The sequence below is a fragment of the Macaca fascicularis genome, chromosome 4 (assembly GCF_037993035.2).
Source record: "Macaca fascicularis isolate 582-1 chromosome 4, T2T-MFA8v1.1".
Taxonomy (NCBI): Eukaryota; Metazoa; Chordata; class Mammalia; order Primates; family Cercopithecidae; genus Macaca; species Macaca fascicularis.
In genome coordinates, this window is record NC_088378.1 from 115,791,933 (window position 1) to 116,080,290 (window position 288,358).

The 288,358-nt window shown below is 34.7% G+C and overlaps 1 protein-coding gene and 1 pseudogene across 2 annotated transcripts; both read left to right on the top strand.

The window, feature by feature from the left end:
* The first annotated feature begins 62,234 nt into the window (after positions 1-62,234).
* BMP5 (bone morphogenetic protein 5) lies at positions 62,235-185,492 on the top strand. 2 transcript variants are annotated; one of them, XM_045391077.3, is made up of 8 exons: positions 62,235-62,846; positions 63,081-63,448; positions 118,346-118,538; positions 143,748-143,896; positions 163,817-164,011; positions 178,843-178,919; positions 180,234-180,344; positions 183,675-185,492. In XM_045391077.3, the coding sequence occupies exons 1-8, from the start codon at positions 62,836-62,838 to the stop codon at positions 183,822-183,824; spliced, it is 1,254 nt and encodes a 417-aa protein (XP_045247012.1). In that variant the 5' UTR covers positions 62,235-62,835; the 3' UTR covers positions 183,825-185,492. The 2 variants fall into 2 exon arrangements, with proteins under 2 accessions (XP_045247012.1, XP_005552747.1); XM_005552690.5 differs by having other exon boundaries at positions 62,235-63,448.
* A 74,593-nt stretch (positions 185,493-260,085) lies between these two features.
* LOC102124824 (small ribosomal subunit protein eS7-like) lies at positions 260,086-260,782 on the top strand (annotated as a pseudogene).
* Positions 260,783-288,358: the final 27,576 nt, after the last annotated feature.

The following is a 288,358-nucleotide window of genomic DNA, read 5'->3' on the forward strand; positions in this document are numbered from 1 at the left end:
TAAGTATATTGCTATCCTAAACTTATAGAAAGAAGAAAACTGAGGCTTAGACAGGTTACTTAACTCACCCTGTGTTATATAACAGTAACTGCCAGAGTCAAGAGCTTGAATCACAGGCCTTCAACTTTGAAGCTTGTTCTTTTAAAAAGTGGTCCTGAATTTGGTACTACATAGAAGTATTTTTATTGAAGTCTAATTTCATGTTTTGTTTGTTGGCTTTTTTAGAGCATTGGCACTTGAAAAAGTTGCATTTGTTAAAGTCTGTTCATTAGGTGGTTCAGTGCTCTGTATGTAAAGACAGGATAGGGGAAGAATAAAACACTAAGATAGCAAATTAGAGATGAGAAAAGAATAGTAAGTAAAATTTCATGCTAACAGATTTGAAAATTTAGAAAAAATGGGTACTCTTCTAGGAAAATACAGAAAACACAGGTAAAACTAAGTTTACCAGAGTAGAAATATAAAATTTAAATAAAGAACCATGGAAGAAACTAGAAATGTTGTTAAATAATCATCACAGAAACTAGTGCCAGGTCTGGATAGTTTTAACAGGAAAACCTAGAAAGCATTTCTATGTGAAATGTAAAACCATGCAAATTCATGTAAAACCATGAAGCATTTCTATGTGATTTCAACTGTTCCAGAGCCACCCCCTACAAAATTTGTCAAATAGTATGTTTTTTTTACAAATCCAACATTTGTAACACAGCACAGAAAAATAAAACCCTAGACTAATTGTAATTATCAGTATTTATTACATTTATTTCAAACTGTGAAATGTTAAGCAAATCGAAACATATAACAATACTAATTATAATTTGCCATAATTATAATCTGGAGGAGGAAAAAATGATCAAGTTAATAGATATTAAAGGATTATAAAATAAATATACATTCCCAATAAAAAACTTTTGTTAAAGTATATATACATTATTTATATTATTTTAAAAATATAAATCTTAAAGCAATCAACAGCACTATATGTGATGGTAAAAAACTTGAAGCTGTTCCAGTACTATCAGGAACAAGATTAAAATGCTCATTTTCACTTCTATCAGTTAATATTACTCAAATGTATTTAAGCAAAAATAGCAGATTATAAATTGCAAATAATATACCAGGTTTCATTATGGGACTATATTCTATAAGAATCATAAAAAATTATTAGAATCACTACTTATTATACGAACATTTACTGAGCACTTAAAATCACTGTGAAAATTATGCTGCATATTTTATCAAATTTAATCTTCCTAATATCCTTATGAAGTAGATTCCATTAAAATCATAATTTTATAGCTAAGAGAATTGGAACTTGAATATATACTTGAGGCTTCATGGGGAACACAAGACATTCTGTTAGAGCCAGTCTCAAGCCCATGGTTTCTTGTTTGACTCAGAACAATGTCTTCAACATCAGTGCTCTACCATTGGAACAAGAGAGTTCTGTAAGATGGTTAGCACGGGACAAATGCAGACGGTCTAGCTCATATATAACATCTACATCTATATCTATACTATCCTGGGAAATGTAACAGGAAAAGTATCTCTTTTTACAATAGCAACAACAAAATTATAAAACAAAGTGAAACAAAACAATGACAATAAAAACCCCTTAGGATAATTTACCAAAAAATGTTATATGAAGTAAACAAGCTCCACTGAAGTGTGTAAAGGATGACTTAATAAATGGGAAGATACATATTGTGCTTGGATGGAAAGCCTTTATGATATTAACACTTCCTAAATTAGTCTATAATTCAACATAATTCCATCAAAATGCTAATGTTTCCATTTGATAAAATGTTTCCATAGTTTATTTGAAAGAAAAAATGTAAGACTGAAGAAAATTACTGAAAATAAATGTAATAATGGGGTACTTGCCATTCTAAGTAATGTAGACATATGAATTTTTTACCCCTGCTGGTTTATATAATGGAGTACTATCTAACTCTTAGAAAGTATGATGTATATCTGTATTCATACACACATAACATATTGAATTGAAAAAGCAGAATAAAAATAACCTGTATAAAATAAAATTATTTATGTAAAATGATATATATCTATAATTATTTGTACACATAGAATTCTGTGTGAATGTCTTTGAATAGTGATACTTTGGTAGGTGGTTGTCATTTCCTTCTACGTACTTTCTGTATTGTTTACATTTTGTAAAACAGACATCTACTAACTTCATAAAGACAAAAAAATAAGTAAAAAGGTAAATCAAACATTTAGTGAATAATGTTAGATCCAAATACATGAAATCAAGGTTTGCTGTTTGGCTTGGAGGAAGAGGTTCTGAAGAAGTAGTGGGAAGTGTGCTTTTCCACCAAGTGCGTTTTATCACAGTAATTGGCACTTTGCTAAGTCCATTAAACACCTTGTTGATTAGTCTTATTGTCTCTAACTGGAATACCAGGTATTTGTTATAAAAGTAATGCTAAAAAAAAAATCACTGTTTATTTTTCAGATCATTGCATAAATTATCTGCCTGTGAGATTGTACTGCTCATCCACCCTTTTGTAGGAACAATTCTGTATCTCTAAGGAATAACAGTCTACTTTTAAGCTTCTTGGCTTTATGGGCTCGAGTTCATAGCCATAAATGATACTATAATGAACTTTACAGCTGTTAGTTAAGTATTCTTGGAAGAGGCCAGTGTGTTCAAAAGATAGAAAAACCAGAGAAAGAAAAATATTTATCTAATGTAAAATAAGAAGTGTGAAGGTGATGTGACACTGCAGAAAATTTTAGAAAAGTTATTCAAGCTTTAGGGATAGCTTCTTCCCTGGGTAGCCACATATGAAGCCAAGTAAGGTGTTTTGTCACTCTAATGTATTGTAATATCTGATCTTTTCATCTATTACTTTTTTCAATGTGCTATAGGTCAATATCATTGCTAATATTTTGAGCATTACTTTGTCATTAATTGTAAAGGTAGGTTTTTTTTTCTTTTCTTTTACATATAATCTGAAGAGATTTCTTATCTTCTCCTGCAATTAAATTTAGAGCTCATAATATTTAGCAAAATTTGTTTCTGGCTTGCTTTTATATATGAAACATATTTTAAAGAAGTAGTTTGGAGAATATATAACCCAGAAAATAATTCAAAAGTTTATCTGACATATTAAGAAACAGAAAAAACTTGGAGGGAAGGAGATGTTAATGAAGCTTGTATCTTAATAAGTAATGCAAAATGAAAGATAATCCAACAGGTAGATAATATGGACTACTCCGAGACCTATCAGTTTAATTTATATCTTTATTAGCTTTTAATTATCTTAATACTTCACATTTACCGTATGTCCTTAGCCCAAATAACTTTACATTTATGCAGGATCTTCCCTTAATCAAAATCTTTACAACTTACAGAACAATTTCATGTGTATTATTTTATCCTCACAAAACACTTTTGAAGACTGGGAAAATACCGTTAGTCCTCTAAATTATGATGCATACTATTATCATTATTAATAATTCTAATCTTTATAGTTTAAAAGGTAATGGAGGACGGGTGTGGTGGCTCACATCTGTAATCCCAGCACTTTGGGAGGCCAAGGTAGGCAGATCAAAAGGTCGAGAGATCAAGACTATCCTGGCCAATATGGTGAAATCCCGTCTCTACCAAAAATACAAAAATTAACTGGGCGTGGTGGTGCACACCTGTAATCCCAACTACTCGGGAGGCTGAAGCAGGAGAATCACTTGAACCCGGGAGGCGGAGGTTGCAGTGAGCCGAGATTGAGCCACTGCACTCCAGCCTGGCGACAGACTGAGACTCCTCAAAATACTACTACTACTACTAATAATAATGATAATGGAAGAAAATCCACCTATAATCTCACCACATTACAACTATTTCTATATATTTTATTGCTCTTGAAGTCTTTGACCATATGTGTGTATGATATATAGTATATACGGGAAGATATACTGTAGTTCATGTATTCAACAAATATTTTGTATGTGTGCCTATAATTTCCTAGGTACTAGAAATTCAGAAGAAGAGACAGCTCATGTTTCTGCCTTCATGGAGCTTACATGCTAGTATGTAAAATAGCATGCAGATACATCAATAGTTACTATGTTAGGTAATGATAGGTACCTTAAAGAAAAATAAAGGAGACAAGTTGGAGAGTGAAGGAATGATATATTGTATGAGGTGTGGTCAGGAAGTGGTTCTGCGATGGACTAACATTTGAGCAGAAACCTGACCAAAGTGAGAGTGTGAACTCTCAGCATGTGCAAAGTCCCCAAGACAGGTGTCTTCAAGAAAAATCAAAAGGTCCATATGGTTGGAGAGGATTGTAGGTTATGAAAATATTGTTTAAGGTAGATTTTATACATACATATATATATATATATATCTTAGCCTGGGCATTGTGTGTAGGTAACGCAGAAGTTCCCTGTGCCCTGCTGCCTGACATACAAGTGATTAAAGGAACCCGGTTGTCTGAGAAGGCTATAGAAGGGTGTGTCTTGGTGCCATGGAGGGGCAGTAGACTTGAGCAGCTGATGCTAGCACAAAGGTCAAATGAACCAGGTGGTGGCGGGCGCCTGTAGTCCCAGCTCCTCGGGAGGCTGAGGCAGGAGAATGGCGTGAACCTGGGAGGCAGAGCTTGCAGTGAGCCGAGATCGCACCACTGCCCTCCAGCCTCTGTCTCAAAAAAAAAAAAAAAAACAAACAAAAAAAACACCTCAGCTATGACTTCACTTCTTAACCTAGCTCCCCACAAGGCAAATTTCAAATTTCTTGAGGGTAGGTACACAGGGACAAAGGAAGGTTTTACTACCCTAATCATCACTTTCAACTAATAGTGGTCAGGTACACTATAATTTAATCATCTTGGATAAAATATAATGTAGGTCACAGAAATATTAACCTAATTGTCTATCTATACTGATTTTGCTAAGGTAAGAGCAAGTCCTCTTTCTATAAATCAGAGGCTATTTTAAAAAATGTCAGAATGGCGATCCTAAAAAAATCTGGAAAGAACAGATGCGAGGATGTGGAGAACACTTTTATACTGTTGGTGGGAGTATAAATTAGTTCAACCATTGTGGAAGACAGTGTGGCAATTCCTCAGGGATGTAGAACCAGAAATACCATTTGACTCAGCAATCCCATTACTGGGTATATACCCAATATATTATAAATCATTCTACTATAAAGACACATGCACACATATGTTCACTGCAGCACTATTTACAATATCAAAGACTTGGAACCAACCCAAATGCCCATCAATGACAGACTGGCTAAAGAAAATGTGGCACATATAAACCATGGAATACTCTGCAGCCATAAAAAAGGGTGAGTTCATGCCTTTTACAGGGACGTGGATGAAGCTGGAAACTATCATCTGCCGCAAACTTATACAGGAACAGAAAACCAAACACTGCCTGTTCTCATTCATAAGTGGAAGTTGAACAATGTGAACACAGGACACAGGGAGGGCAACGTCACACACCAGGGCCTCTCAGGGGATGGGGGGAAGGAGAGAGAGCATTAGGACAAATACCTAAGGCATGCGGAGCTTACAACCTAGATGATGGGTTGATAGGTGCCACAAACCACCATGGCACATGTATACCTATGTAATGAAAGCATGTTCAGCACATGTATCCCAGAACTTAAAGTAAAATTTAAAAAAAGAATAAAAAATGTCTCCAATGTTACAAAATTTACATTTGACTCAATTTTCACTTTCTACACTCACTTTGCTGAATAAAATGATTTTCCTTTGAAGCTGGGTTAGATAATAATATGAAGGACAAAATATACCAAGTTCTCTCTTCCTCCCTAACTTGAACCTCTTTTCCTTTACTAAATTGGTACGTCTTCATTATCTCATAAAGTGTTCTTTCCTATTAAAGGAATGCAGAATGCAGTTACTCTACATGTTTTCACTTCTCTTTCCTTTCCCTCATTCTATTCAGAAGACATGAATTATTGAACTGACTGGTAAATTTGGCCAGGAGTAACCTGGGCACACTCAGTTCAGTTCCTCTCATTTCCCTCTTTGGGAGCAAGTGTCCCTGCAAGAGGACCCATTCGTTTTGAGCTTCCCCTTCTCCCAAATTGGGGTTCTATATTACACTATATTACATGCGGAGTGATAGAGCTTTGTCATAGAACCAATATTCGGAGTCTTGAACTTCAGTGTATAAGCACGGCTTTTTTCTTGTTTCATTTGAGACAGAGTCTCACTCTGTCGCCCAGGCTGGAGTGCAGTGGCGCAATCTTGGCTCACTACAAGCTCTGCCTCCCGGGTTCACACCATTCCCCTGCCTCAGCCTCCTGACTAGCTGGGACTACAGGCGCCCGCCACAATGCCTGGCTAATTTTTTGTATTTTTAGTAGAGACAGGTTTTCACTGTGTTAGCCAGGATAGTCTCGATCTCCTGACCTCGTGATCTGCCTGCCTCAGCCTCCCAGTGTGCTGGAATTACAGATGTGAGCCACCGTGCCCAGTATAAGCAAGGCTTTTAAAACATTAGTGGTTATAGAGCATTTATTACTCCTAAGCCTTGGGCAAAAGGCTTTAAATCCTAGGTAGCACACAGTTTTACTTTGGTTGGTATCTGTAGATGAGTGGATTTTTATAGCAATGGGATTGTTCAAGCTTCAGAAAAGGCAAAGAGTCATTGGAAGTGCAACAGGAAAGGAACCAGGCTTTTGTGATTACAAACTAGAGTATCTATAGAAAAGAGAATCCTTACAAGTTTTTGAGGCATGGTGCATTGAGCAAAATTTGTTTTCTTTAAACTGGAAAGATCCTAACACTTGTAAAGCTCTACTTTCAGATATCCTTAATGCAATCATTAAATAGGCAGCGCTAGGTCAAATGTCCCAAATTTAATTAAGAGTCAGGAAGAAAATTTGGAGATATATACCCTGAATTCATATGACTTGTTCACAGACTTAAGAAAAATGTAAGTATTGCAGGTTGACATGCAGGCATTGCCTTCACCAGGAGGAACCAGGCCTAAGAATTGTATGCAGTTCAAAAGTGGAAGAAGAATTTTATGCAGTCTGAAGAACACATGGGTGGGATACTAAAACTCATGAGGCCCCTGGACAAGTCCAGGGTATAAGCATCAATAGTAACTTCAGTTCACATATCTGCTGAGGTTGATTCTCCAGTTGAAACAAAGGTAATGCAATGAATATATTCTTTAATCATCAAGCTTTCGGGCCTAAGAAAATTCCTAACAAGAAGTAGGCGCGTTATTTTTGCGGTATGTTCCAAATGGCAATTATCCTTTTCTCGACCCTGAATTCAGTCTTTTTACAATGTGACTGTGTAGCTACTCTACTCAAGAGAAGCTCACATTTAAAAATTTAATATAAAAATGAAACAAACTACCATGATTAAGAATAAGCAAAAACAACAATAATTAAGATCTTCAAAGACTTAATAATCTAAAATGACTATTAATAAATTTTTTTGAAGAAATAAAGATATACTAGAAAATCATGCTGAGAAAAAAGATGATAAAATAGCCAGCAGAATTCAAAAAGAATAAAATAAAACATCTAGAAATCAAAAATGAAATGTTGAAGCTGAATAATTAATAGGTTGAACAACATATGAGGCACAGCTAAGGAAATAACTAACAAGCTAGAGGATATATTCATTAATTCAACAAATATTCACTGACCACCTACTATGTGCATATTTTCATCCTTTGGAATATATCAATGAACAAATCCATTAGGGAGTTTGCAGTCTTATGGGAAGTAAAGGACACAAGATAGAAATAGATATAATGTATAATATTTTAAAAGGTGGAAAATTCTATCAAAAGAAAAAAAATAGGTCTGTGTAAAAAAGTATTAGGTGTAAAAAAGTAAAAAAGAAGAAAATCTTTAAATAGGATTAACAGGGTGAGTATCATTGGGAGGGCAATAATTTGAGCAAAGATTTGAAGGAGTTGAGGGGGTCTGTCTAAGAACAAGGTCCTAATATACGGCACAATAGTGCCATATGCCCACTAGTTTGTAAAATTTCCCCATCAGCACACAGGAAGAATACTTTCCCAGACCTCTTGTATCTAGGCAAAACTGTATAAGTAATTCTGACCAATGGAATGAATGTAGGAGAAATTGAGTCGTACATAGCATGTTCTCTGATCATAAAGCAATTTAGTTTAAATCCAAGGAGCAAAAGGCAAAATTCAAAATGCATGAGTTTGGAAATTAAAACACCTTATAAATAGCTCATGAGAAATTCTAATAGATATTTAAAAATATTTTGAACTGAATGATAATGACAAAAGAAACAGCATCGAGAGTTCTAAAGCACATGTGAAACTTTGATACATTCACAAGTGAGACATTTCAAAACAAGGTAAGTAGGAATTCTGGGATTATTTGTATACAGATGGAAAAACAAAATTAGATCCCTGCCTACAACATACTAAAATATTAAATCCAGATTACTTAAATACTTAAATTTGACACAAAAACCTTAAACTTTTAGAATAAGGTGTAGGAAAACATCTTTCTGGCCTGAGAATAGAAAAGGATTTCCTAAAGAAGATATAAACATTGCTAATCACAAAGAAAATTATTGATCTATCTTGATTTATTGAAATTAAAAACTCCTCATGAAATAATATAAGACAAACCACTAACTGGGAAATGATATTTTTAATACATATTGCTAATAAATTATTAGTATCTGGAACATATAAAATGCTGCTACAAATCAATAAGAAAAAGACAAATGAGTAGAAACCTGGGCTAAAGACAAACAAATACTTCATCAAATGCAAAATGTGTAAAGCTAAGAAACACAAAATATGTATAAGCTGCTTACTCATCAGAGAAATTAAAATTAATACCACAATAAAAGGTCATTTTTCATGAACTCTTGGTTCTTGTGTTTACTAAGTGGGAGAAGAACTGTTGCAAAGTAAGATGATACAATATATTCCTTCACACTTTATGTCTAGTAGTTACTGTTTTATGAAACCAATTAAATAAGATTAAACATTGATTCTTTTATTTATTCAACAAATATTTATTGAATGTCTACTATGTGGCAGGAACGCTGCTAACAATGTACCATTTTGTAACACAAATCATTTATTTGTAGAAATATGATGTTTTACAGAAATGCCCCTAAACATTGTCATATTTATTTATTAATTTTAAACTTTAAGTTCAGGCATACAAGTGCAGGTTTGTTATACAGGTAAACTTGTGTCATGGGGATTTGTTGTACAGATTATTTTGTCACCCCGGTATTAAGCCTAGTAACTGTTAGTGATTTTTTCATATCCTCTCCCTCCTCCCACCCTCTACCCTTCACCCTCCGATAGGCCTCAGTGTGTGTTGTTCCCCTCCATGTGTCCATGTGTTATTATTTAGCTCTCACTTTTAAGTGAGAATGTATGATATTTGGTTTTCTGTTCCTGCATTGGTTTGCTAAGGATAATAGCCTCCAGCTCCATTCATCTTCCTGCAAAAGACCTGATCTCATTCTTTTTAATAGATGCATAGTATTCCATGGTGTATATATCACATTTTCTTTATCCAGTCTATCACTAATGGGCATTTAGGTTGATTCCATGTTGTTTTTATTGTGAATAGTGCTGCAATGAACATACGTGTGCATGTGTCTTTCTAATAGAACAACGTATATTCTTTTGTGTATATACTCAGTAATGGGATTGCTAGGTGGGATGGAATCTTTGTTTTTAGATCTTTGAGGAATTGTTACATTGTCTTCCACAATGGTTGAACTAATTTACACCTCCACCAATAGTGTGTAAGTGTTCCTTTTTCTACACAACCTTGGCAGCATTGGTTATTTTTTGACCTGTAAATAATAGTCATTCTGACTGGCGTGAGATGGTATCTCATTGTGGTTTTGATTTGCATTTCTCTAGTAATCAGTGATGTTGAGCTTTTTTTCCATATGATTTTTGGCTCCATGTGTGAAAAGTGTCTGGTCGTGATTTTTGCCCACTTTTTAAAGGGCTTGTTTTTATTTGTTATTGTCATATTTCAAAGTCACTTTATTGGTTTACATTTATTGTATTATCAAATATGTTTCCAGATAGTTGTATCAGCTTATAGTTTTACCAATAGTAGATGATGCCAGCACAGAATATTACTATTAAACATATTTAATCTATGTAGGGAAAGGATATTGATTTTTAAAAAAAAGAAATACTCATAATCACGTAACAAAGTAAAAAAAATTGCAGTCTCACTTGTATGTAAATAAATGTAAATTGCGAATTAAGCAGCAGCATGTTTTGTTTATTAGTTTGGCAAAGATTAAAGGATGAAACCAAGTGTTGGCATGAGTGGAGGGAAATGAAGAACTACAGACACAGCTCTTAGGAGCAAATATTGGCACAGTCTTTCCAGAGGAAAACGGTTTCAAAGGTTTAATGGGTGAAGTCTTTGACTCAGAAGTTTTATTTTAAAGAATTTTCCCTCAGGGAATTAATTATACAAATGCACAAAAACATCACATAGAAAACTGTTCCTTGATGAATCCTTTGCTACAGAAACAAATTGTAAACAAAACATCAAGAAAAAGGTTTGTTTAAATAAATTTTGTTATTTTTATAGTATGGGATGACAAATAGCTATTAATAATTGTGTGGATATTTATTAACACGGAAAGATATTCATGGAATAGTATGTGAAATAAGTTTTAGAACAATATATGTTATATGTATTTCTAAATGCATGTACAAATTTACGTATGTATGTACATGGGAAACATCAGAATGCAGATACAGGAAAATTTAAACAGTGAATATCCCTGGATGTTGGTATTTTAAGTGATATTACATCATGTTTTTTTCTTTGGGGCATTTTTATTTTTAATCTTTCTTTTATTAGATGAACATATGTTAGGTGTATAATAATTTTTACAGAACCCAACTTTATTTTGAATGGCAAAATGGTGACATCATTAACTTATATTATTTGAATCCTTTTGAAGTTGAATTTTGCCCATTACTTATTTCCTTGTTTTTCTTTTGTGATTTGTAACCTCACATTTTTTTTTTACAAATTTTTTTATTAGTAGTTTGTTTGTTTCTTGTTGAATTTAGAGGTCCTTATATATTTACAGCAGTAAACTTGGTTTCTTATTACAATCAAATTTAAATTTCATCATCTGACCACATGTGCATACGTAGCAATACGAATCTAACTTTGTGTAAGTCTTCATAACGTAGAAAGCATTTTCTTGAACTTATCACAAACAGCCCACAACAACTATTCCAAACCATCACAGCCCAACTTGAGTCAAAAGTGCCATTCCCTGTTCTCACAGTCAGCAGGTAATCTGACTTATTTCTTTATAGACTGAAACTGTTTCAAATTCCTTCCTATCCCACTTCTATGCCCTCCTCACTCACAGTCACACAGACATTTATCTATGTCTATATTTATGTCCCTATCTCCATCGCATGCACTTTGATGGAGAGAGTTGCCCTTCCACCTGTGTCCTGGATCCCATTCCCTGCCATCTCTTTAGTGAACTTCAATCCATCGGTAATCACCCTATTTCTTCTGTATGCTCCTCTTTGTTGCTTTTCTTTTCTTTGTATATAAGCAAGTTACATTTCCATCTGACTAAAATAAAAACAAAACAAACCCACTCCCCAATGCAAAACCCAAGTCCTTCCTTGAGGTTTCCTAACACAGCTAGTGACACAAAAGATCTGTGATCCTGTTGTGCGCCAAGCATTTATTGAGCACTCAAAAAAAGTCTGGCACTACACCAGTTTCTAGAGCTACATAGATGAATAAGTTACATACCTTTGAGAACTTTACCATTGTCCTTTGTGTACTTAGGACTTTGGGTGCGATTGACACAACTCTTACAGTGGAGATTCGTTTGGATGTGAACAGCTGTAAATTCTACAAGGAAATCCTTGAATAAAAGAGGAAATGACTAATTAATTAAGTGAAGATACTAGACCTTGTTCAAATATGCAGAGAGGAACTGTGGATGTCAGTTGGCTAACAAATGCCATTGCTCCTTTTTCCTTCTCCATCAAGATTCTGAAAAGAAAATGATTCTTACATCCATGGAGATCCAGCTTCTTCTCTCTTTACTTCGATAAAAGGACAACAGACAGTTTTCTAAATTTTTTCTTTTTCTTGGCTTCTCTGAGACATTTGACATTTGATTCTCTCTCTCTTTCCTAAAAACCCTTTCTCCCTCCAATTTAAGGTTGCAATGATGTCCCCTGCACCCGCCCCCGCCCCCCCCCCCCGCTGCCTCCATAATGCTGCCTGTTTCCTGACCTCATTTATGAACTCCTTGTCCTCAGTCTTTCTGTCCTGTTCTTTCTTCATATTTTTCCTGGCCTATTTTTGTCTTAATCTATGACTTCTACTCCCACATGTATTTTAATAGTATTTAGTGAGGAATGGATTTATAATTGCTTTAATCCACCAGAAATCCTAAGCAAACTGAGTAAAGGAGAACTTGTATCATTTCCAGTACTTAATGTCCAGTAAGCACTAGAAAAATACTGAGCTCGACCTGGATTTCCTATCCCAAATCTCATCCAGATATTTCTATGCAATTCTTCCAAAAATAATTCTGGAACCATCCTATTCCTTCATGTACTAGGATGTTACATCAGGAATATCTGAATGGGTGCTTTCATCCTCCTCCAATGACTCTTTGTTTCCTTTTAATGTGATTTTAAAAAATTATCTATAGGAATAAAACTTCCCCTGGATGCTATGATCATTCAAAGATAAAATTATTAATGTAAGTGAGAGTAACAATGCAATGTACAATATAAGGTAACAAATATTTTTAAAAATAAGCTTATATAGTTCAATGGTACAATAAAACTTATGCATGTATATACAGTCATGCACCACATAAGGATTTTTTGTTCAACAGTGAACTGCATATAAGATGGTGGTCCCATAAGATTACAAAACCATTTTTCATTGTATGTTTTCCATGTTTAGCTATGTTTAGGCACACAAGTACTTACCACTGTGACATGCTGTACAGGTTTGTAACCTAGGAGCAATGTAGCCTAGGTGTGGAATAGGCTAAATCGTCCAAGTTTGTGTGAGTACACAATGATGGGATTGCCTAAGTGTGATGCATCTCTGAGAACATATCTACTTTGTTAAGTGACGCATGAGGGTGCGCGCGCGCGCACACACACACACACACACACACACACACACACACACACACAGAGGTATACAGATGTATATCTTTTGCAGAATGCTTTAGAGACATCACATAGCAGAGTACAGGAAAGGGTAGGTTGCTACAGCCTTGACTGTGTTTCAGCTGGTCCGTGTGCTGCAGGTCCTATGTCTGTCTCACAGACCAATTGTCTGCTCAGTTTACTACCGTGCCCTGCTTTTCTGATTTCTTTCTGGTTTGCTGAGGAATCTCCATGGAGCCCATGACTACTGCGTGTGTGCAAAGGGAGGAACAGCCCTTGTTCCCCAATGCCCTGTCCAGGCACTCAGGTTATCTGGGCAGGGAGGGGCTGAGGAACCTCTGATTCTGTGTCCCTTGCAGAAAGGTTGATGGAGAGATGAGGCCAGCTTTGATCAAGTGGGCACAGCCAGTAGGGTTCTATTAGGGTCTTCCTGGTGGAGGACTCTGATTGTCTGTGATCTTCTTGTCTGCCTGCCAGACAAACCTGGGCATATTTGAACCGTATCAGGTAGGCTTTGTATTATGTATGTAGTGTGCACGTGTGTGTGTGAATTTCATTCTTTGGGAATATAACTTGATATAGTTACATGTAATATATAAAAATTCAATTACTTTAGGCCTGTAACTTTTAAATACATTTCCAGGAAAACAAGCACATGTAAATAGAGGACTTTCTCCACTTGAATATAACAAAATACCTTAAAGGAATATAATAAAAATGTAACAGTTTGTTTCTAAGCATTATGCATGCTTATTATTGTCTCTGTTTTGGAGTTTATACTTTTCCAAATTTTAAAAATAATCATCAAATATTACCTACATATTTCCTATCCCAATTCTGTGCCCTCCCCACTCAGTCATAGGAAACACATCATGACTAAGAAACTTTAGTCTTTCTGTGTTAGGATCAGTGGCCTCTAATCTGCAATACTTAGCAATTAATTGATAGTTTAGTGTAGGTAATTATTATTAGGATTAGATTTTTTAACCCTCACTAAGAATTGTTTTGCTGATCTTCTTTAAATGGTCAGTTTACTAAATTTTTGCAGGATTTGTTTTTTTAAAAAAGTTTATAGGCAAATGCTTTGGGTATTGCTCAATCAGAACACTTAATTCCACCAAATTCTCAAGCTGTTAACCAAAGAAGGAAATCATGATGAGATCACTCAAAAGGCAACCTGGCACTTTAGAAACCATTCCACACACTATTTAAGAAAGACTATTATCTATGCCAATGAAATTACGATGACTAATAGTTTTAACATTTATATTATTATGATGCATTAAAGTCCCTGTCTAACTATATCAGAATCTCAGCATGATATATAAATCCTATTTTGTCAGAGGAGGTATTATCTTCATTTACCAGAATGCAAAATTATAGGTAAAAGTGAAATGATTCACCGAAGGACACACACTATTTTAAACACCTGGAAATGGGACTCTAATCTCTAATATCTAATTAAGTGCTCTATTTATTAGAATATATTCCCATTAAGCTTGTGATTTTCATTAAATAATCCTTATAGAATTAATTTATGTAAAATCTGCTTGTGATGAGTAATCAAAACTTGACTTTCTTTATACCTGTTAGTTTGGATTCTGAAAATTACTCAGATCTTCATAAAGGAGAAGAGTTAGGGTGTGGAGAGATATCATATAATACTAAGGAATACATCTGAAAAGGTTTGAAATACAATTTTTGTGATAAGATTTTTTTTCTTCCAAATTTTAATTATATTTAAATTGATGACTCAAATTTTGAAGCAAGAGAGAAGTATCATGTGGAGAAGCTTATAAATGTTAAACATTTGCTTCCGATTTGAGCAACATTCTGTCAGTGTTGCAGCTTTCTTTCTTACAGTATCTTTGTTCCATTTTGTTTTAGTCCTGTTGAAGCCAGGAAAAAAAGTGAAAAAGAGAATATTTTAATATTTTTAAAATCTGGGTGAAGTTTGAGATACATGAAGGTCTTACTTTATTATTTGTTTTTAGTTGCTTTGTTCACTTTTAGTTTTAATAAAATGTGAAACAAGACAAAACTCTCTGGGGTATAAGCCTGTTTATTTTATTGTGCTCTGTTTAGTTATTCAAGGGAAAAAAGTTACAGAAGTGTAATCGTTGCCATCTGTTGTATTTGAGTAAAATCTAGCCCAAAAGTCAAAAAAGTCATGGCAACAACTTATAAAAACAACACAATAATATCAACTCACTATGGTTACTGGTGGAACTTTATTTTTCTCCCAAATGAAGTAAATTTCCTTAGAGGATTATTTTAACATTTGATTTATATCATTATTAAATTTGCCTCCAAAATCATCAAAATCTCTAATAACACTGCTATTTAACTCTCTGCCTGATAGGAGATTAGCAGATTTTCCTGTCACTTGGACTCAAACCTCATCAAAACTCCTTGTTTGGAGAGTGTTATTTTTAAGAACTTCTTAGGATATAATTTTAAGGAGAAATGTGTGTGTGGGTGTGTAGGTGTATACATTTTCCCATAGTGTTAAATGGCTACTGTTACTGGCAAATATGAAATGCATGCAAATTTGGTGAAGTATAGGGTTTTTATTGTGACTGAAAACATTGTTCATATAATGGTATTGCCTTAGGCCATATTTTTGTCATGTTTTCCTTTAGAAATTGTAAAAAATTATGTTGTCTTTAAGATAGACATGTTTTATACCAGACTACTCTCTCTAGAGAAAATAAAGGTATAATATGGCATCACTTGGCTTCTTTTGAAATGAGCAGAATATTTAAAGACACTCATTGGAATTGCCTATGTTTTTACTCATTTGGATTTGTGGAAAGTGAATTCCAGTTGCCTCTACCAAAGGAAAAATGACCTGCTATATCCATATATAAACACTTAAAAATTGCAGATTTAACCCCTTCTAAATGTTTTTTTAAAACATAGAGTTATTGTAGACATTCAAAAATATGGCATATTTTAGAGAAATTAGCATTTAACTTACCATGAAGTGGGATGTAAATTTTTTCTCTACTCTTATTTTGAGTGAAATAACTATATAAAGTGAAAAATTAAATTATTGATACTAAATTTTCATTTGAATATAAAATTATTGTGACTACTTTTACTATCTACGAAAAGCCGTGTGATTTATAATAAGAAAAAGCATTTGAAAGTAACCTGGGTGTTTTTCAGGACAATATTTTTATGTATACCTATTATTGTAAATTATACATTAGTGAAATTTGAATTAATATGATTTATAGTGTTCATTGGGTTTGTGTATGTATGTGTTTTGCAGTGAAGAAAACTATGTAGAAGAAAAGTGCACTCATTTATCTAACATATATATTGTTCACTTATGTATGAGGCAATGTGCTAGGTATTGTGTGGAATTCATAAATTAGCTTTAAGAAGTTTACAGTCCAGGTCAGATAAGGAAAATAACATATATACATATCATTGCATACCAAGAAGTAAATGTAGAATCATATTTTTAGTAACAAACATTATTTCTATTATAGTCCCCATAATGAAAACTATTTTTCAGCTATCTCTAGGAGTCCATAGATGGTGCTTATAGGTGTTTAGAGTAAAGTGATTTAGCTACAGTAGCCACATGCCATTTTTTCTTTTTCCTCTGAGACAATTTGATTGTGCATGCTCAAAAATCCTGGTAGGTAACTCACCTGGGCTACTAGTTGTTATCAAAAGCTTTAATTTTGTGCGTCCCGCTTGTTGTCTCTTTTCATTCTCATAGTCCTCATGGAAATTTTTATCTTGTGTCTCCAAACGTATAAGTAGCAAAGTGATTGATAACCACAGGGTTTATCTGAGTCTGCCAAATTTGCTGTTGGACCAACTACTGAAAATGTGGTGTCAGAGAAACATTGTAGCTGAAGCTGCTCTGTGAGCTGTATGAAGACCCTTTGTGAGCTGGGAAAGCTGGTGGTCTTCCAGCTCTATAGCTATGGTATGCAACCTCAAATACAGAAAATTGGTTCTACTTTTGTGGTGTGTACACCAATAATATTCAGAATTTTAGTGAAGCAGTCATTTATTATTGCTTGCCAATAGTAGCTCCCTCTCTCCCTGGGATTTAGACATAAATAAATCCTCAGGAATAGGAAAGGAAAACTGTATCAAAATCACCTGGACCCTCTGATAATGACGGCATTGTTATTGAACCAGTTTTGTTTTTCTATATATATTTATCTTTGATTAAATTCTTTCCAAGTGCTTATTGTCTTCTTGCAGGTATGTTACTTGTACCCACCTCACCTGTCCTGCCAACCTGATGGAACTTGTCTAAATTTTAAAGTGAGACCACTTAGTACATACCTGGGCCCCCTATAAGAATTCACAGACAAGGAGGTATAGGGCTTAAGGAAATAAAAGAAACATTTGTCTAAGAAGGTTTCATAACAACATAATATTTGAGCTGATATTTAAGAGAATTGAGGAGAGGACATGACCAGATATGCAGAAATTTAAAAAAAAAAAGTTGTAAATGGGTGCCAACGAAGCCAGTTGTGTAGCAAATTTTAAGCAGAAAAGGTTTAAATTAGAGGCTTAAAAAAATGCATGGAGGGCCAAAGGAGGGGATCCTATCCTGGCCCTCGAGGGAAAATTTCTAGAGCATGAGATAATTGATTCACCAAAATTTCCTCATACTTCTGTATGGTTGCTATGGGCACTACTAAGTTTAAGACTTGAAGGGAGCTGGTTTCCTAGGATTAGAAAGCTGAACCTTCCACTACTCAGGAACCTGAAGAGGGGACAATGGAATGATTTGCAGGAACATCTCACAGCCTCACAACTTTGCCTCCTAGCAGAGGAAGTTGACCTCAGTCTCACTTGTCCCATTGTAAATATTGTGAGATAGATCTAACTGTTGGTATTGTGTTTGTATTCAGAATTATACCTGAAAGATAGATATGGAAAAATTATACCATGAAATAAATATATTTACATATATTTTAATGATATATAACATATATAATTTAATGTTATTAATAATATATAACATATAACATTTATATATAATTTATATAATTATATAATGATATTTACACCATGAAAATTGATAAATAATACTCATCAGACTCCCCCCACCACCAAAAGCCCGCCGATTTTTAAACATTTATTAGTACATCCCTGGTACATCGACTCAATCCATATTATCTTCCATATGCTGCACAGTATATATAATATGTAAATAAAATATACAATACAATTAGAATATTATAAGATTAGAATTTTGATGAATTATTTGGTGTTGACAAATATGAAGCTATTCCTTTTGTTATTTTTTGTAAATAATCTTACGAATGAAGGCACTGGAATTCATCAAGCCCTTCTGGTGTGATATATTAAGAAACTAATATATATACATGTTTATATATAAATATACATGTTTATTTATAAATATATAAACATATAAATATATGTTCCTATTAAAAAATACCACATTTATTAACAACCTATGTCTCTGTCTTGACCCGGTTTTCCAGTTTGAAGCTGTCAAGAAATAAATATTTTATACATGGAATATGATGCAGCAACTAATTTTTTCTACCATCCAAACATCATTGATAGTATGTTCAGTTGAAATTTAAAATATCAGTAATGGTGAGGCAGTTTATTTGCATGAAAATAAACATCAGTTTACATTACAATGAAAATTCTAATATTAGCTTTAAAAGAACTTGTATGTAAGCTAGGAGAAAGGATTTCAATTAGCCTTTGACTTTTTCTTTATAATTAGTTAATAATAATTAAATGCATTTTCATTGGAGCCAAAATCATCTTTTTTTTTTCCTCTTAAATTTCAAAATGTTATTAAGTGCCATATGGAAATAAACTGAAGAAAAGTCAAAATGGCTTGGTTGTTTTCATAGAACCAAGGTTAGACCTTGTATAGAAAGGACATTCTATCCTCTCTTAAACTGTAATTAAGGGCACTGAGGAGATAAAACTTTTAAGAATGGAATTAACTGTGTCATGTAGAAATAATGACAGAAAGCATCTGTCAGCACGTGAGCTCTTGATATTTATTGAGCACTTAGAGTCTGACACTGTACTTGACCCTAGAGATGAAAAAGTCACATAATTTTGAGTAGTTTACAGTTGCCCTTTTGTATTTTTTGGGTTCTAAAATTGATTGATACAACCGATGAAATTGGAGCTTCTCTCAGGTGAGGGCAACTTCTGTGAATTTTGAGGAAAATGTTTGAATGAAAGGAATCATGGATAATTACTCAAGTAAAGAATGAGGATAGTCTCAAGTCTGCAGGAGAGAACATTGGTTGTCAGTTAGTTGTAAGGTCAGCCTACCTGACGGGACTGTAAACAACTCAAAGCTGTCTGTCCTGCAGAGTTCAGGGTGGTGAGCTGACCCTGTGAGAAGGGGCTTACCCCTGAAAACTTTGTAACAGGAAGTAAAGTGAGTCCTGTAAGAGAAGAGTCTATAGCCAAGGTCTGTACTTGACTTTGGGGAGGTTACCTCACTTGTCTCTGTGAAATCAAGGAGTCTTGCCTGTCAACTATTACTACATACTTGCTTGGCTCTTTTTTGTTAGCATCATGACAAACGGGAGAGAGTCAGCTTGTTTAGATAGGCTGATTTCCCACATTTTTTGAGAAATAACTTGAGCCAAGAGAGGGCTGATAATACTTAAAAATAACCAATTCCTAATGACATTGGCTTTTTTGGTGCTAGTATTACAAGGATGCACAAACCAATGTTAGCAACATGAACTCCCTGCAAAGTTACTTTCCTTCTTTTTATTTTTATTGATTGATTGATTGACTGAGATGGAGGTTTCGCTCTGTCACTCCAGCTGGAGTGCAGTGGTGCGATCAAGGCTCACTGTGGCCTGGACTTCCTAGGTTCAAGCGATCCTCCTGCTCAGCCTCCCGAGTACCTCTGGGATTATAGGCATGTGCCACCATGTCCAGGTTTTTTGTTGTTGTTGTTTGTTTGTTTGTTTTAGAAATAGGGTCTCACTCTGTTTCCCAGGCTGATCTGGAACCCCTGGTCTCAAGTGATCCACCTCTCAAAATGCTGGGATTATAGGTGTGAGACCCTGTGCCTGACCACTTCCCTGATTTTTTTTGTTTTTTTTTTTATTAGTATACTTTAAGTTCCAGGGTACATGTGCACAACGTGCAGGTTTGTTACGTATGTATACATGTGCCATGTTGGTGTGCTGTACCCATTAACTTGTCATTTACATTAGGTATATCTCCTAATGCTGTCCTTCTCCCTTCCCTGCACCCCACGAAGGCCCCAGCGTGTGATGTTCCCCGCCCTGTGTTCAAGTGTTCTCATTGTTCGATTCCCACCTGTGAGTGAGAACATGTGGTGTTTGGTTTTTTGTCCTTGCGATACTTTGCTGAGAATGATGGTTTCCAGCTTCATCCATGTCCCTCCAAAGGACATGAAATCATCCTTTTTTATGTCTGCATAGCATTCCATGGTGTAAATGTGCCACATTTTCTTAATCCAGTCTATCATTGATGGACATTTGGGTTGGTTCCAAGTCTTTGCTATTGTGAATAGTGCCGCAATAAACATACGTGTGCATGTGTCTTTATAGCAGCGTGATTTATAATCCTTTGGGTATATACCCAGTAACGGATGGCTGGGTCAAATGGTATTTCTAGTTCTAGATCCTTGAGGAATCGCCACACTGTCTTCCACAATGGTTGAACTAGTTTACAATCCCACCAACAGTGTAAAAGCGTTCCTATTTCTCCACATCCTCTCCAGCACCTGTTGTTTCCTGACTTTTAATGATCGCCATTCTGACTGGTGTGAGATGGTATCTCATTGTGGTTTTGATTTGCATTTCTCTGCTGGCCAGTGATGATGAGCATTTTTTCATGTGTCTGTTGGCTGCATGAATGTCGTCTTTTGAGAAGTGTCTGTTCATATACTTCACCCACTATTTGATGGGGTTGTTTTTTTTCTTGTAAATTTGTTTGAGTTCTGTGTAGATTCTGGATATTAGTCCTTGTCAGATGAGTAGATTGCATAGTTTTTCTCCCATTCTGTAGGTTGCCTGTTTACTCTGATGGTAGTTTCTTTTGCTGTGCAGAAGCTCTTTAATTTAATTAGATGCCATTTGTCAATTTTGGCTTTTGTTGCTGTTGCTTTTGGTGTTTTAGACATGAAGTCCTTGTCCATGCCTATGTCCTGAATGGTATTGCCTAGGTTTTCTTCTAGAGTTTTTATGGTTTTAGGGACCTAATAGACATCTACAGAACTCTCCACCCCAAATCAACAGAATATACATTATTCTCAGCACCACATCGCACTTATTCCAAAATTGACCACATAGTTGGAAGTAAAGCACTCCTCAGCATATGTGAAAGAACAGAAATTATAAGAAATTCTCTCAGACCACAGTGCAATCAAACTAGAACAAAGAATTAAGAAATTCACTCAAAACCATCCAACTGCATGGAAACTGAACAACCTGCTCCTGAATGACTACTGGGTACATAACGAAATGAAGGCAGAAATAAAGATGTTCTTTGAAACCAATGAGAACAAAGACATAACATACCAGAATCTGAGACACATTTAAAGCAGTGTGTAGAGGGAAATTTATTGCACTAAGTGCCCACAAGAGAAAGCAGGAAAGATCTAAAATGGACATCCTAACATCACAATTAAAAGAACTAGAGAAGCAAGAGCAAACACATTCAAAAGCTAGCAGAAGGCAAGAAATAACTAAGATCAGAGCAGAACTGAAGGAGATAGAGACACAAAAAATCCCTTCAAAAAGTTAATGAATCCAGGAGCTGGTTTTTTGAAAAGATCAACAAAATTGATAGACCACTAGCAAGACTAATAAAGAAGAAAAGAGAGAAGAATCAAATAGACACAATAAAAAATGATAAGGGGGATATCACCACCTAAGCCACAGAAATACAAACTACCATCAGAGAGTACTATAAACACCTCTACGCAAATAAACTAGAAAATGTAGAAGAAATGGATAAATTCCTGGACACATACACCCTCCCAAGACTAAACCAGGAAGAAATTGGATCCCTGAATAGACCAATAACAGGCTCTGAAATTGAGGCAATAATTAATAACCTACCAACCAAAAAAAGTCCAGGACCAGACAGATTCACAGCCAAATTCTACCAGAGGTAAAAGGAGGAGCTGGTACCATTCTTTCTGAAACTATTCCAGTCAATAGAAAAAGAGGAATCCTCCCTAACTCATTTTATGAGGCCAGCATCATCATGATACCAAAGCCTGGCAGAGACACAACAAAAAAAGAGAATTCTAGACCAATATCCCTGATGAACATCAATGCAAAAATCCTCAATAAAATACTGGCAAACCAAATCCAGCAGCACATCAAAAAGCTTATCCACCATGATCAAGTGGGTTTCATCCCTGGGATGCAAGGCTGGTTCAACATACACAAATCAGTAAGCATAATCCAGCATATAAACAGAACCAAAGACAAAAACCACATGATTATCTCAATAGATGCAGAAAAGGCCTTTGACAAAATTCAACAGCCCTTCATGCTAAAAACTCGTAATAAATTAGGTATTGATGGGACATATCTCAAAATAATAAGAGCTACTTATGACAAACCCACAGCCAATATCATACTGAATGGGCCAAGCTGGAATCATTCCCTTCGAAAACCGGCACAAGATAGGGATGACCTCTCTCACCACTCCCATTCAACATAGTGTTGGAAGTTCTGGCCAGGGCAATCAGGCAGGAGAAAGAAAGAAAGGGTTTTAGGAAAAGAGGAGGTCAAATTTTCCCGTTTGCAGATGACATGACTGTATATTTAGAAAACCCCATTGTCTCAGCCCAAAATCTCCTTAAGCTGATAAGCAACTTCAGCAAAGTTTCAGGATACAAAATCAATGTGCAAATATCATGAGCATTCTTATACGCCAATAACAGACAAACAGAGAGCCAAATCATGAGTGAACTCCCATTCACAGTTGCTTCAAAGAGAATAAAATACCTAGGAATCCAACTTGCAAGCCATGTGGAGGTCCTCTTCAAGGAGAACTACAAACCAGTGCTCAACGAAATAAGAGAGGATACAAACAAATGGAAGAACATTCCATGCTCATGGGTAGGTAGAATCAATATTGTGAAAACAGTTATACTGCCCAAAGTAATTTATAGATTCAGTGCTATCCCCATCAAGCTACCACTGACTTTCTTCACAGAATTAGGAAAAACTACTTTAAATTTCATATGGAACCAAAAAAGAGTCCGTATAGTCAAGACAATCTAAGCCAAAAGAACAAAGCTGGAGGCATCATGCTACCTGACTTCAAACTATACTACAAGGCTACAGTAACGAAAACAGCATGGTACTGGTACTAAAACAGACATATAGACCAATGGAACAGAACAGAGCCCTCAGAAATAATAGCACACATCTACAACCATCTGATCTTTGACAGACTTGACAAAAACAAGAAATGGGGAAAGAATTCCTTATTTAATAAATGGTGCTGGGAAAACTGGCTAACCATATGTAGAAAGCTGAAACTGGATCCCTTCCTTACACCTTATACAAAAATTAATTCAAGATGGATTAAAGACTTAAATGTTAGATCTAAAACTTCCCTGATTTTTAAAATGTTTACTTGAATAATCTATTTGAGGGACTGTCAGAGAAAATGATTACCTAAACACTGACTTCTAGTTCCCCCTCTTACGTTCTCATCTGTAATGACAAAAATAATAGAATGAGAGGAAAATACTGTAAATTTGCCATAACATTTCCGGAATTTGTGCTTGATGGTATAGATCGATGAGAACTCTGAGAGCCAAGTTTGAAATTTTCCCTTTTGGTGAAGTAGGTTAGCATAGAGAATTCTGGAAGACTTCCACAGAAGGCAAGAGCGCCATTGGGAGAGGAGAAACCTTCCACTTGGATTCATTTTCACTGTTTTAATTTAAGACATTTAAAAGAACATGCATCCAAGGACCCAACGGCCCCAGACACCTGTCAGTAAGGTAGGAATATTATTTGGCAGCTCCATGCTTAAAACATCATTCTAAAAGTAATGAAAGATAGAAAGTTAAGAGAACGGATAGAGAATAAATGAGAAACAGTTAAAAACACAAAAGATTCAGAAACAGTTAAAAACACAAAAGGAGTTATCTGTGTGAGCTAAGAAAATTAAGCATGCAATAACATAATTAACACCTGCATTATAAGTTATCAAGAATATAATTTGGTATCAATTGCTCTGAGGCAAGAAAGTTAAATTCTCAAACAAAGTCTAGAAGTTGAGGATTAATTTAAAAAACCATGAAAAACAGATAGCAGAACATGAATATAGATCGTTGCTCTTAAAAAAGAAACAGCAACAACAACAAAAAAAACAGCTTCTACACGGCAAAAGAAACTATCAACAGAGTAAACAGACAGCCTACAGAATGGGAGAAGATATTCAGAAACTAGGCTGGGCATGGTGGCTCACGTCTGTAATCCTAGCACTTTGGGAGGCTGAAGGGGGAGGATCCCTTGGGCTCAGGAGTTCGAGACCAGCCTGTGTAACACAGTGAAACCTGTGTCTACAAAAAATACAAAAATTAGCCGATCATGGTGGTGTGTGCCTGTAGTCCTAGCTACTAGAGAGGTTTAAGTGAGAAGATCACTGAGCTCAGAAGGTCGAGGCTGCACTGAGCCATGATAGCACCACTGCACTTTAGCCTGTGTGATGGCTTAAAAAAGAGTTTTACCGTTCTTTTATCTAATTCCTTAAGTTGCACAATTAGTACATTAGTTATCTACCTTTCTTATATAAGCATTTATACTGTACATTTCCCTTTAAATTCTCTTTTACTTATATTTAACAACTTTTGTATATAGTATGTATATGTCAATTTTAGTTGTATGTTTAGTTCCATTGTATTTTTAATTGACTTACCAGTTAACATGTGTCTTATAATTTTTAAAATAAAAATATACATTTTATCTTATCTACAATGATTTCTAATTTATTTACATTCTGATCTGAGGATGTATTCTGTATTAAATTACATATTTTTAAAATTTGTCGAGACTGGATTATATCCTATTACATCATCAATTATCTGCATTTAACTTAACGGAATGTGTATTCCTTAATCCAGTTTAAAGTTCTATATAATCCCATTAGACCAAGCTTGTTAATTGTGCTTTTTAAATGCTCCATGTCCTTTCTGGTTTGATTGACTTATCCATGGTTCAGAGATACATGTAAATGCTCCTACCATGTTGGTGGTACGATGGTAAGATGCCTACCATCTTAATAGCATAACAGATAATAAGATAGCCATCTTATTAAGTGCATAAAATTTTTAGGTATTTTATTTTTCTTGTTAATAAAAACTTTTATTAGTTTATAAATCTCTATGACAAATCATGCTTTTGTAATAGCTTTAAGGTTCATTAAATTTTAGGATATATCTTACAAATAATAAATAGCTTGATTTTTAAAGCCCAACCAATATGGCATTTTAAAAATTTGTTTCCACTGTTGAACTCAATCCATTTAAATATATTGTAATTACTGCTGTATTTGAATTTATTTCTACTGTTATATTTTGGGTTTCCGTGCTTCTTTTCTTTTTTTCTTGCTTTCTTGCAGATAAGGTTTTTCTTTAGTTCACCTTTTTCTTCTCTGGTTTAGAGATGATTTGCCCACAATTATTTTGATTGGTATTCTAGAAATTGAAACATGCAACTTTAATGAATTTAAAAATGATTCAGTCTATATTTTTACTCTCATTTGGAGACTACTTTAACTGTCTTTAGCATATTCCCAGTTCACATGCTATTAATATGTAGAATTAGTTCAATCTTTTGTATTTTTATTCCTTAAACAATAGGCTTATTTGGATAAACAGGTTGAATATCCCTTTTCCAAAATACTTGGGACCAGAAGTGTTTCAGATTAAAAATTTTTTTTTGTATTTTGAAATATTTGTATACATATTACAAGCTGTCTTAGAATAGGACTCAAGCCTAAACTTGAAAATTATTTGTTTCATATATACCTTATGCACATAGCCTGAAGATAATTTTATTCAATATTTTCAATAATTTGTGCATGAAACAAAACTTGTATACATTGAACCAACAGAAAGCAATGGGTTCACTATCTCAGCCACCCATATGGACAACCTGGTTATTTGGTATCACCATAATGCTGAGCAAATTATTGGAAGTTGGGAACCAGTCAGGTCATTATTGCAATCATCTTGGTAAGATGTAGGGTAGATGAGTACATGATAGTGACTCATTGAGACAATGTGAATTTACAGTTAACAGTGATAGGAACAAAAGGAATAAAAAATATTGTTGATCAAAGACCAAAATCTCCATAAATGGGTGAATCACTCACTGCTAGGGGAAATATAAATTAGCCAAATCTCCAGGTAGGGAATTTGGGAATGCATGCCAGAAACTATAAAAATAAAAGTATACAGTATACCTTTCACCAGCAATTCCACCTTCACAAGTAAGAAATTATTCAGGCAAACATGAATGTGTATGAACAAAACCTTTTCCTGAAGCTCTGTTTTTAAATTATTTTTATTTTTTCTTAGAGACCTGGTCTTTCTATGTCACCCAGGCTGGGGTGCAGTGACATAATCGTAGCTCACTGTACCCTCGAACTCATGGGCTTAAGCAATCCTCCTGCCTCAGCCTCTCAAGGAGCTGGGACTGCAGATACATGCCACCATGCCCAGCTAATATTTTAAATTTTTTGTAGAGGCAAGATCTGGCTTTGTTGCTCAGATTGGTTTTGACCTGTTCTTAAGTAATCCTCCTGCTTTGGCTTCCCAAAGTGCTGGGATTACAAATGTGAGCCACCACATCTGGCCTTGAATCTTTGTTTTTGACGTAGCAAATTAGAACCAATCTATATATTTGTTCAACAAAATAGAATACAGTCATCAAAAATGAAGATATAAATCTATATATTTGGTCATAAAAAATTCACAATCTATTGTTAAGTGATTAGTATATAAAGTACATCACTAAAAATAATATGCAGGCATGTATAGAAAAGGTTTGAAAGTATATTTATAGCTATAGCTATAATTCTAACAGTGCTTATATTGCTGTTTTCTATTTTTCCTTTTTTGATAATGTATGTGAATTACTGTGTTTTGGGAAAATGGTGATGCCATTAACAGGTACTTCAAAGAAGCCAGCATAGGATTTTGATTTAGTGTAAAATGTAATGAATTTAGATGTCATTTAAAGCTCTGGCCAAAAATCCAATTGGATATGTCTGATTATCAGTTTGGAAGAGACTGATTGTAAAGAATTTGAAATGAAATAGCCGATAATGGTTACCAAAGGCTGGGAAGGACAGGGGGATTGGGTATGATAAGAGGATGGTTAATGGGTACCAAAATTCAGTTAGATAGAAGAAATAAGGTTTAGTGTTTGGTAACACAATAGGGTAACTATAGTTAATAATAATTGTGTACATCAAAATATCTACAATAGTGGAATTAGAAAATTCCTAACATAAATAAATGATAAATACTTGAGGTGATGAATATCCTAATTACCTTGATTTGATCTTCATATGCTTGTATCAAAATTTCACATGCACCCCAGATATATGCACAACTGTTATGTATCCATTATAGTTAAAAATTAAAAAATGGCTAATGACAAAATTTTAGAAAATTTAAGATGAAATGACTGACGTATTTTTTTTTTTTTTTTTTGAAATGGAGTCTCTGTCACCCAGGCTACAGTGCAACTGCAGTCTCAGCTCACTGCAACCTCTGCCTCCCAGGTTCAAGCGATTCTTCCCCCTCAGCGTCTCGAGTTGCTACAATTATAGCCACCCACCATCATGCCTGGCTAATTTTTATATTTTTATTAGAGATGGGACTTCACCACGTTAGCCAGGCTGGCCTTGAACTCCTGACCTCAGGTGATCAGCCCGCCTCGGCCTCCCAGAGTGCTGGGATTACGGGCGTGAGCCACCATGCCTGGCCGCCAGAACTTTTTAATATTAAAAAAATAATAACTGGCTTCCAGGAAGTCTAGTGCTTATTTTTTAATGCTAAGTTTGAAGAATGATGTAAGCCCATATTTTGGTTGCATTTATCAGCCCCTTTCTTTTACAGAGCTTAACTCTCTTCTCCTCGCGTATTCTCAGTCCTATTATATACAATTGCCTTTATCAGTTATTTGAAATCTTTTGTAGATTGATGGTCTATATAGTTTAAAAACATATAGTGTATAATTAAATAATGATTCTAGTGGTCATTATTCAGGACAAGCCAACTGAGAGGGCACTTTAATTAATTTCTACAATTGAATAAAAATCCAGTAGCTATCACTTCTGAGCATCTGACTTTTCCAGGAAATCTTTGAATGACACATTTTTCTATGATTATTTTGTCAATTTCAAGTCTTGATCTTTTAAAATGATCAAGATTTGATCTTTTTTTTAAAAGAACAAAAAGTATTTTTATTTATTTGTTTATTTAATATAATTACAAAAGTTTTGTTTCACAAGAGGATATAATAATCCTAAATATACAGGCACCCAACCTCAGAACACCCATATTCCCAAAACAAATATTACTACACCAAGAAAGAGATAATATAAAAATACCACAATAGTGGAGGACTTTAACATCCCACTCACAGCACTAGACAGATCACAGAAACTGAAAGTTTAAACTAGACTTTAAACAAAATGGACTTAACAGACATTTACAGAACATTCTACCCAACATGTACAGAATATACATTCTTTTCATCAGCACACAGAACATTCTCCAAGATAGACTACATATTAGTCCACAAAACAAGACAACACATTATTATTATTATTATTATTATTATTATTATTATTATTATACTTTAAGTTCTAGGGTACAGGTGCACAACGTGCAGGTTTGTTACATATGTATACATGTGCCATGTTGGTGTGCTTCACCTATTAACTCATCATTTGCATTAGGTATATCTCCTAATGCTGTCCCTCCCCACTACTCCCTCCCCACAATAGGACTTGGTGTGTGATGATCCCCTTCGTGTGTCCAGGTGATCTCATTGTTCATTTCCCACGTATGAGTGAGAACATGTGGTGTTTGGTTTTCTGTTCTTGTGATAGTTTGCTGAGAATGATGGTTTCTAGCTGCATCCATGTCCCTACAAAGGACACGAACTCATCCTTTTTTATGACTGCATAGTATTCCATGGTGTATATGTGCCACATTTTCTTAATCCAATCTGTCACTGATGGACATTTGGGTTGATTCCAAGTCTTTGCTATTGTGAATAGTGCCACAATAAACATACATGTGCATGTGTCTTTATAGCAGCGTGATTTATAATCCTTTGGGTATATCCCCAGTAATGGGATGGCTGGATCAAATGGTATTTCTAGTTCTAGATCCTTGAGGAATCGCCACACTGTCTTCCACAATGGTTGAACTAGTTTACAGTCCCACCAACAGTGTAAAAGTGTTCCTATTTCTCCACATCCTCTCCAGCACCTGTTGTTTCCTGACTTTTTAATGATCGCCATTCTAACTGGTGTGAGATGGTATCTCATTGTGGTTTTGATTTGCATTTCTCTGATGGCCAGTGATGACGAGCATTTTTTCATGTGTCTGTTGGCTGTATGAATGTCTTCTTTTGAGAAGTTTCTGTTCATATCCTTTGTCCACTTTTTGATGGAGTTGTTTGTTTTTTTCTTGTAAATTTGTTTGAGTTCTTTGTAGGTTCTGGATATTAGCCCTTTGTCAGATTAGTAGATTGCAAAAATTGTCTCCCATTCTGTAGGTTGTCTGTTCACTCTGATAGTAGTTTCTTTTGCTGTGCAGAAGCTCTTTAGTTAGATCCTATTTGTCAATTTTGGCTTTTGTTGCCATTGCTTTTGGTGTTTTAGACATGATGTCCTTGTCCGTGCCTATGTCCTGAATGGTATTACCTAGGTTTTCTTCTAGGGTTTTTATCGTTTTAGGTCTAACATTTAAGTCTCTAATCCATCTTGAATTAATTTTCTTATAAGGAGTAAGGAAAGGGTCCATTTTCAGCTTTCTGCTTACGGCTAGTCAATTTTCCCAGCACCATTTATTAAATAGGGAATCCTTTCCCCATTTGTTGTTTCTCTCAGGTTTGTCAAAGATCAGATGTGTGGCATTATTTCTGAGGACTCTGTTCTGTTCCATTGGTCTATATCTCTGTTTTGGTACCAGTACCATGCTGTTTTGGTTACTGTAGCCTTGTGGTATAGTTTGAAGTCAGGTAGCGTGATTCCTCCAGCTTTGTTGTTTTGGCTTAGGAATGTCTTGGCAATGCGGGCTCTTTTTTGGTTCCATATGAACGTTAAAGCAGTTTTTTCCCAATTCTGTGAAGAAAGTCATTGGTAGCTTCATGGGGATGGCATTGAATCTATAAATTACCTTGGGCAGTATGGCCATTTTCACAATATTGATTCTTCCTCTCCATGAGCATGGTATGTTCTTCCATTTGTTTGTGTCCTCTTTTATTTCACTGAGCAGTGTTTTGTAGTTCTCCTTGAAGAAGTCCTTTACATCCCTTGTAAGTTGGATTCCTAGGTATTTTATTCTCTTTAAAGCTAATATGAATGGGAGTTCATTCATGATTTGGCTCTCTGTTTGTCTGTTACTGGTGTATAAGAATGCTTGTGGTATTTGCACATTGATTTTGTATCCTGAGACTTTGCTGAAGTTGCTTATCAGCTTAAGGAGATTTTGGGCTGAGACAATGGAGTTTTCTAAGCATACAATCATGTCATCTGCAAACAGGGACAATTTGACTTCTTCTTTTCCTAACTGAATACGCTTTATTTCTTTCTCTTGCCTTTTTTTTTTCTTGCTTCTTTTTTTTTTTTCTTCTTTTTTTTTGAGACAGAGTCTTGCTCTGTTGCCCAGGCTAGAGTGCAGTGGCACCATCTCGGCTCACTGCAAGCTCCGCCTCCCGGGTTCACGCCATTCTCCTGCCTCAGCCTCCCGAGTAGCTGGGACTACAGGTTCCCGCCACCACGCCTGGCTAATTTTTTGTATTTTTAGTAGCAACGGGGTTTCATCATGTTAGCTAGGATGGTCTCGATTTCCTGACCTCATGATCTGCCTGCCTCGGCCTCCTATAGTGCTGGGATTACAGGCATGAGCCACCACGCCCGGCCTTTTATTTATTTTGAGAAGTCATTGCATGTCTTTATGGTTCAGGTAAATCTTTATTCACCAAGGTTTTTTAATTTCACTGGATGAAAAATTATTCACAAATCCTAACTAACCAAAATGCAGATAACAAAGTAAAGTTTATTTCTAAAACTGTTTGAATCTATCTGTGTGACACAGTTGAAAATGATCCACTCTCTCCATTTCTTCTGGTTCAAATCTTTTTTGCCCCGTGCATTATTGCCTCCACTTGTTCTCCCTGCTCTTAACATCTCCTCATTTTACGTCTTCTCCACATTACCACTATGGTAGTTAATTGTGTAAAATTCCTGATTGATAAATTTTTCACTCCCCATTCCTGATAGGCTAAAAACTTTCATAAGCAATGTCTGTATTTGGGTTCTGTGCTGTTTTCCCGATTCCATTTTCCTCTACTCTTCTTCAAAATGCACTCTGCACTGTAGCTGCTCAAAGTGCCTGGGGGCATAATTTGAATTATTTTGTTTTCTGCTTTTATAAAAGTAGAGAGAACTTTTTTCCCATACCTTCTGAAAATCCTATTGATCTGTGTTTTCTTTTCAGCTACTATACATATATTTTGGTTAAAAAAATTAATTGACGTAATTGTACATATTCATGGGGCATATGTGATATGTTGATACATGTATACAAAGTGTCATTATCAAATTACAAAGTGTAATTATATACAAAGTGTCATTATCAAATTACAAAGTGTAATTATCACACTCAAACATCTATCATTTCTTTGTGTTGTTAACATTAAAAATCCTCTCTTCTAACTATTTTGAAATATATAATACATTATTAACTATAGTCATCCTGCTGTGCTATAGAACCCTAGAACTTATTCTTCCTATCTAAATGCAATTTTTTACCCATTAACCAACCTCTTCCTATTCTTCCCTCCCTACTACCCTTCCTAGACTCTGATAACCACTATTTTACTCTCTTTCTTTGAGATAAACTTTTTTTTAGCTCCCACATATGAGTGAGAACATGCTGTATTTGTCTTTCTGTGCCTGGCTTATTTCACTTAGCATACAAAAAAATTCTAAAAATAGAAATACCATATGATCCGGTAATCCCACTGCTGTTTATATATCCAAAGGAAAGAAATCAATACATTGAAGAGAGATTTGCACTTCCACGTTTATTGCAGCAGTATTCACAATAGCCAAACTATGAAATCAACCTAAGTGCTTAACAATAGATAAGTGGATAAAGAAAATATGGTATATTGATCCATTTTTGACGTGGAGGAAAATCAGTTGCAAAATCTGTTGTGGCAGCTCATTCATCTAATGACTATATAGATTTCTCTGTTTTCCTTCTTGTGCCAATAAGAAGGCATTATTTATTCTGTAATAAAGAATGGTCTTCCTTGAGGACTCTGATAAAATAGTACCATGTCTGGAATGGTCATGGGTTCATTCCTTTATCCCTTGGCCCCATGAACATTTCTGTTCTTGCCCTTGTGTATTTCCTTCCATTCATGTCAATGCCATTGTTTGTTTGTACTGTTTATAAATTTCATCCCTACTCTTTGGTCTGGATTCTTTCTGTGCATTTTAGTGCCCATTCAAGGGAGGACAATAACTTTAAAAGTGTAATTAATGAGGAAAAAATAAATGTCTTAGCTCCTTGGGGTGGTGGAGATGAAGATTTTAAGTCAAGAAATAGAAAGTATAGTGATATCTCTTATTTTTACCCCTCTGGCATCCTGAGACTAGAAAATATTCTTAATGATACAGTTGGGTTCTAACAGTTATTGGTATGTTCCATGCACTGAATGTTTGTGTACCCTCAAAATTCATATGTGGAAGCTTAAATACCCAGTGTGATGGTTTTGCGAGATGGGTCTTTGGGAGGTAATTAAGTCGTGAGAATGGAGCCCCCATTATAATAGAATTAGTGCCCTTAGATGAAACAGGAGAGAGATGATCTCTCTCTACTATATGAGTATGCAAGGGGAAGATGACCCTTTGCAAACTAGGAAGAGCACTCACCAGACACCTCATCTTTGAGTACCTCAATCTTGGACTTCTAGCTTCCAGAACTCTGAGAACTGTGAGAACTAAATTTCTGTTGTTTAAGTCATCCCATCTATGGTATTCTTTTATGGCAGCCAAAACTGACTTTGACAGTGTGTTATTGGCCTTATTAAATTAACACATGCATAAAAGAAAGTGTCACCCATCCAAATTTCACCGGCTCTCCCCACCTTGAAAAAAGTGCAGAATAGAAAAAAATTAAAGCGTGCTTAGAGAAAACTTTAAATGAACCTGCTTCCTCATATTAGCTGGCTGTAACCTTGCAGGCTTGAGCTGTACCCAAGATCATTGCCCTTCATTAGTCCATGTAATAACTGGGATTTTTTTTTTTTTAAGTGGGAAGGAAATGAATCAATTGTCTTGCCTTGGTAAGATGCTTAAATTTTTTTCAATAGATTGTTTCCAAGTCTGTCGGAAATGTTCTGTTTCAACTTTCAGTTGGAACAAGATTACACTAAATAAAAGAGCCTCTTTCTTGGGTCCCTTAATAAATTGCTTTTATTAGATGCTTTGTTACATAGTAGTTTCTTACCACTAAATGCTTTAAAATGTAATAATTTTTTGGGGGGTAGAATATTTTCACTGTTTGCATTTTTAATTTTTCTTTTGAATTAGGCATCATAGTAACTTTTCCCAAAATCAGAAGTATGGGTGTTATTTCTTCTTCATTAATTATACTTATTTTTTTCTTTCTCATTTGCTTGTTTCTCTGCTGATAGATACATAGAGAGCAGGGCCAAGCTATAGCTTTGCTTTTGTCCTTTGTTTTCAAACATCACCTGATAAAACTGCAATAATTTTTATCTTAAATGTTTAGTTTGAGCACCTCCACCTTGATATTATTTGGCAGAATATTGAATACTAAAGTTTGACTGCTATCTGGTGAGGAGGTGAGACCATACGCTTCTCTGCTTGTGTTGCTATCACCAGCTTCCTGACGAATTCTGAGTTATTTCTTGGTGTACAAGTTTTCTCTGCCCTCAAAATCTCTATTTGGCTTATTTGACCTAATAGACATGTCTCTTTAAAAAAGACCCAGCCTGGGCCTCTTCTCTGACTGCCCCAATCCTCAAGGGTGCTCCTTCCCATTATCTCTTTGGAACTCGAACTCTTTCTCTGAACAAATGAGTCACGTTTATCTAAACCTTACCTTTCAACTCTGTATTTTGTTTCCTTCTTTTGCTTATGTTTGGGGCCTCTGGAAATCTGAACCTAGCGAAAGAAAAACAAATACTCTAAACTTTTCTTCCTAAGAATGCCTTGGCTCTTACCCTTTTCTGTGTCTCTGCAGCAGACACAAAGCCTCCATATCCATTTCACATAGATCCTTCTCCCCAGAGCTCTTTTATTCCTAAGCAAAGTGAAGAATTTATAGTCATCTGGTGATTCCGGCACAGTAATTCAATTTTTGTACTGGAAGTTTTACTGCTTAATATTTTGGCTAGACATCTTATTAACAAATAGTATTAATTATATTAGCAATAATGACTGTTATTTACTGTTTTTTATGTACCTTGTGCTGAGTTAAGTAGTTTACACAGTTATATAAGAAATCTAGATTTATTAAGTAACAATCACCTCTTTCTTCTAGTCAACATTGTATTTTATGATCCATGTTGCTGACAGTCAATAAAACATGTTTTGGAGCATGGTCAATGGATCAGAAACCTGGGTTCAATTCTGTGTCTGCCAAGTAATATGTGTATGACCTTGTATAAGTTATTAAACATTGTTTTATCTGACAAGTATTTTTGAAAAAAAATTATGCCTTTTATTTGTACATTAATATTAAAATTTAAAATTGTGTTGACTGTATACATTTTAGAACCTGGGTTGCATTATTAAAAGAAATGATATCTAACTAATGTAATTATAGTGAGGAGAAATAAAGTTATATATGCAAAACACTTAACTTAGTGCTTGGCACATAACAGGAGTCAATAAATTGTAGCTCTCCTACAGTTCTCCGCTCTCGGAATTATCAAGCTGCTGAATTCCTGGGCCAGGACCAGTATCTTATTCTTTATGTATCACAGTATTTTATAACAATTTCTAGCATTAAACTAGCTAGGACAGAACTAATGTAAGGTCATCATAAAGGAACTCCTAGTTAAAATTTTACATTTTCCCATTTTATTTTTTATGTAGGGTGAACATTTTTATTTCATCCAGGAAATAAGTGATTAACCACAAGCCTGATTCTCTCCTTTCAGATAAAAATTTAAAGGCAAAGGCACTCAAGATGTGATGTAACCATTACAAGAACTAGTTTTCTCAGAACACTACAGAATAATTTGTAAACTTAGAAAATGTTGACAAAAGTAAACAAGAAGAGTACAACACATGTTGATTCATAACAATATTAGGCAACTCTAATGAGTTGATGGGTGCTGACGAGTTAATGGGTGCAGCACACCAACGTGGCACACGTATACATATGTAACAAACCTGCACATTGTGCACATGTACCCTAGAACTTAAAGTATAATAATAATAAAAAAAAAACAATATTAGGCAGCTCTAATCTGTCAATAAAAAAAGACAAGGAAATGGTTCCATTGTTTTTGACAACTTATAAATAACTAAGTTCAGGTCCAAACACCTAAGCACTGAATTCAAGTTCCTGTCTGCTTTTCATTTTCTTCTACTTTTTTTTTAATGCAGTACACCCAGACTTGAACATTTGCTCCTCCGTGAACATATTACACAGTTGATGCTTTTGAAATTATGCTAACTATGCTCCTGTGATGCGTTGTGTCAGGATTTCCACCTCCTGGTCAGCCCGGGGCTGTTCTCTATCATCTTTCAAATCTTAACTTAGGGCCTACAACCTCTTCTTTTCTGTTTCTTTTTAGCTATCTTAATTTTTATATTTTGACAGCAATTACAACTATATCTGTAGTGTAGCATTTCTTTTAGTCTATCTTTTCTTATGACTTTTTAAAATAGAAAACTTGAGTTGTTAAATAACATTTAAAGACATTGAATCATTAATCTTTCCACAAAGAAAACATCAGATCTAGGCAATTTTATAAATGAGTTCTACACACTTTTAAAGGTATAGACGATTTTGGTCATAAAAAAATTCCTAGGCAATAGAAAACCACAGAATGTTTTATTTTGCAATACTAAAGTAACCGTCATATCAAAATTAGATGGATGCAGTAAAATAAAAACAACAGGCCCGTCTACTCATGAACATAGAGGCAAAAACACTTAAGCAAAATACTAGCAAACTGAATTTAGATAACATACCAAAAATATTAAATACTTATATTCCAGTTTCAAGTTTGGCTTGATATTAGAAAGTATATTAATAAATTTGCTACATTAACAGATTAAGGAATGAAAAAATTCAGATGTTCTCAATAGAAGTACATACATCATTTGATAATAAAAATCCATTGTTGATGAAAAAACATTACAAGTTAAGAATAAGATACAGCACATACTGACAATCTAGAGCAAATATTATACTTAATAGAAGAATGTCAGATATACTTTTTTGAATCAAGAATAAGGAGGATATTCAATATTACTCTTTATATTTGACATTATTTGGGACCTCTAGGTCCTAAAGGTAAGTTTACATGATAATTACCACTGGAAGGGCTCAGAGGGACCACATGTTCCTTCCAGAATCTGGTAACTAGGGTAGCGTAGAGTAGGCAAGGTGGACATGCCCAGCTGAACTGAGCTGAGTATCTTTTCTTTTCTCAGTCTCCACATGGATGTCAAGTATCTAGAGCTGTGCTGTACATTACGATAGTCTCTGTGTGACAAGCCTGAATTGAAATATGGCTACTCTGGATTGAAATGCACTATAAGCATAAAATACAACACTGGATTTGAAAGACAGTATAAAAATGCAAAATATATAATTTTTGATAACATGTTAACGTGCTAATATGTTGGATATATGGGCTTAAATATTACTAACATTAAAATTAATTTCACTGGTTTCGTTATACATTTAAAAAATGTGGCTACCAGAAAATTTAAAATTACATTTGTGGCTCTGATGAGTGGAATGATTATTTCTACTGAACAGCTCTGATATGTGGTAAATCTGATTTGAAGAACATTATTAGTTCAGGGTGTAAAGGGTTGAGACAGCATAAATGCTGGCAGGGTGGAGGAGAAGGAGGAGGAGGAGGAGACGACCTGGCTTTTCCTCCGCACTAGGCCGTAGCCATCATGCTTGGGAGGCTCAAGCTCCATAGGCTGAGGAGCCAGAGCTGAAGACCCTAGAGTTATCCAAGAGAAGATTTCCAACTCTGGTCTGTAGAGGCCGAGGCGGTGCAGACATGGCCCTCCGAGACAACAGTCCGTTCATGATGGCAGTGGGGCCGTGAGTGATTTCTGGTGGCTTCCCTGGACATGTTAAGCTTAGGCCTAGACCTTTGAGGCTGGGAGATAATCTCAGGCTATCATCAACTTGTCTTCCTCTCCCGTTAGACTTTATGATTCTTGAGGAGGTCCTGTGGCTTACCTTTTTCCTATCTCATACTATGTAACAACAAACTTTTGAATGGAAAAGCTCCAGACTTACTTGTTAATTCAAACTGGAATTATTTCTTAGTTCAAAAGCTTTCCATGGGACCATTATTCTTAACTTCATTCACTACTACACCCCTTCAGGATAATAAGCATGCAGGACCCATTACCTCCCTAGCACTGGCCAGAGGTAAATAATTCTGTCAAAGTGCATAGCTTCATAGTGTTTTTAATGTATGTTGGAGACTCTACTATGAGTATCATTATCATTTGTGTATAATGAATTCTTTTTTTTTTTTTTTTTTTTTGAGATGGAGTCTCACTGTCACCAGGCTGGAGTGCAGTGGCGTAGTCTCAGCTCACTGCAACCTCCGACTCCCTGGTTCAAGCGATTCTCCTGCCTCAGCCTCCCGAGTAGTTGGGACTACAGGCACGTGCCATCACGCCTGGCTAATTTTTGTATTTTTAGTAGAGATGGCGTTTCACCATGTTGGCCAGGATGGTCTCGATCTCCTGACCTCGTGATGCACCCGCCTCAGCCTCCCAAAGTGCTGGGATTACAGGCGTGAGCCACTGTGCCTGGCCATGAATTCATTTTTAAATGGATTTTTATAGCCCTGATTAAGAAGTATTAATATATGATCTGTGAATGTCTCAGTTCACTGAATAGACAGTAAAATAATTGTCTCATTCTTTTGCACCTGCTTTTTTTTTTTTTTGATCTTTCTTGCACTAACATTACTAACAAACAGATGCACATATTTACTGGTGTTGTTGAACATCTACTGTGTAAAGTTTTGTGATGGCTAAAAGATACACAAGACACATTCTCTATCTTCAAGTTGTTTACTGTCTCACGGAAGATTTAAAGACACCAGTAACTTTAACACAAACAGCATAAGAGGGTGATGGAGCTGTAAAAATTCAGGACTGTCACATTGACCAGGAAAGAGGGATCTCTGTCGCCTGAGGAGATTAAAGCAAATATCATTGTTGAGATGACTTCCAAGTGAGTCTTAGATGATGAGTGGAATTTGGATAGTGGAAAAAGTGAAGAGGGCATTATCTCTAGGCATAAGGAATGGCATGAACAATGGTAGAGTCTTCTGAAAATGAGGTTTTTGGCTGTTGAGCTGAGCAACAATTTGAGAATTTTTTGCTTTCTCTCCATAAATAAGAGTACTGTTTAGTTTATCTGATAGGAAATAGGAAAGTACCAAAAACAACGTGAAGATGTGTGACATGATCCAAGCAGTACTTTAGTAATTAAGAGTGTTGTGCAAGGTGACTTAAGGAAGTATCAAAAGACATTATATACTTCATAGGAGTCATAATAGAAGAATGAAAGAAATGTAAACTTCCATCTGGTGAAAAAATTCAAAGCATTTAGAAACTGATTTTGATATAGGTTATGTACTGAAGAGAAGCGTATAACCAAATATCTGTTTGAGACTAGCAAACTGACTAGTGAAAAAGTTATGTTTTTCAATTTTAAATGCAACCAACTATTCAAAATTTCACTCTCATTTTGTCTTTGGTAGCAAACTTATCTCTCCCTTTCCTTTTACCCTTCTAATTTTTATAAAATATTTCTTTATTATTTTCATTATTTTGCTTCCATTTCCTTTGAAATCTGGCTTCCGTCTACACCCCTCCACCAAAATTTTTTAGGCAAAGGTCTTTGATGATCTCTGTGTGGCTTAATAGGCTAGATAATTTCTATTCCTTATCTTAACTTTACCTCACTGACCATTTGATAATGGTAAGTAATTCATCCTTTTGAACTCTCTCCTGTCTTGGTTTCTATGACACCATTATCTCTTAATTTCTTTTCCTACATATTTGGTTGTTTAAAGAACAATGCTTCCTTAACCCATTTCATATATGTTGGTGTTTCCTAACTTTCTATTTTCAGCCTTTACATCTTATAATTCTGCACATGCATTCCCATAGTTTCAAACTTAATTTCTAATGTTTTTTAAACAAATATTTATTGAGTAACTGTCTTTGCCAGGCATTTTGTTGATGAATCCCCAAATCATCATCTCTAGTTCACCTTTTTCTCCTGAGCTCTAGATCCCAGATGTCCATCTGCCTACTTGAGTTAATCTCCTGACTGTAATTGAAGCCCTGTAAAGATAACATTCTCTGTCCTGACCCCTCCTCAGACTAATTCTTACTCTTCTATCTTTTTGCTTAGTGAACTGTAATAACATTTATCCCGTTGACCCAATTAGAATCCCAAGAGCTCTGCTTGACTCTGCATTTCAGTAGATGACAGCATGGACAGTTGCCAATGGCCAGAGACCAGATGTCTTTCTTTCATGAATTACCCCCTGAAGAGAAACAGGAGTAGAAGGACAGAAAATCTTACATAGAAAGCATTTGAATTTGAAATAACTGTTTTTCCATAGGATTGGCTAAAGAATTACAATGGAGATTCAAAATTGAGATTGAAGTGCATTTCAGAAAAAGTAGGTTAAATTTTTGCTCACCTGAATGCATAGCTTAAAAATATGACTTAAATTTGTTCAATTACAGTATACTTCTAAACATTTTTCAGAAGTTCCTTCTAACTTTTAGGATAAAGTCTAAAGACTATGGCATTGGATTCAAAGCTCTTTACAATCAGATTCATGCTTGCCTCTCCAGCCTAATCTCTGGCTACAACCATCCTTGCATTCTACCTTTAAATAAGCATGGTTTTTCTGACTTGTATATTTGCTCTTACATTTTCTTAGCATATTTATTAGCCAATATTCACTTGAGTAATTCTCATTAATTAGTTCATCCATAAACATTCCAGAATGTCTGACAATGTGCCTAGTATTGTCTAGTTCTGAATCCCAAAGATGAAAAAGCCAGAATCCTTGCTCTCAAGGAACTCATTATCTATTGGAAGAGGCAAACACAAGAGATAAGTTTATTGATAGGACATCGATAGAGATGTATCACAGATAGTGTTTCTGGAATTGAGGAAAAGAGCTTGAAAGACTTCACGAAAGAAGTGAACTTATGTGCTGTGGTTTGAATGTTTGTGTCCCCTCCAAAATTTGTATTGAAACGTAATCCCCAATGCTACAATATTAAAAAGTAGGGTCTTTAGGTGATAATTAGGTAATGAGGGCCTTGCCCTCATAAATGAATTAGTGCCTTCTAAAAGGGCATGAGAGGGCAAATTTGTCCCTTCTGTCCCTTTCACCATGTGAGGACACAATATTCATCCCTGTCTGATAATGCAATAAGGGGTTATGCTTGGAAACTGAAAACAGCCCTCACCAGACAGAAACTGCCAGCACCTTGATCTTGGACTTCCATCTTCCAGAACTGTGAGAAATAAATCTCTATTATTTGTCAATTACTCAGCTTCAAGTATTTTGTCATAGCAGCACAAATGGACTAAGACTATGAGAGCAACCATGTACTTTCCCAAGTTTTTAATGACTAAGGAGTGCTTTCCTATGTCTAAAAGAAATCTTTCTTTGTAGTTGATTTTAGTTCTTTCCATTAGGGGACCAATCAATGATACCCTAAATCAGTGCCAAAGTTTAAAGTGAGGAGCTTTGGAACAATAAAATGGTTTTGCTCATACCCTAACCCTGCCAAAACAGGTTTTTCAGGTGAAGTCAGGCATTTCATCTTTGAAAAACAGTTCTGGAGATCACTGCAATGCACGTGCAAGGTTGAATACTGTTGTTGTTAAATAATAGCTGGCGAGCAAACAAAGGAAAAACAAACAAGAACTCTGTTGGTGATTTACATTTGTTCAGGACTTAGCTTAGATAGCATCCTCTCAGAAATTTGTTTAGTATTGTCATAAGTCTGGGATAAACACCTGCAGAAATCTGGGTTTAGCTCTTTTAAAATACACTAAATTCTATATTTCTGTCTTCTCTATTAGACCCGAGGATAGAAACTATGTTATTTGCAAAGTATAGAAACTATATCTTTTATATTGGCATTAACAAGACATAGTGTAGTACCAGAAACATAGAAAATGCTTAATTGACATTGACTGTAATGTAGAGGATATGCATTATGGAATATAGGGAACTCAGATTTTAAAGGAGAGTGGATAAATTCTATTTTGTTCATATTGAGACTAAGGTGCCATTGGTTTATTTAGTTTTGAATACCCAGTGAGCAACTAGAAACGTGGGACTTGAAGTTCAGAAATAAGTCAGGACTAGAGATGCTGGTTTGCTAATAATCTTCAACATAGTGTTAGCTGAAGCTATGAAAAGTAGGTATCTATCCAATCATAGTAGGATAGAGAATTAATAAAAAAGACACATCAAAGTCTTTTCTAAATATACAAAGGAAATAAGGAGAATCAGTGTCACATAACTCAAGAGAAGAAAAAAATTCACAGTGAATAATGGGTCAACATTGTTAAATATTATAACTACAGTGTCAAGTGCTATGGAGGGTTGGGTGTGGTGGCTCATGCCTGTAATCCCAGTGCTTTGGGAAGGTGAGGCAGGAGGATTGCTTGAGACTAGGAATTTGAGACCAACCTGGACAACATAGTGATACCCTTTCTCTACAAAACATATTTAAAACTATGGTTGGGATATACAAGAAAAGTTAAGGATAGAGAACATCCGTTTTATATTATAACTAGGAGATGAGAGGTCACATATATGGAAATAGTTTCAGCTAAGTTGGGGGGACAATAACTTAATACTAGTAGATGACCAAATACGTTGTGATAAAATGGTGGAAATTTGGACAGGTGAGAAATTGCATGATACTTTTAAGAACTGACAGGTGAACACAAAAGTTTGCATTATATTGAAATACTGGAAAAGAAGGAGCAAATGACTGATAAAGGTGGGATGGTAGAAAATATTGAAAAAGGAATGACTGGTGAAGGATAAACTTTGGCAAGGCAGTATGGTATAGAGTTGCAACCGCAGAGGGACATCGTGACAATTCGGGAGGCACCTCTTTGCATGACATAGAAGGGAAAAAGAAAATAGATACAGAATCATTTTGAGGTTGAAAGGGAATTAATTTTAGGTTTATTAAAACTTCCCAGGGCCAGGCGCGGTGGCTCACGCCTGTAATCCCAGCACTTTGGGAGGCTGAGGCTGGCAGATCACAAGGTCAGGAGATCGAGACCATCCTGGCTAACATGGTGAAACCCCGTCTCTACTAAAAATACAAAAAAAATTAGCTGGACGTGGTGACGGGCATCTGCAGTCCCAGCTACTCAGGAGGCTGAGGCAGGAGAATGGCGTAAACCTGGGAGGCGGAGCTTGCAGTGAGCCGAGATGGCGCCACTGCACTCCAGCCTGGGCAACACAGCGAGACTCTGTCTCAAATAAAACAAACAAAATCTTCTCAAGAAATTATGGCATTAGCTGAAGATATGTAAAGTATAGAATTAGTGTCAAAGTCTGAGGCAACTAATCAAGCCTGAGGAGCTTCTGTGAATTAATACAGAATTAGTACAGATGGGGATGCTAGAAATTTAAGGAGATGAGAAATGCAGAGATCTTAAGAGGAGTGACACTGAGTTAAGTGACCATTTGGAGTTTAGTCGGTTAAGGCTATAGTGAATGAATGGATTGAGAAATATGGTGTAGAGATCCAAGGAAATAGAGGGAAAAAATGGGTTTAGAAGTTCTGAGAGTAACTGACTCAAAAACCACAGGATAACAGGCACTTATAGTTAGTGAAAGGAGAATCCTTTTTTTCAGTTGGTGGGTATTTTTTTCAAGTTTTTCCTCCTCTAGTGGCCCATGTGAAAATCTTATTATTAGAGTCTCTGTGATTCCCAAATACAATTTCAAATTTTGATGACATAAAATTGCCACCTTTAGAATATTAAAATTTATTTTTGACAATTAAGGGCAATAAAAAACTTCCATCTGCTCTATGAAAAAAAGCAAGATAGGCAATATATAAGAATTTAAAACATGGATTTTGCAAAAGAGCACATTTTACAATTATGTTAAAACCTGAGTTTAAATTTATATACTCATATATATGTATGATATAATAATACAGTAAAATGTGTGTATTTGTGTGTGTATATATATGTATACATATATGTGTGTGTGTGTGTATGTGTGTGTGTGTGTGTATATATATCCTTATTGTATCATTATTGCCATAACTTATTTTTTGGTTTATTTGGTCATGAAAGCTTTGCTATGATCTGGTAAGAGACTGATTACTAGAATTGGGGTCCTGAAGAAGTGATATTTCTTTTGAATGCTGAAGGAATAGGCATTAGGCAAGTAGGTGTTACATAGAAGAGTATTCCAGATGGAAGGAACAGCAGTGTAAAAGCCTTATAGCAAGGGAGATAGTGGCAAGTTTGAGGAACTTAAATGTGAATGTAACTGAAAGGTGGAGGATGCCATAAAATGAAGATGTATAATGTAGCTGGAAAGAGGAAGGGGTGGAGGCTGAAGGTGAAATGGTAAGTTTTTTGTTTTGTTTTGTTTTGTTTCGTTTCCCCTCACTGACTGCTCACCTCCTGCACCACTTGCTTCCTTTTCTGAGCACTTTGGGAATTTGAACTATGGGGAGGTAGGGAACTGTACTGAGTTGAATAGAGTCCTCAAAAATGCATGTCCATACAAAACCACAGTATCATTCTCATTTGGGAATGGGCTATTTGCAGATGTTATTAATTAGGATGAGGTCATACTGACGAAAGGTGAGTCCTAACTCCAGTATAACTGGTGTCATTATAAGAAGAGGAGAGATAGACACATAGGGAAGGTCATGTGAAGAGGGAGGCAGAGATTACAGTGAGGCATCTGTAAATCAAGGAACACCAAAGATTCTAGCCAGCCACCAGCAGCTAAAAGAGGCAAAGGAGGAACCCTCCCCTAGAGCCCTCAAAGAGAACACGCCTTGTTCACACCTTGTTCACGCCTTGTTCACGCCTTGTTCACACCTTGATTTTGGACTTATAGTCCCCACAACTGTGAGATAATACATTTCTGTTGTTATAAACCACTGAGTTTGTAGTAATTTGTTATGGAAGCCATAGGAAACTAAAACAGAAAGATGAAAGCAGCAGATTATTTCTTATTTGCAAAATTTCCCATGCTTGTTTTATATTCTCTGGACTTACAGGTATTCAACATTGACTCCTTTCTTTTGTAAAGTACTTATGTGAATTATTTTTTTATTTTAAAAATATTTAACAAAAATTTTATATGTTCAATGTATAGAATGTGATGATTCAGTGTATATATGTGTATAATGCATTGTATTATAATGTAATGATTATCACAAATCTTATGCTATACATTAGATCCCCAGAACTTGTCATCTTATAACTGAAAGTTTTTACTCTTTGATCAATATCTTTACCTTTCCCCCACCCCCGAGCCCTTGGCAACCACTGTTCTACTCTGATTCTGTGAGTGCAACATTTTTAGACTCCACGTATGAATGAGATTATATAATATTTGTCTTTCTGAATCTGGTTTAATTCACTCAGCATAATGTCCTCTGAGTTTATCCATGTTGTCACAATAGCAAGATTTCTTTCTTTCTTGACTGAATAATATTCCACACACATATATCATTTTCTTTATCCATTCATCCACTGATGGGCACAGGTTGTTTTCATATCTCAGTCATTATGAATAACGCACACTCAACAGGGTGGTGCAAATATGTCTTTGAGATACTGTTTTATTTTCTTTCGATATATCCTGAGAAATGGGATTGCTGGATTATATGATAGTTCTATTTTAATTTTTTGAGGAATCTCCATACTGTTTTCCATATGTCTATTTACATCCCCACCAACAGTGTACAAGGGTTCCTTTTCCTGTATATCCTCACCAACACTTAGCACCTATCTTTTTGATAATAGCCATCCTAACAGGTATGGAGTGATAGCTCATTTTGTCTTTGACCTGCATTTCTCTGATGATTAATGATGTTGGACACATTTTCATATACTTGTTGGCCATTTTTATGTCAATACAATCCACATCAAAATTCCAATGGCATTTTCACAGAAGTAGAAAAAAATGCGTAAAATTTATATGGAACCACAAAAGACCTCAAATATCCAAAGCAATCTTGAGAAAGAAACACAAAGTTGGATGCACTGTTCTCCCTTATTTCAAACAATATTTCAAAGCTGTAGTAATCAAAACAGTATAGTATTGTCACTGAAACAGACACATAGACCAATGGGGGACAGAGTAGAGTACAGAAAAAAAAAAACAACAAACTATACATATATGGTCAAGGAGTCTTTGACAAGAGCATTACAAATACACAATGAGAAAGGAAAATGTCTTCAATAAATGGTATCAGGAAAACAATATCTCATGCTTTTGTACCTTTGTCTTACACCATATTCAAAAATTAACTCAATATAGATTAAAGAAAAACATAAGACCTGAAATTGTAAAAGTTTTAGAAGAAAACCTAGGGAAAAAGCCCCTTGACATTGATCTTGGCAATTTTTTGGGGGGGAATATTACATCAAAAGCATAGGCGACAAAAGTAAAATTGAATAAGAGATACCTACATAAAACTGAAAAGCTTTTGCACAGCAAAGAAACAATCAATTACATGAAAAGGCAACCTGTGGAATAAGAGAAAATAATTGCAAACTATATATCTGATAAAGGGTTACTATAGAAAATCTATGAGGAACTTGCATAATTTAATGGCAAAAAAATCACAAATAGTAAAAAATGGTCAAAGGACCTGAATAGGCATTTTTCTAAAGAAAGCATACAAATAGCTGGTGGATTTACAAAAAGTTGCTTATGTGTTTTTGTTTGTTTGTTTGTTTGTTTTGAGATGGAGTCTCGCTCTATAGCCCAGGCTGGAGTGCAGTGGCATAATCTCGGCTCACTGCAAGCTCTGCCTCCCGGGTTCATGCCATTCTCCTACCTCACCCTCCCGAGTAGCTGGGACTACAGGCGCCCACCACCATGCCTGGCTAATTTTTTTGTATTTTTAGTAGAGACAGGGTTTTGCTGTGTTAGGCTTATGTGGATTCTTAAGACCCACTGCTGCCCTCCAGCAGGAGAGATTTCTCACTGACTATTTCTTGATGTAAGTGATGTTTTGACCTGTAGTTCTTTTTTTTTTTTTTTTTTGTAGTCTCTAGAAATCCAGGGTGGCTTTTAACTTCTCTCTGCTGTAACCAGTTCACTCTTTAGGTAGCCTTCATGGGATGGACCGTAATATAACTAAACACACTGAGTCACCCCTACCTGTGGCCCACATCTGGTCCATAGAAACCTTTAAGTTTGTTTTGCTTTATTGAATTCTGGGAATACAGGCTCATTCCAACTCAGCTCCCGCCCTTTGCTTCACTATCAGAGTGATTCGCCCATTGTTTATTGTCTGAACACTTCCCAGATGTGAGGCATGGCAACTTCCAACTTTAAGGTGCACATATCAAGTTCTCTGAGGAGACTCCTTGAAGCTTCTGTAATTAAGTTTAAAGTTAGAGGCAGATACCCATCCTCAGCTGTTTCCCCTGAAAAAGTAGAGGAATTCACAACCCACCAGTTTTCTACTTCTGACCCCTTTCTGCTCTGGAAGGGAGGAACTTACTGGTTGTTTAGCTGGTTTTTATATAAACCTCCTTTGAAAATACTTACTTTTGTCTAGCACCTCTCCTTGATTTCTGAATCTGCCATTTTAAGGTATTGGATAAAACTCCTACTTTATCGTCTTTTTGTATATAGTCAGTTGTTTATTGTTTGCTTCTTCCTTAGAAGAATAAAGGTACTTTCATGAAAGCTGAGATATTTTATTTCTAACAAATGGATTCCTGGTACCATCTTAAATGCCTAACTTATGGTAAGCCAATAAAGTATGTATTCAATAAATGTGTAAGTGAATGATAAAATTACAAAAGAAACACGTTTCCCAGGTACTAAATTTTAAAAGAAAAATTCATGTGATGCTTGCATAGGAGTTTATGTAGAGATGAACAATGTTCTCAGCATCAGTGTTATAGATGTACTAAACTAATATGGCTTATATACTTTATCCCTAAAATCAAATTTTCCCAAGGGGTGTATTAATGGCATGATCATTAAGTTATCTTTTCTAAGTAACTTGTTTTCTTAGCTCACGTTAAAGAAAGTCATAAAGCAGGTTTTTATATTTATTTTATTTGATGAATATAAACATGTTAATGTCTATAAGACTGATTTATGACAGGTTCATAATCTGTAGAAAGTGGATTATCAGGTGATATTGTTTAACATTTCATTATATATATTGAGATATTAATATTAATAATTTTTCTAAATCAAAGGATATCTTAGGTAAAGAAACTACTAGTGCTGTATAACAAATTACTCTCTGCTATGGTTTGAATGTGTTTATTGCCTCCAAAATTCATGTTGAAAACTTAATCTCCGTTGTGGTGGTATAAAGACATGGGGCCTTGGGGGAAGTAATGAGCTTATGAATGGATTAATGTCTTATAAAAGGGCCTGAGAGAACTAAGTTAGACCTTTTTTGCCCTTCTTTCTTCTGCCACGTGAGGAAATAATATGTCCCTTGTGCCATGTTAAGTACTCAGCAAGAAGGCCCTCACCAGACACAGACTGCTGGCATCTTGATCTTGAACTTCCCAGCTTCCAGAACTATAAGAAATAAATGTCTGCTCTTTATAAATGACTCAATCTCAGGTGTTTTGTTATAGCAGCAAAACAGACTAAGGCATTCCTGTACATAGAAGGTGAAAGCAATGAACATTTATCATTTTACATTTTCTGTGCATTAAGAATCTGGTGAGAACATAAATAGATACCTCTGGCTTAAGGTCTCTTTTGAGACTGTGGTTAAGTCGTTGAATGTAGCTGTGGTATCCTCTGATGGTTTCATGGGGGTGGGTGGGTGGAGGGATTTGCTTCCGAATTTATTCATGTGGCTTTTGGCAGGCCTCAGATCTGCTTCAAAGCTCATGCATGTCGTTGCTAGTAGGCCTTAGCTCCTCACCATGTGGGCCTCTTCAGAGGCTCCCTGAAAGTCTTCACCACAGGACAGCTGGTGATCCAAGAGACAGAAAACCTGAGAGTGAGAAAGAGGAGACACTCAAGTTGGAAGTTAGTCATTTTATAATCTAATAGTAGAAGTAACATTCCATTACTACTTATGTATTTTATTCATTAGAAGCAGTCAATAAGTTCAGCCCACACTTCAGGGGAGGAGTGTGTATATACTAGGGCAGGAGGACCAGGGGCCATTTTAGAGGCTGCCATTATCTGTATCAGGACCTAAACCAAAACATTTTCTTGAGGTATTCACAGTTTTACACTGAAGAACATATGAATATTCTTTAACAGTTTTGAAGACATTCTTACTATTTGGCTACTGGCACCATGGAAACTTTTTAAATGATTGTTTCAAGCAATATTTGAGAGTATTAATAGTGGTGACTATTAGGATAGTTGTTATTGAAATATCTTTGTAAATATTACATTGAGAGAAAGACACTGTTTAAGAGAAACCTGCCATGTATTGAAAAGATAGATATCCAACTCTCATTTTTATGTTTATTTCTCTATCTTTTTGCAATATATATGGGTACATTTCCCAGATCTATCTTCATTAATTTTTTTTCCCTTCAGCTGTGTGAAATCTGTTTGACCATATGTTGATTGATTTTTTAAAAAATTGGTGTTCATAATTTTATTTCTATTAGATTTTTATTAGTTTTCAAACCCTCCTGTTCTTTTCTCAATGTCCTCCTTTAAAAACTTATGATTTCTATTTCTTCTGTTGTGTCTTTACCATTCTAAGCATAGTTTTAAAAGTTTACTTTGGATGGTTTTTTTCCCTTCAACCTGGGGATGTGCAGTACTTCCTGCTGTCTTACTTGACAGCTTCTGCTCAGGTTAGATTGATTGCTTCCTTATATGGTTTGTAGTTTTTGGTTTTAAACTTTTCTTTAATAAGTATTTTCTCCCAGTGCAGAATACTGTGGAGTCTAGGTACCTAAAGTGAAGCTATTAATATGTATCATGCTATGTTTGTTCTGTTGTTTTAAAACAAGTTTTTAATATTGAGGCTTGGGAATTCTACCACTGTCCTTAAGGACAGCATAGTGCCATGAACTATTTTGTTTATTTTATTTTATTTTATTTTATTTTAATTTTTTGAGACAGAGTCTTGCTCTGTCACCCAAGCTGGAATGCAGTGGTGCAATCTCGGCTCACTGCAACCTCTGCCTCCTGGGTGCAAGCAATTCTCTGCCTCAGCCTCCTGAGTAATTGGGATTACAGGTGCCCATCATCCCGCTCAGCTAACTTTTGTACGTTTAGTAGAGATGGTTTCACCGTCTTGCCTAGGCTGGTCTTGAACTCCTGACCTCATGATTCACCTGCCTCGGCCTCCCAGAGTGCTAGGATTACAGTTGTGAGCCACCATGCCCGGCCTTGTTTTAATTTTTAAAGGAGAATTTTATTTTATTTCTTCACTTAGATCCTTAGGCCAAATCAAATATCACTTCCCTAGGGGTTATTATTTTATCGCTCTCTTCAATTGCTCAGAGGTCCCCCTTTTATTTTCCTAGCTGTCTATAAGGATCTCAGGTTCAGCATCTATCCTCATGTACGTCCAAGGTAATATTCATGTCTCTATATGGACAGTTAATCTGCATCCCCTAGAAATGTGGCTTTTCCTGAGCCTGATAACCCCTCTTAAACATCTATTGAGCCATTTTGCAAATTATCTGGTTTTACATTTCTTCTTTGTTGTTGGCGCCTAGGAATTTCTCTTATTTTCCTTTAAGCTCATCTGTATATTTCACTTCATTATTTTGATTACATGTTATTTACTGTTTACTTATGTAGCAAGAGGTGTGCTTTGTTGCTACAGTCAGGTTGTAAGAAGTGTACTGAAAAATAATAATATAATTTGTTGTTGAACCAATTCCTTTATTTTCTTTATTTATCAATGTTTATCTTCCTTCCGATTCTTGATTTCCTTTATTTTGCATTGACCCCATGTAGAGACAACCTCATAATTTCAGATCCTGTCCTAAGTGAAATCTATGTCTATGTAGAGTCTTTCATTTCTTTTCACCCACCAAATTAGTCTCCAGATGTGCCTAGGTACTTACTGTATAATTTTTTACCCTATAATTTAAAACTGTATACATAAAATACTTATGGGGTGAGAACGTATAAATTCTTCTAGCTGAAAGAAATGTAATTAGTGTTTTGGCAAATTTGAGTGTGTCATTGCAAAATTCTGTTCTGTAGGTTAGTGGTGTGGTTTGCTATAAAGAGAAGTGATAGAAATGTTCACAACAGAGACCCAGGATATAAAAGTCTCTTTGTGTTTTTCATTACAAGGTCATTACTTGCCATTCTTTACAAAATAAACATGAAGAATTGTTTCCAGGTTCTAAAGTTCAAGAGTTTTTGGACAAGCTTAGCAAAATGGTAAGTGAAATACTTAAAGAACGGTAACTGAAAAGCAAAAATTTAAAGATGTGTATTTTCATAGCAATAGAGATAGGATTATTATTTCTAAAAGCTTAAAGTGTGTCTAAACATTTCCATTCAAAAAGGCTACATTAAACTTCTGCAACTTTACAATTTATATAACCAAGAGGTGGCAGTATTCCATTTAGTTTCCTTTGGAAACTCATTCTTTAGGGGTAAAATTTTCAGATATATTCTAATTAACTTTTAAAACAAGTATTAATAAATACTACTATTATCACATGTACTTAAAATAATTATAATTGAGTAGCACTTTTTGAGAATAAGAACATGAAAGCATTACTGTATAGAATAGTTTGATCTGAACAGCCAAAAATTAGACATTTTCAACATTAGCATATGGGTGTTTTACATCTAAAATGCTTTGTTACTAGATTGTCTCTTTGGTGTTCTACTCTGTCTTAAATACTGATTAATTTATTTTATAACACTATGAAAACAGTGATTTGTCTTCAGGCCTAACTAGTTAATAAGAGGAATAGTTTGGATTGAGAGTTCATAACATCATCATTATCCTTCAACATTTTCTTTAAGAAGAAAATAATAAACGTTTATGAACATTTTCATCTATTGAAAATACATACAAATACAATCTTCAGCTATTAGTATTACAATGAAAACAGCTAACATAAATAATTTAAACAGATTTCAATCCCAAATTCTAAATATATTCCAAAAAATCTTAAATGAAAGCTTACTGGAGGCACAAATTCTCTTTTACAAGTATATCCTGGCAAGAATTGACTTAACGGTCAATTATTACAAACAAAATCCAGGTTTCTTAATTAAAATACAAAATATTGGCTCTCCTACTTAGCCTGAAATAAGTTATGGAGGAGGCTGCAATTATGCTGGCGCCTTCTAATGCCACTGATGGTCAGAGCCTCTCAGTGTTTGTATAAAAACCAGTTTCTTTAGAGCTTTGCAACAGTGCTGTGGATTGTTACTTCCTTAGCAAAAGCTTGGCATCAAAATTCTAAAACAGAAGTTTAGGGTTTTTTTTTTTTTGAGTTTGATCTGAACACCAAAAGACTTTCATTTTTACTCTCATTAACGTGGAAAAAGTAAATTCTACCATTTATTATAATTAAGTTTTTGAACTTGAGAATTTTATATTTAAATATGTATATAAAAGTTACGAATTGGGTATATTTGGCAAATACTAAATATAGATTAATGAACCACTCATAGTAATTTTGAAACAAGTTTTAAACAAAATCTTTATATATTTGAGTGATAGTTATTTTTATTTGGTAAGCCCAAGTAAGTTTTTATAATTCATTTTATCAAAATGAATAAAATGCATTTATTTTTCAGTTATCAGTGTTAGTGGCAAAGTCTTTTTAAATGACTTATTTATTCATGTAAGGCTCCTTAACCTTATTACTTAAGAAAGACTTCTAGGACAGAATAGGTTACACTAGTTGTAATTTTATCTTTCTTCTACTCACTTGCTTCTCAATTGGAAGAATGGAAATGACAGTCAAATTGTCTACGGCTGGTCAGTGAGACTTGGGAAGAGAAAGAGCAAAAACCATGAACTGATTTTTATACCTTGGATTCACACTATGTTTGCTTACTTCTATGTAGTGTTTCTCAAGGAATTTAGTGTTGTTATAGGTCTTATTGGCATAAGAAAATATCCTTTAGTAGATAATCTTTTTGACTGCTATGTATTAAACTGGAGAATGCATTTTTTTGAGCTGCATTATCATATAAACTATGTAAAAGCTTATATGGACCAGTCACAATTGTGACATACATTTCTTAAACTTTGATACAGTATTAGTAAAGTAATAAATGACATGAATAATTATTAATGTTAATTTAATAGTTGTCATTGCTTATAGATGGTTTGTAAATCTTTTTAAGCAAATTTGTAAATTTCACTCTATGGATATTCATTCTATTGTACATCTATATGTCAAACCCTGTTTCTACAACACTGAGCTACAATAATGCATAGGAAGAAATTTCCATCCTTCAAGAAGTAGTAAAATATTACAACACTTGACACTTATTATTTATTTTGTGTCAGGCCCCATGCCAAGTCTTTTTATGTTTATTAACTTATTTAAACTTCATAACACCCTAAGTGATAGCACCTGCCATTATCTCCATTTGACAGATCAGGAAACTGAGGCAGAAAGTGGTTACACAATTATGAAATGGTGGAGTCGGAATACAAATTTAGTCTAGTTCCTGAGCAGAGGCTTTTAATTGTGTTATTTTGCTTCTCCTTTTATATCAAGACAGATGTACTCTTTTCCAGATGTTCTGGTTGAAAATCAGTCTTATGATATGTTTTGCATGATGGCAATCAGCTCCTTAGATAGTCACCTACTTAGCTCCTTAGATAATGTGATTCCATAGTAAAATTTGTTTGGAAAATGCTATATACTATACCTCCCTTTCACTACCATATTTTTAAAAATCTAAATGTGCAGTAGCATGCTAAATGCTTTGGGCTATCTCTTTGTAAAGGTATGAAAATTATACACTTCTCCACTGTGATCTGAATAATACATGTGACAAATGCTATGATAATGATTACTTTACATTTATGAAAGAATATTCACATGCTGCATCCTTTGACAATTATAAAAATCTTCTGAAATATATATTATTAATATCCCTCTTTAAGGTGAAGAAACTGAGGCAGAGGTGTTAAGTGACATTTCTTACATGTAACAAAGCAGGCAGTAGCAAAACCAGTGCTTGAAGGCATATAGGCAATTATCTGTATGTTTTAGATGATTCTTATACCAAGCTATTAGTTGGTTGTGTATTGCTTACTTCAAAGATGAACAAGCTAACTTTTTCTCTTTTCACTCATCATATTCAGAAGTTGACAGCCTCCCTTAACACTAATGGAAAACCTCAGGGTAGATGTGCATTTTAATTTTATTTCCTTGTGCAGTGGAAGAACAATTAGTCAATCAAGCCTATTTTTCTCTATTGCTACTGCACTGGGATACCATAGGAAAAGATTTGAGATGTGCTGTTAAAACAATGAGGAAATGTCACTAAGGAGAGAAATGCTGTATGTCCTCCAGGATATTAGGAGATTGTACAGAACGATAACAGCATGAAATCCCTGGCTTTGTCTAACTTTGTCTATCCATAGACATAACAATTTTATTTGGGGAAATGATCTTTTCATAGTAATTCTTAAGTCTTTTTCTCTTCATCAAGTGATGAAACAGAAATACAAGCTTTGAGTCCCAGGTTGTCAGTGTGAAGTAACCAATGGAAAAGCTCACAACAATCTCAGTTTTACTGGGCGAAGTGCCTATGATAATAAGTTATGAAACATGTTGACTTTTATGAAGCATTTTCTCATACATGTTCTCATTTAATGGGTTCAACAGCCTCATGATAAGGGGCTCTTTTTTTCTCCATTTCACAGATGAAGAAACTAAGATTCAGAAATGTGACTCTTTGCTGTTACTCTGTAGTTGTGTGATTCCACTGTGACTTTTCCAAGGTCATTCAGACAGTAAGTGACAAAACCAAGATATAAATCTTGTTTCCTGGCTTTGAGCCCTATGCACTTTCCTTGGCAAGCACCATGCTCCTTAAATATCCCTGGCATCAGTCATGGAAGTGGAAAAACTATAAGCAATGGGAACTGAAAAATTTTTACAACATTCTTTGATCACATGATAAGTGATAAGGAATAGAAACTTTCTACTAAAAAGTTTCAAGCATCCAAATGACATTTGGATAATTGCAAATATATAGTATTCATATCATAGAATAATGAGTTTTAAGCTTATGCCCTGTAGTTACTGATTTTATCCTTCCAAGAGATTGTGATTTTATCATATATGGATGATTCATATTTCAATTTGGTAGGAAAATCCTGCTAGCCTGTTCTTGGACTTGTAATTGTAGGGGCAAGCGCCCATTGAAATCTGTATATTTAGATTTATAGAGAAAGCTGAGAGTATTTGAACTGCTCTAGATTTCCATGGAAATAACTGGGCATCTAGAGAGCTCTTGAAAAGCTGACTAGTTGTGAGTGTTGACACTTGTCTGACTCTGTTTAAGAGATGTTATTAGATTGATCTTTTTCTAATGTGCCTTTATCACTGATTTAAGAAGCATGCTTAAAAAATATATGTAGGTGTGTAGTATATTTACATATGTGGAGTGTCTGGATTATTGTAGAAATTGTAGACAATTTGGCTTAACTTTATTTCCCTAGAAGTGGTTGGAGGAAAACATACAAATCTTAGAAGACTTTCTAGAAGACACAGTATTAAGTGGGATTGCATATTGGATTAGAGCCTACTATTAAGAGAAAATATCTCATGCCAGAATGTAAAATTATTGGATGGTAAGAAGGTAATTTCTTAGACTCAAAGATAATTTATTCATTATAAGTGTGAACTGACAGGATATAATCTCTACAGCTACTTAGGTTATTTTCTTGTATTTTTACTATAAGGCTGCGTATCTCATTAAAATTCAGAGTTATTGCTAGATTCAGTGGCACATGCTTATAAGTGTTAGCTACTCAAGAGGAAAAGGTAGGAGCATTGCCTGAGCCTAGGAGTTATAGTTTATAGTGTGCTGTGATCACGCCTGTGAATAACTGTTGCACTCCAGGATGAGACACATAGTGAGACACGTCTCTAAAAAACAAATTTAGAGTTATTATTACTGTTATTGTTATTATTATCATGGTTTGTTTTGGCCAGAAATAGTGAAAAAGTTGTGAATATTTCAAAAGAATTTCTATCTACATCTGAAAACACTGAGCTTCTTGGGTTGGGTAAATAGGGTACAATATTTGCATCTGTTTCCACAAAAGCAGTTTAAAAGTAAAATGAAGTTGTAAGATGGGGAGAATATTACTATATTGCAGATTGATGTCATCACTGCCTTGCTGATGAATGTGCAGCTATAAAAATACAACTGTTCTAGAAGAAAGAAGAACTGGAGATTAGGAGAAGAGATGGTAGGATTAAATCCCTCTCTGTAGGAAGAAAGGGGTGGTGAAAGGTGAGAGATAAAGAAAACAGTTACACACTTGAAAGAGAGTTCTAGATAAGAAAACTAGGAGGGATAAGCCTTTTAAAAATGGAGACACAACATAAAGAGTTTCTTGTAAAATAGAGGAACAAAAGATATAAACAGAATGCAAAGTATAAGAAAATAAAATCAATACATTTTAAATGTAGGAAGTAACTGGGAAATGAAGATGGAAAGGAGATCCAGTGTAAGAGGAAACTTCAGAAACAAACATTCGCCTCTGAGGAAGATGCATGTGCATGCACACACATGCACATGGCTCTCTCTAAAAACCAAGAAAATGGGAAACTTCACAACTGAACATATCCAGTATAGATAAGAAGGCTCTTTTTATGTGAGTTCAAATAATGACTGAATTTTTTAAAAGTAGATTTTAAAGCCTTGTAGTGGAGGAGGCTTTATAATTCACATGATGCTATAATCTAAGAAAAAAACTGTAAATAAGAGCAGAGGACTATGTAACAAGTAGATACCATTTTGAAAAATATATTCTTATTCCCTCTGTGAAACAGTAGCACTTTGTGTCTAAGAAACTGCATTTTAAACTCAGTATTAGAAAGACAAACACTTAAGGAAATTGTTCTAGAAACAACTGACCTCTAATTTGGGGAAGAGTAGGAACTGTTTTAATTACTGCTATAGTAAGTACAGAATAGCCTAGTATTTAGTCTGTAAATGGATGGAAAAGGTTTTCTTGATGCAAGCAAGCATTGTGTATCTGTTTAAAGAATAATTTATTACATATCATAGAAACTTAGCAGCAATCAGGGAAAAAATAAAAAATATTTCTCTAATTTGAAGTTGTTATATTACTGAAATATATAGCTTATTATATGTGATTTGTATGTTGCCAAGATTATTTGTTAGGCGTTCTCAACTTTGGCTACATATTAATTAGTATTGAAAAATACTAATGCTTGGGATCATTCTCAAGAGTTGTGGTATAATTGGTCTTGGGTGTGGTCCCACCCTTAGTATTTCTTAAAATGTCCTCCTGTCCCCATTTGTGATTCTAATGTGCAGCCTGGTTTGAGAACCTTTGTGTTAGAGGGATATTTACACGTACAGCTTGAATATTAATAATTATTGTTATGTTCCCCACTATTATATTTCTTTAGTGTATTATATCTTAGGAAGCAGATAGTCCATATCCTCTAATATCACAGAATATTAATGGATTTTGGATGATGTACACACAAGTTCTTTATATTCCTGATGGACGATTTCTGTCATGTATCTTGGGCCAATTTGTTAGGCTGTAAATTTATCTTAAAGGTTTTGAAGAAGACCCTATAAAATATTGTCTGCTTCCTAGAAAGAAATAATGCTATGGAATAGTAGGGCCATTTAATTAAAACATTACAGATAATAGTAACTCTGCCATCAAGGCCATTTTGCGTTAGGTAATTTTTAAGTTTTCTCCAAATTGTCTCATTGTGAACATATCATGACTAGTGACATTTATAGATTTTACTCTCTACTCAGGATCAAGGTGCTGTTAATGGGAATTTTGGGGTAAATTGGCAGCTGTGTCTTTCATGAACTGTCACACTACTACAGGTTTTGAATTGGTCAACTTACTGGTAAGATACTTGTAGTTAGAGTCAGCCATCTAGAAAAGTATAAATAGTGTGGGCTTATAAGCATTTACTTTGATACTCACAGACATGCCTTTAGTGCATTCTTTCATGCTCCAGACCCCACTTCATCTCAGGTCTACTGTGTGTTTCATGTCTGCATGTACCTACTGAGCCTTAGCAGGTGTGCTCTTAATTGCTAATGTTCCTTAAACAAAAATGGTCATTTTCAGGGCTTCTTACATTGTAATATGGGTCATAAAAACAGCACCAGCAAAACAAAACAAAACACATACAATAAGCAATTACAGTGCAAAGGAATGAGGTGTTAATTGACAGGAATAGAAGTTGCTCATTTGGGTCAAGGGCTACTTCAATTCAGTAGGCTGTTCTTGTAATGATAGACCAAGGTATTTTGCAAGTTCTTATGTAATTCTTTACATAATGCTTTCACTTCTGAGTTATTACAATTGCCTAGTATTGACAGAAGTTTGTAGTTAGATTCATAACTCTGGGGTAAGATGCGTAATTGGCAAGTTTCTTTATGAAAGGAAACTTCAGAAGGTCAGGAGAGCCTATATACTAAGTGATGCAGCAATTCATCAACTGATCAGCTTAATGAATCCTTATAACTATTACTTCAGCGAGAACTGCCCTTAAAAAATTCCCTGGAATATTGTTCATCTTTGTTAAGAAAATGGACTGTTATGCAAATATTAACTGAACCACTAATATGTACTGCTTTATACCAGTGACCAAAATAAACTCAGCCCTTCTTTTCATGCAGTTTGCTTTACAGTTAAAGTCTCAAGAAAAAACTAGAAATCTCCCTTGATTAATAACTACATTGAAATAATAATTTTATGTCCTTAAATATATTCATAGGATAACATTTACTCTCGAGAAATAATATAAAAACAATCTTAGGAACATGTAATAATACAAAGCATACTGAAAAATCTTCTGTTCATTTAAAACTAGTCAGTAATGTCACCATCCATGAAAAATAATACCCAACATTTCAAAAGTTTTTGGTGACTGTATTTTATTATGCATTTTCAAGTCTTCCTTAACAACTAGTAATCAAGATGGACAAAAAGCCTATGCTGCCCATGATTACAATCCCTTTCAGGTTATAACAAGCAAATCTAAGTCAGATGGTGGTGGTGGTGTGGCACTGCTCTGCCTTCCTTTGGACCACACCATATTCTCTATTTATATGTTTTTCACTCAAAGAGAGTGAACTGAAGTAATTTAATACCATAGATGCTGCTTTGTTATGCATTTGTGCATGTAGTCACCAAAAAGAGTCTAGAAGGTGATACCTTCCCTAAATTCCCCCACTGCTTCCAGCCTCTTCAACATTCTAAGTGGCCTTTATCTCCACCCTTTCCCCTTACTCCCTCCAACACAATCTAAGATAGCTTTTGCTTAAGATTTTATAATCACATTCAAAGGATTTTGAATTTTGTTTTAATTTGAGAGACAATTTAGAAAGCAGATGCCATTTACATTGGGCATTTGTCTTTCACTGCAGTCATATCTTTGTATTAAGAGATTTTTCTCCTAATTGAGAGAAAGGAAAAATGTTTTCAAGGAGAAAACAACACAAAACAAAAAGCCAAAAGTGAAAAAGAAAGGTCCTTCTAGAGCAACACAGACTTAAATGCTTCAAATTTTTTTGGAGCAAGTTTCTTTTAAAAAGCTAAAAAAAAAAAAAAAAAATTGGTTGATTGGACATAGTTGGTTTATATATCAATGGATGAAATGTGTCAGATTTTAATGAGAGAGTGAAAAATGAATAGAAAGAATGACAGTGGAGAAATATTTCTTACATGAATTCCATTGTCTCTGTTCCTCACCAGAAATTTCCTAACATTAGGATATATCCGGGGAAATACTACATTGTGAAAAGTAGATTTTTATCCTTTTTTTTTTTTTTTTTTTTTTTTTGAAATGTGCTTATCTTTAGACACAATTATTGTGATGCCCTGGGTGTTTTTCCTGTCCCCATGTCTTCTTTCTCAGCATATGCTTATTCCGTATGTTCAATGCCTTATACAACTTTAAATACATACTCTGAAATTTGGAATGTTTATACTTTGAAATTGCAAAATACTTTATCCTTCAAATTGCTCTCACTACAAATCTACCTGAGAATTCAAATGATGGAGTAAAATACATGTACTTTTAGTTGAAAATGAATCTGACTTTTTGTTTGGTGGTTACTATTTCCTCTTTAATTCCTGGAAGGCTTTTTCTTTATTTTCTTTCCCTCACTGTACAAGTTGATCTTTTTGAAAAATAAGTGTTTGCCAAATCTAGTCTGAGTTGGAAGGGAAAGTCGGCGGGGAGGGTGATTACTTAATATTCTGACTAAGAATACTAGCAACTGATTTCCAATATAGAGGTAGGCTATATGCCTGGTGAAACAATTAAATTATAATTACACTGATTGATACTATAAATCATGCTTTGGGAAAATGAGTTTTAAGACTTGTGATGCCTAGTCTCATTTTATTTTTCACATGTATCTTAGAAAAAAAATCACATATGGAAGATAATAAGAGTTGTTTCTTCCTCTAGTGTGGTAAATTTTTACTTTGTAATTCTGTGCTGTGCTCTAGAGACAAATGAAGCAAAATCATAACTTTGATGATTTATTTTAAAATATTGAGAACTGTAGCCTACTTTAGGATGTTTTATAAATGCAGAGAAACTTTTTGTCTTAAAGCAATTGATTTGACTTTGTTTCTTAGTTTGGTTTGGATATTAAATAAGCACTGTCAAGAATTTTAGCCATTTAAACTACTTCTTTTTGAAGTGGTGTTTCTTAACTTACTTTCAACCTGCTCTATTGCTGTTCTTTGTGATACCTATTTTACAAGGGTGTTCCATGTATGTCAGCATTTGGGTCTGCTACTGTGGCATCCTACATGACTAGTCATAATTAAATTTCAGTAAAGCAAATATTAAATAGCAACATCAAGTTTTCGTGCAACAACTTTGTATAAAAAAATGACGCATACAATAAGATTCTGCAAGCCCTTTCAGTATTCTGCATTCACCAATAACTGAAGACTTCTGAGAAATATGACTTTTCTTTATACACTCAGAGGAAATATTTAAAAAGAAATTAAACAAGAAACCAGGCGCCTGTAGGTAGAGTAAAGGAAAAACATTAAAATTTCATAACAGCTCTAGAATTTGCTCGATAAATTTACGTTGGTATCAGAATACTATCCCAGACAATGAAAGTACTGTGAGCCCTAAGGTTAAGTGAGAGCCTGTAAGGAAAATTAGAGCTGCACAAAAACATTGTAGACTTCCAAATTTTAAAGGCATTAAACATTAAGGATAAACACATACTTTGCTCATTTCCTTGGATTAAGTATGGTATTTTAGAAAGGTGTGCACTTTCCCCATTTTACCCATCAAATTTTAAAAACTCAAATTTCAATCTGCATGTCGTCATGAAGATTTGATTTGTGTTTATTTGCATGGTTTAAAACAAATCAAAGTATTGGGTACAATTTATGGGAAATATCTAATTTGTAGGTCTGTGTATATTTCAACTGAAATAACTTAAAAGTTATGAATCATGACACTACATCTTAGGATATTTGTATTTCAACTTTCTGCTTAAAATTTTAATATTTAAAGACACTTAAAGCTAGGTTATCTAATCACTGTTATTGAATTATTACAACAACCATTTTGGCAGCTAGAATATATTTATTAGTGATTAATTCTCTGCTGTATTTTATTTTAAAAGGATTTTCTGTCATTAAGAAACAGTGAATTAACCTCAATTTACAACTCATCCTTTTATTTTTTAAGAAGTGCATTTTAATGACATACAAAAGCTAGAAATAATCTCAAATATAGAACTGAGATTCATCAAGCTAACTTAGGCACAACCTGAGACTTAATACAGAAGTGTATTAAGTACATGTCATTGAAAAAAAAGATCTAAAGAAGTACTACGTAAAATGGATGGCAAAATTTTCAGTGTACTACTTGAAAACTGCCTTTTATTTCCCCTAGAATTTGTATGCCCCATGCATCACCGTTCTATGTTAGATGCGTGGTTATAAAATTGTGAAAATGGAGACTTTTCTGGTAGCAAAAGGGTTAAGTTCTTTTTGCTTTACCAGTTTCAAATTACAATGAGAAGCCTCTTCTTTCCCAGCAGGGTTGTGCTTACATTACTCTTTAGATCTCTCTTGAAGAGGGCTGGTATATTTGTGCCTGCTGGAGGTGGAATTAACAGTAAGAAGGAGAAAGGGATTGAATGGACTTACAGGAAGGATTTCAAGTAAATTCAGGGAAACACATTTACTTGAATAGTACAACCTAGAGTATTATTTTACACTAAGACGACACAAAAGATGTTAAAGTTATCACCAAGCTGCCGGACAGATATATATTCCAACACCAAGGTGCAGATCAGCATAGATCTGTGATTGAGAAATCAGGATTTGTTTTGGAAAGAGCTCAAGGGTTGAGAAGAACTCAAGAGCAAGTGAAGATTACTTTGGGAACTACAGTTTATCAGAAGATCAACTTTTGTTAATTCAAATACCAAAGGCCTGATTATCATAAATTCATATAGGAATGCATAGGTCATCTGATCAAATAATATTAGTCGTCTTCTGCTACATCAATGCAGCAAAAACTCTTAACAACTGTGGATAATTGGAAATCTGAGTTTCAGCTTTCTTAGAAATAACTACTCTTGACACTTTCCAAAATATTTAAAATAGGAAAGGAAAATCAGTGAGGATGTTGTGCTCAGAAATGTCACTGTCATGAAAAATAGGTAAATTTGTTTTTTCAGCTACTGGGAAAGTGTACCTCCTAGAAACTTAGATTTTTTTTTTTTTAAGAGGACAAGAAGGACTAAAAATATCAACTTTTGCTTTTGGACAAAAATGCATCTGACTGTATTTTTACTTAAGGGTATTGTGGGTTTCCTCTGGAGCTGCTGGGTTCTGGTGGGTTATGCAAAAGGAGGTTTGGGAGACAATCATGTTCACTCCAGTTTTATTTATAGAAGACTACGGAACCACGAAAGACGGGAAATACAAAGGGAAATTCTCTCTATCTTGGGTTTGCCTCACAGACCCAGACCATTTTCTCCTGGAAAGCAAGCATCCTCTGCACCTCTCTTTATGCTGGACCTCTACAATGCCATGACCAATGAAGAAAATCCTGAAGAGTCGGAGTACTCAGTAAGGGCATCCCTGGCAGAAGAGACCAGAGGGGCAAGAAAGGGATACCCAGCCTCTCCCAATGGGTATCCTCGTCGCATACAGTTATCTCGGACGACTCCTCTGACCACCCAGAGTCCTCCTCTAGCCAGCCTCCATGATACCAACTTTCTGAATGATGCTGACATGGTCATGAGCTTTGTCAACTTAGGTATGTTGTTCATTTGTTTGTTAATCTATGTTATTACAAAGTGGAAGTTTTTCCTAATAGTAAAGGAGCTGCTTGGTAGGTGGTCATGTTTATATAAAGTCATTTTCTCTAACTCTCCTCTTTAGCTTCTGTTTTGTTTCTTTCATTCATGCTATGTAAGATTTTGCCTTAGGCAAAAAGTCATATATATGTATATATATTTAATATGAATAGTTAAATTTAAACACTGATAGTGTGGGTCTTTTTAGATCTTGTTAAAATTTCAACCTCACTTAAATATATGAATGCAAAGGCAATAGTCTAAAAACAGGGACATTTATGAGGATAGCTATGCTATGGGTAAAAATAAAAAAAAGAAACGAGCACTTACAGATGGGAAAGTAAAAGTGACATTCTGAACCACTTTTTTTTTAAGTGATTTAAAGCACATATAAGTATATATTCACATACTACTTAAAAATCTCTCATCTAGGGGAAGCAACTACTGTAAAAATATAGATGTAAAATTAACCAAGATCGAATAGCACCATAAAAGATTACTATCAAGGAATCAAGGAAGGGATTCTGAAATTCTATAATAAATATTTCAGAAATAAAGTTTCAGTCTAACAGTTCTTAACTGTAATGTGTAAAGTATGTTCTACCTACTTGATTTTTTTCACAGGCAAGAAAAATGTAAAACATGCTTTAGGGGTCTTTATCTATACAAAATTTTCCTTCTACATGAGATAAAATATTTAATTGTAATTTTCTGTAAACCACAACAATATCAGTGAGAACATTTTAAAATTATGTCTTAGTCATAGCTGGTATTTCATGATGGATTTTAAATACTGATAATGTCAAATGATAATTTAGTTCCCAGTATTCCCTCTCACAATAATATTATGGATTACCAATTTCAAATGATCTTATAAGGGCTGTTGTTTTCTTTAAATGTTTTAGTAAAAATCGAAGGTGAAATTTACTATCTTCTGGCAGGCAAAGGAAAATAACATCGAATGTATTTTATTTTTGAAGATTAAAAATTCTATCAACAAATTTAATCCACTGGGAAGAATTGAGAACTTTATGATGTTATAGCTTTTAGAACTTTGTTTTACAAATGCAATCTGCTTTGACTTAAAATTAACATGTTTTATAAAACACTTAATTAAAAACTTCCTCATGTAACATCTCAAAGGAAATATTCTTTGAAAAGTCAGATTATCAACAAATCTTAATAACATATGAATGCTTTTATAATATATGTTGCTTACTATACTCTGCTCATTTGCTCTTAGCAATCCTAGCATGAAGGATAAGGTACTTAATAAATCATATGTTTTATGTTACTAGAGACAAAGCTCTCATTATTAAGTGAGTAAGTCATCATTTGTTGCACTAATCAGGTGTCCTGGAGGCCTTTTCTTCTACATATAATTAACAGACTTCACATGGAACTTTTTAGCCTTTAAAATATAGCTTAATGTCAAGTTAATTTGATTGCTTTTACCTAGTATAAGGGACATGAAAACGTAGCTTGTGGTACGTTTTGCTTTGTAACATTTCTAAAGTATTATTCAAGAATTTAAAGTAGTGTAAATATTTTAGTAGAAAAATTTCAATCTAGCAAAATTTATATATTCATAAATCATTGAGAAAATCAGGTCATATCATCTAAAATCTGACAAAGAAGCATATATATGTTACATATTTTAATAAACAATAGCTCAGTCATGAATGTCATATTTTATTAGAATTGTTCTGATCCTTTACAAGATAAGTGTAAGCATGATTTTTTAATTTACGTGTTTATTTTTTATAAATCTACGTAGAGTAAGAAAGTCAAAACAAATAATAGTTTTATTCGTTGATTCCTAGAACTTTTTTATTATTGAGAAACACATTTAAAAATAAATGACATTTTAGTTACATTGTTCAGATTATAATAACATAGCAGTTTATTAGCTTATTGCCTATATGAAGAAATACAATTATTCATTAGACTCTAGAGAAACAATGTTAGTTATAAGCTTTAGAGAAATTGTGTATTTATTTTTATCATGCTTGAACTGCTGAGTAGTACTTTATACTCAATAACAAGCTATTGTTTCTTCTTTATTTAATAATTCCAAACTGTCTTACATGAAATTACTGACAAACTGATTCTGACACTAGGTGAGTTTTTCTTGGTAGACTTTAAGGAAAATTAAACAACAGTTTAATTATCCTTTGATCATGCCTTCTAATAAATCCAAAACTTATAGTCGATCACTACTTAGTAAAATGCTTTAACTTTTGCATTTCTTTTTTAATCAAATAAATAAGCATACTCAGAAAAGGTGAAAGTGTAATAACATTATTAGCTGCAATAAGAGTGTCAGTGCATTTTAAATGTAATATCCATTAGCAAATATTACCTGTAGTTTATTTCATGTTCTTATAAAACTAAGAAGGATTAGATTTTATTTTTTCAGTATCTTAAAATATATGCATATAGCTGAGACTAAGTACAAATGAGTCACGTTAGTAATAGTCAAGGGATTTGTATTGAGGAAGTCACCTGGATATTTAAATATGTGAAAAGAATCTGTTGACATTTCCCATAATTAGAAGAATTATATGAAAAGGATCTAGTAGCATCCTTTTCAAAAATGCTTGTGTGTTGTCCTTCTCAAGTCAAATAACGGATTTTCTACAGTTACCTTTTCATTCAGAAATTCTTTTTTCAACATCGTTTTGGTCATGAAGAACAATTAAGCTTAACCCAAACTCAGAATCATGTTTAACAAAATACCCACTGTTTAAAATTCAGATGAGATTAGCTTTATGTTCATAAGTGAAAAATAGATTTGAATTTACTAAAAGAAAAATAAAATGTAAATAAATTGCCTGAGGCATGCAAACATCTGAATGTGAAACCAAAAACATCATTTTAACCTTTATTTTACTGACTTGTTTATTTTGAAGAAATGAATATAAATTATTAGTTGTGTGAAGAGAAATATTTTTTCTATCATATTCATTATTCTTAGGCCACTTTTATCAGTCTCATAGTATTAAATTTTACAGGTTGAATTATTTGCTTTTTCCCTAAAACTGTTGAATGTCGGTGGAATTTTTGCTTAGTCAATATAACATTATTTTGTTAATAATAATGTCTTTCTGTTTAGTTTTCTTTTTTAACCATCTTTTTGTCAAAAGTGCTAAGTGTTAGTATATGTATTAAATACCAACACAAGTTAAAGGCATGATTAGATAACTTGCTTACAATATTTATCTCTTGTTTACACAAAGAAAACATGTAGTGTATTTCTAAGATCTTTTAGTTAGAAGCCAATTTTGATTACTTGATGACATTGTCCCCACAATGACATAACACTAGATGTTTTAGAGGAAGTAAAAAACAGTAAAAACAGGAAAATTACTTTTATATTATTCTTTGTATCTACATATTCCTCTGGAAAAAGTTGAACTTTGAGTTTATTAATGGTTTTTCTCTTAGATATATTTCAAGAAGATGTTTTAATTCCAAGCATAAAAGTATTTAAATGTGCTGTTAAATTTTTTAAATATGAGAACATACTTAGTATGTTATCATGAAAGAAAAAACGCTTTCAAAAACTTTAATCCTTTTTTGCCTACTTACCCTAATCATTAAGTTCTCTTGGTACTGGAAGGAAAAAATGCTTATGTTCTCAGTTGACAGATTTGAAAGGCATCATTGATAATTTATTGTTGTTTTTGGCTGAATCAAGTGCCCAGTGGAAAGGAATTTATATACAAATCTGCCTAAAGATGCCTATCGATGTAGTCTCTTCAACAGTTATTAACACTTGTGCAACATAAACACACCCATAAACACATGGAAGTTTTTTTTGAAGGGGGATGGGTTGGAAGGAAAGATAATCTAAAGCCATTATAGTACATATTCACAAATTATGCCTGGAGTAACTAATGCTAATAATGGGTAAAGCAACAATCATTCTGTAAAAGTTTTAACTTTTGAAGAGAAAAATATTGCTGAATGTGGAGACCTTTTTCTCTCTTCTTCAACAACCCTTCACATTCATAATCGTGACCAACAGGATTCTTTTTCTCCTTTAAAGATGATTGATTATCAAGTGACTGGCATGACATACACATGCAGGGTTGCCGGAGATAGTTATAATCATAGTTTAATTAAATGCTTTTTTTTTTTTTTTTTTTTTTTTTTGCAAATTGTAATGGTTACTTACAAATATCAAATTTTAACGATTAATGAGACGTATTAGCTGGAACTAAGGAGGACTTGGGACTGCCTCAGCCGCCACCTCTGACTCCTTCCCTTTCATTCTTCCATTTTCTGTAATATCACCACTCTCCCTCCTCCCTTCTCATCCCAGCAATTTTTGGCCTTTCCTCCTTGTTCTGTGTCTCTGTAGCCCCAGGCACTCTTGGCACCCCTCTCCTTACCACTCCCACCCTTCCTGGGGTCTGCCTTTGGTCCTGGTTTGCTAGAGGCTTAAATTAGTTGAAAATCAATTAGTTACAGTTTGAGAATTGAGGTACACTCTCCTGTTTTCTCTCCAGTTGAGGAGGAAAAGGTTATGACGTGCCAATTGCAGCCTCCACCCACTGGGAGAAAAGCTCCCCAGGGCACCAGAGCTGCCCTGGCTCTTGCCATCCCCTGTAATTGTTTCTCCATCATCCCATTCTTCTTTGCCTCTTCATCTCTCCCTAAGGATCCCATTGACAGAATTTAATTGTGTTTTGCCTTTATTTTATAAAATAACATTTAAAAGGGAAAATTTCAAGAAAAGTAAAGAAAGAAAAAGAAATCAACATCGAACAAAAATAACACTCATCAAACATGCCAGTCCTATTTAGTTTATAAAAAACTTTTGCTTATATTATCCTTAATATTCTGTCACTTCTATGAAGAGATTAATTTTGTTTTGAGAAGAGATAATGAGAAAGAATAAAGAGACAAAGAGTAGGATTTAGAGGCATATAGGAATAAGGATGAGACAGAGAAAGAAATAAAATATTTTGGAAAAAGAGCCTGAAAGAAAGAAAAGGAATGAAATGAGTCATTAAAGGCTGGTTTTTGAGTTGTACAGGTGGAGGAGGTGCTGGGAAATCCTCAGTCTACCTCATACTGAACAGCAGCTAATTCAACATCCCCAGCCACATCAGCTCGAGGGGAAAACCCTTTCATCCTTACACACTAAAATACCGAAGTGGGGAAGGAGGGGGGTTGTCTCAGTATGTGTGTACAAGGAGCATACAGACAGGCTACTCACATTTACAGTCATAAATAATGTAGTAGCTCAGCTTTAAAAAACCACAGGTTAAAGGAAGAGGCTTCCCTGACGCACAGGAGAGGGGCTGAGATCAGAGGAACCACTGAAAGGGTTGGAGAGAAACAATGAATCCCTTGTTCTAAGTAATATTTATGAGTGCTTCTTTGCACCTTAAGTTCATATTTTATTGGCTGGACTGTGGGGTTTCCCATTTGCTCATCTCTTAAAATAATACCCTTGGCTAAGATATCCTTTAAAACACACTAGTCAGCCCTGACAAACAGCTCATTTATTTAGGGGGAAAAGGGATCTGTTTTGATTTTGATGTCAGATTGGGATGTTTAAGATTCAGCTCACAGTCTGAGAGTAAGATAAAAATAATGGTGGAGTATTCACCTGACTTTTTCAGAGATGTTTAAAACAATCTGCACAACCAAGTAGTAGTAACCTCTAGTTTGTATGAGTCTTGCCCAAGAAGTTGTGGATAAATGAGAATTTTAAAAGGCAGAAACAAAATCTATTAAAATATACAGTGTTTAAAAAGAGAAAAAAAAAAGACTATTTGTAGATTAGTAAGAAAGGTCTTTAGTGGTTTGGGGAGTAAAATAACAACAATAACAAAACAAAAACCCATAAATCAAAAAGAATGCATTAACCTCAACTTGGAAGGCAGTGAATTAAATACATATTACATAACTCTTAGAAACCAAAACCTTGTATAATTCTGAATATTTGGATGTTGAAATTAAACTGGAGATTGTGCTGTTTTATGACTTCTAAGACAATGAAGATCCTTGTCTTCGATATTGTGTTTGTTCAATTTCTTTCTAGAAAATAATTTTAGCAACTTTTATTGTTCTTGTTAAACAGGTTTCCTGGAGTTGTTAGGAATAAAGAAAATAGTTTTAAAAAGTCAGGATCAACAGATGTAAATCCTGCTTAGATTTTATGCAGGACTATAAGACATGTCTAAACCAAGAAAAGATTTATTAACATGTACACAATCCTTCAGCTATTTTAATGCTCTAATGAGATGAGAAGTTCCGTGTTATTTGTTGGGCAGATTTTCTGTCTCTGTTCTGACTCTGTGATTACCCTTTCTATATAGGAGACACAGCCATCTCCAGAATCTTAAGTTCATGGCATATTACTGCTCACATGACTTTAAAGTTTAATTATAAATTAAATTTAATTGCTTTCTTTTCTGTGATTCCATCGCAGAAGTAGAGTAGTATACAGGAAGCCAGAATGCTTGGATTGGAATTCCATATTACATGCTTACTAGCAGCATGAACTTGAGCAAATTATTTAAATTATTTGTGCCTCTGGTTCCTTATCTAAAGATGAAGTGTAGATAATAAGATAATAAGTGCAAATCTCAACTCCATGAATGTTGAGAGAATTTGCAGGAGCAGCTGCATAATCTGTGGACCCTGATGAAAATGAAAATGCAAGCCCCTTGTTCAAAAATTATTAAGAATTTCAAGATGGTGGCAGCAGAGCATTATACCAAGAGCAGGGACCTTCTAAGCCCAGGGCCCTGTGCAACTGCACCGGTCACTTGCCCGTGAGGCTAGTCCTACATGTTTGATTACATGTTGTGGCAACAGAAACCATGTCCCATTCATCACTCCCCGCCTGCCCCACCCACTGAGATGTATCAGCGTTCCCAAAAGAAAAGAGACAGAATGTGCAAACTGAATCATTTAGGAGAGTTTAAGTAATGTTATAATGTTTATAGTGTTGTGGGCAGAGGTTTTGTTTTGTTTTGTTGCGGCAAAACAAGGGATCATATAGTATCTTGGGATGGCAGGGTAGCCTTCACTACTCCTGGGTAGGGGGCATAGTTACCAGAAAGCTCAGAGGAGAGATATGTGGGGAAGGTGCCCTGATAGAAACTATGGCATTAGGAGAAAGATGCCATGCATCTAATCCCTACATACTCAGCAGGGAGGGGTACAGATACCAGGGGATAAACACCCAGACTATATGTTTTGGTCTTCCCTTGGTTCACCCTCACTGAAAGCCAGAGAGCCACAGAACCCATTGGTGAGGTTCCTAAAAGTTAGTCTCTTGGTGAGAATAGCAGAATAGGGAAATGTGAAGAGTGGATCTTGAGGTACAAATGGAAGATATTCAGCACAAGTAGATAAACATTGGTTGTTTAGTCAGCAAGGGTTCTAGAATTACTTCAATTTCAGTGCAAGTTACTGATATATATGTTAATCTTTGTCTTAGTTAATTTATAATAAAATTCAAGAGAATAATAATTTAGTGTGAGAGATAACTACTTCAGGAGTTGGTGAAATAAAGTGGTAAATATAAGCATGGCATGCTGAAAAAAATCCTTCAATTGTGTTTGGGTCAATAATTTCAGCTGATATATTAAAACCATTTTAGAGAAAATTGAAATTAAAAAACAAAAATTACCCAGAAAACAAAACCCCCTAAAACAAGGAAAAGTAGCGCTTTCAGATCACAATATGAACTGTGGACTGCAATTGCCAATGAAAAAATTCAGTAGGGGAATGAGCAGAATATATGCAAATATGTAGAGCAAAATGAAGAGCAATATATTTTTCAAATCCCTGTTTATTCTCAATTGTATGTTATACCTCCTGGAATGATCCATGACTGTGTGTTAGAGCTTTATTGAATTCTGAGTGGAATCATATGATATTCTCACATGCAGTGTTCACATTCCATAGTTAATGTTGCAGGCAAAAATAATGTTAGAATGAGGTAGATAGGGATTATTGTCTTTCTTCTTTGCTACCTTTATTCTCCTCTGGCAGAGCTCCTGTGACTCAGAGAGGCAGAATTTAGTAGTGGAGCAGGTATGTCAGCTATTTAGTTCTCATAAATAATCAAGCACTAAACCTTGAGGCCAGAGCCACTCCCTGCCCTTCAATCACAGAGAAATACTGAATAGAACAACTCCTTTCCAGTACCAGTTTGTGTTTTCCATCAAAGTTGCTACAGTTGGCAATTTCACTTATGTAATTATTAAAAGAGGAAGAGAAGGTGCAACTCAGAAATTGTGTAGCCTCTTCTGCAAATAACCTTGATGCAGACACAAAATACTTATCTAGTGGGGAAGAAATGAAGGTTATTAATTAAATATGCTTTATATCAAAATTTGTGTAGATGTATTCTTCGCTCTGGGTGAAGGAGGGTCACTTGGTTCTCCCTTAACTGTTTTAGTAGGGTTTCAGTGTTAGGGCTTTGGAGCCAGACTGGTTTGAATTCCAGCTGTGTATCCTTGAGCAAACCATTTCATTTTGTTGAAACTATTTCCGCATCTAAGTGGAGCTCATAATAGAGAATTGGAGTTAAGATTGTGTAAGGTGAGGTCCTAGACCTTTGAGTCTACATGAGACAAATAATTAATGGTGTCACCTGCTATTACAACTATTTCTACTAGAATATACTATGGAGATCTAATGTTAGAGGAAATCTACGTTCAGCCTACCAGACTTCATCAAATAAATGCCTTGCTGAAATTCTGAAACATTATGCACATAATTTTTCCTCTGTCTGAAAGAAAAACTTTGAATTTCATTGACTCTTTCTTCAAGTTGGACAGCTGATGTACTCTGTTCCCCCACCAGGGTGCTTTGGAAAAGGTCAGTCTGTGGCAGAGCCTTCATGAGACGGATTGTGGTGCTTTCCTCTGAGGACCCAAAAGCAACATTTTCTGTGATTAGCTGCTGAAAGGTGCTTTTCATATTACCTTTGGTCAGAGTCCTAGAACTACTCCATGGTTTTACTTTAATTTTAGATATTACCTGTTCCATTTCCTTGCTTGTTAAGGAGAAGGGGAAACTGATTAGAAGCCAAGGCAGTAATATACAATTAGAAGATATTTGGTTGTAAAGACATGGACACTCTATAAAGAAACCTTTGAAAGAATGTTAAAAAAAAGTTTTTAATGCTTATTTTCATAAGTCAACTCATTTTGAGGGTTTTAATTTTTAAGAAGTTGATTCATGATGAAAATTTAGGTGTATAAACTTTTAAACTCTAAGCAGGAAGGTCACTCTGTTCAAATAATCTTTCAATCTTGGAGCTTTTAGTATCGTCTGTAACCCAAATCATGTCTGAATTTATGATTTATAACTTGCAGCTATTCTCATTACTATTTAAATCATTATTATAATTTTGTTTCTACATAATACCATTCAGCCTTAAGTATTGTGACTTTCCTCGACTATTTGGGTTTTTTTTTTTTTTCCAGATGAGGCTGTTAAATATTTTTGTTAATTTTCTTGAGTTGTTATAATATAATAACTTATAATGTTTTAAACGTGATGAAAATGTATTTGTTTGGTCTCCAAAGTCACACAAAAGGCCATACATAAACTGTGGACATCTTCTATTACAGGATGCACATTGTAAAAATCATCACATTGATTTTTGATATTTCATAATATATTGAGTGGGAAAGCATAGATTTACTGTTTTCTCATTATTTAATAAAATGCTGAAAGATAAGCCATTAATATGATGTCTCAGTTTGTCTGTGTTGATGTAACACAATACCTGATACTGAATAATTTATAAGGACAAGTTTGTTTGGCTTATGATTCAGGAGGCTGAGGAATCTAAGATCAGGCAGCCCATCCAATGAGGGTCTCGTGCTGCTTCAACTCTTGGTGGAAAGTGGAAGGGAATGTGAGTCTGTGCAGAGATATGCAGGAGAGACTGGGCTTGTAACAACCTGCTCTCAAGGGAACTAATCCATTCCCAGATGAGCAAAAACTCACACCCTCCCACAAGATGACATTTATCTATTCATAATGGCAGTGCCTTCATAATCCAAGCACCTTTCATGAGGTTCCAGTTCCCAACACTGCCGTATTGGGAATCAGCTTTCAACATGAGCTTAGGAGAGGACATACTCAAATTGTACTGATAATCACTGCTAGATTTTTAATTGTGATGGGTAAAGTTATTAAAATAAGTATACACATTCCAACTACATATTTATTGATATATTCAAATCACCATTTAAGGTTTTTCTCTTTACACTTTACATTAAAAGTTATCATTCTTCCATAATTTACATTGAGGAATAATTTTATTTATCATAATTAAGAGAGCCATTTTTTTTGTATGTGTGATACATTTGCAGTTATGCATCATTTAAAAATGGGGATGTACATTCTGAGAAATGTTTCTTTAGATGATTTCATCACTGTACCAATATCACAGAGTGTACTTACGCAGACCTAGATGGCATAGCCTACTACACACCCCAGCTAGATGGTAAAGCCTATTGCTCCTAGGCTACACACTTCTGTAGAATGTTACTGCACGGGATACTGTAGGATGTTATAACACCATGGTAAGCATTTATGGAAACATATCTGAAAATACGTAATTGGTTGTGCTACATTATGATGGCTATGATGTCACTAGATGATAGGAATTTTTCAGCTCCATTATAATCTTATGAGACCAGTGTTGTATATACGATCTGTGTTGATCTAAACATTGTCATTATGTGGCTCCTTATAGTATATAAAATTTCATAGTATAATTGTAGCAGTGATAATTAAAGGAACAATAACAACAATAAATGTAGTTCCCGTGACAGAGACTGGACTCTGATTTTTATGCATTATTTCAGTGTATCCACATTTAATTCCATGGGTAAATATTTTTCTGTCAATGTATTGATGTAAAAATTGAGGGTATTCAGAGGGTAAATAACTTACAAAAGTCACCCAGCTAGTAAATGGCGGAATCATTACCGGAGCCATGCTCTGGTGACAGATTTTATATTCTTTGCCATTATTCTTTGCTTTATTAACCAACTTTTAGAGAAATTAAAAAGTATACAATTTTTAACAACAATAGTAATAATGGCTTACATTTTTTAAAAGCGCCTTTATGTACATTAGGTGGTTTGATCTAAATTACTGCAGTATATAGCACTCAAGGAAGTAGATATGATCACACAACACACATCTATGGAAACTGGAGTTCTGAAAGGTCATTCATTCAGTCATTTAACAAATAAAAGCTGACTACCTACTATTGGGCCAGACACTGTGCGAAAGACTGTGCCTGTTTTACTGCCAAGATCACAGGGCAAAGGAGCCAGGTCCAGGCCCAAAATCCTTCATTCTTGTGCCAGGATTTTTTTTTCTTTGCTCAATGTCACATACTTTAAATAAATCACACCAAAAATCTAGCACCAAGTAAAATTAAAAACACTAACAAAAAATCCCTTTAAAGAATTTTTTTTTAAAGCCTGTTACCAGCTGACAGAACCTATGGAAGCCATTTAGTCTAAAAAGACTTGGGCAAAGGTAAAACCAAATTGCAGCAAAACTTGAAGAGTCTGTTAGAAGCCTGTTCGTATAGCTCTGGGAAATTATTAGTATGGAGGCTGCAGTGACTTTTAAGGAAATATCCGAAAAGAAGGTTTTATGTTTTACACTGGATGCTAATTGTACATTCCAAAATATAAGTGTGGCTCAAACATTCATTATTTGTGTTGTATTCAGGAAATAAGGATACAAGAGCATACAATTTTTCAAAATTAGGTTGTTGGAGCTGTCTAAATCTTGACCCCTAGCCGTATCTTACTTCTTCAATTGTGATGGATAAAGATTTTCCTCCAGGTTTTACTGCTAACAAGAGTGTATAAAGTGTTTACTTTGTTACTTTATACATTGAACATAATGTAGTTTCAGGATATAATGAGAGTCAATGGAGATACAATTATACATTGAAATAAAAGGGGATTCTGAGAATTAGTGTAAGGACCACTTTCATACATTTCCTTGAATCTACTTACAGTATTGGGGATTGGGCAATGATTACTTCAAGTTGATTGTTGAGAAAAATTGATCAATATTCTATGACTTCCTTACTCTTTCCTGACAGTTTACTGTGATTGTGAAGTAAAAATTACATCAAAATATGGATATAAGTGTACTGGTACACCATCACAGTTGTTAGTGTTCATCTATCAATTCACATCAACAAAGCATTCTATCATAAAAGTGAAATAATAGAAGTGGAAGAAGTTAAGACTGTAATGATTTCTTCTCTAGTGGATATTCTGTTTGCTGCAGCTAGCATAGTGCTTATGATGTGCAAGAGAGCATGCAAATAGCATTTCAAGTGCTAACATTTTACATTTTCATAAAGTCACTCAATTTTATAGATGAGGAAATAGAGACCCTGAAGTCCTTTGTCCAAAGTCCTACTTCCTGTAAGAGGAGGAACTGGATTCAGAGCTCAAGCTATTCACTGATATGCTATGCTGCCTTTGTCAGTGCTATTGAGAAGACTGCTGTTGTGGGGATATTGCTTGAATTCTTTTTAAAGTTCTATATATTTTCCACCATGTTATATATTGAATTTGCACTGTTTTCACTTCATCAGTAATGGACATAAAATGTCACAAAATGAAATAATAATATTTTAGAAGAAAGTCTCTAATAATGAGTTTACCAAGAGTCTTCTCCCTGGAGTTCAACTGTTACGGGTTTTTGATAGATGAGTTGTGTTGCTGGCCTTCCACAGGAGGCAAATACTCATGAAACAGGAAAAGAAGCACTTTGCAGACATCAAGGATACTGACCTTTGTGACATGCAATCTAACTGGTCAGTACTAAGGAGTGGAAAGGTTGATCTGTGTTATTGATTTCCACTTTTAAAAGACAGATTTGGCATAAACAAGATTAACATTTGGCCAAATAGAAAAGAGGTAAAATATCAAAGTTGCAAACAGTAATAGGCCTTAAAAGAAGTGGTTGGAGATTGGAATAAAGTAATAGTGAGTTTATTTGGATGCTGGATGATTTCCAACCTGCTGGCCGGTCTAGAAGGCCATATAAGCAGGGCTGCCATGCCTCTAAGTATGCCTTGCCATGACCCAATTGGGATTGACCAGCGAATTAGTAGAAACTTACTAAAGTGGAAATTTGGGCTTCAGGAACATCTACAGCTTACAAGTTAGGAATCTCCTACTGCTTGCTGCAGCTAGAAACTGACAGATAACTTCTGCTTCATCCTGCTAGTCATGACTGAAACTCCTCTGTGTTACAGATAATATTTAATAACATCCCGTATTTAATACGCATCCTTTGATTTGTAGCAGTTACAGCCCTAATCTCTTGCATGTGTAAAGTGAGTTTTTTTCCATAGCTCACTCATTGCCCCTGTATCACACAAAAGCTAAATATATTTTTTCTGCTCCTTTTGTATCTTATGAATTAAAGGGTAAGGACTTGGGATTTTTTTTTTTTCCAAAAGAAAATATTTCTGGAGCTACAAAATTTCTCAAAGCAAAATGCGAAGTACATGAGGACATTTCAGACCTGGCTATCTTCAGCTCTCAATACCAAACAGAGGGAACCACACAACGAATTATAAAAAGCAGGTACAGTTGTTAACATACTGACTTTTAGTTATAACACTGAAAACTAATCTCTGCTTTGAAAAGCAAGACAAGAGGTAGCTAAGAGTAAAAATGAGCATTTAGGACATCACCTGCTGCTGCTTAAAAATTCTATTTTATCTCTCTCTCTCTCTCTCTTTACCTTTAGCTACTCGTACCCAATCTACCAATGGCCCTATTGTAATGCTAGAAGTGTGAAGGATCTTAATATCTGATTTCTAATTATTCAGTCTGAGACATACTTAGGAAGTCAGATGAACTTATGAATAGGTCAAACATTTTATTTGATTTATATTAGACTAACTTCATTGACATATGATAAAGCAGGTGCTTAACTATAATTATATTCCAATCTCTTGTCCACTTTCAATCATTTACTCTTTTTAATCAGAGTTCTTTGTCAGGGTTTCCTAAAATGAATTTCATTGAAAACATTACTTAAAATTTTTTTTTTTTTTGAGATAGGATCTTCCTCTGTTACCCAGACTGGAGTTCAGTGGTGTGATCTTGGCTCACTGCAGCCTCCACCTCCTGGCCTCAAGCAATCCTCCCACCTCATTCTCCCAAGCACCTGGTACTACAGGTCCATGCCACCACGCCTGGCTAATTTTTAAAATATTTTTTAGAGATGAAGTCTCCCTATATTGCCCAGATTGGTCTCAAATCCTGTGCTTATGCGATTTGCCTAACTCAGCTGCCCAAAGTGCTGGGATTATAGGCATGAGCCACCAAAACATTTCTCTGTCCTTTTAAGAGGGGTTGTCTGAAATTATGTGGCCAAATAAATTTGAACTATGCAAAGAAACTAATTCAATAGGTTTTTATGTTTCCAGGACAGGATTCCTCAGTGTGTTCATTATGCTAATGAGTATTATGAATCTCTGCAAGGAGGATATAGGTTATAGGGTTTCACATGATTGATCATTGGTATTTGGGAGAAACATTCCTTTATGGAGAAACACTGTTTATAAAAGCCATTCTGGCAATACAGCAAACAGAAAGTTATTATACTTTAATTCATTGACATTGTAGTCACTTTTATGTCAAATTAAAAAGGAGCAGGAAAAAGTTGCAGTTCCAATATCTAGGGCCAATTATTGTTGATGTTTTTGTACATTTCCTTTTATACTTTATACCTTTTTGTAGAGTTGACCTGTTTATGTAAGGTTGTACCCTTACTTAATTCTTGATTTTTATGCTTTTGGGTTTTCTCATTTGTTCATTTTCTCCTTATGAATATATTTTTGATGACTGAATAATATCAGCCAGACAATTCATTGTCATTTGCATAAACAGTATTTTATTATTGGGCATGCAATCTTTTTAGCTTTTACTATTGTTTGCTGTGTTGCAATAGATATCTTTACTCATGTGTTTATAAACATTCCTGACCAGTTTTTTAGAGTCTGTTCTTAGAAAACAAATTATTAGAGCAAAAGGTGTGATTGTTTTGATGCAATTACACAGAATTACATTGAGGAGTTCCTGAGGAAAATGAACCCAGAAACACTGATTATTGAAACTAACCAGTGTTTCAGTATCACTGCTAAATCACTTGCCATCCTATACTTTTAAAATATATTTTTTTAAATTTTACTTTAAGTTGTGGGGTACATGTGCATAACGTGCAGGTTTGTTACATAGATATACATGTGCCATGGTGGTTTGCTGCACCTATCAACTCATCATCTAGGTTTTAAGCCCCGCATGCATTAGGCATTTGTCCTAATGCTCTCCCTCCCTTTGTCCCCCACCCCCTGACAGGCCCCAGTGTGTGATGTGCCCCTCCCTGTGTCTATGTGTTCTGACTGTTCAGTTCCCACTTCTGAGTGAGAACATGCAGTGTTTAGTTTTCTATTCCTGTGTTGGTTTCCAGCTTCATCCATGTCCCTGCAAAGGACATTAACTCATTCTTTTTTATGGCTTTATAGTATTCCATGGTGTACATGTGCCACATTTTCTTTATCCAGTCTATCAGTGATGGGCATTTGGGTTGGTTCCAAGTCTTTGCTATTGTAAATAGTGCTGCAATAAATACACATTTAAGCCTCCTGAAAAATACACTAAATTGCTTTTCAGTAAATTTGATTCAATTTCTATTTGTACCAGTGGAAATGTTAGTATTATTTTACCAGAATGAAACCTGAATTAATTTATGTATTTACATTATTGATAGTCTAAAACATATCTCTTTTATTTGCATTTCTTCTGAGATTTGTTAATCTTTTATATTTTCTCTTTGGGGAGTTTAGAGTTTACAGCTTATGCTTAGCTAGGTATTAATAATTATTTACTTCCCTCCCCCTTTTTTTTGCCTTGATCTCTTTTCAGTCAACTCATTATTTGTAAATAACAATTATGTGAAGACATTTCCGGATATTTAAGAATTTTTAAAACATACCATCAACATTCTATTTTGAAAATAATTGCTCAAAGTCATCCTATAGGTAATTGCTGAAAAAAAATGGAGAAGAATGAGGTGTTTATAATATTCAATGAGTTAGAGTTTTAGAATTAAAATGAGGTAAGCAAATAGATTTGGTCTAAATAACTTTATGTTCAAATAACCTTCTATAATTTAATTATAAAATGTTCAAGTATACATGAGCAAAGAATAATTTGGATGGCAGAGATGTAATACCTCATTTATAACACTATTTAAAGGTATTGGCCAAGTGTGGTGGCTCATGCCTGTAATCCCAGCACTTTGGGAGGCTGAGGAAGGTGGATCACCTGAGGTCAGGAGTTCAAAACTAGCCTAGCCAGCATGGTGAAACCCCGTCTCTACTGAAAACACAAAAATTAGCCAGGTGTGGTGGTGCATGCCTGTAATCCCAGCTCTTGGGAAGCTGAGGCAGGAGAATCGCTTGAGCCTGGGAGGTGGAGGTTGCAGTGAGCCAAGACTGCACCATTGTACTCCAGCCTGAACAAGAAAAGTAAAACTCTGTCTGAAAAAAATAAATAAATAAAATAAAAAAATAAATAAATGAAGTTGTCATTTTGGGATTGCAGAGGACTACTAAATAAATGTATACATTATTTTTAATTGAGTTGTAATTGCATGCATTTACCCACAAATTATATACTTTAGTATCAAGGTTGACTTTTGAGCCAAAACATTTCTTTTCACAGAATCTCAAGATGTTTTGAAACTTTTTGCCATCAGCAATTATTTAAGTGATCACAGTGATATAGGATATTCATAACCCACTTTTAGCACCTTGACCTCTTTAGTATCTTCTAGATTGATAGTTACTTCTAAGGGATATGAAAGAGTACCAAAGTATGGCTGCATTTTTGTTTTGGCTAAACCTGGTCTCTAAATGATAGGTTTTCATTATACATGTTTATCATCTTACCAACCTTTCTTAGCTTTAAGCATTTTATAATTATACGTAATAACTTTTTGAGTCTCAATACTGTATAATAGCATAGTTTTTAAAATGTCATTTAAGCAACAATTAATAATGTATATTCAAATAACATATTGTGTTAACTGCAAAAATAATGCAACGTAAGCAGCAGTTGAGTGATTTGATAAACTGTAAATCAAAGAAGGTATATCAGAACAGCATGAGCAGAAGAAAACAGGTTTCAAAATTTTATATTAGTAAGTATAGGATTCAAAAATTGAATGACGTTGAACAAAACAAGTCACTATGATCATGAACTACATAAAACTTTACAAAGCTCCAGCAGTGCCAACTCTGTATATGGAAAGTAATAAATTAAAATGTATAAGGTCAAGATGATTAGAAATGTAACTAAAAATTGGTAGAAGCAAAATTGTAGTATGAAATCTTTCCATAAAGTTAATACTGCATAATAGCGCGCGTGCAAACACACACACACACAAAAATGTAAAAATGTAAAATAATGTACTTAAATAATACAATTAATAAGATTAAATTAAATGGTACATAATGAGGATTATACTTTGAAGTATATTGATATGTATGAAATCATGTAGAGAATATGACTTGAGATTCCATGGAACAGTTAAATCATCACTAATCAGGCGGTATATGAGCTTAAAAGTATAAAAAGTATAGATAATAAACACATAAGAAAATGTTCAACACTATCAATTATTAGATAATTGCTCCTTAAAACTGAGATATTCTACTACACATCATAAAAATGGCTAAAATAGAAAAAGAAATAAAAAACTCCGAATTCAGAAAACCAAGTGCATCAATGAATGCAGACCAACTAAAATGCATATAAATTGCTGGTAGGTATGCAAAATAATACAACCACGTAGAAACATCTTACAATTTTTTAAATAGTATTAAACATATACTTGCCGTTATGACACAAATCTCACTTCTAGGTATTTACCTAGAGAAATGGAACCTTGGGTTCACACTAAAACCTGTACATGAATGTTTATAGTGATTGTATTCATCATTCTCCCAAACTGGAAACAACTTAAACATCCTTCAGTGGCTGAATAAACAGTGACACATCCATTGAATTAGACTTCTTGGCAACAATAAAAGGAGAGAACTATTGATAATGCTAAAACATAAACCTACAATACATCTAGCTAAGTGAAAAATACCAGGCCCAAAGGGCTATATATTGTATAATTTCATTTGTATGAAATTGTGGAATAAGCAAAATTGTAGCTATAGGAACAGATCAGTGTTTGCCAGGGATTAAAGGTAGGGTGAAAGATTGACTATAAAAGAGCCATGAGCAGGTAATAGAACTATTCTGTATCTTGACTGTGGTGGTGATCACCGATTCTGCATTTGTCAAAGGCATAGAGCTAATGGTAGATTTCATTGGTAAAAGCAAATTACAGGGGCAGATATATGCCGTATTTACAATCAAGTATTCATAAACTATATAAAATAGCTATTTAAAATAAATAGCTATATTGAGAGGAAATTAAATGTTTAAGGAATAACGTTGAAAAAATACATAAACATTTATCAAAACATAAAAGTAGCAGCCAAGGCAGAACTGTATGATAAATTAATGTGTTTGGAAGTTTGGCACCAAAAGAAAAAGATTAGAATACATGTATATTGATAAATTAAGCATCGGATTAAACATACTCCACGAAATCCTAGAAGGACTACATGCAGGAGTGAAAGCAAAATGTACTGAGTTAGAAGACAAAAACAATAGGATTAATTCGTGTAAGGGTTGTTAATTTGCAAGACCAAGTAATCAACAAACTTCTGGTAAGCTTAATAAAAATAGAAAAATCCCAAACAAACGAAAAGGGAAATAACGTAAATATTCTCTAGTACTTTAATGATTACTACATTAATGCTATGCTAATATCTAATATATTAAAAATCCGCCTTTTTTTTTTTTTTCTTTTGAGAGAGGGGTCTCACTCTGACACCTAGGCTGGAATGCAGTGGCACCATCCTAGCTCACTGCAGCCTTGACTACCTGGGCTCAAGTGATGCTTCCACCTTGACCTTCCACATTCTCACCCACAATAAATAAATACAAATAAATAAATGAATACAAATAAAAATAATAAAAATTAAAAAGAAAGTGTTGAAATTACAGGTATGAGCCAGCGCACCCCACCCACCTTATTAAAAATCTTATTGAGATACCCCAGGAATGAGAAACATAAATAGGTACACAATATTGGTAGTTGCTGAAAATTTGATCAAAAGTTTTTTTCTGTTTTCTAAAGGAGATGAGGAAATTTGTCATTTTAGGGGAGAGAGAAAAAAAGAAACACATCAAATGCTACATTAATTGGTCCAGAATATTTTTAAAATATGAAAAACTGCATAGTAATTTTTAATAAATTAGCATAACATGCATATGAAAATATAAAAAAGAGAGTCTTTTTGCATGGCAGAAATCTTAAAATTATTTGCAAATCAAAATCAAAAGTACTGTGGAAAAAAATTAAAATACTTGCAAATTGAAATTGAGTGCTTTTGAAAGAGTCATTTACCTTTACCAATTGATTTTAATTCTAGAAATGAAAGGATGATTTAATTTTAAGGAATCTGTCAATTCAATGAAGCATATAAGGTAAAATTGGGAAACTGGTCTGAATTTATGGCATACCTAAAACATTTGGCATTTAGAGCCAATCATTTCAGCACCTTGCTCCTCTATGTGACAAACTTATCTTCAACAATAATTGTGAAATGAATCTAGTAAAATAAGGCTAAATTAAATTATTTTTATTGAATGATAAATATATATGCATATATACACACATATACATATATGTGTATGAATGCCAATAAAATAAGAAAATACAGTATAAAAAAGAGACATTAGATTAACACTTAAATTGTATTAATTTTTTTGAAATGAAAAAATATTGATCAATATCAACATCTTGGTCAATTATATAAGAAATAGTTTTCATTTCCAAGGTTTCTGCAAATTTGTCAATGACTTTATCAAAATGATCTTTATATATCTGTGTTTAGTATCAGAATGTCCAGATTTGCCTAATCTGTCTTCACTCCTACTTGATAAAATAATTTATCTAAATCTTATTTTTGAGGTTTTTCTCATGCACACAACAACATATGTAAAAGTAGAAAATGTCTTAAACACAAAGAAATTTGTTAGAAATTCATAAAAACCTTTTTCTCCATCACTTTCAGAAATTATAATGCAGTCTGTCATTGTTTCTTTGGATTTGTTATGGTTTTCTAGAGTTTTCACATTTGAAAATGTTTGCTAAAATTTCCTTACAAATAATTAAAGGTATATTACATTTGGTAAAAACTTCTGAAGTATATAGTGGTTTTGAAATTGGTTGAACTTACTTAGGGTGCTATTTGTGTCTCTGAGTCATGTGGTACTACATATTCCTGCAAGCAAACAGTAGATTTGATATAAACAGTGATGGCCCAGTGATCGTAAAGAAAAAAATATAACCATACTTCAATTCTTACCCCATGTGTATTAGGTTTGACTGTATAACCAGCAGTTCTCTACATTAGCTTCCATAGAATACAGTGTTTATTAAAGGATAAATAATAAAAATGTGCTAATTGGAAACTTACATACATATTATGAAAATACAGCAGTTACAACAGCATTTTTTACAGCTTTGCTCAACACATATTTTTTTCTGGGAGGAGTATTTTGACACTCTTTAGAATTGCTGGAGGCATGGTGATAATAAAAAGCAGAATGACTAATAGTTGGTTATATTATTGTTTTCAAATCCTCTACAGAAAGTGAATCTTTTTCTTTCCTGAACCCAGAGTGGCTTGCTCTAACCACCTAATCTTGGTACAACAATGATGTTAATAGGAGATTAATGGCATACAATAAAACTTGATTCTGTTTCCCATTAAAGAAAGAGAGTCAGAGAGAGAGAGAGAGAAGGGGTCGGGTGAGAGAGAGAGAGAGAGAGAGCTAGGAATAGAAAGATAATTTACTCATATGATAAATAATATCTATCACAAATTAACAACAAATTAATTAATTATTTATTTGAGATGTAGTCTCCCTCTGTAACCCAGGCTGGAGTGCAGTAGTGTGATCTCGGCTCACTGCAACCTCCACTTCCCAGGATCAAATGATTCTCCTGCCTCAGCCTCCTGAGTAGCTGGGACTTCCAGCGGGCACCACCACGCCTGGCTAATTTTTGTATTTTTAGTAGAGACGGGGCTTCACCGTGTAAGCCAGGATGGTCTCGATCTCCTGACCTCGTGATCCGCCTGCCTCGGCCTCCCAAAGTGCTGGAATTCCAGGCGTGAGCCACCGCGCCCGGCCAGCAACACATATTTTAATAATAAAATTATGTCTAATGAAATTCCACATTAAGGCAAAACAAACAACAGAAGCATGATGGCAAAACAAACTAGTGTGCTGGTTATCACTATCAGTAATTAACAGAGGTCTGGAGGTTTGAAAAATGCTACAAGTTTTCACTGTATACAGTTGATAATATTGCTTTCTTTAGGAATCAACTGAAAAGATACTAAAATTAATTGGTATGACTAAGAGCAGAAATAAGACTAAAAAAAAAAACACAATGGATTTCTTCTATATAAAGAGCACTCAGTTAGAGACTATGGTGAAAATATTACATAACAATGACAGTAGAAGTAGAAAAAAAACACCAAAATAATAATGTGAAAAGTTTAATTGGAACCCTTAACAAGAACATGTAAGATTGTCATGACTAAATTTTATATAAATAAAAACTGGTGTAAATAAATAGTGACACACAATTTTCTGAATGAGAAAAGAGAGATGAAATATTGTCTTTCTATCTGCATATAGATTTACTATCAGTCTAAAACTCTTAACTGAATCTTTCCTGGATCTTGACAGAAATATACAATAAAACCCCTCATCTTAAAATAAAAATCAGCTAAGAACTAGTGGGACAGCAAGTTTAGTAATCTTCCTACCAAATTTTAATGTACATTATAAAGCCCTACTAAATATTTTAATATCTTATATATTGCTATAATAGAAGCAGTATAGTATTTGTATACAATACATTATATATAGCATGCTTCCTGAATTGAATAGATTTTAATATCATGAGAGTAGATAGATATACTAACAGAAATAAATTAAATTCATTTTACTAGTAAGTGCTTGGCATATAAAAATATTTTGGGGGGATAGAATGGGAGGCATGAAAATTTGAGCTAATACAATTTCCTTCTGAATTTACTGAAAAATTAGTAGAATCTTCAACTTTCTTGCAGAGTCACTCACTCAAGATACCTTTGCAATAAAATAAACTTCTTAACATCTGACATGGCCCATACTTAAAAGGAGGCTTTTCATACCTTTTAAGTAATCTTTTCTGTGATTTACTAGAGGGAATGTAGATTTTTTATTATCAGATGCTTTCTATGACATCTAATCATATTATTAACACTGTGTCCATGATAAGTGTTTAAAATTTAAAAGTACTTTTGTAATACTTAATCCTCGTAAGTTGATTTTTATGTTTACCAAAGTTATACTTGCACATGGTCTAAATCATGCTATAAAGTTTTGTTAAGAAAACAGAAGTTCACTTTGTTTTCCAAGTCCACAGATTCCTTTGCAGTTCAGTGGTTCTACTGCCTATTCTTCTCTCCAGAAATGTTCTAGTAATATTCCCTGGGGTGGAAGCCAGCTTTCCACGCTTCTTCCAGAGGTACTACCACCTGCCTTCATGGGAGAACTGGCTCTGGACGCCCGCTCTAGTCTTGCTTTGTCTACTGCTCCTGCCTATCTCCCTTAAAAGCATTAGTGTCTCTCCCTTCTCCTGTAACATACATAACATATCCCTCACTCCATGACATTGTCATAGGACTGAAAGAAGCCAGTAAGGAAGTTGTATACAAGTAAGCTGTTTTTTTTTGTTTTAAAGCACAATCATCTACTGAAAGAAAAAGTAGCACAGAGACTTGTCTAGCTGCTTAGAATGGGGAGAAGAAAATTAAGAGGAAAAAAAGAGATAAATAACTTTTCTTTTCCTTATTCTATTAAAGTAACAACAACAACAAAAAAGCAAAAAAAAAAAAAAAACCCACACTACTATTATTTTGTGCCACTATACTCTTTGCTCTAAGGAATATAAAGAAGGATACGCAAAACTACTTTTAAGAAATTCAGTCTGTTAGATCAAAGCAATAACTTTGGTAATAGCTATCTTACCATTCAACTGCTGTGCAGTGCAGAAAATGCTAGATAGTATACAAACATTTCATCATTTAAAGCATTCTACATCTTGTAAGGTAAACTGTTTATTATCTCCTGTTTTCAGTGAGGAAATTGAGGTTTGGAGAGGCCCACATTTACACAACTAATGAGTTAAGAAGATGGGACTGGAACCTACTTTCCTAATCACGATGCTAAACAGCCTCCAGATATACATTTAGTGGATGCTAAATAAATATTTGATGAAAGAATTTATAATATAAGACAGACATGGCTTATGATGAATGGCAGTGCCTCTATCAAATAAGCATTACTGTGAATGCTTTGTCGGAAGAGGAAACGATTACTGTGAGGAGACAGAAGGTAGAAAATGTGCACAAAATAAGGCTTACACTGGATAAAATTTGGGACAGAGAAACTTTGTGGGATAAAGTAGTAACTTGAGCAGTGGTGTGAATATATAAGGTCTGTATATGTCACTGGGGACCAGCATCACTGATTAGGGATATTAAATATATCCTGGGTAGGGATCTATCTATCTACCTGTTTATCTATCTCCATCTATCTATCCATCTATCTATCTATCTATCTATCAATCAATCATCTACCTACCTACCTACCTACTTACCTAACTACATATCTATAAATACACACATAAGCTTTTCTATCAGGTAAATATGTACGTTCTACTTGACATTTGCCAGGTATGTCTAAGCAATTTATATGTATTAGCTCATAGAATCCTCAAAAACAAAATTATAATATAAATACTGATTAATCCCCATTTTACAGATGAAAAAAAACTAAAAGTCAAGTAACTTGGTAAAGGTTGTGCAACTTGTAGATGACACCTGAGATTTGAATCCAGATTATTCAAGGAGGGGTGATGTGTTAGAGATAAACTTGAAGTGCTGTTCTTGGTCAAAAACTAAAAATGTATGGCACTGACAAACCTTGACAAATACTCTGTATGCAAAGGAATTCAAAATGTTGTTTAACCACAAGTTTCAGAGGAAACAAATTGATAGGTTCATCAGAAAATGTACTGTAAGTTTAGGTCTTATTAGTAGAGTAGATGATCAAGGGTAGGATGGAAATAGTCTTTGTCTACATGTTGATCAGAGAAATCTAGGATGATTTTCATTCACTTCTGGTCTCCATGATTTAATAAATATACAGAGAAAGTTTAACATGTTCATAGGAGGTGAATGCAGGGTGTGAGGGTGTTCTAAATCATATATTAGGAATGCTTGAAGGAAATCTTTTAAAAGCTTTCTTCTTACATAGAATAAAATTCAAACTCCTTACTCTGTTCTACAAATCCCTAAATAATATCTATTTTGACTCTCCCTTTTGCATTTTTCCTAACTCTTCCTGCAGCTCACTCAGCTTTAGTCTTCTCCTCTTGCTCTTCCTTAAGTAAGACGGTGTCCTTCCACAGGGCCTTTGCACCCACCATTCATGCTGCCTAAATATTCCTCTCCAATCTATGTATGTTGCTTATTCTCATGTTAGTAAATTTCCAGTTTTTCAGAGACTTCTTCCTCATCTTATCTAAAATAGCATTCATATTAATCTCTATTCACTTATCTTGGTATATATGTGCACATGTCTGTGTATATGTATGTTCATGTGTAGGTATACACATACATAAGGCCTTTATCAGCACTTGATATTATTTATATGTTCATCGATTCTTAGCTCTTGCTATTACAGTTTCCCCCGGAGAATATGAACTCTATAAGGACACGGACTTTGCCACTTTTCTTCACTCTTGTAGCCCCAGACCCCAGCAGTGTGCCTGAAACACAGAAGGGTCACAACAAATATTGATTGAAAGAATAAATGGACTATTTAGCTTCAAGAAGAAAAAAATGCAATGAGGCTGATTGTTATCTTCAAATATTTGAATTGCTTTTGCATGGAAGTGTGATTAGACATAATCTAAAATAGAGCTAAATTAATGGCAATCACATTTTTTATAACAATCACAGTGGTCCCAAGATGAAGTGTATTTATTCTCTGTTACTGAAGATGTTTAAAGCAGTGACAGTCTAATTTTCTTAGGTAAGATTTAGAGAAGATCATATTTTGACTTAATGAATTGTAAGAGCTGGTCTAATCCTGCAGTCTGATTTTATGACTGGGGATAAGGGAGAAATGATTCCTGCTGCATCGTTTGTCCCACCTGATAGCTGGCTCATATTTAGAATCATAGCATTTTAGGGCTGACAGAGATTAAAGTCACATAGAGAAGGAAGTTAAAAACCAGGAGATGATATTAGCTTTCTTCAACAAAACCAACTATGATCATCCACGGACCACAGCATAAAGTCCCAACTCCTCAGTCATCAATAAATATTTGTTAATCTCTAACTACTTGCTAGGCAATGTTTTCATCCCTGAGGTTACAGCAGGAAATGAGATAAACAAGAACTTTATTTTCATTGTGATACCATTTATCATATTGTAGCTAGACTTACATGGATGTGCATAAATGTATGTATATATTGAATATATGAACAATATGAATATATTGAATTACAATAATGTATCACTCACCTAAATTTTGTGTGGTATTACTAAATGGAGAAGATAGAGAATCAAGTGTAGTGACTGAGATACAGTGTTCTCTTTGTTTACAAATTTGCATTCTTTTGGCTTTTGAATGATTATACCAAAGTGACAGCTGTTGGTCAACCAGAAACCAGGAGTCGACTAAATTTTTGCAGGATATTTATTCGTACATTAGGGTGGTCTTCCAGGAAACAGAACAACAAACAATATTTTACAAGCAGTGATATAGAAATATACACAAAGCAGCATTCTGGTTGAAAATAGAAACTTTTGACCTCACACAGGGAAGTCTAAATGTAACTTAGGCTACACCAGCAGTTTTGACTAGGAAAGTAAATACAAGTTTTAAAAAAGTTGTTTTAAAATAATGGATTAAAAGATTAACTATACAAATTAAAATCCAATTAATTATCCTTCTAAAGAAAATTAACTGAAGTAGAATTAAAAGCATCCTTAACAATATTGGTGATCTGTATGAAAAAGCTATAGGAGTAGACGTGATGCTATTTTCCCTAGGAGTCCTTTTAAAAATTTTAGAGTGCAATTTCTATTTTTACAATATTGAGATATATCACTGATATTTTGATGGCTAAGATACGCTGCAGTAATGGATATTCTACACAGTGAAGAACTGACTGCATTTTATAAAATTTCTGATCTCCTTCTGGACATTCCTGTAGATGAAAAAATCAAAATCTAGATTCTAAACTCACTTAACATAAAAGTAAAAAATATTACTGCATTTTTATATACATTGATTTTTTCCCATTAATATATTTGTCTTTGAAGTCAATGAATAATAACATGTTTTTTGGGCCCAAGAATTTAATAAGCAGAATTTTCAGTTTTGATAAATAATATGACTAATGGTAATGCAATGGTATAAGTCTGCTTTTAAGGCTGTTGCATTCCTGATGATGTAAACCTATGATCACTTCTGTTGTATGCCCACATTACTTTGTAAAATTCATTTTGTATTGATGTTTTCAAGACAATGAGGGTAAATAGGACACATTATGTAAAAGTTTTGTCTCAGGATAGAAAAGGACACATTACAAACAGCATAAAATGAAGTACTGGGACAGCCCAGGTTGAGAATGACAGGACAAGATGAGAAGTCATGGATATTTATCCTGGGTCTGGCGAAGATGACCACCGGGGCTCTAATGTATTATGGAATGCAATGACTTTGAATTTCAGTTCCACCACTTTCTAAGCTGTGCTACCTTGGGCAAGCAAATCTTTTGGAATATTATATTCTACATCGATAAAATAGGAACTGCAATGTCTAGTCTATGAGATAATGGAATAGAGGGTATACAATGTTTGGGACTGGTCTCGGCCCCTTGCGGGTTACCCTTGCTGGTTATTTTCTTTTTTAAAAAAATTTAGAGCACTAATTTCATATTGAAGTTACTTTTTAATTATAAATATTTACTTCCCTGAAATGAAAATAATTGAAAAATATAATTTACCTACATATGATTATAAAATATCAGCTGAGGCATATACATAAAAATAAAAAGAATAAAAATTATTAAATATTATATATTTGAATATATAAAAACTTGAGTATTACTTTGGTAGATAAAACAATAAAAATGTCAGATGTTTGCACCTACCAGTAATGAAGATATTCAAATTTAAGAGACATGATGTTAGAACCCGTCCATTCAAGAAATACATTAAAATGAAAGAGCAGATATTCAGGGAGATTTGAGCATATGAATTAATGTCTGGATAAATAAGAAACTGGGTCTGTTGCACATGAAAGAGGATACTAATTTGTGTGTGAATATGAGTGCAAGTTTAATTGAAGAAGAAATACATGACAAGAGAAATGATCTACTATAGAAGTTGAGAAAATGAGAGACTATTACAGTTTTTCAAATGAGGGTATAAGTGATGTTACCATGAACACTTCAGGTTGCCATCTTTTCTAAACTACTTTGGGTGGCATTTCTCTCTAATAATGTAAGTGAGAACCACGCTGAACAACTACCATGTGTCTTCAATAACACCAAATAAAATATTAACCAAATGAAAATTACCAAATCAATATATTTCCCTTTTTATTTCCTATCTGGATGTAGTATTTGAGTTGTACATTTGAAGACAGTGTCTTGGCTCCACTTACGCTTTGCTCTCCAAGTTGAACATTCACTGAATTACTGGTATTTTCATGTACATTCTTGTAAAAACTCTTCATTATTAGTGACTAAAGAATGAACAATTTATATTCATAGTAGTCTAGTGGGCCATTCAAAGACTGTGTGGGGCCCAAGAAAATAAATTTTTCCCTATGAGGAACTTGTGTTAGAAAATAGCACTTGCTCTTCCGGCTAAATTCCAAGTCTCTACATAGTTCCAAACTCTCTCCAGGAGACAGCATTGCTGCCTCCAAGGTTTTTTGTGCCTTAGAGAGAGGAGCAGGGGTAGGAGTAGCATCAGGAGGGATAAGAAATTGGATTTGGTGTTCTTATTCCCAAATACCTTCTTCTATAAAAGTATGGGAATAAGGAGTTAAGAATAGCTGCCTAATTGGCCAATGTATGTTTTTCAAGAAGACTGACATGAAGGAATTTGATAAACTTGAGTCCAGGGGTTTCATGGTGTAACCTCCAAATCATAGAAGGGGAGAAGCATCACAACCTCTCTCCCTGTGTAAGAGGAACCAATTCTCGATTCACTGTGTTTTCCTTCAAAGGCTTCTTGCAGTGGTTTTATGGTGGTTCAACTTCATATTTTAATGAAGGTGCTTATATTGGATATTAAAGTAATTTTAAATTGTCAGTACAATATTGCTATCACCCAGAGATCTGCATGGTAATTAAGAAACATCTTAAGTTAGTAGGAGACACTTAACAGTAAGTGAAGTGTTACATATTCACACAATCCATGGAAATCCCATCACCTTCTGGTTATGTCACTACATCAAAGCATCCAGATCATTTTTTTTTCAAGAGTTGCTCCACAGACTCATTGTAGGTTCCCGGTGAATTTGCTGCAGAGTGATTTAGTTCCTTCAGGTGGCAAGTAATTTGTGTGGTAAAATCGTATCTCAGTATAATTCAGAATAAAGTTCCATGTTTATTTTTCATTGTCTCAGCATAACTGATTAGTTGTGAAACTGAAACTTTTTGGCAAAAAATATAAATCTCTTTATAAATGTCCATTGAAGTAAATATGACAGCTCTGTTTCTTATTATGCATATGTGCCATGTAAAGATATTAGCCATAAAATTTGCTGAATGTCCTTTAGGGGATTTCAAATTTTAATATGTTTCAAGTAACTTGAAGAACAGCATTTGTTTATGGTTCTTCATATGTATAGACAATAATAAATATAACTGATAAGTCATGTACATGGTGAATTAAACTAAAGCTATATGATATAAACAGGGTGTCTTGTTTTTAAAATGAACTTAAAATGAATTAAACATGTCAAAGTCAATATTTCAAAATATAAAGTTTTAGCCAGACACTTAGGTCTTTTGGAAAACATTTTGGTTGGTTCTAAAAAACATTATTACTTCTTTTTCTAGATGTTTTATTTATTGTATATTTCATTTATATGAAATTATAAGTGTTCTTTAGAATTTCAAAACTACTTATGGCAAGAGTTAAACTGTATACGTACTATATTTTAAAGGTCAAGAAAAAAATTTTCAGAAGATAATGTAATTTATAAAAATTTTAATAAAAAGCATTGATATCCCTACTATTGAATTCACATTGAATTTTAACAATCAGCTGTGAACTATTTTGGCATCTCAGGTTTGGAAAAGAAAGTAATCTGTTAATTTGTAGAACTCATAAAATCACTCTCAAGAAAAAAATCCATTATAAAAAAGGAAATTACTTCTAAGTTAAATATATAACATTAAAAATGAGTTCACAAATATGCATAATCTGTTGTAACTATAAAATTGTATAGCTTTATGATACTATATCTTCCCTATATTGATAGTTTTTGGTTTTAATTTAAAAAGCGTACTATCTTTAGATCAATGTGTTAGGAAAGAGAATCTGCCAGTGTTTTTATTTGACTATCCAAATCAAAATTAGATTAATGAGTCATGATGACAGCAGCACAGTTAAAAGAATAGATAAATCATCAGTGGACCAGCTTCAAACTTTACTTGCTTTTGCTCTTCTGAATATAAAATCTTAGCAGGGGAAGTGGCTTAATCTAGAAGACAGAATAATCAACTCTTAGGCTCATGCTGTGTTAGGATAAATAATATCATAGTTTGTTGAAAGGGTGGGTGGAAAGTTTATTAAACCGAAAACAACCCTTCCTGTATTATAAATACAGATTCATATTCAAGCTTCTCTCTAGTTCATTCACCCTTAGCGTACATGTTCATAGAGATTTGAATTGAGCTAAGTTTGACTTTTCATGAAAAACCATGACTGATACCTAGTAAAATTTCAGGACAATTTCTGTTTGAAAAAACAAGAAAGTCATAATTTGTATTTTAGAATTATTTAGATAAATTGTCTTTCTTTGTTCAAGGCAGGATAATAAAAGTATGAATTTTGAAGTCAGGCAAACCTGCATTTAAATCTTGGCTCAGGCACTATTAAAAAACCTTGTTTACTTATTCAGCACAAATTTATTAATTCAATACTGTGTGTCAAAGATTGCATTTGATATGATATACCAGATAAAAGTTTATCCTATTTCATATTAATTTTCCCCCTTAATCTCAGATTACTCCACTGTAGAACTGGAATAATAATAGATCTATAGTTGATTTTTTGTATTCCTAAATAAATGTGCTTATAGAAAAACCGTTTGGTTCTTTAACGATAAAGGCAGCCTAATCTATATGAAACACAGCCTCAATGTGTTACATTACAGCAGAAAACAACGTAACTATGAATTTGAGAAAAAAATACTACAATAAGTATGACCAAATGGCTAAGACGGTATGCAAGTATTTGAAAATTGAGACCCCAAATGTCATTATGGAGATGTATTCTTAATCTTAAATTAGTTTTTATTGACTTCAGAAATGTCTTAATTATCTAGTTTATAAAATGCTTAAATATTTAAAGGAAACTTCTAAAAATTGTATGCCTCTATGAAACAATTTAATGAAATAGCCAGGCTGCTTTAACAGCTTAGTACTTATCAGTAAGTCTACAAATACATATATCCTAACTTATGATATTAGAGAAAAAGGTGTTTTACATGGTGTGATATAGCCGTGAAAATTACTGTTATAAAAAAATTAGGCACACTAGAAAAAAATCTTAATGTTTTATTTTATTTACTTTTTTTTGCTTTAAAGTTTTCATAAGAATCTGTTTCAATTATAAGGAGAAGATTTAATGATGTTTATACTTAGGAGGCTGCATCTGGTATAAACAAGCAATCAGATTCTTTTCAGTCTCACAGCAAAGATGAAGCAATTAAATGGGTGAAGCGAAATAATATTTTACAGTTGATGTATGTAATTTTAGCTAAACTAAGAAATGTATAAATGTGATTTGCTCTTTCGCTTATGGTAGATTAATTTTAGACTTGTACCTTCAAAGCTAATAAATATAACACAACAAAACAAATAATTCCAGTGAAATTGTGAAAAAAATTTATAAGGCAACTTTTTTAGGTATCAGACAGCAGACAATGGAGGATTATAATCTTCAACAGAATGGGTACTCACAAAAGAAGTCCCAGATTTGCCCAGGTTTTCTGTGTTGGGGCATTTTTTTTTTTTTTTTTTTTTTTTTGAGGGGCTAGTGTGATGCAAGAAGGTGAAACCTTAGCTGAGAGCAGCAGCCAGTGAATTGAGGAGGCAGTGATTGGAGTCTGGCGTTCCTGAGGCAGTTGGAATTTTCTAGGAAAGACACTATAAATAAAGGTACTATGTGGAGGCACTGAGCTTTCCTTGTAAACCTGGGGAGAATGTTGCATTCTGCATGTGTAGGCTGAGACTCTGCAGGGCCTAGCAGAGAGTAGCTGCTACAGAGATGACTTGAACAGGCACACCAGAAGCCAGGTCACGTAAACATGGACATTCTTGTCCAATCAGGGTGGAGAGAACTTGCTGACTTCTTGGACATTCGGTTAGGACCCCAGAAAGGCCACATCTTAGGAGTAAAGATACCAAGATAGGGCCATGCCATAGAACTAAGAACAAACTGAAATAGATCCACTGTAAGAAATCACAAAATGAATTTTGACAGGACCAAGAGGATTCACTGGACAACTAAATGTCTGGTGAATCCAGACAGCAAACCTCAACAGACTAGAAAATGAAAACATACAAACTCTCTGCAACATATCATTCATGATGTCCAACTAAAATTAAAAAAAATTTTGTAAACTCACGATCAATAGCAGTTAATAGAAATGGACTGCAAGATGATACAGATATTTGAATTGGCAGACAAGGATTTGGAAATGTATAAATATGCTTAAGTATGGAAAAATCTCTCTCTCTCTTTCTCTCTCTGTTTTTCTCTCTGTTATGGGCTGAACTTTGTTCTGTCCAAATTCATATATTGAAGCTGTAGCTCCCAGTACCTCAGGATGTGACCATATTTGGATATAAGGGCATTTAAAATGAGATTAAGTTAACACAAAGCCTTTAGGGTGAAACATAACTCAACTGAGCTAATGTCAATATAGAAAGAGGACATTTGGACCCACAGAAAGACACCAGGGTGTGTGTGTGCACAGAGAGACAGCCATGTGAAGAGGCAGCAAGATGGTGACCATCTGCATGCTAAGAAAATGCCTACAAACAAACAACACCGCCAGACCTGTGACACCTTGAGTTTGGTCTTGTAGCCTTCAGTACTATGAAAAAATATATTTTTGTGGTTTAAGCTAACCAGTCTATGGCACTTTGTTGTGGCAGCCTTAGCAAAGTAACACAATATATAGGGACTCTGGGCCATTATACTTGAAGACAAATCAATAGAAACAATTTAAACTGAAGAAAAGAGAATCAAAGATTTTTGGAGAAAAATGTTGCTTCAGTGACCAGTGAGATTCTGTTGAGCATATTAAAATAACTTTTAAGAAGTTCTGGAAGGAGAGGAGAGAAAATAAATGAGTAGAAAAAAATAACTGAAAATTTGGTGAAAAACATCAACACCAACCTAATGATCTAAAACAGCAGCCCCTACCCTTTTTGGCACCAGGCATTGGTTTTGAGGAAGACAATTTTTCCATGGATGCAGGGTGGGGGATGGTTTCCCGATGAAACTGTTGTTGCATCTCAGACCATCAGCCATTAGATTCTCATAAGGAACATGCAACCAAGATCCCTTGCATGTGCAGTTGACAGTAGAGTTCACACTCATGTGAGAATCTAATGGCTCTGCTGATCTGACAGGAGGCAGGACTCAGGCCATAATGCCCCCTCACCCACTACTTACCTCCTCCTGCTGTGCGGCCCGGTTCCTACAGACCATCAGCCAGTACTAGTCTGTGGCCTGGGGGTTGGATATCCCTGATCTAAAAAGCTTTAGTGAAGCCTAAGGAGAACTATACTCTGAAATGTACAGCTAGTTACATCATCTTTAAGCAGCTGAAAATCAGGAAAAAAATCTTAAATGCAGCCAGAGGAAAAAAGACACATTACATGGAGTAAATCAATGATACAAATGATGTCTCATTTCTCATTTGAAACATTGGAAATCAGATGACAAAGCAGTAATACTTTAAAAAGATAAAAATCCATACTTTTACAGGAAAACATGACTAAAGTAGGTAAAGATGTATTTTAAATGAATGAAAGTACAAATATTTCAAAGCAACGCAATCTACATTATAACAAATGCTGGAAGAAAAATGTCAGAGTACCAGACAAATAATATCAGTATCATAAAGGAAATCTATACAAAATTTACAGTTAACATTATATTGGAAAGTAAAATACTGAGTGGATTCCCTCTCAGATAAAGAATAAAGTAAGATTATCTATGCTCACTATGTCTATTCAACATTGAATTGGAGGTCTTCACCAGGAAAATAAATCAGGAGAAATAGAAGGCATAAAGATTTAAAAAGAAGAAATAAAATCCTCTCTATTTACTGACAACATAAGTATTTTTAAAGTCCTAAGAAAAACCTACACAGTTAATAAAAGAAAAAAAGTTAGTGGATTCAGCAAGGTCACAATACAAAGTTAATATAAAATATTGTATTTCTGTATACGGACATCAAACAATTGAAAATAAAATTAAGAAATATTTACTATAGCATCAAAATAAATTTAACGAAGAGTGTGTAAGATTTCTATATTAAAAACTGTAAAACACAGCTGAAATAGACAAACTGTGATTTTTATCAAAATAAAAAATTTCTGTTTATAAGACACTATTAAGAAAAGGAAAGTCAGAGCTTCAGACAAAATATTATCAGTATACATACTGAACCAAGGACATGTGTCTAAATTATATATTGATTTCTACAAATAAATAATTATAAGATAAATAACCTAATAGTATAAAGACAAAAAATTGAACAGACACTTAACAGGAGGCAGAGCTCCTCTTATAGGTATATGAATGGCAAAAAAAAGTCTGGAAAGATATTTAATTATCCACTAGGGAAATGGAAGTTAAAATAATGTCTACAATAGCAAAATTTAAAAAGGATGACAGCAACAATATTGGTAAGGAAAATGTACATATAGCCTATGGCACAACAATTGTGTTCCTATGTATTAATGTATTCAAGAGACATTAAACATCTTTGTTCACAGACCAAGCATGGTGGCTCATGCCTATAATTCCAGCACTTTGGGAAACCAAGGTGGGAGGATAGCTTGAGACCAGGAGTTCAAGACTAGCCTGAGCAACTTATTGAGACCTTGTCTTTACAAAAAATTTAAAAATTAGCCTGGTGGTGGTGCATGCCTATAGTCCTTCCTCTTTGGGAGGCTGAGGTGAGATTATTCCTTGAGCTCAGGAGGCTGCAGTGAGCTATGATTGTACCACTATACTCCAGCCTGTGTGACAGTGAGAGCCTGTCTCGAAATAAAATAATAAATAAATGATGAATAAATAAAAACAAAAACCTTATAAATAAAAGTAAATAAATAAAACCTCTAAATAAATGAAAATGAAATAAATAAGCAGAATATTTATTGCAGATATATTCATATATAACTAAATTTGAAATGACACAATAATTCATCAATAGATTTATGCAATCTAGATATGTTATGGCATACTCACAAGATGATATAATATTAATACTTAGCACTAAAAAGAAAATGAACATTGATAGATCTGAGAACATGAATGAATCTGCAAAATATTTTCTAGGGAGATGCAAATTATATCTTGATTGGGAATTCAGTTAGGTAAATGTATTCATTTGTTCAAACTCATCAAATTATACAATTGTACCCTTAAGATCTGTGCCTTTCACTATGTCTCAAGAAAGAGTTCTATTAAAAAACTTAGATATACGAATTTGAGCAATTACTTCACATTTTCTTTAACGTGAATGTGAAAATAACTCTAATGCAAAAAGATTTAGCATAGACAAAATATGACAGAATACTTTGTGTGTATTGTGTGGGTATTTGTATATATCGTGTATGTATACATATATGAACATACACACACGAATGCATATATACAGGTAGTCCATGCTTTTTGGACCAGTGCCTTGTTAAATTGGTCCATATCAGAATGACGTCCTTGCTTTGCATGGTCCATGGCAACTGCAATCACCACGGAGTACTGCAAAAGGAGGACACAATTTCCTTATACAAAAGTTTAAGTTAACATTGTACCATGCAAAGTGAGCCTGCATATTTGTGTGTGCCTGTGCATGTGTGCGTGTGTGTGTGTGTGCAGATTTTGTGGCTGTGAATGGCCTATAGTAGCGTCTGTTGGGTTGTCATTTTGCTATATTCTGATTTTTTTTTATTTCAAAAAAGCCTAATATAACAGCACTGTAATTGAAGAATTTATTCAGTTGTTTAAAATATACAGTTAAAAGACTTGTCGTCTCTGCGATTTCTGTACAACTGTTTGTTCAAGCTGTTTTTGAGGTGGATTAAATTCCAAACCAGAATTAGAATGAAAAAACCATGTGGAACATGTTATTTACATTTATAATTGTTCTAGATAAGGATGGCAGCAAAAGCATCACGAAAATAAACGATTATATAAATGATTCCAAGAGGGAATAATAGGATAGATTTTTTTAAAGATAAAGGTTTTTTACATGATATAAATAACCTGGAGAAGGTCCAGATCTCAGAAACAACCCCAGGGGTTTGGGATCACATCAAATTAAAAAGCTTCTGCACAGTAAAGGAAAAAATCAACAAAGTGAAGAGACATCACATGGAGTGGGAGAAAATATTTGCAAACTACCCACCTGGCAAGGGATTAAGGAGCGTAAACAACTCTACAGGAAAAAAATCTAATAATTTAATCAAAAAGTAGCCAAAAGATTTGGATAGGTATTTCTCAAAAGAAGACATACAGATGGCAAACAGGCATACGAAAAGGTGCTCAACATCATTGATCATCAGAGAAGTGCAAATCAAAACTACAATGAGATATCAGCTCACCCCAGTTAATATGGCTAATATCCAAAAGACAGGCAGTAACAAATGCTGGTGAGGATGTGGAGAAAAGGGAACCCTTGTACACTGTTGCTGGAGATCTAAATTAGTATAACCACTGTGGAGAACAGTTTGGAGGTTCCTTGAAAAACTGCAAATTGAGCTACCCAGTGATTCGGCAATCCCATTGCTGGGTATATACAAAAAAAAAAGAAAAATAAGGGAAATCAGTATGTCAAAAAGATATCTGCACTCCTGTGTTTGTTAAAGCACTGTTTACAATAGCTAAGATTTGGAAGCAGCCTAAGTGTCCACCATCAATAGATGAATGGATGAAGAAATTGCGAAACATGTACACAATGGAGTATTATTCAGTCATGAAAAAGAATGAGACCCAGTCATTTGCAACAACATGGATGAAACTAGATATCATTAGGTTAAGTAAAATGAGCCAGGCACAGAAAGGCAAACAACTCACGTTCTCACATTTGTGGGATCTAAAATTCAGAACAATTGAGCTCATGGATATAGAGAGTAGAAAGATGGTTACCAGAGACTGGGAAGGGTAGTGGGAGGCTGGCAGGGAGATGGGGATGGTTTGGTTAATGGGTACAAAAAAAATAGAAAGAATGAATAAAACCTACTCTTTGGTAGCACAACAGAATGACTACAGTCAATAATAACTTAACTGTACATTTTTAAATAACTGAAAGAGTAATATTGGACTACTTGTAACTCGGATAAATGCTTGAGGGGATGGATACCTTATTCTTCATGATGTACTTATTTCACATTGCCTGTCTGTATTGAAACATCTCATGTATCCCATAAGTATATACACCTACTATGTATCCACAAAACTTCGAACTAAAAAAAATTAAAAAATAAAGGAGTACTTAATGAAACACATTTAAAAGACTTGGCTGATTTAGCCCGAAGTAAACCAAAGTAAATTCCTTCCGTCCATCCATCCATCTGTCTGTCTGTCTATCTATCTAAATTATATTTTATAAGGATATAAAGAGTCATTTTAATTAGTAGTTCCAGCTACTCAGGAGGCTGAGCAGGAAGGATGGCTTGAACCCTTGAACCGAGGAGGCAGAGGTTGCAGTGGACAGTGATCGCGCCACTGCACTCCAGCCTAGAAAACAGAAGCAGACTCTTTCTCAAAAAAAAAAAAAAAAGAAAAACAAAGTTACTTTTTTACGTAATTTTTAGCAATTCTTCCCATACTTTCAATACAAAAAAAAAAAAAAAAACACACATTTGACAGCATTACTTCTTACAAATTTGAAGAAGTTTGCTTACAATTATTTTATTTTTCTACATATTTTGCCTGATTTAAAATTTTTATATCCCTGTAGTTCAGTTTAAGAAGTGTTTTAGGTTTTAGTGTGAGACAACATTTGAGATAGATTCAAGGAACTTCCTAACACTGATTCTTTGCGCTGGAATAAAAAATCACAAAAGTACAGCTGTGTGAACATAGAGTTGACAGCACTCTCTGGAATATGTTAGTTGGCACCGGTCTAAAGGCTGGGAGGGTAAACAAGATAACCTGGGAGGTCTTCCAGTAATGCCTACGTGCGTGTGTGTGTTGGTAGGGTGAGGTTAGGCAGTTAAGATCTTTACAGTCTAGATATTGTCAACTGGCAATCTACAAAGTCAGTAGACAAAAATCTCATTCTGACTACTGATTTATCACGTAACTCGGCTAACCAAGTCTTGTCGATTTAGATTTTTCATGCTAGACTTCTAGATTTAAACCTCTCTAGAGTAATAGAAAAAGGTTTCTGTTTGTTTTTACTTTTAAAATATGCTCTCTAGGCTTTGCAAAATAGTTACATACATACATATTATATAATTTGGTTAATATTTGCTACTTAATGTTAACAATTTTGTTGCAAAAATTCAATAATAATCACTTTCAAGATTAGTTTGAACTGTAGTTACTGATTTTTGTATAGTACTTAATAAAACAATGTGTTTTTAGTCCTCAATTTATTTCATGAAATACTTTAAGCACTCAATAAACATCATCTATAATTGAAAGAATTGTTCATCCTCTGATATTTTGTGAGTCTTTTGAATATCTTAATCAACTTTACAAATTTGTTGTTTTGTTTTGGTTGGGAAAATTGAGCCAGGTAGCTTACATTTAAATAAAACTATAGATGATGTTATAATTTTATTTAATATTTAAGAAAGAAATAAAATACTGTATTGTGTTAAATCAAAATGTATTGCAAACATACCTTCAGTGGTATACATTACATCCCTATTCTTTAGTTCCAGTCTAATGCTGTTTAACTTTAAATTCATCTCTTACTTTAGTTTCACGTTTAAATTGAAAACTGTTTGTAACTCTTTTCCCCAAATTGTTTCTGACAGAAAATTCTTCTGTTAGTCTCTTGCCACTGAAGCGATTTTCAAGTGTTGCAAATTTGCTCTATTGTCTTTCCCTCTTGAACACAATGTAGGCTACAGTTGGCATTCTAGAAAGGAAAAATGGATTTCTAAAAATTGGACATAATCCAAGCCTCAGACAGAGGGAGAAGGAGAAGTAGGACCATATACTCCTGAGCAATGAACGACGTAGCGTTAAACACAAAAGTACTGTCTATAATATGCTATAATATGCACTGTTAACAATGAAAGCTGCTTTTCATTCACAACTTCAAGCTGAGCAGCTTGTACCTAACAATTGCTCAGTAAATATGAATAGAGCTAGATTTGCAGTTTGAGTTGATTTGCAAGTTAGTATGTAATGCTAAATGTTAAACAGTATTGTTTAACTAAGTCAGAGTTTTCCTGTACATATGCATTTGAAATCCAAGAAATAATTTCTGCTCAGGAAGTTTTGCCCCACCCATGTTACACATTTGCATTTGTTTTCATATGCTTTTGATGTAATCTTGGGTTTTCTTATTTTTTCATTGTTGAGAATTTGGTGGGAAAAATTGGGGACAAGGTCTTGGTTCTCATAAAAGTATTTTTAGAAAATATCTTGAAAAATAATGTAAATATTTTTCTGCTGATGAGGTTGTGTCAAAAGACCAATTAAGAATTGCTATTCACAATGAATTTTTCTCAAACTAACTCCACATAGAATTTTTTTTTTTTTTTTTTGAGATGGAGTTTCATTCTTGTTGCTCAGGCTGGAGTGTAATTTCACAACCTCGGCTCTCTTCAACTTCCACCTCCTGGGTTCAGACGATTCTCCTGCCTCAGTCTCCCAACTAGCTGGGATTACAGGCACCCGCCACCAGGCCCAGCTATTTTTTTTTTTTTTTTTTTTAATTTTTAGTAGAGACATGGATTCGCTGTGTTGGCCAGGCTGGTCTCAAACCCCCGACCTCAGGTGGTCCACCCGCCTCAGCTTCCCAAAGTGCTGGAATTACAGGCGTGAGCCACTACACCTGGCCTCCATATGGGATTTTATGTTATTTGTTTGTTATGTAAGCACATATAGAATCTGTTTCTGTCCATTTAAACATGTTATTTTATTTATTTTCATAAATAAGTCAATGAGGGTTTGTAAATTATGAGTTTTACTTTTTTGGGGGAAAGGATGGTGTGTATTCCCTTGACAGGCAGTATAGTATCTGCCATATGAAAAAGTTTAATAAAATGATAGTTAAATTTTTATAGCCATAATCTAAGTGAATGTATATTAGTCTGAAAAAAACCGAACAAAACAAAACATGAAAGCAGCTGAGTGCAAGGTTCCCTTTGAGGCAGTTCAGAATCCTCAGAAACAATGAAGATGGCCTTCTGTGTCAGAGATAAGAAGCAAGGCACATTACATACATGAATATCTAGTTTTACTTATCAATTGAATGCAGATAATATTAGTAATATTTACTTTTATTTTTGAATTCTTTTTTCAGAATATAACTAGGGATAATGAAAAGCAGGATTAAAGAAGCAAGGAAAGGAAGTTTCTGTTAGTAAAGTCTACCCTAAAGTGACTTCAATAGAACAAGACAATTTAAAATTTCAACAAGCAACACATTAATCACAGATGAAAAAATGCTCAATTTAACTAACGCTAATTCCATGACCTATATTTCGTCTAGAATCAAGTCACCTCAGAGGGTAATTAGATGATTGCTTGCAGGAAGATACCCTTTGTTCCCCAATCATGTGCCCAAAATGATAATCATTCAATAGATGAGGAAACTGTTTTCTTCTTTTTTCTTTTACTAAATACATATTGTATTAAATGAAATTATAGATTTTTGCATAATGTCTCATAATTGTATTAAAATTTTCATAGTCGTCATCATTATTGTTAGTGGTTCTCTCTGGACATTGTGGGACTTCTGAGTATATACCAAAGCTTTATGAATTCATTAGGATTCCATGATTGAATATGGGATATCCTGCATGATTTTGGGTAAGAAGAACAGAGACACTAATAGTGTTATTAACTATGTTAATAATGGCACAGAAACTAAAGGACTTTTATGCTTCAGAGATTCCTGTCCTGTTAACATATTGCTTGAATTTACTAGGTAATAAATATTAATGAACTTTTTTAGCCCCTCATTCTTTCAGATGCATTCAGTTTCTCTTTCAAATGAATTCACCTAATCCTTTCCATTACCCTTGTCAGGTCAGCTCTGTTCTGTGTAATGATTATTTACATGGCTTCCTAGAGTTATTTTAAGTTTTGCTGGTTTCCTTCAAAAGCAGAAAAAGAATAAAGTCTGTTATAACTGGAAATATGTAAAGCACGACTTAGGTTTGAGATAATTTTTGTTTTCACTATGTATTAAAACCAATGTGGCATAGGCTGGTTAGTGATGTTGATATGTTTTCAAAGTCATGCCTTATTTGAGGCTGTGAACACACATCAAGGGGCGAGAAAATGAAGCAGAACTTTCAGTACATTTGCCGTTTCTATACAAGAGCAATTTTTGTTGTACTTAGATGTGATTGTAGGAATAACACTTGCATTTTGCAGTCTAAACATCCTATACTGTGGTCAATGCCATGCAGATTACTGAAAATGCTCCCTAGTGTTGGATATTCCTAATATCTCTGATTTATTTATTTTTTAATTCTTAGAGACAGGATCTTGCTCTGTTGCACAGGCTGGAGTGCAGTGACATGATCATAGCTCACTTTAACCTTGAACTCCTGGGCTCAAGTTATCTTCCTGCTTGAGTCTCCTGAGTAGCTAGAACTACAGGCATCTGCCACCATGCCCAACTAATTGTTTCTTTTAATTTTTGTAGAGACAGGGTCTTGCTATGTTGCACAAGCTGGTCTCAAACTCCTGGCCTCAAGCGATCCTCTTGCCTTAGTCTCTGAAAGTGCTGTGATTATAGGCATGAACCACTGCACCTGGATTATGAATTATTTTTAAAGGAACAAAACCCAAATGAAAAGTGAGACACAGAATTTTGGAATTTGCATTAACACTGTGACAGAGCAGAAAGATAAAACTCAAAAAGAAATTTAGTAACTTCCTGTAACGTTTCATAGGAGGCACTGGTGTGGTCAGGTACAGATTTGAATGCATGCTCCATAGATTACTATACATATGAACTTGGATAAGTTAATTTTTCTTCAATTAGATATGTCATGTTTTATGAAATATATTTCACATATAAGTACACGTAAAACCAATTAGTATTAAAACAGATGAGAAGCACAAAGCTAGATATTTAAATAAAGGTGCTTAGTGAATTATTTCAGAAGACGAGATAAACACAGCCTCTGAGTAAAATCCTGGCTTCATTTGCTTAACAGTTTTTAAAGACTCTTTTCTGGGGAGCTATTGTCCCGGGGATTTGGGGGATCTGCCATGTGGACCAGATACAGTCCAGCCAACTGAAACATGGTGAGGGGAGGTGAGCTTTTCTGCATTCTCAGTTTCCAGGCTCATTGTGATCAATAGACAGCTCTCAGTAGTAGGGAAAAAAAGAAAACAGAAATTCACTAGGGAGAAGTGAGTGTTCTCAAATGACCCAAGAGGCAGCCTGTCTTTGAGGAGAGAGCAAGAACTTCATGAAGACGTCAGGAGAACTACTTGTGGGTACAATTCAAGTCTTGACTAACCCAGACTTTGTCAGGTCCAAAAGATGGTACAAGTGGTAAATGGAATCTTTGTGATGTTAGCCCTTAATATATCTTTCTGTTGAATCACACTGTTCCAATAGGGACTATTTGCCTCCTATACCTGGAGCACAGCTGTTGTCCTGAGATCTTCCTTCATAAGCATTATTTTTGTCTCTCTCTGTGTTAGACCTTCTCTTTCCTGTAACCCATGTCTTCGTCTTTTTTCTGGTTTACTTATTTCTTAAATGCATGTGATTTGTATTTTGTCTCTGGAAGCCTGTAAAATCTTCTGTTTGCCTCCAGTGTTCTCAATGTTCACAATGATGTGCGTCCACTGAGCTGGGAACACTGGTTTTAAATCTTGAAATTTTTTGTACTTCAGATAAGTGAATTGAACCATTTGTTTGATGATTTCCTTTTTCTTTTTTTCTTCATCTCTCTTTCCAGAAACTATTAATTGGCTAATTCTTTTTAAAATTTTTTTTAAAGTCTTTTCTAATTTTCCACTTCTAATTGCTCTCTTTTTTTTGAGAATTTCCTTGATTCAGTCTTTCAAAGCAGAAAATAACTTTCTGCTTTACTTCCAAGAGATGTTTTAGCATTGACTATTTCTATTTCTATGTTACAGGATTTATATTAATACTTGTTCCATGGATGCAACAGTTTCTTTTAGCCCTCAAAGGATAATATGGTAGTTTTTTAGTAGGTTCCTTCAAGTTTCTTTCCTTAAAAAAATCAATTTTTACGTTTATATCTCATAGTGGAGAATTTTTTCAGCTATCTGGTAATCATTGGTTGTCTGTGAGATATTAAAATGCTGATTAGAAACTTAGCATATGGGTGGAACCTGTCAGTATTATTTTCCCTTTAGGATACTGTTTCTTTGCTATTTTGTGGAAACTTAGTCTTTTCCCTTTGGATTCATCAGATTTCAAAAAGAGGATTCTCATTCTCTTGCCTGCAAGGTATAACCCTGGCTGTCGACATCCTGGCAACCAAGTGGGGAAAGAAGCCTGGGAATTTAGCATTCAGGGTGAATGTTCTTGTCTAGTTCCTCTGTCTTGAGTATGCTAACACACTCTAACTGTGCCTGGTGTTGCCAGTCAAGAACCCTCTGCTTTCCCCTCTTTAGGAAAAAGGAAATGTCTAAACTTCTCATGTAGGAAAGAACAGTCACTCAAAAGCACAGAATGTGAAGAGAGACCTAAGAATCTACCTGCTTTGTAAACATCTAATACTCAAACATGCTTATTTTAACCTCAAACTTATATCTGCCTTATACAATCATTTCTGGAAGTAGTAGATATCATCAAGTCCTGACCATTTTGGAGACTATGTGGCTTACGTTGTTTTAGTTCAGCCTTTTCTATTGTAAATTTAGGTTTTATGTAACAGTACATATGAGTTAGTTAGGTGGATTACTAAATAACATTAAGAACAAGTCAGACTTAACAGCATAAGCATCAGAAAACAGACCATCTGATAACTAACATAACATTGGATTGGAGACTCAGGAAATTATTAAATTTGAACCTAAAATAAGATGGTCTAACATAAATCTCAAAAGACTTATTGTTGTTTCCAGGTGTGCATCTTAAGAAACTTGAAGGGTTTGTATATTTGAACTCAAAACCAGATACTGCTCAAAGATATGTAGCTGAATTTTGCTCTGAGTTTTGTGGTTGACCTGAAATCCCAATACAAAGGAAAAGCCCAAGAGTGTGAAACCAGATCAACCCAAATATGAGACTGTTCATGTGAAAACTCTGTGAACTGAGACCACTAAGGATCCCTTGACTCTAATTACAGTGTGGTCTCATTCAATAAAATGTAGGAAGATCATGTGATTTCTTTATTGATTCTGGCACCTGTTACATCTTTATTAAATACACATATGTTCTGAAGTAACTCTCCAATTATACAATACATCTTTAAATACAATAAATTGATTCATATAATTCACAATTTTAATAATGTGCTATAAAGAGGTGTTAAGCAAGTCACGTATTATGTATTCCAGTTTCTAACTGTAAACGTAAAGACTGATAAAGTTTAATTTGTAAGGATGATGTTAGGGAAACTTAACGACATATAATAGCAGTTGTAACAACCAAATATAAAAGAAGCACACAAAACAACCATACTTTTGAAGGGACCAAATGTTCGTAACACCTTAAAAAGAAGCTTAAAAATTATAAATATGTTACCAAAGATTTGCTTATATTACATATACACAGTTGGGTGGAATATTTTTATATGCATAAGCAAAAAATCAATGAGAATATAAAAATTATGTTCAAAAACATCATATATTGTCTTTTGCAATGCATAATTCATTCTGTGGATGACTTTAATACAATTCTGATAATAATTGTAAGATAAATGTTTGTTTTTTTGCATTGTTATGTATTTTTTCAATTACCTTTTTTCTTCCTCAAGAGTAATATATTCATTAAAGAATTATAGAGATTCTATTACATTAGCATATGTTTTTAAGTACCAACACAGGTAGTGTGAAACTGAAAATAAATGTGTGACATTAGGATTCTGTCTAGCTATCACTATATTTTTGAATTTCTTTTGAAGAAGAAAGTAAAAAGTATATATATTATTAGAACTAACATTAATACTGCATGGCAGGGCTGTGCCACAGTAGATGATTGAGGGGTTCTGCTTTTGAATTCGCTGGAATGGCAAAGTCTGGATTTAACCTCCTTTATGAAACAGTAAAACAAAAAACAAAACAAAAGCTGAAAAAAAAAAAACCAAGAAAACCAGCATATATTCCTATATTTATTTATTATGCATGTATATGAATACCTACTGTGTGCTAGGGATTGAGGTAAGGAAGAGTGTACGGTAGTAAGCCAAACAAAAGTGCTGCTGTTATCAAGCTTACAATCTATTGGGGAGACAGAAAGCAAATAATCACTTCTTAGGAAACAAACATGGGCCACTTGCAGTTCTTGCCTAAACAGATACATCAGCTACTCCTATATTAATTTTAGAGTGTATAGGTAATATATTCTTACAGTTTTATTCCTAATCTTAGAAACCTGTAAAATTAAATAATGTGTCTCTATTTTATATTATTCAATATGATAATCACATTTCTTTGTGATTATACCTCCATGTACCAAACTTCACTGATGTAATCCATTTGGCAGAAAAATTTTTAGTTTGTCTTTTTGTAAAATGACAGATTGAACCACAAATTGAACTTGAGTGAACTCTATGAAAGTTATACCAATTTAAAATTTAAAGTGGTTGATTTGAGATATTTGTTCAGCTACAAAAATCCTCATATCCTTTAAAGTATACCAACTGTGTCTTAAACCCACTCCATTTCCCCATAGAGAAATATTGAGCAAATGTAATATAGTTGTCAACTTCTTTATTTTTTCAAGTGTTCTTTTCATTGAGTATAACTATTTTTTTCTAAATAAAATGTTCCTAAAATATACCAAGATGAACATTGAATACACTAAAAATGTGATTTTTAAAAAAATATTTCTTTATTATGTAAATAAAATATGCAAACTCCAACTATTGATATACTTAGGGTGAGTGGCTTCACTTTGACATCATATGTAAAATGACATGGAGATTACTTCTATATTATAACCTAAAGAATTGAGAATGGATTTCAAGCTAGGCTAAGAGCTACTAAAGGGGATAATAGACTTTTGATGTCTGTCTTTTCACAGTAGCACAATAGCTAATTCATGTGACTTCTGACCTTTTAGTGTCTTGTAACCAAGTATTGGCATTAATCTACTACTTATCTGTCACCCACCTCATTTGATAGTCCCAATCTCTGTTTTCAATTAGCAGTCATTAGAGAAGGCACTAAACAATTTCAGAAGAAAACTCACAAAACCTTTGACCTGTTTTTGTCATGTAACCACAAATATTCACTGTAGATAAACTATCAACTCATTGATTTCAAGATGTAAAGGAAAGTCTTTTCTGTACATGGACTTACTGTAACCTCTATCACCTAAAGGTGGTTAAAAACTGTTTTATTTTACTGATAGAGCAGAAGAATTCACAAGATCATTTAGTGAAATCTGGTGAGATTAGAATGGTTGACCTCTAGCTGCCAGACAATCTATAAAAGGAACAGATTTTTCCACTAAAGAAAATGTAAGAGCTAAATATTGACCAAAAGATGACTATCACACCGTTATGCCTTTATCTTAACTCCTTATAGGTAAACACAAAATATTCTCAAATATTTGTACACAGTGTCATTGGGATACATTATTTGTGTAGTAAATATACTCATTCATCATTAACCATTTTTCATTATACAGAATGAATCAGTCAAGTATCACCATTTATGGGTATTCTAATTTTTGACGTTTAATATTAACATTTCACCCACAAAAGATGCATATTTGCTTCTAACGTTCAATTAATAATTTTTCCTTCCTAAAATGCTCATAATAAAAACAATAGTAAACTATGTGTGTACTTCGGAATGCATTGTTATTCTCAGTGATAAAAATAACTAAATGACTTTAAGACTTTACAAAAATTGTAAGAACCAGTAAATTTGATTAGACTGATATTTCTTGGCAATTTGTGAATGTTCAAATATGTGTTATGTGTTCCACCAATATATAAACAAGATGTCAAGTAAATACAATTATTTTTATCTATCCACAGTCGTAGAAACCTAGCCTGCAGTTTTTTTTAACTCCAAAATAACAAACTTTTTTTTTTAAACCACAATGACATCTACCTTCTAGAAAATTTTATTAAGATACCAAATGACTAATTTACCTCTGCTTCCTAAGAGCATTCAAGCCAGAGGAAAACCCTTCCTCTTAGAACTTTCTACCATATTACTTAACACAATTCTAATGAGTCCTTTCTAACAGCCTTTTACTGAGATTTGCTGTGGCGTCCATCCCATAACACAAGTTGAAACTAGTCAATACACCCAGCTTTGTTCATCTGCAAGTGTGTTCCCAGTGTTCTGTTGTCTCCACAACACTGACTTAAGGTAGAGGAAAAAGGAAGAAACTAAACGGACAAGAGGAGAGAGCATGCTAAGAATGAGCATAGGAGCTTGGGAGTAAGGCTCAAGCAGAAACATTGTTCTGGAATGGAACAGGAAAACTTTGCCCTGAGACAGAAGTGGCAGTTATTATTAGTTGAAACGTTCATGCAAATAATATTAGGAGTAATAAGATCTCTGGCTTTGTAATAACTAACTCTGTGACAGTGAGGACGTTAATATTGTTTATCTGTACCATGAGGGAGATAATGGAAGCTCCACCCTGTTGGATCCAATTAGGGGGAAGAAACAAAAAATTAAAATTTATTAATTTTATTAACTCCATCATTAATTTATTGCTACCATTGTTTATTTGTTATTAATTTAATTAAATATATAATTTTCATACTAATGCTTGGTATGTATAGCTGTTGTCATTATGGTATTCTAAATAATCACTGGAAGCTCATTGCTAGGCCTAATTTAAAGAAAACAGGAATACCTTGAGACCAACTTCATTCTAATTTTAGAACTTCCTTTATGTAAGACTTAATTCTTTCTGTTTCTAAACTATTATATTTTTAAAGTATAATATATAAATATTTGATCAACAATTAAATTTCTTAAATTTCAAAATTATATGCATATTTTAAATTGATTTGGAAAATCAATTTGTTTAGTTATAGTAGAATATTACAATTATTTAACTATCTAGTAATTCTTTGAGATTTTACTTCTTTATAAAACTGTATTCATGAAGTGTTTATGAGTATGAGGATCATAATCATAGAAAATTTGAAAGTCAATTGAAATTATTCTTTGAAACAAAACATTCAGGGGGACAATTTTCTTTCATTCAAGTCACACATTACTGTGTATTAAAAGGCTCTTAAGACTTCTGGAATCTAGAATTTTCCACAATCTTTGGAATGGTTATCCATTCATGGAAAACATGTACATACTCTTTCACTGACCAATAAATAAGTCATTATAGAACCAGGTTTGTTTTTTGGTAGACTGGTTAGTGAAGGATATCGTGGAAAGTGATGCATCTTGGTAGTCACATGATATCTTTGCTTTTTTTTTTCACTTTGACAATGCAACACAGATTAGTAATAATTCTATGAGTAATCTCTTAATGATTTTTTGCACTCAGCAGCAAACAATGATCTGTATTCTTTCAACAGCTGGCTAGGCTCCTGGGAGAATGCTATCTTTGCCTTACAGCTACTGCTGCTATTTGTGTCTTCCAAGTTACAGCTCTTGTGTGGGAGATTAAGACTGATTGCCCATGAATGCATCTCCTTAAAACTGCAGATAAATCACTACAGAGATAAAACTGTAATCCTCTGTTAATTAATTCTACTCTTCAGATAATGTAGACATGAAAATATTTAGCCCAGGACAATTTCCTCCAGTTTCTATTAGTGATAAAGTCATTCAGAGAGATATCTGCTTGGGAGGAAAAAAATAAAAACAAAACAAAAAAACCAACTTCTATCAGTCATTAACTTCTGTTAAGTTATATCTCAACAATAAAAGTCTTCAGTGTGTTTCTTAAACAGAGTTTAACCTTTGCAGAACTTTGACAATTCAGAGCACTTAGGACATAGTTTGGTGCTTATATAAAGGCAATTCTGCTTCTTTTCACTATCAGTCCATTAATCATGCGATGTGAATGATTTGATTCATATTTTACATCTTGTATGCTTTGATGTTACCACTTTTTAAACCAAAATATAATAATAAATTATTTCTCCTCTTCTACTAGCATAGTTGAGTTTTCTGTTTCTCTAAATAGCTCTGTAGTTTCACATAGTTTGGAGTAGACACAAAAAAACCTGCTCCCTAGAAGCAGAAGGAAGTGTATTCACCATCATTGTTGTGTTTGTGATTTGGGTGATAAAATGTATTAAGTTTTGCTGAAGTTTTAATGGTTTATTTTCTGTGAGTTTGTGTGTGTGTATAGGAAAGCAACTTATTTTAGTTTTTTTAGAGAGGACTGTTGGCAACCATCAGCTCAAATAAATAACCCTATGTTGATGGACTTATTTGAATGGAATAATTTTACATGATATTATTTGGGATGATCTACACCTCCATCCATAAAGAGTATCGTTGTAAAGTTTCCTTTTTTCATTTTTATGGTGATATTAAATGGCTTACACCTGGAAATCTTCAAAACTTCTGTGTATCATAAATGACAATGAGAGAAGAGTCTGGGATTAGTGAAGTCTATGTACGGCTGTTTGGCAAAATGCACCCCCTCTTGATCTTGTTAGATAGGTCAGCACATAGAAGAATTTGGACAGGCTGCTGTGGTCTCCTTTTAAATACAATTATTATAAGCAAATTCATTGACGAAAGTGTTTGTTTGTTACTAAACACTCTTTCTATTCTCACATGAGACAAATGTCATTTTTGGTCTGAGATAAGGGGAGGGTACTAGGAAAAAAAGCATTAACCCCTCATCTCAGTATGTCTTTACTCTGTGTCTTTCTATACCCTTTAACAAGTCTGAGTCTGGCTTAAATGAGCCAAACCTTCTGCTTTTTTGTCTTTTTTGTTTTTATATGGTAATTAAGAGATGCTTTTTCACCACCAAAGAGGGAATGTGTTTAGGGCTTTTATGGCGTCTTGCATATCTATATCTGATAAAACAGATTTTGCTAGAAATACTGGTAAAGATTCTGGAAATTCATGGTATTTGGTTGATGTAAAATATACATTAAAGAGTGAATTAAAAAGGCCAAATACATGAATCTCAAAGGCAATAATAGTATACACTTCTCTGCTGTTTTTCTTCTCATTTACTTGTGTATCTTTTAACCTTCCCAAGTCATTCACCACTGCAGTAGGTTATAGCATACTGTAATATACAGAAAATCAGAATGCTTAATATTTACCAAATTTGTCAATGTAAATAAGACAAAGATCTTTCCTATAAAAAGCTGACATTTAAGGAGAGTTAAATGTATGTGTTTGTTCTTTTTCATCTACTTCAGGAGTTTTGATTTTGGTAGCAGCTCTGGTGAATAAAAGGTATGAAGGAATTCTGCCAGTGAATCACAATTATGTCAAAATTAAAAGCTATAATTACATTTCACCATATGGTTGTAGTAAAAGCATGTTGTTACATTAACATATATAGTATATAATATTCAAATTATATAATCATTTGTTTATTCATAAAAAATCCTTAGATAAGAAATGTAACCGGCCGGGCGCGGTGGCTCACGCCTGTAATCCCAGCACTTTGGGAGGCCGAGGCGGGCGGATCACGAGGTCAGGAGATCGAGACCATCCTGGCTAACACGGTGAAACCCCGTCTCTACTAAAAATGCAAAAAATTAGTCGGGCGAGGCGGCGGGCGCCTGTAGTCCCAGCTACTCGGGAGGCTGAGGCAGGAGAATGGCGTGAACCCGGGAGGCGGAGCTTGCAGTGAGCCGAGATCGCGCCATTGCACTCCAGCCTGGGCGACTAAGCGAGACTCTGTCTCAAAAAAAAAAAAAAAAAAAAAAAGAAAGGTAATCAATATTAAATAAGTGAATAAAAACACATTTGCTAAGATAAAGATAGGAAGAGGTGTGTTCTAAAAGAATGAACTCAGTCCAGAAAGAATGGCATGTCTATATTAATAGGATCCATCATAAACGGAGGGGGAAGGGTTCCTTGGAGAGAGGATAATGAAAGCACTGAAACAAGGTCAACTTTCCCAAGAAATAATTAGATTGAAAACATAACAAAACAATATTCAGAAAAACACACTCAGGCTGTGTTCATGAGGGCTTGGAAACTGAAATCCTGGGATGAAATCTGTTATCTTCCGATTACAAGTTTTGGGCTCTTTGACAAGTTATAAAACTGATAGACATAAGTAGAGTCACAGGGATTAAATGAAACTTTTTGGTGATCTAATCCCTTATTCTATGGCCTGTTCTTCACTTTTTTGTGAACTACTGAAAGACAGTGTTTAAACAAACTAACAATGAACTAGCCTCTAAGTGCAGAACAGTAGGATGTCATTATGTAGGTGGTATAGGTATTGAACGAAGATTTATAATAAACTTTAGGAGACAGACATCTGTTACCATGTAGCTGTCATCACCCAATTTCTTATTCTTAAGTCAGGGATATTAATATTTGCCACCTCCCTAGCGTTACTGTTTGAGGTAACTGAGATTACCTTGTTGAATATTTGTGGGCATCATTAGGCTGTAAGTCTTATACCATTACTCACTCCAACATGTCCCATGGAATTTATTGTTGCAATTATGATTCAAAGCAGTAGGATATAAGAGTTTGAGTCAGCAGACAAGTCTGCAATGCAACTTCATTCTGTGTGGTATATTTAATACAAAATTTTATTAAACTCTTTGAAAATGAGTCCCCTTAAGGGTTTAAGTTAAATAGCCTGGATTAGAAAACTGAAATTTTATAATAATGGCTGAAATTCTAGCTTTCTACTTTATTACACTAACATCTCACAGGGGATTCCAGAACGGTAGATGACTTTACATAACATGAATTCAATACTCACCTGCATTAAGCAGGTGCACACTTTAGATTGGATCCTAACAAACTCATGTCTTAATCTTTATTTTTAGGACTATACTTGTTGCTTTTTGGTTAAAATTTTAAATATACAATTTAGTGTTAATGAAAAATGAATAATGGTTGTTATCACTTAGAATTATGAATATTGTCTTTCAGAATGGAGAAAATATATTTTTACATGGCTGGTTGGTGCATATATCATGAAGTATAGTATTTGTCAAGCAGGGTCTGGGACAGTGCCACCTAGGCAAACACATGACAATTTCTACAGCAAAGCAATAAATATTTATAGAAACTGGGATAAACAGAGACTTTAAATCACTTCATATCAGTTAACTTCTGGTTCTTCTGTCAAAGGAGCTTGAAAACAAACTCGTAGTTTTCAGAATGTGTTGGATTTGGGACTTGTAAATACAAAGTTTTAGATCTGTGTTAATAAAATAGGACAAAGCAATAGTGTGTAAGCAGACACAGCATATCCTGACATTTAACAACCATGGATTGGTGACACCAAATGCCTGGGTTCAAAGTTTTTGGTAAGGTATTTATTTCCTATGCTTCCACAGTTGCTTCATTTCTAAAATGAGGATAAAAAGAGAACGTACCTTGTAGGCTGTTAGGAGGCAGAATATGTTAATGTTAATAAGATGATAAAATACTGAGAATATAGTCTGGCATATAAATGCTATTTAGATATGGTCACATGATGTCATCTACTTCATTTAAATTTAGGATAAGAAAATAACAATACAGTGAGTCAGATTTAGTTCTCTGAAAGCAGAAGTTGTTGCCAGTTTTAGCATTCTTACATGCACATCAGCTACTAGCTACTTAGGTAGTAGGCATTTTCTCCCCCTAGACTTCCACTCTTACACAGCCCAGTCAAATGGACAAAAGGGAGAGGAAGGAGGTGTGTGCAGTCTGCACTATCATGGCTGTCTGCACTATCACCAGAGAAGAGTTTTAAATTATGGACCAAAATAACATCTTATAAATGGGTTTTTTGTCCTTATTTAGGAAAAGTTGATTCATAATCTCTCTAGAAATGGACCTCTCTTAGGACCAAGATAATGATATTTTAAGAAAACAATTTTATGAATCATGCGAGGTGGTGTTAGTGTAGTCAGACAGCCAAAGAGCATCATCCTTACCAAGCTCCACAGGACAAAAATGCTTCCAACTGGGTGCGGTGGGGAACACCTATAGTAGTCCCAGCTACTCTGGAGGCTGAGGCAGGCTTGAGTCCAGGGTTTGAGTCCAGCCTAGCTAACATAGAGAGACCTCATCTGTAAAATAAAATTTAAAAAAATATGCCCCCAAATGTAGCTACATTTTTCTGTATGTCTGCTTTAGAGTCTGCGATGGAGGTGAGGATCAGCTTCTTGCTCTCTCCTGAACCACCTTCTACTCTTCTGGGGAAAATAAACCAGAGATTATTTTGGAGGATGAAGGCAAAGAATTGTGGGTTCCCTTGTCAGAAGCTTCAGATGTGGCCACCCGTCTGGCCTTGGAACATGATGGTCTAGTAGCCTGGGCTCCACAGTGTCGTTCCTGATGGTCATTATCGTCTTCTCGCTTCCATAATCTTAATGCTTCTAACTTAGGATCCTAAGTTACATATATGTATAGCAGTGTTGTAAATTTATTTAGTCTTCTAAAGATTTCCAATTTTTGAGCTTTGTGAATCAATTTATACCACTTGTACAATACACTATCTTACACAGTCAGATTATGTAATAATATGTCTGATACTGTCCTAAATTATTCAGCATTTCGTAATATTCCCAAAAGGAACAGTTCTTTGACTTCATTTGTTTGGAAGGTTACTAAAGAGCGAAAATATGTTCCCGTCTCAATTCTGAATAATGACAGAGGTCTTTGGGAGACTTTATACTGTACCAGGGGTAAGAATTTATAAAAAATGCTTTAAAAACAAACAGACAACACAAGGCAGGGTAGCTCATGCAAGTAATCCCAGCACTTTGGGATGCCAGAGTGGGAGGATTGCTTGAGCCCAGGATTTCGAGACCAGTCTAGATAACATAGTGAGACCCTGCCTCTACAAAAAATAAAAAAATTTAGCTGGGTGTGTTGGTGCACACCTGTAGTCCTAGCTACTCTAGAGGCTGAGGTGGGAGGATCACTTGAGCCGAGGAGGGCAAGGTGTCAGTGAGCAATGATCACACCACTGCACTTCAGTTTGGGAACAGAGTGAGACCTTTTCTCAAGAAAAAAAAAAAAAAGTTTTTGAGAAAAAGAATATTTTATTTGCTGAAGAGAGAAAAACCTTTCCAGGGAAGACATTTTAGAAACAATCTTTCTTGTAAAAATTAGTTTGCTTTATTTACTTGAACTCTGAAAGGTCATAAACACAGTCCTTGTATACTTGGAACTCCTTAGTCCTCTTTCCCATTTCCCTCCCATGGCTGCGCTCTCTCTCCACTCATTTCACCTGGAACTCTAAAGGTTACCATAACATATTCAGAATTTCTGTGTAAAATTTTCTGTGTTCTGATACTTGATACATACTAGCAATCATTTTACAACCTTCACTTTTAAAAACATTTTTGGATAACCTTTCCATTTAGGATCCAGGAATTCGTATAAAATCATAGAGATTATATTGCCTTTGAACTAAAGGCTGTTGGTTTGTGGAATTTCCTTTAACTGGAAACACATTTCAGTTTGTGGTTTAGTGTTTTCCCAGTTTTATACTATCCTGCTTATTTGTTTTCATTTTCAAAGCTGGAGAATTTATCATTAATTTCCATGTTTTATAAAGGACTAACTTTTTTCCTCCCCAACCTCCCCCTTTTTTTTCAGTTGAAAGAGACAAGGATTTTTCTCACCAGCGAAGACATTACAAAGAATTTCGATTTGATCTTACCCAAATTCCTCATGGAGAGGCAGTGACAGCAGCTGAATTCCGGATATACAAGGACCGGAGCAACAACCGATTTGAAAATGAAACAATTAAGATTAGCATATATCAAATCATCAAGGAATACACAAATAGGTATAATCTTTTTATTTAACTTATTATCCTGGCAAATATTTGTAAAATTTTAGTAAAAGCTATTGATAATTCATGTGATGTAGCAAACAAATTATCTTTTTTTGTGCAGTTTATTAACGTTTATAGTAAGTGTAGTAACATTTAGAGCCAGGTAGAGATATTGAAAGGTAACAGTAATCGATCTGAAAATTTTATCCTACATTCCATAGCTGCTACCTATTCCTGACACCAATTCGTATACTAAATAGTCACATGCTTCTCAAAATGTGCTTTCTAGGTCTGTTGTCTCATTTCGTAAAGTTGTCCTTCATCCCAGAAAACTTCCACTTTGTTCTACCCACATGAAATTTATAACTAAGATAATGAAATTATTTGGTGTTCTGGAAGTTAGAGAAGCACTGCTTTACTTTTCATTGACATGAGTGTAAGAATCGTGTGTTCATTTTTACGTGTATTTTGATGTCCTCTGTAAGATGGTTAATTCAGAATGGTACAAAAATGGACAGATAGTCTGAAATACTAAATGCATAAAAACTTCAGTTGATAATGACTGCAAATGAACCATTGAAAATAAATGTTAAAAAGGGACCTTAGTCATTTTCTCTGACATTTAACACAATGCCGAAATCACTTGGATAACACATTTTTTTGGGTGATGAATCACCTTTGTCGGACAGCTCAGATCTGTCTATCTATCTATTTCAGACAGACCCATCTGTCTATCTATTAATTTCAAACAGATCCATCTGTCAGTCTATTTCAAAAAGATCCATCTATCTTTATCTATGTATGTATGTATGTATGTATGTATGTATGTATGTATCTATCTATCTATCTATCTATCTATCTATCATGTATCTAAATCTGTTTGAAATCCTATGTTGAGGTGATATATCTCTCTCAGTAGCTTTCATTCCTCAGATCTAGATCTTCCTTTTGATGAAATAATATGTCCTTTTTTGATGAGACAAATACTTAAAGATTGTTATCCTGTCTGCTGTAAGGCCCTGTTCTCTCCTTGTTGACTATTTGTAGTTCTTGATGTTTGATTTGTCTTGGTCTTCCAGTTTGGCAGAAATTCGCAATAGTGCCTTGCAATACTCAATGAAGAAAAAAATTAAAAAGCTTCTGAGGTCACGTATATTGGTAAAGCCTTCCTGTTAGACTATCCTCTAAGAGATTCACAATGCATATCAGAATATTAAAGTCTTAAAAAGGCTTTACAGTGACAACACACACACACACACACACACACACACACACACACACACACATGTGCGCATGCCCTATCAATTTTATTTTAGCTAATCTTCCTCAAAATTATCTGGCTGTGGATTCATTGGGTGTGTAGTACTTACTAATATCCTGTGGAACACTAGTTCAGCAGAACTCACTTTAATACATACCAACTGATATGCATTGTTATTTTTAACAGCAGTAATTTCAAGGCAGAAATACCTACATTTGTTTCTCGACTTTAACGCTGACTAGCTATTTGTCTGTGGATAAGTTATGTTGTTAAAAAATCTCAATCCAATGGTTTCATTTATAAAATTAAGATGCTAATATTATTTTCTCATAGGGCCAGGCATATATGGTGAATACTATAATAGGTTATTTTTATGTTAAATAATAATAATATCTTTCAAAATTAGTGAGAAGAGTTGAAAATAATATTCTGAATGTTAGTTAATAATATTGCCAAAACTAACAAATTGTTTTATTATAGTTATCTTTTTCTATGTCTGTTTTCACACTTGGATTATGAGTTTTTTAAAGAAGAGATAAGGATAAGTCATTTATTTTTATCCTCAGCACTACCATTTTCCTCAACTTGATTCAATGCTTTGACATCATTATTACTCAAAATTGGAATACTACTTCCATATACATATCCTAAAATGTTTGAATTATGTTTATTTTCGGTCAGTTATATATATTTTTATGTATGTTGAGTTTGTAGTTGGTTATCTATATCCTAAGTATTTTTTTCGGGAATGATTGGCATACCAGTTTTCCATCTTCTAGAATATATTTATTAGTTGTGTCTAATTGCAGAATTTTACATTGATCACAATTAAAATTCCTATCTTTTCTGTATGCCCACTGTTCTGTCTGCTCAGTATATTTCTGAATGTCATGTAATGAAGCTCCCTTTGAGCTTACTTTTACCTTTCTATTTTCTAAGGATGTGAATGGTATAATTTAACACATGACAAAAATGATAAAAATGAAGAACTAAGAGTCTATTAATAATTTATAGTTTATTTCTAAATAAACTCATGCTTATTTTTATTAGCAGTCCATTTTGGAATATTTATGGATATTGATGCTTAGTTCACCTGACTTTATAGTTTTGGGAAATTTTAATTCTCTTTAAAAAAAATGAGACGTTTATCTTGCACCTCTGGTATTTTTCTAATTATACCTAATTTAAAAAATATTACTCTTAATGTTTCTGCTACTATAGCTACATGTTCTTTCAGTATTCTTTGGTATACTTTGGCTAAGACTTTATTGTAACGTGTTTAAATCTACTCTCAGAATTAGGATTTCACTGATATTTTTCCTAATTCCTTTGACTTAATTTGTAAAACCTAAAGTGCATGTATATCTTTGCCTGGCATTCTCTTCCATTGCCATTTGAAACTCTGGAATGATATGGATTGGATAGGCTTCTATTTAATTTACCAAATAGTATTTTAAAAATTCATTTCAATCTTAATTCCGTTCTACCAAGTTCACATTTTTGAACATCTATTGAATAGTGTTACTGAATTATGATTGTTACTTTATCTTCTAGGGTTATGGTATATTTATTGTCTTCTGTGATATTTGTTTTTGCTAATGTATTTTGATTTTTTTACTAATTATTTCAATCCTGAAATATTCACACTCAGAGACTCATACTTCATATTTCAATTTTTTTTTTTTTTTTGAGACGGAGTTTCGCTCTTGTTGCCAAACTGGAGGGCAATGGCACTATCTTGGCCCATTGCAACCTCTGCCTCCCGGGTTCAAGCAATTCTCCCACCTCAGCTTCCCGAGTAGCTGGGACTACCGGCACCCACCACCACGGCTGGCTAATTTTTGTGTTTTTAGTATAGAGGGGGTTTCACCATGTTGATCAGGCTGGTGGTCTTGAACTCCTGACCTCAGGTGATCCCCCTGCCTCAACCTCCCAAAATGTTGGGATTACAGGTGTGAGCCACTGCACCTGGCCATATTTCACTTTTATATACTGTTGATAAGGTAGGACAATCTCTAGCAAAACACTTTTTTAATTTTAAAACAAGCATTTGTTCACTGTCAGGAGTTCATTATTCTGCATTGTAAGAAAATGCAATCCTGTGCCTTGTTATTACCTATAGATGCAGGATTCACTTTTTGTACTCCCCCTTTTCTTCCAAAGAAAGATGTTTAAGGGAAATAACATATAGAAATAGCAATATGTCTCATAGAATATTTCAGGTTTCTATGAAGGACTTCAAAGTCACCATAGAAAATAATAATATAGTGCCATAAGAGCATAGACTTTGAAATTCCCAAGTAGGGAAATGTCTGTATTTCTTGGAGTCTCAGTTTACAAATCTGAAAAAATAAAAAACAAATGAAAAATATTTCAGATCAAAAAATAATTTTAGATGATGTGGGAAGGGCTAATGCATATCCCAATGCAAAGACCACAGTTGATAATAAATACATTGGTCAATATATTTTCATATAACTTCATGTGAGTGTCTATTTTAGCTTACAGAACTATATACATAATGGGAAAAATTGGTTTTTATTATAATAACAGTTGGTACTGTTTTCTGACACCTATCTTTTTGTAAAGATAAAGTAAGTAAAAAAAGTGTTCTAGGTGTCTTTAATAAATAATTGATGTTATTACATAATTTAATATATGCAAAATAAATAGGTAGGTTTTGGAGTGTAATAATAAATGCCACCCACTTTAATAGCAATATCATTGAATCTTTCTGTGAACTTAATAGCTAAAAATGCAAGTTTTAGATAAATAGTAAAACTCTTTGAAATACACTTGAAGAAATATGGGGATAGGGTAGTGTGGGATGAGAGAGCTCTTATTTATGAATTTATCTTACAGGAACATTGCAGATATAGACAGATGTAGACAAAGATTCATTTAAAAGTGTTTATTGCTGTATTATTGTTTACAATTCACAAATTGAACATAATTAAACAAGAAAAAAGTTAAGGTATAATTTTTGGAAGAATAGTACAGAGCAAATACAAATTACATTTTTGAAAACTACTAGCGCTGAAAAATACTCAAATAATAATGTTAATTGACTAAAACCAAGAAACATTATCTATATTATTATACTATTTTAAATACATTTATATACAAAACAGATTGAAGGAACCCATCAAATATTCATTGCAGGATGTGGGTAATTTACATTTTAATTCTTCATCACTTTCGGTGTTTTTTTAAATTTTTATGATGAACATTATTTGTATAAACAGAAATGTGAATAATTATAGTTGAAAGAAAAAAGGTAATGAAATAATTTTATGCTACACACATCTTTACAAAATAGCATTCCCAACTTCTGCCAGGTAGAAAGTAAAATATCAAAACAAAGCAAAACAAAAAACACTTATGATTTAAAAATTAGTTGCTCTCATTTTTCTTTAGCTATGGAAGGTATTTTTTCCCATAGGAAATGAAAATAAATAGTATCTTTTTTTATTTTTTGAAAAAATTTACCACTACTTTGGAACTTTGACTTTAATTCTCTGAGGATTCTCTGAGAAGAGTAAATATTTTGTGAAAAAAATTTACCACTACTTTGGAACTTTGACTTTAATTCTCTAGAAGAGTATTGTATTAAAAATACTTTATTTACACATCACGTGATCATGGTTAAAATGTAAAGAATTTCAATTTGAAAAGTAATTTTAAAATCCTATTAATTTTTTGAAGTATTGACTGTTTGTGGCTTCATATACTTCTTAAAGAACTAAAATGGAAGTAGAAAAAGGAACTAGTACCTCTGGCTATTTTTAAAGCAGAGTCACCTCTCAAAACTTCTGTGTCAAAGTTGTGGATTTTATCTACTGCATATTTTCAATTAAACTCAGAAACAATTGAAAAGTCAGGGCAGATGGTACTCTTTAATGTAATTTATTTGACAATGCATATGTTTTCACATATGTAAAGTTTCCTTTCCCTAAGGTACTGCCTAGGAGTGGCTGGGTGAGGGAGATCTGTACAGTAATTTTGACTGATGTTTTATGGATATGTTTTATATTCAAGACACAGTCTGACCTATTAACCATCTAGTCTGTGAATTACTTGACAGTGTTATGCATTCAAATTTAAAATATGGCAGATCCATTATGTCACCTCTTTTCTTATTTATTTATCTTAGTGAGATGTATAGCTCTTAAAATTATATATTTTATTCCTACCATTTCTCTCACCTTCCCAATTTATCCCTACTCATATTTAAATGTGTGTAATTTAAAGGAGTGTTCTGATATTTATCCAAATCTATATTTTACTTGGTAAAAAGTTAACACACTTTGCATCATTTCACTTATTTAATCTTTTCATATAAGGCTGACAGCCGCAAATTCTATATAGAAGGCATTGCTCTTCAGTCACACCTCATATATCTGGCATTATTGGGAAATGAGGTTTCCACATGATTGAATTTTCCAGATAATTCAGCTGAGTTTGGCGTGCTTTTGTTGAGCGCCTACCATGTGGCAAGCACAGAGGACATAAGGCCGAGTAAATAAGGCCTCAAAAGCTCATAGCCTGGAGGCCAGGGACTGTGGTGGGGCTGCCACACACAGATTTTAATAACTATAATACAAATGTGCTAAGAACGATGATGTAAATATGCACTAAGTGTTGTGGAAATAGAAATGAAGAGAAAGTTAATTTTTTACTTGGAAGAATAAGGGACCTTAGGGAAAGCCTCTGAGAGAAGTTCACTTTTGAGTTGAACTTTTCAAGAAGAGTAGGAATTTTCTACAGGCAAAACAACAAATAGGGAAAGAATAGGGAGAGAGAGAGAGAAAGAGGGAGGGAGAGAGGGAGGGAGAGAGGGAGGGAGGGAGGAAGGGGGGCGAAGAGAAAGAGAGAGAGAGAGGGAGAGAACGAACAGAGGTGTATCCCAGAAGAAATGTTCCTAAGCGCTAAAATGTTTAAGTGTATAATGAATTAAATTAATACAATAAAATGATCAATGCCAGTGTTACTACTAATAAGAATAGCAGCCAGCACTTATGCATTTAATGGACACTCACCATATGTCTGGCCTTGTGCTAAGTGCTTTACTTGAATTAATTTTTTCACAGATATATATATTTATGTATTCCCTAAAGAAAATGTGCTATGTAAAATCAACCTTTTTCTAATGCTCTGCTGTGAATATAAATTTCTGTACTCCATTGTGAAAACATTTTAAGCTAGCCTGCTCGATGTCATTAGCCACCTTCAGTACTTGGATATATTTAGTTAAGCTGTCATCATTCCAGTTCACAGTCAGCTTCATATTTACATCATCTCCCCCCGCCTCCTTCTTCTCTAAGATTTGTGATTCTTCTGTGGACATACTTCAGAAGGTACTCTGACATTTTCCACTCAGGAAGATTTGCTGGGTTCTTGAGAGCAGCGTGCCAGAGCAGGACACTCAGATGGGAGATGATGTTGTCTCTAAAGTGTCTAGAACGGTACTCAAGCATAGCTTGAGTATCTTCAGTGTGCAGGGATCATGCTCTATTTTAGAGGTTCTTACCTGGGGTGATTTTGGTCCCTAGGAGACATTTAGCAACATATGGAAACACTTTTTTTTGTCATCCACAATTGGTAGGGGACAGGTATGTGTGTGTACTGTTACTAGTATTTAGTGAGTAGATATGCTGGGGTAGTAATGTGAATAGGAATGCTGCTAAACCTTCTAAAATGGACAGGACAGCTCCTCTACCTCACAAAGAGTGGTTCAATCCAAAATGTCCTTAGTACCAAGGTTGAGAAATCTTGCTCCATTTGGAGATTTAAGATATAAACCTAAAGTGGAAATAGTTTGTGCCATAAACTAATATATCAGTGAATTTTGCTTTGACTATGTAATATTTTGGATCATAAGATTCATAAGATGAAAGAGCTCTTAGGAGTTTGTACTGGGTACATTGCTCATTCACTGCATAAAAAATGGTTGGACTGTCTGTGTAATAGTCTCATGTCTTTTTTGCTTGTTAAATGAGGGGACCTCCTGGGTGTATACCTGGTAGCACATGTTTAAATTTCTCTGCAGGGGAAAAACAGGGGATGATGTAATGCCAGGAAATCTGCTAAATATTAAAAATGTCTTGGTAATTAAAAAAATTCTGCTCAGTGAAAAGTGATTGAATTTTCTTAGTGACAATCCAACTTTTTTTTTTCATTTCTTCCATGCTTTTCATTCAGTTGCATCTAATATTACTATTTTACCAGTTTTCATCTGTACCTTTTAAATGCAGCATGGAATCAGATGTTCTAAAACGTAATGATTAGCAGCATGGAATCAGATATTCTGAAAATTAATGATTAGTAAGATTTATATAATTGTATAATTCCACATTTATTTTGGGGGAAAAAAAGCGATTTACCATTTGAAAACATCAGACCCAATTCAAATTCTAGTCCATATAAGCTAAAAGCTGCTCATGAGAGAACCTTTGAACCTTTATATAAACTCTAGAATTTACCATTAATTTGTAGTCTCTTGAATAATATGATGGTATTTATGACAAATACCCAGAGAGAGATGTATGCTTTCTCTTTGGGTGGCCATCATTATACTTTTACTGGACTTAATAAGCTATTCAAGGAAAACAGGAAATGGAAGGAAGTGAAATAGTTATAATAATAGAAGCTTTGGGAAAAGTGGAGATGTCACTGTGATGAAAATAAAGTAGTGTGGCATCCTTTCCTCTAAAATTTGTCTGTGTAGCTTCTAGATAATTTCTTAAAGCTTTCTGGACCAGGTATAAGTGCTTCATGATTAGATAGTAGAGTGGCTATCCTATTCGTTTCTCCTTTTTTTTCCTCTTTGTGTATAAAAAAAAATGTGGTTATCCTCTTGGTTAAGGATAACCTTAACCTTTTTCTCTCTCTCTCTCCATATATATATGGATATAATATATGCATGCATACACACATATACATATATTCAAATAACTGAAACCACAACCAGGGTTAATATTTCTTTTCTTATCTCTTCTTCTTGATTATATAAATGATTTTCCTTCTTTTTGATAAGTTTTGAACCCATTTTTTTCTCCAACAGAACTGAGGGGTGAAGTTTTTTTTATGGATTATGTATTAAAAATGTTCCTAAAGTTACAGAAAATGAATAAATTTCTATTTCCAAAGTTTATAAGTACAGGTTGTTAAATAACTTTTACATTAGTAATTGTACAAATCACTTCTGACTATAATGAGTTGGATGCAAATATTTTGTTAAGAAAGTAGCAATTACAGTAATTTGTATATGATTTTTATTTGTGTATTCTTTTATCCTTGCAATAGATTTATGAGGTAGAAATTAATTTTCATTTAGAGAATATTCATTTAATCTTCTTTTAATCTTCATTTAAAGAAGAAGAAAGATAACTTTAGAAAGGTGACTTTAAAGAACATAATTATTTTTTTCTAATATTAAGCAAAGCCTGAGTATAGCAAGTCAGTGTTGAAATTAAGCAGGCACCAATTCCATCTATGATCACGGTTCCTGGATTCATGAAGGTACATGGATAGTGTGGCTCTTTAAAGTATCTGTGGGGCGGGTCAAGATGGTTGACTAGAAGCAGTAGCCATAGGAGGCTCCCACTGAGAAGAATGATAACAGCGTGCGAATCCTACACCAGCAACTGAGGTATCCAGGTTCTGTCATCAGAACCAACTAGGCAGCTGGCATGACCCATGGAGAGGAAGGAAGAGAAATGTGGTGCAATGGTCCACCTGAGGGCCTCATGGAGCAGAGGGGCTGCCGCCCCCCAACCAAGGGAGGCGGTGAGTGAGCGTGCTATCCAGCCTGGGAAAACATGCTTTTTCCACAGATCTGTGCAACCCACAGATTGGAAGATCCCACGCGTGAACCCACGCCACCAGTGCCTAGGGTCCCAACCATGGAACTGCACAGGTTGTCAACAGTCAGTAAGCTAGAATCCACTTAAGCCTGTGCTGAGCTCATGGAGGGAAGAGTGACCAGAACCACAGCTGTGGCTGCCTGCTGTCTAAGCCATTTGAACTCCTTGGGGGAGGGTGAGAGCCAACACCGGGACGGATAACTGCCTAACACATTAACCTACCAGGGCAGGAGAAGGGCAGCAGCCATCTCTCTAGCTCCAGGTTGTGTTTTTCCTTGGCTGGACCCAGGGAGGCTGGATGGCTTGGTCCCAAGAGGTATCCCTCATAGCCCAACACATTGGCTGTGACATATTGCGGACAGAGTGCCTCTTCAGGCCTCACCTTGACCCATCCCTCCTCACTGGGCAGGGCCTTCCTGCAGGAGCTTCTAAAACTCCAACCAGGTGCTCAGGGACAGAACTCTGATCTCCCTGGGCCTGAGCCCCTAGTGGGAGGGGTTGTCACAGTCTCCGAAGACCAGCAGACTTAGTCTTTCCTCCTGCTAGTTCTGAGGAAACCAGGCAGCCCAGATGAGTGGGTCCCCTGCAGCGAAGTACACCTCCTCCATCAAGGGACAGTCAAAGTGCTTTGTTAAACTGGTCCTGTTCCCTGTGCCACCCAACTGGGTGAAACCCTCCAACAGGGATCGTCAGACACTCTATACAGGAGTGTTCCTACTGGCATCATATCGGTGCCCCTTGAGGTCAGAAGTTCCAGAAGAAGGAGCAGGCACCCATCTTTGCTATTTTCTAGCCTCTTTGAGTGACATCTCCAGTGGGTGATGGAGTGAACCAGATAAATAGGGCCTGAAGTGAACTCCCAGCAAACCACAGCAGCCCCACAGAAGAGGGACCTGACCATTACAAGAAAAACAAATGAACAGAAAGCTACAATAGCATCAACAACAAAAAAAGTCCCCACAAGAACCCCATCAAAAGGTTAGAAGCCTCAAATATCGATACTAGACAAATTCATGAAGATGAGAAATAAGCAACCAAAAATCACTGAAAACCCAAAGGCCAGAGTGCCTCTTCACCTCCAAATGATTGCAGTGCCTTTCCAGCAAGGGTGCAGAACTGGAAGGAGGATGAGATGGACAAATTGACGGAAGTAGGCTTCAGAAGAAGGTGGCTAGTAACAAACACCACTGAGCTAAAGGAGCATGTTGTAACCCAATGCAAAGAGGTTAAGAACCTTGATAAAAGGTTACAGGAGCTGCTAACTAGAAAACCAGTTTAGAGAGAAACATAAAGGACCTGATGGAACTAAAAAACACAGCACAAGAACTTCATGAAGCACATACAAGTATCGTTAGACAAATTAACCAAGAGAAAGGAAGGATATCAGAGTTCAAAGACCATATTGCTAAAATAAGGCATGCAAACAAGATTAGAGAAAAAAGAATGAAAATGAATGAACAAAACCTCTGAGAAATAGGGGACTATGTAAAAAGACCAAACCTAGGACTGATTGGAGTACCTGAAAGAGATGGGGAGAATGGAACCAAGTTGGAAAACACACTTCAGGATATTATCCAGAACTTCCTCAACCTAGCAAGACAGGCCAACATTCATCAGGAAATACAGAGACCACCACTAAGATACACCATGAAAAGATCGACCCCAAGACATAATAATCAGAATTGCCAAGGTTGAAATGGAGGAATAAATGGTAAGGACAGCCAGAGAAAGGCCAGGTAACCTACAAAGGGAAGCCCATCAGACTAACAGTGAACCTTTCAGTAGAAACCCTACAACCTAGAAGAGAGTGGGGGCCAATATTCAACATTCTTAAAGAAAAGAATTTCCAACCCAGAATTTCGTGTCAAACCAAACTAAGCTTCATAAGTCAGGGGACAAGCAAATGCTGAGGCATTTCATCATCACCAGGCCTGCCTCATGAAGGAAGCACTAAATATGGAAAGGAGAAACTGGTACTGGCTACTGCAAAAACAATCCAAAATATAAAGACCAATGACACTATGAAGAAACTGCATCAACTAGTGTGCAAAATAACCAGATAGCATCATGATGGCAGTATCAAATTCACACATAACAATATTAACCTTAAATGTAAATGGTTTAAATGCCCCAATTAAAAGACACAGACTGGCAAATTGGATAAAGAGTCAAGACCCATTGGTGTGCTGTATTCAGGAGACCCATCTTATGTGCAAAGACACACATAAGCTCAAAATAAAGGGATGGAGGAAAATTTACCAAGCAAATGGAAAGAAAAAAAAATGCAAGGATTGCAATCCTAGTCTCTGACAAAACAGATTTTGAACCAAGAAAGATAAAAAAAGACAAAGGATGGTATTACATAATGGTAAAGGAATCAATTCAACAAGAAGAGTTAACTATCCTAAATATATATATACACCCAATACAGGAGCATTCCAATTTATAAAACAAGTTCTTAGAGACCTACAAAGAGACTTAGACTTCCACACAATAATAGTGACCCCACTGTCAATATTAGGCAGATCAGCAAGTCAGAAAATTAACAAGGATATTCAGAACTTAAACTCAGCTCTGGATCAAGTGGACCAAATAGACATTTACAGAACTCTCCACACCAAGTCAACAGAATATACATTCTTCTCAGTGCAACATGGCACTTATTCTAAAATCAACCACATAATTGGAAGTAAAACACTCCTCAGCAGCAAATGCAAAAAAAACTGAAATCATAATAAACAGTCTCTCAGAACACAGTGCAATCAAATTAGAACTCAGGATTAAGAAACTCACTCAAAACCACACAACTACATGGAAATTGAACAACCTTCTCCTGAATGTCTCCTAGGTAAATAATGAAATTAAGGCAGAATTCAAGAAATTCCTTGAAATCATTGAGAAAAAAACAATGTACCAGAATCTTGGGGAACACAGCTGAAGCAGTGTTGAGAGAAATTTATAGCACTGAATGCCTATGTCAGAAAGCTAGAAAGATCTCACATTGACACCCTAATATAAAATTTAAAAGAGCTAGAGAAGCAAGAGCAAACAAATCCAAAAAACCAGCAGAATACAAAAAGTAACTAAGATCAGAGCAGAAATGAAGGAGAGGGAGACACGAAAAACCCTTCAAAAAATCAATGAATCCAGTATCTGGTTTATTCAAAAAATTAACAAACTAGATAGACAATTAGCTAGACAAAGAAGAAAAAAGAGGACTCAAATAGACACAATAAAAAATGATAAAGAGGATATCACCACTGGACCACAGAAATACAAACCACCATCAGAAAATACTATAAACACCTCTATGCAAATAAACTGTAAAATCTAGAAGAAATGGATAAATTCCTAGACACATACACCCTCCCAAGACTTAACCAGGAAGAAGTAGAATCCTTGAATAGACCAATAACAAGTTCTGAAATTGAGCCAGTGATAAATAGCCTACCAACCAAAAAATAAATAAATAAATAAATACAAATAAACAGGACCTGATGGATTCACAGCCAAATTCTACCAGAGGTACAAAGAGGAGCTGGTACCATTCCTTTAGATACTATTTCAAACAATTAATAAGGAAGGACTCCTCCCTAACTCATTTTATGAGGCCAGCATCATCCTGATACCAAAACCTGCCAGAGACACAACAAAAAAGAAAACTTCAGGCCAATATCCCTGATGAACATCGATGTGAAAATCCTCAATAAAATACTGGCAAACCGAATCCAGCAGCACATCAAAAAGCTTATCCACCACGATCAAGTTGGCTTCATCCCTGGGATGCAAGGCTGGTTCAGCATACACAAATCAATAAATGTAATCCATCACATAAACAGAACTAATGACAAAAATCACATGGGCATCTCAATAGATGCAGGCCTTTGATAAAGTTCAACATCCCTTCATGTTAAAAACTCTCAATAAACTAGGTATCGATGAAAAATATCTGAAAATAATAAGAGCTATTTATGACAAACCCACAGACAATATCATACTGAATGGGCAAAAGCTGGAAGCATTCCCTTTAAAAACTGACACAAGACAAGGATGCCCCCTATCACCACTCCTATTCAACATAGTATTGGAAGTTCTGGCCAGGGCAATCAGTCAAGAGAAAGAAATAAAGGGTATTCAAATAGGAAGAGAGGAAGTCAAATTGTCTCTGTTAGCAGATGGCATGATTCTACATTCAGAAAACCCATCGTCTCAGCCCCCAAACTCCTTAAGCTGATAAGCAGCTTCCGCAAAGTCTCAGAATAGAAAATCAATGTGCAAAAATCAAATCACAAGCATTTCTATACACCAACAATAGTCAAGCAGAGAGCCAAATCATGAATGAACTCCCATTCACAATTGCTACAAATAGAGTAAAATACCTAGGAATACAACTAACAAGGGTTGTGAAGGACCTCTTCAAGCAAAACTACAAATCACTACTCAAGGAAATAAGACAGAATACAAACAAATGGAAAAACATTCTATTCTTGTGGATAGGAAGAATCAGTATCATGAAAATGGCCATACTGCCCAAAGTAACTTATAGATTCGGTGCTATTCCCATCAAACTACCATTGACATTCTTTACAGAACTAGAAAAAACTACTTTAAATTTCATATGGAATCAAAAAGGACCCTGTATAGCCAAGCAAAAAAACAAAGCTGGATGCATCATGCTACCTAACTTCAAACTATACATCAAGGATACAGTAACCAAAACAGCATGGTACTGGTACCAAAACAGACAGATAGACCAATGAAACAGAACAGAGACCTCAGAAATAACACCACACATTTACAACCATCTGATCATCAACAAACTGTACAAAAACAAGCAATGGGGAAAGGATTCCCTATTTAATAAATGGTGTTGGGAAAACTGGCTAGCCATATGCAGAAAGTTGAAACTGGACCCCTTCCTTACACCTTATACAAACATTAACTCAAGATGGACTAAAGACTTAAATGTAAAACCCTAAAAACCTAGGCATCGTAAAAATCGTAAAAATCCTAGAAGAAAACCTAGGCAACACCATTCAGGACATAGGTGTGGGCAAATACTTTATGATGAAAATGCCAAAAGCAATTGCAACAGAAGCCAAAATTAATAAATGGGATCTAATTAAACTAGAGAGCTTCTGCACAGCAAAAGAAACTACCATCAGAGTTAACAGACAACCTACAGAAGAGGGGAAATGTTTGTATTCTACTCATCTGACGACAGTCTGATACCCAGAATCTACAAGGAACTTAAACAAGTTTACAAGAAAAAAAAAACCATCAAAAAGTGGGCAAAGGATATGAATAGACACTTGTCAAAAGAAGATATTTATGCAGTCAACAAACATATGAAAAAAAGCTCAACATCACTGATCGTTAGAGAAATGCAAATCAAAACCACGATGAGCTACCATCTCACACAAGTCAGAATGGTGATTATTAAAAAGTCAAGAAACAATAGATGCTGGCGAGGATGTGGAGAAATAGGAACACTTTTACACTGTTGGTGGGAATGTAAATTAGTTCAACCATTGTGGAAGACAATGTGGCGATTCCTTAAGGATCTAGAACCAGGTATACCACCTGACCCTGCAATCCCATTACTGCATATATACCCAAGGGACTATAAGTCATTCTACTATAAAGCAAAGACATGGAACTAACCCAAATGCCCATCAATGATGACTGGTTAAATAAAATGTGCTGCATACACACCATGGAATACTATACAGTCATGAAAAGGAATGAGATCATGTCCTTTGCAGGGACATGGATGGATCTGGTCAAGGGAAGGGAGAGCATAAGAATAAATAGCTAATCATGTGGGGCTTAAAACTATGATGACGGGTTGATAGGTGCAGCAAACTACCATGGCACATGTATACCTATGTAACAAACCTATATGTTATGCACTTGTATCCCAGAACATAAAGTAAAATAAATAAATAAATAGAATCAAGTATCTGTGAGTCTTACAGCTTATTGGCACATGATACCAATGAGAAATGTTCAATTATATTTTTAAAACAAGCAAATATTTTTGTCATGTGTCTATAATATAGTACTCTTGATAAAAGAGATTTCAGCAAAAGATGAATGGGCATCCCACCCCAGTGCATATTAGTTTACAACAATGACTCTTGCTAAGAGGCAATTTCATTTATAATGAAAGTTTGCATTTGAACTCTAAGGATAATGTTGTAGAAAGGTAAATACGCATTTGCTGATTCCAGAAGATTTTCTGCACTGTCTACATACATCTCTTCTTACATTGAAATAGTGTGAGATATTCTATCTTCCACATACAAACTTAAATGCATCCTATAAGTAGCCTCATGATTCTCACATTAAAAATTCCTTTACATGACTGTTTGCACCTATTCCCCCAAATTCCACGCTAATTGTCCTATCCACATCATAACCATATTCACAGATATAAAACTTTACTTTTAATTCCTTCTCTTTCTCGTATTTAATTCACCCCTCAATGCACTGTAATTTGATTTTCATAACTCCACTCAACTAGTCATCTACCAACAGCCTCTCCTTACCAGATCTTATGGATACTTTGTCTTTCCTCTTATTCTCCTCAGTATTTGATATTGTTGATCATTCCCTATTTAATATGTGAAATATCCTAACCAGGGGAATATATTAGTTTCCTAGAATTGCCATAACAGATGACTGAAAATTATGATGGCTTAATACAACAGGAAGTTGTTTTCTTACAGTTCTGAAGGCTAGGTTTCTCAAATCAAGGTATTGGTAAGGCCATGCACCCTCCAAAACCTCTAGAGGATGATGCTTCCTTGCCTTTTTCAGCTTCTGGTAGCCCCAGAACTTCCTTGACTGTGTGAAGATACTGTAAATCCAATCTCCTCTATCTTCATGTGGCCCTCTTCCTTCTGTGTGTCTCTATCTTTGTGTCTCTCCTCTTCTTATAAGGAGATTGTATTGTAATATGGCTTACCTCATATTAACTTTGATTACATTTGTAAGAGATATTTCCAAATAAAATCACATTCACAAGTACGAGGGACTAGTACTTCAACATATGTTTTTGAAAGACACAATTTAACCCATAACAGGGAGTAAGCTAGATAGTGATTGATAAGATAAATAAAATCATTGTGAGTCATAAGGAATAAGAGATTTATTATAGGGATTTGACTTTCTGCAATCATGGGACCTGGTTAAATAGTTCATGTAAGGCTGTTGCTTCTCCATCTTGTGATGGGTCTAAAGTTTGCTTCCTATAGGCAGCTGGGAAGAAAAACAGATACAGAATTGGAGAGAACAAGGAGAACTAGAACTTTTCAGGATATGCTGGAGTCCCAGAGACAAATTGGAACCCATGTCTTTCTCATGCCTTTGGAGTTCTAATTTTAATGATGTGCGTGGCCCGCAGGGGAGATTGGTATGCTTCACCATGAATTCCACAAACTCCTTTGCTTAGGATGTAGAGAAGCTGAAGGAGGTGATCTTGCAGAAGGAATTGTGGGCCAGAATTTGGAGAAGCTGATGGAGCTATTATTCAGTGGAAGCTAAAAGAGCCCAGGTGCTCCCATCAGTAAGGTGAGCTAGCAGATCAGTGACAATGTATGCGAGCAGCAGAAAAGTCTGGCAGTTTACCAATTATCCAATCATAAACTTGGGTGCTGCTTTCGTTCCACTACCCAACTCCTGTTCCGATTTCTCTGATGGCTACCTTCAAAGCAGCCCCAAGCAAATTCCTGAAGGAATTCTGGGATTTGTCACCTCTATTTAGGTAATATGACAATGTACATAGCCACAACAGTCCATCCTTGTCAATTTGGCACTAATATACATTTTTTATAACCATTCATAACTTCCTTTTTTTTTTTTTTTTTTTTTTGAGGCGGGGATTCGCTCTTGTCACATAGGCTGGATTGCAACGGCGCGATCTCAGTTCACTGCAACCTCTGCCTCCTGGGTTCAAGCGATTCTCCTGCCTCAGCCTCCCAAGTAGCTGGGATTACAGGTGCCTGCCACTATCCCCAGCTAATTTTTGCATTTTTAGTGGAGACAGGGTTTTGCCATGTTAGGCAGGCCGGTCTTGAACTCCTGACCTTGGGTAATCGACTCACCTCGGCCTCCCAAAGTGCTGGGATTACAGGCATGAGCCACTGCACCCAGCACCATTCATAACTTATAAAAAATGTAATAGCAAAGTAATTCTGCCTTTTAATCCATCTTTGGATGTTGTTCATTCCTTTTCTAGCTGAGCCATGCTCCCCTTTTGAAGTATTATAACTTCAATACTGAAATATGTGATTAGCTACTATCAACACTGCTTAGATGGGAGGTAGATAGGGAAGAAAAGGGGAAAAAAAGAATTGTTTAATATATATTAGGTAGGTGCAAAAGTACTTGTGGTTTTTGCTGTTAAAAGTACTGACAAAGATACACATATATTTAATACAAAAAACAAATATATTAATTTCAAAATAAGGAAGAAATACCATAATATTACAATACTCATTTCTGCAGTTTGTCAATGGTTGCAGTTAGTATTTATAATTTCCTTCTTTTACTATGCAATCAATTTTCTGTTTATTTTGACAAGCACCATGACTGGTCACTTTTCCTTACCTAGTAGGTAAATCACACATTTATTGTTGAAGTGTCTGGGCCATTAGCAATAATGCCTGCAATGAACCGTGATTTTCCATTGACTTTTGTCATATGACAAGGGAGTACTAAGTGATGTTCCAGGTGATCTCTTGTACTCAATGCATACTCCTCATTACCCATATTGTGGTAGTAGTAGTCCAATTTCCCTTTGATATTTAGAATAATTAATTCACATGGTATAGTAACCTCTTACTGGCTTCTTGATTCACTGGCATGAGGAGTCAGAGTGGCCAGGTAGCTGTTTCAAGTTCCAGTTTAATAGAACCATTGCTACAGACCCTAGAGTTAGCATTGTACCATTGGGAACTAAGAGCTCTGGACCAACATAGCCCAATGTCTTGGGAGTCAGAAGCACAGATTTTGCTAGTTGAATCATGTATAGTGAGTTGAGAGGAACCACTTCCATTTCCACCTATGAGACATCCAGCTATGAGAGAAACAGTCATCCTAGCTATATTAGTTACTGATTTAGATCATATAAAGCTTCCCTGAAGGATATCAGTTCATTCTTGTAAAATATTGGTACTCAACTGGTGGCATAACTGAGTCTTCCAAAGACCATCCTTTTGATGGGCAGCATGGGAAGACTGGTGACTTCCATAAGCATGAGCCCATTTTTTTTTTTTTTTTTTTTTATCAGAAGCGATGCAATATGGAATTCCATGAATAAGTGAATAAGGCATTCTGGAAGTTCATGTGTGTTAATTTTGGGGAGAAGCATCATGGACAAAGCAGATTCATGTCCAGAGTACCCTTTCCAGAGACAACAAAGTAGTGCCCTTCCAGTACTGAAGTAAGTGTTCCAGTGTAATTAGCCAAGCGCAAAGTGGAGATTTATCACCCTGGGAAATGCTTCTGCAAGGATTTATGGTAGAGATTTGACCTTAGGCATTCCTAGAGCTAACCAGTCTATTTAAGTCTGTTGCTCTGCCTCTGAAGCTGGGCTTAAGGTTCACAGGTCAGAGAGTCAGAAAGGAAAGATGCACTGCGGGAAACAAGGACAAAACAGAACCTGTGAAGATAATCTGGAACCCATGAGGACAAGGTGGAACCTACCTCCAGGTCTCCAACTTCAATAATGCAGTTGACTTTCTAGCCACCAAGGCCTTCCTTTTAGAAGTGGATGCCTTGCCCTAGATTCCGAGGAACCAAATAAGGAATATTAGTGGGATCTGAAGGAGCTGTACACCCAACACCAATAAGATGAACCAGCAGATCTCCACAGTATGTCTAAGTTGCAGTAACACTTGATCACACGGTAGTCTTCTAAGTATAAATATGGCTATTGCTTCACTGCCACCTTCTAAATGTTACCCAAATTTCCTTTGTAGCCAACCCTAATCCCAAACCATACACTGTAGTTCCAGCTTAGTTGAATTGATATAATATAAAACCACCACGGAGTGTGAAAATATATTAAATTGAAAAAGTGAATAAATGAATTAATAGATAGATGGATTTGTGAAATGACAGCCAAAGTCACTTCTTAGCTGTTTCTACCCATCTTATTTTAGACTTGGCTCAGATCAGTCTTTTAGTGGTCCAGTCCATATATCAATGCTTTTCTTCAAGATAAGAAAAGCAAGTGAGTTATGGTTTGGGAGTAAAGGGAGCTAATATTTTATAAGAGAAAGTGTTGTGAAAGTGGAAAACCAGGTTCTGGTTCCCCTATTGGCTAAGTGAACATGGAAAATTATTTGATTTCTCTTTAAATTTCATTATGAAAAAATAGTTTGGCTAAGTAATTTCTGTCTTACTCAGTTCTAATATTCTGTGATTTATTTTGGTTACTTTCAGAGTTAAAATCCCAGATGCACTGATTTCACATCAAACATTCTTGGTCAATTTTTTTTTCTGTGTTCCATTTATTCAGCTGACTAGAAAATAGAGGACGTTAACATTTCCAATACTACATGCCTGGTGTGCTACTAGGCCTGTTCACATCCCTTATATGTCTAATTATAAGGAGAACACATTATCATGATATGACGATATAAAATGATATTCCCTTTACTCAAGTAAAATCAAACAAATTATAGGAAGAAGTAGAATGTTTATACACTTGAATTTTTGTGTAAACATAGGTAGATAATGAATACACTTAGACAAGACTATAATAGTTTAATATTTTGCATACATATTTTAATTCACGTTATATGAAATTATTAATATAGTATTCCTTGTTTCACTCTCAAAACATATATGATGACTTTTTCTTCAAACTTGTCTCATGCATCTTCAACATTATGTCTTTATCACTAGAATCACATTTTTAATCATATATCACAGTGTTAAAAAGTATGTCATCTGCAGCTCCATCTATGTTGTTTGAAAAGTAGAATTTTTTGTGTATTTGTATATGATAATGTCATTGGAAATACTATGCTATCAAAAGTGCAGGAATCCACGGGGGTGTGTGTGTGTGTGTGTGTGTGTGTGTGTGTGTTGTTCTTTGCTTTTTAGCATTTAACTGGATAAATGTTACATCCACAATGCAGTCTCTGACTCTATTCTTATGTAAGGAAAGGGTACTTTGCTTTGTAAAGTGCTTTCTAAAGTGCTTTTTAAAAAGGTGAAGTTTCACTGTGGGGAGGTGTGTGCAAACCTACCCCAAAGTCCCAGGAATCTGACAGGCTGAAGAGAGAGGCTGACAAAACCAGTTTCCTTGGAAGAAATATTTAATAGGGACTTAGAAACAGAAGCCATGTCTGTGTCTTGGGCAGCAGCAAGTTGAGATGGTGGATTCCCACACCATTACCCCCAGAACTTGGGCTTATATATCACAGGGGAGAAGGGATGGTTCAGAAGTGAACTGTAGGACAATTGAAGCATGATGTCATAAAGGTTGTTTGACCTAAAGGCAGAATTTGTGGTAAGTACCTGCTCTTACACAAGGAAAATAGATAAACAGAAGATATTAGAAGCCTTCCCAGAACAGAAGTTAATCAGAAGCCAATAGAGTGGATTAGCTTTCAAGATGGAGTTGCTTTGGCCTCCACAGGTAAACTTGTAAAGACAGTCAATAGTTGAATTTTTGAAACAACACTCCCAGAAATACTTTCTAATTTTTTTATGCCTTTTTTACCTCCTCCGTCTCCTTTTCTCCTCCTTCTGCTCCTCTTTTTTTCTTCTCCCCCCTTTCTTGTAAATACCAAATTAACACTGATTGAGGTCATTTGAAGGTAATGTGCTTCCCTAAATAATACTTTCCCAAACCTCACAGGTCAAAATGCAGCAATTTAGAGACATTTGTATTATGGCAGACCCTATAAAAGATTGCAGATTTAAGTGTAAAAGATTTAAGATTATGGCAGACCCTATAAAAGATTGCAGATTTAAGTATAATTTACCTCTTAACCAGATAGATATTCAAAGTATTGGACTTTGTCTTGATCAAACCTTTTCAGGCAGGGATTATCATACCATTTTTAATATACAGGGAAACTGAGGCTGAGGAATTCCTTAATTGTTCAAGATCTGTCTGATCTCCAAATCTTTATAGCACTACATTGATATGATAAAAAGATGATAAATATTAATTTCTTAGCCACATAGCTTCAATTTTCTCATTCCACCAATTAGCATTTTCGGTTGAGTTATGCTAATGGTAGTAACTTAAATTCTGCTGAATTTTGGTTCCTGTTGCTTAGTCTTTAGTGTAGTGTCCTTCCGGTATTTTAAGATTCTCAAGGTATGTTTGCAAAACTCTTTCTTCTTTCACTAAAATAAAAGGCACTCATGCAAGTAAATATACATAAACACACCAATAGCCCATGTTTAACTAGACATGTTTAAACTTCTGGTCATGATGAGTCAGACCTGCTCAAATGTATTTGTATTGACTATAAATGTATGTATATATTATACATTATTATTCACTTTTGAGTAGCTAAACTTAATATTCCTAAATATTTCATATCTGATAAGTTTATCTGATACTACAAATCTAACTTTATCTGTTAAACATGACTTTGTGTTTAACAATGACATGACTTTATTAACTATATAGGAAGTTATTATACTGATCTATATCATACTCAAGATGAACGATGAAATTTTACCTGAAAAAGAAAAATGCAAATTTTAGTCATGATGATTTCTATTAATATAAATTTACTTTCACATGTTTGTTTTTGAAAACCTCTCAATCTTGGTAAGTGCTATGTTGTCAATACAGACAGACTGTTCACCTCCAGGAATATTTACATCCCTGCCTTAAAACCCACTTTATTAGTGTTATGTATTAGTATTAGTGTTATGGGTTGAATTGTGCCCTCTCCCCCATATGCTGAAATCCTAGCCTCCAGTAACTCAGCATGTGACCTTATTTGGACATAGGGTCTTTGCAAAGGCAGTTGACCTAAAGTGAGGTCAGTAGAATGAATCCTAACCCAATATGACTGGTGTCCTTATGAAAAGAGGAAATTTAGACACAAAGACATGCATAGGAGGAAAGATGATGAGAAGGGATACAATCAAGGGATACAAGGGATGATGAGAAGACAACAATCTATGAGCCAAGGAGAGAGCCTGGAATAGATCTTTTCCTCCGGTTTCAGAAAGAACCGACCCTGCTGACACCTTGATTTTGGAATTCTAGCCTCCAGAAATGGGAGAAAATCAATTGCAAACTCTAGCCTGGTATTTTGTTATAACAGCCTTAGAAAACAATCACAAACACCATTCTGAAATATTTGCTTATGTACATTCATGTAAATGGGCTTTTTCTTTGCTACAATGTAGGCTTTAATTTTAAGTATTGTAACTGCACCTTAAAGGATTTATGGAATTATTTTTGCTACAAATAAATATGTTTTTTCTATATACATGTATTCTGTCTATTGCACTGTTCTTAAATGCATTACTATTTAAAATGTTCTTTTATTGGATATTGTAAGAAGCTCTTTTAAAAAGTCAAGTAAAACTGGTGAGGCAGGCAACTTTAACAAGTTTATTTTATACTGTTCATGGGAAATACTTAGGATATTTTACTATTCCCGGCAGTATAAGTGCCATATTTTAGTGGAGAAATTTTATACTTCAAAAGAAATCCCAACATTTTACAGAATGGGGTTAGGGGGAACTTGTTTTCAAGAAACTGCTATGAAAGGGTCTGTATGAGTAAAAATTACAGAATTATTACTGCTGTGTTTATTAGTCATAGTCTTGATTCTTGTCAAGCATATTCTGTTGTCTATAGGTAATGCAGAAGAGCTTCATATATGTAAGAGAGAAATTAAAGAAATTGTCAGTCACAAGTAAAATAGTTTTGACCATTAATAGAAAACTGCACTTATGAAATCAATTGAACTTTCATAACTTTTCAGAGGTGAACTAGAAATATGTGACTCTTTTTAGACCATACCACTTCATCTTGCTAGATTTACTTTCCAATTAATTTGCAATTTGCATCACTGAAATTTAGATATTTAGGACATACGTGATGCTTTTTCTAAATATATACATTAAAACTGGAACTGTTTCCTTCATAGACATGCTGGAAAGTTTTGGGATTTGAACATGGAGAGTTTGGGGAATTTTTTCTTTTCCTGAAGAGATAGCACAATTTAAAAATAATAGAAAATATCATTGAAATGACCACCAAAAGAAATTTGTTAATTTTGTTTCTGAAAATTTACCTCCTTGTTCTTTTTTGTTTTCAATGTTTTTATTAATATCATGCCAAGGGATGACATTATGAGCCTTGCAGAATTGATTAGGACATGTTTGCCATACTTCAAATGAAAGCAGACCTGAAATCAGTGTAGCACTGATTTCCCAAGGTACAGGGTGACTGCTCCTGTTTAAGAAGTGAACAGTGTAAATGAGTTAATTCCAAGATTAAGGTCTCAGAGATATTTACCAAATATCTCAAAACTTTAAGATAATTCTTATTTTCTTATCTGCTTATTTGGAGGATTTTTCAATTTAGGAGGGAGAGGAAGAATTTAACTGACATGCTATCACACTGGGACTATAAAGGGTTGTACACATTCTAGTGATAACTAAAGGAATCATTTTATTGCTTTGTACGACATGCTTGTCACATATCTGCAGTATCTAAAACTGAGTCCTATATGAAAAAAGTGTTTCAGACCTTCCTTTGGTAAACACTATGACTGTAATTGTGAAAAGATGATAAAACATTAGATTATTTAGATGATTTCATTATCATATTACATTTACTTGAATTTCTCTAGATTAATAGAAAAAAAAGTACAAATCTAGTTAGGAAACAAAGATGTAGTTTCTAAGATACTGACACTTTTTTTTAACTTCATTTTTGTTAAAACACTTCAATTTTAATTTTAGAGTATTTTTCTTTAAAAAGTATGATTTATTAAAAATGTATTTTCACATTTTGTAAGCCACCCATAGTGACTTCTATGATATATACAGACAGAAAATGCAGTAAAATAGTATTTAACGTGGCTTATTATGACTAGCTCTGTTGTTTTCTATATAAATAATATGCTCTTAAATAGATTCAATACAATATCAAAGGTCATAAAATGCATAAGGGTGTTACTTCTACTCTACCTTGAGGGAGATACAGTGTTTTACAGTTAACCTATTTGAGCCTGAATTTTATCAATACGAAGGAGCTGTTGTAAAGATTAAATGTCACAAATAGATAATTTTAGCTCAGAGACTGCCTGTAGTAAGAGAATAATAAATTATTCATTATAATTCAACAAATGCTTATACATTTGTAAATATAGTGCTAAAATTAAGATTCAAAAATACAAGTATAAATGTTAATAACAGTAACACTGTGCAGATTATTCTAAAGTACATAAGTTCATATTCATAGCCATTACTGTCCCAAGGGGACTTAAGCTTGCAGAAGATATTAACAAAAGTTCTCATAGATTGTACCATTCAACTCATGGGATTTATCCCTTAAACCAGTGGTGCACTCTGTAATCCTATCTTGGTGTTTGGTATCCATAAAATAATTATATAATAAAAATAGAAAAACTATTAGAAAACTCTTTCTAAAACAGATGATTACATTACATCCTGCCTGTGTTCCATTCATTTGAGATTTCACATTCATACAAACTGGAACAGCTACTTTCATTTGTCTCTATTCAGTTTAATCCTTTGTTTTGAGGACTACTTACAGATGGTGGTTACCAGGAACACTGATGACCAGAGATCAAATTAAGAGCACTAAGTCAGTTTATAAAGGCCAGTGAAAAGCAGGAAAATGGAAATTACTTTCAGATAGAGATTACTAATCTGTATCAGGTTTGATTGGGAGCCTAGTAACAAAGGGTTTTGTGTCTTATTACTCATCATTTGAGTCACTTGTTCTACTTGTTCTTTAACTCGTGTTATTTTACAGACTGCTTTTGTAATGTTTTCACTTAAGTCTAGGAAATAGTGATCTTCATTTAAACCTTTAACTTTTTTTGTTGTTCTTTTTCTTTTTAGGGATGCAGATCTGTTCTTGTTAGACACAAGAAAGGCCCAAGCTTTAGATGTGGGTTGGCTTGTCTTTGATATCACTGTGACCAGCAATCATTGGGTGATTAATCCACAGAACAATTTGGGCTTACAGCTCTGTGCAGAAACAGGGGATGGTAAGCACTGAATTTTATATATTTTTTGTGAAGCTTGTTTGACACATTGAGTGTTACTGTTTTTTATGTGATGTAACAAATATATGTTTTATATTTATGATGTCCAAGACAGCACATTCCATAGCGAAGTGCAAAACTATATTAGTTAGTTAATCAATTTAGGACACATTCATCCAGTACATTTATTGTCAGACTCTGGGGTGGGAGGTAAAGAAGATGTAAGTACTGCTACTGCTCTCCAGGGATTTTTAGTCTAGTGTTGAAGACTTGTATATGTAAGTTAAGTAGCACTACTCTAATACAACAATACCAAAAGAAAGATATATATAAAGTGATATCAATCTTTATCTTGATTGTAGTGGTGGTTACACAACTATGTAATTTGTAAAAATTTATAGAACTGTACATCAAATAAGAATAAATATTACTATATGCAAATTGTGTCTTAAAGCTTGACTAAAACAAGGATAAACATGTATCAAAAGAGACACTAGGGAAGTAAAGGAGCTACCAATAATACGAAGTGGGAGATGGGGATGGAATGAGTCACAAAAAACTGCAGAAAAATAATACCAAGTTAGTTCCTTACCTATTGCAATGTTTGATCAAAGACTACTGCTCCAGAATTACCTGTGGAAGGGTCTGTAGGAAATCTTCACTTTTGAGAAGGTCCAGAAGTAATTCTTATGCTCACAAGTGTTTATTGGGCACCTACTATATGCTGTGCACTTGTCGAGATTCTGGAGACATAAAAGTGAGCCAATGCAGATGGCTTTATGAGACTTACATTTGAGTGATGTACGAGTTAGTAATAACACAATAGTATTACTGAATGCATATCACAGCACACTGAGGAGTTCAATGGATCTGTGAACATAGGATGGTGACTAGATTTGAGCTATAATCTGAAATACAAAGATATGATTGGGGAAGAAGTTGGGGGGCAGGCAATTCAGACACATGGAACAGAATTTGCAGACTGTGGCAATGGTGACACTGGCATATTTGCTCAGAAGACTCAGAAAGCCTAGGCCAATATATTCAGAACTTTGTTGCCCTTTGATCACGCAAAGTTCAAACACTCTAAACCCAAATCTAGCCTTGCAGGTCATTTAAAATTATATTTGTCATGATAGGAGGATAATACATAATTTAATGGTGTCCTATCTTTAAATACTTAATGTTTAATTTTAAATATTTATAAAAAACATCATGGAGATCTACATTGAGCTGTTATTCTCTACCCCAAAAATGTTATCAACAGGGACAGGGAGGATAATTTTTAAAAAGATCATTAATAAGAGAACGTATCGTATTTAAAGTTCACTGCTTCTAGTTGTCACAGAATCAGGCAAGAAAAACATTAGGCCTACAGTCTGCCTCCCTCATTTTTCCTTGCTGTGTTACACAAAAGCCTTGTTTAATAAACCATGGAGGTAAGTAAAAGTTGTGCCTGTCTTGGACCTTTTTCAAGTAGATTTGTTGCTATAAATACTGAAGACTTCATTATGGCGTTGTTTTACCTGCAGCCAGTTTCACACCTATGGGTAATACCATGGCCGATGCTGTGATTGCAAAGATTATGTATATGGAATGAAGTTCATACACAAATGGAATATATTAAAGGGTTAGTCTAGTGAATGTGTTATGGGTCTCAAATCTTGATCTAGAAAAAGAAAGTTCTTACTGAAAGTGTCATAGGCAAAGTTTCAGACCTTTCCTCTGCTGTCAAATACAGATTTTTCCATAGCTTTTAATTACAATGGCTGAATTTTCATAAACAATTCAAATATTCTGGATTATAGGTTAGAGTCCAATTATGGCTTTAAGATTATCATTAAAGGATCCTCAGAGTTCAAGCATTATAAATGTAGACTGAGTAAGGCATAAATTTAAATAATCTTCTAAGAATTCTTAGTGTTAAGCTACTGTACATTTTTGGTCAGAAATATGACTGGGAAATTGGCAGTGGGGAGGTAAGCCATCGTTCCTTCCCTGGTATGTGGCCCTAACAAGAAAAATGAAATTAGTGATATGTGCTTCTCCCACTCTCCTCTTTGGAGATATGCTTGAAATGTCTAACTAAACAAATCAAGAAATCTATGAAATATGATCAGCCTGTTTCCTTTTAATTTCCATCTTCCCTCATGCCCCATATGGATTTTCTAAAGTTTCTCTTTTTTATTTTTTTTTGTTACCCCCACTCTTACATTGTATTGGTTCTCTCTTTTACTATTTCCATTATTTAATGTTGTTTTCAGTTTATCTTTTTCTCTTTGAGAACTAGTCTGTATTTTGACTTTCCCTTTCTCTCTGATTAATTTTCTCTTATATTGCACGGGTAATTTGACTTTAAATTACTAGTGTGTTAGTTTTTAGCCTAGAGTAAACTAATGTTTTACTCCTTTAAAAGGTTTCCAAATTCTATGTTTAAGAGTTAGGTTTGAGATATACAGCCTTTTGTTGTTGCTTTTCTTTATCTCTCTGATATTGTCTAACTTGAAGAATTTTCAGATGGTTAAACATGCTAGGCTAGCTGGCTTTTTGCTTTTAGGCAATACTTAACACAGATTTTAACCAGAAGTGGAGCAGATAGGGCCTTGGGAAAGTAACTGATTCTCCTGGCACCTTAGATTTATTAACTGCAACCTCATGGAGAATATACATGTGACATTTCTTTGTAAATATGAATAACCAGATGCTTCAGCTTATTACAGCTTCACTCATTACCATGGCTGGTGTTCTCAATGTTACGTTGCTTCAGAGCAGGCAGACCATCTTTTATTTTCAATAATATATTCCGAATGTTTTCTTCTAAGCAAAAGGAGTTGAAAATCATGAAAGGATGATACTCAGGATAGTCTGCTTTCAAATTCATTTGTAAACTGTTATTCATTTATCCATTTGTCCAACATACAATTATTGAGTATCTGTGCATGCAAGGCAGCAGGTTACAAATCATATCACCTAAGAGACAGATATAGGTAGCTAATTTTAGAAAGAACAAAGTGCCCTAATACTGAAAAACAGTGATACAACAAAGACACCAAGGAAAAGCAGAACATACATGGCTAAAGACACCTGGGATGGAGCCAAAGGAGCTATGGTAGAGGTGGCCTTGAAACTGGGTCAGCAGTTAGGATCCTAAGAAATACAGATGAAGAGGAAGGGAAGTCATGGAAGTATGGGAAGCGATGGTGAGGACAGGATAATTCATTCCTGGATGAAGAAACAGTAAGTAGATGCACACCATGTAAAATGGCATGGAATATTCTGGAAAAATTTAACAGTCCAGGATTGGCTAGAACAACTTTCATGTATAAAAGTAATTGCAGATGCTATTAGGCAAGTAATCTGTAAACAAATCATGTAAGGAATATGAAATCTAAATTAAATGTAATATCCTCTTGTAGCTTGATCGTGAGATCGTGAGCCATAAAAAAGAACTAAACTTATTACTTTAATCAATCACAGTAACACCACCGTGATTACAGGTTTGAATGAATGTCAGTTTCATGAGGTCATGGGACATGTATCACTCATTCGCACTTGTACTCTCAGTGCGTGGCACAAGAGTGGCAGGTCGTATGTATTCAAGATGTCTTGAATGGTAATTGTGTGAGTTCGTAATTAAAAGGCTCTTGTAGTTCATTTGCCACTGAATATGTTCCTTTTAAGAAAACATTCCAAACTGAGTTTTGGATTATTAGTAACTAAACTAGTTTAATGCAACATAGGAGCAGAATTTTGTAGAGCAAACCACAGTACAGAAGTTAAATAGTTTAAATCATAAGGAAAGGAAAGTCAGTGATGTGTATTATTAAATTTTGTTTAGCCTGCCCCTGTGAAAAAAAATACCAAAAAGGTCTAAATATATTTTGGGAATCAAAAGGCTGCTGAAACCAAAAGTAGCATTTTGATTCCTCAGAGAGCCTGTGGAAATTATGTCAGTTTATGAAATACTCTTTTTAGAAATCTGACAAATGAACTGCAATGGATTTGGCAAGAGCGTTCAAGTATATTTTATTATTTTTTCATGCTGATAATTATCAGAGCTCCATATGTTTGTTTCAGCAAAATAATACAAACATACGAGTAAGCAAATGAAAAAAATATATTGCTGCTTCTTAATGGCAAAATTTAGAGATTCCAGACAAGATGTTATATCCGGTTTTACAAAATTGGTTTTAAAGTTCTCAAGCACTTTCTCATGGTGGTTAATAAACCTCTATGATAAAATAAATTCTATTTTTGTTTTTAATAGCAAATGAATAGACTTAAATCTGTCCTAAATTATTGTAAGATTTCCAGTTCTCTACATTATAATGATACATTAATTAACTGACATACTAGGTCTTTATTGACATTGCTAATAAATCTACAGTAATGATTTTTCCTACACACATATGCACATAGTTTATTACACAGATAGCAATTTAGTCTAACTTTAAAGACTCGAGTTTTCCCCCCAAACACTATAATTTTCCATTGTTTGATGCTTTATATAGTTTAAGCCTTCCAAGTAGATTAATTCTTTTTTCAAACTTGGGTTTATAGAATAATTTAGAGATGGAAAAACAAAGATAGTATTTTTGGGTTCATTAGAATGTCTTTTAAAAAGCCCTATGTTTTCAGACATTTTCAGTTTGGCAATACTCGGAATGAATTTTGCCAGTGACTTTTTTTCTTTCTGTTCAAACTTGCTTATATATCAAGAAAAATTCAATCCATATGTTTCTGATTCATTTGTATTCAAGTCATCAAAATGTTGTTTTGTCAGAGAGTTGTTTAATGTCCAAGAAACATTATAAGGTTATTTTTTAGAAGTAGGACTCTAAAAGCCATTTTGAAAACAAAGTCATAGCGTAATTTTCAACCACATCAAGGTAAAACTTTAGGTTTAAAGTCAGAAAGTTTAAAGTTTCACTAAATTCTGTACCCAAATCAAGAAAAAAAGATTTCAGAGATATTAAACTGTCAAATTATATTATAACTGATACTTAAATGTAAAATAAAGAAACTTACTGCTTACAGTAACTTAGAATTTAAAGTTTTGATATTTAATTTAAATGAGGATAAATGAACAGATAGCTACATTCTGGAAATAAACATTTTAAAAAGAAATCATTAGGAAAACTAGATTAAAATCTGGGCTCTGACAAAATATTTACCATTTTAGCTATTGCATCAATAAAATGAGTGTGATAGTAATTACCTTACAAGGAATGTGAAGTTGTATTAGATGATAGTAGCTGGCACGTGATAGGGCACAAATAAAGGTCTGTATGATAAATTGGACTAGAGATTGTACAGACTTTTCACTTACATTAGCTCTGGTTATCACTCCTTTAACTTGGGACTAGTTCTTTTATTGCGGAGGTTTTACAGATGATTTAAATAAATTTTAGATAAATTCACAAGTGATAGTCCACAGGAAAAAGGTCAGATTGATATATATTCTGAAACTTTGAGTTGACAGCAGAGTATATAGGCAGTAATGTTATTAAGCTCATGTTTAATAATATTGGTTGATAAAATAATTACTGGTAAGAAACTTTTAACCTGTTTCAATCTAGGGTATGAAGTCAATAGAAATGAACACTCAGACATATGTATCATGATCAATTGATGCTTATATTAGTTGGCATCAACCAATGATTGATGCTTATATTCATAGACATCACAGAATATTAAATTATTAGTACTTAATATGGTAGTTTTTTGAGACCCATTTTGTTCTTAGAAAAATAACATATTTTTGGAGATTACTAATTTCATCATTGTAAATAAGGGAAACAAGCTTTTTGTAACCTAATAGGATTATATATGGGGCTAATTTATTAAAGGCTAGCCAACATTAGCATAAAAAACTCCTGTTTAAAAATGCCTCAGGACAAATTACTAGTATTTGAGTTAGTAAACCTATTAGTAAGCATTAAACACTAGAATGGATTCTAACAAAGATAATTGAATTTATAAGCAGGATTTTAATGTTCATAGAACACAAGATCAAATAAATATCAGTAGTCTTTGATAAAGAGTAGAGTCCAATTGTCCCTAATACCTGTTGTGCTGATGTTTATAGCAAACCACATAAACTCTCCACCATATAAATGGTATTTCCCAGAAAATGATCGGAAAGCTGAGATTTGAGATTTTGAGATTTAGACTTTAGAAAATCAGAGATTTTCTAAAAGTACCAACAGTTTAATCCTCTTTCATTTTCGCCAATATTATTCTGCAAACTTCAAATGAAGTATTTTGTTATCAGGACAATTAACTTGAAAGTGGGTAATTTTACATTTCATTATGCAGGATGTTGCTGTGTTCTCTCCTTTTCAACCTGTGATAATTTTGGTTGTAGTTGTTCATTCCCAGTAATTGACAACTGTTAGAGCTATGTTAACAAAGAACAGGATTCATCTTTTTCTACAACCTTGGGTTGTTTTTCATTCCTACCTGCATAGTAATTTAACATACTGATAACATTTCTTTTCCAAGTTAAAATATCCAGTAATATCTCCTAAATGTATTCTGTTAAAATAAGTTTTTCCAAAATTGCCACGTCTTTTGAATTGCAGTATATTCCTAATTAGAAACATATATTCCAGTATCTAAAGTCCACATGTGATTATATATTAAACAAAGGTATAATTTGCAACTGAATATTCTTTTATGTTTATAAAATTTAAGTGTATTTGTGTGAGAAATGCAGAGTTCTTAATATAATATCTACTTAAATTTAATAAGTCCTAGAATCTGCTATTTTTAAGTGGAAGTATCTGGCTAAGTTTGTTGTGTTATTCTTCGTATCCCTAAGAGAGTTGTTTTTACCTCAGGGAAAGAACTCAAAATTAAGCCTCTGTGTTGTCAGAGGTTTAATTTATCTGTGTCAAAGGTTAGATGATCTATATGGCTGGGTAATCTGAATATCAGCTGACAGTGCTAATAAGTAGCAGAAGAAATTCCGAGATCAAGGGTGATATTTTTCTTTTTCTCCTGCTGTTTTGACTACAGTTTCTCATTATTATTTATCTAAGTTCAAAAAGTTGAATTATGTCCACTTATCTGAGGATCTTTTAAACATTCTAAGATTTGATAATATTTCCTTCTCTTATCTGAATCTTATCTTTTGAAGTAATTAAGTCATTTTTGTTCATAAAACCATATGGCTCCCCTTTTGCTGAATTTATGGTGATGACAATTGATTTTAAATAAATAAATGAGAGTATCTATATCCAAGAAACTGAAAGAATCACATATCTTGCTAGAGGTTCTGAAAGGAAAAAAGAACATATACACTTATGATTTGCTCTAGATAAATATTGTTATAAATAAGTAGTTCTTTGTGTATTGTCTAATGTTTAAGGATAATTAGATATTGACTTCTGGATTAATATTTTAGAATAAATTAGGAGGACAGCAGAAGAATAGTTATTTTCCAGTACCTGAAGAAATACAATTAATAAATAAAATTTAACTTTTACTCTACAGTCCACAAGTTAAATCAATGTGCATAAAAGGCAAACTGAGGGCTCTTTACAAAAGACAAAAAACCCTGAATAATGGAAGCCAATGGCCATAGAATTGTTCGTTCCGTGAGGAATAAGCTCTATGTGACTTGAAGAATTCACTATTTAGTTGACTTCTTGTCTAGGAATTATACTGCATAATATACATTTTTAGGTAATTTCTACAGTCACTTACAACCTTGTTGCATCATATAATGGTAAACCAATTGTAATCTTTAAGCATATATTTATACTTTAAGCATTATATTCATGTATATACAAATACTATATGTAGAGAGGGTACAGTGAATGGAAATGCATTGTCTTAGAGGAGGCTGGTATTAAATAATTATATTCAAACCCCAACTTAAGATATTGTATAAAACCAGTGATGGAGAAACTGGTAAAGAGAAGCGAGAAAGCTAGGCGTGTTTTTCTGTGCGCATGCGTGTGTGTGTAGACATGGAATACCCAGGCATATACACAATCTCAAGTAATTGTGTTAGGGATCAAATATAAATTCATAGTTGAAAATCCATAATTAAAATTTCTAGATAGTTCTTCTTACAGCATTTAGCAGGATTGTATTTTCTTTTTAAGTGCCATACTAAATGTTTTAGTATCATAGCAAAACATAGAACTCAATCTAAAGTTTTCCATAACATTTTAGAGTGGCTTCTACTTCTATCAGATTTTTTCGTGAAATTTCGAAAACATCAAAACATAAATTATCTATGGCCATGTGTTACTTTCTGAAAATCTTTTTTTTTTATATAAGAAATCAAGCCTTGGAGAAATATTTAAAAGATGTGGCTAAGAGAAACAACTATGTTGATCATTTTAATCTGAATGTTTAGCAAAAGTGTCCATTGAGAATTCCTGTACATTTATGGTAAAAATGACTAGATTTCTACTGAAAATAAATATGACATAGATATCCCTTGGGGTTTGAAATCAGTATTTGTTAATTTTCCAAACCCATGTAAGCTGTGACCCATGGGTTTTCTAACTCGCGTAATGTCTTAAAGCACATTGGAGAACATAAATCTTCCCTGTATGCTTTAGTTTTTTGTCATTTGCCCACTGCATACAAATGAGCAAAATCTTTACTGTGTCTTTCATGGCAGGAGAAACTGAACGTAAATAATGGATCACTGTTAAATTTCTACTTGGTTCAACCAAATATGTCGTTAGAATCTCTTATTAGCCGTATAGCATTTTCACAAAATATACTCCATGTATTTCAAACTCATTCTTCTTATCAGCTTATTTTCTGTCTACACAGATATCCTCTTTTTTATACGCTGATTTCAGCAATACCTTTTGCCAATATCAATTTGTTCTTTTATGCTAATATTTAGTATTTTTGAATTCTACATGGTTAATCCAGGTTTAACTGGCTAGGTATATCTGTAATTCATTTTCAGTAAGAATTTAAACCATGCATTTCCTGTGATGGACAACTGAAATCAAATAAATAACATTAGTGGAAACTAACATTGCTGAGAGCTTACTCAGTGTTAAGCATTTTGCTAAGCTCTTTAAGTGAAATATCTACTTCTTCTTAACCCATTTTGTACATGAGTAAATGTAGCTTAAGAATAAATCTAAAAATGATTTGATTTCAGGGCCAGCCTCTTACAAGTTATGTTATTCTTTTATAAATTCTGAACTGAAAAATAATTGTATTGCTATAATTTGCAAATAAAACAATGTCATTAAAATGATTATTATGGGACAGAATTGAATTTTATGCTGTATCTGTTGGGAATTATTTTTGATTTTTTATATTTTCTCTCTGGAGTTTAACTGTGATGTGGCCGACAATATGTAACAGTAATTCTGTCATATTTTTTATTTTCTAAATCAATCTCTTCAATTTTTTTGTCTCTTTATGTAATTATAGTTAATTTGATAAATTAATAAATCGGAAAGGAGAAAAAGAAACTTTTCTTCTGCCGATGATTCACTTCAACATGTAATTTAGTCAAATTTAATCTCTTTATTTAGAACTTGATAATGAACCCTCTGTTCTTAGTCTTGTATGATGATTCATAGGCAGAAAATAATTTTTCTTTTTAAATAGATACTGATTATAGAATATATTTAATAATAAATTGAAAGACTAAATTTTGCTGTTTAATCATGTCCATTATATAAACAATATTTTAAAACTAGTCTTTTTTTCTCTTGAAGACTTGCATCTCTTTATTATGTCCTCTTAGGATAATAACATAGTAGTAAACATTTTAAAAAGAATAATATGTGAAACATTTGGCATAGTCTAGTTAGTTCTCTTCTTCAAGTCCCAAAGAAGGTAACATTTGTAAATTGAGACTTGCAGGTTTGATCATACTTAAGAATATCTTAACATAATTGGCAGATCACAATAACTTAATTCAGAAGTGTTAGCTTTTAGTTTAGTTTATATATATTTGAATGAGAGCCACATGGTTAACATAGTTTGCTTATCCAAAGTTTAGCATCACAACTAAAAAACATATATGAAACAAGGTTTTAAAATTATTGACTTAAAGTAAGTAGTGACAAACAGGGAGTTAGTTGTGGTTCATTATCTGGCAAAATATATATTTTACTAATTTTTAAGATGTATTTTAATGAAAAGGGGTTCAGAAGTGCTTGGCTATGTCTGTATTTCTGTTTTTGATTTTTCCCTAATTCAGAACAGTAACTATGGAGTACCAGTCTTACCAAACAAATGCCAAAGTCAGAAACATGTTTCAGTTTTTGTTGTTTGTTACATTTTCTCTTCTAGACTCTGTAGCTAAACTAATCATCTGTGGGGTATGTTCATGTTAATATCAATTTAGAGTCCTGAAAAATATAAAATAGTACTTATTGTCATCATACACTGGAGCTGACCCTTTCTCTTCTTTTCTTTCTACTTAAGTTTTACTTATTGTTGACACATCTCTCTCAAAGATATATTGCAAAACTAACAGTAGTGCTGGTATTTGTATCCTGAGCAGAGAGCACAAGTGGGAAGACGAGAGAATCTTTAATCATTATAAGGCATGAGCAACCACTGTGGCTCTATGCTGCTGAGAGTTAAAGATTGGCATGCCGGTAATAAGATTATAAGAGAGAGAGGAAAACCAAAAAACAAAAAACAAAGGCATCTAACCATCAAATCCAGTAGCATATGTTGGAAGTGGCAATCAAAATTTGGATTAGACTAAGAATACTTTGATAATTAAATTATATATCGCCACTCCTTGAAAATGTATGCTAATGACTCTTTTTGGGGCATGTAATTGAATCTAATCTTTTTGTGACAGTAATTGAATCTAAGTTTCAGTTAGAGTAGAATAGCAACTGGGGAAGCCACCTGCCTTCTTATGGCTGGTAAGAAGTACCAAGTCTTCATCTTCCTACTTACTTACTAACGAAAGTCTGATCCTGAACTTAACAAAAGCAGCAGCTATAACATTGTTCTGGAAAACTATGATATGTATGCCACTGACAGGCTGTTTTTCCTCCATTCTTCTCAAGGTGAAAATACACAGAAACCCAAGATGAAAGTATCCACCAGTCTCTAAAAAGTGGACTACCATGTACTTAAAGGGAAAAGCACACTACTTTAGTAGTGTGACAAGGCCGAGTTAAAAATCTAACTCTTTTTTGAGTCTTATTTTAAGAGTATAACAGTTGCTTTGCTGTGAGGAGTAAATAAGATGTATACAGATCAACTGGTAAAATACTTGTCTTCAATAGATGGCAGCTGTTGCTTCTCTCTTAATTTCAGAAATGTTGAATTGGCTTTTTCAATTCCCAATGTCCCTGATTCTTTGAGACATGCTTCTTATTACTCTCAGGTACCAGTTATGTTTATATGCAGAAGTGTTCTTCACATTATTTTTCTCTGAAGTAACACAACTGATAGAAATATGAAAGTTCTACTTATGCTATGAGGTCAGGTGACACTGCTGACCTAGATTGAGCACAAGGAAAACACTCTTGGAAACCAGCTATTATTTTGCATGCAAATGGTTCAGTATGCTTTTGCTGTGGGGGCCAGCAAGGAATCACGGTGGTGTGAGATTTCACCTTGTAACTGGTCCCTTATGTGGGGCAGGCTAGATGGCATTCTGGCCGTAGCCAGATACATGAAAAAATAGTGAAGAAAAATTCTGCTTCTTTTTACTCAGAAAAATGCTTTATGATCAGCCTTCATATGTGAAGAAAATAAGCCCCAAATACTAAAACTCCACATTTTTAAATTTATTATTTATAATTGAAACAATAATTGCACTTTTTTATGTGGTACAATGTGGTGTTTCAAAACATGAGTACAAAGTATAATGATCAAATCAAAGTGATTATCACATCCATCATTTTAAACATTTATTATTTCTTTTTGGTAGCAGCATTCAAAATGTGTTCCTGCAGAAGTAGTTACTATGGCATATTACATTAGGTATCTCAGTATCAGTTCTCTACTGCATATTTTAGAAAATATATTTTACTTTTTTTTCACTTTCTTTTTTCTGGGGTACAGCATAATTTATTTTTCTTCTATTTTGCTGGTACTAGACTGATCCCAAAGATCCTGGAAGTAGCCTGTGATCATTTGATAGGTTCATGTACAAGTCAAAAGGGAAGGTCAAATATTTAACAAATATGATTTTCTATATGATAGGTCAAGGTGGGAGAATCACCTGTGGTCAGGAGTTCGAGACCAGCCTGGCCAACATGGTGAAACCCTGTCTCTACTAAAAAAAATAGAAAAACTTCACCAGGCATGGTGGCACATGCCTCTTGTCCTAGCACTTGGGAGACTGAAGGAGGAGAATCACTTGCACCTGGGAGACTGAAGTTGCAGTGAGCCAAAATCACATCACTACACTCCAGCCTGGGCGACAGAATAAGACTCCATCTAAAAAAAAAAAAAAAACCCAAAACATTGGAATAATATAGTAGCTGTAGCTGGTAAAAGAGTATCTCCTTTAGATACTCATAAGTTTCCCAAGTAACTACTCTAAGTTTCAAAGACCTCTTTAATCACTATAGGTAAAATGAAGAATACTAAAATTTCACTGCTGTGAAACAAACTAAAATGTGTTTGACATCTAAAAGCTTTTTGTCATTCATGTTGTAACAAAGAGTTTTTAGTTTTTGGTTGATTTCTGCTGAAATTCTGCTTCATTATAGTCTTATTAGAATCCCCCAGGCTTCTGAAGGAAAAGAATCTTTCATTTAAGATATGTACATTTTGTATTTTAAAAAGTCACATAATAACTGGAGAACAAAACAAAAAATAATTCACTGTTCTCATGGTTTTGTGAAAAGAATGTTTCTGCTGTCTTAAAATAAATGAGGGCTGTAAGACCAACTGCTAACCAATCTTTTTGGGGCATGTGACAGATGATGTCTGTAAAGTTCATAGGACCTCAGGGGAAAGGTGCTATATATAAAGACAAGAGCTATTAAAAAGTAAGTGCTTTTGTGGAGGTAAACTACAGTTCCTAGCGTGAGATTCATATTTCCAGCGGCTGAAAATAGGGACCAAGTAAAACACATTTGTTGGGCTTGTCATGCCCGAGACAGTAAGCCCCTCATTTCAGAGTGATGTCCCATGGAAGGAAACTAATCATTTTCCATCACCTCAGTCCTGCCCTCCATGCAATAAAACATTTCAGCATACTGGACAGCTTCCACAACTGGGCACAGATCTCTGGCCATGCTGCTTTATGGTTCTCGGCTTCTTTGTCCTCAGGCCCTACTTTCTGGAGCCTCATGAGCTTGGGTTCTCAAGGGTTTGTGTTTCTCCCCCTGCATGACTTTAGTTACCATGCCAGTGTTTCTGACCAAATATCCTGTTTCTTTTCTAAGCCCCATCACTTTATCAAACTGTGGGGCATGACAGTATCTTCTGCAAAATTGTTAGAATGTCAACACTTTAAAAAATCTCTATCTCCTTTAAACTTCTTTATCCCTAACACACCCCGATCATATAGAAAAATGGATTTCTTCTACTGTTATATGTTACCAGGAGTTGTAACCACATTTTTTTTTTTTTTTGAGACGGAGTCTCGCTCTGTTGCCCAGGCTGGAGTGCAGTGGCACGATATCTCAGCTCACTGCAAGCTCTGCCTCCTGGGTTCAGACCATTCTCCTGCCTCAGCCTCCCAAGTAGCTGGGACTACAGGTGCCCGCTACCATGCCGGGCTAATTTTGTTTTTTTAGTAGAGACGGGGTTTCACCATGTTAGGCAGAATGGTCTCGATCTCCTGACCTCGTGATCGGCCTGCCTCAGCCTCCCAAAGTGCTGGGATTACAGGCGTAATCCACCATGCCTGGCCGTAACCATATTTCTTACCCACAGAAAACTCTCAACTCATAGTTCATATCAGTGTGTCAGGGTACTGCTACCAATAGCCCTTCCTGGATTTTATTTTTCCAGCATGTCTTTTTTTCCCCCCTTTACTTATGAGCCACAGAATCCTATGCTTGTTTGTACATATTATTACATTTGTCCCTTCCTTTGATTTTCACACATTACCAATAATATATAATTATCAACATATAATATTGGCAAAGTGGCTTTTTTTAAAGATTACTCTTTTAAATGTCAGGAAAAAGAAGAGATGAGAAAAGTCCCGCAAAGGTATTGTACACCAAACAATATTCCTGGGTTAAACAGAACCCCAGAATTACTGTGAAAAATCACTCAAAAATCTTATCCTGTTCTCTACAAAGAAAATTTTAATACTTAAAAAAGTTTAAAATCCCAACTTCTTCTCATTTTTGTTTGAATTTATAAAGCAATGTAAACCATTTGAAACCATTTGAAAAACAAGAATGTAATAAGGAGGAAGGCTGAATTTCCATTTGTGATACTTCAAGTCTATGTACTTAAGTCTGGCAACAGGTCTGCGCTTTTACAATGAAACTAAAAAAGACGCAAAATTTTCATCAAAGTATAACAAAATTGAAATTTGTAGCTACATTACAATATACTTAAGATTATAGAAAATTTAAGTACATATTGAATTTAAGTAGACAAATTCTATCTTCCCCATGTTCCTTAAAATCTGATATAAAAATGATCTATTCTGTATTCTGGGTGGTGAATTCTATACTTTTTAAATGATCAGTTTGTAAAAAGGGTACAATTCGAGTATAATGTAGAGTCATAGAATCCATAATTTCACAGTACCAGAATCAAATTTAATCACAGGTTGAAAATAAGTGAAGATCAGATAGATGTGTGGATGTGAGACAATGCACTGATTTGACTACTGCTAAGGAGTCCATAATGGATACTGCAAGAGTCTTTTTGAAATGAAGGAAAGATAATTTGTGCACCAGTTCCATCACAGGTGTTTTGGGTTAAGCAGTCAATTACTGTGGGTTTAGAGGAGAAAAAAGCAAACTGGAATGTATGCTAACATCTCAAAATGATATCAACGTTTAGACTCTGATAAATCCTCAAATGAATGCTTTTCAAACTGTGTATCCTAGAGGGAAACTCAATGATCATATTTGGAACCACTTATCCTTATAACATCAACATGTGTCTGAAGAGCTGTTTTATGTCAGAATCTCCTTTAATAACTGTGTTTAAAGAAATAAACATTTTGAAAGTCACATTTTCCAAAAGGAGTGGTCTGAAATACAAAACCAGTGAGTTTGGGATAGAGCTTTGGTTTGCCAACCTACCTTCCCTGTGACTATAAATGTGAAATAGTTTCAGTTGTGTTCTTAGGCAAATGTGACCACAATAGCCTGACCTCAGTACTTATATGAAGTCATTTGGGTTAGAGTAGCAGATCTAGAAGGACTGAATCTCCAGCCTCAATTATGGCAAAATTTAGTAGTTCAGAACTCCAGCCTCATCTACATCCTTTTTGATCTCTGTATGAATATAATAATAATTTCTTAGAAGATATAAGTCCAATCCTATGTTTGTTCACTGAGTTAATAAAACTGTAAAATAATATGCCCACATATTTGCTGCTTAAATTGTTTCACACTGAGATTTCTGTACAATAATTTTGAGGAGAAAATAAGATGAACAAGGTATAAATAGTTCTTAAACTTTTCATGAGCAAAGATTTAATTTTTTTTGTTGTGTTTTGTTTTTTGTTTGTTTTGTTTTTGTAAATCAAAAAAGACGGTATCTATGCCAATAACAAACTCTGGATGCCTACAATGATAGTCATTACCACTTTCATTTCATAATCCAAGTATTATATGACACCCAAACCTGAAATAATTGGGAATAAACAATGTTTCTTTGTGTCTAACTGCCACCAGCAAGATGACTGAAATGTTGGCACATCCTTCAAGAGCCTTTCCAGTCTCCTCTCTGCTGTCTCTTCTTCCCTCCCATTTGTGTGTTGAAGCTTGAAAAGCTCTCAGCAACCAAGCTTTTTACCTCCTATTACCACCCCATCCATTTGGCAGATCACATCCCTACCCTCTTTCCAGTGTCCACATCAAGGCGTGGATATCACACAAGGGAATTTTTCTCTTGCAATTGGAGCCACTTTATCCCATCACTGGCATTTTCTCTTGCTTTGGTATAGTTATTGATGCACATTGGAACTCCCAGTGTTGTCAGATTGCTGCTCCACTCAGCTTTGAGCTGGTACTACTTTCCGAAGTCAAAGCTGATGGCTAATACGGAAGATCGTTTTGGAGCTCATTCTGTTGCTGCCATCCTAACCCAATGTGGAACTGCTCAGAAGCCATTCTTCTTATATAGAGAGAATCTTTGTTCACCACTTGTGTCACAGTCTGTTAATGAAGTTCCAAAGTAGTGCTACCTTGTCTTCCCAGTATTTTAGAGACTTTGGGTACAAAGGATGTATTAGATTTTCTTTGATTCCCTTTCTTTCTAGGAGTTACACATGCATCTATTGGAGCTGTGCCAGAAGTAACTCTGAGATACAGACTTAAAAAAATCACTGTGGCTCATCTTTTTCTTAAGATGACTTCTTGCCCACGAAATTGCTCAATATTCTTTAAATATATGCTTGGTGAATCAAATCTATCACTGTTCTAGCTATGCCTGAATGTGTCTGAATCCTAAGGTGACTAAGCTTGGGCTCAAGCTGGTATCCTTACCATCCTTTATTTTAATGTTCTTTTTGTTACCTCCCCCCCATTTTCATTTCCACTGTATATTCAATGCTTAATCTTTATGTATATTTTTAAAGTAGAAACTACTCTAAAACAAGAATCAGCTTTGAAAATTAAATCCATGGTGATACACACACGTAAAGGTAATGTGTTTCTAAATCAAAATGCTTTAGGTAGGCTTCTTCAGTTATATATTTGCAATATCTAAAGCATACCGTATGTTTAATCATACCATTTTAAAAGTTCAAATAAAGTTTTATAAAGAATTTACTATTTTTTAATACATGCAGTGTAGTCTAGGTTTCTATCAGTACTTCTACTAAAACAATTATTGAGTCTTTGAAAAGGTTTAGTCAGCATAATCAGTATAAGTGTATTGTGTCAGAAAGACTAGGTCAAATAGTTAATGCTTCTATGGTATAGCTCAAGACCAAGGGTAACTGAGCAAGCATTAACTTATGGAATGTTAATAGTCACCCCATTGCTGAAGTAAAAAGGAAACCAAGAGGAAACTTAATAATATTAAAAGTTATTTTAAAGGGAGTTCACATTGGTTTGAAGGGTACTTTGCTTCACATACAATATCCACTTTGTAAAACCCAAGAAACCCGTATTTGTAACATACACACATCTTTACAGTTTTTAGAACATAAATCTTCAGAGCAGTATTATTTCTCCACAGATAAAAATTAAAATATTGAAAGTCTTTGGAATAATAACAAAAGAAACCCCTTTGCAACCCAAAGGAAACTTGGAACTTCTTGTTAAGTGCTTCTTTAACTATAAAAGAGTCAGTGTGTGTTGTAATGAATGGAAAATTGATTTTATTGTATTCCATTTATGAACATCTCACAGCAACCTATTTCAGTATTAGAAAGATCATATATTAAAAATGATTTCTGCAGTCATCAATGTATACAAGTTAAAATTTAGTTCCTGTTAAATTAACACTTCATTAAAATATCAAAATAAAAGCTTCGACAAATACTTTATGTTGTACTCCAAGACAGAAAAAAAAAAGAAAAAATTTAAAGAACAGATTGCCAGTTATTCTATTCTATAACAGTTAAGTTTCTCAGTTCTTTTTTTATTTTTTATTTTTTTTTCTTTTGCTGAGCTCTCTGTCACTGGAAACATCTTAAACCAATTTCAAGTGCTACACCTGAATAAACATGTTGTAAAAGTGTTTATGTATTGAAGTGGGTCAGTTCAAGGTATGGTATTTGGCTGGAACTTCTAATTTCTCTTTTTACAGTGAAAGGGCTGCCAGAAGGAGGAAGTCTGAGCTGAATTAATACATTTGTTACAGTGGAAGTAGAATGGAAACTGCTCTGACCACAAATCAAACTGCCTCTTTCATTTATGCCAGTGATAGAGTTTTTCTAAGAAATATAGACTCTGGCATAGAGCCACTGTAAGTTTGCATTTAAAAGAGAAATCTATATGCTTATTTGTTTAAGGTTTACTGCTTTGATTATTTGTAAGTCCCTTCTCTGGTAGGACTGAGTATAGTGACATTTGTGAGGCAGATGGCCATTTTAATACTTGTAGGAATTGAACAACTTTTCCCAGTAGGTCGTAAGACAATTGTGGAGGATACCTATGCTGTCTGAATTGATGCAGCCTTTTTTTTTAACCAATACCTCCACATTTAAAGGACCCCTGTGTCCCTCTCAACAGCTGCACAGCCTCATGCGACACGGTCTCATTTTCTGACAGTAGAAGGTCTCTGCACAATAGAAGTACACACAAAAGTTTTTATGCTGCCAAAATAAATTTCGTTAAGAGTGAGGGCTTATTTGCTAAAATGCCATCGATGCCATTTCGGGGACTTGCTTTCCTTTTCTTTCTTCTAAGGTGGGTCAGGTTTTATAATGGACTCAGGTTGCTCCACAGTCTTTACTGAATAAATATTTTAAGAAAATATGCACATCTCTCATGGGGCAAGCCAGAGTCAATCATGCACATATTTCAAACCACATTATATTATTCTTAAAAGATTGCTAACTTCTGTATCTAGAGTAGCAACTTTGCATAAGATACAAGTAATTATTAACTAAATTTACAATTTAAGGTTTATCATCTTTGAATGATTTTCATTGAACCAGATATCAATGGTTTTCTTTTCCACATATATAGAAAATATAATTTTCAGTGATTATTTTAAATTAGAAGAGCCTAATAAAAACTATTAAAAGAGGATACTGTTAATACCTAACTCTAAGGCATTTGTGGAATCAAATTAAATAATGCATGGAAACTGCTTAGAAAAATGCCTAGCACAGCAACCACTCCAAAGTGATTTGACATAGTTGTAAGTATTATTATTATTACTAACCACATGGGAGAGGTACTTTATCAACTTTATCTCTAGGGCACCTTGACTTTTAACTCACTTCTATATATAGGCACTGGTTGTGTCCCTTTTCATTGATATATAACCACATCAAAGAACTCATAAGGGTCTGAGGCACAGGCTAGTTTATAGGCAAATTTGAGTCTCGAAGCTCATTTGGATTGTTTTTTCTTCTGAGAGTCTCCAGGCTTGGTTTGCCTCTTCTGAATTCCTTTCAGTAAACATTTAGGTGTGTCAAAACTCAGAAGGGGAGGAATTCCAAAGTTCCTGTGTTTATTTCACAATGCTTCATATTGATAATTATCAGGTTGATGCAAAGGTAATTGCAGTTTTTGCCACTACTTTTAATAGCTGTGGCTTAAAGCAAACCTCCATCCCCAGACTAGGCTTCCAGAATGACTTGTGAAGAGCTTTAAGTATAGTGCAGCTTAGTAAATGTTGCTGGGCACTGGCCAGAGGTGAAGGTGGAAAGGCTATCAGCACTAATTAACACTTGAAAGGTTTCGAATAGGCTGGAGAAAGTAGAAACACCCTGCCAAGTATTTGGCTTTTATAACTTGAAGGAAAATTATAGGGCATTTAGTGCAGAAGAGCCCATAGCTAATATTTTTTAAATTGCTATTTAATGTGGACATTTCCAGGCGAATGAGTAGTCAAATCTTCCAATTTATAATATTCCTAACTTCAAGGTCTCAGAAGCTATCAGTGAGTGAAAGCAGCTGGAGGGTGTTCTGTGGTGGAAGAATGATGCAAGATGAAAAAACATGCATGGATAATGGTCTGTAATAGTAAGCCTCAATATTTATAAGAATCTTGGCCTGTAAGGAAGGCATTCTGATGATGTTTTAAAACCTTTCCCCTTTTCAAAGTACCCTTGGAATTCATTCACATCAGGTAATTGTTCTTTCTTTTTCATAAACCAAGTGCTTTTGTATTACGTTCTAGGACGCAGTATCAACGTAAAATCTGCTGGACTCGTGGGAAGACAGGGACCTCAGTCAAAACAACCTTTCATGGTGGCCTTCTTCAAGGCGAGTGAGGTACTTCTTCGATCTGTGAGAGCAGCCAACAAACGAAAAAATCAAAACCGCAATAAATCCAGCTCTCATCAGGACTCCTCCAGAATGTCCAGTGTTGGAGGTAAGAATAAACCCAAGCAGCAGTTATGCACAGAGAGTTATGGGGTCGTATGTTGCAAATCAAGTAGCCACAATAAATTTACCCTCTGTATATACCTTCAGATGGTATATTAAATCTTCCAGTGATGTTTCTAGCATCCCAGAATGTTTCATCAGTGAATCACTCAGTAATTCATTTTAAAATACGTATGAGTTGCTTTCATATGTTGAAAGATTCAGTTCAAATTCAAATCAGGATGGCAGTAATAGAAATATGAAATGGCTAGATCAACAAAATCTCGCCAGAACTGAGCTACACAACTTGCTGAGCTAACTTCCTCAGGGCCTCTCAAAAATGGATGGGCAACCAGGTAAATTAAACATAAAATCCTTTCTTTAGTACTTAAGGCAATACATTTGAATTATGCCACTCAGTTTTATTTTCTGAAATTAGCAGGAGAATGACATGGAGAAGACAATGATTAAAACGATATTTATCTTTTTATTTGGAGGACTGTTATCTAGATAATTTTCTTCAGGTGTGTCTACACACACATACACACAATCTTTCAACAAAATATTACAAATGCACAATTGATGTCAAAGTCCTTGCAAATTAATCTGTTAATTATAGGGGGATCAAATTTCAATTGATCAGAAAGCATCTAACTGCCAAAATTTGTAGTGGCTTAATCGTATTATTTATACTAAGAAGTACCTTGTTTAGTCCAGGATGCAAACAGTAAGCTGTTAGATGAAAATGGTGGCTATTTTAGTCCAAAAAATTGATTTTGTTTATAAAAATAAATTTGAAGGGGGAACTCATCCTGGAACATCTCCATTTAGCACCACATACTTATCTATTTGTCAAATATGCATTATTCTGTGTTAATGGCCAATTTATGCATAGTACTCTGCCAGGAACGATGGATGAACTGATAAACAAGAGTCATGATTCCTATATATATTATTTTAGCAAATCGAAATTCTAACTTCAAACAGTCTTTGCCATTATTCCTAAAATCTTCATTTTTTCCAGGTTACTTGAAAATGACAGATCATATAGCAGCTATTTATTACTCAAACATGCATGAGTGTTTAGATGAGAAATAGATGAAGACTTTTGTTTGTTTTTATTTGCTCAGAGATGCTCCATAAAATTACTAAGTGGAATTCACTGTACTCTTCCTAAAGGGAAGGCACCAGGAGAATCATGTTAGAGAGAAGTCCTATTTGTGTGTCAAGCAACAGAAGCAGGAGGGAAGATTTCTGTATGGAATTGTTTTATACTGAATTAAATGCTATTTATAAAGTGATGTTTTAAAATAATTTTCCAACAAAGAAATTTAACCACTTTTAGTAAAGCATGACACTAGTGCCTTATTACAAAGCTATTTTTTAAAGATCTTCACAAGATATTTAGTTTGGCACAAAGTTGTAATTACTTAATATGAAAGGTGGAGAAAAATAACTTTCTAAGACCTTTTCTTCCTGGTAAATACTAGGCTGTCAAACTTGTATATTTTTCTTTTCATGTAGAATGGTTCTAAGTTCGGTTGAAATGTTTTTAATTTAATGTAGCAGACTGTATTAAAAAAAGTTTTGCTAAACCTTGAATAGAATAGTAAATAATTTTGGAGGAAATTACAAAAGGAAAAGTAGAAGTTACATACTTATTATTAGAGCTCATAATGACTCTGGCAGAGGTGTTCCAGTGACTGAAATCATCAAAGTCCTTTTCCCTATTGGTTAACTCTATTTATCTTTTCTTCCTGACCACAAGAAACAAATGTACGTCTATAACCAGAGATGAATAAAACACATGGAGCAGAAATCATGTAACTTTTCACCAGTTTCCTAACACCATTTAGAGTACAAAATTATTCTAATATAGACCAATATTTTCTTTCTGAAATTTTGTCATTGGCAACCATTTCTGTGAAATATGTGGTAGATGGTTTTGGAGTGTGTTCATATTTTGATAAGAAGAAGAAAGAAAGTAGCTGGTTTGTGTCTATAAGACTTAACCTTTCAATAGGTAGTAATCAAGCAGTCTGGGAAAATCCTCATAGGATTTGGCGTAAAAGACAGGGCTTTAAGGAAAGGGAATGCTAATATAAACAGAACATTTGACACTTTGGAGACTTGAAATGCCAGTGAAATTTAAAAATTATCCAAATATAAATAACAAAGTTGTAATAGTAACAAGATTTTACAATAAAATATTGTGCAAAGGCTCTATGGATAAGAAGGGGTGGGGTTGGGATGGAGTTAGGGAGGAAAGTTGTATTGCAGGTTTGCTTGATTGCAAGTTTTTTTGTAAAGCATGTTGTCAGATGTCGAAAATCTCCATTAGTAGAGAAGAATTAAAACTCAAGTCATTTCTGCTATCTTTATCTCATTTCTTTTCTACTTCAACGATTCTTGCTTTCTGACTTCCCAATGTTCTTTTTTTCTTCCATATTCCTGTGGGAGAGCATAGAACAGTAACCAGCACAAAATAGGAGTCCCCAAAATACTTGTTGAGTAAATTAATGTGTTGACAGCATAGGAAAAACTAACTTCCTTTTTCAGGTAAAGGTATATAGAACCATTACTTCCAGGTTTCCTGCAGAAACTGCCCGGCACTGCTTGTTCCTCTTCAGGTTTTGGCAAGATGGTTGAGCAGATACATTGTGGAAGATATTTCCTGTTTCATGTTGAGGCAGCACAAAGGGTATTTCTTTGAATTTGTGTGTGAGAGGAAGAAAAATGGAGCCAATAGCTAAATTCTAAGCTAGCTATTCTTGAAGATATAAAGGCACTAGGTTGATACGACTTTTTAAAAAAACATCCAGAACATGATGCTGTTTGAAGGAGTATATTCAGTGTCGAAAAGAATAGAGTACAGGCATACGATGTTTTATTGCATTTTGCTTTGTTGTGTTTCAAAGATAATGTGTTTTTTTTACAAACTGAAGTTTTGTGGCAGTCCTGCATTAAGCAAGTCTATTGGTGACATTTTTTCCAAAAGCATTTGCTCTCTCAATTTCTCTGTGTCATATTTTGATAATACTTGCAATATTTCAGAATTTTACTATTATTATATTTGTTATGGTTTATGTTATCAGTGATCTTTGATATTTATTGGTAATTGTTTTGTGGCACCACAAACTTTACCCATATAAGATGGGAAGTAAACGTTATGGGTGTTCTGATTCCTCCAACAATCGGTCATTACCCCATCTCTCTCCCTTTTCTTGGGTTCCCTATTCCCTGAGACACAACAATATTGAAATAAGTTCAGTTAGTACCCCACAATGGCCTAAAGGTGTTCAAATGAAAGGAAGATTTGCATATCTCTCACTTTAAATCAAAAGCTAGTAATGATTATGCTTATTGATGAACACATGTTGAAAGTCCAGATAGACCGAAACCTAGGCCTCTTGTGCCAAGCTGTTAGTCAAGCTGTGACTGCAAAGGAAAAGTACTTGAAGAAAATTAAAAGTGTGACTTCATCAACATAATAATGATAAGAAAGTGAAATCGTTTTCTTGCTGATGTGGAGAAAGTTTGAGTGGCCTGGATTGAAGATCCAACCAGCCACAACATTCCCTTATACCAAAGCCTAATACAGAGCAAAGCCTTGACTCGCCTCAATTCTGTGAAGGCTGAGAGAGGTAAGGAAGCTGCTGAAGAAAAGTCTGAAAGTAGCAGATGTTGGTTCATGAGGTTTAAGGAAAGAAGCTATCTCCATAGCAAAAAAGTGCAAGGTGAAACAGCAAGCATTGATGAAGAAGCTATATCAAGTTATCCAGGAGATATATCTAAGTAATCACTGATGAAGATAGCTACAATGAACCACAGATTTTTAATGTAGATTAAGAAGCCTTATTGAAAGAAGATGTTATGTAGGACTTTCATAGCTAGAGAGGAGTCAATGGCTGGCTTCAAAGCTTCTGACAATCTGACTCTCTTGTTATGGGCTAATATACCTGGTGAGATTAAGTTGAAAGACAATGCTTATTTACCATTCTGAAAATCCATGGACCCCTAAGTATCATGCTTAATCTACTCTTCCTGGGCTCTGCAAATGGAACAACAAAACCTGGATGAACAGTGCATCTGTTGATAGCATGGTTTACTAAATATTTTAGGCACACTGTTGAAACCTATTGTCCAGAAAAAAGATTCCTCTCAAAATATTACTGCCCATTGACAATGTGCTTGATCACCCAAGAGCTCTGATGGACATACACGAGTAGATTAACGGTTTTTATCATGCTTGCTAGCACAACATCCATTCTGCTGCCCATGGATGAAGGAGTAGTTTTGACTTTCAAGTTTTATTATTTTAAAAATTTATTGTGTAATACTGTAGCTTCCATAAATAGTGATTCCCCTTCAGGATCTAGGCAACCTTCTGGAAAGGATTCACCATTCTAGATGCCATTAAGAACATCCGTGATTTATGAGGGGTCGAAATATCAACATTAACAAGGGTTTGGAAGAAGTTGATTCCTACACCTCTTGGATGAGTTTGAGGGGTTCAAGACTTCAGTGGAGGAAGTCATTGCAGATGTGGTAGAAATAGCAAGAGAACTTGAATTACAAGTGAAACCTGAAGATGTGACTGGATTGCTGCAATCTCATAATAAAACTTGAATGAATGAGGCGTTGCTTCTTATGGTTGAACAAAAAATGTGGTTTCTGGAGATAGAATCTTCTCCTGGTGAAGATACCGTGAATACAGTTGTAATGACACAAAGGAATTAGCATTTTAAATAAGTTTATTTACTAGAGTAGAGGCAGCATTTGAGAGGATCAACTCCAGTTTTAAAAGAAGACCTACACAAAGTAAAGTGCTATCAAACAGCCTTGCACACTACAAAGAATCTTTTGTGAAAGGAAGAGTCAATCAATGTGACAAATTTTATTGTTGCCTTTTAAGAAATTGCCACAGCCACATCAACCTTCAGCAATCACCAACCTCATCAGTCAGCAAGTATCAACATTGAGACAAGACCCTTTATTAGCAAAAAGATTACAACTTGCTGAAGACTCAGATGATCACCAGCATTTTTTAATCAATAGATTATTTTTAACTAAGGAATGTACATTTTTAAACATATAATCCAATTGCACACTTAATAGACTGCAGTATAATGTAGCCATAACTTTTACATGCTCTGGGAAACCAAAAAAATTGATACTCACTTTATTGTGATGTTCACTTCATTGCAGTGGTCTGAAACTAAATTCACAGTATCTCCCCAGTAAATGTCTCTGACATATGCCTGTATGAAGAACCCAAAAGAACTAACAGAGCAAATGGCAAGTCCTAGATCATTACAGAACTGCTAAGAAAGGTTGCTTATTTATAATCCTTTGGGTATATACCCAGTAATGGGATGGCTGGGTCATATGGTACATCTAGTTCTAGATCCTTGAGGAATCGCCATACTGTTTTCCATAATGGTTGAACTAGTTTACAATCCCACCAACAGTGTAAAAGTGTTCCTGTTTCTCCACATCCTCTCCAGCACCTGTTGTTTCCTGACTTTTGAATGATCGCCATTCTAACTGGTGTGAGATGGTATCTCATTGTGGTTTTGATTTGCATTTCTCTGATGGCCAGTGATGATGAGCATTTTTTCATGTGCCTGTTGGCTGTATGAATGTCTTCTTTTGAGACATGTCTGTTCATATCCTTTGCCCACTTTTTGATGGGGTTGTTTGTTTTTTTCTTGTAAATTTGTTTGAGTTCTTTGTAGGTTCTGGATATTAGCCGTTTGTCAGATGAGTAGATTGCAAAAATTTTCTCCCATTCCACTTATGTTTATTGCAGCACTATTCACAATAGCAAAGACTTGGAATCAACCCATATGTCCATCAGTGACAGACTGTATTAAGAAAATGTGGCACATATACACCATGGAATACTATGCAGCCATAAAAAAGGATGAGTTTGTGTCCTTTGTAGGGACATGGATGCAGCTGGAAACCATCATTCTTAGCAAACTATCACAAGAACAGAAAACCAAACACCGCATGTTCTCACTCATAGGTGGGAACTGAACAATGAGATCACTTGGACTCAGGAAGGGGAACATCACGCACCGGGGCCTATCATGGGGAGGGGGGAGGGGGGAGGGATTGCACTCGAAGTTATACCTGATGTAAATGACGAGTTGATGGGTGCAGCACACCAACATGGCACAAGTATACATATGTAACAAACCTGCACGTTATGCACATGTACCCTACAACTTAAAGTATAATAATAATAAATAAATTAAAAAAAAAAAAAGGTTGCTTATTGTATGCTGGATACTGAGAATCTTTGAAAAAGAATCCAATCATGTAGTGGCCCTGCCTACATCCACGGTGATTTCGCAGGGCAAGTCTTTGGCATAGAGGTGCTCTTCAACTTACAATGGGGTTATATCCCAATAAACCCAACAAAAGTTTACAGTACTATAAGCTCAAATATCATAGCTTAGCCTAGCCTCCCTTACACATGTCCAGAACATTAAATTAGCCTACAGTTGGGCAAACTCACCTAACAAAAGGCCTATTTTGCAATTAAGTTTTGAATATCTTATGTAATTTATTGGACACTCTACTGAAAGTGAAAAACAGAATGGTTGTATGGGTGCTCTCATATGATTTCTTTTTTTTTTTTTTTTTGAGACGGAGTCTTGCTCTGTGTCCCAGGCTGGAGTGCAGTGGCGCGATCTCGGCTCACTGCAAGCTCCGCCCCCCCGGGTTCACGCCATTCTCCTGCCTCAGCCTCCCGAGTAGCTGGGACTACAGGCGCCTGCCACCTCGCCCGGCTAATTTTCTTGTATTTTTAGTAGAGACGGGGTTTCACCGTGTTAGCCAGGATGGTCTCGATCTCCTGACCTCGTGATCCGCCCGTCTCGGCCTCCCAAAGTGCTAGGATTACAGGCTTGAGCCACCGCGCCCGGCCTCTCAGTATGATTTCTACTGAATGTGTATTGCTTTCAAACCCTCATCAATTTAAAAAACCGTAAGTCAAAGCATTGTAAATCAGATACAATGCATAGTTACTAAAATTGAAACATTCTGCTCTCATTCTCAACTTTGATAGACACTATCTCTTGCCTAATGAATACAATGTAAATTTATGCCTCTTGGAACAACAGATATTAGTCAAAACAAGAAGAGAATTAATTGAAGTTATTTCCATAGAATATTTTATATAATATACATTTTTAGTATTTAGAAATAATAAAATCAAAAAGCTAAACTTCTCCCTTGTTTACCTAATCCATACATAATAGATTCCCTTAATATGCTGATATCAACATGGTACAAACCTCTCTGTCATCTGAGAGAATACATTTTTGTTATATACTTTAAATTACATGAGTTAAATATTTTAAAGGTTTAATAAACAATGATTAGCCATATTTCAAATAAGGTGAGCTAATTGTTTTTAACTGTTGTCACATAGTATTAGCATCAGTTTATTTAATCATGTCACTCCAAAAAGACATTTTGCTTTTTTCCAAGTTGGGACTCTCAAAATAAATGCTGTACTGAAAATACTGCAATGCTGCACAAATGAGAATATTTCTAATCCACATAATTGTGACAGTAACTAATATTAAAAATTGCTATCTGTGACCTGAATCGTGAAAAATTTTGGAAACCCCTCCTGAAACAAGTATTTTGATGCATATAATATGTTGTTAGCTAGCTCTATCTATACATTTATCTATCGTCTATCCATCATTTAATATGACTTCACTACTTACTAGTTGTATACTCTTGCACAAGATAGGTTACCTCTCTCTGTTTCTTCATGTTTAAAGTGGGAATGTTAATTATGCCTGCCTTGCAGAGCAGGATTACGTGAGTTGTGAGGATTAAATGAGTTATTACATATAACTAATATAAAATAGTGGTACATGGTAAATGCTCATTAAGAGTTGAACATTATAATGGCTTTTATAGAACTGGTATGCAAAGAGTTCAGACTCTTACATCAGAGAAAACTACAAGTTCACACTCTCTCTCTTATAAGTACCCATACCTGTGGTCACGGGATTTCTTATCTTTGGATACTCTAGAAACAAGGGAAATTTTAGAGTCTTTAACCTAATTTGGCTAATCTATATTAGCAATTAACTACACACCTTAAAAAAGACTTGCCAATAGACATTAAGGCATTGTGTCTGTTGTCAAGTTTCTCTCTAGGAAAAATTCACAGGGAGAATATATCTGGGTATAATTTCTTATAAGTAATATTTATTCAGTATTAAATAAACTCCCATTATATGCCAGGCACAACATTATAAAACTATATGCTATGTACTATATTAACTATATGGCCCAAAATACTACATGAGGGACTTATCTGAGAACAAATAGACATTTTCCAGAAATACAGACATGGATGAAACCATTTCAGATTGTAGAAAGGAAAGGGCTCTACAGTTGTGGAGCCATGAACCATTTTCAAATGGCTGGGGGATGCATGTATTTTTATGTGAGAGGACTGTGATATCAGTTAGGAAATTATTCAGGGGCCAAATCATAAAGAGTAGAGTATGTGATGATAAGGAGCAGTGATGTCTTTGCATAGGCAATTGGACAAAGAAGAGCCGTAATCAGATATGCATTTTAAAAAGTTAATTTTGGCCACAGAGTGCAGAGTGGAATGCCAAGGGTGGAGACAGAAAACTCAAATAATGATTAGGAGTCTAGTATAATACTCCAAGCAATGAAGATCATAGATTGGAGAGAGAGATGTAGGAACCAAAACACATGGGATAGGGCCAGCAGGGGTTTGAAGAGGATGGATAACCCAGCACTCTGGAGAGGGGAGTGTTGAGAATAAGTGGAATGTGTAGGGAAAAGATGTAGCTATAAGCCAAATTGTTAGATGTAGGATGAGGCTGACCAAATGCCACAGGAAACAAAGAAAGCAAAAATAATAAAATGGAGCCTCCTTGGGGAACTTCAATACTGTAAGTATAGGCAAAGGAGAAAAAGGAATTCCATAAAATAAGCCAAAAGAATATCATCAGAGACGTCAAAGAGGAGCAGGGGTAAAGTGTTATTTTAGAATCTAAGGTTACCAGAAGAAGACATTGAGGAAGGATGAGGCAAGCAAAAGTGCAAAGGGCTTCCAACAGGACACCTAGATTAAGTAGTGAAATTGATCAACTAATGGGGCTTTGTGGATCCACTTAATACAGGATCTGAGGGGGAAAAATGAAAATCAAGAAGCTTACTAAATTTTCTGTCCTGGCCACTAGGTGACTGATGGTCCTATTAACAAAAATAGTGAATACTGAGTGTGAGGTCAGAAGTAGAAATAGTGAGCAGGAGGCATCAGGAAACTGTCCTTTAGAGGTGTCTGGCAAATTCAGGTTTGTGGATAGATTTTTATATGAAGGAGCTCTAAAGTGAGGACGTTAATTACATGATCCACATGGATACTTTGCTGAGCAGAGTTATGCAAACACATTAGAGAGTTATTTTGTGGTGTTTTGTGTCACACGTTGGTACCTACAGAAACACAAAATTGTGTTAATATATCTACAAAATAAACAACAGTAATTACTACTGGCTTGTGTGTAAATTCAAGTGAATAATTCACTGGGTATAGAAGATAATGATTGAGCTAGAGCAACAATAGCATTTTAAAGCCCCTTATCTTTGGGTAGGATTGTTATTTATTTTTGGGTTTATCATGAATTTTTCTACCCCCAAGATCATATAAAAATTCGTATTATGATAGTACCATTCCTGCTTTTTCAACTCTTGTACTTCATTCATTTGTCATTTAAAATTTTTATAAATAAATTAAGGTCTTCTGTCCTGATGCTTTAGGTGTCAACTTCCTTTTTCCCTTTTTCTCTCTGGGAAATAAGAGTGAAAAAACTAATATCTCCTCTTTTGCTTTGAAGCAGCAGCATATCATATTTGGCTCATTTAAGCTGTTGTCATGGTTAAATGTTAAATTTTATTTCTAATTTTTATTTGCTTTTATAGCTGTATCTGTGTTTCATCCCCTTAAGAAACTAATACTATGTTCTGAAGAAAAAAAAATGGTGTATGAAGGTTTTTGTACTTGATTGTCTCTTGTCCAGTTCACAGAAAGTCTATCCCATGTTAATTTATTTGTTTTTGTCAGTAACTATTATGCAGAGCTTTGAAAGTCCATGCAGATTTCAGGAATTTGTTTTCATTGATACATAATAATTATACATATTCATGGGGTACATGCAATATTTTGATAGATGTATACAATGTGTAATGATCAAATCAAGGTAATTAAGATATCCATCACATCAAATATTTATCATTTCTTTGCATTGGGAACATTCCTAATCTTGTCTTCTAGTTATTTTGAAATGTAGAATTAATTATTGTTAACCGTTTTCACCATACTGTGCTATTGAACACCACAACTGATTTCTTCTGTACGTTTTTTAAAAAGCTGTATTTTTTTTATCCATTAGCCAGTTCTTGTTCCCCTCTTTCTGCTACCATTCCCAGCTTTTGGTAACCACCATTCTACTCTCTTATCTTCATGAGATCAATTTTTTTTTTTAGCTTACACATATGACTAAGAACATGGGATATTTGTCTCTCTGTGACTGGCTTACCTCACTTAACATCTTCCAGTTTCATCCATGTTGCTCTAATTGACAGATTTCATTCTTTTTATGGCTGAATAATAAGCCACTGTGTATATGTGCCACATTTTCTTTATCCATTCATCCATTGATGGACACTTATGTTGCTTCTGTATCTTGTGAACAGTGCTGCAATATGGGAGTGCAGATATATCTTCAACATATTGATTTCCTTTGTTTTGGATATATACCCAGCGGTGAGATTGCTTGATGATATGGTAGCTCTACTTTCACTTTTGGGAGGAACCTCAAAAAAATGGTTGTATTAATTTACATTTCCACCAATAGTGTACTAGTGTTCTTCTTATCACATTCAGGATTTTTTGTGTGTTTTACCAACTTTTACCTCCACATATTTATTTTGTTTTTCATGATTTTATTGTAAGACAAAAAAATTAAAGAAAGTCAAACTGAAGATTAAATTTATACACTATCTAGAAATTGACCATAAAGAAATTTGCACAAGTATTTAACGATATTTTTACTATTTTGGCGTTGGCTTCCTAACATTATTACCATTAAGAGACAAAACAGAGAAGTATTATTGATAACACCTGCACTATGGATAAGACGTGTTGGTTTACTTTTTCTAGTGTTGATTGTAGAACATTTTAATAATTTATGCCATGACTTTTCATTTGTAGGCAGGTTCATTAACAACAGAATTATATCCATTTCATATTAATCTCCTAAAGGCTGCCCATCAGTATTTTAAAAGACATAAATCTAATTTCCTTGCCCTTCCGCCCACAGCTTGTTCTGCCAAGCATTTAGAGTAAACCTAACTGCAGGCTTTTCTAGTTTGGGTACAACATTTACTTCACTCACTATCCATTAATTTTTATTTCTGACAGAATAAGCATATGGTCCTAATGCTCTATGAAATCAGACTCTTGGAACCAGATTCTGTTATAAATTTCATTGCTTGTTACATTTATATGATGTTATATTATATACATCACTTAGCCTGCATAAAAAGACATATATATGGAACAGATATATTTTGACTTTTAGGTTTTATTTTCTTCATTTTTTATAAACATTGAATTCAAATAACTATATTTGTAGTTTATGGCTTTTCATATAAACATGTATGTGTTATTGGCTACAATGTTATTCATATTTAATATTTTCAATTAAGACAAAGATGAATAAATATTCCCATTATTATCTAATGCAGAGTTGGAAAAAGTAAGGCCCAATAACCAAATTAAGCCTATCATTTGTTTTTGTATGACCTACTAAGAGTGGTCTTTCCATTTTTAAATGTTTGCTTGGAAAAGAAGGACAATATTTTGTAGCATGTGGAAATCATATGAAATTCAAATTTTAGTATCCGTACGTAAATTTTTACTGGAATATAGCCACACCCATTCATTTACATATTGTCTATGGTTGCCTTTATGCTACAGCAGCAAAATTGAATAGTTGCAAGAGGGGGGGACCACTTAGCCTAAAATATTTGCTCTCTGTCTCTTTTTTATTTTATTTTTTTAATACTTTAAGTTCTACGGTACATGTGCACAGCGTGCAGGCTTGTTACATATGTATACATGTGCCACGTTGGTGTGCTGCACCCATTAACTCGTCATTTACATTAGGTATATCTCCTAATGCTATCCCTCTCCCACCCCCCCTCCCCACAATAGGACCCGGTGTGTGATGCTCCCTTTCCTGTGTCCAAGTGATCTCATAGTTCAGTTCCCACCTATGAGTCAGAACATGCGGTATTTGGTTTTCTGTTCTTGCGATAGTTTGCTGAGAATGATGGTTTCCAGCTGCATCCATGTCCCTACAAAGGACATGAACTCATCCTTTTTTATGGCTGCATAGTATTCCATGGTGTATATGTGCCACATTTTCTTAATCCAGTCTGTCACTGATGGACATTTGGGTTGATTCCAAGTCTTTGCTATTGTGAATAGTGCCGTAATAAACGTGTGTGCATGTGTCTTTATAGAAGCATGACTTATAATCCTTTGGGTATATCCCCAGTAATAGGGTGGCTGGGTCAGTCTGTCTCTTTAAAGAAAAAGTTTGCTGACCCCTTTGGTCCAAGGCATAGCTAACATTTTTTTTTTCCCTATTTTGTATACCAAGGAGTTTGTGAAATCAAACCAATAGTAGAATCAATTATTTCTTTTCTCTAAAAAGGATCGAGGAAATTTATCCATGTCATGTTTAGTGCTAAAGTGCATTTGTCCGTTACCTGAACAAAGTTAGCTCCAAGGGAGATATTTCCCTAAAGAACCAGAATGTAGAGTGTGAAATAAATCCTCTCTCCTCCATTTCCCATTATCTACTTATTTAATCTGTTTTAATGAAGTTAATTGCATAGTAGGAATAAATAACCTAGAAGAAAAATACCTTGATTTCAAAATTTAATCATTAGCTTGTTTTCTAGATTAACATTAAACAAATAATTACTTGAAGTAATCATGAGAGGTAAGCCCCTCTATGGTGGGCTCCTTTGATCTCTAATGTGCCTACACTTCTGTTAGAGGTTGAGGGTAATTCAACTGGAAGGTGACACTTTAACAAAAACTGTGAAACAAATTATTTTTTAATTTTATTTATTTAATATTTTATATTGGAAATAAAGTGGACTAGTTTTTCGAATGTTTGTACAAAATGTGAGCAAACCTCAGATAAGACAACAATGAAAAATGTTCCATAAATCTCTGTGTTTCTTCAGTGTTTTACTTTATTCCAGGTGCAAGATTGAAATTCTGCATTTATATTTAATCATTTAAAACAATTATAAAAAGTTATGGGTATTTCAGATTACATTCCAAAATATGTAATGATAGTATTTCACTTGCCTCAAATCCCTTGTGGAACACTCTGAGAAATTTGTCCATTAACTCCTCAGATACTTTTTTGAATGTTTATTGTATGCCAGGCACTGTTCCTGGCACTAGGGGTACATCAGTGAGCAAAACAGAGCTAAACAAGATTCTTGCCCTTGTGAAGCTTGTATTTTAGTAGGAGGAAACAGACAAGAAGCCATGCATAAATTAATGAAGAAATGGCATAGTGAAAATTGAGATGGGAAAACATCAGAACAAAGTGAGAGAAATCAGGTGTATCAGGGTGAGAGTTGTAATATTAAAAGGGTAGTGAAGGCCTTGTTGAGATGTTGCTTAAGCAAGGACATGAAGATGCAGGAATTAGCCATGTAGCTATCCAGGGAGAGGGACTAGTGAGAGAAAAGCCTCTAAAGTGGGAGTAAGGCTGACTGTGAGTGAAACAGCAAGAAGGTGTGATGGCTGGAGCAAGGTGAAGGAGAAGAAGAGTGACAGGAAATGAGTCAGAGGGATAGTGGAACCAAAATGTAGAGAGCCTTATAACCACTCTGAGAATATTTCACTCTTAGTGATATGAGGACCATAGAGGGACTGGCAGGGAAGTGATGTAATTAGGTTTACTTGTTAAAAGGTCCACTTGACTAGTTTGCTGTAGAGGAGCAAGAGCAGAAGCCAGGAGACTAGCAATGAGGATATTGCAGTAATTCATGCTGGAGATGATGGTGGCTTGGACCAAGACCAATTATTAAGGGCGTGAGAGGAGGTGCATTTTGGACTTAGTGAAGATAGTGTGTGAGATTTCCTGATGGATTGGATGTGTAAATGAAAGAAAAAAAAACAGAACTATTTTGATTCTTGTTTTGTTTTGGTTTTTATTTTTTAACCCAGGCAACTACCATCAGTCAAGAATGAAGTCTACAGTTGGACAGGATTTTGGGGGGGATGATTAGAAGCTCAACTTGTGGTAGATGTTAAAAATTATTGCACAAATATATATGTGTGTGTGTGTGTGCGTGTGTATGTATATATATATATGAATATATTAAGTACCCCTAGAGTATGAATGAATTAATAAGTATTCGTTGAGCAGATGGTACTCAGTGAACGACAGACACCACACTCTGCCCTGTGAAGCAGATGGCCTAACAGAATCCTTGTTAGAGCTTCATAAGGTAAATGGTATTGTCTACATCTCACAGAAGAAGAAACCCAGGACAAGTAACTTGACTGAAGTTCACATGGTTAGTAAGTAGTTCTAGCTTTAAGATTGAAATTCATGTTCCACAACTTCAAATAAAACCCCTTTAAAAAATCCTACCAGTGATCTCACAAAAGAAATATTAGTATATCTTTAAGCAACCATTTATTAAAAATGTGGTTTTTATCTTCAGATTATAACACAAGTGAGCAAAAACAAGCCTGTAAGAAGCACGAACTCTATGTGAGCTTCCGGGATCTGGGATGGCAGGTAAGAATTTTCAGTCAACTTAGGTCCTTTTTTTCTGAATTGTCATAAATCCTTAGTAAGTCATAGTCTTTGGCAGTAAATTTCCAAAATAATACCCAATGATTTTTGACATGACCAGTTAGAATATGGCTTATTCACTTTATTTTCATTTCTCAATTAACCTTTTACCATTGAAACATGATTAGTAGGTTTCACAAACAAAAAAACTATGTTGAATAAAACATAGAACACTAAGATATTTAGGAAGAAAAAAAAAAGAGTGCTGTTGTTTAAGTATTACAAACTTTTAATTTTGTGATAAATAGAAGATTTGTTCATATTAGTATAAGTAACTCCAGTAAGCCTCTGAGGGTCTCCAACTATTGGGCTAGGAAATAGAGCCCTCAACTATAATGTCCCTGTCATGGGGAAGATGACAGACATTTTTTTTTCTTGCACTTAAAAATGTATTGCTATCTTTAGATGGCATTTTGAAACAGGATGAGGAGGAAAATTTCACCAAAGTAATTTTTGAATGGCTTTATATGGTGACAGTTTAAAAAGAAATTTTAAGGTTTCTCCTAATATTTTATTACAATGGATTCTCATATATCAGTTCTTGTATTGAGAAATACTATTAAAATGTAAATATATTCAAAATTTATGATAAACTTTCAACGTGAATAACTCAAGAATTCTTACATTTGTGCCAAATTTTATTTCTCTGTGGGAAAAATATCAAGGCAACCATACATGTACCAATTATTTAGCTTCCCGAAATTTATCATGTTCAGTTTTTAGGAATTTGCTCCAATTCATTTTTTCCAAAGAGACTATAAAGTTAATGAATGAATTGAAAGAAAAACAGCATGCAGAAAAGATATTAAGGCTTTAGGATGTTGTCAGACTTATAAAACTAAGAATGATTCCTTAAGAAGTAATGAGAATAATCTCAATTAACTTCTCCTTTTTCTTTTGGGTTCACTTGAACTTTCCAGACTTCATCATTTCCTGTTTAAACAATATTTAGAATGCTATTTTCTTATAATAGTTTTATTCATGTGTACATGTTTAATACATACTATGAATATCTTACATAACTACCTCTTGGGAGTAATTAGAGAGGACAATTTCTTGTGAAAATATTTATACTTTTGTCCTAAACTTCAGCTTAAAATTAAATTAAAGGGTGTGGGGAAAGTTATTCCATTAGAATAATTGTTGGACCAGGAATGTAAACCTATTCAGATACAATATATTTCAATAATTTTTAAGAATTTTTTTTTAATTTTTACTTTGGTGATACTATTTTTTCTTGTTTTGTGTGTGTGTCAGGACTGGATTATAGCACCAGAAGGATACGCTGCATTTTATTGTGATGGAGAATGTTCTTTTCCACTTAACGCTCATATGAATGCCACAAATCATGCTATAGTTCAGACTCTGGTAAGCTTTGTTTTGAAGGATTAAAAGTAGCTTAGAATGCAAGCATATTAAAAAGTTGTTTTAGAGGAAAGCATCTATTTACAATTTTTAATGCATTATTTTATCTTCTCAAACTCATTTGTTTCTTTTTAGAGCTGAAGTAACAACTGTGGGTATAGTCAGGAAACTCAGGCTGGTTTAGAGTAATCCCAATTACACAATGGAGAAGGATTCAGCTAGGAAAATTGGAGTAATAACATGAAATGGTCATCTTGAACTGTTTCTTCATTAACTGTATGACTAAGCACACAGGTTCCCCGGGGCTGTTTCTAACCTAGCAATTCATTAGTAATCATTGCAAAAACACTGAGTAATAGCTGTACTAAATTTCATCTGAGGGTTTTTAATTATTTAAGAATGTTCTGTAACACACTTTGGTATTATAAAAGTTCTTCAGTGTAGTACACAAATGGGCAACTAATTGACATTTCTTATTGTTCTTCTCCTCCTTCTCCTGTAATCTTTAAAGTAGAAATTATACTTCCTTTTCTTTATTCCTTACTCTCAGAAACTTAACAGTGATTAAATCTCTAATAATCTAGGCTTACTTTTATGAATAAGGTTCTGAAAGGTTGACTTTATTAACTGATTGCATTCTACCTAACTAGCTCGTGAAACCTTTTGAGAGTCTGATGTACCTCATAGTATCTGACCTATTGATTTGGCAGAGGAACTCTCCCCAGAAGACTAAACGAGAGGCTCCTAGCAGACATACCAGACTATGTGATATAATTTTAAATCAATGTTTGGGCTAATATAAAAATTTTAAATTTTGTATTTAAGAAGAATGGGAGAGAACATATTATTTTAGAATCAAGGCTTGATGGGAGTGGAATTAATTGGTGGATGCCAGTAAGAGAAAAGTAGATAGTAGAAAAACCTATCTTTGTGGCTGAAGCATATTTATGGAAAAAGAAAGAATTACTCTTAAGATTTGTGAAGATTTAACTCTCTATAAGCTTGCTAATTTCCCCCACAATTAATTTAAAATTTAAAGCTGAATTAAGGAGTAGCCTAGTTTCCTTCTTAATAAACAATCATCTATATGAACTGGCAAAATCAAATACTTGAATGACTTGATATTTACTGGCATCTTTATTGACTTCATAAAATACTACAGAATAGCTAGACACCAAAACATGTAATCTATAACAACTAGAGCATGAACATTATCAAAGACTGGAAATAACCTTGGGCTAGAGGGCAACAGAAAGATAAAGCAAATATTTTTAAAGCAATTTATAAAAATTCTTCTTTTTATTGATTCATGACCAGTGAGAATGCCTACTTTAGTGCCATATACAAGGCATAGAGTAAATTTCTGGGAGGATTTTAAAGTCTGATATGACTTCACCTTTGCTATCTGTAAATATAAGCTCTCTTTATATGGAATACTGTTTCCGGGAGTATGGAAGTAGGTAGGCTTTGCAGGGATGGATGTTTTGCATTCAAACTTCTACCACTAAAATGATTTCTAAGAAGTTAACTTTTCTCTTTGTATATGAGAATTCATGTTGACATGAAAGCATATCAGATAAAGAATGCTGTTGTTTCATCCTATGAAGAGAACTTCAAGATCACTGTCTTTCTGTAAGGTCGTAGAATAACTCCTATCAGTTGAAGTAATGCTACTTAATTTCTCAGAAAGTTCTTTGCCTCTTTTTATCATCATTTCGATGACTATGAAAGCAGACTTTTGTTTCCTTAGATATGGATCTAATGTATCAAAGATTCACTCAGGCTAAGCAGTGCCTACTTACTGAAAAATACCATTTGTCAAATACCCCCCCTTCTCTCATTTTTTCTTTTTTAAAATAAATAAATACATATGTTCAGCTCTTATGGCTGTAGTAAAGTATCGAAAAACAAACTTAAAAAAAAGTGACACAAACTTGGAACAAGAGTCTGCTCTGTATCTCCACCCTGGGATGTAGGACATAAGTCATAGCAAAACTGGAGCATACCGGGAAGTTTGATTTTTTTTTTTTCTCCTGGTGTTGTGCATGCTTTATGTTTGTTCTGTGAAGGACATGAAACAAAAAGAGAGAGGAAAGTATGTTTGTGACTAATATATTAAGAAACCATTCAAGAACAATCCATTTTTTTTTCCCGGTAGACTGCCAAGGCCATTGAAACAGCGGAATTATCAATCATGTATGTGTGGGTTATGGAAGATAAAGCTGATGAAGGACATAAGCTGCATCAGAAATTTGTAGAAAATATCCAACATTTAGTTTTGTGAGGTCTTAGGAAATTTCAATGTCAGGTCACCTCATTTTTCCTGCTGTTTCTGTCCACATGCAAGGCTCCTATATCATTTCAGCCAGGACGTTGTACAGCCAAAACCGTAAGAGGTTGTATTTGCTTTTTGTGGATCCCATAAGACTCATCAGTGGGATTTCCCATAAACTCCTCTGGGGGAAGGGCCAGAATAGGTGGGTGGGAAAGCGGAGAACTGTGTTCTGGCTCTTTGCTCAATTATTTCAAATCATAGGCAGACTGCCAGTCTGATCAAAATTATTATCAACCCTTAAGCATTTCACTTTCCATGTACAGACACCTTTTTAGGCTTCTGGGGAGGTGGATGTTCATTTGTAAAGCATCTAGGCCCTTTGCTTCTGATTTAGCTTAGCCTGCTTTTTGTCAGTTGTCTAGTGGGCAGGCAAGGGAGAAAAAAGTATATGGATATTAAACTCCAGCCAATGTGATAAAAAAAAATTCTACAAAGAGCTGAAATCATTGCTTAAAGGCAAGTATTGGATTATATGTGGATTTTATTTTATTATGATCTTTATGCTTCTTTTACCATGGAAAATTAAGAGTTGGCATAAAATGTGTGATTTGTTTAATTTTCCTTTTAAAAGGGAATTCTTAGATCCAAATCTTTCTGCAACTATGTGTTTTCATTGATTTTTTTTCTTATAACTTCCATATTCCTCATGATAAGTATAGAAATAGTCATTTCAACTAAAAGCAACAGACTGCTAGTTGCTGTGTTCTTTCCCTAGGAAAACTTCCACTGAATATTCTATAGAGGAAGTTTTCTTTACTTGGTGAGATATTTTTCAAGGTTCAAACACATAATTGAAATGGGTGGGTTGATTCCAGGTGTTAATGCTTAAGAACACATCTTTCAGTCCCTCACCCTAGTCATGGAACATAAATGGGAGAAGGGCGATGAGCTTAACGGTGTGCCTGATTTTGAGTGATAAAACAAGCATATCATTTTAAAACTGTAAGAAAATGTGTATTTTATTTCTTAATAAAACAAAACTTTTTTTCCTTTCCCAGGTTCATCTGATGTTTCCTGATCACGTACCAAAGCCTTGTTGTGCTCCAACCAAATTAAATGCCATCTCTGTTCTGTACTTTGATGACAGCTCCAATGTCATTTTGAAAAAATATAGAAATATGGTAGTACGCTCATGTGGCTGCCACTAATATTAAATATTGATAATAACAAAAGATCTGTATTAAGATTTATGGCTGCAATAAAAAGCATACTTTCAGACAAACAGGGAATTTCCTAAAATTAGTCTGGCTCATTTTGACTATTTTCCTAAGTACAATATCATGTATATAGTCATTTTTATTTATTTAAAGGTATATATTCTCTTTTGTGGATGCTTTATCCGTAAAATTTATAGGCCACTACATTATACAATAGATCATCTAGTCTAATTTTCAATGGGTTATGCTGAGTCCATTCAATTCCATTTCAACATTTTTTTCAAATACAATTTTATATAATTTTCTGAGATTAGACAGAACTCCTTTGACTGTTTAATATTGTGGAAGGAAATTGAATAATTTATTTATATTGTGCCAATGAAAACCACGATAGGATATTTATTTAGAAATAAGACTTAAAAAAATAACAACCCAAACAAAAATGCTTGGATAAACACAATTTCTCTTTCAGAGTTCCTGCTTCATTAGATAAAGTGAAATGTTGAACTGGATTTGAATAAATAAACAGTAGGCAGAACATAGAAGCTGAAAGATTGCACATAATTGTTTTAACTGTTTGCTTTAATAGAACTGGTGTAACTGTAGGAGCATGTTCCTTTTTGGCTTGTGGATTGTAGATTTTGCAAAGAGCTCAAAGCTTCAGAAGACAGGCTTGAGCCTGTGTCCATAGCTTTCCAAGTTAACACTAACTGTAGTACAACCTTCTTACCTCAGATAAATCATATCTGCCTATTATCTAGAACACTACTGCTGCAGATTTTTTTTTTTTTTTAGATTTAAAAACCTAGTCCGAAATAAATAAACATTTACATGGGCTTCACTTTCCTCCCCACGGGCAGGAGTCACTGCATGCATAAAATGTACAAGAGCAGAAGATGCCGACAGAACCATTTTCTTTAACTCTCCTTTATAACTGAGTTTGCTGATTGATGTGATGCAAGGGATTTTATTTAGAAGTAAAAGCACTGAAACTGAACCGGTGGAAATTGCCAAAAGTCCCAGAATGGCTTTGACAGAATTGCCATTTCTGAAGAACAGCTGAAATTCATTTTTCATATCTTTGAGAGTGAGCTCAATGAAAACCGTATTTTGTAAAGGGATTCTGTAAACCTTCTTCCAAGCACAAATAATTCCAAACAGGAAGGTTCTGGGGCGGGGGGTTATGTGGGTGTGTGCATGTGTGTTCTTCCCTCTAAAATTAATTTATTTTCTCTATCTATTGGAATGCCCTGTAAGGCCTTTCTTTAACACACACTGACTTTTTGAAGAATGATCTTCAGAATGATAACTTGCTATTTTATGGTGACTCTGTGGTTAGGCTTATTTACAGTTAATCTAAAATATTCATAAAGCACCACTTATTAATCATCCTTTTGGATCTTTCAAACAAAACTTAAAAGTGTCTTCAAAAATGTTATGGCTTTGTTTGTAATTCAGGTATATTAAAATGTTGTTTTGAAATACAGTTTATCTTAAAGAAAATTTGACAGTAACTATATTAATGGGGACGTTAAGTAATATATTTTTGATTAATGGTGTACCATTGAGAGAATAAGAAATGGAAGTCTATTATTTTATTCTTTAAATGTGCTGTTTAAATATATTTCCATATTTTAAAATAAAACAGATGCTAATTTCTGCTGTTCTTGATTTGGTTCTTTATTTAAAAGGAATACAAAATGTAAGTATGTCATAAATTGAGACTATAAGAATATTTATCAAATGCAAAGTGTGGATCACATGATTCTTTGTTGTTCTTAATTGCTAAAATTGTTTCTTGTGTTGTTAATAATTATCTCACTATTAAATGTGCAAAGCAACAATCCATGAATTAAAGATTTTTCTTAATCTGTTCAAACAACAAATTTTAAAAATAGCAAAAAAAATTAGGATGGGGAAATACCTCATTTGTTCTTTTTCATATGAGAAGGGAGATAATTGGCATCAGTGTTTTTGCATTTTCTAGAATTACCTATGTGTATAATATGCACATATACTCAGTCACATTATTTTCTAATAACTATTACAGTAAACTCTTAGTATTAACTTGGTGATACCCAAGCTATTACCAGAAACCAGAATAATTTGGCCTATTTTAACAGATCTTCATTCAGATCTTTTTAGTTTGTTAATGATGTACTTGTTTTTTTGATTATTTTTAATTTATCTGCTTTATACTTTTTTTTATTCTGTAAAGTGGCCATAATCCTTTTTGGAAATAGAATGGCATAAATCATAAATATTCAAATTCTTTAAAACTAAGGCAAAAATAAATAGTCTACATTAAAGAAATTAAGAAAACACAGGCAGAAAATCCAAATTTTTTTTTTTCTCAACTAAGGACTGTCATTTTATAATCCTTGTATCATCATCATCAAACCCAAGCCAGAGTCTACTGGGTACTTCACAAGCTGGCAGATACCATCTCCCAAGACATTTACGATGAATAATTAGCTTATGTTGCAGTTCCATTCAAGTCAGAAGAAGTCCTCATTCCCAAACACAAGTAACCATCTAATAACTGTTCAGTCCAGTGCTCACTATTATCTAATTTCCATCTCAGATTACCTATTTTTCCTTTCACAATTTTTTTTTTTTTTTGTCTGGAAGTTTTTAAAGTTAGAAGTGAAGATGCCTTTGCTGATAAAGCATAAAAATTCTTGGTATACAGGTATACATCTGTGTTTTATCAAGTTTCTTTAAGATCATAATTGAAGAGAAAGTACAAAAAGTAACAATCAATGTCAATGCTTATTTAAGTAGAAAATGATGCTGTAACCAAGTTAGCAATTTTAAATAGCAAAGGCTCTGCCAGATTTTAAAAGTCTATTGTGATATTTATTAAAGGCTGTTTTAAAGACAGATTTCAAAGGCAGGAAAAGTCACATCAGATATAGCCTTTAAAAATTACAAAGAAATTTCAAAAATCAAAAGCATGCATGTTAACTTTTGCATCCTTGTTTCAACTTCACTAAGTCAGTTAGCCTAAAATCAATTCTGGTCCAGGCGTGGTAGCTCACATTTGTAACCCCAGCATTTTGGGAGGCTGAGGTGGGTGGATCACCTGAGGTCATGAGTTTGAGACCAGCCTGACCAACATGGTGAAACCCCATCTCCACTAAAAATAAAAAATTAGCTGATTGTGGTGGCACATGCCTGTAATCCCAGCTAGTTGGGAAGTTGACTCAGGAGAATTGCTTGAACCTGGGAGGCAGAGGTTTCAATGAGCTGAGATCGTGCCATTGCACTCCAACCTAGGCAACAGGAGCAAAACTCCGTCTCAAAAATCAAATCAAATCAAATCAAATCTGAAAGGTCAAAGTAGGGGATGGGTAGATACAGTAGATCCTCAACTTCTGCAAATTATAGAGAAGAAAATAAAGTAGCTAATACTGCATAAAGAGCCTCAAGAATTCATCAGTCTGGAAACAGGACCTAACTCAAGAGTTTAGTGAGACATAAGCTATATATATATAAGTTCATTGCGGATAATACTATATAGTTAAATATAGAACTTACTTAAAAAGCTGGACTATATTTTCTTTCAGGTATCTGCAGAAAAAAGTAGGAGAAAAATTCTCAAACTTGAGCATAAGCCCAATAAGAGAGCTTAGACTACGTATCACTTTCTCTAGCAACACACACACACGTACAGGGGAGAAATGAGTACTGCATTAGTAGCATTTTCTGATTTCTATTTGCCCGGAGCTTTGGTTTCAATGACCTTTCCGTGCGACAAGAGACAGACTAGAAGTCACACTATGTATGGCATCTACACATACACATATACTCGTGTGCAGTTATGGCATAAATGTAAGTCTTAAAAGTCTCTGATCTGATTAGTGAAGCTGAAAAAGCATTTGAGAGAAGCAAATGCAAAATTTCTCTTTTGGAACTTGACATTTAACCTGTGACCCAAGGAACTCCCACTGAAAATACACTAAGGAATATAAGCTCACACCAAAACAACCAAAGGAACAAACAAACAAAACAAAAAGTATCACAATAAATGTACAAACAAGGCACTATAAGAGGTGTAAGAAAAAATGCTAACACCAAACTCGTAACTGTCTTGTTTACTGAATTATTGGATATAGAATATAAGTAAGTATATTTTATGTGATTTTTTCAAAAATAAAAACATAAGTATAAAAAGATTTTAAATGACTAAATAAAACATCTAAGAAGAAAAATCTTTAAACTTTATTGGATGTGATCAATAGTGGTTTTGATATCAAGAACAAAAGAGATAGTGAGCTGGCTGACAGATCTGAAGAAACTATCCAGAAGGCAGCATTGAGCCAGATAGAGATGGAAAATCTAACAGAGAACTAAAAGTACATGGGGACTAAAGGGAGATCTAACATCCATCTAATCAGTCTTCCAGAAAATTGGGGACAATTTTTGGGCTAACAGTACGCTTCTCAATCAAACTCATCTCAACTTCAAAGTCAGTCAACTTATAATTACTGTCTTTAAATTGATAAGGAAAAATAACTTACTTAGAATTCTATGTCCTGCAAAACTATCTTCAATAGTTAGGGCAAATTAAAACATTTTTGAGACAATAAAACGGAAACTGAAAAAGAATTTATCATTAATAGCAAAGCCACTGCTAATGGCTATACCTCAGGAAGAAAGAAAATAAAGTTCAAAAGGAAATATATGCAAAAATGATAAGTAAAAAATAGTAAACATGGGGGATAGATTAAAATAAATATCGTTTAACAACCATAGTTTAAAAAGCAGAGTAGAGTTAGAATAGTGTTTAAAGAGTTAACACAGAGTTTAAAACACAGTGAAACTATGGACTATATGCTAGAAGGTAGATGACTAAAAATACATGTTTTGCATTTTACTCGATGATGATGATTAAATTTGATTTGGTCTCAGAATTCGTGGTAAAGTTTTAAGTGCAAAGATAAAAGACCAGAAAAACAATATATATCTTCTAAATAAGGGTCAGCACGCTTTTTCTGTAGAGACCTGACAGTACATAGTTTAGGCTTTGTAGTTTTATTCCAACTACTCTACTCCGCATCTGTAGTGTGAAAGCAACATAAATAATACCTAAACGAGCGAGTGTAGGTATATTACAATAAAACTTTATTTACAAAGATGTATTGGATTGGATTTGGGTCCTTGAATTGTAGATTTTTGACCCCTGTTCTAAACCAGTAATTGCAATGTGATAAAATGCAATTATTTCAACAAAATAAATAAAGGGGCCGGGCGCGGTGGCTCAAGCCTGTAATCCCAGCACTTTGGGAGGCCGAGATGGGCGGATCACGAGGTCAGGAAATCGAGACCATCCTGGCTAACCCGCTGAAACCCCGTCTTTACTAAAAAAATACAAAAATCTAGCCGGGCGAGATGGCGGGCACCTGTAGTCCCAGCTACTTGGGAGGCTGCGGCAGGAGAATAGCGTGAACCTGGGAGGCGGAGCTTGCAGTGAGCTGAGATCCAGCCACTGCACTCCAGCCTGGGTGACAGAGCGAGACTCTGTCACAAAAAAAAAAAAAAAAAAAAAAAAAAGGAGGAGGAAAAGATAACAAGAGACACATTAAAAGGGAGAAATGTTGCATAGAGTAATATGATAGAAATCCAGGCCGAGTGTGGTGGCTCACATCTGTAATTCCAGCATTTGGGAGACCAAAGAGAGAGGATTATTTGGGCTCAGGAGTTTAGCCAGCCTGGGCAACATAGTGAGATCTCATCTCTACTTAAAAAATGTAAAATTGGCCTGACATTGTGGCATGTTCCTGTAGTCCCAGATACATGGGAGGCTAAGGTGGGAGAATGTCATGAGCCTAGGAGATGGAGACTGCAGTGCACTCTGATCATGCCACTCCTCCCTGGGTGACAGAGTAAGACCCTGACCCCACCACTGCCTCCCCTCACCCGGCCCAAAACACATCCAGATAATCTCATAAAATGTTAAATGTAAGTGGATTGAAAAGTCACTATTACCATATTAGATTTAAAAATAGTAACTTCAACCAGTAGCTACATGTTATTTAAAGACACAAAACCACAGAAAAGTTTAAAGTAAAATGAAGGGAAATACATATCAGGACAGCAATAGTCAACAACAAACAAAAACTCTGACTTAATCATATGTATAAAGTGTGTTTACACTTTAACACAAAACGATCATTACTAGAGACAATGAAGATCAACACATATTGATAAGGTTTTCAATCATTCTTAAGTTTAATAAGCTTAAGTGTACCTAATATTATGTTTTAGAAGTGAATAAATTATAAATTGTTAGAACTATAAGGATAAATCAAAAGTGTACAATTTTAGTGAAGGATTTTTAGCAAACATTGATGGATTAACAGGAAAAAAGATTACTGAGAATACAGCAGATGCCTTATTAACGAATATGACTTAATGAACATATATAGAACACTGCAGAATATACATTATTTTCAAGCAAATATGACAGGTGTATTAGTCCGTTCTCACTTTGCTATAAGCACATACCCAAGAGTGGGTAATTTATAAAGGAAAGAAGTTTAAGGGACTCACAGTTCTACATGGCTGGGGAGGTTTCACTATCATGGAGGAAGACGGAGGAGCAAAGACACGTGTTACATAGTGGCTGGTTATTTGACCATTACTTGTTTTAAAGGTGAAAGTCAACAATATTGTGCCAAACAATACATCTTGAGGTCAATAAGCCTTTCTAAGGTGTTCTACTTAGGACTTTAAATAGTTTGAGATGGCAAACATTTCTCCAAGGATGTCATGATAGAAAGAGGAAATATTTGAAAAATATTGACTATTGAACATAGGGGCCCAATGGATCTGATCTCACACTAACCTTCTATTATTGAGGGCTGTTATTAAGTGAAAATAAGTTTAACTACTCTGTATCCCCCAACGCACCTTGAAAACATTTTTTTAAATTCACCAGTAATGTCCTCTCTAAGTTTTGCCTGCTGATATTCTGTTGATTCCTAGAGACTTTTCTCATTTGTGAATTCCTTCAAAATGACCAAATACACCAACCATGTGTATTTAATCCCTCTGATAAATAACTATAGCACTCTTATGTTGATACATGCTTCACATCATCCTATTACGTCAGTTACTACAGTTATTTGGAAATATACTCCATCTACATTGAAAGATAAGGAAATCTTAGCATGTTCATTAATTTATCAATTCCTCAAAAAGTTATCACAAAGATAGAGTTGATGCTCAATAAATGGTTTAGAAATAATTGGAAAATGGCCTAATTTATGGTTTAATGGGAAATAAATAGCACATCTAATAGAAATATCACCAAAATTGAGAAAGTGAGGGGATTTAATTTCCTTATTTTCAAACCAGTAGACCCCAAGCATCTCTCACTTTTAGAGTATGCTGATCTAGATAAAACAAGAAACGCAATATGAAACCCACAGGATGATTTCGTTTTTCTAAATTATAAGATGGAAAAAAAGCCTCCCATCAAGGTAGAAAGTGTTGCCTAATTCACATAGTGGTGATACAGAATTGGGCATAGAGACAAAATGAATGATTTATGTAGATATCCATGAGAAGGGCATTTCAGGCAAAGATAGCAACGATTGCAGAAATATGGTTGGCATATTAGAAACACAGCAAGGAGACCATTGTGGTCATGCAGAGCGACTGATGGGAAAAGAGGAAGAACACAAGTGTAGGCTGATAGCAGGAAGCCAGGTTGTATAGGATCTTGAAGGCCACTGGAAGGACTTTGAATTTTTACTCAGAGATGCATAGCCATTTGGAGGTTTTGAGCAGAAGAGGCCATGACTTGTATTTTAAAAGGAATCTGGCCATGTGAGGAGAATACTGGGTGTTACAGTAAAGGCAGAAAGAAAGGAGGGCAGGTTAGAAGACACTGAAATAAGCCAGGCCTAGAAAATAGGATAACTTGGACTAGCATGGTAATGGCAGAGGTGATGAGAGGTGATTGGAATCTGGAAATATTTCACAGGCAGAGTTGATAAGGTATGTTAATGGGGTGTGAGAAGAGAGTGAATGTATTATTCCACTCTGCATTGCTCTAAAGAAGTACCTGAGACTGGGTGAATTCTAAAGAAAAGAAGTTTATTTGGCTCATGGTTATTTAGGCTATACAAACATGGCACCATCTGCTTGGCTTATGGAGAAGGCTTGGGAAGCTTTTACTTATGGCAGAAGGCAAAAAGGGGAGCCAGTGTGTTACATGGCAAGAGAGGGAGCAAGAGAGAGGAGAGAGAGGTCCCAGACTATTTCATACAACCAGATCTTGCTTGAACTTCGAACCACCAGGAGGACATCATGCCATTCATGAGGCATCTGCCCTCATGACACAAACACCTCCTGCTAGGCCTCACCTCTAACACTGGGGATCACATTTCAACATGAGATTTGGGGGGACAAACATCTAAAGTGAGTTAAGAATTCCTGTTAAAATGGCTCAAGTAACTGGAAAGAAGGAGGAATCATTTATTAGGTTCAATCTAGGACAGAAAGGAATTGTTCCAAATAGTTGAGACCTTGGTTATGGGCATGTTAATGTCAGAGTGAGATGCCCAGAAAGCAGTTAGAAATATAAGTCCTGATGTTGCAGGAGACATACTGGCCAGAGATATAAATCTGTAAGTCATCAGCATGTAATGGCATTTAAAACCATATCATCAGCGAGATTACTACTGTAGGTGCGAAGTACTGGAAGTAAATAAGAACCCTCCTCCAACTTTTACTGCTCAGCTAAGTCACACCAGGGTCTACCTGTGGAAAACAGGTATTGAGGTGAAGTCCATCAGCATAGTGCTGGGGATGTTTCTTATGCCACAGGACTTTAGGAATGAAGTTATCTCTGTTTAATGAGAAGGGTCATTTGGAAATCTCTATATGTTTTTCAGAAAATAAAATCTAGGTACTAGTTACTAAATGTCTTCACTTGCTGAAACTTTCAGGTAGTCCAAGGAGCTTTTGGGAAAATGAATACAGCAGTGAGGGAAAAAAATATAAAAGAATGAAGCTAAACATCTGGGAACATTCGTATAACATTTCATCGATATAAATGCTACATGAATATGAATTTTTAATGAAAAACAAAAAAGTAATACATATTTTTCACCAATACTGTATATGTGGTGAGAAAAAAAAGAGCTTAAATTGTAGCATAAAAGGTTTAGGAGAGACATAAAGAAGGTGTCTCCGATTTAAAATACCACTGAACATTAAGATGGCTCTCCAAGAAAAGACTTTGGAAAACCCTTTGCAGAAGCGATATTAGTATTTGATCACCCTCATCTCTCACCATTGACAAGATAGTTCTGCCTTCCTTTTGATTAAGGTCCTTTATATATTCTTAAGATTTACTTGGTTTACACAGCTTTATTTTGTGCTAAAATTACATCTACTTTCTTTTTGTAAACTTGCTATATTTTTTGCATTAAGACCTAGTTATCAAGAAAGTTTGTTTTCCAAAGAATACTAAGTACTAGTCCAGAAGAATTTGTGTCATGGGGAAACAATGTTAATATTAATCCAAACACTTCTAGATGTTGCAGTATTAGTGTGATCATTCTGTAAGTGGAACATATTATTGGGATAAGATATGTTATTATTAGACATAATAATGTGTTCTGTGACAATACTAATAAAATATGTAGAATTTTTGGATGCATTTTTAAAATCTGTGCTGGTTTCTCTTATTTCAGCTTTACTAGTTTTGAACATCAGTACCTCAAGCCTTGTCTCTAGAGCCTGAAGAAGTCTTCTAAAATGCTTCATATTTTATCTGTTTTAGTATTCAAGGTTTCTAACAGCTCTCATAGGAAATGCTACATCCTAGATAATGTTGTAGGAGCTGATTTGAAAGAGCTTATCCAAGTTGGCTGTGTGTTAAACTAGAATGAACACATTGCAGAAGTCTGTTTTCTTACTTTTTCTTTCAAGCATCTCCTCATAAGGATATAAAGAGTGCCAAACAATCAATTAGAAAGAAAAATACTTTATCTGTTTGAAATAATCGTTATCAAGCCAGTTATGGCCAAGGGATATATAAAACAATGTTCAACTCCACTAACATTTATGAAAAGACAAAGACCAAAGTAATGTCACAATACACACTGGATTGGCAAATAATTTTTAAAGAATGTTTTAACATGGTTGAAGAGAATATTATTGTGTATTATGTTGCTGGTGGGAATATAAATTGGTAAAATAATTTTGAAAGCCATAAATATAAAAATGTTAAGAAGAGCATTCACACACATACCACCTAAGGATTCTTCTCCTAAATTTTTGCCTTGGAACACTTCTGGAGATCTGAACCTGGAAATTATGCAAGAAGGTTTATGGCAAAACTCTTTATCTTGGAGAATAAAAAATATATGTGCGTATGTTATAAATAAAAATATGGATGTCACACAGATATTTATCTGTAGAAAATGGACAAATATATCACATTATATAGCAGTGAAAATAAATTCATCACAATTCTATAGATGAATCCCACAAACATAATGTTTTAGAAATAAAGTATATGATAGAAGATTACGTATAGTATGATGTAATTTTTATAAATCTCAAAATACAGCAAAACTCAATATTTTAGGCAAATATGTATGTACATTAAGGAATAGCAAGGAAATGGTTAAAAATATTAAAATTCATGATAATGGCTATCCCAAAATTATGGCAAAGTATTTAATAGGTCAGGGAGATGTTTATAATGCTACTTCTTAGTATAAATGATAGTTAAAAATCTAATCTTATAAATTTTTAAAAGTGTATATGTGATTTTTACCTCACAGGGAGATAATTACACAAAAACACAGCTACAAGAGGCACAAACAAATTGAGGGTTATTACTGCAACAATCTATCACATTTATTTTTATATATTACTTTGCATATGTGCAATATTCAATAATAAAAGTGCTTAAATTTTTTAAAAATCAAATGATTAACACCTATGAAGTGATGTATGTCAAGATCTCAAGATGCTCAATGGAAGAAGAGTTATTCTCGTTGGTGGGATCAAGTCAGACTCTGTAGCAGAGGAAACAAATATGGGACTAGAAGATATGCAGGCTTAGGGTTTTTGGAGGTCAGAATGCATTGCAATCTAGCAGAAAATATAAGCATAAAGCAAAAAAGGGAAAGGAGGAAGGGAGGATTTGTTTATTTATTTATATATATTTACTAAAACAATAAGGTTTAAATGACAGCAACAGGAAATGATACCTTGTATGTAGGAAAGAGTCAGATAAAACAGGACTTGAATAATAGGAGAAAGGGTTTAAAGTTTATTTGGGTGGCAATTAAAATAATTGAAAAATTGTACTTATGAGAATGATATAGAAAAATGTAAGGAAGACTTTTGTTATACAATTTCAGTTGCCATTTCAAATCCCTTTTTTCTCTTCATTATAGACATATAACTGCCCTATTGGAAACTAGCTGCTTACCTTGCAGCTAGTTCTGGTGCCATAACTAAGTTCTCGCTAAAGAATGGGAGTGGAAGTGTTGTGTGCCATATTTTTTTTTCATTTGGATAAAAAATGTTGCTTGTTTCTCTTTCCCTACCCTCCTACTGAAATGTGGGATATTTCAGTCAGTGGAAAGAGAGAAAGAGAGAAACAGACAGAGAGGGAGAGGGGGAGAGGGGGAGAGGGAGAGAGAGAGGGAGGGAGAGACAGAGAGAGGGAGGAAAGGAGGGAGGGAGGGAGGGGGAGAGAGAAATACAGAGTGAGAGAGATTTTTTCTGACTTTGGCTTCTCTTCATTAGAGCATTAGCCATTATAGTAGCTAATACAAGCAATCAGGCTGCAGTGTGAAAACACGTGTGTATAGTAGGGAACCACAAATCTTGGCAAGAAAAACAAAAATGATTTATATGCATGTCAATTATATATTTGTAAAGGCTGCATGAAAGACTGTTGAGAAAGGTCTTATGGTAAGTTTACACATTAAAAAATTTTAAAAACTGAAGTTCATTAACAATGTCACTACCTTCATTCTAACCTGTATTGTTTCTCATCACTCTTGCTACAGTATGATGACCTCCGAACAAGCATCCATTTTCATTCTTGCCTGTGGCAGATCACCCAAGGATTAGGTAAGTTCTGCCACCAGAATAATGTATCCAAAATGTAACTCTGATTATGTCATTCTCTTGCTTAAAATTCTTCAGTTACTTCCTATCTCCTATTTAAAAAAAAAAAGAAAAATCCTAGATCTCTAACATACCATGCAAGACTCAGCGTCTTGGAGTGTGTTTTCTCATTTTTAACTAAGAATAATAACAAAAAACTACCTGATTGTTCCTGTGAATATTTGTAATAATATTTTCAAATATAGTTCTTGGCACAAAGAGGAAAATTACTGAGTGGTAGATATAATTCTTATGGCATGAGAATCTTGAGCAAACTCCATTAAAATTTAGTATGGGGTATGACTATAGGAAGCAAGAAGTTATTAAGGCAAACATTGGCTAACAGAGTTCACTGCATACAAACCAGCCTTGAAGAAAGCCATTTTAATAATGGAATTAATAGTATAATATCTTTGAGACGATTTTTTGAATAACTAATCAAATTTCCTGATTTTCTGAATTTATCAGGGTATAATGATATTCTGAAGATAAGTCTTTCTGTAGCGTCCCGAACATGTTTGTACAACTTTCCTCCTGAATTCCTGACAGCTCAAGTTCATATTAATGAGGCCTGTGAAAAGAACATGAAGATGGTCCTTTATTACCTTCAAATGAAGCTACTTGATTCTTGAAAAATATAGATTACTTATTTTAAAGAAACTGAACATTTTCTTAGCCAAACTTTGGTTATTTGCTATTTGATAATGGACAAGATGGGAAGTCAGAAAGCCTAATACTGTAAGATTATTCTTGATTCTTGTTAGGATCCTTGTGAAAGTAATAAGCTCATTATAGAAACTCTGGAATTGGAATCTAAACAATTTCAGGGAGGAGAGATAGTTTAGATAATTGTGGATAAACATCTAAATTTGTTCAAAGTAATTGCTAAAACTATTGCGATTTGTTCATCTTCATTGTTTACCGTCACATTGCATGTATATACCCTGTAAGGAAGAATTTTAAACAATGAAGTGATGTAATAAAGCCGAAAATGCAGAAAGAAAGAAATAATGTAAATGTTATCCTAGCTTTAATTAGAGAATGGATGGAAAACAGGAGGCCAGGTAGGAGAATATCCATTCCTCACACACTTTGTTATTCTTTGCTATTTGGTGATTGCATTCATGTTGTTGTGCATTGGTGTCTACTAGTTCCCCCATTAAAAGGTGATGCTCTAGTGGTGGCCTGCAATACCCCACACATTCCTACAAAGAATGAGCCTCAGACATCACATTCTCCTAAATCACTTCCCCACACAGGCAGATCGATAGAGGTATTTTCTGAATGAGGCCTTATGAATCGAGAGTTTGATTATATTAAAATTAATTGTGAATGTTTGTGTAAGATTAAGTGAGAAATGATATTATATGTGTTCAAAAGCAAATAAAAGTTAACAATGGGAAATATGATGTCTCTTGTGGCCCATAGAGTTAGAGAAGGCAGCCAGAGATAAAGCTGGAGGAGACTCCTATGTGCTCCAAGGAGGCTGATGGTAGACTGTATTAATAGACCCAGTTGTTTATCATTCCCTGCATCGATACCCTTTGCTATCGAACTTTGAAGTTTCTCTCATTAAAAAGGTGAAGTGTGTTTTTCCACTCCTCGCCTTTGAACTGGACCACATGACTTACTTTATCCAATGGAAGGTTGAAGGGTGTTACGTGAATAAAGCCTTGAAAAACACTTGTGTGATTGGACTTTCTTTATTGTGACTCTGTTAATGCCATGAGAAGGACATGTTTAGGTTAGCCTGCTGTTCCAGGAAAAAGAAGAGAAACTCTTACGGCTAAAAACCTAAGGTTACATGAAAGAGCACATGTAAAACCAACAGAGCTGCTAAGCTTTGCACAGATTAGATTAGCTGATCACTAGGTAACTTGAAGACTTGTGAATAATAAGTGCTTATTTGTGTATTCTGCTGTGATTTTTGTGGTTGGTTGTTACACAGCATTATTGTGGCCTTAGCTTACTGTTACAGAGCTATAAAAATAAGTTAGTATTTTGCTTCATGAGCTTTATTTTCCTTGTCAGTGGTGAAAGACACTTCGTTGATATAAGAAAGGCTCTCAATGTAAATACTACTGTGCTCTCTTTTCTCAGCAATGTTAGCGCTGGACAAGCACATAGATCAATGTATTTTACAGCTTATTTCTAGAATAAATATATGTTTATTTTTCCATAGGAATGAAACTCAAGATCTACTTTTAGATCACAGCCCCTATTACATTATAATAAAAGAGGAAGAAACTAAAGTTAATTTTGCTGTTCATATCAAGTAAATTTCATTATTGTTGTCAAATCACAAAAGTGATTATTATATTCTTTAAACAAACAACATTTACTTACAATTGAAACTACTTTTACATTATCTCTTATTCTTTAATTTTATAGAAAGTAAACATATAGTTCTATATCACGTACTTTGTCTTCCATGAATACTCATGGCAATTAAGAACAACTACTGTGTTTCTGTTGAAAGTTCTCAAATTGTCACTTTGGAGGACCAAAAGATTAAGTTATTTCCCAATAATATTTTTAAAATTTATTTTTAAGTAAAATTTAGTAAAGATCTTGGGGGAGAAAAAGAGTTTATGATTTCATTATGTGGTAGAAATATCCTGAGACTTAGATATTGTCTCTTACTAGCTAATATATTTTGTTTTATAATTTGTATAGCTGTATACAACTATATATTCATATATTCAGATACCTGTATCTTACCTGTATAGTTTTATTATATAGTTATTTGGCTGTCTGTTGGCTTTTTACGTTTTAAGTAACATAAGGTTATTTTTGACATGACTGATTTTTTGGGTGAGATATACAAGATTAAAACTTCATTTATAAACTCAAAACACTTATAACTGGAATTTTTTCTGGAAGAGTATACTATAGTGAAATAAATCCATTGGAAAATATTCACTATATGATATCCTTCAAGGGCTGGTCCTGGAAAATAAGTAGAATAGAAAGACTACGTTCCTCTTTGTCTGACCCTAGCCCTCTTGCTAAGAGAATATTTTTTTCTTAGAACAGCATACCAATTCAGATTCCTTCCCTCTCAGGTATTTGGAAGGCTCATATTTCTTACTAGTCCAGTTTAGGAATGTCTGCATGGGCCTCTGAGACCAGAAATTCCTTTTGTCTCTTCTCTGTTCTCCTTAAGAAACCAAATACCATGTATCACTAGGTCTCATTCTTGATTGGTTCTGCTCTCAGTATGTTTATGTCTGGAAAGTTGTAAGGGTGATATCATTAGTTCAGTGTTTCATCTTACCTCAAGTAATAGATTTCAGTGTCAATAAAATGAAGACTCAATATGAAGATACAAACTTCAGATACAAGTTGAAAATGGTTCATTTGATAACAGGAAATTTGAAAACCATTCAGTGGAGAAGAGACTTTTGTACAGTTGGGTCATATGGAGAACAAATGGGGTCAGTTCCTGGACTTTTCTTGGCCAAGACTTGATCCTGAAGAATTACTTACTGTAATATGGAGTTTGAACCCTTAGCTATGTTCTTCCTTATAAAAGTCCAACCAATGGCATTGTGTATCTCCATGCAAAAACATTAGCTGCCACAAAAACAAAACAAAACAAAACAAAAACCTCCGAAACAGGAGCGACAATGATAAACTATTGATAATTGTGTAAAAGTTCTATGTGTTACATAAAACCAATGAAAAGTGAGTTTAATACAAACAAATGCCGTAGGTCTGGCACGATGGCTCATGTCTGTAATCCCAGCACTTTGGGAGGCCTAGGCGGGTGGATCACCTGAGGTCAGAAGTTCAAGACCAGCTTGGCCAATGTGGTGAAACCCCATCTCTACTAAAAAATACAAAAATTAGCTGGACATGGTGGCATACATCTGTAATCCTAGCTACTTGGGAGGCCGAGGCAGGAGAATTGCTTGAACCTGGGAGGCAGAGGTTGCAGTGAGCTAAGATTGTGCCACTGCACTCCAGCCTGGATGACAGAGCGAGACGCCATCTGAAAACAAAAACAAAAACAAATACATGCCATAGCAGGTTTTTTGTTAGCAGAGGAAGAATACTATAAATGCTTAAGACAAGTATTTCAAAAGCAGTAGAGAAGGACCTATAAAATATTGGTAATTGGATCATATCAATCATTTCAATTAGTCTTGAATGTTGATGAGGGTCTTTTAAAAATCGTATGTTGGCCGGGCGCGGTGGCTCAAGCCTGTAATCCCAGCACTTTGGGAGGCCGAGACGGGCGGATCACTAGGTCAGGAGATCGAGACCATCCTGGCTAACACGGTGAAACCCCGTCTCTACTAAAAAATACAAAAAACTAGCCGGGCGCGGTGGCGGGCGCCTGTAGTCCCAGCTACTCGGGAGGCCGAGGCAGGAGAACGGCGTGAACCCGGGAGGCGGAGCTTGCAGTGAGCTGAGATCAGGCCACTGCACTCCAGCCTGGGCGACAGAGCGAGACTCCGTCTCAAAAAAAAAAAAAAAAAAAAAAAAAAAAAAAAAAAAAAATCGTATGTTAACATTTTAAAATTTTGACTGAAGCATTTTTGACTTATGAAAAGGGTCAATCTAGTTGAATCATAATTGTTCTCTTCTAGATTTCAGCATACCTAACTAAAATGACAAACCAGAGATATGGAGCCAATTTATAAGCATTCTGTTAGGCTGCTAAAACTTCCATTTTACCACAAAATTTCAAACAATACAATTTCAAACCTAGGACAATTAAAGATAAATATCTTAAAGATTGAAATTTGAATATCTTATGGGAAAATTCTTACAATCAAAGAAATGTAACTTAATTACTCAATCACCATAAATAGATACAACTTGATTGTGTTATTTAGTTGGAATATAAGTGAGAATAATTTCTAGGATAGCGAAATAGTTTTGTCAATGGAATCTCATTTTCAAATCAACAATTCTAAATCTAAGGTTGTATAAAGTGTCAATATAAAAATTAAATTTCAAACTCATTTCTTATACCAATGAGAGTCTTGAATGATCATTACACAATTGTCTGAGTTTTATATTAATATGAGTAAAATAAAAGATGGATGAAATAATAAACAGCTGGTTAAATATTTATGTATTTAAGTGCTACATTAAACCGATGAAATAGGCAATTACTTTTTTGTATGGTGAAGATGATGTATAATCTAGTTTCTCAAATGAAAGCTGAAGGAAATGTTTTTGTGAAATTAGGAAGAGTGTGTTTGTGGGAAGAAATTTTTGAGTTAGATTGGACATTTTGTCTGTCCTAAATTTTCAAGATAACTACTTAATCAACCATAGCACCTGTTGAACCTGTTTATCTCTAATAATCTAATTGTCAGAATTACATTATTATCAGACTTACCATAATGAAGTCAAAGAACCCAAATAATATATATAATATCTTACATTTACTAAGATATGTGTATATTTTATATTTAGGTTCCTGTAAGTGTCCTATCCTATGAGACTATAAGCTATCTGAAGGAAAAGATTGTGAATATGTATGGTACTTTTTTTTTTATTTCTAGCATCTAGATAGGTGCCAACATTGTATAGACATAATGCAATTATAAATGCATTAGTAGGCAAAAGGATGCATTGGTTAAATAACTGCATTTAGATTGTTTCATTTATTAAAGGGCAGAGATTCAGACATCAAAATGGATGTTATTGGAATTTTGTCTTGAGCTTAATACTTAGTATTTAAATGAGTATTTTTTGTTGTTGTTAACTTTTCAAATCCAGAATTAATTACCCATCTCTTAACCTTTGATTTTTTAATACCATTTATACCGTTTTTTAGCACCAGACTCACAATACCCCAGATATTTGCCTCTCTAGGACACTCTATTACTTGTGACCTTCAATTATATCTTTAATTAGGTGTCATTACTTCATGGTATAAGCTGTTTGATTTCCACCTTGGAATAAGACTTTTGCTGCCTTCTACTTCATCTCATTTCTCTGAAGAATGATTTCCCACTTCACATTTTCTTTTTAATATTTTATGGTGCAAGAAATAGAAATGAATTGTATTTTAGTCTATGATTCTGAATATATAATGGCTGAGTATCTAAAAGGAAAATTAGGTGAAGAGAGGCCTAGTGAATAATGTCAGTGCTCATTCCAGAACTCTGAATCCCTTTTGACAATCGTGTGCTCTCCCAATTTCAGGTGGAGAGTCAGAACTGGGAATTTAGCTATAAATAACCAGAAAATTTATAGGTGTGTCAGTATTAAAGTCTCAAACCCCTTGTCATCAGTGGGGCAGCTCTGAGGCAGTGCTTACACCCTAGGACTCTTGTGTGGGATCAGGTCAAAGAAGTTCTTTGATGGACTTTGCCTGAGAAGTCCAAAATTAGTTCCTTTGAGCTAAAATCAAAGTGTTGACAGTGCTGGGTTCCTTTTGAAGGTTCTCAGCAAGAATCACATCCTTACCATCCTTGCCTTCCATCTTCTAGAGGCCATATGCTTCCTGTGTTGTGGCTCTATGCTTCATCTTCAAGGCCAGCAACATAGTATCTTCAACTCTTTCTCAGTCTCTGATACTCCTGCTTCCTTCTTTCACTTTTAAGGGCCCTCGTGATTATATTTGGGCTACCTGGCTAATCCAGGATTATCTCACTATCTCAAGATCCTTAATTTATTCACAGCTGTAAGGTACCTTTTGCCACGTAAGGTAATGTATTTCCAGGTTCCAGAGATTAGGACTTGGACGTCTTTGGGTGTGGCAGTTTTCTGCCTATCAGACTTGGCATGTTTCCTCCGCCTCCCCCATCCTGCTCCACGTATTCCCATACCATTTCCCTAGGAGCATTTGTCAATAAATCACTTGCACAAGACGTTCTCAAGATGTGCTACCAGGGAACATGATCTAATACAGGGGGACTAACAGCGAAAAAGTGACAAACATCTATGAAAGTTGGGATCGATAATTGATTCAGGGTAGCTTTTGGTTTCCATGTTATTTCTCCTCTTGCACACTGTTTCATCAAAATGGTTAGGATCAGCATTTTAAAATACAATAATGGTGTTGGGAAACAGAAAAATGTTCTACCAGTAGACCAGAAAGTTTAAACAAACCCTGGAAACTAAAAAGTAGGTGGAATGGGATTAATGGAGAAAACAGAGCAGAAGAATTCAAGCCAAGATTCCAGAAGTGAGAGCAATCAATCCTGATGGAGCCCATGAGGAAGTCTAAACTCAATGACATCAACACAAAGAGTAGGAGAGAGTCCTGGGAATCATCATGGAAATTAATTAATTAAACAACTGCTTTATTAATAGCTGGGCCTAGAGAGACCTTTTTCTTCCCCCTCCTCTGGAATATATGCAGATGATATGGCTAACAGCAGTAGTATTTGCCTCCAAGCTAGAACCTAACATTTGTCTGGGGAGGTATTCTAGAATGAGTCTTGGCCTGAGAGAGTAGAGAAGGATTTGAAGTAGCTCCAGACATTTACCTCAGACACCAAGAAAATATCAAGTAAAAGAAGAAAACAAAAGTTTCATCTAGCAGTGAAATACAGTAAAATACTTTATCTCCAGAGTAAAACTCTTCTTAATTTGACAATTGAAGGGATCTCTAGCCTGCCTGCTCCATACCTAAGCACCCTACAGTGGTACTGATTTGTTGACATGACCCTGCTCTCTAAGAGAAATCAGTGGTTGGCCCTGTCATTTAAAGGAGAAGCTCTTGGGAAAATAGGTAAACACAACCAGAGAGAAAATTCTATGACTCAACTTTGTACGTTTTGAGAACTAGGAGCTAAGATCAACACATACTTGGGGGAAGAAAAACCACAAAATAAAAAGAAAGAAGAAAATATGTCCATCAAATCCAGAGGAATTGAAAACGATATATGGAATAAAGAGAATTTTTCATATTTCTAATAGTTATATTCCAGGGCTTCCCAACCTCGCTACTACTGACTTTAAGGGTCAGATAATTCTTTTTTGTAGGGGGCTGTCCTAGGAATTAATTATTGGCTATTTAGTAGCTTTCGTGTCCTCAACCCACTAAATACCAGTAGCAACCCTCACAATTGTGACAAGCAACAATGTCTTCAGATGTTGCCAAATATCTTGGGATTGGGGGGAATTCTCTTAAGAAACACAGGGTATATTTACAGAGATTTGAGATATTATATCAACACATTAAAAACAGCTTCTTACTAAAAATAAACAATCAGATATCAAGACAAAAATGACAAATATTATCTCCAAAAATGAGACAAAACAAATGAATAAACTAAATAATACAATGGGTTAGGCTAAAAAACCAAACCAGTGATCTACAACATAAACACAAAGAACTCCCCAAATGCAAAGCTGAAGACAGATATTAAAACATGAGAGAAAGTAGGAGAGAAATGATAGCTCTTGGAGGTCATTTTATAAGATATCCAGAAGCAGAGAAAAGAGATGGTAGAAACCAATCAAGTATGTGTGTGTGTGTGTGTGTGTGTGTGTGTGTGTGTGTGTGTATATGTGTGTATGTGTATATATATACACACACACATATTTTTTTCCAAGCTGCCATAAGACATAGTTCTTCAAACTGAAAGAACTCCCAATTGCCAAAAGGGATAGACTAAGAGATACCTACATCTGAATGTTTTTAGGTGAAAAATTAAAATCTTGAAGAAAAAATTCCAACATCCATTAGAGATCAAGAAATAGCTTACATACAAAGAAATTAAGATCAATTAATCACTAATAGTGGACATGAGAAAAAATACAATGACTTCAATTAAAAACAGACACTTCTCAAAAGAAGACATCCATACAGCCAACAGACACATGAAAAAATGCTCATCATCACTTGCCATCAGAGAATGCAAATCAAAACTACAATGAGATACCATCTCACACCGGTTAGAATGGTGATCATTAAAAAGTCAGGAAACAACAGGTGCTGGAGAGGTGGAGAAATAGGAACACTTTTACACTGTTGGTGGGACTGTAAACTAGTTCAACCGTTATGGAATACAGTGTGGTGATTCCTCAACGATCTAGAACTAGAAATACCATTTGACCCAGCCATCCCATTACTGGGTATATACCCAAAGGATTATAAATCATGCTGCTATAAAGACACATGCACACGTATGTTTATTGCAGCACTATTCACAATAGCAAAGACTTGGAATCAACCCAAATGTCCATTAGTGACAGACTAGATTAAAAAAATGTGGCACATATACACCATGGAATACTATGCAGCCATAAAAAAGGATGAGTTTGTGTCCTTTGTAGGGACATGGATGCAGCTGGAAACCATCATTCTCAGCAAACTATCACAAGAACAGAAAACCAAATACCACATGTTCTCACTCATAGGTGGGAATTGAACAACGAGATCACTTGGACACAGGAAGGGGAACATCACATACCTGGTCCTATTGTAGGAAGCGGGGAGGGGGGAGGGATAGCATTAGGAGATATACCTAATGTTAAATGACGATTTGGGTGCAGCACACCAACATGGCACATCTATACATATGTAACAAACCTGCACCTTGTGCACATGGATCCTAGAACTTAAAGTATAATAATAAAAAAAAGATAAATACCAAGAAAATAATGAATACCTGTATTTTACCTAATGGTTTTTATTTATATCAGAATAATATGATATGGAAATATAATGCAGTGTTGACTAAAATATAATAAAAATAGGTGGACAAAAATGCCAAAATGAAAAATAAAAACAAAAAAACATTTTAAACTTAAATTTTCATGTCAAGCCACACACAAGAAAGCAAGAGTACAAAATAAAAACATTTAAAAGTATATAACCCAGAATATTTCCCATTCATTTATTCCTAATAAAAATGTTACATGAGAAAAGTAAGTTCCTTAAGTAATTTAATTTTTTAAAAAATTACTTAAGTAAGGACAGTAAGGAATAAAAATGGAAAAAAAAGTGCCATAAAAGAGGATGTCTTCAGGTACAAGAAGAATGATAGCCACTTATAACTATAAAAACATTAGAGAATTTACTGGACCTTTGTGTTTGAGACATTCTTTTTTGGGTTTCAGGGACTTAGTGACAAGTGTGCATTTCCTCGTCTAGGTACTTAGTCTCATTTCTTTATTCCTTATTAAATTGCATTTATTAATATATAACCATAATACACTAAATTCTGTTTTTATTATAAAATATTTCAAATCACTCAACAAATTAAAATTGAACTCCTGACAGAATGCTGAGTCAATAAAACTTAAGAATATAAAATATAGATGTAGCTGTTCCAGTTACCTATTGTTGACCCAGAGCCTGATAGCTTAAAACAACAAAAATCGTGTTATTATCTCTCATAGTTCTGGGTTGACCATGTTCTGCTAGGTGTTCTCAAGCTGGGTGTCTCATGTGGTTACAGCCAGATGATGATGGGGACAATAGTCATTTCCAAGGCTTTCTTGTGAGTCTGGTGCTGGATCTGGCTGTCAGCTGGAGCCTCAACTAGGTCTATTGGCTAGAACACCTAAACATAGCCTGTACTTGTGATCTGGGTTTCCTCAGAGCATGCTGGCTGTATTTCAAGAATAAGCATCCCCACAGAACCAGGAGAAAGCTGGTTGTCTTATATGACCTACCGTTGGAAGTCAAGTAGCAACACTTCTACTGTTTCCACAGTCTGTGAGAGTCAAAGGGAGGGAAAAAACATCCCACATCTTGGTGAGTGGAAAGTCAGCATCATGCTGTAAGATGAGAGGTGGGAGATCTTAATGAGGCTATCTTAGAAAATACAATCTGCCACAATCACCAATATGAGGGATGTGAGTAAGTGGAGAAATGGAGTTTTGGTAAATTTCTCATCTTTTATAGTAGCTAAGCAATAGGTACATTCTACATCAAAATAGAGAAGTAAAAGCATATTATTGGAAGTCATAAGTCTAGCATTGGAAGATGTAATAAGCAAGATTTGCCAGTCCTGAAGTTAGAGAATTTGGTAGTGGAGTTATTTTTTTTAAAAAACCTCTGGGCCAGTATTACTCTGTAAGAATGTTATACGAACTTTTACTTAGATATATAATAGAATATATTAATAACAAATTATGTGAACTTTTATTGGTATAATACAATTTTGTAAAACAAAGCCAAAAAGTGTAAGTTCAAATATTCAACAATTAAGTTTATTTATTTCATCTCAAAAATAAATAGTCACTGGGCAGCAACTGATTACATAGCATTATATTAAAGTCAAGTGATTTTAGGTATAGGCAGCTGGAAGTGAAAGTTAACACTTATTTGGCCTAATTTCTGAGTTTTTCAATGGGAGACTATCTAAGAGGAGACACAAAGCAGATGCCTGCTTTTCCAGCTTCACACAATTTTTTCAGTTGTAAAACAATTGTAGGCAGAATTCTAAAGATGTCCCCACAAGAGTCTCAACCTGGGTTAATCATACACTAATGTAGAGATTGTCGTTAAGATAGAATTCTGCTTGCTAGTCAGGTGACTTTAAGATAAAGAGATTATCATGGAGTATCTGAGTGCACCTAATGCAATCACATCGATATGGTTTGGCTGTGTTCCCACCCAAATCTCATCTTGAATTGTAGCTCCCATAGTTCCTACATATAGTGGGAGAGACCCAGTGGGAGGTAGTTGAATCATGGGGGTAGGTCTGTCCCATAATGTTCTCATGATAGTGAATAAGTCTCAAAAGATCTGATGGTTTTATAAAGAGGAGTTCTATTGCACAAGCTCTCTTGCCTGTCACCGTGTAAGACGTGCCTTCCTCTTTCACCTTCTGCCATGATTGTGAGGCCTCCCCAGCCATGTGAAACTGTGAGTCCGTTAAACCTCTTTTTCTTTATAAATTACCCAGGCTCAAGTATGTCTTTATTAGTATCATGAGAACAGACTAATACACACATGAACTCTTAGAAGCAGGAAATGAAAATAGCAGAGCCAGACAGAGATGCAGCAGAAAAGGAAGGCTGGAGAGGTGAGGCAGGAGGGGAGACTGAACTGTGAAAAATGGAGGAAGACGGGCACAAGCCAGAAAATGTGGGCAGCCACTAGTAACTGAGAATAATTGTCAGCCAACAACCAGCAAGACATAGGAACCTCAGTCCTACAACCACAAGGAAATGTATTCTGCCAACAACCTGAATGAACCTGGAAGCACATTATTTCCTAGAGCCTCCTGGTAAAAGCCTATCCTGCTGACACTTTGACTGCAGCCTTGTAAAACTCAGAGAAACCAGTTGGGCCAATTTAGATTTCCAGTTTATGAACTTAGAGATAAATATCTTGTGTTGTTTTAAGCCAGAGTTTGTGGTAGTTTGTTATGGCAACAATAGAAAACTCATACAAACACTAGAACAAAAATCAAGGTCTTCTGACACCTTGTTTTTTTCTCCTTTAAATGGACAAAAGCTAAAAGAGACTGTCTCTTCTCTCAAATTGTTTATAATTTAATTTGCTTGGGGAAAAAAATGTGCACTGAAAAGAAAATATCTGAGGCAGTCCAAACTGGCAGTCCTTTATATGACAGATGTTCTATAGGCCACCCCTCAATAAGTTTCTTAACACCAGCCTGGGACAATAGCTTGCATATTAGACCACTGTTCCAAAGCCTTCCCTGTTTTGCTTCTAATTTTCCCTGCCAGTTTCTATGCCTCTGCTTTCTGATATGTTTTCTGGACTCTTGATTTGGACTTATCTCTAAAGCTCACTAAACTCTGTTTCTAGCTTAATTCTTGATTCCTTAAACTTCTCTTATTTCAGTAGCCCCCGCAGATTTTGGTAAACACTTGTTCTCTCTGCCTATCCTCTGGAATTCACTGAATGACCCACTGCCTTTCCCAAGTGTGACTATTTGGCGCAAGCACCAAGTTTGATCAAAACTTCATTTTTGCTATTGTGAATAGTGCCGCAATAAACATACGTGTGCATGTGTCTTTATAGCAGCATGATTTATAATCCTTTGGGTATATACCCACTAATGGGATGGCTGGGTCATATGGTACATCTAGTTCTAGATCCTTGAGGAATCGCCATACTGTTTTCCATAATGGTTGAACTAGTTTACAATCCCACCAACAGTGTAAAAGTGTTCCTATTTCTCCACATCCTCTCCAGCACCTGTTGTTTCCTGACTTTTGAATGATCGCCATTCTAACTGGTGTGAGATGGTATCTCATTGTGGTTTTGATTTGCATTTCTCTGATGGCCAGTGATGATGAGCATTTTTTCATGTGCCTGTTGGCTGTATGAATGTCTTCTTTTGAGAAATGTCTGTTCATATCCTTTGCCCACTTTTTGATGGGGTTGTTTGTTTTTTTCTTGTAAATTTGTTTGAGTTCTTTGTAGGTTCTGGATATTAGCCCTTTGTCAGATGAGTAGATTGCAAAAATTTTCTCCCATTCTGTAGGTTGCCTGTTCACTCTGATGGTAGTTTCTTTTGCTGTGCAGAAGCTCTTTAGTTTAATGAGATCCCATTTGTCAATTTTGGCTTTTGCTGCCATTGCTTTTGGTGTTTTAGACATGAAGTCTTTGCCCATGCCTATGTCCTGAATGGTACTACCTAGGTTTTCCTCTAGGGTTTTTAATAATAATAATAATAATAATAATAAAAAGAAGGGGTGAAAAAAAAAACTTCATTTTTAACAATTATGGCTGATATTCTCAAAAGCAAGAAAGGCTAGATTACAGAACGAAATTTTACATCAATAGAATATTTCTCAGACAAGTTAACATTTTCCTTTGTGAAACTGGCATTTTTTAACTAGGGTCACACTGTATAGATTGCAGACACTGCAGTATATATGCTTCAGTGCATTATATTTTTGCATGATTTATAGTCATGTCTACATAGTAGTACTGTGACTGTGTATGTAAATGTGTAGAAATGAATGTGTAATTTCAAGTCATCAGTCTTTTAAATTTAAAAATATGAAACTGTTTGACTTAAGCAAAAAATATGTAAATTGTTGAAAAATCACACAATGAGAGTGCTGTATATATAGAAATAGGAAGCAGCTATGGATTTTATTGAAAACCAGAGTAAGCACCATTAATAAATACTTCAAAAAAGCTAACAAACTCAAGTATTAAAATAAACATGCAAGACTCCACTATGTATGGAAAGAACATTGCATCTCCCAGCTTTTATAAACAACTTCATCCCTTCCTCTCACTACTCATAAGCTTTTCTTTGTTAAATATCCTTCTCAGTCCCAGTCTATATTTATATTAATAATATGTATGTGTTATTAATAACATTTGCACAGGAAAGAGAACTCCATGCAAAGAAGTTTCTAAAAAGCAAAAGTATGTGTTCCAAAAGTCTGTACAAAGTTAGTTTTCTCTTTATCCCATCTTTCTTTTTTTCTCCTTCTTTTTCTTCTATGACAGAGAATCCCTTAGAGATATTTGATTCAAGAGTAAAAAATAGCCCAGAACTTTCTCCTAAATCTTGGTGACTTCATAGTCCTTCATATGGTACACCTGTACTGACTTTAGGCAATTTAATAATATAAAAGGGTAGAAAATGTTATGCTTCCTCATTATTAAGAGACATTCCCCTTAATTCTGATGCTTCTTTGGAAGAAAGTAGACTTCTATCCTTTGACCTCTTCTCCCAAAAAACACAATAATATATATAGGACATTGAAAATTACTTCCTTCTTTCATTAATGTTGAAGATTTCTATAAATGTAAAGAGTAAGAGTTTGCAGAATGTATATTAATACACTAGGACTGGATCCCAATCAGTAGTATAAAGAGCTTCAAAGCCTTATGGGTCAGATTCTTATGTTTTTATGTTTATTCCAGCCCTTTTGCCTTGTAAATCACATGTTTGAGATTGAATAAAACAACTCATTGTTTTTCCATGTGAAAAAAACATCCATCAATTAACATTTTCTGGTACTAAAAAAAAGTCAAACATTATGCTGGTTTGCTATCCACACAGATATTCTAAAATTAATCTTTCAATGGTATTAACTCATTTTAGTTATATAGGTAACTAATACTTTTTGAAAGGATGAATAAAGATGATCTAAATTTGCTTTTTTTTTTTTTTTTTGAGACGGAGTCTCACTCTGTTGCCCAGGCTGGAGTGCAGTGGCGCGATCTGGGCTCAAGGCAAGCTCCGCCTCCCGAGTTCACGCCATTCTCCCGTCTCAGCCTCTTGAGTAGCTGGGACTACAGGCGCCTGCCACCATGCCCGGCTAACCTTTTTTTTGTATTTGTAGTAGAGACGGGATTTCACCTTGTTAGCCAGTATGGTCTCGATCTCCTGACCTCGTGATCTGCCCGACTCGGCCTCCCAAAGTGTTGGGATTACAGGGGTGAGCCACCGCGCCAGCCTATATTTGCAATTTTTAGCATTTCAATTGTCTAAAAGATATTTCCTTTAAATAGTCTCTTGGTTAATAAAATATGCAATCCTAAGAGTATCTCAAATTGTTTAACATGTTCATTACTAAATTCATTTGGAAGCACTCCTACCATGGCAGCTATTTGAAGGAATGAAACTGATATTTAAATGTCAATTTTTATTTTGGAATCAATCTTATCAACTAAAATTACTTTCATATGCTCAATAAAGTCCTTTTGAGAAACTTCAGCAGTAACAATTTACACAGTTTAATAATTTCTTTAAGAAAAATAGGCTAAGAATTAAAATCTAAATTTGAAGAATAAAGTTGGTGATCAAATTCATAATGCTCTTTGATGCCAAAAATTAATAGATGAGAATGATTTTCTTTTGTGATTGGTGAACTTTCCTCAGAGATATTTAACATCATGGTTTTAAATATGGCAATTCTGATGGCTAACACTATGGAGGGCAGCATAAATTTGTTGTGCCGATTTTATGAGTTCTGTTGGTTTAATTTAAAGCTTAATTTTTTCATTTTTATATGATAGTAATTCTTAGACAAAGTCAAATCTTTCTCCCTTAAAAATATACATGGAATAAAATTTATCTCTCAATTTACAACATATGTTTTTAATATAAACAATGACATAGTTCTACATGGATAAATAATTTAACTATTTAGAATTCATTTCCTTTCCTTTAGCTGCAGCATGGCCCCCTGAATAATATAATTATAGTTCTTCCCCTTAATTACTTTCTCTGCATGCACATTTAACAATATAAATGTTGAAATGTAGCATTTTTGCATTTCCTAGAGTATTACTACGTAGAAAACCACTTCCACAGGACATTAATGTGTGTTCCAGGAAAAAAAAAAAAAAGGAGATTTGCAATATATATTTGAAAAATACTGAATTAACAAATTTAAACAGGTTTATTTATGGTAGGAATTCTGACTAATGTACATTTTTGATTTTCGGAAGGGAAGTGTAATTTATTACGTACCAAACAAGATTATTTGACAATGGAACTCTTTTACCTAGAGACTATCAAGATAGTACTGTTCTTCTGAATCTTTTTTTATGAAACACTGATTTAAGGAATACTGAATGTATGCCTATTTTACTTATTCAGAAATAATTCTTGAATCATCTCTTACAAATTTAATAAGACAAAGTCTGTCCTCAAAGAATTTACAATTCATAAATGAACCAAACACACACAAATGACAACAACTGGTTACATACAATTATAATTCATTATGGTAAAAGTATTAAGAATAATTAAAAATCTAATGAAACATACAAGAAGGAGGGAGAAGAGGGAAGAAAAAAGGACTGAATCTGGCTGAGGAAAACGGGAAATTTCCTCCATTCGTTGGTGCATCTGTTTTCTTTCTTTTTTGTTTTTTTGAGACTGAGTCTCAATCTGTCGCCCAGGCTGGAGTGCAGTGGCCTGATCGTGGCTCACGGCAACCTCTGCCTGCTGGGTTCAGGTGATGATCCTGCCTCAGCCTCCCGAGCAGCTGGGATCACAGACGTGCATCACCACATTCAGCTAATTTTTGGATTTTTAGTAGAGATGGGGTTTTGCCATGTTGGCCAGGCTGGTCTCAAACTCCCGACCTCAGGTGATCCACCTGCCTCGGCCTCCTAAAGTGCTGGGATTACAGGCGTGAGCCACTGCTGCTGACTTTCAAAGTGTTTTCCAGAAGAAATAGAGAAGACATTTCACATGGGGGAATATAAAATGTTTTTGTAAGGTTTGGAACTACAAAGACCTAAAACCATAGTTACACAGTTCATGTGTTAGAAATTATTCATCCTTTGAATTCATGTCCTGTTTGTTTAGAAATTCAATCACTCATATAGTCTATGTAACATACTGTTTAACTACTGGTACGTTGAATATTGAAAAACCGGAAAATATTTGCAAACTCTATGCAACTCATTAGTAACTCATACTAAAGAATTAAACAAACTATATGAATATTTAAAACAATTACCTTGCAAAGTTGATACCTGTATAAGAATACAGATTTGTATGGCAAAGGATTTGGAATTTTAATACTTGTTTAATCTGATGGCTAATTCTGGTCCTCTGGCCACATGTCTATGGTGAAGGGCAAGAAACCCAAATTTAATATTTCATTTGCTGAAAGATTTTTAGACCATTGGTCTCCAGACATTTTAGAATGATGCATTCTTATCACTACAGTTTTGTAGCATGAACATACAATATGTGTATATTTATTTATATATAAATTACATGCATAAATCAATAGAACGGCAGAAAATTATTGTTCATTATGCTATACCCTAAATATACACTTAAAATGAGAGCTAAATTGTTAAATTTAAAATAATATTTTGAAATAAATTGATAAAATTGAAATAAGCATATTTGAAATATAATATTTAAGGAATTTTCAATTTATCTTTTAATGGTAGAAACCATTTTAAATACCAATATTGTAGTAAGTGCAACGTAACTAAATTTGCCTTGTGAATTTTAGAATATTTGTTTAGTAATGTATGATACATCAATTTAAACATATCTTATGATTTTTTTTTCTACTTCAGAGGGAGTATTTTATGATTTCAAGGTTTTTTTTTTTTTTTTTTTTGGCTTTCAAGCTTGGTTTTGATGTCATCATAACTAGACAACTCACAATGATACATAGACCTAAAATTTTTGCAATTTGGCTAGTAAATTTTCATCTTCCTTGATTTCAATTGATTTTTCCTGAATATTCTTTTGAAGTTGCACTATTTTATTTTTATTTATTTTTATGTTCTATATCCATAGGTTTTTGGGCTACATGAGTAAGTTCTTTAGTGGTGATTTGTGAGATTTTGGTGCATGTATCACCTGGAAGTTGTACTATTTTAATAATGTTAATAAACTTGTTTAAAACCCATTGAAACTTTTCATTTGGAATGTTTGAAAAGTGGTTAACAACTTTTCTCAAATTAATTTTATGTGTACACATATAATTTTCATAGGTGAGGCACATTTTTTACCACAAATCTTATAATACAAATTTTCCAAAATAATTTGAAAAATTCTCTCCTATGTCCTTTTTACAAACACTAATTTTACTCTGAAGGTTACACAAAACGTGTTTCTCACTCCCCATCCCCAAGTATGTCTTTGGCAACATATAAATATTGGATAGTTATCTTTTGCAGAAAAGGGCAGCACATATGAAACACTTGTTTTTTGTAAAAGAAATATCCATAACTCATATTCTTTCTCTCCCTCTTTGAGGGCAATAATAATTTTTGGAATTGTAAAATAAACCACATATGCAAAAGTGAATGAAAATTTGCATGTATAATTTTAAAACAATAAAAAATGTGTATATCCATATGGCCACTACCAAGTGAATAAACAGAAGCTTGTACTCTAAAAGCTCCTTGTCTATGACTTTACTTGCCCACTTCCAGTACCTCCTCCTGCAATCAGTTAACCATAATATTGAATTTACTGGCTTTCCACAGATTTTATATATACATATATGTAGAAAATCATAAACAGTAGCTTATGTGGCTTTGAACTTTATATAAATAGAATCATACCATATATTTATTCATGACTTCTTTTGCCCAGTAGTACATCTCTGTGATTTTAATGTACTGATGCCTATGATTCTAATTAACCCATTTTCACTACCAAATCATATTCCATTGTATAAATACACCACCACTTGTCTATTTCCACTGCTGATGGACTTTAGGATTGTTCAAAGGTATTTTGTTTGTTTGACTGGTCGGATGTTGTTTGTTTTGCTATTATTAACAAGGTTGTTATGAACATTATTACGCATACCTTTGGGAAAACATATGTAAAAGCTCCTAGCACCTAAAATAACTCTTGAGAAGTAGGCTTTCTTGGATATGTGATACATGCATGTTCAACCTTACTATGTGATACATACCATATTCCAAATATATTGCCCACTTTTTTACTTATACCAGTAACATGATTCTTGTTGTTTCACATTCTCATGGGCACATAGTACTGACAAATTGTGGATATGAAAGGGTATTTCATTTTGGTTTTAATTCTCATTTTCCTAATTACTACTAGGATTGGACATCTTAAGATTAGAGCCATTTTGTATCCTACTCTGTGAAATTCCTATTAATTCCTTTTATGTAAAATGGTGGTAGCAGCGTATTTTATGCTTTCTTACTGGTTCGAAGAAGTTAAATGTACGTTCAGAATATGCAATATGAGTTTGAAATGTCTGTTCTTGAATTGTCGCTTGCTTTTTATACACTTTTTATGGTATTTTTTATGAGTATACCTTCTTAATTTTTCACATAGTAAAATATATTATAGTATTTTATGCTTCTTAAATTCTTTTTTGGGTCAAGTTTTCTATTCAACAACTTCTTTAAATATTTTGTCATGCAGTAACAGGTGAGTCTATGTGGGATACAGAAAATTTTTCATGATCATTTTCCATTTCATATCAGAGTTATAAATATTCTGTTATTTATAATGATAAAAGCCCAAAATTCACATAAGCAAACAATGGCGTTCAATCTGTGGCAATATACTGAAAAGAAATGAGTGATCATGTGGTACTCATTCTCCCCAGGACTCACTGTAATGCTAGAAAAAGGGACATCAGTGTGAATGCATCTATTTTATAATGTAAAAAAATTATTTTTAAAAAATTGGGTCAAAATATAAATATAGCACTGGTTTATACCCGTACATTGTTGTGGATGGTCTTATGCATCCTTTTGGATTCATGCACCTCATTTGGAGACCACCATTCAAGACAAGCTGTCTTAAAACTGAGGCACTCAGACCTTTGGGTCTGGACTTAAGCAGACCCAGAATTTTTAAAGGAATCAGTATCCATATCCTCAACTTCCATCTGTACTATTGTAAAACTGATCTACCTGGAGAACAGAGTTTGCTGCTATTCCTTTCCAAATACCCCTTTCACTATTGCCCTTTCTTTATCCAAGTTATAAAATAAACACATCTCACTCATCCATCCTGATTCTTACTAGGGCATATTTCTTTTAAGGGTAAAAATCTCCCTCCAGGCACAAAACTGAGGGACAGTTGTTCTTGGGGTAACTAAAAAGATCATTACTCTTATGACTATATAATAAAACTTTTCGCAATTCACACAACTTGTTTTCATGCAAAATTAGAAATAATTTAAATAAGATATAATCTGGTATATTATTTAAAATATTTTTGGCCAGGTGCAGTGGCTCACACTTGTCATCTCAGCCCTTTGTGGGCCAAGGTGCAAGGATCACTTGAGCTCAAGAGTGCAAAATAAGCTGGTCAACAAAGTGAGACTTCATCTCTTAAAAAAAAAAAAAAGAAAAAGAAAAAAATAGAAAAATTATCTGCTCATGATGGCATGGGCATGTGCCTGTGATTTCAGCTACATGGGAGGCTGAGGCAGGAGGACTGCTTGAGCCCAAGAGGTCAAGGCTGCAGTGAGTCATAATTGTACCACTGCACTCCAGTTTGGGTGACACACATGTGCACACACACTCTCTCTCTCTCTCTCTCACACACACACACACACATATATGTATAATGTAATTTTCATTTTAACTTTAATATAAAACTTTGAAGGAGTATTTAAAAAATTAAGTGATAAATCTAGAATTAGACTTCTTTTTTTCCTTTGTAACTATTTATAGGTAACTGAAGTGGTTACATACAGTTTATTTCCCCAAATGTGAAAACTAACTATAAAATTTATGTTGAGTCCTGTCTCATTCCAGCAATAGAAATATTCATCTACGTATACACCAACTAATTTTAGAATCACACCAATTTTATTAAGCCACTTTCAAAGAAATTTTTTTATGTTTAACATATTAAACATATTTATTCAATAATCTGAATAAGTGAATCTTGAAAAATTTTACAGTTAGAGTTACAGAAAATAATGTTATTTAATTCCATATATATATATATATACACACACACACACTATTGTTATAGTTATGACAAGATGTTCCATATGTAACCTATTTAGGTAAGATTATAATATATTAATAATATTTTTAGGTAGAATTAGATTGGAAGTATAATTTAAAAAATAAAATAGGTAATGCAAAATTTCTGATTATCTTCTCATATATTTTTAAAATTTATATGTACCAAATAGCTATGATATTTACATTTGAATAGTTTTAATTGAACAAATGATTTGACAATTTAGCTCTATAATATCAGTATTTGCAAGCACCAATTATAACCTCCTTTGCAACCAAAAAACTACTGATAAAAAGATGTTAATTTTATAATATGCAATGGTTTTTTCAAATATTTTATAGGCTATGCAGAAAAAAATTCTGCAACACAATATTTAAGTGAATCAACCATCTGTGCTATAAATTGATCAATATTTAATAGTGATAGTAGCATAGGGTGTTTAAAAACACTTCTGTTTTTAGGATGCTTATAGTAAATAAGGATCTGAGTTATTGAAATAAAATAAAAAGCTACCTTAATCAATATTTAATATATCCTTTCTTTTGATTCAAAGAAAATTAGAAATTTTGACTCCATCTCACAAAACTCTACATTTTCCTAAACAGTTACAAGTTGTTACCAGTACTCATTAAAGGAAAATGAGGGAAGGTCCATGAGAAAGATATAAGCAGAAAACTGAAGAATTGTCCAATGTAGGATTTGCTAATACTTTCCAATAGAGGAGGACCACTGACTAATTGATCTCGACAGTAGTTGAAAAAACTTTATAATCTTAAAGAGTGTCAAACTGGTCAGATTTTCCCTCTTATATTACTTTCTGCTACCTGGGCTTATTAAAATGAAATTATCTTAAGGTGTTTAAATAGCCTTCTTAGTTTTCCTGGCAGATAAAGTTTCAGGGAAATAATAAAAAAAGGTATATCTAGATCCACTTAAAAACAAAACAAAAACAACTAATGGCTAATAACTGAACTTAAGTTTGCTTTACGTTCTTGGAACTAAGAAAAGAATCAGCAAGCATTGTGTTTGCCCATGCAGCTATGAAATTTGACATCCTGAGGAGCTATTACACTTGGTGATCCACACGATTATCTCCAGTGAAAATTGAATGTATAATGCCTGCCCTGTCCATGGGGGCGCTACTCAGATTTCCCAAAGGTGAGGAGGTTACCGTAATCCCTGTTTTAAAGTTACTCCATCACTTATTAAACCTAAGTGCTCTTATGTTTACACAGTTAACTTGGCCAGGGAGAAGAAAAAGGTGAAAAGTGTTCCAACTCTACGACCCAGTTATTTAACAAAAATGCAAATGGCCATTAACACTAGTAGACTTCTTTAGCTCCTGTTAACCTAGGCATTTTTTTTTTTCATTTAAAGCCTGCTTAAATTGTGCCTAATGTACCCCAACATATATGTACCAAGAGGTTTGTGAAACCATTCAAAAAAAGAAAAAATGCCGAACAATTTTAAGGTCTGGTAGTAGGATATTAGTTACATAAATTGTGGTTCATCAATAGGTTATAATTCCATGTCTTAGAAGAATACAAACTTTGTACACAGCAAATTAAGTTCTCAAAAAAGCAAATAGGTGATAAAATAGTAGGTAGGCTGATACTACAAAGGCTTATTGTAATAGTTGGAAGGGGGAACCAAAATGTTAACTGTGACTATCTCTAGGTGGTAGGATTCATGTGAGATTTTTCTGGTTATTTCTCAAATCATGCATCTGATTTTAATCAGAATAAAATTATTGACTTTAGGAAGAGAAATTAAAATACTATTTAGTTAATGATCCTTTAGTTAAAGTGCCATTAATTTCTTTGGGAACTTACTGCTTAGCTTTGAGAATGTCAATCATGAGCTAATTTCAAGTGCGGTAAGGCCTCTGAATGGTGATTTCTCAAGTGAGCAAGAAAGGGGCTCAACCCTGGTGAACAACTAGAATAAAAACAATGGATTTCCTGAAATGCTGCAAATTTATTTAGTCTGTGTCTGTGTGATACCCGAGTAAAATTAGCTCTTTCAAATCATATGATCCAGGAGCCAAACTCAATAAAATGTAAAAATCAGCCCCCAGGGGTGTGAAATCTAACCCGAAATTTCCCTTTTCGTCATGGGTTTAACAATAGCCTAAAGAGACGAGCAGAAAACAATTTGGCTGGATTATATATATATCTTTTCAAAACAAGAGGAGTCTATGATTTTTTAATGTTAGAATAGGTCTGATTGTATCTATTTTTCTTTCCTATTCGTTAACTTATTAAACAGGGAGTTCTAGCTTTTCCATGCTGTCAATGCTCTTTAGGGGAAAAGATTCAAAATATGCTTAGAAACACCAAATCATCTTTAAAATAAAATTGGTGCTGCTAACCATAGCCTCCAAGGCCCAGTGAAAATCAGTGCCTGCCAAATTTTCCTGAGCTAATTTGCTCGTTATGCTGGTTTTCTCTTTCTTCCTTGAGTACATCCAGCTCATTCCCATCCAGGACCCTTGCACTTGCTGCTCATTCTGCCTAGACAGTTTTTAATATTAGGCCTTCCCATGATTGGTTCTTTCATATCATTAAGTCATAGCTAAAGACGCTAATCTCAGAGAGGTTTTCTCCAATCCCACCAATCAGGTACCTTATCTCAAACAGGTGGCCGCCCCCCTCATCTCTCTCAGTGATCACATGACTGTTTCATTGTCTTTCTAGCATCAATTACAACTTGAAATTAACTTTATTTACTTGCTGAGTGTCTGTTTTATTCTCAGTTGAATTTGAGATTCCACATCTGATCCTGTAAATCATAGTCTGTCTTGTGAACATGATATCCCCAATGCCGAGAACATAATACTAGTCTTGTGCCTGGGACTTATTATTCTAAACAATATTTATTGAACGAACAAATGAATAATCTTCCTTCAACAGATGATATTTAAATGTATCAATCACAAATATGAAATTTCACATAAGGAATTAATGGGATTTATTGTTCCTAAAAATATTAATAACGTTGACAGGTAAGAAGTGAAAGAAGAAAAATAAATTTAATAACAAAAATTAATTTCACGAATTAACATGTTTTAAAATCTATTTTCATTTTCCATAGTAACCGTCTTTGTTTTCTTGTTAAACTTCTCATGTTCTCTGTATATTACCCTTATCCTAGACCAATTATTGAAAAATCTATATTAAAATAATATGTGTGTCTGTCTATGTGCACAGTTTTTATCCCCCAGTTTCTAATAATACAACTGTTTGATTTGGACAGATGGGAGATTTCCTTTTTGCATGTTGGCCACATTCAGCCCTGATTTGTTATTGTTTAAAATTCTGAGAATGTTTTACACACGTTTACAAAGAAAAACATTTGGCCTCTGATAAACGAATGACAAGCATGATATAAACGCTTGGAGATGATCCTTTCGGATCTGTGCAAAGAGACCTGCACATCTGTCTCCAGCTGTGCAGCTACTCAGCACAGAAATGACTAATCCTGGTTTGGCCAATGCCAGTAATTATTTTTACTGTTGATCTGAAGATCAAAGGTTGTTTCCAGGAAGTAAGGACAGGGCAATGGACTTTACTATCTGAATACAGTGGAGATTTATGCAAGCTATTATTTAGTTCATGGTTATCACATTAACCTGGTGCTAATGCATATGGATGACAGCAGAAATGTAAACAGTCTTGAAGTGATATTAATTATAATTAGTTAAAAGTAAATTAATCTAGTGGTTTTGAATCATCTTTACCCTTTTGTCTAGCCTCAAATTCTGACCCTAAATGTGAGGAAAATCCAAAACAACTATAGCACACTTTTAAAACAGAGTGTGCTGTTCTATGAAGGATTGTATGAATCCTTTGCTATTATTTTAACATTTTGATTAAATCATGCTACATTGAAATTCTTATTTTAAAGATGAGGTTTTTCATAGGTGAGATTAGTCTAATTCTCCAGGTTGTAACAATTTTAAATTCATGCAAAATCTTTAATGTGTAAATTTTCTATATTTTTTTCTTCCTAACCAGGGAAAAAAAATCTCAGGTCTGGAAACACACTACTCAGAAATGCTGCCCATTCCTATCCCCGCAACAATCCATCCCTGCTTCCTTATCATTTCTGGCATATCTACCCCAAATCCTGCATTCAATAATGTGCTACATTGCTTATTCTCATGACTCCATATTTGAGATAGAGAAGGTATTGGTCTCAAATGCAGATTTAGTTTGGGATCTGCCTGTCAGTGTGTTAATTATGGTTAATTTCTTTTATGTGTTAGGCACCAAGCTAGACATTTAGCACACATTATTTCCTCCAGTCCCCACAATTCCAAGTGAATATGCTTATCCTCATTTACAGATAAGTAAATTGAGACCCCTTAAATAATAAGGATGGCATTACAGTTTACATTTGCTACAATTCAAAATAAGTCCTTTATATGCTATATAACATGGTCTCTAGTAAATGTTGCTTTTAATTTTAAGTTAATATTAACTTCTGTAGTCATTCTAGGTTAGAAAATCCGGTTTGTTCTTCCTTGAATCTTTAGTTTTTACTTATTGTGATGGAATTGTTGCTTTGCAAATGGTAAAATCCATGAAGGGTAGGACTTCTAGAGGTGGGTATATGTTTTCCAGGAGTCATTATAATACATAACTTATTTAAATAAACTTTCAAATGAATTGCATCTTCTCAAAAATAATCTTTCTTATTTTGAAAAAAAAATTTTAGTTTTTATAGTGTCACTTATAGAAATTTGCACCAAACAGACACTTCATAAATTCAATAAATTGTTATACAACAAGTAAAAATACCTGTTGACTTTAAAAATAGGCCAAGTAGGCCCGGCGCGGTGGCTCAAGCCTGTAATCCCAGCACTTTGGAAGGCCGAGACGGGCGGATCACGAGGACAGAAGATCGAGACCATCCTGGAGAACACGGTGAAACCCCGTCTCTACTAAAAAATACAAAAAACTAGCCGGGCGAGGTGGTGGGCGCCTGTAGTCCCAGCTACTCAGGAGGCTGAGGCGGGAGAACGGCGTAAACCCGGGAGGCGGAGCTTGCAGTGAGCTGAGATCCGGCCACTGCACTCCAGCCTGGGTGACAGAGCAAGACTGCGTCTCAAAAAAAAAAAAAAAAAAAAAAAAAAAAAAAAAAAAAAGGCCAAGTAGGTGGAAAGCCATTTGACTTCTTTCACCAAATGTTTGTAATTATTTGCATGGAACGAGTACATACAGACACAAGATTTTTCTCTATGGTTCATTCTATAATTAATAATTTTAAATCTCTCTTTTAAAGACTTTTATGAGAATTTTTTATTTTATTAAGTCCAGTGAAATATAAAGTCTTTTGTAAAAGTGTGCAAGTATATTGCTTGAGAAAAGAGAATGTGGGGGTGATGACAATTGGGGATAATTGATTTAGATAGAAATGATGCTGCCATGAAAAAAAACAATGCTTACCACGGAATTCATTTCCTAGTGTAATAATTCATTAGGTAGTGTGAAGCAGATCACCAAAGCACCTTATCTCCCACAGCACCTTTCTTAGACCCAGATCATATTTCTTTAGACTAGACATTGCAAAAATAAACAAAAAACCCCAAACCGTATCTTGTTTAATTGCCACTTTTGCTCTTAATTCTGATTTCCACACTGCAGTCAAATAATAATCTGGCATATTTGTTCATGTACCTTATTGCATAAAAATCTCTCAGTGACTTCCCAGTGTCCTCAGGCCCCTGTGATCTGGTACCTTGACACCTCTCCAGCCTCATCTGCTTCTTCACTTTCTAAAGTTGAGATCATCTGCCTTTTCAATCCATTGCTTTTAGTAATCATTCCTCTGGCCACAGGGCCTTGCACATGTAGTTTCTGCCTGTCTTCCCACTGCAGGCAGTTGAATACTTCATAGCCCAAGGCCACTGGGTCATTCCAGAATCTTTCTATGTGCCTCTTCTTTTCTCCATTGAGAAGAGGTAGTAAAAAAAAATAGAGCAGAAAGAACAGAAAAACTCCTATGACTGCTACAACAGCAACCATTTACTGAGTGTTTTTCTAGTAGGCATTTTTTGTGCATTAATAACTAATTTAATCCTTGTAATGACGCTTACATGTAAGTGGTTTCAAATGTGAGTAAACAAATCTCATATTGATGCAATAACTTAAACTAGTAAATAGGAAAGTCAGAATTCAAACCTAAGTGTCAAACCTCAAAGGTACTATTACCATATAGCTTTCTAAAATATAAATCAAACAAGGAAAATTATATATGCTTACATGGCATATCTTGATTTTATGCATCTCCACTTTTTCTTTACTTCATTTGTCACTATAATGAATATTTAAGGAATTTCCCACTGTAAGCAACTGTATTAATGGCAACAATTGCAACAGCAGTTCAATTCAGTGGTGAAAAGCCTGGAGTCTAGAGCCAGACTGCCAGATTAAAAAGCCCCTTTATTATTTGTCACCTCTTTGTCCTTAGGAAAGCTGCCTAACTTCAGTTTCCTAGCTGCAAAATGGGAATAATGATATCCTAAGTTTTCTCACAGTGTGAGGATTATACAGTGCGAGTAAATAGGCACAGAGTCATTGGCAAGGATAGGCAGTGTTTTAAAATGAGAGCCTAGTGAGTGTTTTAAACGTATTGAGAGTCTATGGCATGTACGGACTGTATTAGAAATTTCGCATATTCTATAAATTGTTACATTTACTCTTGATCCAATTTTTCCATCCTCTACTAGCTCTATGACTGGCAAAATCTCCTGTAGGTTTCTCCCTCCAAATAAAACAAAACAAAATAAAACAAAACAAAGATTGGTTGTACTGTTTTTTTTTAATCAAATTTTCAGGTATTAAAATAGTTGACTTTTTCATTATCTGATTTTTAAAATGATATATTTTAAAGGTATATAACATCTAAAATTTTTAATATCATGGGCTTGCAGACCCGGAAGAGACATCAGAACAAGATCAGCAATGGTGCCAGGCAATTGAAAAATGGCTCTCAAATAACTGCCAGCATTTCTCTCCAGAAATGTGTTATGTGCTTTTCAAATGAATAGCCCACTATTATCTGCAAACTTTATATAATAAAATGTATTTCAAACTTTCTGGAGCAATGTTTACCTATACATATGAAAAAGATGTACAGTTAAGTATCAGGGGATCTAAAAGATACTATCTCATCTTAATTAAAAAGGAAGGAATCTACCTACTTAAGAATATCCTGAAGCCTGTGTGCACGCATGAGTTTAAGTTGAATACTTCTTAAAGAAAGGCACTTGTACCTGGGATGAAGCATAAAGGCACAGTTCAAAATAAGCAATAGCAAAGCATCCTTAGAATAGGCCATTATCAAAACTAATGTTTCATACCTTGGCATCAATTTAAAGCTAATTTCAAAGGTGACTAGAACCATCCTTAAGAAACCTTACCAATTAGCATGTAAGTGAACTGACTATCATATGATGATTGTACGTGTGTGTCTGTGTAATTAAGAAGTGAGCTTGACAAGGATCTACAAAATTCTAGACAATAAAAGTACATTTTGTACTTTTATGTGTCTTTGTATCTCTGTTTTATCTTAACTGAACCTAACAGTGCATGTGTTTCCACGTATTTCCTCACCCTCTAGTAGAAGTCCGTAAACCCTGGGAGCTCTTTCTCACTTGTTTCCCCCATTTGGACATCCCTCCACTTTCTTGGCCTCCCTTTACCTCATTCCTTTAACTGGCTTCAGTAAAATACTCCTTGCTTACTTAATGGGTAGAAGACATGGATCCTACACTTAAGAAACACAGGACTTTCAAAATAAGAAGCATGAATTTGGCTCTGTCATTGCTGTTGAACAGAACTGTAGTGTATGAGGTTCTACATTAGGGCAACACTGTGGGAATATGGAAAAGTCCAGTAGAATGAGTCATGAATGTAGACCTATATCTAAATTTCAGAAAGGTCTTACCACAAGCACTTTAATCATGACACTTTTTAAAGGAATTAATGTATGTTTCTTCTCTCTAAAAAGAAGATGGGCAATTCACAAATGTTATTTTTTCCAACCCATTTGAACATAGTAGTGAATGACCTTTTCAATGCTTTGCATTTTGTGGTAAAACTTCATAAATTCTATAAAAATCACAGTAAACAGACCTTTAAAATAACTTGGAAAAAGTTTAGAGAAAAATTCCTTTCTATTACTATGTTTATAACATGAAAAACCTTGTCTCTTCTGTGAACTTTTTACTACCATATTACTCAGGTAACCATTTCAAAGCTTTAAAGCTGTAATACACACTTACTTCGAATTTCTCAAAGAGATTCCAAAAAAAGTATGTTTTCCAGCCAACTTAAAATGATAGGCCCAAAATTGTGTTTAACTTAGAAATATTTGTATTTTGAGGGAGAGAAAAATGTTTTCAATTATGTTTATGTTGAATGCCAGCTCCTCATATATCACAACTGTGGATAAGACAAAGTTAAGTTTATTGCTCACTGCGGTGTGGGAGAACACCACTTGAACAGAGCTTTGGGAATGTCTCAGACCAGGAAGGGCAAGACTGAATTTTATTGGGATTCTGAAACTTGGTTTAAGAAAGCAATGGAGGGAATGGAGCAGGAAGAAGGGGTTACAGGAGGAAACTTGATTAGCTTTGGGAAATTCTTATGACATAAGAGGCTATAATTGGTGCAAGCAGCAATGGCAATATTTTTAGGCAAGGGGTTCAAAGAATCTTATTAGGTTAACTGTCTGTTTATGTCTTCTATTGAAAAGTTGATAAGTCTTTTCAAAAGTTCCTGTAGTAAACAAAAAAGACAATTCCATAAAGACCACTGAAGCCAGGTTAATGTGGACATTAAGACATATATAGGAATAGGTTCCTTTTTTCATTTGCCAAATAACATAATTAAAAACATACTTAAATATTACTGGTCAGGTGTGGTGGCTCATGCCTGTAATCCCAGCACTTTGGGAGGCCGATCGGGCAGATCATGAGGTCAGGAGTTTGAGACCAGCCTGACCAACATGGTAAAACTCCCTGTCTACTAAAAATACAAAAAATAGCTGGGCATGGTGGTGGGTGCCTGTAATCCCAGCTACTCAGGAGGCTGAGGCTGAAGAATCACTTGAACTCGGGAGGTGGAGGTTGCAGTGAGCTGAGATTGTTGCAGTGAGCTGAGATTGCGCAACTGTACTCCAGCCAGGGCGACAGTGCAAGACTTTGTCTCAAAAACAACAACAACAACAACACAAAACCACTTAGAGATTACTATAAAAATAAATGTTTCCTCCAAATAAGTGAAATTTTTATTGGAACTTTATATAGGCCCATAGAGAACACATATATTTACCAAATTAGTTTGGTAAATAATCATTATACATGAATATTTGTGGTTACAGACTTGCTAGAGTCATAAAAGAGAAATATAGCACTTATTTTCTTATCTTTTTTTATATTTTTAAAAGCTAAAAAGCCTTATTCAGGAACACATTGAAAATACTTGAAATAATAAAAACAAAATAACACTGTTAAATTGAACTTTATGTACTATGTAGAAATAAATTGCACAGAAATGTGCTATGAACACATCTAAAAATATTTAGTTTAAAAAATAAGAGATTTAATAGATTGAAAAGTTTAGTAATTCACCAGGAATAAAACATTAGTGAAATGAATAGAAAATATTAGGTCACTATTAAAAGACTTTTGAATTTATTGAGGCTAACCCAGGTCAAGTGCTGTAATAAAAAAGACTGAGAATTTTGAAAGTAGTGTTTACGACTACTTCAGTCTTTGAGATTTGTATTTTCTCAGTAAGAATGCCTACTGTCTTCTAATATAATTTCACAAGGTTACTTAGGTTTATGAATACTACAAGAAATAACTTAAAAATTAGAAGTTTAGGATAAAGTACTAAAATCAGGATGGAATTGCAGAGAAAGGAATATATCAAGAGCAAGAGAGACAGATAATAGATAAGCTGAACGAGGAAATAATTTAAATGTTCTAGCTTTAGAAAGAGGCTTGCATAAAGAATGAGTACCATCTACCAAAAGACAGCATTTTTTAATCAAAACATTTCTGGGTTAAATGATCAATCCTAAGCACTCTTAAATCATTGGCTTCACTATTATAAAGACTGTTTTCCCCACCACTATTCAGGGGCTGAAAGAGCCGAATGTGGAAGCTGACCAAGCAGTATGAAATACTTGAAATATGTCTAACATAATTTATATCTTTTCGTTAAGCATTGCCCTCTTCAGAAACTGCCCTTTAAGACATTAAAAGTCTCAAAAGAGCCCTTGGTAAGGAGGGGATCATAGAACAGAAGGGATTCTGAAGCTGTGAAGTGCTATGAAAAGGACCTTAAGGGTAACAAGAAGACATTTTATTTGCCTTGAAGTTTTGCCTAGGATCTCTCCTGCTTGTAGGCATGAGGTGTCAGGACTTATTTGTGAGTCCAGTTGGGTGTTACACGTTATAAGTTTTATGCCTGCTGAGCAGGGGAAGGTCATCCATCCATGTGTATCTTGAGTTTAAAAAACAAAAACCAATGTCTGCTAAAGTATGATTACCGATTTATTGTTTCCAAATTGAAAATATGAAATTAAACAGTTCAGAATTCATTTTTTTGGATTAGAAAAACTTTGGACATATCCAGGCTAAAGAAAGTTTTAGTTCTTTTAGGAAGTAACACATTTTTATAATGGAAATGTTCAGAGCTTCATAGCTTTTAACTTGTGTAATAACAGTTGGGATGGTTTGCTACTAATTCAATAGTTGAAATGGAAAACAAGAAAAATAGCTCAAATTTCGAAGTTTGGGTGTTTCAGTTTGTAAAATGTCCTAAAAACATGTAGGTATGAAACCAGTGTTCTCATTATGACTTATGTGGAAATGAAGGTTTTCAAGGTACCAATTTTACTCCATATCAAGAGCACAGTTTTACAGTGATTTTCATCAATCATCTAATCATTTTTTTTCTTTCACTACCTGAGATTTACAGATAGCGGATATAATTGTAGTACGTTGTTTTCTAGCAGTTTTATGCTTAGACTTTTTAACATAATAGCACTTCTTTTTCCTTGGAAATCAGTAAGATCTCTCTACTGTGTCTTGCAAGACAAAGGTAATATGTTATGTGAACTTAACTCCTTGGCGCTGTTTTAATTCTTTGCAAAGCGTCCTCTTTGCCACAAAATCACCTTGAAATAATTTCAGTGCTGCTTTATGCATATGTGATTCAAGAAATAAAGAAATAGAGATTGAATGCTTTTTATTTTACACATTTGAAGATTCAAGGATAAGCATATTTTTAGCTGTATTTTTACATTCTTAGTCTTAACGCTTTAGGAAATGAAAAAGAAACTTGCATTGGCATTCTGCATGGTGTAATTTGGATCCTTGGTTTTCTGGCTTCAGTTTGCATGCTAAGGATTTGATGTAGTGAGGGCGGCTGAGACCATTATAAATAGACTCCTGGCTTCTGTAATACTGGGAGCATTATGTTCATAATGCAAGAAAGCTTAAAAACATTGCTTTCATTATAATTGGAGCTGCTATAACAATTCTGTAGACGTACTGTTTATATTTGAATTTATTTTACCCAATATTTCTTTGTAAAAGCCTTACATTTGTATTTTGTAGATGGCTGAAAAAAATGGTTAGATGAAGTCAAGATGCACTGATGCCAGAAAATTGTGTAAGTAATGAAATATGACTTAAAAAGTAGTTTTTGTTCCGACATCATCCAGGCTTACCACTTACACTATTCACAACCATTGGATACTTGCCATTTTCCTTTTTGCAGTAGGAAGAACTGGCCCACAAGTTTCCTCTTTATGGTTTTATGTGGGTAGAAAAGGAAACCCTCTGGAAAAGTTGCTTCAGTAAAGGTTATTGTAATTTATATGCAATAGATCTCAATACTCATAGATAGAAGAGTTTACTTTGTTTTGTGGCTTGATTTAACTGAATTGAGCAGATAATCGAATATCACATGGACAGACTCGGTAAGAAATTCAGTCACTCCTTATGTGTTTATGAAATATAATACTTCAACATAATACTTTCCCATTATTGCTGACTTAATATTCTACACTGCCCAGTATCTACATATGTTCTAAAACCAATTCTCTGACAACTCGATGTCCTTTAATTCAATTTAATTCTGACACTAACTACCTAGAGTTAGCACAGACCCCACAAGTTTGTACAAACAGTTGTGAATACAAGACTACACTCACTTTGGGTATCAACTGCAAATCTCAGGGTCACAGGCACACCTGACTGACCAGTTATAAAGTCAGGAGTTCTCACCACTTCTCTCAGTCTTAATAAGTTGATAGAATGACTCAGAATTCACCAAAATCACCATAGTTACAATTACAGTTTTGTTATGAAGGATACATATCAGGAATAGTCAAATGGAAGAGGCATATAGGCAAGGTCTGAGACTAGGTTGGGGTAGGGACACAGAGCTTCCAAGCTTTTTCTATAGAATCTGGCCTATTGCCCTCCTAGCAAATCAATGTGTTCACCAACCCAAAAGCTGCACTGAATCCCAGGTTCAGAGTTTTTATTGGGTTTTCATTATGTAGACATAATTTATTAAATCAATGGCCATGTGATTGAGCTCAAATTCCAGTACCCCTGGTTCTTGCCAGAGATTGAGCTGTCCCAAAGTTTCAATCCTTTAGTCACAATCATGCGGTGGGTGTTTTCAGTGACCAACTCCCATTCTGAATCTGCATAAGGTCCCATAATGAGTCACCTAATTAACCTAACAAATACTCCAACTCAGAAAATTTCCACTCAGGAAATTCCAAGTTTTTTGAAGCTCTAGGACAGAAATGGATAATAAAGAGTAGAAATTCTTTATTATACCACACACATATAAATTTAAGTGTAGTTATTTAATTGATGATCTTTAAGATAATGGAGACCAATTTTTTCTCAAGTGCTATTTTTTTATAGAGAATAGCGTTATAGTCTGTTAGAAGTATTATGGTTTGAATTACCATGATAATAAAATAGAAGATTTGAATATAAACTTGATAACAAAAAATACAACAGTTCAATGTCATAAAATATTTTTGAAGAATGGTTGTTACTAAAGTTTGTTTATTATGTTTAACATAACTTTTCATTTCTTATGAAGAAGCTAAATACATGTGGATTAATGAAAAATAATAATTTCCTCTTTTCATGCTATTTATTACTCTCCAGGTTTCAGATTTTTATTCTGTTATATGACAGATACTGGGTATAAATATTTACAGAAGAAAATCTGGAATAAGCAAAAAAGAATACTGAGTGTCTCCAGTGAAAAACTGCATTACTTAAACTCTCCTCCCCTGGCTTATCTGATTCTAATTATGTGAGGCTCTGTGCCCATCACTATCTTGGAGTTATTTTACAATTCTCTAAATTGCACTTACTAATAATGTTTTCCAAAAAATTTTGGAACAGTGATCCAAAATAATTTTTCTCTATAGACATGCAAATAAATTCTGTCAAGTAGAGACTTCCCTGCTCCACTATGTAAAAAGCCAGTTTTGTGTCTATTTGCAAATTCATTTTAATATTCCTTATCTATAAATGTGTCTGTTCTTTGGCTTCTCCTTTGAGCAGGTTTAACGCTTGCCCACTTATTTCATTCATAATGAATTACATAAGACATCTTACAGATTCCAATTTTGTATCTGTATGAGAGTAATGATTTTACTTTTTTTGGGAAAATCATCCTTAAACAAAAATTATTAAGAGATTGATTATAGGATCTGAAAGAAAGAGGGGAGAAAAGAAAATATATAACTGTTGTTAGTTTAGTTGACTTCAAATGGACAAGCTCGTCAAACCTCTTCAGAAAATCTGTGTTTAGACATATAATTAATACTTCATATTAGTTCACATTAATTGTTGCTTTATTAGTGTTATTTATAATTATTTGCCTAATTAACTAAATGTTTAAGTGTTTATAGATTTAACATAAGATGTAGGTAAGAAATACATTTGTATTGAAGAGCGCCTTACAGAAACAAAAAGATACTTTATATGACTATTCTGTTAAATACCAACCAAAACATATTTTTAGGGATTTTTTTGAAAATAATCTATGTGCTGATAATTCTAAAATTTATAATTGTAGCTCAGTTTTCAAACCCTAATTTCAAAGCCCAAGGTTTCTAGCCTAAGCATCTAGAAGAATGAACCTGGCATGACTGAGATGAATAAGGTTGCAGATAGAGAAGGACTAGGGATAAACATCAGGATTTTGGTTAGGCAGAGTGATTTTGACATGTTTAGTATAAAGCTAGGTGGAGATCTTATTCAGATAATTAGATATATGAGGTTATAATTCAATAGAAAAGTCTCTGTAAAAATAGATCTTGGGAACTGCTATCATTTACATGACATTTAAAGCCAGGAGACTGGATGAGATCATGCAGGGAGTCAGTGTAGTTGGAGATGAGAAAACAAAAAATGAACACTTGGATTCTGTACATTAAGAGTCTGGGGACATGAGGTGAAACCAGCAAAGAAAACTGACAAGGAAGAGCCAGTAAGTTGGGAGATAAAGGGAGAGATTATGCTATCCTGGAAGCCAAATGAGAAAGTATATCATGGCCAAAGTGCTAATGGTCTATGAAGGTGAACTAGAATGGACAACCGAATTTACCGAAGTGGAGATTATTATTGCCCTTAATAGGAAAATGAGTCACAGCAAATACCCTATTGGAGTGTGTTAAAAAGAGAAAGGGTGGGTGGGCACGGTGGTTGGTTCATACCTGTAATCCCAGCACTTTGGGAGGACAAGGCAGGTGGATCACTTGAGGTCAAGAGTTCAAGACCAGCCTGGCCAATATGGTGAAATCCTGTTTCTATTAAAATGATAGATAGATAGATAGATAGATAGATAGATAGATAGATAGATAGACAGACAGACAGACAGACAGACAGACAGATAGAGAAAGGGTAAAAAAAAAAAAGTGAAGGCAACATGTTTTGATTGATCTTGCTTTTGCCCTTGCCTCCTGGAAGACTTTCTGGTGAAAGAAGTTCTAGTGATCCAATTAAAATCTAAATCAGATATTGTTACTGTCTACTATAAACCCTCCAGTGCTTTCCCATCTTTTTCAGGGTATAAGCTAAAAATCTGTATCTGGCTCCTGCATGATCTTTCTGACCTTATCTCCCATTTGTAGCTCAGTTTTCAAACCCTAATTTCAGAACCCAAGGTTTCTAGCCTAAGCATCTAGAAGAATGAACCTGGCATGACTGAGATGAATAAGGTAGTTCAGCTCCTATCTCTACCTATCCAAGCCTCACGCCTAAAGCCTCATGTTTCAGGGGCTTTGTTCTCATTTTACCTTTTAGGTGAAATGTCCTTTCTCCTTATATCCACAGTTCTCTGTCTTCCCCGCGATATCACTTCAGCGAGTCTTTTCTGGCAATTCCATTGAAAATCACACTTCCTTCACTTATGTTCCGGGCAGATACTCCATTTTTGGACTTACTAATACTATACTAGCTGACATTTCATATATTTATCTTGTTTATTGTTTGTCTCCCTCTCCATTAAGTTAGATCCATATGAGCAGGAATTAAATTTGTTTTGTATCCTGGTGTATTTCCTATACTTAAAACACTATTTGGCACCCAGAGTGTATGCAATAAACATTTTTTGAGCCAGCAAATGAGAGAGGTGCCATGCAGTTCTGTACAAAATAAAATAAACCTCTGTTAAAGTGAACAACAGTAAATTACATCATATTCTTTTTAAAAATCATTAGGTGAAACATTTATGACCACCTTAAGTGGCATAAATATGATAATTGATAAACTTATCGCAAAAGATCTGTGATTTGAAAGGAAATAAAAGGAAAAAAAAGAACTCATTAAAGTTCCCTGAAGTATAAATATATAAAAGTAGAAGATTGTATTACAATTGGAACATATTCGTTAAAAGTGAAAAACTTATTCAAACGTAGTACCTGATGATTATCCCTGCTTCTATGAAATTAGTAAACTATTAGGGAGTAGTATTCTTTTGAAGATAACACTCAGGTATATATTTTCCTAGACTAAAAATGAAGATAATCTGAAACGTCTTTTCAATCCCAAGGATTGCAATAATAAAGAAACATTACTATCTGGGCGTGGTGGTTCATGCCTATAATTCCAGCACTTTGGCTGGCCAAGGCAGGCAGATTGCTTGAGTCCAGGAGTTTGAGACCAGTCTGGCCAACATAGTGAAACCCCGTCTCTACTAAAAATACAAAGTTAGCCGAACATGGTTTGTATGCCTGTAGTCCCATCTACTCAGGAGGTCGAGATGGGAGAATCGCCTGAGCCCACAATGTCTAGGATGCAGTAAGCCAAGATCGTGCCACTGCACTCCAGCTTGGACAACCCGGGTGAGATTCTGTCTCAAAAAACAAACAAAAAACAACCAACAAACAAAAAAAACACCAAAATAAATAAATAAACATTACTAAATTGTATTGCAATATGTTAAACATAAAAATTAGGCACCAGGAAATTATAAAGATTTCTAAAAAGTTATAAGAAACATTAAAAAACTACAAAAGATGAATATACAGATAAATTTTAATAAAAGAAACCAGAATGGTTATAATACTATTGCTAAGATTCTTGACTGACCTAGAATTCAGAAAAAATGCTTATTAAAATAATGATAAAATACAACTTTATATCCGGATTGACAAATATTTGAAGTCCGGAACTGCCAGCTATTGGTTAGTTTATGGAGTACAAATCTGTTGGAAAAGTGTCAACTGACACAAACTTGACTATTTCTGGAAAAACTGAAATATGCATATACTATGATAAAGCTATGTCCGTGTGAATGAAGCACTGCAATCAAGTTGACTTGGTTGTAATTCTAGGGAGGCAGAGGCAGAATGTGTTTGCAACCAAGAAATCTGTAATGTAATAAACTGTTGTATCCTTACTGGAGGCATTTGTATTAGGAAATGATCAATGGAACCTAGAAATAGGGATCCTAATGGTCAAAAAAGTATTCATTTGTGTCTAGTATTTCCCATATATAAAAATGATCAGTTGGGATAAACAATCACTTGTCAAGCACATGTCTCTATTGCAGGCTTTTCAATCTTGGCTCTATGGACATTTAGGGTTTGATAATTCTTTGTCATGGGAACTGTGTTTTGTGCCTTATAGGATGTTTCACAGCATCTTAGCTTCTGCTGGTTAGATGTTAGTGGCAATCCTCAGTTGTGACAACAAAACATGTCTTCAGATATCGCCACCAGAGTGAGTGGGGGGAATTTTGCTTCCCTGTATAAAGAGTTGCACTGATCAAATGCCACAGGTATTTTACTTGGCATAATGGTAATAGTTCTGACTCCATAATTTAGCACTTCTATTAGGGTTGACACTGTTATCTCTGAGACTTGTTTTCACTAATGAAAATTCAGTTTCTTAACTTTCAAAATTAGAAATGGTGGATGCATTCAGCCAGGCACAGTGCCTCACGCCTGTAATCCCAGCACTTTGGGAGGCCAAGGCGGGCGGATCACAAGGTCAGGAGGTCGAGACCATCCTGGCTAACATGGTGAAACCCCGTCTCTACTAAAAATACAACAGATTAGCTGGGCGTGGTGTCAGGTGCCTGCAGTCCCAGCTACTCTGGAGGCTGAGGCAGGAGAATAGCGTGAACCCGGGAGGCGGAGCTTGCAGTGAGCTGAGATCAGCCACTGCACTCCAGCCTGGGCGACTGAGCGAGACTCCATCTCGAAAGAAAGAAAGAAAGAAAGAAGGAAGGAAGGGAAGGAAGGGAAGGAAGGGAAGGAAAAGAAGGAAAAGGAAGGAAGGAAGGAGGAAAGGAGGAAAGGAGGAAAGGAAGGAAGAAAGGAAGAAAGGAAGAAAGGAAGGAAGGAAGAAAGAAAAAAAGAAAGAAAGAAAGAGAAAGAAAGAAAGAAAGAAAAAGAAAGAAAGAAAAAGAGAGAAAGAAAGAAAGAAAAGAAAGAAAGAAATGGTGGACACATTATTCACCTATGGTCATGGTTTGAACCCCTGCCTATATGGCTGGCTGGCCCTGGGCTGACATCTCTATGCTATAGTTCTTTCAACTGCCACAGCAGCCAGTAAGATTTTGATACATTCAGCCCCTTCTAGGAATCTAAGAAAATGGGTAAAACTTGGACAAAGATATATGTGCCAATAATTCATTGTTATATAATTCATAATAGTGATATTAATCTTGTCTACCACTCTTTGATTCAAGTCAGAGAAACCCAGTTGAAACCTATATAAGGGAAAATCGAAATACAACAAAACAGTGGGAGCAACATATTTGTATATTGAATAAAATCATAGGAAGGATAATAGGGAACTATTTCTGCATGACTGGATTCAGAAACCCAAATGATGTCAAGACTTCCTTTTTCTAACTTTGTATCTCACCCGTCCTCCTACTTGACTTTTCTCAGGCTGTAGCTGGGTGTTCGCATATAGTATTGGGCATGAATACTACTAAAATTATTTTCCTAATTTTTATTTAATTTTCTTTTCGTGCAGAGATGAGGTTTTGCTATGTTTGAGACCAGCTTGAAAGTATTTTTTAAGTCATCCAGATATAAGGACAACTGAGGTTGTCTTCCAGGCTTTATGCATGCTACTGTGCACACACATAACACCCTGAACATACACACATGCACAGGAACACATAATTATTCAGAGAACAATCTCTGTGCGCATTTTGTAACCTGCTTTTGCTTCCTAGTACGTTCTAAATAATTTTGGTTATTAAATTTTATTTGAAAATGATATTCACAGATTACCCAATATTTCATTCTATCATTAATCATTTCCTGTAAGATGTTTCAACTTTCAGATATTTCCAGTGTTTCACTGTTTCACTAATATAATGCTATATAAATGCTGAACTAATCAGAAGCACACTTCTTATTGTGTCCTAGAACAAACTCCTAGATACAGAATTAGTGAGTCAAAGGCTATGCACATTTTTAGGTTCTTAAAAATAATGGCCAGTGACTTTGAGAAAGTTGTTCTGATTTACCCTTTACACCAGCATTGTATGAGAGTGATTTTATAACTATAGATCTGCTAACATTGGATACTATAATTTGCAAATATTGTTGCCAGTTTGACAGGTGCTTTAATTTGCTTGGATAGTTCTTCATATGTTTATTATTAATTTGTATTTCTATTTTGAGAATTGCCTAAGCCTGTATTTGCCAATTTTATTGGGATTTTTTTTCATTTCCTTATTGATTCCAAAAAGATATTTAGTATATTAGCCCTTTATTATATATGCTGCAATTTTTTATATTTGTTTTGATATATAACTCCAGATTCATATGTAGCCAAATTATCAATTACCAAAGTCACCAACATTCATTGTCATATTTAGATATTATTATAACTGTAGTATCGGTATAAATCTAATTTCAGTCATGCCTCCTTTCCACTTTTCAGCTTACACTGTAATTCTAGTAATGCTTCCCTATTCATCAACCCCACTACATTTTACTCTTCTATGTCTCCTTCAAGTCTTGATCTCTCCCCTTACCCAGCAAAGACTCCATCAAGACAATAACTCCTTGGACTGAGACTCTCTTGACCTGCTATTCTACCTTTAACTAGTTTAGCAAAAACCCAACCCTACTTGGATTCAACTCTATACTGTTTGCCCCAGAATCAATGGGAGGAAAAATGTGGCTATGTTCGCTAGTTTCTCAATAAATTAATGATCACCATCCTCAAATGGGTCTTCTTTCTGAAGTCACGTTGCATTTCCTTAAACTGTGAACACTTCCCCTTCAAACTATTCCCCTTTGCTCTTCCCTGACAATTACTTTATTCCAATAAAATTTGCCTCTATTTACTGTATCATAATTGTATCTAAATGGACAATGAGCAGGGGCTGGATCAGACCTGTGACTGCAGCAGAAACCAGCATGGATTCAGAAGCTAACTTGTGGCCATAAGGCTCACTTCTCCACCATGTTGAGATGGCCCAAGCCCCTCAGTCCTTCCATAGATTCAGATAAAAACTAGAGAAAAGCAAGGATGGGAGTGTTGGAAAGATTGTCTTTCCCCACAAAGAGTGAGAAAAGGTATACAAATTAGAAGACACTATTTCACCTTTACTACACATCTTAAATCAAGTTTTTTTTTCTACTCTCTTCAATTTCAGTTGGTAGAGACATCTTTTATTAACACTTTGAATCATAATACATTTTTAAACGTACAAAATAAATTCCTAATTAAAGATAGAGTTGAGTACCAACCTTCTTATTTGATCTGAAAAGTGTTAATATGAATGGGTAAATAAAATGATATAGGTTCCAATTTGCATTGAATAAGGTGAAGAAATTCCACTAATACTTTCAATTTGTCAACTAGAAAATATTTCTGAAGAAATACTTGAATTCTGGAGCAAAACTCTTATTTTTATAATGGTAAATTTGAGGATATTTATTGCTATATTCAGAAAAAAATCTATTATACATATTCTTTAATATCCTTAATAATAGCCTCTTCCAGAAGTCCGTATGACCTACCAACCATGGCTAATTAGGAGTTAAACAGACATGGAATCTTCTGTAACAATAAATATGAAAGACAAGCACAGATGTAATATTAGGAGGTAAGTTTAACATAATTTTAATATAATATTTTTAAAAGCATACGGATTTGAGATTCAGAACACTTTTTTGGTGAAAACAATTTCAAATATGCTCATCTTTCTACAGCATTTTTGGCAGGATTCCATAAATTTTCTTTCTAGTTATTTATTAATAATCACAGCAACATATATGAAATTCTTAACAGGCCAACACATTCTTATTAAGTTGATTTAGGATCCACTTGAACTTTATAATTTAAAACTTGATCCTAATCTTTGGTACACATCATGAGAATAATCTAGCATATGTACAGTGATAAAGTCTTTTTTAATGGTCTTCGTAGAACTTTTCTACTTCTTTTACTGATTTCTTCTCCACATCAGTCCACTGAAGCTGGCAAAGTATCATCATGTTTCTAATTAGAAAACAGAGAGAAGTCTGAATTTTGCTTAAGGTTAATTAGAATAATTAATCATCTGCCTCCCTCTCCTTTCTTCAAGGAAATACTAGAGGAAGAGAGGAGGCTATTTCATTTCTCTGCTGCGTTGTGTACTGTAAACACATACCTCAGTCTCTGGGCCTTCCACGGTGCTTACAGCTTCATTATGGGAAAACTTTCACTGTATTACTGGTCGCAGCCTTTAAGTTTCCAGACCCAATTTCCTAAAGAGATATTTCTGTCCTACAGGAGAAGCTTCAATGAGTATTTTGTGGGGCATGGCACCTACAGTCTGCTACCTTGTCTCTTTCCTCAAACCACCACCATTCAACATGGTATGGTTTTGTAAAACTTTTCTCAAAGTTTGGCACTAATTATAGGGAATTGAAAATTTCATTGTTAAATTGTGCTTCCCTGTACACCCATGAGTCTATTTTGGGGAACACTTTTTTTTTTTTTTTTTTTGAGGTGGAATCTTGTTGTGTCGCCCAGGTTGGTATGCAGTGGCGCAATGCCGGCTCACTGCAACCTCCGCCCCACCAGGTTCAAGTGATTCTCCTGCCTCAGCCTCCCGAGTAGCTGGGACTACAGGCACCTGCCACCACGCTCGGCTAATTTGTTGTATTTTTAGTAGAGATGGGGTTTCACCGTGTTAGCCAGGATGGTCTCGATCTCCTCACCTCGTGATCCGCCCGCCTTGGTCTCCCAAAGCACTGGATTTACAAGCATGAGCCACCGTGCCTGGCCTGGGAACACCCATTTTTTAAAGTCAGCTTTCTCCATTGCCAACCAAGTAGTACCTGCTTGACTCTACCTAACCTTTTTTTCCTTCTAATCTGTACTGTGCAAAAATATTCACCACCTTTTAAGACACCTCACCTTGCACAGTATTGATTTGCCCCAGGATTCAACATCCTCTCACCATCAGACCTTAATCTAGAGATGAAGGACTCCAGGTCTTAAGAATCCAAGTCTTTCTGAATGGTGCTGGGCACATAAGGCTGTGTCTTCCTAATTCTTAGCAAGAGACTTGAACATAATTCTGATGCCATTGACATTTTTCATCAGTGTGATTTTTATATGATTTATTCCTCCTGTAGTCCAGATAATAGCAGTAGACCCCCACAGTATTCCCCTTTCTGAAGATAAATATTTCTCAAAGCAGTATAATATTATAGTGGAGAAAGAATTATCTTTCCATTTCATAAATTTTAAAAGTAATGCCTTCACAATGGAGGCCTATCAACCTTGAAAAATGAGTGATGACATTTATAATGTATTTTTTAATTTTTGTCTAAAATTATTCAGTTAATAAACATTAACCACCAATTATCTGCAGGCCCTATGTTCTAAAGGTGAAAACCTTGGTTAGACAGCCCTTCTCATGTACCCCCATAGCTTCCTATACTTTTCAAGTATACGTCACAGGATGCTATATTGTAATTGCCTGTTTACTTGCTTGAGTTGTTCACCAGATTATATGCATCATGAGGGTGGGGATTGGTAACTTCTATTTTCCCTCTTACCTCCAGCATTTAGCACAGAGCTCATAACCAAGCAGTTTAATATATAACTGAAGATGAATGAATTACAAATCTCAAAAAAGATCAGTGACATAGTAAATAAACATCTATGAACAGGTTAAAAATTCTGTAGTGGGGTAATATAGACAGGTTATTTTGTGGTTCATCTTTGTTGCCACAGGGACAGCAAAAAATGGCAGGTACATTTGCCTTCTTAAAGAAGTTTAAACGTATAGATCTGTGTTCAGAATTCTAGATGCTCTTTTAGTGGATTGGAAAATAAGAACTCCTATGTATTTTTGGGAATGTCTTGATAATAATCCCTATTCAGATTATATCACAGAGGTTGAAGTCCATTGGGAAACTCACTCTAGGAACTGAATTAGTAAAAAGTACTTAAGCCAAACCTGGGTTCCTCCCTCCCAGGGTTATAAGAGGACTAGCTGTGTACTGTGCCTAAGGAGCCTGGACACTCAGCCATGATTAGAGAGCTTGAGACTTTTTTACTTTGCATGCATGGAGAGAGTCATTTGAATGAGCCTGAGGGCCTGGGTATTCTCAACGAAGGCAAGGTGACCCTTGTCTACCCAGTCTAAATACCTACAAATCCTTAATGACTGCAGCAGTTCTCTAATTATGGCTTTTATTGGGATCTCCTGACATTGAGAGTGTGGAATCAAATTTAATGTGCTGCAAAATATTCTCGAGTAACCAACCTTATTAACTACAAGTGAAATGATTTAGGAGAGGTCAGAGAACAATTACTTTTCCGGGGGCCTTAGTTTTGGATGAAGGGTTATGGAACTTAGCAGAAATCCTTAAGCTTTGATTAGAAATAGGAGGAGAAAAGAGCACTTGAGGATGAGGGGAGAGTATAAGTAAAAATAGAGAGGTTAAAAGAATTATGTTGAAAGAAAAACGTTTAGTTTGGTGCTACTAAAGCAGTGGTTACTGGTATTTGTTGGGCATAAGAACAATCTGGAATGTTTCCATAGATAGTATGTATATCAGGCTCCTAAACAGGATAGTCTGAATTAAGTATGTCTGGAATAGGACTCTATGATGTAGATCTTGAAGAAGTTTTACAGGTGTGTCTGCATTCAAAAAGGTGAAAAACATAAGGATAGAAGGTTAAATTAGCAGAAAAGAATAATACTTCAGTCAAAATCCAGATAAAATTGGATTTTCAAGACTGTTGAACAATCTGCTCAAAAGTTAGGACTTTGAATGAAGAACTTTTTATCTTTCTATTTTATTTTATGAGTATGTATCATTTTTGTATTTTATATTGTCACTCATCTTTAACACTTAGAACCATCCCCACTTCCTTCCTTTCTTCCTTTATTTCTTAACACATATTGAATGTCTATTGTATATTAGACAAAAGTGTAAAGATGTGGATATAAAGACATGATTTATGATTTCAAGAATTTCTTAGTGTGATTCTCTTAATACTTTACTAGACTCTGTAAAAATTATGCCATGGTTAACAATGTAGAATTTATAACAACTGGTTATGTGTATGGGAAAGTTTAACCTATTTCCAACAGAAAACAATATTTTCTCATGAAGACATGGAACACTTTTACCTCTGAAAGCAAAATTTTGCCTTTCAAAGACATCTAAAGGAGGAAAATACTAACCTAATTAAATTATAAGATCTTTGTTATGAAATTCTAAATGAACCTTCTAAATACTTCGTACCTTGGCTGGCCTTTCTAATTTAAATATTTACTATACATGATGAGTATCTTAAGAAATTTCACACTTAAAAGGCTCTTAAAGAGTAGTGGTTTAAATAGTTTTTGACAGTGACTTGTTTTACATGACTTGAAATATTCAATATGCATGTGGGTGCATGTATTATGCACTTACAGACAGAATTACACTTACAAATGGCTTTGGCTTCAGATTCAGACCTCAGAAAATGACTTAATTCCATAACCTGACACTTTCCACTGCTATAGGTTAATCTTCTATAAACTCATTTTGAAATGATATGTTATGGTTATCCCAAAACTCCTTAAAGTAGAAATATTTCAAAAGTCTGAAATGTTAATCATAAGAGAACTAAAAGAACTCATTTTTCCCCAAAAGAAAATTTGATCTGTCACCAAAAGCCAAATAAATATTTTCTATAAAATGCTGAAATAATGTACGGAAAAATCTGTGAAACTAAAACCTCCATACAATCTAAGTTAAATGCCCATATTTATTTATATAAGGAGAGTGACCCTCAGTGTATAGAAGACACCTCTTTTTGTGACTGGGTTTTTTTTTTTTTTTTTTTTTTAAATGAAGGGAACACTGCACGGCCTGTATTCTACTTAATTAAAAGCAATAGTGGGCCTTCCCAGATGTTAAAGGGGCCTGAGCTGAATAAAGTGTTGACATCAGATGAATGGGCGAGGCCACCTGCTAGCTCCACTCTTGGCTTTGTGGATGATTTGCATTCCTGTGGCCTGTTGCTCGGCATGACCACTCTCAGCACTTCACAGCACCATGGCCTGTTTAATATCATGGATGCCTTCCAGTCATGAAGTCTCTCTTCTATATTAACATCAGCATACAATAGCAAGGGGCCCATTCCATGATTTCTTTGCTCAGAGTATGATGTTTTTACTTAATTTAGACCACATAAAAGAAAAGGAAATGCTTTTCTACAGGCTGCATTAAGATAAAATAAACTTCTCCTTGCCTAAAATCATTAACAGATCAATTGTTCTTTCATGAAGACAATGCTCCTTATTTTAATTGGCAAATAGTATAAATTAGATAAAAAATATAACTTGACCTTAGTGTGCACAGAATGTTTCAATTTTGTTTCTTTGTCAATTTAAGATAAGTCACCCAAGTGTGTTTAGACTAGACTGCAAAGGATGAGATGGTAATAGTCTATAAACCTAAGAAATTCCATGTTTCATAGAGGAGAAATTAATTCTGTAGGCTGCAACAGAAGCGAAAGGGATAAATCATAACATTACAATCTAGAGTATATTAAGAACAAAAGGAGAAAGAGAAAGGTATTATGGGAGGAACTTGCAAACAATTGATTTTACATTATTTTTTCACCCTATTTAATGTTCAATTATTTTAATTTTGGTAAAGTATACAAACATAAAATGTAGATAAAATGTACCATTTTAACCACTTTTACATGTACAGAAAGTCATTTTGTACAAAGTGGTCAATTCACCAGAAGGACATAACAATCCTAAAGTTTATGTTCCTAATAGCAGAGTTTCAGAATACATAAAGCAAGAACTAGTAGAAGTACAATGAGTAAGAGACAAATTTATAATTGCAGCTGGAGATTTTAATATCCCTCACTCAATAATTGATAGAAACAATATGCAGAAAATCAGCACGGACACAGAAAACTGAGTAATGTTAACAAACAACTTGACCTAAGTAATATTTCTACAACATTTTATCTAATAGCATAATCCATCATTTTATATGAGCATGAAATAGTTACTAAGATAAATCATGAGATAGATTTGGTGTGTGAAACAACTCTCAATGAATACAAAATCATTAAGTGAATACACAATGTATTCTCTAACCATGGTGGAACTAAATTAGCAATAAATAGCAGAAATTCATCTATAAAATCTCCAAGTATGAGGAGATTAACAGACTCCTAAATAACTGATGTGTCAAAAAATACGTAGAAGTTTTTTTGTTTTTGTTTTTAAGATATGGGATCTTGTTGCTTTGCCCAGACTGGACTTGGAACTCCCAAGCTCAAACTGTCCTCTGGGCTCAGCCTCCCAGGTATCTGGGACTACGTGTGTGTGCTGCCACCCTGGGGTCAGAAATTATTTTTAACTGAAGAAAAAAAGCAAATAGAAACACAAAATATCAACATTTGTGGGATACTGAAACAGTACTACAAAGAGGAAAATTGACTGCACTAAAGAGCTCAAATCAATGATTTCAGTTTCCGCCTTAAGAAACAAACATGCACAAAAAATAAGAAAATAATGACCCAGTCAACATTAAGGAAAGAGAAAACAAAATGAAGAGAGTAAACCAATGAAACCAAAAACTGTCTCTTTGAAGAGTTTTTAAAATGTAAAAACTTTTTACCAGACTGAAAAAAGATAGAAAGTGAGAAGACACACATTACCAATATCTGGAATGTAAAGATGGCACACTAGAGATCTACAAGTATTGAAACAATAGTAAGAGAGCATTGTAAACAACTGTATGCTAATAGATTAGTCAAATTAAATAAAATAGACCCCCCCCCCCCTTTTTTTTTTAAAGGGAGTTTTGCTCTTGTTTCACAGGCTGGAGTGCAATGGCATGATCTCGGCTCACCGCAACCTCTGGGTCCTGGGTTCCAGGGATTCCCCTGCCTCAGCCTCCAGAGTAGCTCCATGCCTGGGATCACAGGCATGTACCACCATAAAAATTTTGTATTTTTAGTAGAGACAGGGTTTCTCCATGTTGATCCCGACCTCAGGTGATCTGCCCACCTCGGCCTCCCAAAGTGCTGGGATTACAGGCGTGAGCCACCATGCCCAGCCGAAATAGACACTTGTTTGAATAACACAAACTACAAAAGTGTATTCAAGAACAAAAATAGCCTGAATGGTACTATGTCTGTAAATTAAAATCGTAGTAAAAAAAATTTCTACAAGAAAACTTCAAGTTCAGATAGCTTCAGAGGTGCGTTCTACTAAACATTTAAGGATAAAATACTAATTCTACACAGATTTTTTGAAATTCATAGTAAATTCAATAAGACTAGTATTGCATTAATATCAAAACCAAACAAAAACAGTTAAGGAAAGCAAAATTACAGATCACTCTTCCTCAGAATCATTGAATCTCAAATTCTGAACAAAATTTTAGTAAATTGAATTAAAAAAAGAAGGATAATGCATTTTCAGGCAAAGATATTTTATACCAGGAATGATAGTTTAATATTGCAAAAAAATCAATATAACTCACCATGTAAGTAAAAAAAAGAAAAACCATATGATCATCTCAATAGATTCATCGAAAGTATTTGACAAACATCATCTTCCATTCCTGATTTTAAAATAAATTTTAAAACCTCTCAGTGAAATAAGAAAAAAAGGAAAACATCTTAAAAGTGGCAAAGAGGAGCAACAAAAATCCGGAAAGTTAACATTATACTTAGTAGTGTTAAATAATTTCCCACCAAGATCAAGAACAAGACGTGCATATCAGATCTCACTACTTCTGGTCATTATACTAACGATTGGAACTAGTACCATGTGGCAAAAAGAGATTAGAAGGAAAATTACATGTATTTGAGATAACATGTTCATCTACACAGAATTTTCACAAAATCCACCAAAAAATTACCAGAACTGTTAAGGTATTTCATCAATATTATAGCATACAAGATCAATATGCAAAAGTCAAGCACAGTTCTATCTATTACTAATGAACAAAGGGATGTTGAAATTAAAAGTAAACCATACATTGAAAATATTAGTGCAAGGGAGAAATCTGACAAAAGATGTACAAAACCTTTAAACTGAAAACTACAAAACATTACTGAGAGACATTTAAAAAATGTAAATGAGGAGATACCCCTTGGGAGAGTCAATATTGTTAATTCTTTCCAAATCGATATATTCTGAAATTTGTATGGACATGCAAATGAGAAAAATAACCAAAACAACTTCAAGAATGATTTTAAAAGTTCCAGAATTCATATTTGATAATTTCAAAAAGCATAAAGTTATAGTAATTAAGACATGATACTGGCATCAAGATTTTCTATTTCAAAAAGAATTTGAAGTCAATCAAACAACTAAGAATTCAGAAACAGATCCACCTATGTGTAGACGACTAATTTTTGACAATGCAAAGGTAATTCAGACAACAATGATAGCCTTTTCAACAAATGGTGGGGGAACAACTAAATATCCATTTCAAAAATTTCATTCATTACATTATAAATGAAACACCTAAAATTTAAAAACAGTGTATAAGACAAAAATATTTGTGACCTTGGGTTAGGCAAATATTTCTTAGATATGACACCAACAGTGTGATACATAAAAGAAAAATATTGACAAGTTGTACTTTTTAAAAATCTTAACAGTTTTTCCTTTTCTAGTGATACTGTTAGATTAGGAGAATAAAATGACTACTTCGTTAAGCTATCATTCAAGTTTGAGGGTAGAGACATATTCCAGAGAAAGTAAAAATTCAAATGGTTACCATTCCCAGACCATCACTGAGAATGACCAAAGCAGTACTTTGAGGAAGGAAATTGCACCCAAAATGAAGCAATAGAAGAAAGCGAGCAGTAACAAGTTGTAAACATAAAAGTAACATTGACTATGTAAATTAAAAATAATAATTGCCTGAGTACATATAGAAAGTAAATATAAAATATTAAATAATAGCAACTGGGTTAGGATATAAAGTTACTTCTTTTTAAAGTTATATTAGTCTATTTTCATACTGCCATGAAGAAATACCCGAAACTGTGTAATTTATAAAGAAAAGGAAGTTTAATAGACTCACAGTTTCTCATGGCTGGGGAGGTCTCAAAATCATGGTGGAAGGTGAAGGAGGAGAAAAGGCTCATCCTACATGGGAGCAGGCAAGAGAGTATATGCAGGGAAACTGCCCTTTATGAAACCATCAGATCTCGTGAGACTTATTCACTGCCACAAGAACAGCACATGAAAAACCCATCCCCGTGATTTAATTACCTGCCACCAGGTCCCTCCCTCCACAGGTGGGGATTATGGGAGCTATAATTCAAGATGAGATTTGTGTGGGGACACAGCCAAACCATATCAAAGGTATTCGGTAGCAGAAAACACATATTAATCAATATTAGGCTTTGTTAATTTAAAAACTGATAATTTTTGGAGCAGTTACTGAAGGATGGAAATATAATCTATGATAAAAGAAAGATGAAAAGGAACTTAAAAATTTGATTCAATAAAAGACAGAAAAGAAACACAGGAAAAAAAAAGTCTTAGAAATAGTTTCCGTATTTATCAATTGCAAAAAATGTTAAAGTTCAAGGGTATATGTTAAAAGATACTTTCTCAAGAAAATAATATGTTGGGAGATACATTGAAAAAATTGAATGAATTGTTGATACTAGTTGGAGTTGGGTGATAGATAAATGTAAGTTTGTTATATAATTTGCTTTATTTTTGTATGTTTTCAAAATTTCCCAAAATAAAAATTTTTTAAATTTGAATTTTATCATTGTAATATTTTGCCATTAGCTTCTGAAGTGTGAAAACAGAAAGTAGATTGGCCTATAAAAAATCATGTTTTATTCTTTCTACAGAAGACATCTCTAGAAGCCACTTTACAGGTTGTTTGAAAGTAAGAGAAAGAAAAATACTAACCAAAGGAAAATGGCTGTGGCAAAATTAATCTTTGACAGATTATAAATTTAAAAAAATGTGTAAAGCAGCAGTCCCCAAACCTTTTGGCACCAGGGGCTGGTTTTTGTGGAAGATAATTTTTCCGTGGATGAAGTCGCAGGAATGGTTTTGGGAGGAAACTGTTCCACCTCAGATCATCAGGCATCAGATTCTCATTCGGGGCATACAACCTAGATCCTGCAGGTGCGCCGTTCACAATTGGGTTCTCACTCCTATGAGAATCTAACGCAGCTGCTGATCTGACAGGAGGCGGAGCTTAGGCGGTAATGGTTGCTCACAGGCCGCTCACCTCCTGCTCTGCAGCCGGGTTCCTGTACTGGTTTGTGGCTTGGGGGTTGGGGACCCAAGGTTTAAAGGCAACGACTACTTAATGATTAACAAGAAATTCAATAGAAAAAGAAATTTTATTAACAAGAAATTACTTTAAATATCTATTAATAAGTTACTTTTTGTTTGCAATGTGTTTACTTAAAAGAAAATAATATGATTGAAGAGATGAAAAAAGGCTTGGTCTGCAGTTTGTAATAGAAATAACATAACAGTAACAGGTAATTTGATCATTTCCTCCATCTTCATGGCAATTTGAATATTTACTGAACACATAAAGCATGAGCCCACAGTGCAGAAATCTAGAATATAGGGAGAGATAAATTAAAAACAGACTTAAAGATAACAGTCCAGCTGGGCGAGGTGGCTCACTGCTGTAATCCAGCACGTGGGGAGGCTGAGGTGGGCGGATCATGAGGTCAGGAGTTGGAGACCAGCCTGGCCAACATGATGAAACGCCATCTCTACCAAAAATACAGGAAAAAAAAAAAAAATTAGCTGGGCTTGGCATGCACCTGTAACCTCAGCTACTCCTGAGGCAGAGGTAGGAGAATCGCTTAAACCCAGGAGGGGGAGGTTGCAGTCAGCCAAGATCGCGACACTGCACTCCAGCCTGGGTGACAGATCAAGACTCAGTCTCAAAACGAAAACAAAAACAAAAACAAAACAAAACAAAACAAAAAACAAACAAAAATAAATCCCAGAAAACTAAGTCTATACAGATAATAGGTTTTCTTAAGTATTGGGAGGATACAGACCTTATTTTAGTAGGGGCACACCAGAATTGGGGGTTCAAAAGGGAGGGTGCAGAGTGCCAGTTTGCTAATGTTCGCCGTTTCTGTTATTTGAAGAGACTCTAGTGGGGTGAGAAGAAATTTGATGAACTGATGGTGAAAAGCTGGGTAGCAAGACAAACCTGGCTTGCATTCTAAACGTGTTGCACAGTAGCTCTGTGACCTTAGACATACTACTTAACCCCACTGACCTATAGTATCCTCTTCTGTAAAATGGGGATGATGTATCTGCTTTATAGAGTTATTGTGGAAACCAAATGCTCTCACACACCCACACACAGAAGGTGTTTAGCAGAGTCTGATAGTAAAACTACAACATTGTACTAGACAAAAAGAAGCTAAGGTAGAGATGTGAACATTTACCCAAGAACTGATAAACTGTAAAAAATGTTTTGTTCTTGTTCTCATTGATTATTTGAAACCATTTTAAGGCAATTATTCTTATCCTGAGCTCTTCGTGGTAGTTAAAAGGTTTTAAAATCTGAATTTTAAACATAAATGATTAAATACATTATGACGTAACAATGCAGTGGAATAATTTGTAACTTCTCTAAACCTCACTTTATATAAAAAATAATGGGAATAATATCTACCCCTCAAAGCTGTTATGAGGATTATATGAGGTTATATAAGAATAGTGTTTAGCCCAATGCCTGGGACAAAGCAAGCCTCCATTCTGTAAATTCATGTATATGTACATAGAAATATATTTGGAAGTATATAAAACTGTGCAGATTATGTTTGATTTTTATGAACAGTTTTATACATTTTTTAATACTCTTCTTGTATTTGCTATTTTTCTTATGTGTGTGATAGGATCATAATTTTTATTTTATTTTACATTTTTGTAATTCCAACAACAGTAACTGAATGGAGTCATCAAACCAAATAATATAATTTAAACATTTCTTATTTGGAAGGATTGTCCTAGTCAAACCCTCCTTCTTCTGTCTTCCACAGTTTTTTTCATCCCATTGTATCTCTTCTAATAATATGTTAACATTTTAAAAAGTTAAAAATTTTCATTTGATTTTATTTCCATTAAGTTCATCTTCTATGATTCTTGCGTGGAACACACACACTGGTTTAGAAACTAACTTAATATGACTAATATAGATAGGGAAAGGCAATAATATTTGAAAGAAAATAAAATAGAAAAACATCAAACAAGTACAAAACGCTTCAAAACCAACAAAAATATTAAACAAAAGGTCAAATGAAGATTGTTGATTTCTATGAAAAGCCTACAAATGTGGGGTCCCATGATAAGACATCTAAAAATATTGGAATTGGATTGGTGTGGGCTTCAGCATGAGGTGATGAAATACAGATTCAAGTGGACAAAAAGGGGAAGATTGTGGATATGAGGCTTAAAGCATCTGGCTGCAGTTCTGCAGTTGCCTCCAGCCCATTAGCCACTGACTGGGTGAAAAAAATATGATAGAGGAAGCCTACCATCAAAAACACAGACATCACCAAGGAGTCCTGCCATCCTCCTGTGAAAGTGCCTGCTCCCTGCTGGCTGAAGATGCAACCAAGGCCACCTGGCTGGTTACAAACTAAAATAAGGACCCAGGAAAGGAGAGGTGGAGAAGAAATGTACCCTCAGAGAAGCATTAAGCAGGCCACACCAGCTGTTTGCCCACCTGCTGTGTAATCACCTTAGGTGTTCAGAAACTGCTCACACTGCACAAAACAGCCATGAGATACACACAATATTTGCTCTTCACATTGTGACTCTAATGCAAGTAAAATACACAGTTTAATTGTTCTGAAACCTGTGGTTTCTTTTAACCCACTTGTATTGCCTTAACTCAGTTAATGTATATTTTGAACTGTGTGTATGGTCTCAGAACTGAAACTGATCATGAATTCTCAAATTTTAATATTCTGTTAAGTACGTTAGTATCTAATTTTACCTGAATTGATTTTGGGAGAAATTACCAGTAGAATACCTTTGTCTGATTATTTGATAGGATCAATTGTTGTATGTAAAACAGACCTGCATATGTATATATATATGTGTGTGTGTGTGTGTGTATCTGCATATATATATTATAATAAAAGAATGAAAGACTTCCCCCAAAAAATCAAAAGATTATAAAACTTCTCAAAGATGCTTCAAAGTCACTAGCTTGTTGTGGCGAGGGGAAGTAGGGGAGTGACTATTTTGATTCATTTCTTACCAAATAATCATTTTGACCAAAACCTCTTTTAGTTTTTTCTGAATTTCTTTCAACCCAATTGTATGTCCTTATTTTGTAGTTGGAGAAAATAAGACAATACTTAAGGGACTTGTGTCACAGAGTAAATTCAAACTCATGCTTAATTCTAAATCTTGAACATTGTGCTAGTAAATGTGTTGTTTTCTAAAGAGAAATCACTGAAGATTTTATTGGACAGGAGAGTAACATCAGAAATATGATATTTAGGCAAAATTACTTTTGGCAGTATGGTAAATGGACTGAAAGGGACAGAATTAATTGAGCTGAAAACCAGTATTGACGAGCAAAGAGAGCAAAGACTCATTCTGTGGTTTACTTTATGTGTGAGGCCTTAGTCTCAGGTTTGGTTTAAGGTGACAGGACTTTTCCCCTGGAAAAGTCGTTTTCATACCCAAGAGCTTTCTCAGAGGTATTAAGAAGGTTCCCCGCGTCATTACACACAGGCAGTGTCGGAGCAAAGATATTCTCTTTCTCATTTATCTGTTTCACATATTCATATATTGAATATAGAGAAGCATGAGGGGTTTCATGTGAAAAACAAGACATCTGTTGTTAAAAACTCATTTTTAAAAAATCATATGTTTATAGAGCTCCAGTGTGTAGATAGATAACTTTAAATTCTATAACTTCATCATCTTTGTTTGAGAATTCTATTATGAAACAATCTGTTATAGCACAAACTGTTATAGCACAGTTTCTTTATGGCATAAGTCACATTGATAATATTATCTGCTTACAATGGGGATCTTATTATTTGAGAATTAGAAACACAATTAGGGAAAATATTTAACCTCTTCATAACAATTCATTGTGGGACAGGAAGAAAGCTGTTATGAAGACCTTCAGTTTAGCTAATATGGATTGCCTGGAGCAGTGGTAGTCAGAGTGTGGTCCCTGGATCTGCAGCATCTCCTAGCAGCCCAGACCTTCTAAATCAGAGCTTGCATGTTAACACCATGCCCACATAATCGCATGCCCATTACAATATGATAATTTACTGCTCTAGAGTACACCATGGACATGAGTCCAGCGAGTCTGATTCATAGACAAGCACTGACTAAGTTAATGTTAACAGGAGTAAGTATACTCAACAAAACACCAATAATATTTAATAATGCTTATATGTTGGGAATCTGTCTGTGCCCTTTTGTTTCTTCTTACTCCTCCACCTCCCTCTTCCATCTGTATTCTAACTGGTTAAAAAAGATAATTCTGTTAAAATTCTGTTACAACCTGTTTCTTTCCTTGGACTATGCCTAATGATAGCATCTAACTGGAAAGTCAATGGGATTATTGGTTTTCTGAATGATATAAAACTAGCTTTTCTGTTTGTTTGTTTTTGTTTTTAACTAACCAAGCGAATGCAGTGACATCACATGGAAAAACAGTGCCCTTCTCTTGATGGTTCCTCTTTTTTCTTGCTCAATATCAGTGAGCTTATCAGATTTCATAGGCAATGTACTTGACAGCTTAGATGCAATTTTACTATTACATCACTTCCAGTCATTACACGTAGGTTGGCCCCCTTAAGACCATAAACCAGCCTTATTAGTAGCTTATTGTTTATTCATTCCCTGTATTTCATTTTATTTCTTGATTATGTTGTGTTTAAACAATGTTCATGGAAACTAAAGTTTGCGCTAATGATCTTTCCCTGGTAGTAAATTAGTAAATTAAAATTAGTAAATTAGTAATTTACTAATTTTATTAGTAAAATAGTAATTTATTAGTAAAATTAGTAAATTAACCCTTAGCAAATTAAAAAATCTGTGTAGCTGTATCTCTGCTAAAGGATTTGGAGAAAGGCAAAGATAGCCCTGAATGATCTTTCCAGATATTGGAAGTGCTGAATATTTATATTCCTACTTAATATGACCTCACCCATAGCTCTGGTTCTCAAAATGCCAGCCATAAGAGCCAACACCTTGATCTAGAGTGGTTAATAATTCTTCATACATGGCAGCCTCCTGACTATTAACAACCTTATAGTTGATTTCAGCATGGCATTACGAGAAGAGTCTGGAGGCTAGAGTATGTCCATGAATCTAGTTTGTACAATGACACAGTCTCACTGAGTGCCTGGGGTTGAGTAATCAACATCAACCTCATGCGTTATTGTCAGACACTAATAGTAAATTCTTACGCGTTACAGATAGACATTGAGGCAGCCAAGATGCATAAAATACAATGTCTTCCACAGTTACTTTATTGGATAAATGTGAAAATTAGGTGAAATAAATATGAATGGCTTTTGAAGCAAATGTTACTGTGGTATTATCACTTATAGGTTGTGTTTTATTTCACCCTTACTCTCAATGAACTATAAAATTGAGCTGTAAGTAGATTGAATTAAGTTTTTTGGCAAAATGAGTTCCTCCCTGTGTAGTCATTTGATAACAGGTATCACCCTAATGTAGGAATTATAGTGTTCTCTGACAAATTAAAGACACACACACTGTAATTGAAGAATTACTTTAGTGGAATCCCCAAACCAAGGAATCTTAAAAAAAAATTTGACTGTCCTAAAATAGTAACCCATATGTATAAATCAGTTTTTAATATCATAAGAAAAAAAACTTGGATATTAAAAGTGTGAATTTTAACAGAGTAAATTTCTCCTCACAATTTCTCTCAGGCTTTATAGATTATTATTGTAGGAAATATTTTGTGTATGTGTTGGGGGGTTGTCTTGTTTTGAGATAGGGTCTCGCTCTGTCACCCAGGCTCACTGCAGCCTTGAACTGCTGGGCTCAAGCAGTCTTCCCACCTCAGCTTCCCAAGTAGTGGGACCACAGGTACACAGCATCATGACTGGATAATTTTTAATTGTTTTGTATAGTTGGAGTCTCACCATATTGCCCAAGCTGGTCTCAAATTCCCGAGTTTAAGTGATCCTCCCGCCTTGGCCTCCCAAAGTGCTAGGATTACAGGGGTGAGCCACTGTGCCCAGCCAGAAGTATTTTGTAAAGTCATATTTTTAAACTTTCTTGTTATCTGGGCTTGAAAAAGCCTACAAATAACAATTATGTGACATTTGCTAACACTCAGAGTATATCTACCACAATACCACCCCTTTCCACAACTATAACTATGTGCTAGCTGTTGATGCATCCAAGTATATGAAGTAATAAATAGGCCCCAAGTGCCAAGCAAATGCAAAAGCAAGTAAAGCATTTTTCCCTGCATGTGGGAACCATCTCTTATGAACTTAACTTTGGTCAAGATAGACAGTTTGAACTGTTTGTACGCTGCATTTATTAAGACACTCTTTTTATTCTTAAAACCAAGCTGTTACTTTGGTTCTTTTATGGAAACTGTGGACAATCAAACATTTGCAAACTGAAGAGTTTTAGTGCAGTGTTTGTTTCAAGCATGCTTGAAAGAAAGTGTATGAAGATTATTACAACTTTGGAGATTTCAGATACTGTAAATAATATGCTCAGCATTAGATGCCATGCTGTCCCTCCACTGACATTATTAAGTGTAGGCAAATGTGTAATCAGTGGGAGGAATGCTTGGTAAAGGGCCATGGAGAAGTGGTGAGGAAAAGGGAAAAATTTAGGCCATACTGTTGCTATCATGACTTCCTCAGTGAAAGGCCATTTAATGAGCTTAGCATTCACAGGTTTTTTTTTTTTATATATATAAGGCAATATAGTGTTAAAATTTTGGAAGACATTGGTCTGAATATTGACCTGTTTTGGTATGCCATTTCTCATAAGATGGTAGAGGGAGGAAGATAAATGAAGGAAAATTTGCTATACCTGTCTCTAGTGTCAGCAGTTTATAGTAGCTAAGACATACAGCCCCTTGTTTTTTTGTTTGTCTTTGCTTGTTTTTATGTTGTACATTGAGCATAACAGTGTCTGTTCTGTGATGTGCAGGATTTTACTTTAATGGTTATTAGAAGTTTGAAAATGAGTGGTGTTTGCTATTAACCAGCTGTGGCCTTGAATGATGAAATTCTAAAAATATGTAGTGTGCTTTCTCAAAAAGCATATGCCTTAACTATTTGGAAATAATCAAACACATGAGGCCAATCTTCAGGCAAAATTGGCTGTAGGTGGCCAGATAAGCATCCAATTCTTGATTCCAAGCATTGCAGCTCAGAGCTTTGATATGCAAATGGGAAATGATTGTATTACCAACAATTCTTAAATGAGTAATAAAAAACATTCCTATTATATTTTGTGTTAAAATATAATAAGAATTAGCACACACACAAACACAAAGAATGATGTAATTAAAGTTACGGTATTAAAATGAGCAATAACATAAAACATTCCCATTTCATTTTGCATTCAGATGGAATAAAAACAAGCACACATACACAGTGATGTAATTAAGGTTACATGGATTGAAGGAACTTTAAGGTTTTCAAAGAGTAGCGCATGACAGAAGAGAGAGGCAGTGATCATCACCATAAATGTTTCCTGCCTAAATTCATTTATTACTTGTTATTTCACATTGTTGCTCTCTCAAATGCCTTAGGAACCTGCAACCTAGAATTCCAAGAATCACAGTAAGATATCTAGGCATTACATCCTTTAGAAAAGAATCAATCATTGACATTTCAGTCAGTTTGAATAAGGCCACTGACACCTGAGAAGACATAATTTATTCCAAAAACGGAAAACTTTTTATTGTTACTGGCAGTGTAAATACCAGTATACTCAGAAAGGATAAGAATAAATTGGATAAAAATGTGTGTGTTCTCTAGTACTTTTTGTTTTGCCTATACACAAAGATAAAATTTACTATTGAAACTTCTGGTGAATAGGATTTTCAGCACACCTTGTACAACTTCCAGTGATTGCATTCTGCCTTATGCCCATGTTTACATGAAATTTTTTATTTAATTCCTTTGATCAAAAATATTTATTTAGAACATTATTGGATGATGCAACAAAATACTTCTTAGGCAAAAGTAAATGTTTTTGTTTCCTTCTTCCAGTGTGTATCAGTGTGACTGGATTTTTGTCTTTTATGAAATTGTTTAAATATTTTCAAATATTAAACTCATGGATTTCTTCATTTCTTTCCACTTCCAAAAGAATATGGGATCATTATGCCAACTCAGCAGATGTCTAATTTAAATTTCTCTTGCCTTAATTGAAGCCTGTCTCCTCTTCCTCTTGGTTTGCTGGAAAAAGAGAACAGCTGTTGGACATCATGCTCTTACAATAAGTCTCTCTTTAACGTTTTATTTTTCAGTTCCTCTAAAAGCCCCAAGCCCTGAATTTTTCCTCACAGGTCCTATTATCCTTGCTAACTTTGTTGGATGAAATCCTATAGTAACACTATCATTGCCCCACATATGTAGAGCCCCAAACCAGGAAGAGTAGTCTCATAAAGACAGAAATTACAGCAAAAGTGTGGTTATCTAGCTCATTTGCATAACCTGGTAGGTAGTTATGATAATAACATGGAGTAAAGGTAAATTTACAGATTCCTTGTGATCTTTTAATTGCTTTTCACAATTTAGTACTTTTACGTCGCGTATTTTAAAATTAGTTATTCTCATTACCAATGACCTAAATTAAGTTGAAAATTTTTCAGATTTTTTTTTTTTCTTCAAGAGACAGACTCTTGCTTTATTGCCCAGGCTGGAGTGCAATGGCTATTCACAGGCACGATCATATCACCAATAACCTCCAACACCACGCTCAGCAAAACATTTATTCTACTTTAAATTAGGTATCACTTTTGTAAATAAAGGCCAGCTTTATTTTTCCTTTATATAACAGCTTACTTTTCCTTTATATAACTTGACACCATATTCTATTGATTCCCTGAAGTCCTGTGGGAGTCAGGAATATAAAAAGATAATGGCATCTAGAGAATAATTTGATAATGGTAACGTGTATCAACATCATTTTCAACTGGAAACATTACGACATGCTAGTCCTTTGGAAGCAATCCCTTTTGTCCTTCTTTACTCTCAGCCTACCAATTATCAGTCTTAGTCAATTTGTATTCATTGATATCAACACTTTTTTATAGTACAATAGTTAAGATAATAAGTTTTAGTTGTACTTCTGGCATTTTTTTAATCTCTCTGATGTCTTTGAAAGTTCTGAATGTTCTTAAACCTAAGTCTCTCAATCTATAAAATGGTAAACAACAAAATTGACTGTAACATTAGAGTCAAAACAAAATGGACCATTTAACATCATATTAAATCTGATAATATATTTGAAATACTTTGTAAAGTATTTGACACACAATGAGCAGGCAAAAGTATTAATAGTAGTGTTGCAATTATATTATTTTTGTTATTATCATCATCCCTTAAGGGGCATCACTACCAAAATAGTTTGCTATTATGCATTATTTGTATCTAATTTGTAGCAAATTATTAATCTTAGTAATATTTTAACGTGACTGCTTTTTAATCCCATCTTGTTTTTATTTGCTTGCTTAATTCTGTTAATAGGTGTTTGCTATTTTCTCCAAAGCATGATCGTTTGCCCTTGTGTAGGCTTAAAACATTATCTCCAGCTTGTTTTTACATTTTATTTTATGTCACGTTGCATCATTTACCTTTATGTAAATAGTTTAGGTCTTTATTTCATTTTTTTGTAATATTGATAATCGTTGGACACAGGGAGAGCATGGTCACCGTATAAAATACATAGTACAGGCTCAGTAATGCTTGCAAACTGAGGCTGATAAGTGCACATGGCTTTTTATGCTGTGCTTACTTTGCTTCCAGACAATACCAATAGGCTAGGTATAGCTGGATTCTCCACTAAGAGAGGAACCAGTGTCCTGCCTCCTTGCATATTTACACAGGAGCTATGAGGAGGCACACCTCACCTACAGAGTTGGAAATCTCTGATCTTTAAAATTAGGTTTAAAGTCTTGCTGCTATGAGAAATGTTTTATATTTGAACACTGATTCCATAGGAAGTTTGTGTAGGTATCACCAACTGAAGGTCTCTGCTAAGGCACCTCTTTTTATTTCTCCTTAGAAAGAGCTGTAAGGAGTATCCAGTATATAAACTGAGTTGTTAATAATGATTGTCAAATGGGAAAATGAGAAATCTTAGTTCTGACATACTTAGGAAAAATTTCCAATATTAGTGTGCCTAAAGGCTCTCCTTGCGAACGCGTAACATGCACTTAACTTGTAATCAGTTTTTATAGCTAAATCAACCATTTTACTTTACATATGCAGAAGTCTAATTACTAATAACACACAATGGAAAACTCAAGTAGAATATAGTCTCTTATCAAGAGTTGACTCTATATATTATTATAGAATTTTGCAATTACATATAATAGTAATTTTAGTGTGTGGTGTATGCATGTTTGAATAGTACTTCTTATGTTCAAGGCTAATGTTCAGTAACAAGCCAATTAGGTGAAAGTGATTTGCAAAGTATTCCAATTTGCCTTTGTTGCTCTTTCTGTGTTATTACACACCCTCAAACTAGAAACAAACAAGATTCTTCCTGTCTTCAAGGAAAGAGAATGCTGTTCAATTTGAATATATTACATTTGATTATTATAAAGGAAAATAGTATAGGTTAGGAAAGCAGGTTAGATATAAATGGTGAAGGATTTGATGCTATAAAAAGGGATTAAAAGTTTACTCTTTAAGAGAATTTGAGCTTAATAAGTAAATTTTCATTTTATAAAACTTAAATTCACAAAATTAATTTATATTTATTCTAGAAAATATAAATGACAGATAAAAGTTTGTAAGCAAAATTTTAAGCAGTCATTAATTTTAAAGGGTAATAGATACTAGTTTATTTCTTTTTGCTGTCTTTTCTGTAAATGTATTTTCAAACATAATTGAATCTATGCAGATTTAAAAAATTAAGATCAGTTATTGATATTTGAAAAAATAATACATTCTCAAGAATTAAAATTTAAAAGGTACAAAAGGATAGACACTGAAAATCTTCCTCTGTCCCCTGGTTCCCTGTTCCTCTTCCCAGAGGTAATCAGTACTATCAGTTTATGCACCCTTCAGGGCTAATCAGGAGCATATGAACACACAAACATATATCCACTACAAACACATACCATACCCTCTAGGCTAGCATATTCTTCACTTTCTTTTGTATTATATCTTTTTCAACCAACAATGTATCTAAAAATTATGTTAGTTATGTAATATTCATAATATATTTCATTACACTATGTTTTGTAATTATTTAAGCAATATCCTAATAATGGATTGTATCAACCAGAAGAAGAAGATATGGCTGCTGTCAAAAAAAAAAAATCCTCAAGTTTCAGCAGATTATACAATACAAGTTTAATTTTCATCCATGTTGCATGTCCATTGTTGGTTTCCTAGGTACCTAACCACATAGTTCTTTCTCAGCGGATCAAGCTGATAGAACCTCCAACATTTAAATATGAATAAACAAAAATCTCAAGTTTGTTTTTATATGTCTTTGCTGGTTTTCTACCAGTTGTATCTACTACTAGGAGAGGAGTGAGGAGTGTTGAAGTCTCCAACTAAAATCTCATATTGTCCTTTCAGTTCTGTTAGTTTCGCTTCATGTAAAAACTCTTGTTAGAGGTTGTATTAGGTTTTTTTTTTTTTTTTTTTTTTTTTTTTTTTTTTTTTGCAGAGTAACAAATTATCACGACCTCAATGGCCTTAAATGACTTCCATTTATTACCTCATAGTTCTGTAAGTCAGATGTCCGGGTGGTTTCTATTGGGTCCCAAAGAGCAATGGCATGTAAAGTCGTTTTCATGCTTCAAATCTCTCTGACTAATCCCACCAGTCAGAGAAAACTTTCCACTTTAAACTCAACACAATTGAAACATTCCTTTTACCAAGGAACATAACATATTCATGGGAGTGGTATTTCATCCTATTCACAGCTTCAGCCCATACTCAAAGGAAGGCAGATTATACAAAGGCAAAAGGTCAAGGATCGTTCTTCGTATTTCACTTATCAGAAGTGAATACACATTTGAAATGGATCCTTTTATCATTGTGTAATTTTCCTTTTTATTCCTGGTAATTTTCTTTTCTCTAAGGCCTATATTGTCTGGTATTAATATAGCTACTACAGCTTTTTTTGATTTCCTTTACTTTTAATCTGTCCTTATCATTATATTTGAAGTGCGTTTTTGGGTGACAACATCTGGTTGGGTCATGCTTTTTATTCACCAGTAATCTCTGTTGCAATTTATTTATTTACATATAATGCAATTACTGATGTTGCAATTACATACAATGCAATTATTTGTTTGTTAGCAAACCATTGTATTATTTACTTTCTGTTGGTCCCTACTTTTTTATGTTTCCCTTTTTCTGCCTTCTTTTGCCTTATTCCATTTTAATTTACCTATTGTAATTTTCACAATGTATCTTTTTACAATGTTTTATAGTGGTTGCCCTAGGGATTATAAATACATACTAAACTATTAACGGTCTATTAAGAATTTGTATTTTAGCTCTTCCTAAGCCGGCGCTCGGCAAGTTCTCCCAGGAGAAGGCCATGTTCAGTTTGAGCGCCAAGATCGTGAAGCCCAATGGCGAGAAGCCGGACGAGTCCGAGTCCCGCATCTCCCAGGCTCTTCTGGAGCTGGAGATGAACCCGGATCTCAAGGCTCAGCTCAGGGAGCTGAATATGACGGCAGCGAAGGAAATTGAAGTTGGTGGTGGTCGGAAAGCTATCATTATCTTTGTTCCTGTTCCTCAACTGAAATCTTTCCAGAAAATCCAAGTCCGGCTAGTACGCGAATTGGAGAAAAAGTTCAGTGGGAAGCCTGTTGTCTTTATCGCTCAGAGGAGAATTCTGCCTAAGCCAACTCAAAAAAGCTGTACACAAAAATAAACAAAAGCGTCCTAGGAGCCGTGCTCTGACAGCTGTGCACGATGCCATCCTTGAGGACTTGGTCTTCCCAAGCGAAATTGCGGGCAAGAGAATCCGTGTGAAACTAGATGGCAGCTGGCTCATAAAGGTCCGTTTGGACAAAGCACAGCAGAACAATGTGGAACACAAGGCTGAAACTTTTTCTGGTGTCTATAAGAAGCTCACGGGCTAGGATGTTAATTTTGAATTCCCAGAGTTTCAATTGTAAACAAAAGTGACTAAATAAAATATATATTCACAGTAAAAAAAAAAAAAAAAAAAAAAAAAAAAAGAATTTGTATTTTACCACTTCAGTAGGAATATGGAAACATAACTATATAAATTCCTTTACATTCCCCCTTTATGATGTAGGTGTCTTCTTCATTACATCTACATATGTTGAAAATCCTAACAATGTTATGTTCTTTGTTTTCAAGTATGGAATATACTTAATAGACCTCAAATGTAATAAAAATGTAACATAACTCAGATGTTGACCATTTTGTTGTTATTTGTTTATTCATGGTATTTTCTTCTGGTATAATTTCTGTTCTGTATGAAGTACCTGTTTAACAATTTTTTATTAAATAGCAGGCCTGCTGGCATTGAATTATTTTAGTTTTCCTTCATCTGAGAATATCTTTATTTCTCTTTCATTATGGAAGGATATTTTTGTTGGAGATAGAATTCTGGAATGACGGTTCTCTTTCCACACTGAAGAAAAATATGTTGTGACACCTGTCTGACCTCCATGGCTTATAATAAGAAATCCATAGTCATTCTCATATTTCTGCTCCTGTAGGTAATGTGTCTTTTTGAGTGTGTGACCATTTTCAATAATTTTTCTTTGTATATAGTTTTCAGTATTGTCATTATGATGAATCTGAATGTGAATTTCTTAGGATTGATTCTATTTGTAATTTACTTAACTTCCTAAATCTATGGTCTTATGTTTTCCACCAAATTTAGAATGTTTTTAGCTGTTACTTTTTCACATTTTTAAACCTCTAGATTCTGATCTCTCCTGGGACTTCAACATCATTGTTAAATATTTACTGTTGCTCCACATTTTCTTGAGGCTCTGTTCATTTAAAAAAATTTTTTTTTCTACCTTTTATGATTAGACAATGTCTATTGATCTACCTTCAAGTTTTTTGGCTCTTTCCTCTGTCATTTTCATTCTGCTTTTTAATCTATCCAGTGAGTTTTTAATCTGGGTTACTGAATTTTTCAGCTCAGAAACTTCCATTTGATTCTTCTTTGTCTCTTTTATTTATTTGCGGATACTTCGTATCTTAGTATTTGTTTCAAGACTTTGTGATGGCTTTTTTTTAACATTCTAATAAAAGGTATTTTAAAGCCTTTTGCATCTGTGTTGGTGTCTTTGCTGTCTATTGATTTTATTTTACTATGTCATTTTAGATTATTTTTTCTTCATAATCTAAGTAATTTTGGATTACATACTGGGCATTTTGAATATTGTGGGACTGACTCTTGTTTAAATCTCATAGAGAAAGTTGATGCTTTTTTAGTTCAGTAGGCAATTGACTGGTTTGGCTCAGACTACATGTATCAACCCATCTTTTGTAAGCTATTTCCAAAGTCAGTTTAATTTCCAAAGTTGTTGCAATGTTATTCAAATTTGTTTTATGTGTACATCATTCACTGTTCCATGTGGGACCTGAAAGGAAATTGATCCATTAACTCAGTTGGCAAACTTTTTGTATGCTACTAATGATAGATCCAGGCATGCTCAGGTTGACAGTGACTCCAGGAGTTAATGAAACATTTCGCTTTCTTTTTTTCCTTCCTTCTCTACTGTTTTCTTGGAACTTTCTGGTTTCCACAGGCTCTAGTTTTTGGTTCTTTGGCCAGAAATTGTCCACTTCTATTATTGTGCCAAGTCTGAGGCCATGTGGTAGGAGGACAGGGAGAAGAGGAAAAAAGCAATGGATTTGTCCTCACCCTTTTGAAGACACAGCTCTACCAAATGGAAAGGAAGGTTTCCCTCCCTGGAGTTGTATACCCAGTGATTCCTGTTGCTGGCCACTACTGCTACTGCTGCTGTGGTACCAATGAATTGCCTGGGGGATAAGTCATGAGCGAATACAGGAAAAATGAAAGAAAAATAACAACTTGGCTGATTTCCTCTACTTTCTCTGAGATCTGGCAGTTTCCTTCCCTGTTCCCTGAGCCAGGCTTCTCTTAAAGCTCACTCTTTACCACAATGTTCACTTCTGGGTTTTTGGCTGCCTTGAGTTCAGTTCAAGGATACTAAAGGGAAAAAAATGTAAACTCACACAGGCTTAGTGATGATTAGAATTTTGGTATCTTTTCTTTATCCACATATTGCTATTTTCTTTTCAGACTCCTCATAGTCCAGTACATTCAATCTGCCTAGGTTTTATAGTTACGTAAAGTGAGAAAGACAGGATGGGATGGGATGTGTTTACTTTATTTTACCCAGAACCAGAGCCCCTAACTTAGAATTCTTAAACATAAGCAACAGAAGCCGACTCTGGTTGCTAAAGAAGAAAAGCTTTTAAAAGGTTATTGGGTAATTTCCAGAAGTTTTGAGAGTGTTAAGAACTAGCCAGAAAGCTATATTTTAGGGACAATTCTGTTAACCCTGTCACAGATCCTGCTGGATCAGGGAACACCTGCTACAAGAACAAAGTTGGCATTTACCAGAAACTCAGCTTTCTCACAACAGCCACACCATCAGCAGTGAGTCTATCTCTGATGCCAGAAGTCAAACAAACATTCATTTTAGCCTGAAATGCCTTCTTACTCAAGTCACTTACATCTAAATCAAAGTCTCTCATAGGTGAGTTTAATTTGTGCAATCCAAGTTGTATACTTATATTTTTAACAGTGAAAGTGTGCCATAGAAGTGAGTTCTATGGGTTCTACCTCATGGAGGAAAATTCCCCAAGCATAGTCAGGGTATTCAAAAGGTATTGGGCAACCAAGAAAGAAAAAACATAAAACAACATAAAAAACAAAAAACATAAAAAAAATCTGTTGCATTTAGAGTATATTGTATAAGAAATGTCAGTCCTGATTTATTTACTAATAATATGTGATCTATTATGCTGGGAAAAGCATTCATTTGTTCGTATACATAGAAAGTTCAGTAAAATTAACCAGTATATTTACGTGTTTTTATTGTGGCATTGAACACTGGTAGATAAGGAAAATATTTTATAGATAATGTTCTCTCTAGTTGTGCTTAGAATTTATAATGTTATATATGTTTCCTTTTTATGACTCTGTGCTATAAACAAATCACCACCACCAACAACAAAGCACAAACTGGCTTATTTATGTCTTAATGTGTAGAGTACAGAACACAGAGTACAGAAAAAGCCTCCTTTGTATTATTTCTTGTCACTTACTAGCTGAGTAGGCTTGGATAAATTACTTAGCTTCTCTGCAACCAGGATTCTTATCTTTGAAAAGAGGGTGATAATATCCGTTCCAATCCTATAGAATTACTGAGAGGATTAAATGAGGTAAATGTAAACACTGGTACATAGTAAACACTTGGTAACTTCAGCTATGCTTAGTATTATTAATTTTTTAATACATCAATAAAATAAAGTCATTTATTTTTGCCCTCTAAGATAATCAAAAGTATCTTCAATGTGGAGTAGAATGAAAATTAGTTGTTACAACTAGTGAATATTTTGTGATTTGTGATGCAATCTTTGCAAGAGATTCGTAAATTAAAGGACTTCTCAATGCTAAATATTGTCCACTTTCTTGTATGTGATGGACTTAGAAGGTAATTAGAATCTGGGATATCTCTACTGGAAACCCACTTACGCTTCTTTTCAAACATAAGATACAATGCTCTTCAAAGTTAAGAAGGCCGGGCAAAGGTCAATGGAAACTCATGACTTTTATAACCTAGTCTGTTTAAGAACATGATGTGCAGGAGCCCAAACTTTTGGAAAAAAAAAAATAAAAGATTGTGAATGTTTCTTGGCTTCTACGTATAATGTTGTAAAAGAGACTCAATTGCAATGTCTTTCGGTACTCTCCTCCCATGTCTGGTTAAGGGATGTTCCATGCAGTTTTGGCAGATGATGTGTCCAAAAATTTTGAAATGTTTAACTGGCGCAGCTTTCTAAACTGGCTGCTACCCATGCAGTAGGATTTGTTTCCTTTTGGTATAAATCAAACATTTAAGATGATAGCTCAGAGAAAATAATTTGAGTTTTATTGCTTTGGAAAGAATATTTGTGTGAGTCCTTCATGCTCCGTTAGCTAGAAAATATTAGAGTAAAATAAATGAGTCCTGCTATGAATCTATGATAATTTGTGGCCTGGTCTCTCATAATAAAAAAATAAAAACTCTAATCTTTACAAGGCTTTAACATGTAATATTAGATGCAATAACATGTAATTTTTTTTTCTTTGACATGGCAAGGAGTGGGAAAGAAAATATAACTGCTTTTGCTTAAGGTCATTGCCTACCCTGACTTTAACTTGGGCACTTCACAGAGTACAGTAACTGATTTCTGAAACTTGAGTGGATAAAAATGTGGTTTTCCTTGAAGAGGGTTAACTGATTACTGAGTAGCCTGTGTGTTAATTCTTGAAATGGGAGACTGTTTCTGGCATATAGTCCTGTTTAGTTAATGCTGTTTCTAGGCCCTATTTATAAAATTATTTGCATAGCTGGATCATGCTGGTTCCATTACTTTTTAGCATACAATTGGGACTTTAGTGTCCACGCTTGATTCAGAACCAAAAAAAAGAGGGTTTATAGAAGTACATTCCTGTAGTGGAAAAGCTTGTGAGCTGAAAAGTTATGAGCATAGGGGTTCCTCTCCTCTGCCTCTCTCTGTTACTTCATTCTCAGAAGCTTATGTTCTAGTCAAGGGAACCATAGTTTTTTTTATGGTTATTGTGAGACAATATGTGGCCCTTCCTGTAGGTTTCAGTTGTATAACTAATAATTTATCAATTTGTCCAACTTTATAGTAGGTATATCATTTTATCTTTATTATATAACATAACTTAGAGTTCAGAAAAATAAATGTTTCAATGAGACGTTTCATCTACTTATCTTGAGAAATTTTAGAATAGACTGTATTGAGGACTTTTAGCAATAATTTAAATAATTTACTCGTGTAACTAGCTCAGTTAACATAAAGGTATTTTGTACCATAGCAGAGATTTGAGACAGATGGCTTTGCAGTAATGTTTTAATTCCAGTTAAAAGCCCAAGAGAAATTTCCAACAAGAATAAAAAGAAAGGCTTGGGCTGGCATTGGGCGAAGAAGCAATTTCAACAGCTGGACAGTTGTGGGGTGGGGAAGGAGGCAGATAAGGTACTTAGTGAAACTACCAAGAAAGGGAGTACCACTTGTTTCAGCATTGGAATCTCTTCCTAATCTTATATTCCCCAATCAACTATAATCCTACTACCATGTCCCTTTAAAACATAAAAGAACAGCCTAATTAAGAAAATGTGTGCACTTAAATTACCTGTGGCTTCCCTGATGAATGAAAATTTATAAATGACTCAACAAGGGAGTGTATTCCTATTTTGTAGTCACACCCTTATTTGGGATAAAATAACATTATGTAACTTGATTATCTATTGTAGTCTTCAGAATCTACTTTAAAATATACTTGCCTGCCTCTAAAAATAACAACCAATAACAACAAAAAGTTTGCCCATGAAGATAATTTCAAAATTTTCTTGCTTTATTGAGATACATGTCTATCCTGTTAACATAGACATGTAAAAATACGTAGGTTGTAGGCAAATTCTAAGCGGGGAGGGGAAATAATTCCTATTCCTTAGTAATTTTACTCTTGTATAAACTCCTTCTCCTTGAGTATGTGCTGAACCTGTTGACTCACTTCTAATAAATTGTACAGGGTAGAAGTGATGGTATACTGCTTCTGAGTTTGGCTCATAAAGAGATCATGAATTTTCCTGGTCTCTCCCTTTCTTTTTCTTTCTGTCTCTCCCTACCTCACTCTCACTCCATGTCTGATCCCTCATTCTAGGAGAGGCCAGCTGCCATGTGGTGAGGATTTGCCATATGTGTGAAGAAGCCAAAGGAACAAAGGACTGAGGGCTGCCAACAATTGTGTGAGTGAGCTTGGAAGTATATCCTTTAGCCCTAGCAAAGTTTCAAGATGACTGCAGCTTGACTAACAAATTGAATGCATCTCATGAGAGACCTTGAGCCAAAGGCATTCATCTAAGCCTTGTCCAGATTCCTGACCCACAGAAATTGTTAAATAATAAATGTTTATTGTTTTAAGGCCCTACATGTTGAGAAAGTTGGCTACAAAATAATAGATAGCTAAATCAAAATACTTAACTTTGACTTTAAAAATATGAATAGGATTTTACTTTATAGACATAGTTTTAATAGCATTTTTACTAAGGCATACATATATTATTAATCTCTGTATACATATGAAAATTGTTCAGGGTAGAATTTCATATCTAGTCAAACTAAGCTTCCTCAACAAGGGAGAACTAAGATCTTTTTCAGATAAGCAAATAGTAAGGCAGTTTATTACTACCAGACCTGCCTTACGAGTGATCTTGCAAGGAGCACTAAATATGGAAAGACCATTACCAGCTAATACAGTTACATACTTAAATACACAGAACACTGACACTATGAAGCACCCACACAAACAAGCTCGCATAGTAACCAGTTAATAGAACGACAGAGTCAAACCCATATATATCAATACTAACCTTGAATGTGAATAGGCTACATGCCCCATTTAAAAGGCACAGAATGACAGGCTGCATAAAAAAGCAAGACCCAATGGTATGCTGTCTTCAAGAGACCCATCTCACATGCAATGACATGCGTAGGCTCAAAATAAAGAAATAAAGAATAATCTACCAAGCAAATAGAAATCAGAAAAAAAGCAGAGATTGCAGTCGTAATTTAAGATAAAGCAGACTTTAAACCAACAAAGATCCAAACAGACAAAGAAGGGCATTATATAATGGTAAAGGTTCAATTCAGCAAGAAGACCTAACTATCCTAAATATATACACCCAACACAGGAGCACCTAGATTCATAAAGCAAGTTCTCAGAGTTCTACAAAGAGACTTAGACTCCTACACAATAATAGTGAGAGACATCAACACTCCACTGACAGCAGTAGATCTCACTGAGGTAGAAAATTCACAAAAATATTCAGGACCTGAACCCAACATTGAACCAAATGGATCTGATACAACTCTACAGAACTCTCCACCTAAAACAATAGAATATGCATTCTTCTGATCACCACATGGCACATACTCTAAAATCAACCACACGTTGAATGTAAAGCAATCCTCAGCAAATGCAAAAGAACTGTAATTGTACCAAACACTACAGAGCAATAAAAATATAAATCAATACTAAAAGAATTTTCTCAAAAATATGCAATTACATGGAAATTAAACAATGTGCTCCTGATTGACTTTGGGGTAAATAATGGAATTAAGGTAGAAATTAAGAAGGCCTTTGAAACTAATGAGAACAAAGATACAATATACCAGAATCTCTGGGTTGCCCCTAAGACAGTGTTAAGAGGGAAATTCATAGCACTATATACCCACATCAAAAAGTTAGAAGTATCTCAAATTAACAACCAAACATTGCAACTAAAAAAACTAGAGAAGCAAAAGCAAATCAACCCCAAAACTAGCAGAAGACAAAAAATAACCAAAATCAGAGCTGAACTGAAGGAGACTGAGAAACAAAAAAACCATTAAAATGATTAAGGAGTTCAGGAGTATGAGTTTTTTTTTTTTAAATTAATAAGATAAATCCCTAGCTAGTTTAATAAGAAAGAAAAAGAGGCAAATAAACACAACCAGAAACAACAAAGAGTTTATTACCACTGATTCCACAGAAATACAACCATCGGAGACTACTGTGAACATCTCTATGTACACAAACTAGAAAACCTAGAAGAGATAGATAAACTCATGGACACCTACACCTTCCTAATATTGTACAGAAAAAAAATTGATTCCCTGAATAGACCAATAATTAGCTCTGAAATTTAATCAATAATAAATAGCCTAACAACAACTACAACAACAAAATCCAGGATCAGATGGATTCACAGCCAAATTCTACCAGATGTACAAAGAAAAGTTGGTACCGTTCCTACTGAAACTATCACAAAACAATTGAGAAGGAGAGACTCCTCCCTAACTCATTCTATGAGGCCATCATCATCCTGATTCCAAAACCTGGCAATGACACAACAATACAAGAAGTTTTCAAGTCAATATCCTTGAAGAACACTGATGCAAAAAATTTCAACCACAATTTTTGCAAACTAAATTCAGCAGCACATCAAAAAGCTACTCCACCATGATCAAATAGGCTTTATCCCTGGGATGCAAGGTCAGTTCAACATACACAAATCAATAAATGTGATCCTTCACATAAACAGAACTAAAAGCAAGAAACACATGATAATCTCAACGGACTCAGAAAAGACTTTCAATGAAATTCAACAGTCCTCATGTTAAAAACTTGCAGTAAACTAGCATTGAAGGATTATACCTTAAAATAATGAGCCATCAATGAAAAATCCACAACCAATATCAAACTGAATGGGCAAAAGCTGGAAGAATTCCCTTGAAAACCAGCATAAGACAAGGATGCCCTTTTTTTACTACACCTATTTAGCATAATATTGAGAATCCTAGCCAGAGTAATCAGCTAAGAAAAAGAAATGAAGGCATCCAAATGGGAAGAAAGGAAGCCAAACTATCCCTGTTTCAAGACAACATGATTCTATATCTGGAAAACCTCATGGTCTCAACCCCAAAGCTCCTTCAGCTGATAAACAACTTCAGCAAAGTTTCAGGATACAAAATCAACATATGAAAATCATTAGCATTTTTATATACCAACAACAGCCAAGAGATATTCACAACTGCCACAAAAAGAATAAAATACCTAGGAATGCAGCTAATCAGGGAGGTGAAAGATCTTTACAAGAAGAACTACAAACCACTGCTCAAAGAAATCAGAGATTACACAAACAAATGGAAAAACAATTCATGATCATGGATAGAAAGATTCAATATTACTAAAATGGCAATACTGTGCAAAGCAATTTACAGATTCAATGCTATTCCTATCAAACTAGCAATGATATTCTTCACAGAACTAGAATAAGAAACTTCTTAAAAATTCATGTGAAACCCAAGAGTTCAAATAGCCAAGGCAATCCTAAGCAAATAGAATAAGGCTGGAGGCATCGCGCTACATGACTTTAAACTATACTACAGGGTTACAGTAACCAAAACAGCATGGTACTGATACAAAAACAGATATGTATACCAATTAAACAGAACAAAGAGTCCAGAGATAAGGCCCCACACCTACAATCATCTGAACTTCAACAAAGCTGACAAAAACAAGCATTGGGAAAAGAACTCCTTATTCAATGAATGATGCTGGGATACTTGGCTAGCCGTATGCAGAAGACTGAAACTGTACCCCTTCTTTACAACATATACAAAATTAAACTCAAGACGGATTGAAGACTTAAATGTAAAACCCAAAACTATAAAAACTCTGAAGGACAACCTGGGCAATAGACTTCTAGAAATAGGAACTAGCAACAATTTCATGATGAAGATGCCAAAAGCAATCACAAAAAAAGTGAAAGTTAACAAATAGGATCCAATTAAACTTAAGAGAATCTGCACAGCAAAAGAAACTATCAACAGAGTAAATAGACAACCTACAGAGTGAGCAAAAATATTTGCAAACTATGCATCTGACTAAGGTTTACTATCCAGTATCTATGGGGAACTTAAACAAATATACAAGAAAAAAACAAACAACTTCATTAAAAAGTGGGCAAAAGACACAAACAGACCCTTTTCAAAAGAAGAGATTCATGAGGTCAACAAGCAAATGAAAAATAGCTCAATATCACTGATCATTAGGGAAAATCAAAATCACAATGAGATATCTCACACCAGTCAGAATGACTATTATTAAAAAGTCAAAAAATAACAGATGCTGGCAAGGTCGAGGAGAAAAATGAATGTTTATACTCCATTGATGGTAGTGTAAATTAGTTCAATCATTGTGGAAAGCAATATGGAAATTCCTCAAAGGGCTAAAAACAAAACTATCATTTACCCACCAATCCCATTACTGGATATATACCCATAAGAATATAAATCATTCTACCACAAGGACACATGTACGTGTTTGTTCATTGCAACATTGTTTACAATAGCAAAGACATGGAATCAACCTAAATGTCCATCAGTGATAGACTGAATAAAGGAAATACGGTACACATACACTATGGAATACTTCATGGACATGAAAAAGAATGAGATCATACCCTTCGCAGGTACATGGATGGAGCTGGAGGCCATTATTGTTAGCCAACAAACACAGGAACAGAAAACCAAATACGACATGTTTTCATTTATAAGTGGAAGCTAAATGATGAGAACACACAGAAATAAAGTGGGGAGAAACAGACACCAGGGCTAATTGAGAGTGGAAGGTGGGAGGAGGGAGAAGAACAGAAAAATAATTATTGGGTACTAGGTTTAGTACCCGGGTGACAAAATACTCTGCACAAAAAAACCCTGTGACATGAGTTTACTTGTATAACAAATCTGCATATGTACTGATGAAAGTAAAATAAAAGTTAAATAAAATGATTGTACCTGTTTTTTTCCTGTCTTTCTGAAACCATAGACAGAGTCTGGAAAACACTAAATATTAGCCAGTAAGGCAGGGGTGTGAGGTGCATAAATCAGATAATTCAGCTCACAAACCAATTATCGAGTTGACTCCCTCCCGAATTTGAAGACAATCTAGCCAGGATAAAAACACTGAAGGAGGCATTTATTTTAGTAGTATAATTATCCCTCTATCCCATTGGAAACCTCTATCTCATTGGGCACCTCTATCTCATTGGACTTCCACTCTGTGGAAGTAGTGAATTCAATGAATCCCAAACTTCTGTAGTTTTCTGGCATGTGTTCAGAGTGTTGATATGTCCGAAATACAAGAAGATTTATAACTTATCTTGCAGCTACAATATAGACTGACATTTCAAGCGGGAAATACTTTGGTAACTTTATGTTTAGAGGATATGATAGGGTAATTTCCTCTCCATTGTATTCAGGAAGGAATAACCTAGTGCTGAATACAGCATAAAGTGAAGAACAAAGATATATGTCTGTAGAACTTCAGGATAAACAGAAATAAATGAACACATCAGAAAACATGAGAATTTTAAACATATAATTAAGCCAATGAAAAATTATACTTTACATACACCTCTTGAACAGTAAAAGGAAAAGTATGATAGATATGAGAATTCTAGAAAAATCACCTTATTCTAATTGCATTTCCTTCCTTCAGATGCGTGACAGCTAGCAATTAAGCAATTATGCCAGTTATTTTATTTTGACATTCATTTTGACATTTAAGACACATGTTTCTGATTCTATCTCTGCAGGGCAATTTGTCCTTCAGGGAGACAAAGAGTGAGAAGGATGAAATAAATTTTAATTTTCAGCCCAGAGAATCTTTGAGACTATACTCAATGAAGTCATAAACGATTTTAGTTAGGGCCCATGTTATATATTCTACTGAATTATCCATCTAACAAAAAATTATTGCTCTTTCCAGCCTTAATTTTCTGGGGATTTTTGCTTGTATTCTTTCTCTTAGGGAATGACATCTCTATCCACTCAATTGCGTAAGCTAGAAACCTGGGAGTAACCCTTGATCTTTCTCTCTCTCTTATTACCTATATCCACCCATATATGATATGATATTTCTCATAAATATCCATTGCCTCTGTCCCCTTCTCTTCATTTTGTGCTAACATTATGCTAAATCAACCATTAAATTCTACTTAGATTGCTAACATGGCCTTTTAATTTGTCTGCATATACAGACTGCCCCCTCTTTCAGTTCATTCTCCACATTGAAGTCAGAACGATTACATATTTCATAGAGGATCCTCTGATGCCCCAGTCTGGGTCACTGTGCTTTGATATTCTATCCTAGAATATGCTTCTTTCTTCATAGTACCTACAAAGTTTATAATTATACTTTGCTTAGTGAGTTATTTGTTCAAGTCTCTCTTCTTCATTGAATTATTCAACTCTATGAAAATACAGAACATGTCTATTTTTGCTTATCATTTATTACCAGAAAATATCCCAATACCTAACAAAAGTATTTGTTGAATAAAGAAATGATTTTGCTATATACCATCTTCACTCCCTATGGTAGATTATTGAAATAAAGAGGTTTTATATATTTTTGTTGTCATTATTGTTGGGTTCCCCATATCCATTGCCTTCTTTAGATATATGTATCCCACATTTTCATAATACTATAATGCTTCTCAAATCTCAGCCCATGGGGTTTGCAGAGGAATGACTCTATTTCTGTGCCCACGTGACAGAAGCCCAAGCCCCACAACACATTCCCATATCACTCCCAATGGTATTTGCATTGGGTTGGGGGTAGAGGATGTTGCTTCAGGTTTGGGCACATTATTCAATTTAGGATCAGAGATGATATTTTTGTTGGGAGTATTAGCAAAAGAGAGCAACCATTTTATGTAGAATTTAACCTAAGACATTGAAACAGAATTTGCCTGGGGTTCTACTTGGAAGTGAGAATAGACTGTCAAGGTGGAAGGCCGACAAAGAGAGAAGATTAAGTCCAGATGGCATTTTGATCCATAAATTTCTCATCTATTATCAAGTCCTGTCAATCCTCTCTCAAATCGATCTTTTATCCTCAGCTCAGTAAATGAGAGCTCAAGAATTTTACAATTTTTATTAATTCCCCTCTTGTCACAAATCCTACACCTTTTTAAAGAAAACTTTTATTTAAGTTCATGGTATAAGTGCAGGCTTGTCACATAAGCAAACTTGTGTCATGGGGGTTTGTTGTACGGATTATTTCATCATCCAGGTATTAAGCCTAGTACCCATTAGTTATTTTTCCTTATCCTCCCCCTCCTCCAACCCTCCACTCTCCAAAAGGCCCCAGTGTGTGTTGTTCCCCTCTGTGTGTCCATGTGTTCTCATCACTGGTTCCAACATATAGGTTAGAACATGTAGTATCTGGTTTTCTATTCCTGTATGAGTTTGCTAAGGATAATGGTATCCAGCTCCACCCATGTTTCTGGAAAGGATATGATCTTGTTCTTTTTTAATGGCTGCATAGTATTCCATGGTGTATATGCACCTCATTTTCTTTATCCAGTCTATCATTGATGGGCATTTAGGTTGATTCCATATTTTGCTATTGTGAATAGTGCTACAATGGACATGACTTCAAACTATACTATAGAGCTACAGTAACCAAAACAGCATGGTACTGGTACAAAAACAGACATGTAGACCAATGGGACAAAATAGAGAATTCAGAAATAAAACCACACACTTAAAAACTCTCTGATGTTCAACAAACCTGACAAAAACAAGCAATGGAGAAAGGATTCTCTAGTCAATAAATGGTGCTGGGCTAACTGGCTAGCCATGTGTGGAAGATTGAAACTGGACCCTTTCCTTATACAATATACAAAAAATAAGGCAGATTAAACACTTAAATGCAAAATCCAAAACTATATAAACCCTAGAAGACAACCTAGGTAATACCATTTAGGACATAGGCACAGGCAAAACTTTCATCATGAAAACACCAAAAGCAATTGCAACAAAAGCAAAAATTGACAAAATAGGATCTCATTAAATTAAAGTGCTTCTGCACAGCAAAAGCAAACTATGAACAGAGTGAGAAGACAACCTACAGAATGAGAGAAAAGTTTTGCAAACTATGCATCTGACAAAGGTCTAATATCCAGCATCTATAAGGAACTTAAACAAATTTATAGAAAAAAAAAACCAACAAACAACCCATAAAAAGTGGGCAAAGTACATCCTACACTTCTATATCTATTTCATCAGCAAATTCTGTGGTCTCTTCTTTCAAAATATATTCAGAATCTGATAACTTCTCACCACTGCCACAAGTAATACAGTGTCAAAGTAGCCATTTTTCTTTACCCAGATTTTTGCAATAAAAATTTAACTGGTCTCCCTTCATCAACATTCACCCATTGCCCTCTAGTCCTTTTCTCAACACAGAAAAGTCAGCAGTCTTTGAAATCATATTGTGTTATTACTATGTTTAGAAACTTTCAATGGATAAACTGCTTGTTTTAGGGGGGAAAAAGAAACCTTCAATAGTTTAACACAATAGTTTATTTCTTAGTGTATCACAATTCAGTGGGCATTATTTACTGTGGTGTTTCAGAGACCCAGTTTCCTTCTTTGTTGTGGCTCCACTACCCCACAGAGACTCGAGTCTTCCACTGGGTCTTCTGGATCTGGCTGGCAGCTGGATAAAAAGAGAGATATCAAGGAGTGGAGGGAAGTACACAAGATGTTTATGTGGCCAGGCCTGTGAATGGTGCCTATAATTTTCACCTGGTAAGTTAGTTATATGCTTAGCTGTGTGATCAGGAAGAAAAATAAAAAGATAGATATTGATGAACACCTTTTCTTTTCACAATTGTTTACTATAATTCTGAGAGTGCAGTCTAAAATTTTCACCATAATCCATAAAGTCAGACCTGGAGAAACTTAGGGTTATGTTAGGATGAGGGTATGGTAAAACATATCTAGATTTCTGACTTGTGAAATGAGTTAAGTAATGATGTCATTCAGTGAGGTAGGAGGGACATCTTTGGAAATGAAACTTTTTGAATATATTAAAGTTGAGATTCTAATTAGATATTGAAAAAAATTCCCAGTAGGAAGTTAGGTTTCTAAATGGTAAGTTCAGTAGAGAGATCTTGGATAGATATATTATTTTGGAATTATCAATATAAGCATATGAATGGAAATCAAGAGAATATATGAGACTACTTTGGGAGATTAAGAAGAAATGATCTCTAGAAATGAACTCAGCAAATATCAAGGGATGTCCAATGTGTAACCAGGAGAGAGTTAAAATAGGAATTAAATTAGGAGAGAGTAATGTATAGGAGTAGATGTTTCTGATAAGAAGAAATGGTTAAATACTTCAAATGTTCTCACCTAATGAGGTCACCTAAGATAACAATTAAAAGTAATTCAATAATTTAGCAAAGATAAGCTGTAGAAAACTTTGCCAAGACCATAGTATAAAGAAGTGTTGGTAAGTATGAAGGTGTTTGACAGATTTAGTGAACTGAGGAATAAATATGGGTAATTAAGTGGAGAAAGAGTCAATACATATTTCATTCGATACGTTAGGGTGGTATTTGTAATGAAACTTGAGATGGAGGCAGGATATCTATCTATCTATCTATCTATCTATCTATCTATCTATCTGCCAACCAATCTACCTACCTACGTATCCATCTATCTCTCTATCATCTATTTATCATTGTAAAGGAATACTGCAACATATTTAAATGTTGATGGGAAGACTCCAGTAGAAATGTAAATTATAAAAGAGAGGACACAGAGCCATAGTATGCGTGAGAGGATTTACTTTAAAATAAGGAGTTCTATCTAATTGTAACAGGAGGGGGATGGAGGTTGGGGGAAATAATACATATGTATTAAGGTAAGTGAATAGGTGTGGTGAGTAAATTGATATAATTTTTCACTGGTAGAATATATTTTCTCTAGTAAGTAGAAGAAAAGTCTATCTACTAAAGTAAAATAAATAGAAAGATCAGAGATTTGATAAAAGTAGAGTAGGTTGAAAATACATTGTAGAGAACTGTGAACATAGCTTATTTGGGAAATAGAGAAATACTAATCAGCAGAATTGAGGACTCAACTTAGGCTGGAGAAAAGAAATTAATAATATGGCTAATCTATGTGGTTTAAAATTTTCTCCAACAGTGCTCAGTGCCTGTATGTGTAGGTGCAAGAGAAATTCACCATTTGAATCATGATTGGGATTTTTAGAATGGATCATTGCAAGGCCACAGAACACCTCATTTAAGGTTATGAGGAGGAGAGTTGATTACATGATTTAACTACAGAGTCTAAAGTGAATACTGTAAGAAATGAATCCTGGAAAGGGTTGACAGGGAAGAAGAAATTAGATAAAGTGATATGTGCAAGCTGAAGGATGAGAAGTTGTGATGACCAATATAATGTTTCAATGTAATATTTCAGAGATGAGCTATCCTGCTGTTTTCCAGGTACCAGTTTGGACAGTAACTGCTGATCAAGCACTTACTGGAAGTCAAACAACTGATAAGCTACGCTATTGCATATATCATCTTCAATGGCCTTTAAATCACCTAGGAGATGGCAGAACTTTTAGTTGCCAGGAAGATAGTACTCCATGCTAAAGTCTTCAAGGAACCAGAGTTAGTCGATAGATGACATTATGGTGGATATATGCTCATAAGCAACTTATTCTGTTGTGCAAAATATAATGTTCTTCATTTTCATGAATAACTTCAAATTTTGACTTTAAGTCCTTATTGAGTCAGCAACAGAAAGTTTAATAATAAATTATATAATACATATTTATATAATATATAATTATTATAAGACAAACACAGTTAAATTGGTGAGTGTTCAAAAAATTTCATTATTAATTCAGTCAAATTCAGTCACTTCAGTCTCCTCCTCTATCCCTTTCATAGGATTATATATGTTTACTATCTGGGGAAGACATTTTTAGTTCACAATGATCAGTACTTTCTTATGTAGGCTTTTGCTGAAATAAAGGATTAGGTGGTTGGCCTTATGTTGTTGGCATTTACCCTCTTTAGCTGATACTCAAAAGATGATTCCAAGCTGATAATTAGATGATGATTCCCGTCTTGCTCACCATCAAGATACTGACCTTTTTCCCACCATAAGAAATCTCCATGGGTGCTTCATCTTAATATCAAACCCAACATAATTATTTTGGGATATGAAACATTCTCAAGTCTTTCTTCATACTGTTTTTAAGTCCCCAGGGGAATGGGAGGGTTAACACAGGTCTTCTCTTCACTTAGATGGACTGTGTCCCATTCAGGTACTTTGGTGCTATGCTGGAAGTGGAACTTCTCTAGGGTGTCAGCTCTTCCTAAGGGGCTTCCCAGAACACATACTAGGAAGTGTTGCTCTGCTCTGGGTTCCCATTGACCTGGTCCAGGGTTCCTATTGGTAATACCTCAAGGGCTCTGCCTGTTGCTGAGATGGGGAGCAAAGTATCTTCTTAGGGATTCTCAAAAAGGCTTACTTAATTTTATTGCTCATCTTTTTAATATTTTCTGTTTCCTCAAACTGCATTGACTTTGTCTATTTTAGATATTGTACATTTTTCCTAGTCCTGTTTTTATGATATAAATTCTACCTATAGGGTAGTTTGAAGTTTTCATTATTATTTGAAAGCATGTCATTTGGTAATAAAAAATATTTTTTTTTCTCAAACATCTGCCACTTGAAAATCCAAACTGTTTTGTATTTAATTTTTTTTCCTGTTCTAGGTTTCATAAAATCTACTTTAAAATTTAACTGACTTCTTAAAATTATTTCATTTTTGTGTTTGCTCTTGTCCTGGAGTGTAGAAGACCTTTGTCTCACAGGAAGATTATTGCTATACAACAAGAAGAATACTGGGGAGGAACTTTTTTTGTTAGTAGCTAAGAAATTTTTTCTTGCCATAAAAGAAACAAAGAAGCTGAATGGTATGAACTTTTGTAAAGCCACTTTTTTGTTTTTTTAATATGGCGATGAAAAGGTAATGATATAATATGGACTTTAGAAATCAAGTTGGATATGGATTTCATTATTTCCCTATAAACATGAGTTTTTTCCTTTACAATCACCATTTTGGGAAAGAATAGTGATTTCAGAATCAAGCCATAATTATTTAAAGCAAGTAGGTAAAGAAATAAGGAATGTACTAGTTGTTTCTTCAGGTGAGCAAATAATAACAACACATTTGCAAACAGATAAATAAGAAGCTATTTAAGACATGTGTGTTAAAATCTGTCCTGGAAAGTAACAATCCAAGATCCACTGTTAATTTGACAATTTTTTCATGGATGTTTTCTTGTTTTTATGATAGAGAATTTCTACAAAGAAAGACAAAGGCAGCCCTTGTTTTCCCAAGTAGACAAGATTTACAGAAAAGATTGATTTGCATATGACTTGGGAAGGCCATGAAATTTCCCTGGCCATGAGCTGTATGAGTTTCAAGTTCTGTGAAAGAGGAACAATGTTAGACAAACTGCAGAACATGGACATCACTGACAAGCCAAATTATCTGAAGAACCACCTGCAGAACCACAGAATCATTCAGGAGTTCCTCAGCACAGACACTGATACCTGTTTTCTATCTCATGGAGAACATTGTATTCTCTATCCTCACAGCAGTTTATTCTCTTAGGGTTTATTTTTTTCCTTAAAATGTTGTCTGCATAATGAACTAAAGTGTCTAAATTTTGTGTAAATGCAGAGTTCTCAATATCCAGACATTATACGTTCAAAATCAGCTTTTATTTACCTACAAATGTCTACCAGCTTTTTCATGAGTGTTGATATTGATGTATGAATAGTGGTACGACAACACTGAAGTCCTCTTGGCTAAAAAAAAGATTTTATAAGAGATGGATGGAAGAAAGTCACAAAAATGGATCTCTTGTTAGAATCATAAGAAACCTGGCTGATCAAAAATTCATTCAGGGGATGGAGTAAAATGGTGGAATAAAAGTACACACCACTTATCTCCCCTCCCCGTCACCATGGAACTCCAAATATTAACAACTATCTGCAGATAGAGAAGGACTACCATAAGAACCAAATATCAGGCGAGCAATCACAGTACTTGGTTTTAACTTTATATCACTAAAAGAGTCATTGAGGAGGGCAGGAGAGACAGCCTTGAATCAACAACATCACCCCTCCTTCATCTCCCCTGCAGCCACATGGCCCAGAGAGAGAAGCTGTGCACGTTGGGAAGGGAGAGTGGAGTGACTCAGAGACTTTACATTGAACTCAGTGCTGCTTTCTCACAGCAGAAAGTAGAGCTCTGCTAGGCTCAGCCAGCACCTGTACATGGAGGCAACATTCGACCAGACCTAGTCAGAAGAACATCACCTATGCCAGTAGTCATAACTTGAGTTTCTTGGCAAGCCTTGCCACCATGGGTTGAAGTGCTTTGGGTTCCCAGGTAAACGTGAAGGACAGTCTAGGTCATAAGGACTACAATTCCTAGGCAGCTCCTAGGCCTAGCTTGGGCTTAGAGCCAGTGAACTAGGGTGGCCCATGACTTAGGGAGAAACCAACTGGCACAGCTAAGGAAATGCTTGTGCCATTCCTCCCCCAACCCCAGGCAGTGCAGCTCTTAGCAAGGAAAGTTGCTCCTTTCTTCTGCTTAAGAAGAGGAGAATGAAGAGTAAAGAGGATTTTGTTTGTATCTTAGATATCAGCTCAATGACAGTAGGATAAGACATTGGGCAGAGTTGTGAGGTCCCATTTTGGGCCCTAGCTTATAAGTAACGTTTCTAGACACAGCCTCAGCCAAAATGGAAACCCACTGCCTTAAAGAAAGAAACCCTGTGGCCACCACTACTGGAGTTGCGCTTCATCTGACATGAAGCCGATGCAGTCTTGGCAAGATTTATCACGTGCTGACTACAGAGCTGAGCTCTGACTTACCATCAGTGATACTGAAGGAGTATGCTGCAGGAATTGGGCTCTTAGACATGCTGGCTTTAGGGGAGACCCAGCACATTTGCAGTTGTTGTGGCTATAGTGAAATACTCTTTCTATTTGAGAAAAGCAGAGTGAAAAGTAAAGGTGACTTTTCCTTGCACCCTAGGTTCCAGCTTGGCCACAGTAAGGTAGAGCAACAAGCAGGCTGTGAGGGTCCCCAAGTCCAGGACGAAGCTCTTGGACAGCATTTCTGGGCCTACCCTGGGCCAGCAGGGAGCCTACTTCCCTTAAATGTAAGTCCCAGGCCTGGTAGCATTCACCACAAGCTGACAGAAGAGCCTTTGGGCTTTAAGTAAAAATTGGTGGTAGCCAGGCAGAACACCCTGTGGACAGGTTGTGATGGTAGCCACAGGGAGAGGCTCCTCTGCCTATGGAAATGGGAGTGAAGAGCAAAGATGACTTTGTATAGTGGTTTGGGAGCCAGCTTAACTACAGTAGAATAGAACATCAGACAAACTGCCAAGATTGTTTTCTCTAATCCTTGGCTTCCAGACTACATCTCTGGACATACCCAGGACCTAGGGGAACTTGCCATGCTGAAGGGAAGGACCTTGGCAAGGCAAGGTAGCTTGGTGCTGTGGCCAGCTTCATGTTAGATGAAGCGCAGCTCCAGTAGTGGTGGCCACAGGGTTGCTTGCAGCATCATACCCCTAGTTCTAGGTGGCTCAGCACAGAGAGAGAGAGAGGGAAAGACAGAGAGAGACTTCATATATTTGGGAGAAAGTAAGGGAAAAGATAAAGAGTCTCTGCCTAGTAGTTCAGAGAATTATTCCAGATCTTACCCAAGACCACCAACCACAGTGTTAGTCTTGGGGACCAAGTCCCTTTGAATACCTGGAAAGCCTTCTCAAGAAAGACAGGCATAAAGAAGCCCAGACTATGAAGACAATGCAATAAGTACCTAACTCTTCAATGCCCAAACACTGAAGAACATTTACAAGCATCAACTTAATCCAGGGAAACATGACCTCAACAAATGAACTAAATAAGGCACTAGGAATAAATCCTGGAGAAAGATATATATACACACACACACATATATATGTACATATATAACCTTTCAGACAGAGAATTCAAAATAGCTGTTTTGAGGAAACTCAAATTCAAGATAACACAGAGAAGGAATTCAGAATTCTATCAGATAAATTTAATAAAGAGATTGAAGTAATTAAAAACAATCAAGCAGAAATTCTAAAGTAGAAAAATGTAACTGAAAAAATTCATCAGTATCTCTGAAGAGCAGAATAGTTCAAGCAAAAGAAAGAATTAGTGAGCTTGAAGAGAGGTTATCTGAAAATACATAGAGGAGATTAAAAAGAAAAGAATAAAAACAAATGAAGCACACCTAGAAGATCTAGAAAATATCAGAAGGCCAAATTGAAGAGGCTTTGGCCTTAAAGAGGAGGTAGAGAGAGATGGGGATAGAAAGTGTGTTCAAAATGATAATATCAGACAACTTTCCAAGCCTTGAGAAAGGTATCAACATTCAAGTACAAGAAGGTTATAGAACAGCCAGAAGATTTAACCCAAAGGAGACTACCTCAAGGCATTTAATCAAATTCCTGACAGCCAAGAATGATAAAGAAAGGATCCCAACAGCAGAAAGAAAAAAGAAAGAAATAATATATAGAGGAGCTCCAATATAGCTGCCAGCAGACTTTTCAGTGGAACTCTTAGAGGACAGGAGAGAGTGGTATGCCATATTTAAAGCGGAGAAAGGAAAAAAAAAACAAAAAACTTTTACCCTATATGTGAGTATTTGTGATGCAAGTGGCCTTTAAGTATGAAGAAGAAATAAAGACCTTCTGAGATGAACAACAGCTCAAGAATTCATTAACACCAGATCTGTCCTACAAGCAATGCTAAGGGAAATTCTTCAATCTAAAAGAAAAGAATGTTAATGAGTGAGATGAAATTGTCTGAAGGTACAAAACTCACTGGTAATAGTAAGCACACAGAAAAACGAATGTCATAACGCTGTAATTGTGGTGTGTAAACTTCTCTTGACTTAAGTACAAGGACTAAATGATGAACCAATAAAAAATAATAACTACAGCAACTATTCAAGGCATATATAGTACAATAATACATGAAGAGAAATTACAAAAAGTTAAAATGGGGGAATAAAGTTAAAGTGTAGAGTTTTTATTCGTTTTCTTTTTGCATGTTTGTTCATGCAGTCAGTGTTATCATCAGTTTAAAATAATGGGTAATAAGACAGTGTTTGCAAGCTTCATGGTAAACTCAAATCAAAAAACATGCAATTGATAAGCAAATCTAAAAAGCAATAAATTAAAGCATACCACCAGAGAAAATTATCTTCACTAAAAGGAAGACAGGAAAGAAGGAAGAGAAGACTGTAAAACAATCAGAAAACAAATAGCAAAATTGTAAGAGTAAGTCCCTACTTATCAATAATAACATTAAATTTAAATGGACTAAACTCTCCAGTCAAGACATAGAGTGGCTGAATGGATGGAAAATAAGACCCAATGATCTGTTACCTACAAGAAACACACATCACCTATAGAGATACATATAGGCTGAAAATAAGGGATTAAAAAAAGACATTCTGTGCAAATGGAAACCAAAAAGGGCAGGATTAAGTATATGTATACCTCACAAAATAGATTTCAGGAAAAAAGCTGTAAAAAGAGAGAAAGAATGTCATTATATAATGATAAAGTTCATAATTTAATGATAGTCTCAATTCAGCAAGAGAATACACTGATTGTAAATATATATGAACCCAACATTAGAGCACCCCGATATATAAAGCAAATATTAATAGAGATAAAAAGAGACATAGACCCCACTGCAAGAATAGCTGGAGACTTCAGCACCCTACTTTCAGCATTGAATAGATCTTCTAGACAGAAAATTAACAAAGAAATATCATACCTAATCTACACTACAGAACAAATGGAACTAATGAATATTATCAGAACATTTTATCCAACAGCTGCAGAATACACAAGTTTCTCCTCTTCACATGGATCATTTTCAAGAATATGTTAGATCACAAAACAAGTCTTAAAATATTCAACAAAATGAAATAATATCAAGTATCTTCTTCAACCAGAATGGAATAAATCTACAAATCAATAACAAGAAGAATTTTGGAAGCTATACAAACACATGGAAATTAAACAATATAATCCTGAATGACCAGTGGGCCAATGAAAGAAGTAAGAAGGAAATTGAAAAATATCTTGAAACAAATGATGATGGAAACACAAAATGCCTCAACCTATGGGATGGAGCAAAAGCAGTACCAAGAGGGAAATTTATAGTTGTAAGTGCTTGCATCAAAAAAGAAGAAAAATGTCCACTAAAGAAGAACCTAAGTATACATCCTGAAGAGCTAGAAAAGCAAGAGCAAACCAAACCCAAAATTAATAGAAGAAATAATAAAGATCAGACAATAAATAAATAAATATGAAATTAAGAAAATGATATAAAAGATCAATGAAATAAAAAGTTTGTTGAAAAGATAAATGAAATTGACAAAACTTTAGCCAGAGTAACTAAGAAAGAAAAAAGAAGACCCAAATAAATAAAATTTGAGATGAAAAAGGAGACATTACACCTAATACTGCAGAAATTAAAAATATCATTAGTGGCTACTATGAGTAACTATTTGCCAATAATTTGGAATATCTAGAATAAATTAATAAGATCCTAGACACATATAACCTACCAAGATTTAACCATAAAGAAATCCAATACCTGAACAGACCAATAACAAATAATGAGATCAAAACCACAGTAAAACTCTTCCAGGAAAGAAAAGTCCAGGAACCAATGGCTTCACTGCTGATTTCTACCAAACATTTAAAGAATAACTAATGACAATTGTACTCAAATTATTCCAAAACATAGAAGAAGAGAGAATACTTTCAAACTTATTCTATATGAGGCCAGTACTACCTTGATACCGAAACCAAAGATACATAAAAAAAACTACAAACCAATATCTCTATAAATATTGATGCAAAAATCCTAAACAAAATACTAGCAAACTGAGTTCAACACCACACTAAAAAGATCTGTTTCATTACCAAGTGGGATTTATCCCAGGGATGCAAGGATGGTTCAATATATGCAAATCAATCAATGGGATAAGAGATATCAAGAGATAGGCAATAGTGAGCACTGGTGAGGATGTGGAGAAAAGGGAACCAGAGTAAACTGTTGGTGGGAATGTAAATTAGTACAATCACTATGGAGAACACTTTGGAAATTCCTCAAAAAGCTAAAAATAGAGCTACCATATGATCCAGCAGTCCCACTGCTGGGTTTATACCCAAATGAAAGGAAATCAGTATATTGAAGAGTTGTCTGCACTCTCGTGTTTGTTGTAGCACTGTTCACAGTAACCAAGATTTGGAAGCAATCTAAGTGTCATTCAACTATAAGAAAGAAGCAGATTCTGTCATTTGCAACAATGTTGATGGAACTGGAGGTCATTATTTTAAATGAAATAAGTCAGGCCCAGAAAGATAAACATTGCATGTTCTCACTTATTTGTGGGATCTAAAAATCAAAATGCTTGAATTTTTGGAAACAGAAAGATGGTCACCACAGCTTGGGAATGGTAATGTGTAGTAAGGAGTGGGGGAAGGTGAGGATGGTCAATGGGTACAAAAACACTAGAAAGAATAAATACTATATAGTATATAGTATTTGATAGCACAACAAGGGGACTATAGTCAATAATAATTTAATGAATAGGAAGAATCAGTTTCATTAAATGGCCACACTACCCAAAGCAATTTACAAATCCAATGCTATGTCTATCAAACTACCAATGACATTACTCACAGAACTAGAAAACAACTAGAAAGCAATGCAAATCAAAACCACAGTGAGATACTATCTATACCAGTCAGAATAGCTATTATTGAAAAGTCAAAAAATAACATGTTGGCAAGGTTGTGGAGAAAAGGGGCACTTATACACTGTTGGTGGAAGTGTAAATTCAATCATTGTGGAAAGCAGTATGGCAATTCATCAAAGAGCTAAAAACAGTACTACCATTCACCCCAGCAATCCCTTTACTGGGTATATACCTAACAGAATATAAATCATTCTTTCATAAAGACACATGTATGTGTATGTTCATTGCTATACTATTCACAATAGTAAAGAAATGGAATCAACCTAACTGCTCATCAATGATAGATTGGATAAAGAAAATGTAGTACATATACACCATGGAATAATATGCAGCCATACAAAAGAATAAGATCATGTTATTTGCAGGAACATGGATGGAGCTGGAGGCCATTATCCTTAGCAAACTAATGCAGAAACAGAAAATCAAATGCTGCATATTCTCACTTTTAAGTGGGAGCTAAATGATGAGTACATATTAACACAAAGAGGGGAACAATAAACAGTGAGGCTTATTTGAGAGTGGAGGGTGAGAAGGGGAAGAGGATCAGAAAAAATAATTATTGGATACTAAGTTTAATACTTAGTTCTTGGGTGACAAAACCATCTGTACAACAAACCACTGTGACACAAGCTTATAATACATACAATTAAAAATACCTAGTTTTGTTACCATTTTTTTTCACCAACAATTTATCTGGTTTCGTATTTATCATATTTGTATGTTTTAATAATTGCTCAATAATATCTTGTGAAAATCTCTCCAAATAAAGTGACATTATTCTAATTTATTTCTTAATGGCTTTATATTATAACAAACCTCTATAACAAACCTGCATATGTACCCCTGAACCTAAAATAGAAGTTTTAAAAAACAAACTAACTAAAAGGTATAATTGAATTGTTTGTAACATAAAGGATAAATGCTTGAGGGGGATGATTAACCAGTTTCCCATGATGTGATTATTAAGCATTGCATGCTGGTATCAAAATATTTTAGGTATCTCATAAATATATATGCCTATATGGACCCAGAAGTATTTTTTTAAAAGCAGCCATAAAAATTCATTCAGATTGACTCATAATTTTACATTACTTATTGTTAATCAGTCCATTAAAAGAGCTATATCTTTTCTCATTCTGATTAAGTTATTTTCTTAAAATTATAGAAGAATGTGAAATACCTTTATAAATTTAAAATTACAAGGACTGTTTTAGCCATCAGAACAGAAATACAATTGCTAGGAAACAGATTTGATTTCTTCCTTCTTACAAAATGATATTTTTGCATTTGATGTTTTCTAGTTATATAATACGTATTTATTATAATGGCTGAAATAATTGGAAGACATACAAAAAAAAAATTTATTCATTTCCCTACTCTCTATTCCAGTTGTGTTTTCCCTACTGTTTTCCTACTCCCTTCTCCAATTCCGTTTTCCTAGGGTAACTACAGAGTATATCCTATTACTTATTTCTCCTTGATCAGAAAAGCATATCTATTTATGCATGTGTGTGAATACACACACACACATACACACACACGTATATAACATTTTTATCATTTGTTGTTATTTATAGATAGTCTTTAATATATCTATTACTATGCAACTTGCTTTTTCACTTGGAATGGGCCCACATTTTTGGTCAGTAGATCAAATTTTAACCTATTGCTGCTCTAATTCATTAATGCATATCAATAAAAAATTAATTATACATAAGAAATTATGCAATACTTACTAGCTTTAAAGTTTTTTCATTCTTTTTCTTTATTATTTCCTTCCTCCTCCTTCCTGTCTTTTACAATAGCTTATAATATATACAATTAAAAATACCTAGTTTTTGTTACCATTTTTTTTCACCAACAATTTATCTGGTCTCCTATTTATCATATTTGTATGTTTTAATAATTGCTCAATAATGTCTTGTGAAAATCTCTCCAAATAGGCCGGGCGCGGTGGCTCAAGCCTGTAATCCCAGCACTTTGGGAGGCCGAGACAGGGGGGTCACGAGGTCAGGAGATGGAGACCATCCTGGCTAACACGGTGAAACCCCGTCTCTACTAAAAAATACAAAAAACTAGCCAGGCGTGGTGGTGGGCGCCTGTAGTCCCAGCTACTCGGGAGGCTGAGGCAGGAGAATGGCGTGAACGTGGGAGGCGGAGCTTGCAGTGAGCTGAGATCCGGCCACTGCACTCCAGCCTGGGCAACAGAGCGAGACTCTGTCTCAAAAAAAGAATAAAAAAAGAGATCGGGGGGTGGAGCAAGATGGCTGAATAGGAACAGCTCCAGTCGCCAACTCCCAGCGCGAGCGACACAGAAGACCGGTGATTTCTGCATTTTCAACTGAGGTACTGGGTTCATCTCACTGGGGAGTGCCGGAGGATCGGTGCTGGTCAGCTGCTGCAGCCAGACCAGCGAGAGCTGAAGCAGGGCGAGGCATTGCCTCACCTGGGAAGCGCAAGGGGGAAGGGAATCCCTTTTCCTAGCCAGGGGAACTGAGACACACAACACCTGGAAAATCGGGTAACTCCCACCCCAATACTGAGCTTTAAGCAAACAGGCACACCAGAAGATCATATCCCACACCTGGCCGGGAGGGTCCCACACCCACGGAGCCTCCCTCATTGCTAGCACAGCAGTCTGTGATCTACCGGCAAGGCAGCAGCGAGGCTGGGGGAGGGGCGCCCGCCATTGCTGAGGCTTAAGTAGGTAAACAAAGCCGCTGGGAAGCTCGAACTGGGTGGAGCTCACAGCAGCTCAAGGAAACCTGCCTGTCTCTGTAGACTCCACCTCTGGGGACAGGGCACAGTAAAATAACAAACGCAGCCGAAACCTCTGCAGACACAAACGACTCTGTCTGACAGCTTTGAAGAGAGCAGTGGATCTCCCAACACGGAGGTTGAGATCTGAGAAGGGACAGACTCCATGCTCAAGTGGGTCCCTGACCCCTGAGCAGCCTAACTGGGAGACATCCCCCACTAGGGGCACTCTGACAACCCACACCTCACAGGGTGGAGTACACCCCTGAGAGGAAGCTTCCAAAGCAAGAATCAGACAGGTACACTCGCTGTTCAGAAATATTCTATCTTCTGCAGCCTCTGCTGCTGATACCCAGGCAAACAGGGTCTGGAGTGGACCTCAAGCAATCTCCAACAGACCTACAGCTGAGGGTCCTGACTGTTAGAAGGAAAACTATCAAACAGGAAGGACACCTACACCAAAACCCCATCA

Coding starts and splice junctions, on each gene's coding strand:
- BMP5 (XM_005552690.5), top strand. CDS start 62,959: ATGCATCTGACTGTATTTTTACTTAAGGGTATTGTGGGTTTCCTCTGG. Junction 63,449..118,345: donor CATGAGCTTTGTCAACTTAG/GTATGTTGTTCA, acceptor CTTTTTTTTCAG/TTGAAAGAGACAAGGATTTT. Junction 143,897..163,816: donor CTGTGCAGAAACAGGGGATG/GTAAGCACTGAA, acceptor ATTACGTTCTAG/GACGCAGTATCAACGTAAAA.